The sequence below is a fragment of the Delphinus delphis genome, chromosome 13 (assembly GCF_949987515.2).
Source record: "Delphinus delphis chromosome 13, mDelDel1.2, whole genome shotgun sequence".
Lineage (NCBI taxonomy): Eukaryota > Metazoa > Chordata > Mammalia > Artiodactyla > Delphinidae > Delphinus > Delphinus delphis.
The window spans coordinates 72,374,317-72,662,674 of NC_082695.1; the positions used below are offsets into that span (position 1 = coordinate 72,374,317).

Here is a 288,358-nt window from a genome sequence, read left to right on the forward strand (position 1 = left end):
CCTACAGCCTTGGGGTTTACCCCCTTCCCCGACAGGGTGACTTCTCTCTCTAGCAGGCCAACCAGGGAAACTCGGGGTCTTTAAGCCGCCACCGGTCTAAATCCAACAAAGCACAAGGATCCAGATGGGGCCCTCTGACCTCCGATGGAGCAGATGTCAAGAGATGACGCAGGTGATCAGAGACGACAGGAGACCCGGTCTCATCCCTGGGCGGACGCCACCTTTCAAAGACATCAGTGCATCAGATACTCCAATCTCAGTCAATTCTCAGTGGAACCAGGCCCCACCTTCCAAAAAGCTGCTCTAAGAGGTAGAGACAGGTAAGAGTTTTGCTGCAGCAGCTCGGCTCTTCCTGGGAGCTAATCCCTAAATGCCCAGGGCCTGCAGCAAGTATAAAACCTAGCCGTTCCAGAGAAAATGTCCTTCCTGCATTCTGTCTCACATTTGCAAATCCCTCCCCAGCTTGAGAAGAACCCACTGTCCTAGTGAGCGCCCTCTTCCCTCTGAGGCTCTTCTCGTGCCTACTGGCCGCCCCCAGGCCCCCCATTCTCCCTCTAGCATCCCTTCGTGGACCCTCATTCCTTAGCTTCAGCTGACTCTCAAGTATTCAGCTTAAAATTCTCAAATATCTGCCTGGCCCTCTAAGGTCCTCAAACCCACAGCCCCCTGGTCAGAGTTTCAGGCCAGGAGCGTCCCTTTCTGTGCCCCTGAGGCAGGACCTCAGATTTCCACACATCTCTGCTCCTTTGAAAATGTCCCAGGGCTTCCCTGGTGGCGCAGTGGTTGAGAGTCCGCCTGCCGATGCAGGGGACACGGGTTCGTGCCCCGGTCCGGGAGGATCCCACATGCCGCGGAGCGGCTGGGCCCGTGAGCCATGGCCGCTGGGCCTGCGCATCCGGAGCCTGTGCTCCGCAACGGGAGAGGCCACAACAGTGAGAGGCCCGCATACCGCAAAAAAAAACGGCCCTTCCCTCCACTCGGTTTGGGCGTGAGAACAACATCTGGGGACAGATATCTCGGGGTCACCTTCGTCATGGGGCTCAGTGTCCCCCTCTGTGCAATCCAGAGTGGACCCTGACCTCTCTCCAAGGACACCCCTCACCCACTTCTGATCCCGTTTACAGGCTTTTTCCCACCTCGGCATCTTATTTGCAGCTGCAGGTCTTGAGCCGGGCTGAGCTCCGGTCCTTCCTGCTGCCGTGGAGCATTTCCCAGGCCGCTGCGGAGTGGAAACGCTCCTCACGTGCATTTTTGAAAGATCTTGGAAACCTCAGCATAAATCAGTAGCAGCCCATTTATGATTTTAGAATATTCTGGATAATTTATTTGGTGTCAAGGAGCCTGAACCCTCACTTTCCACCTGGGCCTCGCAGGGCTCCACTGCGTTTCCCTTGCATGTTTGTTTTGGTTTGCCCTGAAATGCTAGCCAGCCACAAGGAGACCTTTATCATTATTCCAAATAGATTTCTCCCCTTTGTAATGACAGACTCTGGGGAGGTTGGACACTGAGCCCGTGCTTCTTCCCCTTTTAAAAAAAACAGCGGCTAATATAGAAGTCTTCTTTCCATGCCGGGCAGGCAGCAGCTCTCAGATTTCAGCCTTGGTTTGCTGTCCTTCCTGAGAGCTTGAACACTGAATGTCAGCACAGAGACCCTCTCCTGATAACTTCCTGCCGCCTTCCTGCTGGCCAAGGCAGGCAGCACACAGAAAAGTGAGCCTGGTTAAGACGAATTAAAAAATAACATCTTCCACCCAGCAGGCTCAGATTGGGGACGCTGCATACTCTTGGGACTGTCCTTCCAGAAATGGCTGAGAAAGATGCAGCTGACATTTTTAGCAATTGGCGTAATGTCCCTCCCCCGAGGCTCTCTCACATCCTTCCTGGCCATGGATTGAGATTCAGATGTGCAGTGCTCCCTGCTTTTTTGCTCTCTCAGTATTTCCTCCACCCGGAATCATGTGATCCAGCCCTAAACTCCTGTCCTCGGAGGTCAATCAGAATGACACCTTTAGTGTTTGTGCCTGATTTTATGGCCTCATGATCTTGTGCCCTTTGGAGTTCAAAGGTCACATCAGGCAGCAGGCAGGGAGGTTTTTGATGTAACCTCTGAACCCCAGAAAACAAAAGGACAGAGGCCCACAGCAACAATCCATCTAAAAATGGTCATATGAAGGATGCAACTCAATCAGCCCAGAGCATGCGAATTACTTATGGAGCCTCTTGCTAACCCAAACTTAGACCAGAAGAAGGGACACAAATCCCGTGATCCCAGCACGTAAACCAAAGCTTGAGAAGAGCAAAGAAATGAGTTTACAACCTGCTCAAATGGAAGGATTTGTAAGATGTGATTTATAAATTGGTTTCCTCCCCTCCTCCCCCCATCCACATGTGCGCGCGCGCGCACACGCACACACACACACACACACACACACACACACACACACACACACACACGCCGGTCAATACGCCACCACCATTCGAAAATCAAGCATTTTCCTTTCCGAAGTTTTGCCCAGCGGCGAAGCCTGACGTGGACAGAAGTGTGAGGCCCATCAAAGGCCAAGGGCTTTCTCCTTGGCCACCAGAACCATCCTCAGAAACAGGCTGAGAGGCAGTGGATCAAACAGCCAATAAGAAAGACAAGGACGTGTCAGATAGGTGAAAGGTTAGCCCCACAAAGCAGGTCATGTTCTGCAGAACAGATGTCACCTCCCATACCACACAGATTGTCCCTCATCAGCCCTTAATACCTGGCACACATGCCCCTGGGCAAAGGTCAGACTAATTTCTGAATTGATGAGAAATACAATTCAAATAGTTCGGGAGCTGAACAGGCGGTGCTCTCATTGTTTATTACTATAGCAGTTTCATTTCTTTAAAAAATATACATCAAAGTATATCTAGCTTAGCCAGAGAAGATGCTGGTGCTGAGAAACTGATGAATAGATCTTGAGAACATTGCCCAATAACCTTGTATGAGCAGAAGTTCTGTTCAGAGACTAGACCACGGGGAGAAAAACATAGATGTGCCTTATCATTTTAAATAAAGATTTGGTTTGCAAATAAAATGTGTCTTCTATTGTGAAATGGAAACATTATATAGCATCATCCAGGCCCTCATCGCAGACCCTCCATTTGGAAGAATTTTCTCTCTGCTCTATCTCATACAGCCTCCTCCTTTCCTTTTAACTTCACATCAGATGGTCATTTCCCTGGGAGGGGTGACTAAATTTTTAATGATATCTGAACAGGAGCACAACTGCGTTGAATAACAATGTGTCCTGAACAGTGGGACCTAAAAGTCATTGTGGATGAAATAAGAACCCTAGAAAGAAAGAATGCTGGTCTGAGAGTTGGAAGACCAGCTCTGTGTGACCTTGGCCAGGTCACCTCACCTCTCTGAGCTTCGATTTCTTCATCTAAATTCAAATCGCACTTGTGCCTTCCTAGGGCCTGCTCAGCACAGGCTCTGCTCAGGTGCCAGGACAACCTCTAATCTGTCATGATTCCTCTGGTTCTGGACAATCGTACCTCGACATGGGAGAATGGACTGAGGAGCTGGCTCTCTAACACTGTTCTTTAACTCAGGAATCCCATAACCTGCTTCCTTCTCAGGAAGTGAAGTACAACCCACCAAAACCATTTTCCGAAGGATAACTGAGCAGCAAACATTAGTTTTAAATGGGCTGCAAAATTCCCCACGCTATTTTGGAAGCCCAGTCTAAGAGTATATAGGAACTCTACTAAAGCTGGTCAAAACTGAGAGCTGCCAGAGCCTCGGAGCACTCCTGGGTAGTTTCTGCCTGGTTGAGGGTTCAAGGCCACTGTGGCTGGAAAAGGCCGGGCATCACTTTGTCGGAGCACTGCCTCTTTATCTGTTTCATTGATACTCAGAGAGGGCAGGACCCACCAGAGGTCTCGTGGCTAACTGGGACCGGGCAAGATGGAAGCACCCAGGTTCCTCCATTCCCAGCCCGTAATAATGGCTACCATAGTGAGCGATCACTCTGGTCCACAGCATTCGCTTTTTACCTGTCATCTCGGTTTTTCTTTACAACAAGCTGCTAGTAGATATTACTCTTATCCTAGAGATGAGGAACCAGCATCCTGAGAGGTTTGGTTACTCAGGTCTCATGTCTGGTACATGGGGAGCCAGGGCTGGGTTCCAGGTCCTGTTGGAATCCAGGCTTGTGCTTGTAACCATCCACCTCAGCCCTGGGACCCCATTTCTATGCTCTGACCATAAAGCAGGAGATGGGAGCATCCCAGATCCTGAGGCATGTGTGGGAGTGGCTTCTGGGAAAGGCAAGACGGGGGCTCCAGGGGGTTGAAAGGGATCTCCCTAAAACACATGTCTGTGGCTTAACCCACAGGACCTAGGATGTGACCCATTTTGGAAAAAGAGTCCCTGCAGATGTAATGAAGGATCTTAAGGTGAGATCACCCTGGACTATCTTGGTGGGCTCTAAATCCAACGACACATCTCCTTGTCCGAGATGACAGCGAAGATGCAGACACTGAGGAGAAGCCATGGGAAGATGGAGGCAGAGATTGAAGTGATGCAGCCACAAGCCAGGGAACACCTGGCACCACCAGAAGCTGGAAAAGCCAAGGAAAGCTCCTCCCTAGAGCCTCTGTGGGGAGCACAGCCATGCCAGCACCTTGGACTTGCTTTCCAAACAGAGACAGAATAAATTTCTGGGCTTTTTAAGCCACTGAGTTTGAGGTACATTGTTACAGCAGCCCTCGCGAACTGAGATGAGATGGAATAAGGATTTCCTCTCGGAAAAGTTGTGTGCATTTTTAGGACTTGTGGATCCAGAGGGGGCTGACCCTATCTGTGTGCTGCAGCAGCAGGTCCTGTCAAACTGAAATTTCTATTCTTGCAGGAGAGATGAGAACAAAAAGGCCACCTGGAAAATTACCACCACCCCCCAGCCCAGACACCAACGTGCCGTCCTCATGCCCTTTACCATTATACAGCTTCTAATAATAGTTTTTTGGACTATTATTCCATCTACTTTTTGCCTAATGGAGCCCAGTTTCTTTCTCAGGAAGACTTGGCAACTGACCCCAGACATGTTCTAGCCTGAGTCCAAAACCCAGATTTACAAATTAGCCGAGGTGAGAGTGTGTTAGAGAAACATTCTTTACTTTGTTGATGCTTCCCTTTAGATTCCTTTGCCTCCCAAAATACATGTTAAATGTGATTAGATTTAGGAAATTCCCTGGCGGTCCAGTGGTCAGGACTCCACGATTCTATGGCAGGGGGCACAGATTCCACCCCTGGTCGGGGAACTAAGATCCCACAAGCCGCACAGCATGGCCACAAAAAAAAAAAGGAAAGAAAAGAAAAATGTAATTAGATTTACAAAACCCGCTTCCATAGAAATCTTAGGGACACGCTTCTTACTTAAAGTATGGTCCACGGTACAGATTGCTTGTTTATTCACGATGAACCCTCGGGTTGTGAGATGAAGGGAGCTGGACTTCCTTCTAAGATGGATCTTCTAAGATGACAGGCAAAGCAGCAGGGAGGGCTGATGGACTGGATCATCTGTCCCTGTACCTATTCTTCTCATCTATAGATCGGAAGGACCATCTACCCCAAATGAGGGCAGCTTAGAAAAAGAACAACACAGTTTACTTCTTACATGGTACTGTGGACACAGAGGTGCATTTGATTGTCATCCTTGACACTTCTTTCCAGCGTTTCCCAACCTTTTTCAGGTAGAACACAGGTCAGATCCTGCTTTGTATGTGCTGCTCCGAGGAGCCTGGAACAATACTGTTCTGATGGCCAGAGATGAACATCCTGGGAGGTCAGGCCAGTGTAGGCCACCCCTGTCCACCGCAAGGGCCGAGAGACCAGCAAGCAGCCAGACCACGAGGAAACTTCCTGAGCACAGGAGTCAGCAGGTTCTCCCTTACAGACATCTCTGAGTACCTATTTAATACTTAATAAACCCAACTTAAAATAATAGAGTCCCAGTCATCAGACGCAAATCTTAGAAAGACAGAAAGATTTGAAGATGCCTCCAAAAGCAGATAAAAGGAGAGTCGAGGTTCTTAAAAATGAGAGCTTATGCTAAGATTGTTTGATAAAATGAAATCAGCATAATAACAGATTCTCTGGGACTCTGCCCCTACCTGTGAATCATGCTGAGAATTAATCCTTGGACGCTGGAAAATCCTTGTGGATGTGTAGTTTGGGGAATGTATACAAGCCCAGAACAAAGAGTCCTTTCCTCCAGCTCTCCCAACCTTCAGGTGCACGCACGCACACACACACACACACACACACAAAATGAACCAAGAAAGAAGGAAAGAGATCAGTAATGAGAGAGCCCACTAATGGGTTGGTTTATGTATAGAACAACAGCCCATCGCTGTTACATAAAATAATCAATCAAGCACTTAATTTTAAACATAAAAGTAAGCTGTCAGGAGACTGTTAATAGATAACCAAATAAATTAACAGTTGTAGGTGGGATTTGAAACCAGGTCAGATTTCCTTCTTCCCCAAGCTCTGAGCCCACGAGCATAAAGGGTCTCCCCAGCTGGGCACTTGATGTCACACTGTTTCCAAGTGGGAAATCCCCCTTTATCCAACATCCCCTCTCAGCAGGCTGGTCACTTCAGGGAATTGTCCTTTGTGCGTCTTCCATAAATTTTATAACGCTGCTACTTTACAATATTGATGGGCAACTTGGCCTTGGCCCAGACCCACAGTGGGTTAGCATGGACGTGAAAACCTTCAGAAGCGCAGAAACAGGAAGGAACACATTCCCCGCGGACGTTTCTTAAAGGGAGAATTGTGTAAGTGCAGTGGTTACCTGAGTTGGAGGCCTGCCCGGCTTTGATGGACGGCTCTGCCCTCTGAGAGCCACACAGCGACAGGCTGGCAGGCAGGACACACATAGGCAACTCTCAGGTACCTGCAGACCCGTAAAGGGTAAGTGAAATCCACACATAATCCCCCAAGTTGTTTAAACCTGAAACTCAACTTTCTCCCGACATTCAAACTCTTTGCAAAGTTACTGATGAAGAAGGATCGACAGCTTTAGGGTCTGTCTCTTCTCTCTCTACCTGTGACCTTCTCAGGGCAAGTGACCCAAAGTAAATGCAACAAGGAACATAAAAGGCAGGACTAGAGAATTGATCCCTGATTCCTAGAGGCTCTGTGAGTGCTCTGAACTTTGAGGATAACATTCGTTCTGCCATCACATCTTCATGAAAAAACAACACAGTAAAATTCCACCTCCTAGAATAAAGTCACACTGGGAACAAGACAGCCATCGTTTGCTAACCAAGTGAGTAACACAAGTCAATAATAGCTACCATTTATTGGGCCTTTAACACACACACACACACACACCACCCAAACACTGCACCTTACTAAATACATCAGGCATGTGATCTCATTTAATCCTCTTTTTAAAATCTGCATAAATATCCTTTGATCCAGAAAACCCACTTCTAAGGGATATTTCCTGTGGAAATGACTGAGAATATGTCCAAAGATTCTGTCTATAAGGATGTTTATCAGATATAAGCAAACCTTCGCCTCTCAGGGCCCCTCTTAGTACAACAGGCCCGTGGGATTTTGTTGGACACAACTGGCATCTTACTAAAAAGATTAAAATTTCTAGTAACCATGGGGTAGCTTCCACTCTAGAGAGACAGCGATCTACAGAGCGAGCTACCTCTCTATATATAATGAATCTGGGAACAACGCAAGCATGCGATCCACATAGACCACGTCCATCATCCCAGAAAAGTCCCGTTTGAGGCAGCAGTGTTTTGGTAAATGGTCACCAACCAGCTCTCTGAAAAAACAATCTATACATACATGTGTGTATGTTTATTATAACTTTCACCAGTATAAAAGATATAGGATGCACAATTTACAAGTAATAATAAAATACATAATTCTCTTTACTGTAAATTCCATATAATCAATTAATTCTCAAAGAATGCTTGTGTTGACTTTTATCAAGCTCTCGCATCTGGAGCCGCCCTATATGGTTCTGACATGAATGCTGGTGTTTTCATTTACATTAATGAGTAATACAAATGTAAAACAACTTTGTATATCAAAACTTCACTTGGATAAATCGGCTATCAGTTTTCACATAATGGGAGGATATTTCCTCAAATTTTTGTGCTATTCACGATGTAACGGCTAGAGACATGACAACTTTTAATACGTATGAACATTTTTTCCACCACTTTAAGTCTAGGTAATCAACAAAACAATCGAGGAAGCCCTAAGTTGTAGTATTTGCTGATTTCCAAACGTAAATAGCCCTACTGTAGCCAATTTCAAGCTGCCAACACGGTCACTGAACAAAGCTGGAGACGTACAGTAGCTCATCATCATTATATAGTATTTTCATCATATAGGTATCATAAACATAAATAACCTCTAGAATAAAGATGATAAAATATAGCAAAATAATAGGGAAATGATTTTTGAGTATTTGTTACTTTTTAAAATATAATTAAACTGTAAGATATAACACTTTTAATAATTGTTATGTGTAACAACCTGAAATTTTAACAATTGGCCAGCAAGCCCCTGCTTGTATGCCTGTGCAGTTAATCCCATCTCATGTATATAATTTTTTTTTAAATAAGGAAAAGGTAAAAATACCTCATGAATTCTCAGGGTAAAATCTATTACTTCTTAATATGTCAGGAAAGTAAAGCTTCAACCCCTTGGGGAGAGTGGAAGGAAAAAAGCCGGCCTGTGCGACTTCATTTCAGGAGCAGGCTGCTGAGAGAGCACCTGGAACATCAGAGTGACAGCTGTCAAACAACCAGAAACAGGACCCGGCGACTCCTGCCCAAGGGCTTATAACACAGGTTCAAACCAGGCTTTTTTCCAAAGATGTTTTTAATTCCAACATCCCTCCTAATGGCTTACCGTAGACTAATTTAGCCAGGAGCTGTTAATGCTAAAAATGGAAGCTAATGATTTCTGCTAAAAACGATTAAGCGGACACTATCAGAATGTATTGTAAGAAACTGATTATCACGGGTGCATTTGTTTTCCACTTCCTCTTCCCTGTTGAAAGGCTTAATAAGATTCCCACAGCAAAAGCAGAAGCACTTCTTCCTATCCTGGGAGCCTAGATTGTGAATGTGTTCTCTGGACGTCACCCACTCCCCAGAGCCCTCCTAAGACTCATCTCACGCTGGGAGCCGTGGTTCCACTAAAGGGCGCCCACTGCTGTTGCTTGTCATGTTGGTGCTATTCAGCGAATACTGGCAGCATCAGCTTCTTTCTCTGGGCTGCCCACCGGTACCCACCACTCACCTCGGTGCCTTATGGCTTGGCACACTTTATACTTTCCAAAATAAGTGTATTAAGAAAAGAAGCATGCCTTTTAAGGCAAAGGTTAGATAATAGTCATACCACACAACTGTCCAGCTGGAAGAAATCTAGCAAAAAAAAAAAAAAGATCAAGTTTTCAGGTGCCACTGTTTGAATTAACCAGGAATGTTAGAAAGCAAGCACATAAAACTTCAATATAATTATGACATGATTAGATAGTTCAACTGGCAATGATTTAAGCAGAATTCAGGTTTCCTGAGCCATCCGATATTCAGGCTTAATTCATTTGATGTACATTCCCTGAAACCTTGTGATGCTAGCTTCTATAAAAAGAAAGCTGAATGTCACAGAAGGCCATCTGGACTGGGAGAAGTTACTGAAGGGGGTTTTTTTTACAATGGAATCTCAATTATTAGGCAATTAGAACAACACTCCTAGGAATGATATTTACAAAGTCTGGGGTACAACCTTGATGAAATGTTTTTAATTTTATAATTTTTAGAAATAAGGAAAGAAAAGATTAGCTTTTGTCTTTCTCTGAGGATTTCCATATTAAAACGGAGAAACTGAACGACCTTAATTCAGGACACTAGTTTTGGGGTCAACTCAGAATTTTCTTTTTCCAGCTTGCAATGAATTTCCCATTTCCACCCAATGTTGGGAAGCACGTTCCTGGGCCATCTTCAGGATCCGACAGAAGGGGTTTTATAGGCTGGGTTGAGAGCTTAGAGATGCAGTACCAAGGGTGCAGTCAAGGGCTCTAGGCTTACACACCAGCGCACGTGTACACACACAAATGTTAGTTCTTTCTTATGGCCGCCAGCTTTAAACTCTGCCCTCTGGCTAACACACGAGTTGCTCCTTACACCATCCCGCCAAGGTCACTCAAAGCCTACCTTGAACCTAGTCCCCCCAAAGTACGTGGAAACAGAAGAGGAAAATTCTAAACAACTGTCTATGCCTTGTACCCTCTTCTGGAAACACAATCTGCTAAAAGGAAAGCCAATTTGGAAAAAAAAAAGTGTAGATGCTACTCAAATTTCAGAGCAGTTATCAGTGTGGGAAAACTGTTAACTAACGTGGATGGCATGTTACTTTTCTTGTACCACAAAGTAAATTCCTCTTATTTAATAATTTTGATTAGTAATGAATTTGGATTACTTTTGATTTAACAGAGAGAATGAATCAGACTGGTTAAAACCTTAATGATGTCATATTTATTAATATAGTAAATACTGAATATAGAAGGTCTATGACTCCACTAATACTTTCACTGGCTTAAATAGAAAAAAAAGAAAGGCACTTTCAAAGAACAAAGTTGTAAGGCTTAAAGGAAAGAGAAAGTAATTCTTACAAATTCACTATGGATCCATCAGAGATTTTTAAAATCCATATAAATCCAGGTATAGAAGATCTGACTCTGATCCTACATTATTTCTACATTTTAGGACAACTTTTCACTCACAAATTCAAGATTACAATGGCATCTAAGATATCCACAGGAAAAGACTAACATGAACTACAACAATATGAATCATATTTGTTGCATTAGAGTGGTTATTTTCCTTTTCTCTATTTTTTAAATTTCCTATAGCATGGTTACATAATTTTTATAATAAAAATTGTAAATTAAGAATTTGAGGTTACCAAACGTCCTTGACTTTATAAAATAAATCTTCAAACAAATATGCGGAAACGGGACATTCCACCAAGATGAAGAAGATGCTCAATGGAAATGTCCACGAGGTCCTGAGAGGAGCTCTGGACATGAAGTCCTTCATTAGCATTTCCAGCCCCCCTCTCCTGTGGCACCAACGATTCCCACCAAGGTGGGGATGACAAATGTGGGATTGCTACATGTTTATCAGCCCTGTGTGCCTGGGGAATCTCAAAGCACTTTTGGAACCTACACTTGATTCGGTTTCATGGTGAGGAAAGTGAGGTTCACATACAAGGACCAAAATGACCGATTACTAGTGACGTCACTGGCAAGAGCAGCCCCTGTAGGAACCACATCACCGGCCCAGCATCCTGTAACCCAGGGGCTGACGGAAAGATCAGGTACCCTTTCTTTTTTCAAATTATATTTCATTTACTCAACTATGTTCACTTTAAAACACAAGTATGAGATTGTAAACAGACCTCACTCACTCTGACAGCCCCACAGAGGGCGCTCTCCGTACCCCTGCAGGGGTTTTGGGGCGCAATAAAACCAAAATCGGTATTGAAAATACGTGTGCATCTCATAAGATAAATTTTTAAAACTCATTTTTAAAATAGCCTAGTGGACATTCCAAACTAGTAACTTAACCCAGAGAGGGGAACTATAAATGCTTACTGTATTGGTCTATAAAAATACCCCTCAGTAAGGATTTCAGAGTCCATTCCTCAAGAAGGTACACAATTTGTAGCCAAAGGCTACGCCCACATCAATGTGACTCCCTCCCTAATGCTAAATACATCCTCCTCCACCTCGGAGGTGTCTGGAGGCTGGGCACCGGCCAAATCCCCGCGGCGCTCTGGCGGGGTCACAGCTGCTGGCTGCTGAAGAAGGACTTGGTCTCCCTGCAGACGGGATTCACGCAGAGCGGGCAGCTCAGGGTCAGCTGCGTGGAGCAGCGCTCGTTGGACTGGATGTGTGAGTGCACCAAGTCGGCCAGGGCCTGGAGACAGACAACAAGCAGGAGAGACCCATCAGCAGCAGAGCGGCCGCAGCTTCCCACACCTCCCCTCGCCCATCTCCCCATTCAAAACCTATGAACCCTTTGAACCCAATTCTATGATGTCTTCCTTTCTTAAGAATTCTCAGCTTAGAGAAAAGTTTCAAATACAGGTTTTAGAGAAGGAAATCCTCTCACCCCACCTGCTGAACCTTGTCTCTGAAAGGCAGATTTTTAATTAGACATAGTGATAGGTGGGTAGAAATAAGAAAACGGGGGCTCTCCAAAGGAGAAAAGAGCGAGAGCATAAGGGATTCGATTTTATTTTTGTAATTAATTGGAACTCAAAATGTTCTAATATGTGAGAAAACCAATATTCTGTAAGAGTTTCTCAGAGGACTGCTCTCCGACATGTTCTACTAAAATGGTTGTAACACCAGAGATACCTTCGAGAACAGTGGATTTCCATTAAGAGACTCTGCTCTTCTGATGTTTTCAACCCCACACTGAAATCAAATGAGAAAAGGGAGGAAAAACACATACACGTTTTATTTTCCTTTTATTTTTTTTTAAAGAAACTGCTACAAAAAATAAAATAAATAAATAAATAAACACACATACACAAACACAACTCGAAGTCTTAGTACCAAAGTGTTCCCAGACTACCCAGAAATGAAAAACAGTCCCGGAACCAGACATAGATGCTGATTTTCACCCCTTTATCATAAAATTGCTCTTCAATTTCTATTCCTTCCCTCATCCCATTACCTTCCCATGGGTGCTTTGTTTCCAAACCATTTTTGAGGTTTGTATCTGATAGAATACTCAAGTAATTTAAATCTGCTTACCCTTCTTTTTTTAGTCTACCTTTCTAACGCATACTTTTACAGACTCTACCTAAGCAGAATGTTGCTTTAATGACTTAAATTTTTACACGTTTTGATTCCAAGTGCCAAAAGAGGTAAATTAGTTTAATGTATATTGAAACTAGATTGGATCCAATATGCAGAGTTGGGTTTTTAAATATATTCTTACATAGAAAAATCTAAATTAAAAACCTAAGGATTGTTTACAACCATCCCTGCTCCCCTCTCCAAAAATATCCCGTTGATTCCAGCTAATTATCCCCCAAATAAGGTAGCTAGGATCTTCTCTTTCCCTTTCTGAAATGCTGATGGCCTTTTTGTTGCTTTATCTTTTAAGTTAGAAGACTGGGAAGGGGGAAATGGTGAGATTCAGCAAACACATAGTTCTCAATTTAAAAAGACATTGATCATATTCCAAAACTTCATGTAGCAGTAACAGCAGGATAACCAGTTGGTCAGTGTTCTCAAACACTGTTTTTTTCTTTCTGGCCACACTGCACGGCATGCAGGATCTTAGTTCCCCGAGCAGGGATCGAACCCGTGCCCCCTGCAGTGGAAGTGAGGAGTCTTAACCACTGGACCACCAGGGGAGTCCCAAGTGTTCTCAAACACTGTTCGTGGGAGACTTAAAGGATGTATTTCTGTAGGACAATCCAATGAAATATGTATCAACATTTACATTCCATTGCTAGGAATTATTTCTAAGAAAATAATTGGAAAAATGATGTTTATTACAGAGCAGTTTATGAAAGCAAAAAATTAGAAACATCTTAAATGTATACCTCCTAGAGAAATGGAAATAAAAACAAAAATAAACAAATGGGACCTAATGAAACTTCAAAGCTTTTGCACAGCAAAGGAAACCATAAACAAGACAAAAAGACAACCCTCAGAATGGGAGAAAATATTTGCAAATGAAGCAACTGACAAAGGATTAATCTCCAAAATTTACAAGCAGCTCATGCAGCTCAATAACAAAAAAACAAACAACCCAATCCAAAAATGGACAGAAGACCTAAATAGACATTTCTCCAAAGAAGATATACAGACTGCCAACAAATACATGAAAGGATGCTCAACATCACTAATCATTAGAGAAATGCAAATCAAAACTACAATGAGATATCATCTCACACCGGTCAGAATGGCCATCATCAAAAAATCTAGAAACAATAAATGCTGGAGAGGGTGTGGAGAAAAGGGAACCCTCTTGCACTGCTGGTGGGAATGTGAATTGGTACAGCCACTATGGAGAACAGTATGGAGGTTCCTTAAAAAACTACAAATAGAACTACCATACGACCCAGCAATCCCACTACTGGGCATATACCCTGAGAAAACCATAATTCAAAAAGAGTCATGTACCAAAATGTTCATTGCAGCTCTGTTTACAATAGCCAGGAGATGGAAACAACCTAAGTGTCCATCATCGGATGAATGGATAAAGAAGATGTGGCACATATATACAATGGAATATTACTCAGCCATAAAAAGAAACGAAATTGAGCTATTTGTAATGAGGTGGATGGACCTAGAGTCTGTCATACAGAGTGAAGTAAGTCAGAAAGAGAAAGACAAATACCGTATGCTAACACACATATATGGAATTTAAGAAAAAAAAATGTCATGAAGAACCTAGGGGTAAAGCAGGAATAAAGACGCAGACCTCCTAGAGAACGGACTTGAGGATATGGGGCGGGGGAAGGGTAAGCTTTTACAAAGTACTAGAGTGGCATGTACATACATACACTACCAAATGTAAAATAGGTAGCTAGTGGGAAGCAGCTGCATAGCACAGGGAGATCAGCTCGGTGCTTTGTGACCACCTAGAGGGGTGGGATGGGGAGGGCGGGAGGTAGGGAGACACAAGAGGGAAGAGATATGGGAACATATGTATATGTATAGCTGATTCACTTTGTTACAAAGCAGAAACTAACACACCATTGTAAAGCGATTATACTCCAATAAAGATGTAAAAAAAAAAAAAAGAAAAAGTATACTAATACATTTTTAATGTATACATAATACATTTTTAAGAGGAAAAAAAGTTACAAAAACAGTGTGAATAAAATACCGTTTTTACTAAATGTGTAGAAGAGTACCACTTCCATTAGACACACGCACATTAGAGGGAAAGGGGACTTATTTTTAACAAAATATTAACATATCTCTCAGGGGTAAGAGTCTGAGTGAGTTCTACTCTCTATGTCACACTTCTCTGAAATGAGTTCTTTATTATTTTTATTATCAAAAAGCAATAATTTCTATTTTGGGCAAAAATTTCAAACTACTTTTTAGAGAAAGTTAACAGTTTTAAATGTAGTGTATTCTCCCTGCAAAATAAGGAAATTAACTGTAGTAGATGGTTTTCTTTATTCTCTGTATAGGCTAATATGTTAGTCACTAATAATCCATTTGATTACGAAGGGATGACCTCAGTTTGGTTATATGAATGAGTGAATTCTCATGCAATACAAACAAAAATTTGTTTTCCAAATACACTGGTATGAACTACCATTGCACTTCAGTTTTCTAGCGAGGTCACCATTAGCCAAGGTCATTGCTGGGATATAGAAGGCATCATTTTTTTGTTTTGTTTTGGCTGTGCCACATGGCATGTGGGATCTTAGTTCCCCAACCAGAGATCGCCTGTATCTGTAGTGGAAGTGCAGGGTCTTAACCACTGGACTGCTGGGGAAGTCCCTAGAAGGCATCGGCAAATGAAGTCCATAGACAACCCTACAACCTCATGTTAGCCAACTACAACTTCCCCATAAATTCCTTATCAGAACTACTGACAAGTAACTTAGGCACCCTCTACCTTCATCAATGTGTGATTGATGACCAGTACATCCGTACAAAGACCTGTGGGGTCGGGTGCTGCTGAAGCTCTCCCCCAGTCCACTCTCCACCCTTCCTTGCACCTGCCCCCTGGTCCCAGAGAGGGTGAAGTATCCTTCGAGGCCGGGGCCCCATCCATCACACGTGGGGTGACCAGGGCCAAGAGGTCTGGTGGAAGATGAGAGGGAAGGGCTCCTTGGGTCCCAAGGGTTCCACAATTCCCATAGAAACGATGCTAAGAAGTGGACTCAGGTTTCTGGCCGGCCCTCAGAAGCCCCGAGATGGGTCAACAATAGTTTTTCTCCATGTGAATGACAATCACATCCATCTTACATTACAAGACAACTCGGAATGGTATTTGTTATTTCAATAATCAGACTGATCACAACATAGTAGCAAAGAGCTGATTAAGTGAGTGCATACAGAGGTCAAGGAAGTTACACACACTGTGCCAGTGTTCATTCCACGCCCTTCTCTTAAATGGCGATGACTCCTATGTGCCTCGAAACCCAACCAGAAGCAGTGTAACAGCCCAAGTAAAGGGCACTCTTAGGTGAAGAAGAGGAATTATAGAACAAGAAAGTTCTTTTCCTCCAAACTGGTGAGAAGTACAATTATTTTTTTCTTAAGGAAATGTAGTTTTTGTTACTTTCAAGGGGTATAGTAACTCAAACTAAACAAAATGATATCGCCTGCAGTGATCCCTGGGCTGCCTAGTTTTACAAAGGCACAAGAGTGCTTTCCCGCTGCAAACATGCAATTAAGTTGATGTGTTCGGATCAGTACTCAGATGAAGTATTATTCAGAACAATGAGGCCACAGTACCTGCAAACATATATACTGAACAATAGTTTTGAATGACACAGTTAGATCACTGCAGAGAGAGTCTCCTTTTAAAACAAATCACAACGGGATTGATAACCACACTTACCTCACTGGCTAGAACTTGAGAGTATTCGATGTCCAGTTCATACAGCGTTTCAATGTGATCGCTGGTAAAAGCTATCGGAACCAAAAGGATGTTCTTCCTCCCCCTCTCACAAAGCCCTCTAATGGCCTCGTTTGTCAGAGGACCCAGCCAGGGCATCGGGCCAACCTGTGAGAAAGGAGGATGAATGCACACAGGGACCCACGTCTCACCACAGCCCACTGCCCTGGACATACACACACCTCCCTGTAGGAGTGAGGGCCACGTTTTACGCCTTCTGTAATGGGTTCTGGTATTTCTATATTAAGCTTGAATCCTTCCCGAAATTGGCAAAATATAACAATTCCTATGATTACAATTAAAAATAATCTATTGTTTCAATGGAATCGAGGAATTCCAGTAGTCACTTGATTTTCCCTCCTTATTTGCTTGCAGAGTTCTTTCTGCTCATGGGAGCAGTCAGGTTACAGAACATTCTGCCTACGTGAAAGGGCCAAATCTAATCATTTTATCACTATGTCCTAAAATACACATCCTCAAGAGAGCTGACTGCCTGCAGAAGGGAAGCTCTCTAGCCAGGAAAGGAGGAAGCTGACTGAACCTGGAAGCCACCTACCTTGGACTGCCAAACCAGTCTGTAGGGATTGGAGTAACCCAGCTTATCCATGACTCTCTGGACAGTGGCACCCACCTCCTGAGGATAGGGGTCCCCTCTGTTGACCACCTGCAACAGAGACACGGGTGTTCAGTCACCAACACTGTGAAGGGTTCTGAGAGCCTTGGACTATGCAGTGAGTTGGCGTGAGCCCTGGAACTGAGGCCACCCCTTGTCTTCTGCGCTAACGCCCATGCCATCTGAGCTCAACGCCCAACTTCCTTGGATCGATTTCATCAGCCAAAGGAGAACACTGTACTCAATCATCTCTAAGGTCCTTAGGAACATGTCAAATTCTGTGTCCAGGTTATTCATGGGAGACTGACAACGTATGACGATGGAGGATGGGTTTCTTCAATCCCCATCTGAAATAGGGAAAATGAGACAGAAAAGCTGGGAAGGAAGAGGCAACAAGGGATGGGCCTTCACTCTTGGTAGTCACCTGAGGGGCTGATTTTATTTCATTTTATTTTATTTTTATTTTTGGCTGCGCTGCACACCTTGTGGGATCTCAGTTCCCCAACCAGGGATTGAACCCGGGCCACAACAGTGAAAGCCTGGAATCCTAACCACTAGGCCACCAGGGAACTCCCTGATTTTAGAAATGAAATTGAAAGAGTGCTGTACGGGGCTTCCCTGGTGGCGCAGTGGTTGAGAGTCCGCCTGCCGATGCAGGGGACACGGGTTCGTGCCCCGGTCTGGGAGGATCCCACATGCCGCGGAGCGGCTGGGCCCGTGAGCCATGGCCGCTGGGCCAGTGAGCCATGGCCGTTGAGCCTGCGCGTCCGGAGCCTGTGCTGCGCAACGGGAGAGGCCACAGCAGTGAGAGGCCCGCGTACCGCAAAAAAGAAAAACAAAAAAGAAAAGAAAGAGTGCTGTACGGACAGTGTACAGAACTACTGAGTCTATGGGGACCAGGTGGACACAGAGTAAACACTAGTAGAATAAGAGAAAGAAGCGGCACGCGGGCTCAGACTCCAGGCTCCTCAAGAGCATGGCCTGTGTCCTCTAATCCCTCTTCCCCACTCTCCCCACAACAGCGGACCGTGGCAATGCTTTGTGCACAGTGTCTGTAAATGCTACTCACAGCCAGAACAGCTTGCTAATACCTCTGAAAATGTTCAGTAGAAGTGTTACTTTTACTTCTTTAATATTTAGTTGTGTACTGACTCCCTAACCCCCTTACCCTGCTTTATTTCTTCCCATAGCCCTTATGACCTCCTAATATTCCAGATTATTTTCTTATGTATTATGTTTATCATCCGTCCCCCTGCCCCCATTCTCTGGAGGCAAAGATTTTTGTCTATTTTGTTCATTCCCATATCTTACGATAGAGGATAGATGACTGCCTGGAATATAGTAGGTGTTCAACAAACATTGTCGAAATAAAATGATGAACCTTTTCATGATATTACTAAAAGTTAGTTTGCCATTAGAAACATAAATGTAGAAGGAATGAGTCACCATTAGAACAGCACAGAAATAGCCACTGATGGAGGCTAAAATTAGTGGGCAAAAGTCTGAGGAACAACAAGATATTTGCACCGTCTCAAAGTAGCTTGCCTAAGATATTTGTAATTACAGAGAGAAAAATAGTGACTTTATAATGGACAAATCCAGAAGATACCACCTTAGACAAATGACCAGGGATCACGTCACGAGTAGTAAAACATACTGCCAGCATGTTCCCCTGATATGCTACACTGAGGACAGACCACCCCAGGGTTTTTTTTTCCTGATAATACACGACCTCAGTCTAATCATGAGAAAATACCAGACAAATCCAAATGGAGGAGCATGCTACAAAATAACTAATATTCTACTAAAATCACTCTTCAAAAATATCAAGGTCATGAAAGACAAGGAAAGTATGAGGAACTGTCACAGACTGGAGGATCCTGAGGAGACGTGACAAGTAAATGCCATGTAAGATCCTGGATTGGATCCTGGAACAGAAAAGAGACAACTGAGGAAGAAGTGGAGACATCTGAGTAAGGCCTTCAGGTAACAGCACTGTACCGCCGTTCGGTCCTTAGTTTTGATCACTGGACTCTGGTTATGTGAGGTGTCAACATTAGGAGAAGCTAAAGGAACACTGTACTATTTTTGCAACTTTTCTGTAAGTCTAAAATGACTTCAACACAATACGTTTTTAAAAAGTCATTACGGGGAAAAAGTCATTAGAAGCGAATGCAGGGGGAAAAGAAGAGCTTGTGAGAACAGTTTTCTTGCTCGACAATCCCTCTGCCTTCCCTACCCCATCCTTATCCTCCTGACTTCATGGTATTTCTCAGTCTCACCCAAGACCCTGGGCAGCAAAAAAAAAAAACCCAAATAAGCAAACCTGGAAGCAGCATCTTCAGTCCTTGAGGGGAAGAACGGGAAGTGAAGTGAGAGACGAGAGGAGAGAAGGCAGCACCTGGAATCGTGCACGTATAAAAACGTGCTTCCTCCTTTCCTGGCTAGAGAGCTTCCCTTCCGGCACTTCAGACACGGCCTCATCACACACAGGACGGTTATAAAAAGGAGAAGGACAGAGCAAGAGGATGGACATGTGAAGAGAATTTGCATGGGACCAGAAAAGAGAACAGGCAGGCTTCCAGAAGAGAGAAATTTCTCTCCAGAGCTGCCTACTGCTGAACCTGGCACCGCTTAAGTGACATGCAGGGGAGAGAAGCTGCAACGGGCTTGCCCCTGGTGACCACCAGGTGGCAGCACAGACCAATTAGAAGAGTGGCCCCAGACACGACACTTGTATTAACTCCATTATCCCTGGAGTTAAAACCTTAATAACACCTGAGAAAATGTAATTCTCTACCTCTCCAGCTTTGAAAGCAATGTTTTTAGGGTACAATGCTGGTTCTAAGCTGATGAAACTGGCTGCTTATCCCAAGCACTTCTGTATATCATACATACACCAGCTCCATCATTCTTGTCTCCACAAATGCAACAGTGATGGCACAGATGCGGTATCTTAATGAACACCCAGTGTAATATGAGAAACTCAGGAGCAACCAGATCATAACTTGACACACTCTATATTCACTGGCCAAAATGTGCTCCCTAGCCTTGGCAAATTAAAAACTAATCACTTCCGGGAATTCAAACAGCCCAAGTCTTGAGGACTAAAGAATGGGGTTGAGGGCGCAGTCTACAATCCAACACCCTGAAACGTCAGGCTGAGTTCCTTCAACAGGGCAGGCAAAAAGCAGTCTCCTTTTAACTGTCCCACTTATTAAAAATCCTTAGGTAGGAATATATCTTCAAGTTACCATTTTAAAGGGACTTATTAAGACAATGTCTATTCACAATAGTATAGTCTGAATGAATTGTTATTAGGCTTCAAGAAACGAGTCTAAAATTAGCACCAAGTTCAGTTTGAGATTTTAGAGTTCCTCCTTGCACTGGGCTTAGGCCAAACGGAAGCTGAGTCCATGTCACACATTTCGAAATCCTCTACCACTGGGTCATCCAACAGAATGTTCTTACTTACAGACATCGGCAGCGAGTGAGCAGAAAAAAGAATGACCACCTCGCGTCTCTTCTCAAGTGGAAAATGGTCCAGTTCTTTCAGAATGTGGTCGGCAAAGCACTATGGGAACACCAAGAAAGGGGGATAAGGAGGGAGTGGGATTAAAGACATGGAAGGAAAAGAAAATATTTTTTAAATGAGAGCGACACCAAAACTCTCAGAGAAGCCCTCAAACATCAGAACTGTCTTTGTAAAAAAAACTGCAAACTGTACAGTCTCTCTTGCTTTGGTTCATCATCAAAATGGCTCATAACGGTTTCAGGGGCCTGGGGAATTTGATGGGAAACTTCTAAAGCTCGCTAATGGCTCACTGAAAACGAACGCTCTGGACGCTTCCCCTTGGGAGGCACAGGGCACACTTCCAGATGGAAAGGAAACACAGATGGGAAGGAGAAGTTGTTTTAAGACCTCTCATTTGCTCGGCTAGCAGGAAAACAGCTTACAGGGTCTTACTAAATCTCCCTTAGCTTGGCTTTCAGGCCTATCACATTAAAATACATTAGACAGAAATAACAGAGGAATAAGAAAATGATTCTATTTTTACGACCTTTTCCTCACTGAGTCAATCTTCATGACAGCCTTCATAACAACAGATGAGAGGTTGTACAACTCTCGTTAAATCCACAGAGTGGGGAGCTGAGGCTGAATGGGGGGCCCCGTTCAGCCCACTCAGCCGCATGGCATCTGCGGAAGCTGGGCTAGAACGCAGCCCCCCTTCCTCGTCACATCTCTCCCACCAGACCAGTTAATTCCCTTCCTTAGTTGGCACGTCCCCCAGTCACAACAATAGGTGCTGAAATACCAGATCTGAAGAGGCTTTCTTTGATCTCACTCTTTAATCACTCTGTCATTTAACTTATAAAGCAAATGCTACAAAGGACATTAATGAGTCAACGGACAAAATTGGAATATGAATGTAGATTAGATAGATTTAAGTATCAGTGTTAAATTTGCTGAAGTTGATTATTGTATCATTGTTATGGAAAAGAATATGCCTGCTGTTTAGGTGTAAAGGGTGGTTTTATAAGTCTGTGTGTGTGTGTGTGTGTGTGTGTGTGTGTGTGTGTATAAAAAACTTATTCTCAAAAGGTTCAGGAAAAAAATTATGTATACATAGACACACATACGTATGCATACACACACAGAGCATGCAACTGATAAAGCAAGTGGGATAAATGTTATTAATATGTGAATCTAAACAAAGAGATGAGAGTTCCTTATATTCTATTCTTAGTCTTGTAACTTTTCCAATGCTTGAAATTATTTCCAAATAAAAATGTTTTTAAAGCATTATGAAAAAAAATTATAAAGGACAATTTACCAGAACCATGTAAATTTGTACTTGTTGGCATTTTGATATATCAGTGGTTAATACTATAGGATGAGCAAATTATTACCTAATAAATATTGGGATATTATTAATCTTTCCAGAACCCACAAAATTTGACAAATTAATGCTCTAAGGCACAAAGCGGTACCTAGAGAATTAGTTCCCTTTTCAAAATTTATAATTTACCTATAGAGTCAATGTGATAGGATTAGATACAGATAAAAGCAATATTTTCTGGTGGTCTCTGCAGTGTTTGGAGACTAAGGATGCTCAGAAAAGACTGTACAAAAGCCTAGATAAGGAGGCCCAATGCAAAGTTTAAGTAGGAGCCTGGAACCTACATTTACACCAAATATCCCAACAGCTAGATACAGTAGTAAAATGACTATTTTGAGTAATTACTACCTATAATACGTATTGATAGAAATGTAGACTAAACACACAATTTTTAGTTTCAGTTTTTACTTTTAGTTTTTGTTTAGTTGGGGTTTTTTTCTATTTCCACTAGATATCAGATCTCCTCACGTAATCGTCATGATACTAATAAAAATCGAACCATAAATTTTTGTTTCCTCAAAGTTTTAGTAGCATTTTTTCCTTTTATCATCTTGCATAACTGCAAGTAGAAACACAATTTGTTACAGCTTACAACAGACTCAGCCTTTATCTAAATAGAGGAGCTGTGGGCGAGCAGAAGTGTTCCTGAAATCATCTAAAATCCATCTGCGGTATTTTCTATGCGCAATCCCTCTGCAGAATGAAAGAAGCAGGCGGCTCTCAGAGCCTTCAATCACACCATATAGGAGGGCAGATAAATGCCTCTAAAATTCCCTTTCATTTTATGAAGGGAGACTTCCTCAGTGAAGAGACCTTTCCATCTTTCTGCTTCCCCCCTTTTCAAAGGACTGAATATTAATGCAAATCTAATTACTCCCTCAATTAGGGCAGGCAGATGCTGTGCAGATCCCTCGGTTCTCTGCGACCACATGTCAGTGCTAACCTGAAACCCCCCTTGTTTCCAGTCACAGGCCTCCAAGAGCAGAACAGGCAGGCCAGGCTGGGGCTCAGGCGGTCCGGACTGGACCCAGCAAAGAGCAAACTGGGAGGGAGGTTGTGGGGGAGGACACCACACTGAGACCAAAACTACACCCATCCCTGAGGGAAGGTGCCTCCTTTTCACTTCGCACTTTTTACTTAAAACTGGATTTCAACCTAACCGTTAACCCTTGACAGCACCTACGGGCCTAAGGAAAACACCGTCTGCTCAGGGGCGAGCCGGTCTGCTTTCAACGATGTCTACCACCATCTAGTGGTTATCGATTTTAAGTTACTCCAGGCTTCAAAAAAGTGTTAAGCTGGTATTTTGCCAGAGACGGTCCGAGAAATGAAAAATAAACGCATGAAATCCACATCACTTAGTATTTCGTCTACCTAAACTAACTCGAAGGTAGAAACTTCCACCAACAGAACAAAATAATATTTGTTTGATCAAGGACAATAGCCAGTAGTACTCCCGTATTCAAAGGGCGAAAAGGTACATAATAACACCAATTCAAAGCTTTAGAATTGTAGCTTTAACCGATTCTCCTAAAATCAAACATCTATTACTATAAATATAACAAATATAAACTATGTAGGAGAAATTTGAAATTTCTTTTACTATATGAAACTTTCTCAATTGAAATGTTAAATTTATTCTGTCTCAGAACATGTAGATATATTACCTTTAAAATTTTTAAATCTTTTGATATTTTAAAGGATTTAGAAAATAGAGGATCTGTTTGTCAGCTGTTCAGTCTATGAATGGAGATTAAATGAAACAACTTGCATAATCTTTTCTTTTTTCCTCACATAATCTTTAACGTTCTTTTGGTCACTGTGAAACACAAAATTCAAAACATAATTCTGCCATGGTCTGTAACTAATACTATTAATCTGAAGAAAGAAAAGAGTTTACCCTTTAATCTTTAAATTTATTTCCTCCTGTCATAATAAATCAAGACTCTAATACCTTTTGTTAATCCCCAGCACACAATTTAAGTAAGTGAACAGTAAGACTCGGGACACCCACAGACCAGGCAGGGACAAGAACCTGACTCACACCAGAAGCTGGGGTGACAGACGCAGCTGGCAGTGGCTGGCTTACCTGAATGAGGAGGGGGTGTGTGGGCCACCTGTCAATCGTGCTCCACTTCATCGTGGGCTTCTTGCCCACTTCGTTATAGTATCTGTAAATGGCATTTAAGCTGCTGCCTGAAATATACAGGGGCCACTTAGTACACGCATGTGGGCTATGGTGAAAATAAAAAACAGACTAGTAAAGGCAGTAATAAGTTCAAAGCAGGTAAGTCTTCTGCACTGAATCAGTCTAATTACAATCACTTCAATGCTCTAAAATGCATATAGATTTAACTACCCTGCAAATGAAGATCACTAAAAAGCAATCAATTTCAATGGCCTTTCAAAGAGCATTGAGACCACTTCTCTAGAGAAGCACAATGGCAGCGGATTTATGAAATACAAGCAGTCATTATCTGCAAAGACCAAGTCTTACAATTGAAAGCATGTTAAATTTTTTTCCCATTATGAAGGTAATCAACCCCATTTACAGAAAATGTAGGGGTGGGAAAGAAAGCAAAAAAGAAGCTGGCCATGACCCCAGAATGCTAATACAGTCATTGTTTTCTTCTAAGGTAGTTCTTTCCAATTATTTTTCTTTACAGCTGTTTTGTTTTACAAAGTTATACTTTTTAGGACATGTGCAGTTTTGTATCCTGAGTATTTAGGGCATTTTTACTTAGTATTATGAGATGACTATTTTCCACATTACAGTAAAAGCTTTATAACCATCCTTTTTAATGGCTTGTTTGATAAGAAGAGCAGCGTATTAAGGTTTCTAAGCGCATTCTCTGTTTTTACCTGCTTTATAAAATTATCATCACTCCCTAGAATAAGTTAAATGAATACCAACTCCTTACAGGTAATCTAACAAAACTTGTATTTCTAAACAAGAGACGGAAACCATGAAAATTCGAAGACTAAGGGAAAGCAGATGGTGACAACCCAGTGCGATTTTTTTCCTGGCCTAGAGGAGCTGGCACTGGAGCCAAGCCTTAATCCTAGGAAACTAACCCTAACATGGGGCCTCCTCTTCAATCTTCACGTGGGGCAAATGCTCCAAAACATTGCCACGCTTCCCAACACCACCGGTCTCTCCATGAGAACTATTAATCAGTTAGGTCTCCAAATTAAAATGCTAGCCAGGACGAAGCCATATTTAAATCACATGTACCCTCAGGCTAAGACTCAATTTTCAAAAAAATAAATGGAGTTCCATTTTTCTGAGAATACAATGGGTCAGATAAATCCAAATTGAGTCCATTCCAGGCTCAAAAACCATCCCTCCAGAAATCACAAAGTAGTCACCACCATCTTCACATTGCAAACCACATTTCACAGGTGAACAGCATCTTCAGATGTACAGAAGGACTTCGAGAAGCCACAGCGGGTCTTCTGAATCACTCAGAAACATGCAATGAACTATCAAAGGTAGTAATTAAGGGAAAAGCATAACTAAAAAAATTGCATGATTAAAAAAAGTGATTGATACATAGAATATACTGCTGCTGCCACAATATGTGTCTAAATAAAACAACAGATAAATGACACTCTAGTGGCCTCAAAGAATGAACATGCTTCCCAAAGGCTTTCACATCTCTGAAGTAGGGATGTACCTGCCCTTACACCAGAGGTAGTAGGGAAAAGCTACAGACACTACTGTTTTAAACACACTGCTAGAGCCAGCTGTGAAATGAAACCCTAGTCAATCCTTTGTCATATAAATAACCATCTTCTGAACTTGTTTAATTTTGAGAGTGGACATTTACATGTTGAGTTATATTTTCGAAAGCCTGGCCAAAGTATAGTTTAGAAATTTATAAAATCTGATTTATTCTCCAATAACGTTACCAGACATTTTAAAGTTATTGAGGTACATGTCCAAAAGAAATCACAGTTCAAACTCTTGAGGGTGTCTGAGGACTCAGACGTTTTCACAGGTGCTCTGAATAAATATTTAAGGCACACACCAGGCTTCCAAGATTTCTTCCAGTAGCCTTTTGTTTTCTCCTTATAGTTATAGAAATCATATGCACTAATGTCCAAAAGCAATTTGGGAGTAAAAATGTGCTGACCGCAAGCCTTGAGAAAGGATGTAAACAAATGTATTTGTGGGTGACAGCAGAAGATTTACCTATATCTCATGATACAGAGATTGGCAAAACAGATTATTCTCCAGCTCCAATTAAATATATAGGAAACAACACCTAGTAACATTTCCCAAAATCTAGAACACTGAGAGAAGTTTGCAAAGGAAACCCTAAACTGGGTTTTGGTTTAACGAGGAACCAACCCATAACCAAAGCATAACCAAAATACATACCAATATTTCCAATGTTATATGGACATCTCTGCTGGCAAAATGGAAACAGCTATCAACTTTGCTACATTAATAAGAATATTAGGGTAGCCATAAAAATAAGGGTTATTACACAAACATAGAAAGTGGCTTAAGGTTCATTACTGATCCATTATACAGCTGCATTAAAGCACTGAGCACTGGAAGCCACTGCCTTTCACCCACCATTTGTAATTCTCAGTCAACTGGCTAATAACTCAAGGGACAGATGAACCATGAGATTTCCAACGGACTGACCTGAACGGACTGACCTGAACTCTCATGTTTAAAGCAGACAGACTGGATTTGCCATTCAAATCGGAAATGATTGATCGTTTCCTTCCGCGCTCAGCTTCCCTGGTTATTTTTGCCAGGGCCAGATCTACCCTCCCACTGTCAGAGAGAAGCCTTACCTGTGGTAGAGCAGCTGTACTGTGGGTACTGTGTGAAAGCAATCGCCCTTTCCAGCCCATCTCTCTCCATCTCCTCAACTGCTTCTTCTGTTAACGGGTGGACGTACCGGAATCCAATATAGTATTTGTGAGGGGCTATTAGGAAGCATGTGTGGAAAGGAGAAAGTATTCATCTTGATATAGATTCCAAACAGAATGCAGTGTCCAGAACAAAGACAGTTACCCTAATTTCCTATGGTGCTGATAAAGTGAGCAGGTTTAGAATAGTCCTTGGATTGTAGCCAGTCTTCTGCTGGTATATGGATTTTTAACCACTGTTTTCTGTGTTCAACCATTTAGCATATGGTTTTTAAAACTCAAGCTTCTGGGCCTTATTCTCTGCTCTTGGCTGAGATAAGAGAGACTCAAGAGCAGAGAGCATTTATCCTTAAAGTATAACCTCCTCTCATGTACCAGATACCATGGGAGACATTGTGCTTTTTTTTTTTTTTCTCATCTAAACCCCATTTTTCAGATAAGGAAACAGACTCTCAAAGGTTAATGAACCTGCCCAAAGTCACAACTAGCCGATGGTTGAGATGAGATTGCAACGTGGGTCTCCCCACCCCAATGCCTGTGCTCCTTCCATGGCTCACCCCCAGCCTCTTCCAACACCCGGGTCCCCTCCTTCTGTTCCCTCAGACCCCAGGCCACCTAGTTTATATAAAAGCTCTGGGATGCTTGATAAAAGTGCACTAATAACAAATGATTCAAATGATTCTCCTCACTTATATGAAAAACAAATCAACGAACAAACCAACAACAATGCTTAAGTTGGAGGCGCTAAGTGGGATTTAAAAATCATCATTCTGGCACCTAAACGGCCCAAGTCAGGGCACATCTTTGCGGTCCTTCTCCTATCACTTTACCAATTCCCTCTCCTATCTCCTCCTGTATTTTTAAAGCATCTTCAACCAATTTCTTAGGCATTTATAAAATCATAAAACTGAAAGTTTCCTAAAGTTACCCAGTTTTATTTCCTTGTCTTTTCATAGAATTACACTCAACTTATACTCAGGGATGGAGTTGAAAATACACTACATAAACATTAAGTAATAGTAAGCCTGAGATGACGTTGCTGTCCAGGCATAAGCCAGGGCTTCAACTAAGAACATGACACTAAATTGCCACAAGAAACATTTAGGTTGAAGTGAAGAAAAAGATGATACATTGATTGCGTGTGTGTGTGTGTGCGTCTCTCTCTATGAGTGTGTATATACATATGTGTGTATATTTTATACATATGTATATATGTGTGTGCTACATATAGATATAGAAAACATTCCTCAGAAACTTGACCCAGGGGACTGAATCAATGGAGCATGTTGCCAAGAACAGAAGCAGAATATCGATAGGGGAACAGAAGCATGTCTGTGCAGGGGAAGGACAGTCTGATTCAATATTCTCCGGTTGGGAACTACAAAAAGAGGAAGGAAGGGATACAAATGAAATCATTCTCAGCTGCCTGTCCCTTCTAGGCTACCAATTTTTTGGTCTCTTGCATAAAATATGGTGACCTGCAGTTAAAACACCCCAGAGGGCACGGCCCTGTAAGCAAACTCCAAATGACAGATTGTTCAAAGATTACGTGGTTCGTGCTAACACTGCCAACTATCGCAGCATCATCAAGTCCACTTTTCAGGAGCTCTTGGTGCTCTGAGCTGAGGCTGAAGTGGAATTTGCTTTCCAATCTATCTTGAGACAATCCAATGATCAGATTGACACAGTAAGATCCCCTGAATGCCGGGGGTCAACCAGCTTCTCCTGTTTTCTTTCCAGCTGCCCGGTAGTTGAAAGTTGTAGCCTAAATGCCTGGGGTCTGGGAGTTCCTCAAATGTTACAGATTAAGAGAGGTGGAGAGGCCTCCCTCACAGATAAAAGCAGGGCGGTGACCATATCTGGAAGTGAGACAGAGTAAAATACTCTGGAAAGAACAGATAATGCTTTCTAAACGGTCCAATTCAAGACGGCCTGCAAAGACATATTTTAGAAAAAGTGACAATGCACTGTCTCCGACTGGGTCTATCCTGAGGAGCTAACAAGCATGCACGGAGGCTCCTGGCTGCCCCCACAGGAGCGCGGGGAGAGGAAGGAGTCTCCTGGATGTCATCTAGCACCACATCTGATGGGCAGCACATCTGGCCAGAGTAAGCGCCAGACACAGGACTCGCTGGCCCAGCCTCGTCCACCCTCAGAGCAGCTGCTCAGTGAACACACCTGGGTGAGAACTACAAAGAAGTCAAACAAGGAACAAATAGAAAAGCCATTTTTTAAACAGTAAAACTTCATTAATCTCCAGTCCATTCATTTAGCACGTGCAATAGTTCAAATGTCTGATTTGTACATGATTCTTTGAGAGAATGGTGTGAAGTTATTATAATGCTTTGTTACTTGTATCAGATCATGAACCCTGTGCCAATGGTGAATAATAAAAGCTCACATTTCCTGAATTTTTATCATGTACGCTGCACCATGCTAATGCCTTTCAGGATTATCTTATTTCATTTTCACAGTGGTCCTACGAGTTGGGTTCTGTTATCATCCCCATTTTCAAGATGAGGTTTAGTCGGGTAAGTTATCTGCCTGACGTCATACAACCAGGGATGGGGAAGCCAGCTCCATCTGAAATGAACCCATTGTGCATCCAATAAAGAACGAAATTATTTTACTGAGTAGCACTTACTTAGAGCTTCATTAAAAGCAGCCATGTATAACTAAACTATAATTTTTAAAATGTATTTTAGATTTAGACTTTTCATGAAGTGAAATGATTGCACTTCTCATCTATTTCCTTCTGTGTCCACTAAATGACTGCAATGCAGTATTACTACACGAAACCAATTCCAAGTCACATTCCCTCATGTAACGCACTGTAATTAGTCAATAGTAATTCTATGCAGAGCCTGTGCAAGTCTCAAACTATCTATACCGGCTACCAAGCAACAACTACTTGCCCCAAAAATGAGAGTCTGAAACATTTTTATCTGGTTGTAATCATCACTTTTTTTTTTTTTTGACTAAAGAGAACTTTTCCAAATACATGTAAACAAATAGACACAGTTCAAAAGTAAATTTTATAATTTTGTAGGAAAAAAAGTATAAGAATGGAGGAGGAATGAGAAAGAGATGAATAGAAAGGAAACCCGATGATGGCCATTCTGACTGGTGTGAGGGGATACCTCGGTGTAGTTTTTTTTTTTTAAATGGAGAAGGTGACATGTCCTTCACCTCCTTTTTTTTTTTTTTAAATTAATTAATTAATTTATTTTTGCTTTGTTGGGCCTTTGTTTCTGTGCGAGGGCTTTTTCTAGTTGTGGCAAGCGGGGGCCACTCTTCATCACAGTGCACGGGTCTCTCGCTATCGCGGCCTCTCTTGTTGCGGAGCACAGGCTCCAGACGCGCAGGCTCAGTAGTTGTGGCTCACGGGCCTAGTTGCTCCGTGGCATGTGGGATTCTCCCAGACCAGGGCTCGAACCCGTGTCCCCTGCATTACCAGGCAGATTCTCAACCACTGCGCCACCAGGGAAGCCCCCTCGGTGTAGTTTTGATTTGCATTTCTCTAATGATTAGTGATGTTGAGCATCCTTTCATGTGTTTGTTGGCAATCTGTATATCTTCTTTGGAGAAATATCTATTTAGGTCTTCTGTCGATTTTTGGATTGGGTTGTTTGCTTTTTCATATTGAGCTGTTTGTAAATTTTGGAGATTAATTCTTCATCAGTTTCTTCATTTGCAAATATTTGCTCCCATTCTGAGGGTTGTCTTTTCGTCTTGTTTATGTTTTCCTTTGCTGTGCAAAAGCTTTTAAGTTTCATTAGGTCCCATTTGTTTATCTTTGCTTTTATTTCTCTAGGAGGTGGGTCAGAAAGGATCTTGCTGTGATTTATGTCATAGAGTGTTCTGTATAGCTGATTCACTTTTTTATACAGTAGAAACTAACACACAATTGTAAAGCAATTATACTCCAATAAAGATGTTAAAAAAAAGAAAGAAAGAAAGAAAGAAAGGAAACCTGAAAGCAGGAAGGAGAAGCAGGGTAAGGGAGGGAGGGAACCCAGTGCTAGCCCCACCCAGTGGCAGCTGGGGCTTCACTGCGAAGCTTCAGGTCCACTCAGCAAAGCATGAACAGCAGGACAAGAAGCTTCTTTCTGGGTAACCTGGGCGAGCCCCGAGGGGGCCACAGGGCCACATCTGGTAATCTTCTTGCTCTTCGATGCAAAGTTCCCCCAAAGAACCTGCTAAACTCTGAGACTGTTTCCTGTTTCCTATATCCACACTCTGTGTGATCATCAGCTGCTATACTCGTTTTGTAGGGTATCCCTCCAGCAAGTCTTCAAAGGATTTTTCTCTCTGCCCCTGGAGCAGCCTGGCCTGCAGCAGCAAGGCCCCACTAGACTAGAAGCTTCTTGTAAGTAGAAACCATGTTTTTCAACCATGAGTAGCAGTCCTGACCAGCGCAGGGCACTCAGTAGGCCACTGATGAATGAACGCGTGGGTGGTCTTGGGCCGCATTAAACACCCCCAAAGCAGGCTTGCTTAAATGATGAGGTGGTCATCTACCACGCAGCAGAAAGGCAGAATTGAACTTGCCTGCCTCGGGGGTCCCAGCGTGGGCCACAGAGGCTGGTGATGTGCCCTAGGGTCATCAACACCAGGTATCTGATAGCGAGTGGGACACTGCTATACATCCAGGTCATTCCATGGGACTCTTTCCAGACCAACCAGGGTGGCAGAGGCCACTGCTGGCCTGTCTGGTCTGGACAAGCCAGCAGTCTCACCACAGAGAAAGAAGGAAGTGGGAAGGACGCATGTATACTCCTTTTTCAAGGCTGACAGCTCTACTAGGGTTGTTATGGTGATGGGTGCTAGACTAAGACGTCACCAGGAAAAATGGCATCTTTCCGCTGCCTTCGTCCACCGAAGACAGCATAGCAATTGCAGATCTGGTTCACGCTAAACATTTTATCGTGATAAGCAGGTCATGACTAGAGAGTTTGTTCTCCATCGGGTAGGTGTGAGGTGAGGTCAGCCAAGTTTCCCTCACCCCACATTTTAAAAGATACACTGTGTCACATGTGGCTGAGCTGTATAAGAAATGCCCTGAAGCCACAAGTGAAGGCAGGGAGAAAACCTAATATTCAAAAGCACAAGTGAACAATTTTCCAAGTGAGATGCTCTGCTGAGGACTGGAGCCCTTTGTCCCATGTGTGACACAAACAGTGGATTCTGAGAGCAACTCGAGCTGCTGCTCGATGAAACGCTTTTGGTCCTGCCTAGCGGGGCTGCTCTCCGTGAGGGTCCACACTGTGTCACACTGTCCTGATCCCGAGCCCTAAACTGTCTGCAATGAACACATTTCATGTGTCCTAAGATGCACAGTATTTGTTTTAACACCTTATATTGGTCTACAACAGACACCATCTTAAAATTAACTGACAGAGGTCTTGTGTCTTCATATTATATAAAAACAATGGTGCGTCCAGCAATCGATGGTGTCTTGAATGCAATTAAATACGGCACTTAGAGTTCCTTCGTGTAGTTAATGTTCCATTCTGCACATTATAATTTGCGTTAGAGGCTCTCAGAGAACAGTCACCAGATGTGTGCAATCCTCTTTTCAGTGCCATGCCCAACGAGGCACTTAAATGACTCACGATCATGGTGTTGCCAAGAGCTGAAAGCGGTTGCTGAAAGTTGCTTAGAGCCTCATGGCTGCAGTAGCAGCTAGCTAATTCTGCTCTAGATACTGATCTAATTAGTCATCCACACAGAAAGAAACAACAATAGCAGCAGCCTCAACCTATTTCCCAAGGATTTCTTTCCAGGACGATGATGTATGCATCTGTTTTTTCATGGTAGGTAGCCTCTTCCTTATAATCCAGCTCAACTTAACACACACCTCCAACTTCCTTTTGAGACTAATGTCCTGAAACTTTAGCTCTTTTATTTGTAACATAAGGAAGTAATAGAAAAGGCATACATCTGGGAACAAAGGAAAATGCCACAAGAACTGAGTTCAGTGGCCGGGCATCAGGTAGGACCCCCTGCAAATTGAGAGCTGCTGGTACCCAGAATTGCATTTGGCTTCCAACAGTGTTGTGAGTTTCATAACTATACTTTGAAAGAACAAACCTAGTGAGATGTGAGTTGAGAAACACCATACCTGTGTGCGGGGACAACTCGTCCAGCAGCTTCACCATGCCTTCCCCTTGCTTAGTAGTCCACATCTTGATGGGGGATCCGCCTCCAATCCTGCGGTACTGCTCCTGAATTTTGGGGGTTCGGCGTTTGGCAATGAATGGTCCCAGCTTACTAAATCATTGAACATTGAAATCATTTTATTCCAGCTAAGTAACCTCAGAAACATTTTCTACTCAATTAAAAAAAAAGAAAGGTAAGCAAAATTTTAAGGAGAGCCTATTAAGATCACGCCTTTAAAAACAGAAGCTCGAGGTCACTGACAACAGCCTGCTCTTTCAGCCCAGATCAGAGAGAGAGAACCAGACAGTCTCTGAGGAGTAGCCACCCTGCCCTACAAGCTGTTCTAGCAGCAGGCCCTGAAGATTCAGGAGCTCAGACACCTGTGCAGAGCACCTGGCTGTGTGCTATAGCTACTAACTTACCACCTCTGGATCCTGTACCTAATAGGAACTAGGACGCACAAGACATTAGGCAGCGTGCAGCCCTCTTATTTAAGAAAATGCATGTTAATCCTATGATATACTTGCCCACGTGAGCAAAGATGTATGCCCAAGAATGTTCATTGTAACACTGAAAACAATCTACGTGTCCGTCAGTGAGGCACTGGTTAGATAAATTAAGGTATGACCATACAGTGCAATTCCATACAGTCATGAAAACAGAATGAGCCAGATCTATATAATCTGTTATGGAATAATCTCCAAGAAAAATTAAGTTTCAAAAAAAAAATAGCAAAGTGCCAAATGATGTACATTCACGTTTGTGTAAAAAAGGGGTGTGTGTGTGTGTGTGTGTGTGTGTGTGTGTGTGGTGTGTGTGTGTGTGTGTGTGTGCATGTATATATACACCTGGATGTGCCTGGACTATTTCTGGACCTAACAGTGCTTACCTCCGGGGTGGGTAAGTGGGAGGCTGGAGTCCAAGGGGAAAGAAACACCTGCTTTTTACTATAAACACTTATTAACTATTTGCAATTTTTTATCGTATGCATATATAAATTTTTTTATTAAAAAACCCTATGCTTGGGCTTCTCTGGTGGCGCAGTGGTTGAGAGTCCACCTGCCGATGCAGGGGACGCGGATTCGTGCCCCGGTCCAGGAAGATCCCACATGCCGTGGAGCGGCTGGGCCCGTGAGCCATGGCCGCTGAGCCTGCGCGTCCGGAGCCTGTGCTCCGCAACGGGAGAGGCCACAGCAGTGGGAGGCCCGCGGACCGCAAAAAAAAAAAAACAAAACCCTATGCTGGGTGCTCTGTGATGACCTAGATGGGTGGGATAGGGGATAGGGGTGGGAGGGAGGGAGGTCCAAGAGGGAGGGGATATGTGTATGCATATAGCTGACTCACTTCACTGTGCAGCAGAAACTAACACAACATTGTAAAGCAATTATACTCCAATTTTTAAAAAAAGATATTGTGAAACTCAGTCATACACATCAAAATATACAGCAAATATCAATCATACCTCAAAAAAAAAATAAAGAAAGAAAAGAGGGAGGAAACAATGAAAGGAAGGGAAGAAGGATGGCAAGAACTCAATTCCACAGCACCAATGAATAATACTCGTGGCTTCCCTGAGTGTTAGTTAAGTACAAATACATCTTTATAGCTCCTTCAGCTGTGTCCAGACCGCTGCAATTTCCAGAGCTCTGGGAAGGAAACGGCCCAAGGGGAATCCTCGCTAACTTGCTTTCTCTATCCCCTACAATTCTTCTTACATCATAGCCTTCTCATAACTAATAGAAAATAAGAATGCTGCTCTAGCACTACCAGATGTGCACTAAAACCGTTTATTTATTTTTTAACTACAGAACTGAGATACATGGAAGGCAAAATGCACTGCACAGGTTATGGATAAGTATAGGCATTTACATGTATCTTACTTTTGAACAGGAAGTGTCATGAGGTCTCGATCCGAGAAGAGCCTCAGAAGGAAGTCGTGAACTTCTCCGACGGTTTCAGGGCCTCCCATGTTCAGCATTAGTATTCCAGTTTTCGGCTTCCTACGTAAATCAAAAGGCAACAATTGATTTGTAACACTTCTAGGGTAGAATTTTGTTTCTGCTAGCAAACTCTCATCTAATCTGTTCAATGCAAAGATGCAAAGCTACAGATCTCTTCACTGCCATCCCAGTGAACACATGAGGCCTCCAGCTCTGCACAGTCCAAGGTCCCAGCTCAGACTCTGACCTTCACCGTCTAGCTCCATCCCTGTCCCTGGACTTTCCCTGGGCTCCAAATATTCCTCTATTAAACTGTCAGCCCTGAACAAAGATCCCATTCTTTGGGGGCTGAGGGTCAAGGTGTAAACCTAAAATTGTCCTGAGGCTGAAACACTTGTTCATATGACTGCCTCGTGCCTACACAGGTTACCTGATCTCTCCAAGCTTAAGTTTCCTCATCTGTAAAATAGAGAGTCCACCAATTACCTCAAAAAGTTATTTTGAGAATTAAGTGCATAATGTACTTATTCAGCATAAGCTGCCACAAACAGTAGGTTCTATTCTACACAGAGGAGCCGTGGGTTTCCCTATAATTTTAAACCTCCCCAGGAAACTATCAGCCCTTATTTACTCCCTTCTCTTTAGTTAATTATTAAACTATTAATGGCTTAAATTATTTCTTGCTACTCTGCTTCCTTCTCCAGAGCCCGCCTTTACTCCTGCTCAGTGTCCCCTGCTGTGATAAACTACGTTTCTCACTTTACACTCACCTCGCCATCCTTCATCTAAAACCCACTACTTAGGTAATTCCTGTAAAACACTGTTCTGAATTGTTCAGATTAGTCCCAGGCTAAAGAATCAACCACTGGATGAGCAAAAGGAAACAAAAAGAAAGTCATGCAGCTTCTGGGAAATTTTTTTTAAAAAGGACTATGCAAAAATGTAAACTTATAAAATCCAGAGCTGCTCTGAGGCCTGCACTGCCGAAGTGAGCCAGGCCAGGATGAGTTCTCTATTCCTAAACCAGCCAGCGGGCAAGATGGAGCCAGAGCAGGACCAAGTGTCTCCCCTGAGCTTCGGGGAGCCACCAGAAGACCATGACTCTGGTCGGAGCCACAAGGTCAAAGCCTGAGATGGGAGCGTGGAGAACTGCGGGCCTGTCTTTCCTCCTGTGACAGGAGTGAAAGAGGCTGCCGGTGGGGAAAAGAAAGGACAAGGAGTGCTTCTCTACTCATCCTTTTTTTCCTTCTTGTGCACTGTAAACATTTAGATATAATTCACATACCATAACACCTGCCATTTTAAACTGTACAATTTGGTGTTTTTTAATATATGCTCAAGGTTAGGCAACCATTACAGCTATCTAATTCCTAAACATTTTCCTCAGCCCCCAAAACCCCACTTATCCGTTACAGCCATTCCCCATTCTCCCTCCCCTTCACCCCTGGCAACCACTAATCTACTTTCTGGGCCTATGGATTTGCCTATTAACAGAAATAGAATCATAATATGTGGCCTTCTGTGTCTGGTTTCTTTCACTCAGCATAAAATTTGCAAGGTTCATCCGTATTGTAGCATGAATCAGTACTTCCTTCCCTTTCGTGGCTGAATAATATTCCAGCATATGGGTATCCTCTCCACTCACTCTTGATAAAGCAGCCGAGGAACAAGCAGGCTGATGTCGATTTAAAACACCATTATTACAAATGCCGAGGGGGCTACTTTCTAAATCTCCTACGCCAAGACCACCTCTAGCTAATGCAGTGACTACCGCAATCCTGCTGAGATGGGTCTCGTTTGGAAGATTGCTCTTAAAGTGTTCTAAAGCTAATGATATCATGATGACATTTTAATTGTAATTTTTAAAAAAATAATGTTTGGCAATAATTTTAGGCAACAGAGTGTATCAAATTTATACAAGTAGAAACCATTTTCTTGATCAAACATAGTATAGGTGGATGAAGTAGAAATCTGAATTCTCAGCCTAAGTTTTCAAAATAAGAACCAATTTCTGGGGAAAGGGAAGTGCTGCATTACAATGAACTCAGGGATTTTCTAATTTAGACCCCATTATATAGATTAAGCAAATTCACTTTTTTCGCATCACTGTCTTAGGCCAGGGTTTCTTGACCTCAGCACTGCTGACATTGGGGGCTGGACAATCCTTTGTTGTGGGACTGTCTTGTGCTTTGTAGGAGGTCTAGTGGCAACCTTGCCTCTACTTACTAGATGGCAACAGCACACACCCTACCCCAGCTGTGACAACCAAAAATGTCTCCAGACATTGCCAAATATGTGTCAGGGACAAAAATGATCCCCCGTCCCACCCTCTGCTCAGAATCACTGTGTTAGAGGAAAGGGGTTTAATCTCTTTTTACTAAACCAAGCAACCACATTGAAGTTGTTGTTGTTCCATAACTTTTCTACCCCCTCGGGCCAGAAGTCCTATCAATGAATTAACAAACTGGTGTTTTGTTTTCTTGATACCTGAAAATCCCAGATTCATTATATTGTGAAATTGTAATATTCCCTTAATCTTTCTACTTAGGCCACTGGTGTTCTGGGATTCTGTCTCTCACCCTCAAAAGCTGTGACTCACAATAAATTAAGTGCATTTTGCCATGGATTGCTGCCAGTTAACAGATTACTGGTTAAGAAACCCCACGCTAAGAGACTTACCTAAGCCACAGAGGGCATCAATGTGCAAACAGGATTTAGAACTGTTTTTCATCTATAACACCTGAGCTCAGAACAAGAGTGGCTTTAAATGGGATGTTACTCTACCCTGCAAACCCATGTTTTGCAAACCATGTTGATCTTATACATGAAAATACCTAAATACGCTTGCACTTAATTCAAAACTGTGTTGTGCATGACGAATGGCGCATTAGGAAGCCCTAGTCCAACATCCCTCTATTCCCGAATGTGAACTGCAAAGCTTTAGTCAAGGGTTGCTGTCTCTTCTCCCCTCCAGACACAGAACATCTGACACCAAAGTCTGAATGGTCAAGTTCCCCTTGTCTGAATATAAAAGCGTGTACGGCAAACACATTGAAAGCTTCTCATTTGAAAAGGTTGCCACATTTTGCCATTTATATTCTTGCACTCTCAAAATATGAGGTTTTTCCTTTGAACTATTAATTGGACAAACCAAAACTTAAGCTCATCAATTAACAAAGGAACAGATTAATTCTATTCTACTATATAGAGTCATCATCAAGATAAAAAACAAATCCCAGCTCTTCATTAAATCTCCAAGATGTAATTGGCCAGAGGATCTATGCTGCCTCTGGAACAGGGTTTGGCAAACTCCAGTCCATGGGTCAAATTTACCCACACACCCCCTGCCTACTTTTGTAAATAAAGTTTTATTGGAACAGGGCTTCCCTGGTGGCTCAGTGGTTAAGAATCTGCCTGCCAATGCAGGGGACACGGGCTCGAGCCCTGGTCCGGGAAGATCCCACATGCCACGGGGCAACTAAGCCCGTGCTCCACAACTACTGAGCCTGCGCTCTAGAGCCCATGAGCCACAACTGCTGAAGCCCGTGCACCTAGAGCCCATGCTCTGCAGCAAGAGAAGCCACTGCAATGAGAAGCACACACATCGCAACGAAGAGTAGCCTCCGCTCGCTGCAACGAGAGAAAGCCCACACGCAGCAACAAAGACCCAACACAAACACAGCCAAAAATAAATAAATAAAATAAATTTTTTAAAAAAACATTTTATTGGAACAGAGTTCCAGTCATTTGTTTACGTATCACCTGTGGCTGCTCTCACATTATGATGGGGGAGGTGAATAGCAGCAAAGAAGACCAAATGGCCCCACGAAGCCTGAAAACATGTACCACTCAGCCCTTTGAGGACAAATTTGTAGTGTAGCATTGTCTAGAGTAGTCTGAGCACTAAGCAGCACGAGGCCTTCATCATATCTGGCATCAGAATGACTCACAAAGACACTCACCACTTCAGCACCTCTAATTTTTGTTTGTTTGTTTGTTTTTGTTTTTGCGGTATGCAGGCCTCTCACTGCTGTGGCCTCTCCCGTGGCAGAGCACAGGCTCCGGACTAGCAGGCTCAGCGGCCATGGCTCACGGGCCCAGCCGCTCCGCAGCATGTGGGATCTTCCCGGACCAGGGCACGAACCCATGTCCCCTGCACCGGCAGGCAGAATTCCAACCACTGCGCCACCAGGGAAGCCCCATCATCTCTAATATTTAAAACCCAGAAATAACCTATGTGCCCCATAACATGAGATTGGATAAATAAATTAAGATTTAATAAAATACTCTTAGGCTATAAAAATTATGTAGACTTTTTACAGTTATGTAGTAGACATTAAATAAAAAGAGGAAGTTATAAAAATAATATATGTAGTATTATCACATTATGATAAATATATACTGAGTAAATATTAATAGATACAGGTATAGAGACAAAATACTGGGTGGTGAGATTATCAGTGATTTTTTTTTTCCTGTCTGTATTTTCTAAAATGAACCGATTTCTTTTGTATAAATATGATATAAAGTTACTTACTAGAATTTGGGAGTCTTTTTAGATTTTTATTCAATTTTAATAATTTAATCTTAAGGCGATTTATTTATTTATTTATTTTTGCGGTACGCAGGCTTCTCACTGTTGTGGCCTCTCCCGTTGCAGAGCACAGGCTCTGGACGCGCAGGCTCAGCGGCCATGGCTCACGGGCCCAGCCACTCCACGGCATGCGGGATCTTCCCGGACCAGGGCATGAACCCGTGTCCCCTGCATCGGCAGGCGGACTCTCAACCACTGCGCCACCAGGGAAGCCCTTAAGGCAATTTATGTTGTTGACTTTTGCCACCAGGATAACATAGTAATTAAATAATTTTTCTCCCAGGGTTCCACGTCCAATCAGTTCTTCAGTTTACACCAAATACTTACCCCAAACCCTAAATACTTAAAGCACTTTGTACTATGGCTGAGGTGAGAAAAGAGGGGCCGTGGGGGGCAAGGAGGAGTGGCATCCTGCTGGGCATGCCCCCAGGATGGAGACAGTGTCTGTGCTTCCTGTCTCCCTTCCCACATGTTGTTTTTCAGGAGGCCGGAGAGTTGAAAGGAGATGATTTGGGACCCCACCCTACTGCTCTAACCCCAACAAACCTCAGTTCACTAAGTGCTCCATCATCATACCCAGGATCACACAATTATAAGTAACAAACACAAAATATGACTATTTTCAAAGCTGTAAAGCTCTCGTGGAACATCTGGTCTACCAGAAAGGTCAAGGCGTTAATAGTTCACAGCTACTTTCTCTCTGCCCAGTGTTAAAGTGCATTACTCCTATCTGTGCACTCATCTAAAAAGCGACCTTTGCAGTCTTCTGTTGCCTCTGTACCAGAGGAAGACTTGAAAACAGCTGTGGCCTCTTGATACTGAAGAGGACGCCCAGTAGCAACGCCATGCCTGCTGACGTCCACCCGCGAACAGCAGAGGTGAGGTAGGGAACGTACTTTGTTTCTTTAATAAACTGTAAATCACATTATGGCATTTACAATAATATTCACTGCCTTAACAGTTTACTACAGAAATTCTTGGTGGATTCGTTATTCCTTTTCCTGCACAGGAGATGTATTTCATAAGTATAATCATGTTAGGTTCATAAACATATTTCCGGCATACACATAATTTCTGTTATGGGACATATTCCAAAACTAAATCCCCACACGATTTGCAGATTGTTTGTACTCAACTCTGTGTCCTTTAACAAAAGCCCTGTGGGATTTTTATTTGTCAACCAGACCTCAATAAAGCTGGGGAAAAAAATTTTAACAGAAAATGTAAAAAATCTATCAAAATTCAAAAACACTTTTAAAGCCTTAATTGGGGGTGCAATCTATAAGTTTCACAGCTATTGAAAGCAAGCCAGGAAAATAACACACCACTCCTTACATGCTGGGTTTTCCCAACACCTCTGCTCCTAGGTAGCTGGTATCCACCGGTGTTTGCGTCAAGAAAGAGAAATCCTTATTAGTACCTAAAATTAGACTCGTACCTGTTCCCCGGCTGAACTTGAGGTCTGGGGCTTCTGGCACGTTGGGCTGTTTCTGTGGCAGCTGCTGCTGTGGCTGCACTCGACTGGCACCTCCGTGGCTGACAGGCCCTTGAGCCACCATATACCACTGTGACAAAAGTAAAGTGGCAGCATGAAATCTAGCTGGAAAGTAATTGCTTTTGAAGAGGTCCTCAGAGCATAATTCCTGGATCTAAAATTTAATAGAGATGCTACAGCAGAGGTGATTTCCCCAGCATTTCACTGCAGGCGGGTGAAGGCTCTTAAGACCTCTCTGAGGGGTGGGATGGCGTCCCCTAGGATGGCTTACAGGACTTGCATGGAGGCTTTTTGGAAGCCACACACACCTCCTCTCACTGCCTTGGCCGCCGCTTTTGATATGATCCCTCATGAGATCATGCATGCTATGACGGCAGCATACTGCTCATATGAAAGGTGAGGAGCCTGCAGAAAAGGTTAAGAAACACTGATTTAAGGAGTGGAAACTGGGCCCGTTTCCCACCACTTGCACAGATCTCATGTCTGCCTCCTAGCCTTCTCCAATACAGTACCAGAACTAAGAACCCCAGAATTGCCCTTGGACTCTGACAAGGGCCGGGGGACGGAGGTGCTCTGCTTTCAAGGGCCGATTCTGGTCCGCCTCCTTCTGCACCCTGCCCCATGGGGTATGCCATCTGCATGGCCAAGGATTCATGGACCCCCAGAGTCCATGCCCCCCATTCCTGACCAGGCTCCCAGGACCCAGGACCTCAGAATTCCATGCCCCCAAAGCTCCACTTCCAGGGTCTGGCGCAGGCCTCTTTCCTGCATCCATCCTCCTGACGGCAGATCGCACCATCAGTATAAGCAATTCTTGATCTGAAGGGTAGCCAACTGGTGGCTGTTCATAGGGTCAAGAATGGAGCTTGAACATACATACACACTGGAGTATGCACAAGACTCTTCACCATGCCGGGCAGGCCAGGAGTGGGAAGAGAAGCAGGGAAGTCTGCCCGCCCGAGGCAACTTTCTCAAGGCCGCGGCATTTCTGCAGGAACTGTGAAGAGTTCAAGAGTTCACCCTTCCAGGCCGTTAGCAAGGTCTACTTGTCAGCACAGCAGAACAGAACATAATTCACAGTCTGTTAGCTTGCTGTATACGGGTCTTGTCCTGGGCACCACAAAGTTAGTTGTGGGCCTGGAGAGCCTATCTGGATCGAGGAGTCCATGGGCCATACCCAGTTATAGCATGAAGGGTACTCATCCTTAAACAACACAGAGTGAAATTAAACTGAAACCACACAGTAGGTACTCAAGATGGCAAAATGCAGGACAGTAGTTACTACCATGCCCCGCAGTATACACACAACCTCCCTTCCCCAGTCTCAAACCAGCGGGTCTGAAACCAGCCTGAGATCAGTCTCCTTCTACCCACCTCCTACTTACAAGTCAAAGGTGTTCTGGTGAGGAGCCCGGACTGTGGACCAACGGACCCGACTCTGAATCCAGTTCTGCCACTTACTAGTAATGTCACTGGGGCTGGGTTATAATCTTTCTGAGCCTTAGTTTCCCCAGCTGTAAAATGGTGAAACCCTGTTATCTGCATCCGTGTAAAGATTACAGCAGATAAGGCCAGTGCAGCACTCTTCACAGGGCCTGCCTCATATGTTGGTACCAGTATTATTTTCCTTGGTAAGTGTCTAGAGCATAGGGACTACACCTTCTCTGATTTTTTTTTCTTTTTTTTTTTTAATCACCTAGCAGGTCTATAAAATATAGGAGAGTGATATTTCCAGGCCACTTAGATTTCCAACTGTCCAGATTGTGCACATTCCCAACAGAGCCAATTACGTGAGCTTGAGCTGAAAAATCCTTATTAACTCAAAGCAGAAGTGCAAAGATTGACATAAAGAACTTCAATTCCGCTCACATGAAGTCTCAAACCAACTCACATCTCCTTATTTCAGACAAGTTCAATTCTGAACTGCACGATGAGATTTAACCAGGTTCTCAATCAAGCTGCGATGTCTGCAATTCCTTATATAAATGAGGTTATATCAGATTCCATGGGGTATCAGAATAGAACTTTGGCATTACATAATTTGACTGCTGGTAATATAATAAGATTTCCTCCTGCAAACTTTAAAAGGGGGTGGGGTAGGGGTGGGGAATAAGGATGAGACTAGAGTCTCCAACCAGTACATTGGCATTGCTTAGTACAGTTTGGGAGCTGGTAGGTTTTCAAGCTGCCGAAAACTATTGCCATGCCCTCTACTTACAAAATTCTCTTCTCTGAGGTTAAATAAATTCTCAAAGAAGGTGATACTAATGATGGATCCTTTCTGCTCAGGACATAGGGTTAACACACCCACCTCTCAAGGACTTCTCTAAAACACTCCTCTCCCCTGATGATCTGAAGACTCCAGAAAAACAGAGTATCTCCTACCAAATGATTAGTACTAATCTAGCTAAAGGAGTTTAAAGTAATTATTCAAAGACCCAAATGAGACTCCTGAATGCACTCAGCTCACAGCTTAAGAGAAATTCGAAGGCACAGGCAGCATCGTGTGGTGTAGTGTGTGTTCTGGAGCTAGAGAGATCTGAGCAGAAATTCCAGATAGGACCAAACAAGCTGTGTGACAGTAATTGGGCAACTCACTGAGCTACTCCAAGCCTCACTTTTCTCATCTGTAAAACCGTGATAAGGCCAAACTTGCAGGGCTGTTGTAAAGATTAGGAAAATTTTAAAAAATCTATGTCCAGCCCCAAGAACAGTGTCTGGCACAATGCATGAAGTAAGAACACTCAATACTAAGGATCTGCCCACTTATGAACTAAGACCAGGTAACTCTAACCCTACTCTTGGCATGGACAACTGGTCTACCTTTGGAAGGCCTACAAACAATAAAAGCTATAAAACCAAGGGATATGCAGAAAAGATGATGTAAGAAAACAAAACGTCATTAATTCCTGGACACACCCAATAGGTGAATCATTCAAAAGTATACCTGTAACTTAAGAAGTTCATGGGTATCAAGTGATTCTCCAAAACTATTATTTAATATTTTGGATGCTTGGGGGTGGTACGTGGGAGGGTAGAAAACAAGATACACAAGTACCTAATGCAGCCCTTTTCTATCACACAGCAGATGAAGATTATTTCAAAAGGTCCTTATAAACGTGAGTATCATTTTAAAAATTAACGGAAATAAGGTTCTGTATTGTAACTATTAATAAACACTTGGCGAGGGGAGGCTTTAAGAAAAAAATTGTTATTTTTCTAGTATGGAGCCAGAATGTTTTCATGTATTAATTTAAACATTGATATTCTTTTTTATTATTCTAGATTGGATTTTTCCAATTACAAAAGACATATATGCCTAACGTAAAAAATCTGGAAAGCAAATGTCACAAAGAAACAATAATTCTTTATTCTATTAACTTTCTAAAATATACGTATATACTATATACATATATACTAGGGCGTTTCTTATTAATTCTGTACTATGCTAAAAACATAGAGTGTAAAACTTTGCTTTTCTACTTTGAGAATTCATTTTGAGAAATACTACTCAATTTTTTCTAACCCAGATGTTAATCCCTTCATATAAAACAAGATGAAGTATTATAACTACATCTAAAATCAGAGTCTGTAATTCAATTGAACTTCAAATCTACTTCTGCTGTGGTTTCTGAATCCTTCCACTTGGTTACTTATAACCTGGACAACAAAGCATTTAAAGTTTCTCATATTGTTCTATGACCTCAACTCTTGAGCCTGTCAGACTTTCTTTGCCACAGGAAGGGTCAGTGAAAGAAAAGACTAATTTGATACTTCTTTCAGCCCCGTTACTGGCATTGTGCTTCCTTTTCTTAAAAGATAATGTCTTTCGTCTCCCACTGCCCTTAGTGACCTGATTGTCATTGACACTGGGTTATTATTTTTCCAACAAAGGCACCTGTAATAAGATATGGAGGTTCAGAGTGGACTCTCCACTCCTTTTCAGTAGGTGACAGATTGATGAATTAGGGAACTTCTTAGAAAAAAAAGTCAGGTCTGTGTCCAGTCATCATTCAAATATACAAATCAAGCATCTTAGTAGGTGGCAGCCTTTTACATAATAATAACTGAACATTTTGAGGTTATCTATGTACCTACTGTGTGCCAGGGACTGTGCTACAGGCTTTACCTGTATCCTGCTAATCTTCACGGCAAGCCTATGAGGTAGCCTCACTCAGGGGGGTCACAGGAATGCTGCAGAGCTAGTGACCCAGCCAGGTGTGTCTGAACCAGAGTCCCGTCCGCTCATCCTGTGGACACAACCTACATTCACGTCTGTATCAGAAAAGTGTGAGGTTGTCCATGGGTCTTATTTCTTCTCCAAATATCTCTAGAAAATACTAGCCTGAGCTGCCCCGCGGTGGGTCCTGCTGCCAAGGACAAGTGAGCACCGGGTGACGCCAGGGGCCAGGGCAGCAGTGGACACAGTGTGACCTCCACCACCAGAGAGGGAACCCCAGGGTAGATGCCCATGGTGATAATGAGGATAATGATGCCAACGGTACTGTCTGTGGCAGGCCCTTAACACACTCTGCCTCCCGAAATCACAACAATCCTGCGACTATCATTATTCTTATTTTACAGATAAGAACTAAGGCTCTTAGAAATTCAGCCACTGCTCACGGCCACCCAGCTGACCGATGTGACTCCGGGACCCCTCCCCGCGGCCTCTCAGGGTCCTCGGGGGACCCACGTAACCCACTCTCGCCCCTCCCAGTGGAGCGCCCCTTTCCGGATCCTTTCTCCGCCCCTCGCCCCGCCGCGGGCAGCTTCCTGCGCAGCCCGCCGCCGCTCCTTGGAAGTTCCCAGGCCCGGGGACCCCAGCGCCAGCTGCCCGCTGTCCCCGCCTCGGCGGCGGCCGCGACAGCCCCACTTACGCCGATCGCGGAGCAGGACGCCCGCAGATCGCAGGGCCGCAGCCATGTTTGTGCTGACTAAAACCATTCCCGGGGCAGCCTCGGCCCGGGACCTGGGTTCCTCCCGCTGCAGCACACCCAGGCGCGGGCCCCACCAACAGCTAGCAGCAGACCTCAGCACCCACGACCCACGCCTCCTTATCAGGCGCGGCCACTCCCTGCGCCCGGGCTGTGCGCCCGCTCATTGGTGCCGGGCAGGGGCGGGGCTTCAGGGGCGGGGCCAGGTGGAGACACGCCCCTCCCCGGGAGCCCGCCCTGCAGCAGCGAGGTGCCCCGGGTAGAGAAAGGGTCCCAGGCTGTGCAATTGGCACCTTCCACCCAAACCACCAAAATTCCGTGCGGGTCGCCCTGAACGAACGCCCTGGTTGCATGCGCCCACCTGACCAAGGCAGGAACTGCAGCCATGACAACGCAAAGAACTTTCTTCACATTTCCACTACTATCACTTACATATGACAATGCTTTTGCCTCAATTCTCCAGTTTTGTGGCCTAGTTACAGCACAACTGTACCGACCCTGTTTTATTTTGCTTTGTTTTCAGAATGAGAAAAGGAATTATTTTATATCAGACACTCATGACATACTTGTTAAGTTCCTCTGTAGTATCTCTATGCAGCAGAGTTTCACAGCTGGGACCAGAAAGCAAACATTAGGCTGCTAACGTGATAGCATTAGGAAAAGTGAAGGCCAGTCCGGCAAACACATTTTTTGGTGGGCTGGTACGGTGAGGTCTGTCAGTATCATGTCTGTGCACCTTCGCAGGGTGACTGCCTGGCCCCAATCCCACGCACGGAACAGGTGCCCCCCGCATTTCTAGCCCTTGCTGCATTCCCACACCTCTGCCCGCCCACCTGGCCCTAATGCTCAGTGCGTCTCGAAGTACAAGACCAACCTTTGGAATAGAAAGGTGTCAGGCACCATTCTTTCATTCACTGAACAAGTATTGAGCACCTACTGTGTGCACTGGGGAAACAGCAGTGAACAGAGCAGACAAGGGGCTTACATAGGGATTAGGGGAGAGACAGAAAATAATCACAATATGTAGTATTTAGGGTGATGATGAGTGTTAGAAAGAATGAAGCTATGTAAGGGAGATGAGGGAGGGGAGGCTAGTGCGATTTGAAATAGATGAGTCAGAGAAGACCTCATTGACATTTGGGCAAAGACCTGAGGAAGTAAGGGGGCAAGCCACGTGGAACATTCCAGGAAAATGGAGTCTAGATTGAGTGCAAAACCAGTTTTCTGTAGCTAAAATGTATGCTCTTGATTGAATTCGTTTATTTATTATTAAAGTGGATCCTCTTTCTGGTTTTCAGCTTGGTGTAAAATGTCAACTTAAGTGGATTGCCTTTCATATTATCTACACGATCTTCAAATCAGGCAAGAGGTGTCCCCTGAGAAACAGACAGTAAAACTTGCTCCTCGTATCAACTGCTTTCCTATACATTTTGCTAGCTCTCCATTCTCAGAATGAAAATTACATTAGTTTAATTTGCCCTTTGAAGAGGTGATCTTTATAGATAATATACTCCTCTACCTAAAGCCTAAACGCATTGCTTTTAAATCAACTACACAAAACGTCTTTACAGTTTGAAATGCTGTGCTGGAAAAAGTGTCGACAAGGCCAGAGAAGTAGAAAAAGCCCAGGGTTTTTAATTACTGAGCTATGTGGGCTCTTCTTGGCTCAGGAGGCCCAGGATAAGTCACCCTTCCATCCCGGGTGCTGTACCGCTCCTGCTAAGTGGAGATAGCAGGGGTCTTCTGGTCCCTCCCAGGGAAATGCTGATGATTAGTGACAAGGCATAAAGGTACCAAATCTCATGTAATCAACATTGGGGCAAGTTAAATTTGTATCTGGCCAGAAAAAAAAAGGAACTAACAAACCATGTTTTATTAACTATATCAACATAATAACATTTTAAAACATGAATCAGCACCATTTCATTCATTTTCCTTTTACTGACTCTTAAAAACCTCATTCAAAAGTATACTCATGTATAAAACCTCCCGACACACATATTAAGACTCATAGGTTACAAATGGAAACAGAACTTCATTATTTTTCCCCAAAGAGCTCTTCAGGACATTTGTTATTTCTAATCTATGGCTTATTTCTTACAAAAAGCATCAAATACAACAGCTTTTCAGTGAGTAAATTTTTATGTTCTTTTGAAGTGAAAACAGATAAAATATGCTTTATATGGGTCCTTTTGAAAACTGATAGGCAACACAGCCCTTAAATCAGAAGATGTGAATTCTAAATACGGGTTTTACTAAGAAATCCAGAAAGCCCTTGAAAGGCTAAAGAAATTTATAAAACTATATGAGATTTATATATATATGTATATATACACATATGTATGTGTATATAAATGCATTTTTTCTGGCTTAAATATCTGTACCAAAATTATAACCACTTCCCTTAACAAACAGAAAGCACATTCTCTGGGCCAACTCAGATAAGCAGCACTCCCACCACCCGGGAGAGGGTTTGCCTGAGCTCTGGTGACTTAATTAGTGAAGAAAGCATTCTCTTCTCACAGACAGCACTCAGAATCCAGCCTGTGATCCTAAATAAAATGAATTCGTTGGTTTCAGCTCAGTGCTTCAGGAAAGGGGTGGGGGGAGGTCCCCTAATTCATTATTTGCCATGATTGGCACCTCTGAGCTACACAAACTAAATTTAGATTACTCAATTCTGTCTCCTTAATCAGAACAACAGGGCGAGGATGGGGGCTTTCAGTGCAAGAGACACAGTGGCTGGGTGAAGCAGACAAATGGTGAGCTCTGATGATTACTCAGAGAAACCTGACCGATTGTCCCCACAACTGTTTTAAGCAAAGAGGCCACCAAATGCAGGTCAATGCGATGTGTATTTTGACTGCCACTCTTAACCACGCAGAGCCTTAAGCCCACTAGTGATGATGGGTTTATTAGTTCATGTGCACATATTTTCTGAGAGTCTACTATGAGCAAAGCATTATATCGGATACTGGGAAGGATAAAAAAATAAACTGTACTCTCAAGTAGCTCATTCATTTATGAAACAAATATGTATGGAGGGCATGCCTAGGTCAGGCACGTGGTGGGCACTGAGCATTACAGCAATGAATTGGACTATCTCTACTTTCATGCAACTTACATTCTAGAAGGCAAGGCAGACAATAAACAAAAGATCCATACCATAAGGTTAGCTGTGACTAAGAACCATGAAGAAAAATAATAAATGAGGCAAAGGAATGGAGAGAGGCAGGAAATGTTAGTTTCGGAGGTGCAGTGGGACAGGGCCTCTCCGCAAAGATGCCAGTTGAACAGGGGCCTGTGGGGGGTGAGGGAGGTTCTCTGTGGAAGGGCTTTGCAAGCAGAGGGATCAGAAAGTGCTGGAACACATTTGAGGCTTGTATTAGTTCCCTGGGGCTGCTGGAACAAAATACCACAAACCAGGCTGCTTAAAACAACAGAAATGGGGGCTTTCCTGGTGGCGCAGTGGTTGAGAGTCCGCCTGCCGATGCAGGGGACATGGGTTCGTGCCCCGGTCCGGGAAGATCCCACATGCCACAGAGCGGCTGGGCCCGTGAGCCATGGCCGCTGAATCTGTGTGTCCAGAGCCTGTGCTCTGCAATGGGAGAGGCCACAACAGTGAGAGGCCCGCGTACTGAAAAAAAAAAGAAATGTATTGTCTTCCAGTTCTGAGGCTGGAAGTCCAAGTCAGAGTCAACAGGGCCACGCTCGCTCAGCAGTCTGTCGGGGAGAATCCTTTCCTGCCTCTTCCTAGCTTCTGGCAGTGGCCAGCAGCCCTTGGCTCTCCTCGCCTTGTAGCATCTCTCTGATCTCTGCCTCTGTGGTCATGTAGCCTTCTCCCTGTGTGTCTCTTTTCCCATAACTGTCTTCCCTTCTAGAAGGACACCAGTCATATTGGATTAAGAGCTCACCCTATTGACCTCATCAGAACTTGGTTACATCTGCAAAGACCCTACTGGTAAATAAGATAACGTTTCCAAGTACCAGAGGGGAGGATTTCAACATATCGGGGTTTTTTTTGAGGGAGAGGGACACAGTTCACCCCATAACAAGGCCTTGAGGGACAGTAAAGAGACGGCATGTCTTGAGCAGCGTGTGTGGGGTGGAGGGGAAGGAGTTTCGACCTATTAGGTGATGAAAGACTTCATCTTATCAAGTGATCTCCCTCTAACAGAACGATCCATGCTTACGGTTCAAAAGGTTCACTTTGCCTGCGGTGTAGAGAGAAAACTGGAGCTCTTGCGCCAGTATTAAGACACGTACCACATGACTAAATAATTTCATTTTCTCCTAAGGGTTCTAATCCTTTTTGAGATCATATTGGGCAAGAGTGTTTTTCTCCAGAGAGGTCTCTGCCCCCGGGGTGGTGGGAGGGTCCCTCCAGAGCATTTCTGGTCTGCCTCTGCCAGGACTGCAGGGTCCCACCAGGCTTAGATGGGGTTTATGGACATTTCTTGGCTTCGTAGTGCTGCCCCTTGCAGATACATTCAAACCAGGAAAGTTGACTTTTTCCAGCAAGCTTTCATTCCCTGTCCAGAGCCCTGGGCAGGTGGCAGTCTTCCATGTCCTTCTCTGGCTACAGGGCCAGTTTTCTAGATTTCACAGAAGGGCCAGCACCCCAAGTCCCTGTTTCATGCAGAGAGGGGTCTAGCCCTTGGTCCAGTTTCCTGTCTGGGTGTAGGGTGGGCACTGTAGGAGCTGCGTACATGATGTGCTCACTTTGTGAAAATTCGTAGTGTTGCACTCTTATGATGTGTGCCCTTTTTTGTACGAATAGTATACTTTAGTATAACTTTTTTTTTTTTTTTGCGGTACGCGGGCCTCTCACTGCTGTGGCCCCTCCCGTTGCGGAGCACAGGCTCCGGACGCACAGGCTCAGCGGCCATGGCTCACGGGCCCAGCTGCTCTACAGCATGTGGGATCTTCCCGGACCGGGGCACGAACCCATGTCCCCTGCATCGGCAGGCGGACTCTCAACCACTGTGCCACCAGGGAATCCCTAGTATAACTTTTAAAAATACCCCCGAGTGCCTTTATCTGGGTTCAATTCTCCCTCTAACTCCCATACCCAACCTAACAGCTCTGGTTTAGAGACCCTCTCTACTCCCTCCTCTCCAATTCTGATGCCTAGAGGTGTTCCTTTCACTCAGCTAAGAGGAGGGTCTGTGTGGAATTATTATATTTATCCGGTAGAGTTACCTGTTTATAGTGGGAGAGGAAGAGGTGAGCAGAAGTTTCCCTGATAAAAATGAGTGGTGATTTCAGGCTGAGAGGATGCAGGGATGCTTTTTCATCGGGGTGGTATAGAATTTACAAGAAAAGTAGGCTTGTTGTATATTGAATGTGAGGGGACACTCTGAAGGCAGAAGAGCACACGATTACCAAGAGCAAGACGTTCACTTGGCCACCGCACAGCATCTGGAAAGGATTCAGAGCTAAGCGTGGTGAGAGAAGGCTGAGGACCGAGACTGAATGTGCTGAGAAATTGGACCTTTGTTGGTAGGTGAACGGGAGTCATGCGTGGTCATGACAGTCATGCAGAAGAGTAGCCTGTGCTCGGAGGAAAAGGATTGAGCAAGCAGGGTCCAGGCTATAAGAGAGGAGAGACAGGGAGAACAAATAGAAGACAGTGGCCACCGTTCACAAAAGAGGTGTTGAGGGGCGTGGCCAAGGAAAGTGAAGACAGAAATAGGCAAGTAATGGCACACTGGAGATTAGAGGGAGGGCAGAATCGGGTAATTCAAGTTCTTCAGCAGTAGTGAGACCAAAAAAGAGAAATACATTAGTCAGCAGGACAGCTGGTTTGAGGCAAAGATGAATGCACTTTTTTATATTTGTTGTTTTCATGTTGTCTTTGTTTTTGCCTGAGTATGTTTTACATTGCAAGAAGGACAAACAGGTACAGCCATCCAACAGAAAGTTGTAGTGGTCACCTACATAGAAATAAGGATTGAAACCGACCATTCATTCAGCCATTCATTTTTTAAAAATAAATTTATTTATTTGTTTATTTATTTATTTATTTTTGGCTGCGTTGGGTCTTCGTTGCTGCGCACAGGGTTTCTCTAGTTGCAGCGAGTGGGGGCTACTCTTCGTTGTGGTATGCGGGCTTCTCATTGCGGTGGCTTCTCTTGTTGCAGAGCATGGGCTCTAGGCACATGGGCTTCAGTAGTTGTGGCTCGCGGGCTCAGTAGTTGTGGCTTGTGGGCTCTAGAGTGCAGGCTCAGTAGTTGTGGTGCACAGGCTCAGCTGCTCCACAGCATGTGGGATCTTCCAGGACCAGGGCTCAAACCCATGTCCCCTGCATTGGCAGGCCGATTCTTAACCACTGCACCACGAGGGAAGCCCTAATCATTAATTCGTTTTACAAAACAATTTACGGAGAATTCATCACTCTCCTTGCTAATTTGTCCTTCTTAATAGCTAACAATAATTGAATGTTTATTCTCTTTCACCTATGTCCACTCCCTTTTGATTTATCTTCAAATACAGAGGGAAGATCTCTGGGTAAAAATGGGGGCTTGAACACATGGATGTAATTTCACTCCGACCCCCAAACCCCACTAAAATGTCAAGAGAGGTTTTGTTGTTGCTGACAGTGATGGTGTGTTTTGTTTGTTTTCAAGCACAAACCTAAAATGATGGGGAAAAAAGAAAAAGGAACGACAGCAACAAATTTGGGGAGCTGGAAGGCAGATGGATAAATGGTTCATGATTTAGCAAACTCAAAAAACCCTGAATCTTAAAATGGCCATCCTAAGACAAGAACCATCCGGATTTACATGGCAGAATCCCTAGGAGGTTTCAGACTGGCAGCAGTGGGTAGCCCTGGAAGTGGGGATGAAAGGGAGAGATGCTACATTGAGATAGATTTGGGGAACTAGACTTACCGAAGTTGTGGACACATAGCCCTCTTCACCCCTTTCCCCCCACAGGAGGTGGGAAGAGTCTGGAATCCAACCGGCCCAAGAGGAAAGATCTAAGGGTGTTGACATCTGGAATCCAACCGGCCCAAGAGGAAAGATCTAAGGATGATGACATCAGGGACTCCCATACTCAACATACTCAACAGTTCAGGCAGCTCACCCTACAGGAGGGCTCACATCTCCTCCCACACACTTCAAAAGCATTTTATCTGCTATTTGGAATTCTCAGCAGAAAACCAAGTATCACCTCACATCTGAAAAAAGCCTCTAAGAAGAAAGACAGAGACCCAAGCAAACAGAAGAAAACATACAGGAAGAAGAAAGCTTGAGTAAAAGACCATAAAGATGGAACTTTCTGAGGTCAGAATAAAAAATTTTTAAAATTTTACTATGCTAACAGAGATGAAAAATCCAATAGAAGGACTGGGGAAAAGTTGAGGAAAGCTCTCAGAAAATAGCAAGCAAAAAAAAAAAAAAAGATAAAAGGAGGTCTACTATCTGAATAATAGCAGTTGTAGAAAGAAAGAAAAACAAACAAAAGAGGGGACACACAAAAAAAACAGTTTAAGAAAGTTTTCAAAACTGAAGGCCCTGACTTTCTGAATTTAAAGAGCCTACCAACTGCCCAGCAGAATGATGAACAGTCCCAAGGAATATCATATTTCAGAACATGGGGACAAGCTTCTAGAATAGACAGGTCATATGTAAAGGACCATGTATGAGAATGTTTGGGAATTCTCCATAGCAACATTGGAAGCTAGAATGGTAACACTGGAAGCCAGGGTTTCAAAATTCTGAGGGAAAAATGCTTTTTAACCCACAATTTTATATAGAGACTATGGTTTAAATGTGAAGATAGATTAAAAACATTTTTTAGATAGGCAAGTTCTCAGTGAATTGACATTCCATGCACCCTTTCTCAGGAAAATACTGGAGGATGTGCTCCACCAAAAAGAGGAAGTAAACCAAGGAACAGGGAAACATGGGATACAGAAAACAGGCTGTCCATAGAGGAGAAAGGTGAAGGGGATACCTGGAATGACAGCGAAAGAAGATCCCAGGACGACAACTATATTTCAAGATTGGAGTGTGGCTGGTTCACACTACAGCAGACAAGCTCTCAGAGAAGCTTCTATGGGAAGATATAACTGATGAGCACCTGATGTGTCTGAGCATCTTTGGAAAGTGAATTAATGATAAAGAAAAAAATAAGATGGCTGTTAATTATGGGCAAAATGAAAAGTTGGCCAGAAAAGGAAAAGCAATCATAGTATACAACATGGTCAACCAAAGTAATGATTTAACTAAGCTGGAAAGAGGGGGAGAAGAGAGGCATGCACATGAATGGTGGGACAGGGAGAGGAAGAAGCGCAATCTTCTGCAGAAGAGCAGTAGAGAGTGTCTAAAACCGAAAAATCGATAAAGTAATAGAAGCATGTTTTTCTTCATGACATGGAAGTAAATGCCTAAAGAGTAAGTTAAAATTTTGAGCACCACCATTTCTGTGAGCCAGGGTGCTACACTGCATTATATTTTGACGCCAGAAACCAGCATCTTTGAACTGCAGAGTACACCAATGTTTTTTCAAAGATAATATTCTTCATCTTATCAAGTTAGTAGTAATCTATGAGGTAGAAGGAAACTTTTCAGCATAAGAAACGGAATCATTGAATTGACCAGCAATTAGCAAATACTATGAATGACAGCATTTGTACATCATAATATCTTTTTTCCTTAGAAGGACTGAATGAGATAATAGGATTCTAAGTTTAAAGGAATTCAAGCTTTGGTGTTTCAAACTTCATTCTGTCACTTTTAACAGTGCATCTTCAGGCATGTTTTTTAACTTTTCTCAACCATTACCTCAGGGGTAATAGGGCTATTATCCATATATAGGGATTATAGGGCTATAATTATAATTTATATGTTGTATAAATTTATAATTTATATAATTATCACAAGAGGTTATTGTGGGGATTAAAGCACGTGACAGTACATGGCTGACACAAACCAGTACTCCATTATTGGCATCATTTTGAGAATTTCCAAGTATGACTTGAAAGCTAACGAGTGCACAGGTGTAGCGTTTTTGTGGCCACTGGCAATATTGGACAGTCTCAACCTTGCCCCAGTGTTCCCATTTTAACATAGAGATTGGGAACAATTTCAAAAGAGATTTAATGTGAGATGAATGAGGACCTACAGTCATGATGATGAGAGGCTTAAGGCTGGCTTTAGAAGAGGGAGGTAGCTACTCAGTGACAGTCACACTAAGTCTGCCACAGCCTCAGCTGGGCGGGCTTTTAAAAAGCACCCTGGGGGCTTCCCTGGTGGCGCAGTGGTTGAGAGTCCGCCTGCCAATGCAGGGGACACGGGTTCGTGCCCCGGTCCGGGAAGATCCCACATGCCGCGGAGCGGCTGGGCCCGTGAGCCATGGCCGCTGAGCCTGCGCGTCCGGAGCCTGTGCTCCGCAACGGGAGAGGCCACAACAGTGAGAGGGCCGTGAACCACAAAAAAAAAAAAAAGAAAAAAAAAAAAAAGGCATCCTGGGCCCAGCCCTGAAATCCAGATTCTGTTGGTCTGGGATGAGGCCCAGGTGACTCCAATGCGTAGGAAGGTTGCTTATGACAGAATCTCACTGCTCTATACACTAAACAAGAAATTTTTAGGAAATGCTAGAGGCAGCCATGTGTGGGGAGCTGGGTGGGTGGAAACGGCTGTAGGACATTGACAAAGTCAGTATTGAAGTCATTTGAATTGCTGCAGTATTAGCCTCCCATCTGTCTCCAAAGCAGGTCAGCTACACAAGTACCAAAGGCGAAGGGGGCTGCTGGCGTGAGGATCACGTATTAGGAAGAAGTTTCAGGCAGGAAAGGGCCGTGAGATGAGTCCCACGAGAGCAGGAACTCAGAACCAGGTGTCTGTGAGGTGGACACTTGGCAGGGATATGGGATGGGCTTGTGACGCTTAGATTACAGGGACAACCAGAGAAAAGGGAATGTGAGTCCACGTGCGTGAGGTGCGCTGCTCGGGTTCTTGGTTTGACGTCACCACAATCTTGACTCCGTTATCCCCACCTAATCCCACAGCTCTCCCTCAGTATTTAAAACTTTTAGCCCATTTATACAATTAAAATCTAATCTAACTGAGCCTAACCTCGTCACCTAAATTCTGATCAAATGAACTGCCTAGTTGCATCCAGTTAGAGCTCATTCCCATTCTTACATGTATTTTTCATTTAAAGATAGAGGCCAAATATACTACAAATGCCCCATTTCCATCTGTCATTTTACTTAACTGCAAAATAAGATATAATCTAATGTGTCCAAAATTAATACAAAAAGGATGATAAAAATGATGTAACTAGGACCCACATCTAATTTTTAAAAACCACTCCTTTTCATTACCATGTACTTTTACTAATACCTACCAAATTCAGGAATATCTAGTTTCACATATACAAATCATGAAAAATAAAGATTTAAAAAATGCAAAAGGCATGAACTAATTAATGTGAAACAGCGACAATCAGCTTAAAAAAAATTAAGTTAGCAAAGAGTTTTTACGTGTATCCATTTATTGATTGCTGGGAATACAGCTCATTGAGGATACATGACATGCATTTTTGGGGAAAATTAACCAAATCTGAAATGAAGCCATTCAATAAGCCTGCAAGTTAATAAGTTAGCATAGATTAGACTTAAAGACACAGTGTGGGGTGACTCCAACAGCCATGCAGGGCTGTCATGAAGATTCCAGCTGCAAATACTTTTGGAACTTATTTATTTACTTTTAAAAAATAAACTTATTTTTGGCTGCATTGGGTCTTCGTTGTTGCGCGTGGGCTTTCTCTGGTTGCAGGGTGCGGGCTTCTCATTGCAGTGGCTTCTCTTGCTGCAGAGCACGGGCTCTAGGCACGAGGGCTTCAGTAGTTGTGGCTCACGGGCTCCAGAGTGCAGGCTCAGTAGTTGTGGCACATGGGCTTAGTTGCTCTGCGGCATGTGGGATCTTCCTGGACCAGGGGTCGAACCCGTGTCCCCTGCATTGGCAGGCAGATAGATACTCAACCACTGTGCCACCAGGGAAGCCCTAATTACTTAGGAGCTGCCAGGGAAGAGTGAAGATCACCCTGCCTCTTTAGTTTGAACTAATGCTAGGAAGAATGCTGTTCACTGAGGTGCCAAAAAACAAAAACAAAAAACTTGCTCTTCCTTCAAACTGTTTAAGGCCACTCCACTTTTACAAATTCTTCCAAATAAATTCGTATGCTTTAGAATTATATAAGCAGCTATCAGATTTAGAAAAGATTAACAACTGAGGCAAAAGACTATTCATTTCATTCCTGTATCTACTGCTGATTTATACTCTGTTCTAATACTAGCAGATTTTTACAGCATATTGTCAATTTTTCCCCACGGTGTGTGTTTTCACTCACTGATACAATAAAATGATATAAATTAAAGAATTCCAGTTACAATTATAAGGACAGAAAGATTAAGTTACTGGAATGTCTCAGACTGTAAGTTAAAACTAATCATGTATGTGGTATATATGACACAAAGGTTATAACCTAAAATTGGATAAAATGCTGAAATATACTCATGACGGCAGTTACATGCCACATATTTTCCCCCAAACTTTGTAATGGGTTTTTTTTCTTAAAATGACACTATCAATGTCACTTGATATTCAAATGACTTGGATTGCTTTTCACGGTAGCAGGAATAAAAAACAAAAAGAGAAAACAGAAATGGATATACCCCAGTGGAATAAAAAAGGGAAGATTTTGGCTGTTTTTTTTTTTTTTGAAAGAGGCAGCCTGTTCCTTCCATGAACCGTGTTCTTTGCTTAAATCTCCAGGAGGAATCGGTTATGGCTTGCAGCGCTGGACAAATCGAGGGTATAAGCATACATCTCGGATGTGGTATCTATCCAGAATCCAGGTTAAGAATCGTTCCAAGCCCAGGCCATAGCCTCCATGTGGACATGTGCCATATTTTCTCTGTTTAAAAAGGGAGAGAGAGAGAGAGGGAGAGCGATAGAGAGGAATAAATGCTCAGTTTAAAATTCTGTCCAGAGTCTCACTGGCAGTCCAGTGGTTAGGACTCTGCGCATTCACTGCCATGGCCCCAGGTTCAGTCCCTGGTCGGGGAACTAAGATCCCGCAAGCTGCACAGCATGGCCAAAAAAGAAAATTAAAAAAATAAATTTTGTCTGAAATAGTTAAAATTTTCTACTGTAAAATGAGTCAGCTTATTGTGGTTAAGAATTCAACCCCTTACAGCTGATTCACTTTGCTGTACAGCAGAAACTAACACAACATTGTAAAGCGACTATACGCCAATAAAAATTAATTGAAAACAACAACAAACAAAACAACAAAAAGAATTCAACCCTTAATCTATACTCCTTCATGGACCACATGTGAAAAAATAATTTGGTATGAAAAATAAACCAAGGATTTGCCACCCTGGAAAGAAGAGGTTTCAAACTTTTAAATTAAGTTAATGTCTCTGTTTATCAGAAGAAAATGAAAGACTAGATACTGGTAGCATCTAATGACATTGTAAAAAATTCAGTAGCTACAAGCAAGGCCAGGAGTTAATAGGTTTTCAAGTTAAGTTAACATATTATTGGCCAAAGACAAAACTAGTAGTATTCCCATGCCACATTATAACCATGAAACTGAATATAGCCCATTCAAATTTCAAAGTATCACCCTGAATACTTCCCTTTTAAAAGTTTCAATTTATACAGAACTATTACAGTGAAGAAAATTTAAAGTGATTAACAAAATTTCTTTTTACCTGATCTGTGTACCAGTAATAGGGAGTGGGGTCAATTCCTTCTCTTTTATAACCTGCCAGTATCTCTTCATTATCCCAGATACGCATCGAGCCTCCCACAATCTCACCGACATTGGGCATCAACACGTCGACCTTTCAAAAATGAGTAAATAAAATGCGGTTACTACTAGGCTCTCAGTCACGGCTTTGCTCTAGAGTTTAAGTGAAAATCATAATTAAGCTCCTATAACTAAAGGAGCACAATGATCACGCATAATTCAGATATTATTCAAATTCTATAATTTAACAAGATAGGTTAAACCCAATCAGAGGACAAAAAACACTTCTTTAAGTACTGTAGATTTATAATGAAATATTTGCTGTGAGCTGTATCTTATTCCAGTGGCAGTGCCCACCCCTTTAAAAAGCAAAATCTCTAATACTATTTGAATCCCAAACTGACAGATTCAGTAAGGCGGGAATCCTCGGGACATCGCTGCATATAGAAGGACTTGATCTCCACAGGAAATCGACACAGCAAGATGGGCTCATTAATGGTGTCTGTCATCAGTCTCTCAGGAGCTTCTGGGATATCCTGAGGTTAAACAAGACTTCATTAACATTTACAACTCGAAAGGCAACGAGACAGAAGCAGCTCTTTGACCCGGTAGCAGCCCTTCATCTTATTCATGCAACGGAGTCCAGAATACACACCCACCCATAACCCATAACCACGTGGGTGTTAGGGACAATTTCTGCAAAATGAACTGTAAATAGATCTGTCTCCTCCTGCAGTATATCTGTGCCATATTGCTTGAGGAACGAAAACACACACACAAAACAAACAACCTCCCAGATACTGCTCAGTTTTTTTTTTTTCCCAGTGGCCAGTTTTATCTAGGTCTGAAGCAAACGTAGTCCACTCAGTCCCACAAGGCATAAGATCATCAGTGAATGCTCCACAACTTCAGTGATCTACACAGAGTACGTTATTAATAACACCAATCTTTAAACTCTCCTGTTCTCTCTGCTTCTTTCCTGTTACAATAAATCTGCATGCCTTCAGTGGCAGTAAGGCACAGTCATAAGACAAATGACCAGTGTCAAGTTTATAAGTGTAACCACACCTGGAGCAGTTAGCCAAGACAGGTTAGATGATGATGAATCAAGTTAATCTGCTTCCCTCTCAAACATCCTTCAGTAAACCACACATAAATTCAAGTTAAAACTGAAAACTCTTGTCCCAGTAAAAACAGATTGAGAGAATTGGACAAGACTCATTGATTTGTTTAATGTAAGAAACTGAGAAGGAGCTTAGCCATCACCTGGCACAGCTGTTTTCAAGCTCATCCCTGGAGCCCTGCGTCGTCTAAAGTCTAGAGAGGAAACGGGAGGTGAGTGGGAGAGCTCTGGTCTCTCTGCCTGTAACCGCTTTACATATTAGAGTCCTGCATACAATTGAACTGGGGGAAAGGGGTCGTACTGCACATTCCGAAAAGTTTGAAGACCTCTTCTCTACTCTAGCGCCCTCATGTGTATGGGATGATACTGACACAAAGAGGAAACGCTGACACACATGGAGGACTTCCTGCACCTCGGCCCTGCTAAGCATTTAGCTCATTAAGTTCTCATAACTTTGCAAGGTGGACGTTACCTCCAAGGCAGAGACAGGAAACCAGAGAGCGGGGTCGCTGGCCTTAAGTTAACCAGCAATAAGGACAGAGGTGGGAGCAAAGCCCACCTGGGGGGCTTCTTACTCCAAAGCTTGTGCTCTTTCCGCTCAATCACACTACTCTGCTGAGTGCTGGGCGATAACAGTTCTCAGGTTTTCAGCACAGAATCTGGTTATTATACATCATCAACTGAATTCATGATACAATAAAAGTAATTTACATAGACCCAGTACACTGTCTGTCCTCTGTAAATTCTTTCTAAAAACGAAAGAAAACTCTAGTTAGCAGCTATTACTCACATTTCATCTGTAAAACAGATTTGCAAATACTATGTAAAGAGTGGTTAAATGCATAGGCAAGAGGGCTTAGAATAATGTTAACAATCTATACCCCCAAAACATGCTGGGAGGGTGGTCCTGGGCAAGACAGACATGCTCAGTGTATCTGGGGCACCGGGCTGCCTTCCCCAACAAAGCCTCCTCTCTTGGTTTTGCATTTTAATCAGTGGTGATTTTCTTCTTTGAATTGCCTCCAGGTGAAGGAGTTATAATTCACTGTTTTGGGGGGAGGAATCCTTTTTGAAAGAGCCAGATGGTTTCTCTAGAAAACCAAAACAAATGTATACACATACCAACACTCTGCATGTGATTTCAAAGTTTATAACTTTCTTAAGCATCCTGCCAGTCTAAAGAATTATAGCTAGAGCTGGTAAGTCAAGACCACAGAGTGATCATGGAAGAGGAAAGAGATAAAGGATGGGGTGTGAAGGAAGGCTACAAACTTGCTAATATTTACTGAACACTACAGAAAAGGCACTGCTCTAAGGTCTACTCTACCTCTACTAAGCCATGGATCCTCAGACAACCCCAAGAAGGAGGGTCCGTGGTTATCATTTATTTGACGACAGCACATGCCGTCTGCATTACTCGTTAATTAACCGCAAGTAGCAATCCACTTAAGCAAAAGGCTACCTTTGAAACAACGACTAGAAAGGAATACATACCTCTCCAAATTCATAGAAAGTTCCATCTTCTTTCTTTATATTGTGTTCTTTTAGCCACACAATAGCATCTGAATAGTTCATCCGTTTGAAAGGCCGTTTGGGGGGCTTGAAGTTCTACAGCAGAAAGGAGAAATACAGTGTACATAAAGAAACCATTCACACTAACGTTTCCATTTTAAGCAACACTATTTATCATTATTATAAAATGTTATTTCAGACTTAAAAACAATGTGGTGAATTCCCTGGCGGTCTAGTGGTTAAGACTCCACACTTTCACTGCTGAGGGCCTGGGTTCCATCCCTGGTTGGGGAACTAAGACACGCAAGCCACGTGGCACGGCCAAAAAAAAAAAAAAAAATTAGTCTGGAAATGAGTGAAGGGAGTCCAAAAGTATAAACTTCCAGTTATAAAATAGGTAAGTTCCATTAACAAGATGTAATGTATAGCATGGTAACTAGAGTTAATAACTCTGTATTGTTTTAGATATATAAAATTATTATGCTGTACACCTAAAACTAATATAACGTTATATATCAATTATACCTATATATATATATTAATCATTTATTTCAAAGCTATTAAATCTATAAAAACCTAAAAAGAATCTATTGAAAAAAACCTAAAAATCTAAAAAAAAGACTTCACTGCCTTCCGAAGCAGGATCCTAATTTTGTGTTTCCACACAGTGGCAGACCTACCGGGTTGAGGTCACGCACCACGCTTGCTACGGGTGATTTCAAGACTCTATCGACCACGTCACAGACCAAGTCCTCCAACCGGTTCAGGAGCTCCTCAAAGGTCAGGAAAGGGCACTCTGCTTCCACGTGAGTGTATCTGAGGAACAAGACAGTAGCTCAGAGCCTCTCTTCTTTTCACTAAGTTTCTCTTAAGCAAGGGTTTTAATGCTGGGAAACTGTCCAGAAAGGGAAAACTCCCGCCCTGCTAATCAACTCCCAACTCTCCAGAGTAGTTTTAGCCCACCCGCCTTCCTTTCCACCTTAATAGTCATTTCTTGTTTATTCCTCAACACATATAAAGGATCAAGACAAAGTGAATGAACGGACCTTAGTGAGTTATGGCCTAAGACGCAAAACTTCTTAGACAGTTTCCATGAATTTATTCAACTGCCCTTCATATAGCCTCTTAATACCTCAGAGGTTTTTACACAGACATCATTTACCTACATCAAGATTGCTTCTCTAGACATATTTTCTTAAAAAAAAAATTTTTTTTTAAATAAAAACAAAATGACAATTATGTACTCAGCCAGGTGCCTTCGTGTTCTGGATTGTTCTGCCCTGTATGACTGTGCGATACAAAAAACATCTCCCAGAGCTGGAATGCACGTCTCCAGGTACAGCTGAGAGGACTGAGTCAGATACGCCTCTTCCCCAAAATAGTCCAGCTTGAAGAGTGTGGCACCGCCTTCCACTTGTGTTTGCACTAACGTTGGAGGACTGATCTATTCAGGCGGAAAGGAGTAAATAAAGGCCTTCTGTGAGCACCACTGTTTAAGTTCAAAACTGCCAAGAGGCACTGTTTGCAAAGGATGATGAACGCGTACTTACTTCGCAGTACCCCCTGTCGAAGAAGTGATCTCTAAAGCACCTGGTGACCACAGAACGCGCTTTTAGGATTTTGGACATGTTTTCTCCCCGGATCATCATGTGTCTGTTGTTGAGCTGGACGTCAACGTCAGACTCCTCGTTGATTAAGTTATCAGCGCCTCCAGCGGGGGCCAACCCGATCAATTCCCAGAAGTCGCAATTCAGCTCGTGGCCCCCTGGAGCCTGCATTTTTTAAAGAGGGGTCGGGAGGGAGAAGGAAACAGAAAATTCACAGTAGGAAAGATTCTAATTTATATAAAAGTTTTTAGTAAGCTCATATTTCTAAGAACCTTATCATTATTAGCCTACCCTTCTAAAAACGAAGACCCGATAATTGAATTTTATATTTATTTAATATTTCTTTCAGACTAAACACACGTACACAATTTTTAAAAAATAGAAAAGCACAAACCAGAAAATAAGATAAACTATAATCCCACGACTTGGAGTAACCACTAACTATTGTCAACATTTTGGTATACCTTTCTAGCCTTTGCCCAATAATTTAAAAGTAACATAATACACACATTGAAAAACTCCTTAAATACAAAGGTTTTACTAAAAGGTGTTTCTCTTTGGAATACATATATATATATATATATATATATATATATATATAGTAAAAATTCAAATTCTCCCTAATAATTCCATTGAAAGCATTACATTTTAGAAACCACACAGTATGAAATATATAGCTATCTTGGTACCAAACACTGGACAGCAAGTAATATCACAAAAACCATTCCATTTTGCAATCACATTACTTTCAAGGAAAATTCAGTAAACTTGAACGAGATATTCACTCTTAACATAGGTTCCTCACATAGACTCTGGGAGACAGTATTTCTAGTCTATCAGGAGGACACTATGGGCTCCCTCTGGTGGTTGATATGTCACGTTTGTTTGTTTTCTTTCCCAACAAACAAATATAACCACAACTGCTACTTGGTCAATAATTACCAACAAGTAACTCTAACTGGTATAGGTTACATGCCTGTTGGCTGGGGAACAAACAACTCTCTATCAAGCCTAGCTTTAAGTTTTTTAAAAAGAGGCTTTCAAGTTCTATTTTAAAAGTTTCAGATTTATTTTATTTATTAAATATTTATTCGGCTGCGCCGGGTCTTCGTTGCAGCATGCGGGATCTAGTTCCCTAACCAGGGATCGAACCTGGGCCTCCTGCATTGGGAGCGAGGAGTCCTGACCACTGGACCACCAGGGTAATCCCCAAAGTTTCAGCTTTAGATCACTGTTCTTTCCTGAAAAACTTTTGGTAGACTAAATTTTCATTTCCACTTAGCTGAAAAATTATTCACACACACACAGCAAATTGTTCTCACCCATGAAGTTTATTCAGGAATTCCTCAGGTTGAAAATCCCTGAGATTGTTACAAGAGCACACAAGCTGTACAGTATACATATCTCACCAGGAAAGGAAAAGGCATCCTAAATTTAGCAAGGGCGTCACATTTGTCTAGTTATATGCCAAATACCAAAAGTATCAATACAAATAAAGACACTGGAAAACAAACAAGTACACAACTCTTCTCTTAGTGAGGAACTCAACGCACTCACCTGCTTGCCCTTTGGGGTAAGATTTAGCATTCCATACACTGCGACACTACTCTCAGTGGACAAGACTACTCCATTGTAACACTGACACTGTAAGAAGATCAAGTTCAAATTCAGTTACTCACATTTACATTTAAAATAGTCTACCATATAGAAAGCAAAGGGAATTACTTACAAACAAGTTCTCTCGTCCAAAACTAGTAAAATAAGACAGCCATCAAACACTCATCTATATACAGATACACACATATATATGTAAATACATACATGCACATGCATAAATAACACTAGTCCATATCTCTCAAAAGTATCTGGAAAGTTTGTTTCTCTTTTTCTTTAAAATTTAGACTATTAAAATAATACAGGAAGTTCACTTAGACTATGATAATCAATACTGGCTAAAATCATTAGGAGAAAAGTGATGGAAAACTTTATAAAGGAGGGATCAGGCCATCAACATCTGAACGCACTAATCATAAAGACAATCAGAATTATGTGCTTCATGATGTGATGTCATTGGAAGAATACAGCTTTGTCCATGAAGTAGTTATATCAAGAAGCAGCAGCAGCAGAACCTGAATCTGACCAGAGCTAACCTCCAGCTTGTAAGAAATACAAAGGATAGAGGAACATGTTAAAATACACCTTATGATGCAATCAACCAAATCCAGAATGTGAGAAGTCCCACAGGACCAATGACCAGACTTTTTCCAATAAATGGCAAGGGGGAGTGGGGTGGAGAAAAGAGAATGAAAAGGGAGATCTGTTATAGATTAAGAGTGATTTCAGAGACATATAAACTAAATGCAACATGTAGATCTTGTCTGGATCCTCATTCAAACCAACCAACTGTAAAAAAGACATCATGAATCAATTGGGAGAATCTGGCTGGATATTTAGGAGTTGTGCTAATTTTGGGGGTGTGTAATAATGGTAGTGTGGTTATATTAAAAATATTTCTTCTTGGTGATGCATATGCAAGTATGTTTATATGAAATATGATGTCTGGGAGGTCAAAGGGGGGAGCAGTAAACCAGAACTGGCCAAATATTAATCATTACTCGTTACGGACTTAACGTGTATCTGCGGCAAATTCATATGTCGAAACCCTTCTCTGCTCTCTGCTATGTGAGGATGAGCACACAACGGGAAGTGGGTAGTCTGCAGCCCAGAAAAGGGCCCTCACCAGAACTTGACCATGCCGGCACCCTGATATGGACTTCCAGCCGCTAGAACCATGAGGAATAAACTTCTGTTGTTCACAAGCCACCCAGTTTATGGTACTTAGTTACAGCAGCTCAACTAAGATGTTACTGAAGCTGAGTGATGAGCATGTGAGGTTTCTTCCTACTGTTCCATTTTTGAGATGTTGGAAATTTCCCACAATAACAGTTAAAATAAGTATAGACCCTAAGATTCCCAAAACTAACAATAAAGTAACCTATTGAAAAAAACTGACTTTTCATCGTAAATATGAAAATATTTACCAAATCATCTGACAAGACACACTGGAGATAACCCGTACCATCACGCAACACCAGAAACATTAAATTCTTTCCTAAAAACGGGAAAGAAAAGTTTAGCTAGATTGTTCGAGAGGCACTTGGAAGCACTTTCTCATAATTTATTCTTCTGTAAAGGAACCTCCAAGGTTAAATGTTGAAAGTTCAAACCTCCCACACGGCCCCATTCCTCTGAAGGGTTCACCAGTAATATCACTACTCAGTATCTGGAAAGTATTTTGCCTTCTTCATGTTTCAAACCCTTCATACTTTTAAACCCTGTGTGAGCCTCCTGACCCACACGGTCACGGGAAAGCAAGACAGTAAGCATGTGAGTCGAGGGATTAAGTCTTATTCACCGTTGAGTCCCCTGCAATACCTAGCAAAGCGCATTCAGCGGGGGGTGATATATACTGCCGCACAGAAGCACTCTTGGTTTTTTATGCCCCCTTTCTTTTTGTGAAGGACTTGACAACCACTTACAATAAAAGACATGTAGTAAAATAATAAAAGCAGAAAGAGAAAGCAAAACATCACGACCAAGTACAAATATACTAATTATAAAAATCAACATCACTGCCATCAGTAAGTTTCAGATTTGGTTCTGCACTTCCGGTAATATACCCCCTGCTTTCCTTAAAGAATTCAATTCAATTAGACAAATATTTCCTGGATACCTCCTGATCACTGTGACTGCTTACAGTTAAGTACCATTTAAATAATTTTTAAACTTTCAATTGTCATATTAAATAAGAACCAAGTTAGGATACAAATTAGTACTTCCTTTAAAAAGCTAGCACTCTCAAACAAAAATACCCCCAAGTAAATGTTTTTTTTTTAATGTTCTTCATTATCTAAGAGCAGGGATATTGAAAATTAAAGAGAGAAAAGGACAGCTATGCCAGTTACCTTGCCTACGCAGCCTGTGGACCCAGCCAAATACCTTTACTCTTTGGCCTCTATATCCTTCTAATTCACGAATCTTCACCTGTCAAGTTAAAATAAAAAACATTTGACCCAGCATGTCATTCATCACATACCGACTTTGTCACGAATATTAGATAGATGGCAGAAAAGTGTTAAAAATTCACAAGTGGTGTAAAACTTCTGACAGTCACTCTACTACAGGTCAGAGCCAAAAAATTTCACCACACTGGAGGGGTTAAAAAAAAAAAAAATCCAAGTCTTCTTTCTCTTAGTGCAAAACTGTCAGCGAAACAATCAGAACTTCAGATACTGTTATATAAAATCAATGAATTCACGATAGCAACAAGCCTAGTCCACGCAGAGCCCTCTCTCTGCCCTCACCATCCCTCCCACCACCCTGGGTGGTGGAAGCTACTGAGGCTGGCTTTTCCCCTGAGGGATGGACGAGAGAGGGGAGGGGAGGAAGGGGTTGCAGGGTGTGGCCAAGAAGACAGCTTCCTCACTGAGGAAGCAAGAAAACAATGGCAATCCAGCAGCAGTAAGAACCCTTCGAATTCTAACCATGTCCATTCACAGTCCAGCATTCTGGTCTAGAAAGAATATAGACATAATCAAATTTCAAAAACTTTTTCTTTCTTTAAGAAATCATGAAAATCTTGGATTTCAACCTCTTCTTTTTACTGTGAGGAAACTGACACCCAGGGGAGGGTAAAATCACTGTCTGAGCCCACACAGCCCGCCCCGCCTGGATGCCAGGGCTGCCAGCTTTTAGTCGGGACAGAATTCGTTCAACACGCAATTACTAAATTCTATCAAAAAAGGAGCCCCGCAAGGACCAGCCTCGTAACTCTCAAACATTATTGCGCTCTCTCCCTTTTGAAAGAAAAGAAGGGACAAACAGTGCAAAGGAACAAAGCACGTGGCATGCCCCTCAGACACAGAAATAATAGGTTGACCCCGTGAGTCCATGATATTTGAAACGATACACATCACACTTACGCAACTTGGCTCGGGAAGACTTGGGTCGTTTTTAATGGTAATCTTCTTTGCTTCTTCCAGGTTCTTCTCTCTTCGTAAAGTGTCTTCTGCCTAGTTTTAATAACCAGGCAATTTGTTAACATGGCTTCTGGTGTCCCAACTTGAAAAATGTTCACAGAGCAAATCTACTGCTCACCTCTTTCTTTTCCCGGGATTCACTCTTCATCTGTTCTCTGTGCCACAGTTTTCTAATGTTCTTCATCTGTGATTTAGAAATAACATCCCACCTCTGGAGGGATAAACAGATATTTAATGTTTTCAAGACACTGTATTCTAATGAAGGTTTCTTCACAAAATCTAATTCTGTAAAGCTTTGGGTTCACCCTACCTCGTTTTCTTTTTGTGAATCTACGTAGATGGTAGGAAAGGGTTCTTTTCCAACTGTCATCAAAGCCTTGGGGAGGGAGGGACAAGGAAAACGGACATTTCTTTAACATTGTACAATGTTTAAAATCAAAATAACACCTGAATTATGAGGTAACTTTGATCACCTAGAAAATAATTGAGAGCCCAGAAGAAAGCGTAAGACCCCAGCAGCCAAAGGTCAATGTCGACAGAAGGAATGGCGGAACATTCAAAGAACATTCTGCTTAAGGTAGAACGTCCTTTCCCAAACAATTCTAGCAAGTCCGGTTACATATAGTTTCCCATGTGGACTAGAAACAACAGATTTTAAGTGGCCCTGGGGACCGACAGGAGGTACGCTGACAACAACAGAAGAGACAGCTGATGGCAAAGGCCAACTGCAGGGTACATCCAGACGATTAATCCTCGCGAAGAAACCAGGGAAGTCATTTCTGAAACTCTCTCAAGAGCATAGTGGTTAGGTACACAGAAGGCTAAGTTTCATTTAATTGGAAAAATTCCTGTGTGTAGAATGTATGTACCTCTTTTCACCAATACTGGGACATATCAGACATCAATATTATCATTTAATATTTTATAGTTTGTATTCGTTTTTAAAAAGATAGTTGAAAATATGTAAAAGATAAGTGTTTTATTAACTGCTTCAAATATTCCTTCAAATTTTCTCCTAAGTTATCATCAACCAAGAAATGCAATTAATGACTGTCTCTCGTGTAAGATCTGAAGCTTATGAAAACTGACCTTTTCTTAAGATCTAGTTTCCAAACCTGAAAAATACTTTTCATCTTGATTTAACACTAGTCTCAACTCAATTATTGCTACAGAGGAGGAGGGAACCTGGATCTTTTGGAAACATCCAGGAGAGTTCAGTTCCTCCTTTTAACAATTAGACTTTGTAAGGATGTTTGTAAATCACTAAGAATTCATTTACTACCTGACAGTCTGTACTGATCCCTCCTTTGTTAATCAGTGATATTGAAAGAGTCAAACTGTGATTCTCCAAATCAGAATGGCACACTTCTGCTAACAGCGACATTTTGCAAACATTCATCTAAACACTACTGTCAGTTCTGGGCAGCCACAGGAATCACCCCAGCAATCCAAAATGAGAAAGATTTCCCTCTAAGAGTTAAAAAATTAAGACCCATGGTTGACACACCAAAACATAACCAGAGTATGAGCTAAAAGAGGAGAGAATGGTCCCAGGACAGAAACACTTGATAATAACCTAAATGAATACTGTAACAAAGCTCACGAGAACAGGGATTGGCCAGACACAGATACACAGAAAGAAGTGTCAGGGCAGTGCGCTTCCTGGTGCTGTCCTGGGAGAGGGCTTTAATCAACTTCCTTATGTAGCGGCTGTAGCCATTCCAGTCTACAGGCAAGCCCACGGCTACTTGCAGAGGGATGTCTTCTTGGCCCACACCGTAACCCAATGCCATCAGGTACCTACTCAATCCTGAGTCGAAGCTCTTGAAGAACCCATCTGAACTGTATTTGGCTTTCCATGTAAGTCTGCTTAAAGAGAATACGCTAAACTCATAGGAGGATTCTACACCCTGAGAAACAATAATATATTGTTAAATTAGCATCCTGGCTTTAGGCTCCAGACTCATGAGTTCATGAGTGTCTGCTCTGTTCTTGGTACTGATATAAATCAGGTCTTTGAGTCTCAAGGCTCAAGATCACATTTGGATTCGAGTGGTAAACTCACCGAGAGAACTCTTACGAGTCAGTTTGGAAGAAATGTGAGCATAAACTCAGATGACTAAGGGAAGATGATTTTTAGTTCTACAAGAATTAAAAAACTGGCCAACTGACTCACTGGAGAGAAAAATTCCGAGATGCGATGCCGTATGGTAAGAAAAGAAGATACCTATTAAAAATGTTCAAGGGGAGGGCTTCCCTGGTGGCACAGTGGTTGAGAGTCCGCCTGCCGATGCAGGGGACACGGGTTCGTGCCCCGGTCCAGGAGGATCCCACATGCCGCGGAGCGGCTGGGCCCGTGAGCCATGGCCACTGAGCCTGCATGTCAGGAGCCTGTGCTCCGCAACGGGAGAGGCCACAACAGAGAGAGGCCCACGTACCGCAAAAAAAAAAAAAAAAAAAATGTTCAAGAGGAATTCCCTGATGCTCCAGTGGTTAGGACTCGGCGCTTTTGCTGACAAGGGCCCAGGTTTAATCCCTGGTCGGAGAACTAAAGATCCCACAAGCCTTGAGGCGCGGCCAAAAAAAAAAAAAAAAAAGTTTAGACGTAGATCATCTAATACCCTTAAAGCTACATATCTGTATATACCCCTTACTTGCCCTTCTCAGAAAGTTCTCTTCAAACCTAATGCTTTAAATAAAACTCCTGACAAGTCACAGAATAACTGACATGAGTCATTAATAAATGCAAAGTCGTTTTCCTAATGAGAAAGAGGCACTACCTTAAGGCCTGTTTTAAAAGGTTTCTCCTTGGTTCCATCACCAGTAGCATCACTTCCCTCTCGGTCTGAGACATACAGCTCTGCTGTTTCACAAAAAGAGAATAAGTTACTCACTTGGCCGATAATTATCAGTCACCTCATACTGCAGCTACTTTATCCATTCTTTATCTTTGTAAACAGAACAAGCATCTGATTGGTAAAAATTATCAAGGTCCAAAAGAAATTATATCATAATTATTTTCCCACTCCCCTATCCAAGGACATCCATCCCATAAAAAGGGATTAGTTAAATTTAGCTTTCAAAAGGAACTTTGATCGTTTTCATTTGTGGTACTGCTTCTATCTACTCGAATCCCCAACAACAAAGCAATGGCTTTTCAGTTGGCCAGACCAAACTGGAAGCTTGGATGTTGCACCTTAAAAACCAGAGTGACCCTGGAGAATTCACTTAACCTTTCTGGGCTTGTTTCTGAGCCTATAAAATGAGGAAAACAATACCCATCTTGAAGTACTGAGGATGAAATATATAAATCAGATATGCTGGTGCTAGAGCAGAGAAATCAAATAAATACCCGTTTTCTCTGGTCTTTAAAGGAAACCAAAGCTCTGAGGTTAAACAAACTGAAGGCCTCACAAGGAGTAAGCGAGCAGAGACATCAATCCAGGTCTCCTAAATCTCTTCCTTTTCCTACTGCACCAGATGGTCTCCCAGGAAATCTCAATGTAAGTGAGGATATGTAAAAAAGAATTCGCATTCTTAAGTCCTTTCCTGCCAGTCACTTGGAAGAGTCACATATTTGGGGTCTGCCCTGAGGTCTGGCCATGCCTCGCTCTGCCTACGTCTCAGCTGAATCACGGGATTTCTCGCAGTGGGGCCGGGCCGGGAGCAGCCGCCACCCGGGCCGGGAGCGGCCGCCACCCCAGCCGGGGCACCCAAGGCTCTAGGGAAGCCGGGCCTGCTCGGCGAGCGCGGACCCAGGGTGGGTCCTAGCCCCTCCTCCCTCCCACCATTCACGTAAACAGCGGCGGGGCGCCCAGTCTGCGCCAGGCACCAGGGTAAGAGCTGTATTCGGCCGGAACAAGGCTGCTGCCCCAAGCAGGAGCGCCGCGCCGCGCCACTTACACACCCCGGGGTCCCCGAGCCTCACTCACCTAGCACCATCCCCGCGGTCGCCCTGGTCACCTCCAAGGACATCACCTCCAACACGCCGCCGCCTTATCACCCGCAAAGTGCACCTGCGGCTTCCTCAACTCGGAGGTTGGTTGCATCAGATAATGTCGTGCAGAAGTCGTCGCAGTAAGTCACCCGAGCGTCGCGGCTCCATTGGTTACAGGAGGTTACGGAGCGTGGGCAAGCGGCGCCGCAGCCACCATCTTTGGTCCGGGCCTAAGCAACTTCCGGGTGTGGCTCCGCCCCGCTCCCCTCGCTCCCTCTCGGTGAGCTGGGGGCTCCCGGGGGCACCACCTGGGACTCCTTGGCTCCCTGACGTCCGGGTGGCGCTGCAGTCCCGATCCCTCCGGCCTGCGTCTCCCCAACTTTCCCGCTGAATCTTCCAGTTCCGCGCCACCCCCCACCTCCCGTTGTGGGCACAGTAGGGCCCTTCCGGAAACCGGATCCTGGATTGCGTTCCACATCCCCAGATAGTGGAATGCTTGTGGAATTAACGTCGTCATCAAATACATTGAGCTCCAGCCACAAGCTGGGGGTGGAGGTAAGGGTCAGGGACAGAGCTAAGGGTAGTCCTGTCTCCCATTCACTAATTGCTTTGAAATATGAAGATGTTTTAACTTTCTAACTTCAATGAACGAATGAATGTATTTCTGTATTTGTCACTCGGACTATAGGGTGTGTTTTTATTTTAAGTTACAAGGGTCACTATTACGGAGGCCGTGATAACGTTGTGAAAAGAACTAGGGCTTCAAACCTGGTTGGAATTCTGGTTCTGCCTTTTGCTGTGTGCCGTGGGATAAATGAGCTAACCCGTCTGAGCTTCAATTTCCCTATTTGTGAAGGTTGATTTAGTTCACTGCCCAGCAGTCATAGGTACTAAGTAAAGGGTAGGTAACGTCATCATTCTCAGCTTAGTGGAAGACCAGAGTTTGTCCCTGAATCAAAGGAAAACAAACTCTTGTTATGAAAGAAACTCTAAAAATAACTCTGTGCATAGGTTCCGAGTCTATCAAAAATATGAACCAGATACTTTTCTTGAAGAATATTTCCCCCAGTTTCACGGACTTTCCCCTTTTCCTCTTTGCTGAATGGTTTCTCTTTGCTCATGTGTTAGTTATCTATTGCTGCAAGGCAAATTCATTACCTCACATAGTTTCTGAGGGTCAGGCATTCGGGAGTAGCGGAGCCAGGGGTTCTGACACAGGGTCTCTCCGGAATCAAGCTGTGGGCAGGGGCTGCAGTCACCTGATGTCTTGACTAGGTGAAGATCTGCTGCCAGGCGCACACATGGCTCTTGGCAGAAGGCTGTGGTTTCACGTCAGGTGGGCTCTCCAGAGGGCTGCCAGTGAAGGGGCAGCTGAGTTCCCACAGAAGCAAGTGATGAGAGAGAGAGAGACACAGAGACACAGAGAGAGACACAGAGAGAGACACAGAGAGAGACACAGAGAGAGAGAGAGAGACTGTATTGGTTGCCTATGTTGTATAATAGATTACCCCCAAACTCCAAGGGACAGTCGTTTTCTCACCAGGAATCTGGGCAAGGCCTAGGTGGGACCTCAGGTTCTGCGTCTCTCAAAAATCGAGGTGTCAGCTGGGGCTAATTTAAGATTTTTTTTTTTAGCAGTTTGTTTTGAAAGTTGTATGTAAGATTACTCAAAAATACGGAATGCTTCACACATTTCTGTGCCATCTTTGCACGGGGGCCATGCTAATCTCTGTATCCTTCCACTTTTAGGATATGAGCTGCTGAAGTGAGCACAGGCTAAGATTTGTAAATCTCACCTGGGTGATGCTTTCCCACACTCCTGTGGGTGTCGGCAGGATTCAGTTCCTCACAGGCTGTTGGACTGAGGGCCTCAGTTCTTCGCTGGCTCTTGGCCAGAGGTCTCCCTCAGCTCCTTGCCACGTGGGCCTTTCCGGTGGGCCGCTTGCTTCATCAGAGCAAGCGAGCAGGAAGGAGAGCATGCAGGCAAGATGGAAGCCACGGTCCTTTGTATCCCATCACTTTTGCCATATTCTGTTCATTAGATTCGAGTCACTTGGTCCAGCCTACACTCAAAGAAAGGGTTTTATACCAGGGCACGAATACCAGGCGGCAGGGATCATGGGGCCATCTTAGGAAGCTCTCTGCCACAACAACTAAACCCCGAGCTGCAGTGCCTTTTCATAACCTAACCAATGAATGACATTTCATCATTTCCGCTATATGTTACTGGTCACACAGACCATCCCTAGTATAATATGGGAGAAGACTACATGGGGGGTGATTTCCAGGGGGTGGAGGTCACTGGGGGCCATACTAGAGGCTGACACCACAGCCCAACCAATGAATTTCTCCCCTTCATCCTACTTTGAGCCCCCAGAGGCTGGCTTATGTGGACACATCAGTGGGCTCTCTGGCTTCTGGTCAGATGCAGCCAATGGGGAGCACCGGCAAGGATGGAGTGAAGTAGGGGTACATATTCCCCTAGCTCCCTCATTGCAGGCTGGCTGCACCTTCAACTGAAGGCCACAGGACCTGTCAGGTGGCACTAACAGTCATCTGAACTGCCCTTCATGAATTTAGTTTCACCTGATCCATAAAATTGGATGTACACAGAAACATTCCACTGTAAAGAGGAAAGTGGGTCTACAGGACTGGGCCGGAAAATGACAGATTCCTGTAACACCTGCTTCGACCACTCCTCAACCCACACGTACAGACTCGGGATTTCCCCGTGTCCGGTCCGTGACACCTGCATAATATGCTGGCATGAGCCAGACGTGAGCAGCTATTGTATTACAGCCTTACTTGGGTGCAGCTCTGAAAAGACAGTGGCGAAGGGAGATCATCTCAGATGCTAGAACGTTGAGTGGATGACTGGTTTTCCACTTCTTACATGAGTGGAGATGGCCTGAGGGACTGATGGACACTGGCTAAAGGGTTGACCAGTTGATCAGAGACTTGGAAAGAACAAGATTAGAGATTAGGGATGGCAGTCTGGTGGGGAAGTATGTGGATGAATTTTTCTGCATGGGCCCAGAATGTGAAGATATCTTGCCCTGTGTAAATACCCAGGAGAAGGCATTCAGTACAGAGGAGGTCTTTGTAAACTGTGGATGTTGGCCTTTCCCACTCACACCCCCACCCCCAGCCCAAGACCCCCAGTGCTTGTTCAAAGAAACCATATACAAAGTCGCCGTAGTAACAGGATGGAGGCTATGCATGGGTTCAACGGCATGGGCTGCCCTTCATCAAGGCTGATCTGGCTGCCTGACTACCACTGCGGAGGACCCAGCCTGACAGCAGCAGAAGCCAGCTTTGAGGACCTGATAGGACACTAATCTTTGGGGGGACCAGGTGTCCAGCTGGTGGCTGGTGGGTTACATTCAACTCCTGGAGGAGGCAGCAATATGCCTGTCAACTGTAGAGTGGTTGTCCACATGCGGCTGTACCCTCCCTGCCTGCCGCCCTGGCATCTGCGGACTTAGAGAATGCTATGTCCATCTCCGCAGTACACAGCATCTTCTCTAACCAGGGAACACATTTTCAATGAAGGAAGTGTGACAGTGGGCGCATAACTGTGGAGTTCACTGTGTAATCATGTGCTTTGTGTCAAATTAGATTATTGCTTAAAATATTCACACATGCTTCCCTTTTCTATGTGAGAGAAATGTACTTTGCTGCTTCATTCATGTTGGGCTTGGCCATGTGGATTTTCTCTGACCATGGGAGGTGGGCAGATGTGATGCAAGCAAAGGTTTAAACTGTACTTGTACAGTTGAGTTTGTTTTCTTGCTCCTACCATCATGAGAAGAGTGAACCCCAAGTGGCCCACTGGTCCAAGGAAGGTGATAGAAATGTGACCTGGACCCAGTCTGCAGCTTGTAGCCAAGTCCATTGGAACCCAGCCCACACCAGCTTGACTCCTAGATGCATGAGTGAGAATAAATGATTGTGTTTTGCCTCTGAGTTTTGGAGCAGTTACACAGCTTTATTGTGGCAATAGTAGACTGATACATGCCCCATTACCCAGAAGCATCTGGCTTAAAAGAGAGCTGTATAGCCTACTGGGAGGCAGTTATGACACCCTGCGAGGTGTGATAGACAGTGTTGGGTGCAATCTCCCCCATAGTGGAATGCATATTATTATTTTTTTGTATGTTTGTTGGTTTCAAACAATTCTCCAGGTATTTTCGTTTCTGTGAAGGAGTTGAAATGTCTGTGACCCACACTGAGGCCAGGAGGCAGAAATCTTTACTGTTCTTTGCGCAAGGGAAGGACAACCTCTCCTAACACCAGTGAGGACCACAGGAAATGGAAGTGGGAGAAGGGAACACAGCTCCAGGGCTACTGCAGGCCAGCCCCTCTGCCCACTACCCTCAGCCTCTACCCCCAGTAATAAAAACAAAGTGGTCGGGTCGCACCTCCTCTTTCCCAGGGCGGTTCTCTCCTCATTTACCCACAGCCGGCATTGAACTTGCCTCTGCTCTGTGCCTGGTAGGTGGCCCATACATGTCACCACCGGATTGTAGGTAAGAGGCCATCCTGGCATCCTTCCAGAGCACTTAGCACAGAGCCTTGCTCTCAGTAAGTGATTGGTATCATTCTGTTGGGGGGACAATCTCGTTTAGTCCAGCCTCCCTCCGGAAGCAGAACTTCCCTTACAGCATCGCGGAAGGGGTCACTTCCAAGAACAAACTGAAGTTTGACGGTGCTCATGAGTGCATGAATAAATGAATGAATTCAGTGAATGGCATTGCTCTTTTCTCCTCATCTGACTGTGGCCTGCTGGGAGCACCCTCGTCTAGCGGTCCTCGATGTTTCGGCCCCACGCCCAGTCAGGGTTGTTCTAGTCTCTCGGCGGACGTCCCCTTCGCTCAAGCGAAGTCGCGGTCCTAACACTGTAATGGCCCCCGAGGGCCACCGTAGCTGGCCGCCGACTTGCGCTTAAAGCCCGTGCTGGCGGCGGCGCCATTTTGTCTCCGGGCACTTCCGCGTGTGCGCACCTGGTCCTGCTTTTCCGGCTGCGCGCGCATCTCTCAGTTGTGGGCAGGCCGGACCTCGAGCGATGCTTTCAGCGTTTCATCTCCGAGCAAACTCACAGGCGTCTTTAGAGCTTTCTCAGGCACTCAGTTATTTGCTCCTCAAAACAGTTTCGGAGAGAGAAGAGGCAGAAATCACTGTAAGCGCCTCTCAGGCACCTTTCCCCATCCCGGGGCCGGGAACGGGGGTGGGGGGGTGGGTGCTGGGAGGAGAGGCCTAGTGTTTGCTTCATTAGCAAATTGGTCAAGCAATCAAAAAAAGAAAATCTCAGTAATAGTTAAAACCGGTTTGAAATTGCAGACAAAAAGTGGGTTATCATTACGGTGAAACTATTAATTTACGGAACTGAAAACGTAACTTGTAGAGTGAAATGTAAACACTTAGGTTTGCTTGTTAATTTATTTCAGTGATTCTCAGGCTCCTTCACGTTCGTCAACTGCTAGCTTTATCTATAATTTCTCCCTTAAAAAGTGAGTGAAATTGTTTTAAAGTCCTGCTGTCCTTTAAGGAGGGTAAATAATGGGGCTCTGAAGCCAGATACCCTAGGACACAGGGCTCTTACGTTCTGCCTCGGCGACCCTGGTCGGGTTCCTTAACCTCTCTGAGCCACGGGATTTTCGACTGTAAAATGCTAATCATCCTCTGGAAAGGTTGCCTTTGTGAGGTTGGTATGAGGTTAAGTTATACAGAAATGCTTAGTGTGTGCTTGGTATCTAGGGAGTCTTCTGAATTAGGGCACAAATGATATCGATAGTTAATCATGGTTCTTTTGTTCCACGATCCTGCATAATCACACTTTCAAGCCTTCCAGCTGCTGAGGGCTTCTGGGCCCGCCCCATCCCCTGCCCCGCCCTCCTTCGCCCCCAGTGAATTCAAAGTATCTCAGACCCTGGAGATCCTTTCCACTGCCCCACTTCTCAGGAAATGACCCATCTCTTGCTTCAAGCCATTAAATAGGAGCCTTCTGAAGGTCTTTCCTCAAAACTCAAACTTTTCAGCCTCAACACTCATCCTTACCTTCTAGTACCATGTAAGTACAGTTGACCCTTGAACAACACGAGTTTGAACTGATAGGTGGATTTTTTTCAATTAATAGATACTGCAGTACTACACACCTGAGATTAGTTGAATCTGCAGATGGTTGATTATAAGGTTGTATTTGGATTTTCTGCCGAGTGGGTGCTCCTGACACACCTCCCCCTCCCCAACCAATGTGTTCAGGGCTCAGCTGTGATATCATTCCTCCTGTGTTCTGGATCCTCCTTAGTTCTGCATTCTAATTTCTACACTTCAACCAGGGCCAACACTTAGAAACATAAATCCCATCATTTCATTCTCCAGCTCCCCCTGCAGGTTCACCGGGCTGCGTGTGCTCTGGCTGCTTGTTGCTTTCTGAAAGCACAATTCACAGTAGCCAGGGGTAGTTTCTTTGAATTGTCCTGGGTACAGTGTGGGATTTGGGGTAGCCTTAAAGGAAGGTGAAGGCAGAGTTAAATGAAAGGAGCTGGGGAAGCTTTCAAAGCAGAGTGAATTGTGTTCGCTGAAAGCAATGAGGGAGACCTTCTCCAGGTGATTTTGAAGAGCAATCATGGTATCAGTTTAGCAGGAGTTGAGGCTTCTAGAGGCCCAGCTAATGATATCTTGGTTTATGGGGTGTTTTGTTGTTGTTTGCTGTTGGAGCAGATCAAAGTGAAGGTATTTTCACCCAAAGCCACAAAATCCTAAGAAATATCCTAGTCTTGGATAAACCCAGTAAACTGAAAAGAGCTCTTCTGGTCCACATTTACTCAAGGTGTTTACAATGGTGAAATTCTGATGCAAATTTTCCAAAAGCTTGAACCGTAACTCTACTTTTATAAATAGTCCTTAGTGTTATCTCTGTTAAACTCTTCAATAAGCATGCACTTTTATGTCAGTCACACAAAATTTAAATGAGGAAGCTGAAGGTAGGTGAGCATTCCAAAGTGACTGGTAACAGGAAGCCTCGTGTAGGATTTCCATAGACTGGCTTACTCATTATGCAGCAGGGCTCAGCATCCATTTTGTAACGAACCTGCAAGATGACTCCCATTTGGCAAATTGACCTCTAATCTAAAGGTTGATTCTTATCACTTGGGAGAATTGATTCCTGATGAGAAATGCTAGACAATGGAACCGTCCCTCCTTGGCCTCACAGTCCAGATCCAATATCTTTAATCCCTTGGTGGAAAAAAACGGAAACATTCCCTGGCTTGTGACAGCACCTCGGGAATGATTGCTGTTGTTGAACAGCATCAGGGGCCAAAGGAACATTGATCGTCTCTCCAACTGGAGATCATAGGCAGGTTATCTGGAGTGAGTAACATATCCTGAATTTGGCAGGAGCACCCTGGGTTTTTAACCACCATAGTTGGTTGGGAGGTTTGGATTTCTCTCCATGTTAGAATTTCCCTTCCTCTTATGTTTATTGTAAACAGCTGCATTATAATTTGATTCAAGTTTGTTTTTTGTTGTTGTTGTTGTTTTTGCGGTACGCGGGCCTCTCACTGTTGTGGCCTCTCCCGTTGCGGACGGAGCACAGGCTCCGGACGCGTAGGCTCAGCGGCCATGGCTCACGGGCCCAGCCGCTCCGCGGCATGTGGGATCCTCCCGGACCGGGGCACGAACCCGTGTCCCCTGCATCGGCAGGCGGACTCTCAACCACTGGGCCACCAGGGAAGCCCGATTCAAGTTTTGCGGCCAGGGAATTCCCTGGTGGTCCAGTGGTTAGGACTTTGCGCGTCCACTGCAGGGGACACAGGTTCCATCCCAGGTCAGGGAACTAAGATCCTGCAAGCCGCGCAGCCAAAAAAAGAAAAAAAAACGGGAGTTTTGAGGCCAAATTTCCTTTCTGTTTTTTTTTTTGCCGTGCTGCTCGGCTTGTGGGATCTTAGTTCCCCAACCAGGGATTGAAACCCGGGCCCTTGACAGTGAGAGTGTGCAGTCCTAACCACTGGACTGCCAGGGAATTCCCGAGGCCACATTTCTGATAATTTAAAAACTATGAGAGTTATTTCTTCCTATGCATCTTACTGCTGAGCTCATCTTAGCTGATACTGGGTGGCACAGAAGCAAATCTATACTGGTCTTTGAATCTGGAACATTCTCTCAGATTTTATTGGTGCTACCCCATATTTGACATGACCTTAAGATGTTAGTCAGATTCTTCTGAGGTCAAAGAAAACATATGTACATATACATGGCCTAACAGAACACTGCTCTCAGTCTATAACCATGAACAGGAAGCCACCATGTCTTTGGATTCCCAGTCACCCAAGGGAGCAGAGTAAACAGCTGAGGGTTGCTGGTCTAGTGAGGAATTTGTGGGCTAGGGAAATCCTTTGAGAGGATTTGTAACTTAAGCAGGAAAAATATCAACTCAAACTACCCTTTTTTGGCTTAAATGTCATTTCTATTGTTATTTAATTTTTGGAGTAGATAATATATATTCATATGGTTCAAAACTTTTAAAAAATGTTAAAAACATGAAAAAATAATTCACTTTTAAAAGTCTCCCCACTTTGCTTTTTTTTTTCTTTAAAACAGCTTCTTTTGAGGTACACATACAGTAAGCCCCCTACATACCAACGACTTCCGTTCTGAGAGCATGTTCATAAGTCCAGTTTGTTCGTAAGTCCAACAAAGTTAGCCGAGGTACACAACACAATCGGCTATATGTTAATACTAGTTTACTGTAATAGGTTTATAATACTTTTCACAGAAATAATACATAAAAAACAAACACAAAAAATAAAAACATTTTGAGTCTTACAGTACAGTACCTTGAAAAGTATAGTAGTACAGTACAACAGCTGGCATACAGGGGCTGACATCGAGTGAGCAGGCAAGAAGAGTTACTGACTGGAGGAGGGAGAGGAGGTGGGAGGTGGTAGAGCTGAAGTATCATCAGCAGTAGGAGAAAGCTGCAGTTTCACTCACGCCTGACTGATGGGCCGCACGTTCACATTTTTGAAAGGTCACAACTTGAAGGTTCGTATGTAGGGGACTTACTGTATTTAAAGTGTGCAATTTTATATTTTTTAACATGTCATATACCTATTAAACCATCACCACAATCAAGATAGTAAACAGATTCGTCACCCCCAAAAGTTTTCTCGTGCCTCTTTTAACCCTTCCTCATGCACTTCCCTAAGGACTAACGATGTTGAGCATCTGTTCTTGAGCTGTTTTGCCATATGTGTTAGCTCCCCCCGCCCCTGGTATTATTGAGGTGTAATTGACATACAGAACTGTGTAAGTTTAAGGTGTACAGCATGATGATTTGACTTACATATATAGTGAAATGATTACCACATTAAGTTTAGTTAACATTCATCATCTCATATCAATATAAAATAAAGGAAAAATTTTTTTCCTTGTGATGAGAACCCTTAGGATTTATGCTCTTAACAACTTATGTATATATATTTATCATACAACTTACATATATATTTATCATGCATATAGTCATCATGCATCCCTAGTACTTAGTTATCTTATAAGTGGAAGTTTGTGCCTTTTGACCACCTTCATCCAGTTTCTCCCACCCTTCTCCACCTCTGATAACCACAGATCTGATCACTTTTTCCATGATTTTGGCTATTTTTTTAGATTCCACGTATAAGTAAGATCATCTCATATTTGTCTTCCTCTCCCTGATTTATTTCACTTAGCATAATGCCCTCAAGGGCCATCTGTGTTGTCACAAATAGCAGGATTTCCTCGTTTCTTACACTAATAATATTCCATTGTGTGTATATAGCACAGCTTCTTTATCCATTCATCCATTGATGGATACTTAGGTTGTTTCCATGTCTTGGCTATTGTAAATAATGCTGTTGTGAACATGGAGATGCAGATATCACTTTCACATGTTTTTGTTTTCTTCAGGTATATTCCCAGAAGTGGGATGTCTGGATCATATGGTAGTTCTGTTTTTAATGGTTTGAGGAACTCCATATTGTTTAACATAGTGGCTGAAACAATTTATAATCCCACCAATGTGCACAAGGGTTCCCTTTTCTTTGTATCCTGGCAACATTTGTTATCTTTTGTCTTTTTTTTTTTTTTTTGTGGTACGTGGGCCTCTAACTGTTGTGGCCTCTCCTGTTGCGGAGCACAGGCTCCGGACACGCAGGCTCAGCGGCCATGGCTCACAGGCCCAGCCGCTCCGCAGCATGTGGGATCTTCCCGGACCAGGGCACGAACCCGTGTCCCCTGCATCGGCAGGCGGACTCTCAACCACTGCGCCACCAGGGAAGCCCATCTTTTGTCTTTTTGATGCTAGCCATCCTGACAGGAGTGAGGTGATATCTCATTGTGGTTTTGATTTGGATTTCTCTGGTGATTAGTGATATTGAGCGTCGTCATGTACCTGTTGGCCATTCGTGTATCTTCTTTGGACAAGTATGTATTCAAGTTCTTTGCCCGTTTTTAAATTGGATTCTTATTTTTTGTGCATATGAGTTCCCTGTGTATTTTGGATATTAGCCCCTTTTCAGATAAATGGTTTGCAAATGCTTCTTCCCATTCCAAAGGTTATCTTTTAATTTTGTTGACTTTTTTCTTTTGCTGTGCAGCTTTCTGATTTGATGTAGTTCCATTTGTTTATCTTTTATTTTGTTGCTTGTGCTTTAGGTGTCATATTTTAAAAAATCATTGCCAAGATCCATGTCGAGGAGCTTTTTTTCTGTGTTCTGCTAGGAGGTTTATGGTTTCAGGTCTTACATTTAGGTCTTTGATCCATTTGGAATTAATTTTTGTGAGTGGTGTAAGATAAGGGTGGAATTTCATTCTTCTCCATGTGGATACCCAATTTTTACCATTTATTGCAGAGACACTATTTTCTCCATTGAGTATTATTGGCTTCCTTGTCAAATATTATCTGACCATATATACTTGGGTTTATTTCTGGGGCTCTTGATTCTGTTCCATTAGTCTATTTATCTGTTTTTATGCCGGTACCATACTGTTGATTCCTGTAGTTTTGTAAGTATAGCTTGAAATCAGGAAAGTGATACCAGCCGCTTTGTCCTTTTTTCTCAGGATTGCTTTGGCTATTCAGAGTCTTTTGTGCTTCCATATAAATTTTAGCATTGGTTTTTCTACTTCTGTAAAAAATGCCATTGGAATCTTGATAGGAATTGCATCAAATCTCTAGATGGCTTTTGGTAGTGTTGACACTGCAGCAATATTCTTCACATCCATGAACACAGGATACCTTTCCATTTATTTGTGTTGTCTTTGATTTCTTTCTTTCATCAGTGTCTTGTAGTTTTCAGAGTAGAGATCTTTCACCTCCTTGGTTAAATTCACTGCTAAATATGCTATTGTTTTTGATGCTCCTGTAAATGGAATAATTTTCTTTCTTTTTCAGATAATTTATTATAATAGAGATGCTACTGATTTTTCAATGTTAATGTTGTATTCTACAACTTTACTGGATTCATTGATTAGATTTAACAGGTTATTTTTGATAGAGTCTTTAGGATTTTCTTCTTTTTTTGAATTTCTGAATTTTATTTTATATATTTTTTTATACAACAGGTTCTTATTAGTCATCAGTTTTATACACATCAGTGTATACATGTCAATCCCAATCGCCCAATTCAGCACACCACCACCCCCACTCCACCACGGTTTTCCCCCTTTGGTGTGCATATGTTTGTTCTCTACATCTGTGGCTCAATTTCTGCCCTGCAAACCAGTTCATCTGTACCATTTTTCTAGGTTCCACATACATGCGTTAACATACGATATTTGTTTTTCTCTTTCTGACTTCACTCTGTATGGCAGTCTCTAGATCCATCCACGTCTCAACAAATGACTCAATTTTGTTCCTTTTTATGGCTGAGTAATATTCCATTCTATGTATGTACCACAACTTCTTTATCCATTTGTCTGTCGATGGGCATTTAGGTTACTTCCATGACCTGGCTATTGTAAATAGTGCTGCAATCAACATTGGGGTGCATGTGTCTTTTGGAATTATGGTTTTCTCTGGGTATATGCCCAGTAGTGGGATTGCTGGATCACATGGTAATTCTATTTTTAGTTTTTTAAGGAACTTCCATACTGTTCTCCATAGTGGCTATATCCATTTACATTCCCACCAACAGTGCAAGAGGGTTCCCTTTTCTCCACACCCTCTCCAGCATTTGTTGTTTGCAGATTTTCTGATGTTGCCCATTCTAACTGGTGTGGGGTGATACCTCATTGTAGTTTTGAGTTGCATTTCTCTAATAATTAGTGATGTTGAACAGCTTTTCATGTGCTTCTTGGCCATCTGTATGTCTTCTTTGGAGAGATAACTATTTAGGTCTTCTGCCCATTTTTGATTGGGTTGTTTGTTTCTTTAATATTGAGCTGCATGAGCTGTTTATATATTTTGGAGATTAATCTTTTGTCTGTTGATTCATTTGCAAATATTTTCTCCTATTCTGAGGGTTGTCTTTTGATCTTGTTTATGGTTTCCTTTGCTGTGCAAAAGCTTTGAAGTTTCATTAGGTCCCATTTGTTTATTTTTATTTCCATTACTCCAGGAGGTGGATCAAAAAAGATCTTGCTGTGGTTTATGTCAGAGTGTTCTTCCTGTGTTTTCCTCTAAGAGTTTTATAGTGTCCACTCTTACATTTAGGTCTCAAATCCATTTTGAATTTATTTTTGTGTATGGTGTTAGGGAGTGTTCCAATTTCATTCTTTTACATGTAGCTGTCCAGTTTTCCTACTACCACTTATTGAAGAGGCTGTCTTTTCTCCATTGTATATCTTTGCCTCCTTTGTCATAGATTAGTTGACCGTAGGTGTGTGGGTTTATCTCTGGGCTTTCTATCTTGTTCCATTGATCTTTGTTTCTGTTTTTGTGCCAGTACCGTATTGCCTCGATTACTGTAGCTTTGTAGTATAGTCTGAAGTCAGGGAGTCTGATTCCTCCAGCTCCGTTTTTTCCCTCAAGACTGCTTTGGCTGTTCGGGGTTTTTTGTGTCTCCATACAAATTTTAAGATGATTTGTTCTAGTTCTGTAAAAAATGCTATTGGTAATTTGATAGGGATTGCTTTGAATCTGTAGATTGCTTTGGGTAGTATAGTCATTTTCACAGTATTAATTCTTCCAATCCAAGAACATGGTATATCTCTCCATCTGTTGGTATCATCTTTAATTTCTTTCACCAGTGTCTTATGGTTTTCGGCATACAGGTTTTTTATCTCCCTAGGTAGGTTTATTCCTAGGTATTTTATTCTTTTTGTTGCAATGGTAAATGGGAATGTTTCCATAATTTCTGTTTCAGATTTTTCATCATTAGTGTATAGGAATGCAAGAGATTTCTGTGCATTAATTTTGTATCTTGCAACTTTACCAAATTCATTGATTAGCTCTAGTAATTTTCTGGTGGCATTTTTAGGATTCTCTCTATATAGTATCATGTCATCTGCACACAGTGACAGTTTTACTTCTTCTTTCCCAATTTGTGTTCCTTGTATTTCTTTTTCTTCTCTGATTGCTGTGGCTAGGACTTCCAAAGCTATGTTGAATAATAGGGGTGCGAGTGGACATCCTTGTCTTGTTCCTGATCTTAGAGGAAATGCTTTCAGTTTTTCTTGATTGAGAATGATGTTTGCTGTGGGTTTGTCGTGTATTGCCTTTATTATGTTGAGGTAGGTTCCCTCTGTGCCTACTTTCTGGAGAGTTTTTTATCATAAATGGGTGTTGAATATTGTCAAAAGTTTTTCCTGCATCTATTGAGATGATCATGTGGTTTTTATTTTTCAGTTTGTTAATATGGTGTATCACATTGATTGATTTGTGTATACTGAAGAATCCTTGCATCCCTGGGATAAATCCCACTTGATTGTGGTGTATGATCCTTTTAATGTGTTGTTGGATTCTGTTTCCTAGTATTTTTTTTCGGTACACGGCCCTCTCCCGCCGCGGAGCACAGGCTCTGGACGCGCAGGCTCAGTGGCCATGGCTCACGGGCCCAGCCGCTCCGCGGCATGTGGGATCCTCCCGGACTGGGGCATGAACCCACGTCCCTTGCATCGTCAGGTGGACTCTCAACCACTGCGCCACCAGGGAAGCCCTGTTTGCTAGTATTTTGTTGAGGATTTTTGCATCTATATTCATCATTGATATTGGTCTGTAATTTTCTTTTTTTGTAGTATCTTTGTCTGGTTTTGGTATCAGGCTGATGCTGGCCTCATAGAATGAGTTTGGGAGTGTTCCTTCCTCTGCAATTTTGTGGAAGAGTTTGAGAGGGCTGGGCGTTAGCTCTTCTCTAAATGTTTGATAGAATTCACCTGTGAAGCCATCTGGTCCTGCACTTTTGTTTGTTGGGAGATTTTTAATCACAGTTTCAATTTCATTACTTGTGATTGGTCTGTTCATATTTTGTTTCTTCCTGGTTCAGTCTTGGAAGGTTATACCTTTCTAATAATTTGTCCATTTCTTCCACATTGTCCGTTTTATTGGCACAGAGTTGCTTGTAGTAGTCTCTGAGGATGCTTTGTATTTCTGCGGTGTCTGTTGTAACTTCTCCTTTTTCATGTCTATTTTTTTTTTTTTTTTGCGGTACACGGGCCTCTCACTGTTGTGGCCTCTCCCATTGCGGAGCGCAGGCTCAGCGGCCATGGCTCCCGGGCCCAGCCGCTCCACGGCACATGGGATCCTCCCAGACTGGGGCATGAATCCATGTCCCCTGCATCGGCAGGTGGACTCTCAACCACTGCGCCACCAGGGAAGCCCTTGATGTCTAATTTTATTGAGTCCTCTTCCTCTTTTTCCTGATGAGTCTGGCTAATGGTTTATTAATTCTGTTTATCTTCTCAAAGAATCAGGTTTTAGTTTTATTGATCTTTGCTATTGTTTTCTTTGTTTCTATTTCATTTATTTCTGCTCTGATCTTTATGATTTCTTTCCTTCTGCTAACTTTGGGTTTTGTTTGTTCTTCTTTCTCTAGTTCCTTTAGGTATAAGGTTAGATTGTTTACTTGATATTTTTCTTGTTTCTTGAGGTAGGCTTGTATAGCTATAAATTTTTTTCTAGGAACTGCTTTTGCTGCATCCCATATGTTTTCGGATGTTGTGTTTTCATTGTCATTTGTGTCTAGGTATTTTTTGATTTCCTCCTTGATCTCTTTAGTGATCTCTTGGTTATTTAGTAACATATTGTTTAGTTTCCATGTGTTTGTGTTTTTTACCTTTTTTTCCCTGTAATTCATTTCTAATCTCATAGCGTTGTGGTCAGAAAGGATGCTTGATATGATTTAAATTTTCTTAAATTTACTGAGGCTTGATTGTGACCCAAGATGTGATCTATCCTAGAGGATGTTCCGTGCACACTTGAGAAGAAAGTGTAATCTGCTGGTTTTGGATGGAATGTCCTATAAATATCAATTAAATATCTGGCCTATTGTGTCATGTAAAGCTTCTGTTTCCGTATTTATATTTTCATTTTGGATGATCTGTCCATTGGTGTAAGTGAGGTGTTAAAGTCCCCCACTATTATTGTGTTACTGTTGATTTCCTCTTCTATAGCTGTTAGCAGTTGCCTTATGTATTGAGGTGCTCCTATGTTGGGTGCATATATATTTATAATTGTTATATATTCTTCTTGGATTGATCCCTTGATCATTATGTAGTGTCTTTCCTTGTTTCTTGTAACATTCTTTATTTTGAAGTCTGTTTTATCGGATGTGAGTATTGCTACTCCAACTTTCTTTTGATTTCCATTTGCATCGAATATTTTTTTCCATCCCTTTACTTTCAGTCTGTATGTGTCTCTAGGTCTGATGTGGGTCTCTTGTAGACAGCATATATACAGGTCTTGTTTTTGTATCCATTCAGTGAGCCTGTGTCTTTTGGTTGGAGCATTTATTCACTTTTTTTTTTTTTTTGGGCTACGCAGGCCTCTCACTGTTGTGGCCTCTCCTGTTGTGGAGCACAGGCTCCGGACGCACAGGCTCAGCGGCCATGGCTCCCGGGCCCAGCCGCTCTGCGTCATGTGGGATCCTCCCAGACCGGGGCACGAACCTGCGTCCCCTGCATCGCCAGGTGGACTCTCAACCACTGCGCCACCAGGGAAGCCCAAAAGTAATTATTGATATGTATGTTCCTATGACTATTTTCTTAATTGTTTTGGGTTTGTTTTTATAGGTCCTTTTCTTCTCTTGTGTTTCCCACTTAGAGAAGTTCCTTTAGCATTTGTTGTGGAGCTGGTTGGGTGGTGCTGAATTCTCTTAGCTTTCGCTTGTCTGTAAAGGATTTGATTTCTCCATCGAATCTGAATGAGATCCTTGGCAGGTACAGTAATCTTGGTTGTAGTTTCTTCCCTTTCATCACTTTAAATATATTATGCCACTCCCTTCTGGCTTGTAGAGTTTCTGCTGAGAAATCAGTTGTTAACCTTATGGGAGTTCCTTTCTATGTTATTTGTCATTTTTCCGTTGCTGCTTTCAATAAGTTTTCTTTGTTGTTAATTTTTGCCAATTTGATTACTCTGTGTCTCAGCATGTTTCTTCTTGGGTTTATCCTGTATGGAACTCTATGTGTTTCCTGGACTTGGCTGGCTATTTCCTTTCCCATGTTAGGGAAGTTTTTGACTATAATGTCTTCAAATATTTTCTCTGGTCCTTTCTCTCTCTCTTCTCCTTCTGGAACCCCTATAATGCGAATGTTGTTGCGTTTAATGTTGTCCCAGAGGTCTCTTAGGCTGTTTTCATTTCTTTTCATTCTTTTTCTTTATAGTCTGTTCCACAGCAATGAATTCCACCATTCTGTCTTCCAGGTCACTTATCTGTTCTTTTGCCTCAGTTATTGATTCCTTCTCGTGTAGGAAGGAATTCCTACACTATTGATTCCTTCTAGTGTAGTTTTCATTTTAGTTATTGTATTGTTCATATCTGTTTGTTGTTTAATTCTTCTCGGTCTTTGTTAAACATTTCTTCATCTTGATCTTTGCCTCCATCCTTTTTCCGAGGTCCTGGATCATCTTCACTATCATTATTCTGAATCCTTTTTCTGGAAGGTTGCCCATCTCCACTTCATTTAGTTGTTTTTCTGGGGCTTTATCTTCTTCTTTCACCTGGTACATAGTCCACTGTCTTTTCATCTTGTCTATCTTTCTGTGAATATGGTTTTTGTTCCACAGGCTGCAGGATTTTAGTTTTTATTGCTTTTGCTGTCTGTTCTCTCGTGGATGAGGCTATCTAAGAGGCTTGATGGGAGGGACTGGTGGTGGGTAGAGCTGACTGTTGCTCTGGTGGGCAGAGCTCAGTAAAACTTTAATCCACTTGACTGTTGATGGGTGGTGCTGGGTTTCCTCCCTGTTGGTTGTTTGGCCTGAGGCAACCTAACACTGGAGCTTACCTGGGCACTTTGGTGGGGTAATGAGGGACCCTGGGAGGGCTTACGCCAGGGAGTACTTCCCAGCACTTCTGCTGCCAGTGTCCTTGTCCCTATGGTGAGCCACAGCCACCCCCCCCCACCTCTGCAGGAGACCCTCCAACACTAGCAGGTAGGTCTGGTTCAGTCTCCTATCGGGAGACTGCTCCTTCCTCTTGGTCTCAATGTGCACACTCCTTTTGTGTGCCCTCCAAGAATGGAGTCCCTGTTTCCCGCAGTCCTGTCGAAGTCATGCAGTCAAATCCCGCTAGCCTTCAAAGTCTGGTTCTCTAGGAATTCCTCTTCCCGTTGCTGGACCCCTAGGTTGGGAAGCCTGACGTGGGGCTCAGAACTTTCACTGCAGTGGGTGGACTTCTGTGGTATAAGTGTTCTCCAGTTTGTGAGTCACCCGCCCAGCAGTTATGGGGTTTGCTTTTATTGTGATTGCATTGCTCCTACCGTCTCATGTGGCTCCTCCTTTGTCTTTGGTTGTGGGGTATCTTTTTTGGTGAGTTCCAGTGTCTTCCTGTTGATGATTGTTCAGCAGTTATGATTCCGGTGCTCTAGCAAGAGGGAGTGAGCGCATGTCCTCCTACTCCGCCATCTTGAACCAGTCTCCAGGATTTTCTATATATAAAAGCATTTCATCTGCAAATAGAAAATTTTACTTCATCATTTCCAGTTCTGATGCCTCTCATTTCTTTTTATTGCTGATTGCTCTGGCTGAAACTTCCAGTAATATGTTGAATAGGAGTGCTGAGAGGGGCATCCTTGTTCCTTATCTTAGAGGAAAATCTTTTAACCTTTCACTATTGAGTATGGTATTAAATGTGGGCCTGATATAAATGGCCTTTATTATGTGGAGGGGTGTTCCTTCTGTACCTACTTTGTCGAGTTTTTATCATGAACAGATGTTGAATTTTGTCAAGTCCTTTCTCTGCATCTATGAAGATGATCACGTGTTTTTTCTTTCATTCTATTAATGTGTTGTATGGCATTGATTGATTTGCATATGTTGAACTGTCCTTGATCACAGGGATAAATCCTCCTTGATCAGGGTGAATGATCTTTTAATGTGCGGCTGAATTTGGTTTGGTATTATTGAAAAATTTTGCATCTGTGTATGTCAGGGATATTGGCCTGTAGTTTTCTCTTCTTGTAGTCCTTTTCTGGGTTTGGTATCAGGGTACTGCTGGCCTCATAAAATGTGTTTGTGGTATTTCGTCCTCCTCGAGCTTTTGGAAAAGTCTGAGAAGGATTGGCATTAATTCTAATTTAAATGTTTGGTAAAATTCACCACTGAAGCCATCTGTCTGGTCTTGAGCTTTTTTCATTGGGAGATTTTTGATTACTGATTCAGTCTTCTTGCTAGTAATTGGTATGTTCAGATTTGCTATTTCTTTTTGATCCAGGCTTGGTAGGTTGTATGCATCTAAGAATTTTTCCATTTCTTTTAGGTTGCCCAGTTTTTCTACATACAGTTGTTCATAGTAGGCTCTTATGATCCTTTGTATCTCTGGGGTATCAGTTGTAATATTTCCTTTTCATTTATAATTTTGTTTATTTGGGCCCTCTTTTTTCATTAGAATGGCTAAAGGTTTGTCAAGTTTATTGTTTCAAAGAACCAGCTATTTGTTCTTTTAATCTTTAAACATTTTTTTCTGCTGTTTTATTTATTTCTGATCTAATCATTATTTCTTCTGCTAAGTGTGATCTCAGTTTGTTCTTCTTTTTATAGATCCTTAAGTCATACAGTTGATTATTTAAAATCTTTATTGATGATTAATAAAGACATTTTATTACTATGAATTTTCCTCTTAGAACTGCTTATGCTGCATCCTGTGAGTTTTGGTGTGTTGTTTCCATTTTCATTTGTCTAAAGATACTTTTTAAATTTTCCCTTTAATTTCTTCTTTGATCCATTGGTTGTTGAGGAGAGTGTTAATTTCCATTGTATTTGTGAATTTTTCAGTTTTCCTCCTATTGTTAATTTCTCGTCTCATACCATTGTGGCCAGAGAAGTTGGTGCAGTTGTAACTTTTGGAATTTGCCAAGGATTGCTTTGTGGCCTAACATATGGTCTATCCTAGAAAATGTTCCATATGAGTTTGAAAAGAATGTGTGTTCTTTTGTTGGGTAGAATGTTTATGTCCATGGGGTTCATTTGATCGATAGTGTTGTTCAGATCTTTTTTTTTTAACATAAATTTATTTATTTTATTTCTTTATTTTTGGCTGTGTTGGGTCTTTGTTGCTGTGCACAGGCTTTCTCTAGTTGTGGTGAGCAGGGGCTACTCTTCGTTGTGGTGTATGGGCTTCTCATTGCAGTAGCTTCTTATTGTGGAGCATGGGCTCTAGGCGCGTGGGCTTCAGTATTTGTGGTGCGGGGGCTCAACAGCGTGGTCTCACTAGTTGTGGCACACGGGCTTAGTTATTCTGTGGCTTGTCTTCTCCCAGACCAGGGCTGAAACCCGTGTCCCCTGCAATGGCAGGCGGATTCTTAACCGCTGTACCATCAGGGAAGCCCTGGATCTGCTTTTTTAAAATTGATTCTCTGGATGATCTACCTGTTGTTGAGAGTATTAAAATCTCCAACTATATTGGATTGCCGTTTATTTGTCCTTTTTCTGTTAGTTTTTTTTTTTTTTTTTTTTTGCGGTACGCGGGCCTCTCACTGCTGCGGCCTCTCCCATTGCGGAGCACAGGCTCCGGACGTGCAGGCCCAGCGACCATGGCTCACGGGCCCAGCCGCTCCGCGGCATGTGGGATCTTCGCGGACCAGGGCACGAACCCGCGTCCCCTGCATCGGCAGGCGGACTCTCAACCACTGTGCCACCAGGGAAGCCCTTCTGTTAGTTTTTGCTTTATATATTTAGGTGCCCTGATGTTGGGTTATATAAATATTTACACTTGCTATATCTTCTTGATGGAGTGACACATTTATCATTATACAATGACCTTCTTTGTTTCTTTTTACCATTTTTAGTTTAAAATTTACTTTGTCTGATATAACTATCGCTATCCCTGCTTTTTTAAAAATAAATTTTGGGGGTTTTTTTGTTTTGTTTTTGTTACCATTCTCTTGAAATACGTTTTTCTATTCCATCACACTCAGTCTATGCATGTCTCTAAGGCTAAAGTATTTGTATTGTAGGAAGCATATAATTGGGTCTTGGGTTTTTTGGTTTATTTGTTTTTAAAGCCATTCATTCATTCTGTGTCTTTGGATTGGAGAATTTAATCAATTTATATGTAAGGCAATTATTTATAGGTAAAGACTTACTATTACCATTTTGTTGATTATTTTCTGGCTGTTTTGTATATCCATTTCTAATTCTGCCTTTTTTGTGTGTGTTTTGGTAAGTTTTAGTATCAATATGCTTTAATTTTTTTTTTTTACATCTATATTGGAGTATGATTGCTTTACAATGGTGTGCTAGTTTCTGCTTTATAACAAAGTGAGTCATTTATACATATACATATGTTCCTATATCTCTTCCCTCTTGCATCTCCCTCCCTCCCACCCTCCCTATCCCACCCCTCTAGGTGGTCACAAAGCACCGAGCTGATCTCCCTGTGCTATGCGGCTGCTTCCCACTAGCTATCTATTTTACGTTTGATAGTGTATATATGTCCATGCCACTCTATTGCTTTGTCACAGCTTACCCTTCCCCCTCCCCATATCCTCAAGTCCATTCTCTAGTAGGTCTGTGTCTTTATTCCTGTCTTACCCCTAGGTTCTTCATGACATTTTTTTCCTTAAATTCCATATATATGTGTTAGCATACGGTATTTGTCTTTCTCTTTCTGACTTACTTCACTCTGTATGACAGACTCTAGGTCCATCCACCTCATTACAAATAGCTCAATATCGTTTCTTTTTATGGCTTAGTAATAGTCCATTGTATATATGTGCCACATCTTCTTTATCCATTCATCCGATGATGGACACTTAGGTTGTTTCTATCTCCTGGCTATTGTAAATAGAGCTGCAATGAACATTTTGGTACATGACTCTTTTTGAATTATGGTTTTCTCAGGATATATGCCCAGTAGTGGGATTGCTGGTCGTATGGTAGTTCTAGTTGTAGTTTTTTAAGGAACCTCTATACTGTTCTCCATAGTGGCTGTACCAATTCACATTCCCACCAGCAGTGCAAGAGTGTTCCCTTTTCTCCACACCCTCTCCACATTTATTGTTTCTAGATTTTTTGATGATGGCCATTCTGACTGGTGTGAGATGATATCTCATTGTAGTTTAGATTTGCATTTCTCTAATGATTAGTGATGTTGAGCATTCTTTCATGTATTTGTTGGCAGTCTGTATATCTTCTTTGGAGAAATGTCTATTTAGGTCTTCTGCCCATTTTTGGATTGGGTTGTTTGTTTTTTTGTTATTGAGCTGCATGAGCTGCTTGTAAATTTTGGAGATTAATCCTTTGTCAGTTGCTTCATTTGCAAATATTTTCTCCCATTCTGAGGGTTGTCTTTTTGTCTTGTTTATGGTTTCCTTTGCTGTGCAAAAGCTTTGAAGTTTCATTAGGTCCCATTTGTTTATTTTTGTTTTTATTTCCATTTCTCTAGGAGGTGGGTCAAAAAGGATCTTGCTGTGATTTATGTCACAGAGTGTTCTGCCTATGTTTTCCTCTAAGCGTTTGATAGTTTCTGGCCTTACATTTAGGTCTTTAATCCATTTTGAGCTTATTTTTGTGTATGGTGTTAGGGAGTGATCTAATCTCATACTTCTACATGTACCTGTCCAGTTTTCCCAGCACCATTTATTGAAGAGGCTGTCCTTTCTCCACTGTACTTTGCTGCCTCCTTTATCAAAGATAAGGTGACCATATGTGCGTGGGATTATCTCTGGGCTTTCTATCCTGTTCCATTGATCTATCTTTCTGTTTTTGTGCCAGTACCATACTGTCTTGATTACTGTAGCTTTGTAGTATAGTCTGAGGTCAGGGAGCCTGATTCCTCCAGCTCCATTTTTCGTTCTCAAGATTGCTTTGGCTATTCGGGGTCTTTTATGTTTCCATACAAATTGTGAAATTTTTTGTTCTAGTTCTGTGAAAAATGCCAGTGGTAGTTTGATAGGGATTGCATTGAATCTGTAGATTGCTTTGGGTAGTAGAGTCATTTCACAATATTGATTCTTCCAATCCAAGAACATGGTATATCTCTCCATCTATTTGTGTCATCTTTAATTTCTCTCATCAGTGTCTTATAATTTTCTGCATACAGGTCTTTTGTCTCATTAGGTAGGTTTATTCCTAGATATTTTAATCTTTTTGTTGAAATGGTAAATGGGAGTGTTTTCTTGATTTCACTTTCAGATTTTTCATCATTAGTGTATAGGAATGCCAGAGATTTCTGTGCATTAATTTTGTATCCTGCAGCTTTACCAGATTCATTGATTAGCTCTAGTAGTTTTCTGGTAGCATCTTTAGGATTCTCTATGTAGAGTATCATGTCATCTGCAAACAGTGACAGCTTTACTTTTTCTTTTCTGATTTGGATTCCTTTTATTTCCTTTTCTTCTCTGATTGCTGTGGCTAAAATTTCCAAAACTATGTTGAATAAGAGTGGTGAGAGTGGGCAACCTTGTCTTGTTCCTGATCTTAGTGGAAATGCTTTCAGTTTTTCACCATTGAGGATGATGTTGGCTGTGGGTTTGTCATATATGGCCTTTATTATGTTGAGGAAAGTTCCCTCTATGCCTACTTTCTGCAGGGTTTTTATCATAAATGGGTGTTGAATTTTGTCAAAAGCTTTCTCTGCATCTATTGAGATGATCATATGGTTCTTCTCTTTCGGTTTGTTAATATGGTTTATCACATTGATTGATTTGCGTATACTGAAGAATCCTTGCGTTCCTGGAATAAACCCCACTTGATCATGATGTATGATCCTTTTAATGTGCTGTTGGATTCTGTTTGCTAGTATTTTGTTGAGCATTTTTGCATCTATGTTTATCAGTGATATTGGCCTGTAGTTTTCTTTCTTTGTGACATCCTTGTCTGGTTTTGGTATCAAGGTGATGGTGGCCTCGTAGAACGAATTTGGGAGTGTTCCTCCCTCTGCTATATTTTGGAAGAGTTTGAGAAGGATAGGTGTTAGCTCTTCTCTAAATGTTTGATAGAATTCACCTGTGAAGCCATCTGGTCCTGGGCTTTTGTTGGAAGATTTTTAATCACAGTTTCAATTTCAGTGCTTGTGATTGGTCTGTTCATATTTTCTATTTCTTCCTGATTCAGTCTTGGCAGGTTGTGCATTTCTAAGAATTTGTCTGTTTCTTCCAGGTTGTCCATTTTATTGGCATAGAGTTGCTTGTAGGAATCTCTCATGATCTTTTGTACTTCTGCAGTGTCAGTTGTTACTTCTCCTTTTTCATTTCTAATTCTATTGATTTGAGTCTTCTCCCTTTTTTTTTGATGAGTGTGGCTAATGGTTTATCAATTTTGTTTATCTTCTGAAAGAACCAGCTTTTAGTTTTATTCATCTTTGCTATCGTTTCCTTCATTTCTTTTTCATTTATTGCTGATCTGATTTTTATGATTTCTTTCCTTCTGCTAACTTCGGGGTTTTTTTGTTCTTCTTTCTCTAATTGCTTGAGGTGCAAGGTTAGGTTGTTTATTCGAGATGTTTCCTGTTTCTTAAGGTGGGCTTGTATTGCTATAAACTTCTCTCTTAGAACTGCTTTTGCTGCATCCCATAGGTTTTGGGTTGTCGTGTCTCCATTGTCATTTGTTTCTAGGTATTTTTTGATTTCCTCTTTGATTTCTAAAGTGATTACTTCATTATTAAGTAGTGTATTGTTTAGCTTACATGTGTTTGTATTTTTTACAGATCTGTTCCTGTAATTGATATCTAGTTTCATAGCATTGTGGTCGGAAAAGATACTTGATACAATTTCAATTTTCTTAAATTTACCAAGACTTGATATGTGACCTAAGATATGATCTATCCTGGAGAATGTTCCATGAGCACTTAGGAAGAAAGTGTATTTTGTTGTTTTTGGATGGAGTGTCCTATAAATATCAATTAAGTCCATCTTGCTTAATGTATCATTTAAAGTTTGTGTTTCCTTATTTATTTTCATTTTGGATGATCTGTCCATTGGTGAAAGTGGGGTGTTAAACTCCCCTACTATGAATGTGTTACTGTCGATTTCCCCTTTTATGGCTGTTAGTATTTGCCGTATGTATTGAGGTGCTCCTATGTTGGGTGCATAAATATTTACAATTGTTACATCTTCTTCTTGGATCGATCCCTTTATCATTATGTAGTGTCCTTCTTTTTCTCTTGTAATAGTCTTTATTTTAAAGTCTGTTTTGTCTGATACGAGAATTGCTACTCCAGCTTTCTTTTGGTTTCCATTTGCATGGAATATCTTTTTCCATCCCCTTACTGTCAGTCGGTATGTGTCTATAGATCTGAAGTGGGTCTCTTGTAGACAGCACATATATGGGTCTTGTTTTTGTATCCATTCAGCCAATCTGTGTCTTTTCGTGGGAGCATTTAGTCCATTTACATTTAAGGTAATTATCGATATGTATGTTCCTCTTCCCATTTTCTAAATTGTTTTGGGTTCGTTATTGTAGGTCTTTTCCTTCTCTTGTGTTTCTTGCCTAGAGAAGTTCCTTTAGCATTTGTTGTAAAGCTGGTTTGGTGGTGCTGAACTCTCTCAACTTTTGCTTGTCTGTAAAGGTTTTAATTTCTCCATCAAATCTGAATGAGATCCTTGCTGGGTAGAGTAATCTTGGTTGCAGGTTTTTCCCCTTCATCACTTTAAATATGTCCTGCCACTCCCTTTTGGCTTGCAGAGTTTCTGCTGAAAGATCAGCTGTTAACCTTATGGGGATTCCCTTGTATGTTATTTGTTGTTTTTCCCTTGCTGCTTTTAATATGCTTTCTTTGTATTTAATTTTTTTTTAGGGTTTTTTTTTTTTTTGTGGTATGCGGGCCTCTCACTGTTGTGGCCTCTCCCATTGTGGAGCAGAGGCTCAGGACGCGCAGGCTCAGCGGCCATGGCTCACGGGCCCAGCCGCTCCGCGGCATGTGGGATCTTCCCGGACCGGGGCACGAGCCCGTGTCCTGTGCATCAGCAGGTGGACTCCCAACCACTGCGCCACCAGGGAAGCCCTTGTATTTAATTTTTGACAGTTTGATTAATATGTGTCTTGCAGTATTTCTCCTTGGATTTATCCTGTATGGGACTCTCTGTGCTTCCTGGACTTGATTAACTATTTCCTTTCCCATACTAGGGAAGTTTTCAACTATAATCTCTTCAAATATTTTCTCAGTCCCTTTCTTTTTCTCTTCTTCTTCTGGAACCCCTATAATTTGAATGTTGGTGCGTTTAATGTTGTCCCAGAGGTCTCTGAGACTGTCCTCAGTTCTTTTCATTCTTCTTTCTTTATTCTACTCTGTAGTAGTTATTTCCACTATTTTATCTTCCAGGTCACTGATCCGTTTTTCTGTCTCAGTTATTCTGCTATTGATCCCATCTAGAGTATTTTTAATTTCATTTATTGTGTTGTTCATCGTTGTTTGTTTCATCTTTAGTTCTTCTAGGTCCGTGTTAAATGTTTCTTGGATTTTGTCTATTCTATTTCCAAGATTTTGGATCATCTTTACTATCATTATTCTGAATTCTTTTTCAGGTAGACTGCCTATTTCCTCTTCGTTTGTTAGGTCTGGTGGGTTTTTATCTTGCTCCGTCATCTTTGGTGTGTATTTCTGTCTTCTCATTTTGCTTATCTTACTGTGTTTGGGGTCTCCTTTTTGCAGGCTGCAGGTTCGTAGTTCCCGTTGATTTTGGTGTCTGTCCCCAGTGGCTAAGGTTGGTTCAGTGGGTTGTGTAGGCTTCCTGGTGGAGGGGACTAGTGCTTGTGTTCTGGTGGATGAGGCTGGATCTTGTCTCTCTGGTGGGCAGGTCCACGTCTGGTTGTATGTTTTGGGGTGTCTGTAGACTTATTATGATTTTAGGCAGCCTCTCTGCTAATGGGTGGGGTTGTGTTCCTGTTTTGCTAGTTGGTTTGGCATAGGGTGTCCAGCACTGTAGCTCGCTGGTCGTTGAGTGAGGTTGGGTGCTGGCGTTGAGGTGGAGATCTCTGGGAGATTTTCGCCATTTGATATTATGTGGAGCTGGGAGGTCTCTTGTGGACCAGTGTCCTGAAGTTGGCTCTCCCACCTCAGAGGCACAGCACTGACTCCTGGCTGCAGCACCAAGAGCCTTTCATCCACATGGCTCAGAATAAAAGGGAGTAGAGGGAGGGGGAGGGAGAAAGAAAGAACATAAGATAAAATAAAGTTATTAAAATAAAAAATAATTATTAAGAAAAAAAATTTTTTTAAAGAAAAAACGGACGGATAGAACCCTAGGACAAATGGTGGAAGCAAAGCTACACAGACAAAATTTCACACAGAAGCATACACATACACACTCACAAAAAGAGGAAAAGGGGAATAAATAATAAATCTTGCTCTCAAAGTCCACCTCCGCAATTTGGGATGATTTGTTGTCTCTTCGTTCCACAGATGCAGGGTACATCAAGTTGATTGTGGAGATGTAATCCACTGCTCCTGAGGCTGCTGGGAGAGATTTCCCTTTCTCTTCTTTGTTCTCGCAGCTCCCGGGGCTCAGCTTTGGATTTGGCCCTGCCTCTGCGTGGTCGCCGGAGGGCGTCTGTTCTTCGCTCAGACAGGACGGGGTTAAATTTAGGAGCTGCTGATTCGGGGGCTCTGGCTCACTCAGGCTGCAGGGGAGGGAGGGGCACGGAGTGCGGGGCGGGCCTGCGGCGGCAGAGGCCAGAGTGACGTTGCACCAGCCTGAGGCGCGCCGTGCGTTCTTCTGGGGGAGTTGTCCCTAGATTCCGGGCACCCGGCAGTGGCGGGCTGCACAGGCTCTCTGGAAGGGGGTGTGGATAGTGACCTGTGCTCGCACACAGGCTTCTTGGTGGCAGCAGCAGCAGCCTTGGCGTGTCATGCCTGTCTCCCGGGGTCCGCGCTTTTAGCCGCGGCTCGCGCCCGTCTCTGGAGCTCCTTTAAGTGGCGCTCTTAATCCCCTCTCCTCGCGCACCAGGAAACAAAGAGGGAAGAAAAAGTCTCTTGCCTCTTCGGCAGGTCCAGGCTTTTTTCCGGACTCCCTTCCGGCTAGCCGTGGTGCACTAACCCCCTGCAGGCTGTGTTCACGCCGCCAACCCCAGTCCTCTCCCTGCGCTCCGTCCGAAGCCCGAGCCTCGGCTCCCAGCCCCGCAAGCCCTGGTGGGTGAGCCGACAAGCCTCTCGGGCTGTTGAGTGCTGGCCGGCACCGACCCTCTGTGCAGGAATCTCTCCACTTTTCCCGCTGCACCCCTGTGGCTGCGCTCTCCTCCGCAGCTCCGAAGCTTCCCCCTTCCGCCACCCGCAGTCTCCGCCCGCAAAGGGGCTTCCTAGTGTGTGGAAACCTTTCCTCCTTCACGGCTCCCTCCCACTGGTGCAGGTCCTGTCCTTATCCTGTTGTCTCTGTTTATTCATTTTTCTTTTGCCCTACCCTGGTACATGGGGACTTTCTTGCCTTTTGGGAGGTCTGAGGTCTTCTGCCAGCGTTCAGTAGGTGTTCTGTAGGAGTTGTTCCTCGTGTAGATGTATTTCTGGTGTATCTGTGGGTCGGAAGGTGACCTCTGCGTCTTACTCTTCCGCCATCTTCCGCTCATCACCTGCTTTGACTTCTTTATCATGTTCTTTTGTTTAATACTACAGGATTTTTGCTTGTGAGTACTATGAAGCTTACATAAAATATCATTTTTTTTCTTTTTTGTTGCATTGGGTCTTCATTGCTGCGCATGGGCTTTCTCTAGTTGCAGTGTGTAGGTTTATCATTGGTGACTTATCTTGTTGCGGAGCACGTGCTCTGGTCACGCAGACTTGATAGCTGTGGCTCTTGGGCTTTAGAGCGCAGGCTCAGTAGTTGTGGCGCACGGGCCTAGTTGCTCCACAGCATGTGGAATCTTCCCACACCAGGCCTCGAACCCATGTCCCCTGCATTGGTAGGCAGATTCTTAATCACTGTGCCACCAGCGAAGTCCCATAAAATATCTTAAAGTTATAACACCCATTTTAAAGTTGATAACAACTTAGCTTCAGTAGCATTCCTAAACTTTACAATTTTTACTTCTCGCCCCCTCACAATTTAGGTTATTGATGTTACATTTTACATATTTTTTATATTGTGTGACCAACAGCATATTATTGTAGCTATGGTTATTTTTACTATTTGTTTAATGTATTTATTTATTTATGGCTGTGTTGGGTCTTCATTTCTGTGCATGGGCTTTCTCTAGTTGAGGCGAGCGGGGGCCACTCTTCATCACGGTGTGCCTGTCGCGGCCTCTGTTGTTGCGGAGCACAGGCTCCAGATGCGCAGGCTCAGTAATTGTGGCTCACGGGCCCAGTTGCTCCGCAGCATGTAGGATCTTCCCAGACCAGGGCTCGAACCCATGTCCCCTGCATTGGCAGGCAGATTCTCAACCACTGCACCACCAGGGAAGCCCACTATATTTGTTTTTTAACTTTTAAACTAGAGTTGTAAGTGAATTTTGCACCACCTTTACCATATTACAAACTCTTTTTGTATGTATGTGTGTGTGTATATATATATATATATATATATATATATATATATACCATTACCGGTGAGTTTTATGCTGCCTTATTATGTTTTTGTGATGTTAATTTGTGTCCTTTTACTTTAGCATTTCTTGTAAGACAGGTCTAGTGGTGAATGCCTTCACCTTTTGTTTGGAAAAGTCTTTCATCTCCTTTATTTCTTTTTTCTAAATCTTTGTTTTAAATGGAAGGATAGTTAATTTACAATGTTGTGTTAGTTTCTGGTGTACAGAAAAGTGATTCAGTTTTTTGTATATATATATGAATATATATTTTTATGTATGTAAAACTATATATATAGTCTTTTTCATGTACTTTTCCTTTATAGTCTATTCCAAGGTATTGAATATAGTTCCCTGTGCTATACAGTAGGACCTTGTTTTATCTACTTTATATGTAGTATTGTGTATCTGTTAATCTCAACCTCCTAATTTATCCCTCTCCCCCCTCCCTCCTCCCCTTTGGTAACCAAAAGTTTGTTTTCTATGTCTGTGCTTCTGTTTTGTAAATAAATTCATTTGTATCTATTTTAGATTCCGCACATAAGTCTTTCTTTGACTTACTTCACATAGTATGATAATCTCTAGGTCCATCCATGTTGCTGCAAATGGCATTATTTCATTCTTTTTTATGGCTTAGTAGTATTCCAGTGTGTGTGTGTGTGTGTGTGTGTGTGTGTGTGTGTGTGTGTGTGTGTGTGTACATGTATAAATGTGCATATGTTATACACATATACACATACATACCATGTCTTCTTTATCCATTCATCTGTTGATGGATGTTTAGGTTGCTTCCATGTCTTGGTTATTGTAAATAGTGCTGCCATGAACATTGGGGTACATGTGTCTTTTCAAATTAGTGTTCTCCAGGTATAGATCCAGGAGTGGGATCGCCAAATCATATGGTAACTCAATTTTTAGTTTTTAAGGAACCTCATACAGTTTTCCATAGTGACAGCACCAATTTACATTCCCACCAACAATGTAGGAGGGTTCCCTATTTTCCACACTCTCTCCAGCATTTATTATTTGTAGACTTTTTTAAAATTTTAATTAATGAATTTATTTATTTTTGCTGTGTTGGGTCTTCGTTTCTGTGCGAGGGCTTTCTCTAGTTGCGGCAAGTGGGGGCCACACTTCATTGCGGTGCGCGGGCCTCTCACTATCGCGGCCTCTCTTGTTGCAGAGCACAAGCTCCAGACGCGCAGGCTCAGTATTTGTGGCTCACGGGCCTAGTTGCTCCACGGCACGTGGGATCCTCCCAGACCAGGGCTCGAACCTGTGTCCCCTGCATTGCCAGGCAGATTCTCAACGACTGTGCCACCAGAGAAGCCCTATTTGTAGACTTTTTAATGATGGCCATTCACACTGGTGTGAGGTGATACCTCATTGTAGTTTTGATTTGTATTTCTCTAATAATTACCAGTGTTGAGCATCTTTTCATGTGCTTATTTGTCATCTGTAAATCTTCTTTGGAGAAATGTCTATTTAGGTCTTCTGCCCATTTTTTGATTGGGTTGTTTTTTTGTTTGTTTGTTTTGTTATTGAATTATTCTCCTTCATTTCTGAAGGACAGCTTTGCCAGGTATATAGAATTTTTGGTTAACAGGTTTTTTTCTTTCAATATTTTGAATATATCATTTCATTCTCTCCTGGCCTGAAAAATTTCTGTTGAGAGATCCACCTATAGTCTTACGGAGCTTCCCTTTTATATAACTTCTCTTTTTTCTCTTGCTGCTTTTAGAATTCTTTCTTTGTCTTTGACTTTTTTTTTTTTTCTTTCGCAATACGCGGGCCTCTCACTGTTGTGGCCTCTCCCTTTGCAGAACACAGGCTCCAGATGCGCAGGCCCAGCAGCCATGGCTCACAGGCCCAGCCGCTTCGCGGCATGTGGGATCTTCCCAGACCGGGGCACAAACCCATGTCCCCTGCATCGGCAGGTGGACTCTCAACCACTGCGCCAGCAGGGAAGCCCCGTCTTTGACTTTTGATGGTTTAATTATAGTGTGCCTTGGTGTAGCCCTATTTGCGTTCAACATATTTGGTTCCTTTGGGCCTCATGGATCTGGATATCCATTTCTTTCCCCAGGTTTGGGAAGTTTTCAGCCATTATTGCGTTAAATATACTTTCTTACCCTTTCTATTTCTCTTTTCCTTCTGGAATTCCCACGATGCAGTTATTGTTTTGATTGTGTCCCTTAAGTCCCACATACCTTCTTCACTTTTTAAAATTCTTTTTTCTTTTGGTCCTGTGACGGGATTTCAAATGTCCTGTTTTCTAGAACATTGATTCTTTCTTCTGCATGGTTAAGTCTACTTTTGAAGCTCTTTATTGAATTCTTCAGTTCAGTCATTGTATTTTTCAGCTCTAGGATTTCTTGGTATCTGTTTGTTGAGGGTTTCTGTTACTTTGTTGAACTTCTTGTTTTGCTCATGCAATGTTCTCCTAATTTCATTTAGTTGCCTGTGTGTTCTTGTAGTTTACTAAGCTACTTTAAGAGGACTGTTCTGAATTCTTTATCTTACAGCTGGTAAATCTCCATTTCTTCAGGATCAGTTATCAGAGCTTTATTAGTTTCCTGTGGTGATGTCATGTTTACCTGATTTTTCATGGCCCATGATTCTTTATGTTGTTATCTCCTCACTTGAGTTAGCAGGTTCCTCTTCCAGACTTTATTCACTTTGGTTGAGACATTTCTTCACCAGTCCGCTCAGTTTGGGCTTCTGGATGTGTCTGCTGGTAATAAACAGGTGGGGTTTACCATCAGGGTTTATTTTTCTGTGAGGACACTGCCTGAGCTTTGGGGTTGGGACATGGGGGAACGCCCCTGGCTGAGAACAGTTAGATAGGACTGCTGGCTTGGTTCCCTGCCCAAGCAAGGGTGTGAGATGGGTACTCTGGCCAGGCTTACTAGATGGTTGGAACTAGGTACTGTACTCAGCAGTAGATGGCACTATGAAATAGCTTTCTTGCCCTGATGGGGCAGCAGGACAGGCTCCAGGGGGTGCACAGCCTTTTGTTTGGGAACCTGAATCAGGCAAGACTGTGCACTGAATTCCTGGCAAGATGGGGCTACTGCTTTTGCTCTGTAGATGGGGAAAGCCAGAGGCTGTGCTCTCTGTTCAGGTACCACTGTAAGCAGGGCTATTGGGCGGGTTACACAGGTTCCTGAGTGCTGTGGTTAGATTCCCTGGTCGAGTGGACCGAAGGCTCTATTCAGCAGTGGGTGGGGCTATAACTTAGTTCCCCTGCCCAGGCTAGTTCCAAGCAGCCTCACAGTGGGACCAGGTCAGACTTTCTGGTAGGGACTGGGAGCTACAATCAGCATGCTGGCTGTGACACAGGTCCCCTGCCCCTGTGGGGAAAGCCAGGTTGCAGGGCTGCAAAGCTCTTTGTTTGAAGACTGAAGTCAGACAGATCTGTACCCCACTGAATTCCCTGGTCAAGGTGTGCTACTTTCTTGGCTCTGCAGATGAGCACAGCCGCCGCTTGGGGCTGTCACTTGTGTGCTACAAGTAGGAACTCATTCTGCCAAGATCTGAGCACTGGCTGTTGCAAGCCCCTCTCCCCTCTCTATCACAGTCAGATTTCCAGTGGTCAAGCACTGCAGATCTATCCACAGTCCCTGTGGGGCAAGACCAGAGTGTAAGCTCCCAAGAAACAACCCAGAATGCTGGAGGAGCTGGGTGCACCCTGGGCTCTTTTTCCACGGCAGGAACTTTAGGCTCAGGGAGACCCCTCAGAGTGGGGCCATGCTGCCTTGGGGAGGGGCAGTGTGATCAGCGTGTAACCACTCCTCTTACCCTTCTAAGGAGGTCTGTCTTGGTCTCTGTTGCAGGGGGGTGCTTTAGCCTCTCTCCAGCCTCCTAGGATCCTCTCAGTGGAGTCTTGTCAATGAATGGTTGTTAGTTGATCTCCTTATGAGGGGGAGTGAAGTCAGGAACAACCGATGTTGCCATCTTGGTAACATCACTCCTGAATATCTTCTTTGTTGAAGCATCTATTCAAATCTTTTGCTACTCTTGAGGTATGGATCCAAGCTCATCGTTTTGGTTTTTTTACGTGTGAATATCCAAATGTTCCCGCACCATTTTTTGACAAGGTTATCCTTTCTCTATTTCATTTCCTTTGTACCTTTGTCAAAAATTGGTTGTTCATATATACGTGGATTCATTTCTGGACTTTTTACTCTGTTCACTGACCTATTTTCTGTCTCTAGGCCAATATCATGCTTTTTTTTTTTTTCGGTACGCGGTCCTCTCACCGTTGTGGCCTCTCCCGCTGCGGAGCACAGGCTCCGGACGCACAGGCTCAGCGGCCATGGCTCACGGGCCCAGCTGCTCCGCGACATGTGGGATCTTCCCGGACCGGGGCACGAACCCGTGTCCCCTGCATCAGCAGGTGGACTCTCAACCACTGTGCCACCAGGGAAGCCCTATCATGCTGTTTTGATTACTATATAGCTGTATAATAATTCTCCAGATCAAGTAATGTTAGCTTCTCCGACTTTATTTTTCTTTCTCATTTTGGCTATTTTAGGTTCTTTGCATTTCCATTTAAATTTTAGAATCAGTTTGTCAATTTTTACCCAAAAAATCCTATGAAATTTTGATTGGGATTGTGTTGAATCTATAGATCAATTTAATCTCCTTACCCTCTTTTGTTTTATACATAAAAGGTAGCCACCACAAACACAGTTCTGTACCTGGCTTTTGTCATGTCATAATGAATCATGGAGATCTTATTCTCTGATAGTCTCCATTACAGTGTCATTGTGTTCTGTCACGGGGATGTACTTTACTTCATTTAACCAGTCCCTTGTGATGGATTTCTAGTTCATTGCCAGTGTTTTGCTATTATGAACAGTACTGCAGTACAATAGTACATGTCATTTCCCTTGTGGGCAAATATAGCTGCAGGATAAATTTGAGAAATGTGATTGCTAGGTCAAAAGATATACACATTTAAAATTTTAACAGACGTTGCTAAGTTGCTAAGAGTTTTCATCAATTTATATTCCTACCAGTAATATTATAAAATAGAGGGTTTGTTTGCCATAGTCTCAGTGTTGCATTGCCAACCTTTTTCTTTTTTGCCAAGTTGATAGGTGAACGTGGTCCACTGAATCATTTTGATTTGCCTTTATTACAGATAAGGTTAAACATCTTTGTGTGTAGCAGTCTTTTGTATTTTTTTTTCGTGATTTCTTTGTGTGCTTTGCCCATTTTTTTTCTGCTGGATTGTTGGAGTCTTTCAGATCCAAGGAAGCCTTTATTTATTAGGGAAATTAGCTCTTTGTCTCACAAGTTGCAAATGTATTTTTATCCACTTCACCATTTATTATTATTATTTTAAGTTATTTATTTATTTGTTTTTTGGCGGTGTTGGGTCTTTGTTGCTGCCTGCGGGCTTTCTCTAGTTGTGGTGAGCGAGGGCTACTCTTCATTGTGGTGTGCGGGCTTCTTGTTGCAGTGCCTGCTCTTGTTGCAGAGCACGGGCTCTAGGCATGCGGGCTCAGTAGTTGTGGCTCTCAGGCTCTAGAGCGCAGGCCCAGTAGTTGCGACATGCAGGCTTAGTTGCTCTGCGGCGTGTGAGATCTTCCTGGACCAGGGCTTGAACGCGTGTCCCCTGCATTGGCAGGTGGATTCTTAACCACTGTGCCACCAGGGAAGTCCCTACCATTTATCTTTTTTTGTTTTTTGTAATAAGGAAGGCTTTTACATTTATGTATTTGAACTTATTAGCCTTTCCTTTGAAGCTTTGTGTTTTTAGCCCCAGTGCCCTTTTTTTTCCTGGCTGTGCTGTGCGGCATGTGGGATTTTAGTTCCCTCAGCAGGGATTGAACCGGGCCCTTGGCAGTGAAAGCACTGAGTCCTAACCACTGAACCACCAGGTAATTCCCTAGTCTTAATTAGAAATGCTTTCTTTACTCCAAGTCTGTATTTGAATTTTCTGATGTTTTTCTTCTAGTACTTTTATGAGTATTTTTACTTTCAAATCTTTTATTTATTAGCAGTTTATTCTACTACAGTGTAAGGTATTCAGTTTGTTTTCCTGTTGTTCCAACACCATTAATTAAAAAGCCTGTCTTTCCCCCACTGATTTTTTTTTTTTTTCCGGCTGTATTGGGTCTGCGTAGCTGCGCACAGGCTTTCTCTAATTGTGGCGAGCAAGGGCAACTCTTCATTGCAGTGTGTGGACTTCTCATTGTGGTGGCCTCTCTTGTTGAGGAGCATGGGCTCTAGGTGCATGGGCTTCAGTAGTTGTGGCTCATGGGCTCTAGAACACAGGCTCAGTAGTTGTGGCACACGGGCTTAGTTGCTCTGCAGCATGCGGGATCTTCCCGGACCAGGGCTTGAACCCCTGTCCCCTGCATTAGCGGGCGGATTCTTAACCACTGTGCTACCAGTGAAGCACCACCCCCCACTGATCTTTGATACCACCTTTATGTGTAGTAAATCTCTACATATGTTTGGGGCTATTTCTGGATCTTCTGATCTGTTCCATGGAATGTGTAATCAAGCATCAGAATCACACTGTTTAAATCAGTTTTAAAATTATATTTAATGTCTGGTAGCGGTAGTCTCCCCTCATTGCTTTCTCTGTTAGTTTTCTGGCTCTTATTAATCTTTTCATATGAACTTTAGAATCAGTCTGTGTATTAAAGAAAACTGTTGGCATTTTTATAGGGATCATATGCCATTTATATATTAGTGAGACTCAACTCTTTATGGTATTATGTCTTATCCGGGAACATGACATGCCTTTTATTTGCTTAACTATTCTTTTGAATTCACTACTGTTTTAAAGCTTTGTTCGTAGAGGTCTTAGTTGTAAAGTTTATTCCTCAGTATTTTATCATTTTTGTTGCAATTGTAAACATAGTTGACCCTTGAACAACACAGATTTGAACTACACAGGGCCACTTTATATGTGGATTTTTTTCCAATAAGTACTACAGTGCTACACAATCCATGGTTAGTTGAATCCATGGATGTAGAACTGCAGATATGGATGCCCAACTGTAAAGTTATATGCAGATTTTCAACTGTGCAGGGAGTCAGCCCCCCTAACCCCGACCTTGTTCGAGGGTCAACTGTACCATCTTTTCCCCATTATATCTTCTGTTTGTTTTGGGTATAAATGAAAGTTATCTTTATATTTGTTTTGTTCCCACTATCTTGCTGAATTCTAACTATCATAGTTTTTTAGTTGACTCTACTGTGTTTTCCAAGAATACCACCATATTACCTTCAAAAGTAATACATTTTTCCTTTCTCACAATTTTTATGTATCTAATTTATTATTATTTTTTTGTCTAGTTGTATTCAAATTATTCTCCCCCTTTAAACTTCTTCCTTTTTTGGATTTGCTGTTATTTCTTCCGTTGTGTCATTTAGAATTGCTTTCAGCCATAAGTAGCAGAAAACCTAACACAGCTTAAGCAAGTAAGGATTTATTTTTCTCATATGGAAGTAGTCTGGAGGTACTACTAGCAGTTCAACTATGTCAGTAACCTAATTTTCTCTCTGCCATCTGTCAACCCAAGTTGACACATTAAAATTAACCATCACAATGGGTATGGGCTTTTCTTTTGTGGTAATGAAAATGTTTTGGAACTTGATAGATGTGGTGGTTACACAACATTGTTTTTTATTTATTTATTTTTTGCTGTACGCGGGCCTCTCACTGTTGTGGCCTCTCCCGTTGCGGAGCACAGGCTTCGGACGCGCAGGCTCAGTGGCCATGGCTCAATGGGCCCAGCCGCTCCACGGCATGTGGGTTCTTCCCAGACCGGGGCACGAACCCGTGTCACTTGCATCCGCAGGCGGACTCTCAACCACTGCGCCACCAGGGAAGCCCAACATTGTTTTTTAATTTAATTTTTTAAAATTTTTATTGGAGTGTAGTTGCTTTACATTGTTGTGTTAGTTTCTGCTGTACAGCAAAGTGAATCAGCTATACATATACATATATCCCCTTACACAATATTATGAGTGTACACTTTAAAATGGTTACTTTTATGTACATGAATTTCACATCAACTGAAAGAATACTAGAAAAACTGATTTTCTTTTTATACAAAACAATAACAAAGCTAAAACCACCTTAGCCTTCAAGGTTGTAGTGCTTACTTAGGATCAGTTTAAAGGTCTTCTCGCCATATAAATATGAAGAAGTAATGATGCCTCTGATAGATGCTGCTGATGGGCTAATTCACTGCCCATTCCCATTGTGATGGTTAATTTTATGTGTCAACTTGGGTAGGCTGTGGTGCCCAACTGTTTGGTCACACACAAATCTAGATGTTACTATGAAGGTGTTATTAACATTTAAATCAGTAGACTGAATAAAGCAGAATACTCTTTGTAATGTGGGTGGGTCTCATCTAATTAGTTGAAGGCCTTAAGATAAAAGTCTGAGGTTCCCCAAGGAAGAAGGAATTTGGCCTCCAGTCTGCAGCATAAAAACTCAGCTCAGTTTCCAGCCTTTGGACTCAAAACCACAACATCAACCCTTATTGGAATTTCAGCCTGCCAGCCTCTTACTTCGCACATTTTAAACTTGCCAACCCTCACAATGGTGTCAGCCAATTCCTTAAACACCAGTTAGTACTGTTTCTCTGGAGAACCCTGACTAATACACCCATTTAGCATTTGTTCCCTATACCCTCCTGTTCCCAGCCCCTGGCAGTCACCAATCAGCTGTCTCTATGGATTTACCTATTCTGGGTATTTCACATAAAAGGAATCATAAATATGTAACCTTGTGAATCTGGCTTCTTTTACTTAGCATGTTTTCAGGGTTCACGCACTATGTAGCATGTATTATCATTTCATCCCTTTCTAAATTTTTTAAAAATTTAATTGATATAATTGACATGTAATATTCAAACATAATGAGTTGATATTTGTATATATTGTGAAATGATCACCACAGTAAGTCTAGTTAACATCCTTCAGCATACAGTTACAATTTTATTTTCTTGGGTTGAGAACTTTTAAAACTTAGTCTCAGGACTTCCCTGGTGGTCCAGTGGTTAAGAGTCCATTATCCCAATGCAGGGGGCATGGGTTCGATCCCTGGTCAGGGAACTAAGATCCTGCATGCCTCACGGGCGAGATTGAGAGAGAGAGAAAAGAAAATTAAATTTAAAAAAAAAGACTCTCTTAGCAACTTTCAAATGTACAATACAGTGTTATTAGCTAGAGTCACCATGCTGTACATTACATTCTCATGACTTATTTATTTTATAACTGGAAGTCTGTGTTTTTTTACCCCTTTGACCTATTTTTCCCACCTCCCAATCTGCCACCAGTTTTTTTGTATCCATGAGCAAAGGAGTTTTTTGTTTTTGTTTGTTTGTTTTTTATTGTTTTGTTTTTTAGATTCCACATATAAAGTGAGACCATATAGTATTTGTCTTTCTTTGGCTTATTTCACTTAGTATGCCCTCAAGGTCCATCCATGTTGTTGCAAATGATGAAATTTTATTTATTTTTTTCATGGCTGAATAATATACAACAGTTGTATATATATTCCACATTCTCTTCATCCTTTCATCCATTGATGGATGCTTTGTTTGTTTCCATATCTTGGCTATTGTAAATAATGCTGCTGTGAACATGGGGGTGCAGATATCATTTTGACACAGTATTTTCATTTACTTTGGATGAATACACAGAAGTAGAATTGCTGGATTGTGTGGTAGTTCTATTTTTATTTTTGAGGAACCTCCATAGTTTTCCATCGTGGCTGCACCAATTTATATTCCCACCAGCAGTGCACAGGTGATCATTTTCTCTACATCCTCACCAACACTTGTTATTTGTTGTCTTTTTTGGTTTGTTTTTTCTGTTTTTGTTTTCGTTTTTGCGGTACGCAGGCCTCTCACTGCTGTGGTCTCTCCCACTGCGGAGCACAGGCTCCGGACGCGCAGGCTTAGCGGCCGTGGCTCACGGGCCCAGCCTCTCTGCGGCATATGGGATCTTCCCGGACCGGGGCACGAACCCGTGTCCCCTGCATCAGCAGGCGGACTCTCAACCACTGCGCCACCAGGGAAGCCCGGTTGTCTTTTTGATAATAGCCATTCTGACAGGTGTGAGGTGATATCTCATTGTGGCTTTGACTTACATTTTCCTGATAATTAGTGATGTGAGTACCTTTTCATGTGTCTGTTGGCCATCTATATGTCTTCTTTGGAAAAATGTTTATTTTTTAGTTGTACTGTTTGTTTTTTTGCTATTAAGTTGTATGCATTCTTTATATATTTTGTATATTAACCCCATATAAGAAAAATGATTTGCAAATACTTTCTCCCATTCAGTGATGTCCTTTGCTGTGCAGCTTTTTAATTTGACATAGTCCCACTTGTTTATTTCTGCTTTTATTGCCTTTGCTTTTCATGTCAAATGCAAAAAATTATCGCCAAGACTGATATCAAGGAACTTACCACTTATTTCAGGTCTTATGTTCAAACATTTGGTCCATTTTGAGTTAATTTTTGTGTATGGTGTAAGAGAATGGTCCAGTTTCATTCTTTTGCATGCAGCACCATTTATTGAAGAGACTGTCCTTTCTGCATTGTATATTCTTGGCTCATTTGTTGTAAATTAATTGACTATATATGCATGGGTTTATTTCTGGGCTCTCTATTCTGTTCCATTGATTGATGTGTCTCTTTAATGCCAATACTGTGCTGTTTTGATTACTATAACTTGTAATATTGTTTGAAATAAGGGAGTGTGATGAGTCCAGATTTGTTCTTCCTTCTCAAGATGGCTTTGGCTACTCAGAGTCTTTTGTGGGTCTTTACAAATTTTAGGATTATTTATTGTATTTCTGTGAAAAATGCTATTGGAATTTTGATAGGGATTGCATTGAATCTGTAGATTGCTTTTGGTAGTATTGACATTTTTAAAACATTAATTTTTGCAGTACATGAGCATGGAATATCTATGCATTTATTTGTGTCATCTTCAGTTTCTTTCATCAGTGTCTTACAGTTTTCATTGTACAGGCCTTTCACCTCCTTTTTTTTTTTTTTGCTCTTGTGTTATTAGTGTATAGAAACCCAGTAGGTTTTTATATATAATTGACCCTTGAACATCGTGGGGTTTGGGGCACTGACTCCCCCCCCCCCCACACACACAGTCAAAAATCTGCATATAACTTTATAGCTGGCACTCCACATCCACAGATTCAACCACCAAGATTGTGTGGTACTGTAGTGTGTATTTATTGAGAAAAAGTAATGTGTAAGTGGATCCATGCAGTTCAAACTTCTGTTGTTCAAATGTCAACTGTATTGATATTGTATGCTGCAACTGTACTGTTGTATTAGTTTTAACAGTTTTTTGGTGGAGTCTAAAGTTTTCTATAATATCATGTCATTGGCAAATATTGAGTTTCACTTCTTTCTTTCTGATTTGGATGCCTTTTCTTTTTCTTACCTGATTACTCTGGCTAGGACTTCTAAATCCATGTTTAATAAAAGTGGTAAGAGTAGCATCCTTAGCTTGTTCCTGATACTAGAAGAAAAAAAGCTTTCAGCTTTTCACCATTGAGTATGTTAGCTGTGGGCTTATCATATAAGGCCCTTATTATGTTGAGGTATGTATACCTCAACATAATATCTCTATACCCACTATACCCAGTTTTTATCATAAATGGATGTTGAATTTTGTCAGGTGCTTTTTCTGCATCTATTGAGATGATCATGTGATTTTCATCCTTCATTTTGTTACTGTACTGTATCACAGTGATTGATTTGTGGATGTTGAACCATCCTTGCATCCCTAGAATAAATCCCACTTGATCATGGTGCATGATCCTTTTAATGTATTGTTGAATTCTGTTTGCCTATATTTTATTGAGGTTTTTTTCATATATGTTCATCAGGGATATTGGCCTGTAATTTCCTTTTCTTGTGGCATCCTTTTCTGGTTTGGTATCAGGGTAATACAGGCCTCATAAAATGAGTTTGGAAGTGTTCCTTCCTCTTCTGGTTTTTGGAAGAGTTTGAGAAGGATTGGTATTAATTCTTTTAATGTTTTGTAGAATTCACCCATGAAGCCATCTGGCCCTAGACTTTTTTTCTTGGGAGGTTTTTAATTACTAATTCAATCTCCTTACTAGTATTTGGTCTGTTCAGATTTTCTGTTTCTTCATGATTCATCCTGTTAGGTTATATGTTTCTACGACATTTTCCATTTCTTCTGGGTTGTCCAATTTGTTGATATATAATTGTTCATAGTAACCTCTTAGGATCCTTTGTATTTCTATGGTATCAGTTGTAATTTCTCCTCTTTCATTTCAGATTTTATTTGAGCTCTCTCTCTCTGGTGAGTTTCACTAACAGTTTGTCAATTTTGTTATCTTTTTGAAAAACCAGTTTTTAGTTTCATTGATCTTTTCTAAAATCTTTTTTTTTTTTTTTTTTTTTTTGGTCTTTAGAGCAGTTATTTCCATTCTGCTCATTGTTATTTTCTTCCTTCTACTGACTTTGGGCTTTATTCTTCTTTTTCTAGTTCCTTGAGGTGGTGTAAAATCCTTGGGATTTTTCTTGTTTCTTGAAGTAGGCATTTATTGCTATGAACTTCCCTCTTCAAACTGCTTTTGGCACATCTTATGGGTGTGTTGTATTCCATTTTTGTTTGTTTCAAGGTATTTTAAAATTTCTCTTTTGATTACTTCTTTGATTCATTGGTTGTTCAGTAGTATGTTATTTAATATTCATATATTTGTGATTTTTCCAGTTTTATTCTTCTGATTGATTTCTAGTTTTATACCATTGTGGTCAGAAAAGATGCTTGGTATGACTTCAGTCTTAAATTTATTAAGACTTGTTTTGTGGCCTAACAAATGATCAACCCTGGAGAATGTTTCATGTACACTTGAGAAGAATGTGTATTCTGTTACTTTTGGATGGAATGTTCTGTATATATATCTGTTATGTCCATTTGCTTTAACATGTTTAAAACCAGTGTTTCCTTATTGATTTCCTGTCTGGATGATCTATCCATTCGTGAAACTGTGGTATTACAGTCACCTAATGTTATTGTATTGCTTTTTATTTCTCTCATCAGGTCTGTTGATATTTGCTGTATACACTTAGGTGCTCTTATGTTGTGTTCATAAATATTTACAAATGTTATATCCTCTTGTTAGATTGACCCCATTGTACCTATGTAATGATCTTCTTTATCTCTTATTACAGACTATTTTAAACTATATTATCTGATATAAGTATAGCCACCCCAGCTTGTTTTGGTTTTCATTTGCATGGAATATATTTTTCCTATCCTTTCACTTTCAGTCTGTGTGCCTTTACATCTGAAGTGAGTCTCTTGTAGGCAGCATAGATGGATCTTTTTTCTTTTTAATCCATTCAGCCACTCTATGTCTTTTGATTAGAGAATTTAGTTCTTTTACATTTAAAGTAATTATATATAGGTATGTACTTATTGCCATCTTGTTACTTGTTTCCTGGCTGTTTTATTGTTCTTCTGTTCTTTTCTTCTCTTGCTTCCTTTCTGATTTGATGCTTTCCTGTAGTGGTATGCTTAGATTCCTTTATCTCTGTCTTTTGTGTATCTACTATGGGTTTTTTTCTGTGACTTACGTATAACAACTTATATTTATAGCAGTTTATTTTAAGGTGCTAACAACTTAAAAGTTTGAATGCATCCTACAGCTCTATATTTTTATTTTCTGCTTCCTCTTGTTTTATGTTTTTGACGTCACAATTTACATCTTTTTATTTTGTGTATGCCTTAGCAAATTATTATAGTTACATTTTTTACTACTTTTGTCCTTTAACTTGTAAGGAACAGCACCAAGAAACGGAGGAGAGCTTAAACAAGCTTTATTTGGGAACGCTCCTGGGCGAGGTTCACTGGTCCGAGAGAAAGGGGCCAGAGAAGTCGCACCCGGTTTGGGCAGAATTTATAGGGGAAGAAGGGAAAGGGGTGTGGTGAATCCGGGAGGGAGCAGGTTATTCCTTATTTGGTGGTCTCTTCGGGTATCGTGGCAATATCTGGTGCTGGTTGCATCAGTCTTGGGACCGTTAGTCCCGCCCCTCAAAAGGCGGGAAGGCTGGGCCGGGTGGAAAGTCCCCAGGTCAGTTCCTGGAACTGGGTGGTCCGGAATGTCTCCAGGTCAGTTTCTGGAACTGGGTGGTCCGGAAAGTTTTGGTCTGATGCAACCTGTGAGTCTGAGTGCGTTCCCCTGCCTCGGGCTAGTTGGCCTTTACATAACTTTCATACTAGCTTTGTAAGTGATTAATGTACCACCTTTATAACATTAGATTATTCTGAATTTTACTATATATTTACTTTTACCAGTGAGACTTTCATGTTTTCCTGTTACTGATTAGCACAGTTTCCTATCAGCTTATAGAAGTCCTTTTAACATTTCTTGTAAGGCTGGTCTAGTGTTGATGAACTCCTTTAGTTTTAGCTTGTCTGGAAAACTCTTTATCTCTTCAGTTCTGAATGACAACTTTGCCAGATACAGTGTTCTTTTGTTCAAAGTTTTTTTTCTTTAATCACTTTGAATATATCATGCCACTCCCTATATTGCCTGCAGAACTTCTGCTCAAAAATCTCATGATAGTCTTAGGGGGGATTCTTTGTACATAAAAAGTTGTTTTCCTCTTCATGCTTTTAAGATTCTCTCCTTGTCTTTAACTTTTGACATTTTAATTATAATATGTCTTGGTGTGGGTCTCTTTGAGTTCTTATTTGAAACTATCTGTTCCTCTTGCACCTAGGTGTCTGTTTCCTTCCCCAGGTTAGGGAAGTTTTCAACTGTTGTTTCTTCAAATGAGTCTTCTCCTCTCTCCTATTTCTGTGACCCCTTTAATGCAAATGTTGGTCCATTTGATGTTGTCCCGTAAGTCCTTTAAGCTATCTTCACTTTTTTTCATTTTTCTTTTTGTTTCTCTGATTAGGTGAAGTCCACTGCCCACTTGTCCTTTCTTCTGCTTCGTCTAGTTTACTGTTGAACCCCAGTAGTGTACTTTTCAGTTTGATCATTGTTTCTTCAGCTCTGTGACTTTTTTTTTAATTGGAGTATAGTTGATTTTACTATGTTGTGTTAGTTCTTTCTGTACAGCAAAGTGAATCAGTTATACACATACACATATCCACTCTTTTTTAGATTTCCTTCCCATTTAGGTCACCACAGAGCATTGAGTAAAGTTCCCTGTGCTATACAGTAGGTTCTCATTAGTTATCTGTTTTCTATATAGTAGTGTCTGTATGTCAATCCCAGTCTCCCAGTTCATCCCACCCCCCAACCACCAGCTCTGTGACTTCTATTTGATACTTTCTTATACCTTCTATCTCTTTGTCAAAGATTTCACTGTGTTCATCCATTCCCCTCCTGAGCTTGGTAAGCATCTTTATGATCTTTGTTTTGAGCCCTTTATGAGGTAAATTACTTATCTGCATTACATTAATTCTTTCTCCGAGATTTTATCTTATTTCATTTGGAACATATTCCTCTATTTCTTCATTTTCCTTGACTCTCTGTCTTGGTGTCTATGCGGAGGTAAAACAGCCACCTCTCCTTAATCTTGAGGGGGTGGCCTCATGTAGGAGAACCTTGTCATCCAGCCCTGCCCTAGCTCTTGCTTGTCTCTCATACCTTTGTGATTGTCCAGGCTGCCCATTTTAATTTTAGAGGCTCTCAGTTGTTGAGCGTGTGCAAGACCTGTCAGTATCCATAGAGGAGGATCTCAGTTAGCAGGCTTATTGGAAGCTAGACTCTCAGGTAGCAGCATATACAAATATATACAGTACTGAAGGACTGCAAGCATAAGCCCTGCTGGCTGCAAAAGCTGGATACCCTAAACGTGTCCCCCTGGGTATCAGTCACAAAAATTGGGGCTCCAGACAACTGTACAAACTCCTTTCTGAGAGATACTGGTGGGCAGATGGAGAGCACAAAAATGGTGTCCTCTGGCTTTTGTCCAAGGAGAGCATCTCAGTAGGTCCCTACATCCAACCAGAAGCCTGCCCCTCAGGCCAAAGCTCCAGGACAAGCAAATATTCCTTTATCACAGAATGACTGGGGTTTGTTTCAGTCTGCTGTCTCACTGTGCCCTGGGGATGGTAGCAGGCCAAGAACTGTCTCCCCATTTATAACAACACCATGGGATCCAGGAACACAAGCCCTGCTGGCTCCCAGAGGCAGGTGATTAAGGGGCATCCCCTAGGTGGCAGCCACAAAAACTGAGGCACCAGATGTAAAACCTGGGACCAGACACATGTATGAGCTCCTCCCTGGGAGACAGTAGTGCTCTGATGGCTGTAGGGTGAAAGCGCAAAGAGAGTGCTCACGCTCTGAGGCTGCTGGAGAGCATTACAGTAGACACTTAGATGTGTGCTTCCTTGGAAATCTCAGGCCACAGTTATGAAGATAAGTTAGTGGGCCTCTCATAGTAAGACTCCTCGGACTGTTGCCTCTTGCTGTGCCCTGGAGATGGTAGCCGGTTAAGAACTCTTTTGCTGTTGGTTACAGTCCTGCTGGACCCATGAGCATAAGCCCCACTGGCCGCCAGAGCCAGGCAATCAGGGGTGTCCCCTGAGTTGTAGTCACAAAAACCAGGGTACCAGACATAAAAAAAGGGTACCAGATGCATGTAAAAGCTCCCCTCTGGAGATACTGGTGCTCTACATTGCAGCATAGGGAGGGCGTAAAGATGGTGCTGACTGGGGGGAAAAAAGAATGTAGATTAAAATACTAAAAAGATGGCGCCCTGCCGGCAGGAGTGAGACAAAGATGGCATCCACCAGCCTTTGTCCTTGGAGGGTACCCCAGCAGGCATGTGTGTTAAATCTGACCCCTGCCCCTCGGACCAACACTCTAAGGTAAGCAATAAAGCCTCTTACATAAAGTCTGGGTGCATTTCAGTTGGCTCCTTCTGTGCTGGGCCCTGGTGCAGGTGGGTCTGAGAGTATGAGCCTTTTTTTTTTATATATAACTGTATTTATTTATTTTTTGGCTGAGTTGGGTCTTTGTTGCCATGTGCGGGCTCTGTCTAGTTGCGGCGAGCGGAGGCTACTCTTTGTTGCGGTTTGTGGGCTTCTCATTGCGGTGGCTTCTCTTTGTTGTGGAGCACAGGCTCTAGGCGTGCGGGCTGCAGTAGTTGTGGCTCGCAGGCTCTAGAGCGCAGGCTCAGTAGTTGTGGCACACGGGCTTAGTTGCTCTGCGGCATGTGGGATCTTCCCGGACCAGGGCTCGAACCCGTGTCCCCTGCATTGGCAGGCAGATTCTTAGCCACTGTACCACCAGGGAAGTCCCGTGCACCAGAAGTTTTATTATAGCTATAACTTAGAAGCAGATTCTGACAAGACTTTTAGAAGCTGTCTTAAAATTTTCCTAAGCTTCATTCACATCACATGAAGGCAGCACTCACTTCCCAGCCCCTACTTTTGGTCAAGGCTTACCTTTGCTTTTATTCTGGCTCCAAAGAGTTGAGGTCACTTGGAAAAACTGTTCCCTAATATCCTAAGATGCACCCTCCCGGGATACAGTTGGTCTTGCCAACCATAAATCCATCCCCTCTACCTCTGTAGTCTGATCCTTTTCTCAGCCACTTTGACCCTAACACTTAGTACCCTGCCAGTAACTTACTTCTTACCACCTATGTTCCTTTAAAAACCAGGCAGGCCTAGATTCTTCCATCATCTGCCCCAGTCTAAAATAAAAAACCCAGCTTAAAAAATATTTTAAAAGATTGTACTTCCAAAGATTTTACTAAAGCATTTATTTTTTAAACAAAAATATACATTAATCTCAGATTTACAGAATATAGAAATAATTTATCCAAAGCAATTTGCATTTTAAAATTGTTAATATTGCACCCAACCATGTAAGTCTTTGACACATTTGCATTGTCGACCTTTCCCACAATTTGCAAAACGGGAGAGAAATCTGAAACTGACAGAATTACACAAAAAAACTTACAATTTTTAAATTTACAAGATAAAGAACAGTTGTAAACTTCCGGAAATTTACTTCCGTAGACTAAAGAGCTATATTCTTTTCATATCTAGACAATGAACTATATACATGCTGTGATTTCCTCATAAGGAATTCAAAGGAACAGATATTGTGAACATTCACAACCTAATGGTAAAGAACAGAATTATTGAAGACACTTCTCTGTCTTCACTGAAACATGGAAACTAGTGTGTGAAACACACAGAGTGAGAAAAGCCCCTGGATAAATAACTTTTACCTCTTTGAGGATAGTTTCCATAATTGCCTAAAGTTATGTTCAGTTTTAAAATGATACACTGTTAGTCTTAGAAATATGGCTACCAACAGCCTTTTCTCTCAAGACATAAGACAAGTAGAAAAGAGTGAGGTCTCTGTTCAAATCCCTTATAAAATACTTTACATATAGGCAGGCACAAAAGTTTGCTTTTCAAAAGAAAGCTTTGCAAAATATTCTGCAATTTATCACTGATACCCTCAGTTTTTAAAAGCTTTTTTTTAAAAAGCCCATAAATATTTAAGTATCTTTTTTTAATGACAGTAGAAAATAAATGCACTTGGTACTACAGGAAGTGTCTGAAATAATATATAATAGTAAGAGTAAACATATGTAATGTGCTCTTTTAACCTGGTAGTAAACTGAAACAGATCAAAACCTTGTACTTATGAAACGTGAATTAATTTTTGTTGATTGAGCTGAATTAGTAAACCAATATGAGAACATGAAACCAGGCAGCCCCGTTATCGACTCTGAAAAAGTCATCAGACCACTTAGCTTCTAGGGGATGAACATTCATGAATCTTTCGTTACTACCATTGTAAATAAAAGATCTTTGTTAGTAGGGTGGACTCCCGGAAAAAAGGAGCGTCTGAGAAATTTGTGCTGAAGATCCCAGACAGGAAAATCTAATTGTAATTTTACAGTACAATACCATTTGAACTGAAATAAGACGTTTTCTAATTCTCTTGTCCTAGATTGAGATGGGGTTAAAAACGTTCACTTTGAATCAAAACAAAACATCAACAGTTGAAGAATACGACTTTTCAAAAGGTCTCCTTGGCTTTGCTATTGCAGTAGTCCAACCCAAGTATTGTAGCTTGTTAAAAAGGTTATTGCCTTCAACATCCTCGTGACAAATTTTTTTTTTTTTCCCAAAAAGTCAAGTCTCTCATAAAAAAAGAAGACATTTTACTTTGTGTGATTGTTTTGCTACAGGTCACCTGAAGCAAACGCCTCAGCTCTCCACGGTTCGCCTGTATTCTGCCGTTCCATCGGCGATGACCGCATCCAGGGGATAGCGCTTCTTGCGGATGCTGCGCCCGGAGGAGATGAGGTCGGCATAGCCACGCTGGTGGGAGAAAGCGTAGGCCGAGCGCCGTGCGGACACGCCCCGGCGGAACACATTCTGCCGCCGCTTCCACTGCTCTTCGGCTTTTAACCGCTTTCGGTGCTTCTGAATCTACGAAAGCAGGAGAGATGGGGTAAGGTTAAAAAAGAACTGGCTGCACACCTGCCTCATTTGGGGGCGGGCATAACCATACTCGCTTTAAAGTGGAGGAAATGGAGGGAGGCAGGTTACATGACGTTTCTAAGCTCTCAGAGCTAGAAAATGGGGTGCCAGGATTCCCACTCCTAAACTAGTGCTCTTTCCATTTCATAAAGGTACAGGTTTAGAAAAGACTGTTAGCCTCCTTCTGGGTTGCTACTGCACACCCTTGTCAGTGGAGGAGGGAAAGCTGGAGGATAGTGAAGGCTACCTACCTAGCAGCTGTTCTCTCCTCCTTTCTGATGGAAATGGAGTTTACTCAGGTACCATCCTCCTGCTTACAGCCACATTCCTCCATGTGGACGCCACCCCCAGGGGTAGGACTGATCGACTTGACTTGCCCTCTACTAGTCCAGGAATGGGCATGTGATCTAATTCTGGCTAATGAGGCCTGAGAAAAGTGTGCTGGGCCCTTCCATAAAAAGTTCCCAGGCAAAACAAAAAAAAGTTGCCAGGCTCCTAAGGGAAAGCAACAGCATAATCAGTCTTTAATCTTCCCCTGGATATTGACATGTCAGGACGCAATGCCGGGAACTCCTGTAGCCATCTTTCAGCAGAGGGGGGAGATGGAAAAAACCCCAGTTCTTTTTTGATAACATTAAGTTGCCCATCAGCTGAGCCTGAAACCTAATTATGATGTGAGTGGAGGTGATACATCATCATTGAACCATTTTGAGCCATATCTCCCTGTTACTTATAGCTCAAAGGATCCTGCTACAAGACTTTTCATTTTCCTTTAAATGAAGAAAAACCCCAACCTGTATGCAGGGCAAAATATTAATAGTATAATTGCTAAATTGAGAGGATAGATATATGGGGGTTCATTATACTATTTTCCTTTTGATATTTGGTAATTTTTGTAATAAAAAAAAGAGTAGTCCTAAAAAATTTTCAGACCAAACTTCCCAAGAGCTTAGAATTTTGCAGGAAAGCTGCTTTGGAGAAATGCTTTGATTTCCGTGAGAGGCACTCAGAGTTAGGAGAAGACTTTCTTTTTCTATACCTTATCACTTTCTGATGGCCAAATGGTCATTGACAAGAATCGTGTGGCAACAACAGGCAGCAAGCACACAGCAACAGTCAGGATGATGGTCAACCAAATATATGGCTGTCTCAGAGCATTTGAAGCTGTGCCTGGAAGAAGCACAGAGAATGAATCACAATGGTTTTCATCCCAAGGGGGGCATAGCTGATATTCCACAGTCCACAAGTGGATTCTCTGTGATGAGCTTTTACAACCAGATTGCCCTCCCGAGAACATCCCACCACTTCTCAAGGAATGAACATTTTAAAACCAGACTAAGCAAAGCAGAATTCGGCACGTATATTCTTTGGAACAAGGCAAATGTATATAAGTGAACATATAAATAGCGAAAAAAGAAAGTACATTTGTTGACATTGCATTAATTAAAAATGGAAAAGTAGGCAATTTATACTTTTGGATTTTTTCAGGAACTTAAAAAAGCACTTCCAATTTATAGTTTTGGTTTGAAACGCCATGTGTTAACAATGGGCACTGCCATTTGTGGGATAAGCCTTATGCTGGGTGTTTTAGGTCATGCCACTTAATCATTTCTGAGAGAGGAGTATTGCCCTCTATCACATGAAGAAACTGAGTTTGTGGAGAGTAAAAAAATTTGCCCAAGGTAACAGAACTAGCTATGGCAACTCCTGAATTAAAACCCATGTCCATCTGACTAGAGCTAGGCTTTTACCACTGAATTAGGCTACTAGTTTTTATGTCAGAGGAAGTAACAATTCAATTCTGTAATACAACCAGGTGACCGTATACTACTCAATTTTAAAACTAGAACCAAATTTCTCACAATATTTTCTGTACTTACACTGTGAGTTTATAAAAATAATAGCATAAATGTGTATGGGTTTAAAACACATTCCCTATGGGAATATTCTAAGTAAGTGGGTACTAAAATTTTAAAACACAGAGTCAGTAAGCAAGAACACAGTCATAAAAAAAATGAGCTCAATCCCAATAAGAAAAGGGTTACCACAGCAATTGTCTTTTATAACCCAACAACTGATCATTAAAACAAAGAAAAACCTAATCTTTTACAGGGAAATGAGTTTATGGGGAATTTTTTTCCACTGTGAATCCAAACTACTCTATCCATAATAAGATGTTCATAAATTCTAATTCACGCTATTTATAATATTTTGATATTTATCATTTCATTCTAGCATTTGTCAATTTGTCATATATTTTATATAGCTGTAAACTGTTTTGTTTTCCATAAGTTTACGTATTGCTCTGTATATGTATTTCCAATGATGCAGTCCACTTTTAAGTTCTAGAATTCCATCATCTGGGATTCATAGTTTGTTTAGCTAATTTGATATTCTTAGGTCTTAGGGAGGGTTATTTCCAATTTTTAAAAGACAATTAGAAATGTTGTAGTGATACAGTCTTTGTACAGATTATCTTTCCAAAATTTGGTGTGTTTCATCTTAGGGTATTTTCCCCATGTGGAAATACTGGATCAAAATGTACACAAAAATTCATTACATATTTCTAGGTAGTGCTTTAGAAAGATTAAATTATAGTGCTACCAGCAATACATGTATTCCCAGTTTCCCAATAACCTACTAATACTAGGTTTTATGGAAGAAAAAAAGCACAATTATAGCTTAGTTATTTTAATTTGCTTTCCTCCCATCACGTTACCACCCTTCCAACCCACCACCCCCAATTCTAGTCAGGACATTAATTTTCACTAGCAGTAATTTACAGTTTATGTTTTTACTTACCCTGAAGTTATGTCAGAATCTAAATTAATGACATTTTTCTATTTATTTATTTTTGGAATTTAGAAAATACCAACCTGTAAATTGAAATGCAGATGGAAAGAGAACATGTATTCCGGCACTATGAAGGTCAAACATGATGCCAAAATAAATTGCAATGCTTCCAAAAATTGAAAAAGCATTCACAAAAGTCCAATAAGAAGTATCCAAGCCAATCTGTTGGGAAACCAGAGAAAAACAGAGCACTCATTTTGGGGAGTTAGCAAGAAATAAAGGATCTAAGGATTCTGAAAATAGAATTCAGCAATTTAAGCATGGTATGGCTCGAATACTGAACAATCAGAAGCTATCTTTGACTCAGGCAAGAAATAGGAAATATGTTTGGTATAAGGGATGAGAATAGCATCCATTCATATTTGCAAAGCAGCAGAGCCTCAGTTGGAGGAAGAATGGGAGCCAGGCGGATATGCACGCTGGTCTACATACAGAAATGCATACAGTACCAACAGGTACTGAAAACAGTTGACTAAAGCCACATACCTGGAAATTGACTGTTATTACAAGAGCAGAGGCAATTGTGACAGCAAAAGATTGGTAGTCTGAGGGCGCCTCTCCATCCTGTCCCACAGTTTGCAGATAAGCTCCAAGAGGTATGAAGAAGAGGACCAAAGATGTTAAAACCCCGTGCAACAAGCTTACGAAGAATCTCCTGTAGTTGAATAGTAAGTCTCTTTGTCCCACCATGTATAACCCGGGGAAGCGGAGGCTCAGTTTGTCGCTCACATCCTTAAGGGGAAAACACAATTACAGTTGAGTGCTGCCCATCAGGATCAAAGAACTCAAGAGATACGTCACAACCTCCATCTCGAAAGGAGTTGCAACTTGTTAAGTTCTAGGAAGGCAAAAACTAAACAAGATGATAAATCCTGAATAATTTCATTGTGCAGAGAGCAACCTCGTTACTGTAGTCCACCATCATTTGATATTTAATTCTGAGATTAGGTAAAGTATTACTATTTTGCTACTTAAGAAAGCAGATCAGTAATGTTTAAAGAAGTGTAGGAAGCCGATTTTTACTTCCTGAGAATGCATTTTTTCTAATACTTTGGGAAAGCATTTTCACATACACATCGATGAGTTAATTCCAAATTATTCTTTTTATTTTTGAAAGCAGTTTCTGTAAAAGTTGCTACTAGATAGAATGTGGACTAATTTGGAAATTAAACCTGTAAGTTTGGGAAGGTATTAAAATAATTTACTTTAAAGATGTGTAAGTTGTTATTGTAGAGACATACTGTTAGGTATCTAACAAGAAAATCTTAGTGTCCGAAATGAGGGTAATAAACTCTTTTGTCAATGAATTCAACCCAAGCACAGAAATCCTCTTTTCTTACTATAAAACAAGCATAGCAGTTGCTCTGATTGCCTGACAGCAGAAATATAATAGGGTTTACTCAGAAAGAAGTGAAAACCAAAAGAATGCATTGAAATATTTGCTTTGAAACAGTCACTCAGTCTGTCCAGAAGCGACCCTGTCAGCGCCAGGCTCCTACCTGGTCGAGCAGCCCCATGAGGAGGACGGGCAGGCTGGTGTAGATCACATTGTAGAGGGTGATGAACCAGTCTTCGTACGCGGTCTGTGAGGAGATGACAGAGTCTGTGTCACCGACGAAGAAATGTCGCCCACCTAGTTAATACGTGCGCATCTGCCCTCAAAGCAGGGGTGTCCCCAGGGAAAGTAAACACCCCTCCCCCCGCCAGCTATGCCAGTAGCAGGCACGAGTTTGTTTTGATGGAATGGACAGAATCAAAGGGCTTTCCACAGGCAATTATCTTCCCCGTAAAATAAGTGGAGAAATAGACTCTGAAAAGTTTTTGGAAAAGGAGTCTGGTCTATTTGAAGAATGCTGGAAAACAAATCAGTGTTCATCGTCTTTTAATATCCCTTTTATTAATGAATTAGATTACATACAACTGGTTCAAAAGCACGTAAGTACCGTTCAAATATACTTTTCTTTTGCCAGTCCAGCATTTCCATTTAAACATTTTATAAACCAGAATTTGAATATAAGAAAGATGCTTCTGAAAAGGATAAGCAAGGCTGTGCACACCCCAGTCCTCAGTGGGGGATAGAGGAAATGGGCTTACTCAGCACCAACAGTGATACACCATCCTGCACAGAAACAGGAAGAAGGCCCCAACCTTGCTCAAAACCCCAAGACATCCTGGCCTCCAGTTTCTACACCTGGCCTCCTCTCATGCCAGTTGTCTGTAGCATAGCATCAAAGAAGTTTGGACAACCACAGGCACTGACTTAGGTTTTTTGCTAATGGTGTGTTTCTGCCATATCAACAATTTAACATTGTAGATATGCCCCCACTCCCATTTCAGCAAAATGTTAAAATTTAAAAACCAACGGTGGAGACATGATGTTAGATCTATGATCATCCCCAATTTATATAATCCCTTCAGCCCCAATGTAATTTTATACTTAAATTTGAACAATTTTTTCAAAGTTGAACAATTTGTTATCACTATTCTTAATGGCAAGGTGACTTGGGAAAAAAAAAAATCTACGGTGAAGGCAAAGACACATAAACAAAAGTCAACAGACCAGGAACAAATCCTACCTTTTTAAAGGCAAAATAAAATAGGTTTAAAGCACCAGAAACATTTTAGAAGATTCATAAACTTAATCTGTACCTCAGCTGTTAAGAGAGAGCACCAAAACTGCAAATATGGAGGGGGAAGAAAATTTCAGACGTAGTTTTATTCATGTAAGAGAAGGGCTCTACTCATTTAATAATAATGATGATGGTATATTACCTGTGCAGAGTACCCGTTGAAGAAGGAGTACCAGAAATGAACCAAAGTAAATGAAAAGTTTTTATAAAAGAAGTATCGTAGGAACTTGCACATCCTTATGTAAGACCACCTGCCGTGCACCAACAGCAGTCTCTGCAAGTATCTGAACTGTGCAAAGGAATAGTCACTTGACATGACAGCTTGCATGCCTTCTTGTCCACTTATTCCAACACCAATGTGGGCAGCTGTGGGGGCGGGGAGAAGATAACTGAATCATAAGCTTATTTTAAGGCAAAACATTGAGATGATAAAAATGTTTCCGTAGCAATACAAAAAAAACCCTCAAATTTATGAAACAATAAATGTGAAAACTGTTGCTCACCATCCCCCACCCCCAGCTTCTGAACTCAGAAGTACGAGTTGCTAAACATAGCACGTGGTTGGGCTTCCATAAATACTTGTGAAAGGATCTCAAGTGGGTAATGAATTCCATTTGGATTATCTGCCCAGCTCATAAGCCATCCTTCTCACCCAAAGGGTGAGCCCCAGGCATCCATGTGTACCGTGTGTCCCTGCCTCCCTGGCCACAGCTGAGTCAGCCATGGGCAGATACATAATCTATGGTAGATACTACGAATTGGCTCTCCTTCATTCTAGAACTTTTGTTCTAATTGGAGAGGTGGGAAAGCAAATAAAAACCCTACATTGCTTCGACTACCTTGCAGTTAGGTTCTCTTTGTGAATTAAGTTCCACTTGTTTGGACCTGCTTGTGACTTGGAAGCAGAAGCAAATTGGAGCCCAGCATCCCTTCCCTTTTTGGCATTTCTGCAGCAGAATTCATATCCATTCTCCAGCTGCCCAGATGTTGATAAACAACTGCAAGGGCTTCTCAATTGGAAAGCTCTTCAGAGGAGCCTCAAAGCTAGAAGCTCCTCTGGTGAGTGACCCAGACGTGCAGACACAGCCTAGAACCTACTTCTTCAGTTCATCCAGAATTTTCATGAGCACCTGGTCCCCTCTATTAATCACTTCCTGCTTAAAGTACCCAAAGGAATCTGTTTCCCTCAGTCTCTTGGTATTTTGGAGTTAGGATTTGGGTGTGTTTGTGTTTGGAATTTTAACGTAAATTTTTGAGTTGTGGGATGGATATACTTCTGAGGGGCAGAGAAATAAAGTAGTCTAGAGAAAGGATGAGAGAGAAGGGCAGACACTGAGTTCCTGGTGCAGCTTCAGGTCCTGGTTCTAGCATATTCCTGAGGCCTGGCTTCTTGAGCAGCATGAGACATATTTGTAACTTTTAAAATAGGTTTCTTTTTGTTTTAAGCTGACTTGAATTGTTCTCCAATACTTGCAACCAAAAGTGTTTAAACTTAGATACTGTTAAACTTTCAAAGGCTTATGCATGGCCCACTGAGACCCCAAGACACACAGTTGTTTTGAGGAGGGGAGGTTTCCAGAATGGATAAAAATGAAAGTCCCAATTTTATCCATCCTCCCAATAGTCATTAAACCACATGTTCCACTTAGAGAATTATGAGTTTTATCTAGGTCTTAAGAGTCATGGAAGTGAGATCATTTTTAGAACATGTGTTGCAGAATACAACCTATTACTACTCAGACCCTGAGAAGTGCCTGCCAGCTCAGCAGAGTCTCCAACTAAAAGAAGCTCCACAACTCCTGCCCCACTTGCAGAATACAAGGTCTGGCATTAACACAGTGACTTGTCCAAAACCTAAGTTTTTAATAACACTTTGCAATTCTATAAAATAGAATTAACTGCATCTCAATCAATACTTACAACCTCTTTATACACATAAATAGTTCTTAATGACCAGTTGTGGTTGCCAAACTGTTCTTTCCTACCAAACCATGGCCGCCTTTTCTGAACAAATAACAGGGAAATGTTGAGATTCTGTCAGAGACAAGGAAGAGGCGCCACCGCCCCAGGCCCTGACATCCAGTCCAGCCACTGCCGAGCAGACCAAGGGACCGTATGTGAAGTGTACACTGCCACAGTTAAAGCGGCAACCGAACAGATGTACTTTATCAGGCCACACTGCTTTTTGTTTGTATTTTCCTAAAACCTAAACATAGGCACCTAGACTTCCCTGAAGTTGCCGATGTGGTTTCAGATGCCTGCCCGGTAGGCCACTTCATAATTCCCTGACAAGCTGGTTGCTTCCTTTTGCCTCTCTAATGCTGCCTGTTCATTCTCAGGATTTAGGCCAAGGAAAATAACACCCACCAGCCATCTTCAGGCCCAAGCGGGAGAGAGGGCAGTATCCGAGGGTCCTTGGATCCTTGCTAGGGGCAAACCATGGTGGACTGCAGTTCCCTCCACTTCTCCTAGACTACACCACTAACCATGAAACATGTTAGCAAATGGTCAGATTTTTTTGGACACTTAAATTTCACTGTACTTCTTTATAAACAACAGTTTCTTTTGGTTCATTGTTCTTGATGTAGGTAAAAGAGATGACAGTTTTCACAGAGTTCAAAAAGGCACTTAATACTTGGGTTAAGCTACTGACTTCCAAGGAGACCTGAGTTTCTTTGATTTTCATCCCAAGTGGATGTCTCCTACATTATATATAAAAGTGTGTATCACATAACAGAGCTTAATAAAATTCTGAAAACGAAAAAACAGTCTCTAGGAGGTTATCTATGCCAACTTTGTGTGATCCCTTTTGCTATCAGTTGGTGAACTGAGAGGAACAAGAGTTTTCAAGTCTCAGTCACGTAATCGGGAAATCTGAAACGGAGTCCCCCTTTCCCAGCATCTAGAAGTCTTCATTACAACTGAAGAAAAATAATGTTTGAGTCACTTGCCCTTTTGGCACAGTCATTTATGTTAAAAGGTACATAATGGAAAATAAACTAGAGCTGGCTACAGAGGAAAGAAATAGATCTAACTCGGAGCAAGAAATGCCATTCGCATGGCAGGATGAATATGTGCAAAACACGGTGGAAAGAAATTAAACTGGCCGTGGCCACAGACATACACATGAAGAAGCGAGAAAACGTACATTATATAGCTGACTCCTTTTGAGGAAGATAAAGTTGGAACATTCTTAGTATATATCAAGGAGGAGAAGGAAGAGACTCTAAGGAAAGAAAGAGAAGAGTTACGAAACAGGCTGAAGTAAAAGTCTAGTTATACATATGATGCATTTAAGCTACCCGGCACCACAGGACGTGTGTATACATGCCATGGATAGTTCATCTTAAGAGAAATACTACAAAGCTAGAGGTGACATCAGAGATAATTTTCTTGTTCTCAAATGAGAAACCTGAGGCCTGAGCATGAGCCCAGGGTGACACAGCATGCTGGCATCAGGATGAGGACAAGTATTCAGGTCTCATTAGTTTGGGCATTTTCATTACAAGATACTCCTGTATAAGTAATACAGGGAGAAAAAGGACCAGGATTCAGACATATTGATGAGGGTTTGGTTCCATATGCTTTTAATACCAGCAAAATTGTATTTCTGCAGTGACAGAACTCAATCTGTCAATTTGTGGGTACCTAGGGTCCTCCAACCAGCAGAATGACCTTGGGAGGTCAGGAGAATTTTGAGGCGATGTCAGAGCTGTGCTTCAATGTTACACTGAGCTCACACTAGGTCACCTAAGGGTGAAGTTCAACAGATTTACCAAAGGCAAGAAGAAAGCCCCAGAAAACAATGCTTAGGTGTGGGAGAACAATATTCCCCAAACAAATAACAAAGAGAGTTCAATAATTCATGCCAAGCTCAGCAGGAATTTTTGCAAAACATTAAATAGCAGGGTTCTTAATAAGCCCTGAAGAAATATGGGAGGAGAAGCAGCAGGAGAAAACACAAAACCAAATCCAAACATATGTAAAAGAAGGAAACAAATAAGGATAAGTTCACCCACACAGAGCTCATCTTCGACTTGGCACTCTTTGTATAGAATAATCATGCCTGCGCTCTCCTACTGAGTGGACTGTAAGCTTCCTGAGGGCAGGGTCACAGGTGTAGTTACCACAGTTAAGTGCCTTTATTAAAGGTCTGCTTCATGAAAGCCCAAGCAATGAAATCAGAAAAAAACTACCCCCAAAAATGTTCCTGCCATTTCCTCTCTACAGATTCAGGTGGCACTGGCCATGTGCGAGACTCACTTTTGATCATGTTGACATCATTGGCCCCGTCTCCAATGGCGAGCGTGATGGCTTTCTTGTACCTCTTCACCAGGTCCACCACCATGGCCTTCTGCTTGGGGGTGACCCGGCAGCAGATGACCGCACTGCACTCACAGGCCAGGTCGACAAAGTTCTGCTGCTGCTGCTCTTTTTTAGCTTCCAGCCTCCTCTTACTTTGTGTCCTCATTCGTCTTTCTTCTTCTGTCCTGGGGAACTTCAGTTTCAAAATCTTACTTCTCTTGGTCTTTTTCTCAAGAAGAATTTCATTCTGTGAAAATCAGAAAGGGAAAGGATTCTAACCATTTGGGGTTTAATAACAAGAGTACCATTCCGGGCTTCCCTGGTGGCGCAGTGGTTAAGAATCCGCCTGCCAATGCAGAGGACACGGGTTCGAGCCCTGGTCCGGGAAGATCCCACATGCCCATGGAGCAACTAAGCCTGTACACCACAACTACTGAGCCTGCGCTCTAGAGCCCGTGAGCCACAACTACTGAGCCTGCGGACCGTGACTACTGAAGACTGCGCACCTAGAGCCCAAGCTCTGCGACAAGAGAAGCCACGGCAATAAGAAGCCTACACACGGCAACGAAGAGTAGCCCCTGCTTGCCGCAGCTAGAGAAAGCCCACACACGGCAACGAAGAGTAGCCCCTGCTTGCCGCAGCTAGAGAAAGCCCACACGCAGCGACAAAGACCCAACGCAGCCCAAGATAAATAAATAAATTTATTTTTTAAAAAAGTACCATTCCCAAGACTTTAATCATCTGAAGGATAATTCTTGGGTTATATCATTGATGATATTGTTCCGATTATAAAATATTTACTATAAAAATATAGAAAAATTTAAAATATACAAAGAAGAAAATTTAAATTAATGATCAACTAGTTAGTTGATAAACTAGTAATAACCACTGCCACCAGTTTGTATCATATTATATGTATCATATAAACTCTCAGACTTGGGAAATTACACTTTATTTATAGGCTAAGAGATTTTTAGGTTGGTAATTAATATGACAAACCATCTAAAATTGGTCCAGAATGACCTGCTTCAGTTTGAGCCAAAGGGAGAGACACTAATACTTACCAACCAAGAACCAGTGATTATTAAGGCACGGTTTCCACCAGATGGAAAAAAAGGTTCGTGTACTTGGGGTACAAATTTTGCATAGACTCCACTTCTGTTCCTCTGGTTTCCCATCCTTGTATGAAGAAGAGCACTGGGGGAAAATTTAAGTGTTTAAAGTACAAGACCATGAACAGGCCCTTGACTGTGAGACAATTTTGACATATAATCTTTTAAAAATTGTGGTAAAAAACACAACATAAAATTTATCAGCTGTTTCTGAGTATACAGTTCAGTAGTATTAAGTATATTCATATCACCAATCTCCAGAACTTTTTCATCTTTTAAAATGAAACTCTATACCTATTAAATAACAACTCCCCACTTCTCCCCTCCCCCCAGCTCCTGGTAATCACCTCTCTGCTTCATATAATGGAATCGTATGTGTCTTTTTGTGATTGGCTTATTTCACTTAATACTATCTTATTTCACTGTTCTCAAGGTTTATTCATGCGGCATATGTCAGAATTTTATTCCTTTTTAAGGGTGAATAATATTCCATTGTATGGATATACCACATTTTTGTTTATCCATTCATCTGTCAGTGGACACTTAGGTTGCTTCCACTTCTTGGCTATTGTGAATAATGCCGCTATGGACATGGGTGGACAAATATCTATTCAAGTCCCTGCTTTTAATTCTTTTGGATATATATCCAGAAGTGGGATTGCTGGATCATATGGTAATTCTATTTTTAATTTTTTTGAGGTACCACCATACTGTTTTCCATAGTGGCTGCACCATTTTATATTCCCACCAACAGTGCACAGGGTTCAGATTTTTCCACATACTTGCCCAGGCTTGTTACTTTCTGTGTTTTTTAAATAGTAGCCATCCGTGTGAGGTGAAATTGTGGTTTTAATTTGTATTTCTCTAATGCTAAGTGATGTTGAGCATTATTTCATATGTTTATTGACCATTTGTATGTCCTCTTTGGAGAAATGTCTATTCAAGTCCTTTGGCCATTTTTTAATTAAGTGGCATATAATCTTACTAAGTCTTGATTCCTCCACCACGGAGGCACCATGTTCACGGTACTTCATTATTTGCCAAAGGCAGCTAAAGGAAGATACAGTTGAAAATGTGTTCACAAGCAACAGAAGGAGGGCAATCTTGATCTGAATTATAATACACAGGGGTGAACCGTAGTGTATTACTAACAGTGACCACTGTTGGGCAGAAAAAAACTTATTTCCACACAAAGTTATGTCTGCTTTTGAGATGTTCTCAGTGCTTTATATCAACAAATTATTGAGAAGACCACATACGACTCACTCATGGGATAGAAAAATGAGTCGTGGAATTTTGGAGTAAAAGGGACTGTAAATATCCAATTTCTTCACGTTACAAATAAGGAAATCAAGCCCGAGAGAGAGAGCGTGATTTGCCTGCAGCGAGTTGATGGGAAAACTGCAATGAGGACTCAGGACTCCGAAATCTCAGCCAGAGTTTTCCTCGTTACACACATAGAGCCTTTATTCTTCACCTTTAAGAACAGGTTTCTCAACCTTGGCACTACTGACGTCTTGGGCCACTTAATTCCGTGTTGCGTGTGGCTGTCTATTGTACTGTAGGGTGTTCAGCAGCATCCCTGGCCTCTACCCCCTGGAAGCCAGGAGCACCCCCCTCCTTCCCCACCGTGACAGTCAAAGATGTCTCCAGACATTGCCAAATGTTCCCCAGAAGGCAAAGTCCCCACCTCCCCTACCCCAGTTGAAAACCACTGCACTAGAAGATTAGGTATTTATTATTCACTTTCCACATTAATTCTCATTTTCAAGTTGAAAATAAGGAGTGATCAAGACAAGTCACTAAAGGCTGGAAGAGAAAAAATACGTATATAATTCATACTAAATAGTGGTGTCTCAAGCCCACGTCCTTTTTCAGCAGACAAGCACTGAGCGCTTCCAAGGAATACAGAAAAACGGCCCCGGAAAAGGCAAACAAGGCCCCAGGTTTTCCTACAACATACGGTCGAAACATGGTGAATTGGAGCTGCCTGTTGTTTCCTTGCTTCATTTAAACTTGAGGAAACTGTGCCAACTGACACATTCTAGCTCCCATTTCTCTGTATCTGCTGTGTCTACTGGGTCTAGTCTTGCTTTTATAAAAATGAGACGTGACATTCTCATACTGCAGGCCCTTTACCCACCTGATATCTTCCCCATAGCAGATAGTGGTATCTTCAGTAAGAAGTTCACAGGCAAATCCTATATTTTCAGCAGTTTCTGCAACAGAAAAAAGTTAAGTCAAATGTCATTCCTACTGATGAATTTAATAATGGACTTTAGTAATGATATTTTTTCAATTAATGAACCAGATTCAATCAGATATGTTGTTTTTCTGTAGCAATGTCTAGAAATCACATAAAAAAATCCCTTTCTCTGTAATAAAGTAAATGTAATAAGTCAAAGTCTGGTTGAGATGTTTTCAATAATAAAATGTGCTATATATCAAATACATAAACCAGTTATTTAATAAATCAATGTTGATTGAAATACTGAACACATTTAGTTCATGTGGTTTAATCATTCTGTTATGGGGGAGAAGGATAACCATTTCCATAAGCCCTCACATGGGGTTCCTACTGGAGGTTTTTTCCCCCTCTTCTACCACCATTATTTGTTTAGGTCAGGACTTAATCCCTTAGCTTATCAAAGTGTGTAACCCATCAACTATGTCAATCAGAGTAAGAGAAGTGATCTAGTTTCCCATGGGAGGCTTCTGAAGTAAAGAATCAATACAAACAACTTGTTGAGCTCTAAATTTAAAAATGAAAATCTTCCCTTGGGTATAAAATTTTCATTATAATTTTCAAGCAGTAAAAGGGGCAAGAAAACAAAAGTTGTTGTTCAGTATTTTGTACTGTTCTACTCTGTGCCCAACAGGTGGCAAAGTGCTGGGGAGGACAGAAGGGACCAGAGTATAGCAGCCCAGTATAGCAGCCCACGTCTGGTGGGAGAGGTAAGACTAAACACAATCAGGAAGACACGACAAAGAGCTCAATTTTAAGGAGTAAACTCTGCTACTGAGGGAGCTTCGGGAAGGATGCAGTCAGGATGGGCTGGAATAACAGAAGGATTTCTTAGGGAAAGAGTCTCCGTCCCAAAGAAACAGACAGTGTTTGTAGAGGATGGAGAGTTTGAGGTCACCTTGAGCAAGGGAAGCAGGAGCTATGAATATTTGTGAATTGACAGATACGCTTCCGTGCAAACTAAATTACCCTTTTTGTCTCCAGTAAGCACCCAGATCTTAATGTCAGCTTTTGCAAGTTTTGAAATGGTTTCTGGGACTCCATCTTGTAGCTTGTCTTCAATAGCTGTTGCTCCCAATAGCTGAAATGTACATTAAAAGAAAGGAATTAGCAAATAAGCCAAAAATGTTCTTAATTGCAGTTTGCCAAACTAAAAAAAAAGGACTAAATACACCCCAGTTGGTGCTCTATTGGGGCCAGTGGCCAGCATTAACTGGGAAGGCTGTCGTGTGTCATACTCATCAAAAACTAAACAGCCAAAAAATTTTTCTTAAAGTAATTCACCAAGACAAAATGTAAGTACAGATCAAAGACAATAAAAAGATACTTTCATTGTGTGTATACTACTTTACACGGACACGAGTCAATTTCTCTTGCTAAAAGTCAATACTAACTATTCACTGAACTCTCCTTTTAATATAAACACTAAAAGCAGTAAGTCTTAAACTTTAAAAAGTCTCTTTAACAAATGGTGTATTTTCTCATTTCAAGATTTTGCAAAATATAAATCATCTCGGTAATTCTCACAATGTAGTAAGTATATGCGGGCTTGTTACTGTATACAAGTCACAGTGAATTTAGTAAGTGACATAAAAATAACAGAATCATAATCTCATCGTGTTTTCTGTCATTTGGTTTCTCCTAATGGCAACTCCTATTTTGCTTGCTGAACAAAAGAAATTCAGGTGACCTAGATCCACTGCACCAATTTCAAATACTGAAGTTGGAATTCTCTTTCAAGCATGAGATCAAAACTGTAATAAAACTTAATAAAATTTCCAATTCTGTTTGGAATATCAAGGAGAAAGTTACAAAGGTTAAAACTCACAATTAAGTCTTTTTCAATCTCCTCATATACTTTATCCAGAGCTTCATCCCGGTTGGTTGAGGCTATACTTGCAGCCATAAACTTTTTATTCCATTCCTCAAATTCTTTTTCTTCAATTTCCTTATAGCAAAGGCACAGGGTTCTAAGAGTCTCACCTGCAAAGATCTGTTTAATTTAAAAGACAATCCATTCACCCAAAGAATAGTTAATTTTATGTAATTCAAGATCAAGTTTGAAATCTTACTTTGAAATAATACAATAAGAGAATATTAAAAGACTGTGAAAGATGAATTCTGTACACATACATTCCATAGAGGAGATTAAACAAATACTTTATTTTTCTAAGTATTCTCAATATCTTAGGAATATATTCGTCGTTCCGAAATTAGTTCAAGGGAAAAGCATATCTTTCTTCTAAATCAAGTCATGAGAATTAAAAAAACCCTTTTTCTCTTAACGAAGAAAATAACAGACCAAGGAAGCTGCCTTGGGGTATAATGATTTTGTAAACCAGACCTGACACCTTTATAATTTGTTTCTACAAACTGTTACAAGTCCAATCAACTATGAACTCTCAACCAAGCATTATTCCCTCAAACCAATTCTGAAATACATGAGTCACTGGTAAAGCTGAGATAAAACATTTTAATGAAAGAGTCTGGAAGATTTAATCATGGTGAACAGATTTAAGCCAATTTAAATAGCTTAAATATGAACCAGTAAAAATGTTCCATTACTTCACAATCACATCTTGTCTAGCCCAAAATGGCAGAACTGCTTCACCCAACTGAGGGTCTGTTGTCAAAGACTCTTTGCAAGGTTCTGCATGTATTTGATTAGACTGCCCTTGTTCATCTCCTCATGAGAAATTATCCAGTGTAACTGCTTCAGTAACATATATAACCTTAAAATGTGACCCCACTTACTAAACATCATATTCATCAGGCTTCTTTCTGAAGGACCTTTGGCCCCCAAACTCTGACCGTCGAGTGAAGGGAAGAAAAAAACCCTTTATTAAGCACCTACTAAGTACTACGGGCTGTGCAAGATGGTTTTCATCCAAGAGGCTTTGCACCAACCCTCCATGGTAGGAATTATCCCCTTCCTCTTCCACACAGGCAATTAATGATTCATCGGAGACATCAACCATTTCCCCCCAGAGGGCACAAAACAAGTAAAGAGGCAGAACTGGGACACCAGATCTGACAGATATGCTTCATACTTCATTGCCATCATTATATATAAGCAAAACAATATAAGGGTTGGTAGGCGATTCTAAAAGAGAAATTTCCAGAAGCATTCTGAATAATTGCAGTATCACTGGACCAAGTACATAGTCCCCTAAAATAGCAAGTTTGAAGTAATGAAGACCAAAGTGATTCTCTAACAAAGATATCAGAACTTGGTTATCCAGTGCACTGCTTTGTCATGCCCTATCATACATGAATGCTTTCTTTCCTTCACTGTACACTAGGACGTTGGAATTCTTGGAGACTACAGCACAGGATGGTTATGTAGCTTGCTCGAGTTCACCAGAAGAAAGACCAGTCTTTCTCCTGGATCAGTCCTGTAGATACTGCTGACCTGGATGCTGGGAAGAGGTAGCAAGGTCATTTCCTAGGAAGTCAGCGTCAGGGACAGAACATATTCCTACTTTGGTGCTCTTTCCACTCAACTACACCAAGACAATAGAAAGGTCAACGGTTAACACAGAGCTTTCGTTCCAGCTTAAGGGATAGTACCAGAAAATAAGTTTGGAATCTGTGGCATAAAGAGTGGAAGTGAGACTTACATCCAGGGCATCCTGTGTCTCTTGTTTCGTAGGATTCATTCGATGTAACCGTTCATAAATTACAGTGTCAGCACCTTTACAATAAAGCCTGATATTGCCTTCTAGGGTTCTTACTAGTAGCAAGGGAAGGAAAAGAAAATAATAAAGTTAATGTTTGATTTCTTAAAAGTACATTCATAAAGTTAATTTGAAGTGTTACAGCGCTAAACATTCATAATTAGTTTAAAATCAGCAACGTACTGAGAAAAATGTTGCTCTCAACAACGTTGGTAAGCCACTGTCTACATAGAATGTAATAGTGAAATAAATATGAAAAGATTCCTTCAGTCAGCTCAGTTTTCCATAGCCTTGCTTATTCTTCCAGCAAATATTCACTGACTCCCTACTATGTGCTAGCTTCTTCCATAGAGCCTTTTTTGTCCATGCCAGCCAGTGGGACTCTTTCTTACCTATAAACCCAAAACACTTAACTGCCTTTAATACTGGGACCAAAACACGCTCCTTGTGACCATTTTCTTGGCTTTTTTGATCTCTGCAGTAATTTAATTGTATTACGTGTTTCATCAGTAACTAGATTTTAAGTTCTCTAAGGTAGATGCCAGGCATGATATCAGCCCAGATCAGTGCTGGGTACGCAGAAAGCACTCAGTAAAATGAGCCTAATCCGAGTTCAGGAGGCAGTTAAACCTATATATCTTTTTGGTTAAAAAGTCAATCTCATGGTGGAAAAGCTTATAGATATCACTTAACCCAGTGATCCAAGCTGATGTGACCAGCAGTCACACACCTTCTGATGTGATATGCTGGGAAAGACACAGCACCGATCTACGTACCCTTCCTGCCAACAGTGCGTCATCTGAATCTAATTATGAGGGAACATTAGACAAACCCAAACTGAGGGACCCTCGACAAAATAACAGGCCTGGGCTTTTCAAAAATGTCAGCATATGAAAGATCAAAAACAGGTTGTGGAAATCTTCTAGAATAAAGGAGACTAGAGTAACAATCACCGAACGCAATGTGGAATATTAGGTGGGGTCCTGAATCAGAAAGAGAATTCCTGGTAAAATTCGAAAACGTTCTGTACAGATAATAATACTGTAATGTTAAATTTTCTGAGTCTGATCAGTGTTCTGTATATAAAAATAGGTGAAGGTTCCCGATCTTAGGGAATTCCTACTTAAGTATTTGGGGAAAGGGGCATGAGATCTGCAACTGACTCTCAAATGGCTGAGAAAACAAGAACTTGTAAATGATAATGACAAAGAATTTGTGACCAGTGCTAACAATGGTGGATATGGAAGAAAATACAGGAGTTCTTTCAAGTGTTCTTGCAATTTCTCTGTAAGTTTGAAATTATTTCAAAATATGAACTTAAAACATTTCAGTATTATGAAGTGATCACTGTCTCCACTTGGCTGCCTGGGCTGGAGGTATGATTTTGATTCCTAAGCACAGCCTCGCTTTTCTCAGAGCTCCTCTCCTGCTACACTCTCCCTTCCCTGGTGTCCCTCAAGCCTCCAGCAGAAGTGCTCAGAGTGACTCACGATATAAAAGCTCATGTGGGTCTACCACCCACAGTGCTGCCACCCAGATTCCACAGCTGGCAGCCCACATCTTTGAAGATACACCAACATCTGCAAGATTCAGATCTACTGCATTTGTCCCTTCGAGCGATGGACATGGTGTAGAATGAAGAAAGAAAACACTAGTTTGGACAAGCCTGCGGAAACCCTCCGGGAGCCAAGGGGTTCATTCACTGCCTATTTTATCCTGGTGTCGCTAAATAAAATGTGTGAAAGGCAGCATCTCAATGAGCCATTCACAGACATACCCTGAGGGGAGACCTACCAATTATAGACATTCGCTTCCGGTCACTGTTGAAGTCTAAAATGGCGAGAACACTGTAGGTCCTCTCAGTGCCCAACTCACTGATGGTGATCGTGTTCTGGGTCCTGGTGAGGAAGACAAAACCGAAGTTCCTGGCGGCGCTTACCAGAGCACCTTCGTCAGGAGAGGCCGCCTGGTAGTTGAGCTGACCTAGCAAGCGAGGCAGGAGAGAAAACGAGAAAAGCTGAGCTCACCACCAAGGGTTCACCAGTGCAGTTCACGTGCTGGGTGACGATGTATGGTTACCCCTCGGTACCCGCAGGGCACTGATTCCAGGAGCACCCCCAGGCAAATTCTATGGATGCTCTAGTCCCTTATAAAATGGCAGACTACCGCAGATACAGCTGGTGTTCCGCATCTGCAGGCACAGAGGACCAACTGTATTGCAAAGCCCAAATCAGCCTCAAGAAAACAAGTCACTGATTTTTAAGGAGTATGCCAACATTAATTTTAAAGTTTTTAAAAGGTAAACTTTTATTTCTAATCATAAACAGTGATATAAACTAGAAGTAAAAAAAAAAAAAAGAAAAATCTGGCCAAGAATAGGGGAAAAAAAATCTCATAATCCCACCATCTAGAGGAAAAACAACACTATTGACATTCTGTTATCATTTCTTCCAGTCCTTTTGGAAATGCCTATTTCTGTGATAGTTTCCATCATGCTAAATATACATTTACATCCTGATTATTTTAACATTGTATTTTGAGCATGTTATCATAGCTTTAAAAAAGTCTTTCTATGTGTTATTTTAAAGGAATGTAACCTGTGAATGTAACATGTGACCATTTTCCTATTACAGGCATTTAGTTCCTCCCCCCAATTTTTTTACTCTAAAAAATAACATTGTGAACTTCCCTGGTGGTGCAGTGGTTGGGAATCTGCCTGCCAATGCAGGGGACATGGGTTCGATCTCTGGTCCGGGAAGATCCCACATGCCACGGAGCAACTAAGCCCGCGTGCCACAACTACTGAGTCTGCGTGCCACAACTGCTGAAGCCCGCGCACCTAGAGCCCCTGCTCCGCAACAAGAGAAGCCACCGCAATGAGAAGCCCGTGCACTGCTGCGAGGAGTGACTGCCGCTCACCACAACTAGAGAAAGCCCACCTGCAGCAACCAAGACCCAACACAGCCATAAATAAATAAACAAACAAAATTGCCTTCTTTCAAACCACTAAAAAAAAGTTTAAAAAATAGTTTAAAAACACTATAATAAGCATTTTGTATGTGTGTAAAGGTTTTTCTGACTCTATTTTCTAAGGATAGCTTCCTAGTCGTGAAAATACTGGGGTAAAGAATATTGGTAATTTTTAAACCTGTTGGCATATATTTTACTCCCTTCTTTTCTAAAAGGGTTGTACCAGGTTATCTTCCCTCTAGAAGAGTGTGCTTTCTTCAACTTAGCTATATTCTCATAATTTAAAAAAGTCTCCAAATGTATCAATCTGTTCAATATCTTGATATTTGAAAGTTATATAATGGAAAACTGCCTTTATTTCACAACTAAATTGCAACAATAGGAGTAAATCTCACAATGCTGAGTGGAGAAGCCAGACACCAAGTACATACCACGTAATTCCATTTACACAAACCGCAAAACAGACAAAGCCTACCCACACTGTTCGAAGTCAGGACAGTAGTCACCCCTGGAGGGGCAATGACTGAAAGGGAACATAAAAGGGATGTCTAGGGGGTGGAAAATGTTCTGTTTGTAAAAATCTGTGTACTCACGACAAGGGAGTATTCAACCTGTGAAAACGAGCTCTATGCTTGTCTCTGTATACATGTTGTACCTCAGTAAAAAATTAAAAGAAAAAAAAAGCTCCGCCTATCCAAGAGTTTCTATTTTTCTACTCTTAGTTCTTCCATCTCAAAGTAGAATGAAAAGTATTTCTATAGTCAGATGAATCTCCACAGGAAAAGGCATTTCGTTTTCCACCATGGTATGATCAGGATGCACCCATAGACGGATGGGCAGTTCTTTACCCCATCCGTCTATGGGGAGGGGGCGGATGCCCCAGGGTGCACAGCTGTAGGTAGAGCTAAACGCCCCGTCCCTACCCTACTCCCTTCACATACATGCGCAGGTGGTTCACTCTAAGTCAATATTAATCACTCCCAAATAGTAATTAAAGATGACAGTTAGGTTGGTCTCTCTCATTCTGTTCACCCAGAAAGTCATACACCAGAAGTTATGAATGTACTTGCTAAATCCAGCCATTCTACAAACACACACACATGCCAGAGGGTAAAATATTTAACCACAGCTAAACAAGCAGCAGTGAGAACACAGTCCCCTCCCTTTGGCAAGTTTCGCTGGCAGGGATATATTGCATCATACTGAAGGCAAACTTATTTCCAACAGAAAGAAAAGGAACAAAATGATAAAAGGTGGTAAAGTTCCCATGAGTAACACAATCATATCTGGAGAGAACACTGATATTTTTATCATTAAAAGAAAATCCTTCCATTTTGTTCTAGTAATGGAATCACAGAATTGCAGACTAATAGAGACAGGAGGAACTTCAGAGACCTGGTCCAAACTCCAACTTTATGTTTGCAGGAGGAAACCTGGACTAAAAATTAACCTCCTGAAACCTCTTCTGAAGAAAACTCTTTATTTACCACACGCTCAGACACAACCAAAGAGACTTTCTTTTCTTTTACAGACTAATTTGTGGATCACGGAACTGATGCAAATAAAATAGATGCTGAAACAACAAACCCCACCTCTCATTATCCTGATTCCATAGCTTCCTCTGGCTGATAATCCTCTAGTCACCAGTCTTGAAACAAGTTACGTCTCAGATTGACTATCCCCCCACCCCCGCCATTTGTTACTTTCTCATCCTTCCCAAAGACTCCACGCTAATCCAGGTCCTCAGTTTCCTCACCCATCTCGTGTGTCCTGGCTCCAAACTCCTAAAACTCAGCTCTCTAATCATAATCTCATGGTTCATCCCAACTTAAAGGGCTTCAGGCAAAAAAATTGCCTCCAAGCCTTTCGAACTCTTCTCTCCCATGGCCTCTGCAGGAGGCAGGAGGCTACATGGCCCCAAGGTGTGTCTCCCCACCCTGTGTACACATACACTTTCTCCCAGTGACTCAAGCAAACTCTAACCAAGGTACTGCTGGGAAGGGATTTCATTGATATAATTCAGGTCCAGATCGGGGTTGACCTTAAGATAAGGAGATTATCTAGGTGTTCCCAACCTAACTGGGTCAGTCCTCAAAAGGGACGGGGCTCTTCCTGGAGAGAGAGATTTGAAGCATGAAAGGGGTTTGATGGAAGGGAGATTCTCCGTTGCTGGTTTGAAGACGGGGGAACCATGTGGCAAGGAAGGAGGGAGGCCCTGGGAGCAGAAAGCAGCCCCAGCTGACAGCCAGCAAGGAAATGGAGACCTCAGTCCTACACCCACAGAGAACTGAATCCTGCTCTCAGCTTGCAAGAGGATGCTGATCTCCAGTTGACAACGTGGCCTGACCTTGATTCTAGGGAGATTCTTAGCAGAGAACCCAGTCACGCCGTGTGCCCAGACTTCTGACCTAAAGAACTGTGAGCTGATGAATGGGTGATTTAAGCCACTGACTTGGGGTGATCCACTACAGAGCAACAGAAAACCAATGCAACTTCTCCACACTCAGCCTCCACGTGCCCTACATGTACTCAACACTTGGGCCACACAAACCTTCTGCTGAGCATACGTGACAAGATTCTCACCTCTCACTGTTGATGTCATGCATAATAAAAGATGAGCCAATCTCTACTCTTCTTGTAAAAGAGGGAAAATGAGAGTGCAAGAGCAGAGGCACACCAGCATGGTGGAGTGGAAGGACTCAGCTAAAATGAGTCCTAACATGCTGTCTGAGATCAGGTAGGTCTTGGGGCTTCTGGTCTGAATTTCCTCATCTATAACATTTGGAGGAGTTACTCCCAAGGTCCCTTCCAATGGACCCTTTCAAGGTGCTTTTATGTATCAAAGCCAAAATCATTTTTTCTTTTACCTCCAATAGCTTCTACACATTTCGTTTTTATGTCTATTTCTCCTCTGGAGATTTCATCCACTACATGTGAAGCCTCAGCATCAGGAAACAGAAAAGGACATTCGTTTGTACGCTGGGCTGATTAAAGTGGAGAATGCATATGACAAAAGGGTACCTTTTGCTGTCTCCAGAATGCACATGTGTATCTATATAATGTATCATTGTGTCCATAGGTGACAAGATACCTAGCTTTCATTAATACTCGACAAATTTGCTCTAACAAAGCTAGCACAAGCTGCATTTAAGAATGCTGCAGACTTGGAAACAACCTTAATGTCCATCGACAGATGAATAGAAGATGTGGTATAGATACACAATGGAATATTACTCAGCCATAAAAAAACAATGAAATAATGCCATTTGCAGCAACATGGATGGACCCAGAGATTGTCATACTGAGTGAAGTCAGAAAGAGAAAGACAAATATCGTATGATATCACTTATCTGTGGAAGCTAAAATAGGACACAAATGAACTTAAACAGAAACTGACCCACAAACAGAGAGAACAGACTTGTGGTTGCCGAGGGAGAGGGAGGGTGGGGGAGGAATGCAGTGGGAGTTTGGGATTAGCAGATGCAAACTACTGTATAGAATGGATAAACAACAAGGTCCTACTGTATAGCATAGGAAACTGTATTTAATATCCTATGATAAACCATAATGGAAAATAATACAAAAAAGAATGTACCTACATGTATAACTGAATCACTTTGCTGTACAGCAGAAAGTAACACAACACTGTGAATCAACTATACTTCAATTTTTTTAAAAAAGGTTAATTAAAAAAAAATAGAATTCTTCAGAGGAATCTACAAGTCAGCTTGCTTGTTCCCATGCAAATACACATGAATTATGTTCCTTCAAAAGAAAAAGGCACCTTCAGGAGGCCTAGGCTTTTGGCTGCTACTACTTCAAACCCCAAACATATCTGAATGTAAAAAATAAGTTCTCTCTGAAATTATTTTGTAGTAAAGACTGTCCAAGTTTAAAGTCCCCTTATCATCCAGATAAGGTGTGACTCTTCATAAATATTAAGTATTCAGATAGTGAGAAGATTTTGATTCTTCTGTTAGAATGCAAGAGTCAATCATTTTTCTTACTGATAAGATTTCAATTCCAAAGTGATAAACACATCTGGTGCTAGAACTGTGAAGGAGATGTATATTTCCGGAGGCCAGGAGCCTGTTTCATGGGTTGCTGCCTCGTATACCATCTAGTGGAAGGGGCCCACAGACAGTCGTCGTTTGGGTGGAGATTCGACAAACTTGTCACGCACACAACTCTTTTTTTATTTTTCCTTTGGACAGTAATATTTGTTATTATAGGAAATATGTATACACCTTGTTATATTTGTACTTTGAATTAATTTAGTGATGATTTGCAATATGCTATGTGGATTCAGGCTGCACTCATTTGAAACTTGACATGATAGATACCATCATAATTCATATGCTCCTGTGATTCTAAAGTTTAAATCTCACCAGGTTGAGATGGGAATTTTCAGAAGTCATTTACTTTGAGGGTGTTTGGGTTCTCTGAAATATGTGACAGGATCCCTGGGAGAAGGACTTTAAGACAGTTGCACTGCTATCCATTCACTTCTTTTCCCCAGAGGGGATTTAAAAAAAAAAAGGACTCAGGCGACCTGGTCTAACTGTGTTGTCAGCTGGCCCTCTGGGTAAACAGACCAATCATATTTTTTAGGAAGAAGAAAGCTTGTATCAGAAACGCCTTTTGCAGGATATCTCTGGCAAAGAATTACCTATGGGAAATAGAACCCAGGATCTAGAAGGCAAGGCTCCCTGGAGTATGTCATGTAAGCCATGCACTTCTCTGGGGTATAAAATATCATAATCGAAACCTAACTGAAACACCTCTAGTTCATACAACTCTTTATATGTGCATTCGAGTCCCAAGCACGAGTTCCCCGTAAACTAAAAAAACTGGTCCCCAGTGTCCGAGATGCGAGAGCCACACTCACCGTCGAGCCTGTCCACCATGACCGTGTGGCACACCGCCAGCAGGAAGAAGAACTGTCGCACTTCCGGCTCCTTCCCCGACTGGATTTGCTCGACGAGATAATGGTCATAAAATACAAGCTTCCCATCGGAATACGTATTCCAGCTAAAATCCACTGGCTGAAAGAAGCAGAGGAGGAAAAGTCAGTGTGATTTAAAAGAAACAACTTGGGCTTCACAAATGACAGGAACTTTTCTCTGAAGCCGTGTCTTCATGCAAGCATCACCTTAGGATTTTAACACGTTCTGAAGTGTCAAGAGGCTCACATCTGTCTTAACACAGCCTGTTGTGAGTTGAATTGTGTCCACTCAAAACGATATGTTGTCCTAACCCCTGGTACCTGGGAATAGGACCTTCTTTGGATATAAGGTCTTGGTCGAGGTAATCAAAATTAGGGTATACTGGATTGGGGGGGCCCTAATCCAATGACTGGTATCTTTATAAAAGGAGGGAAATCTGGACACAGACACACAGGCAGAAGGCCATGTGACGACACAGGCAGACTTCTGAGTGCTGAGTCCACAAGCCAAGGAATGTCAAGGATTGCAGGCAACCACCAGAACCTAGGAAAAGGCAAGCAAGGATTCTGCCCTAGAGCCTCCAGAGGGAGCGTGGCCCTGCTGACACCTTAATTTCAAACTTTTAGCCTCCAGAGCTGTGAGGGAATACATTATTGTTGCTCTAAGCCACCCATTTTATGGTGGTTTGTTACAGCCCAGGAAACTCATACACAACCCAAGAGATTTCCTAAGTGAAAGGACTCACCTCTATTTTGCTATGACTGTTCTGAGAAGCATCCCGATGGTCTCCTGTGAACAAACAGGACAAAACAAATTGAGTCAACGGGTCTCAAAGCCTGTTTCTGGACAGCCCTCGAGTTAAGAATGGTTTTTCAAGAGTTTTAAAAAACAAACAAAGCATAACAAAGAAGATATTTGATACCGACCATATGTGGCCGGCAAAGGCTAAAATATTTCCTATCTGGCTCTTTACAGAAAAAGTGTGCTGGTTTCTGGTCTAGAGGTTCAAATACTGGCAAATTGTGTCCGTCTACACTGCCATCTCCTCTGGGGCCAGAATCACGTCCTATGAAGTGCTTTACCGCCGCCCTCCCCCAGCTCAGAAGGAACCACCACCCACGCAGAGGAGAACCCCTTCCTCAAGCCCTCAGCATCCCACCTTCCTCACTGATGTTCTGGGAAAGTACCATACACAGCACAAAGTTTCCTCCAAGTGGAAAGCATGTGATGTTATGCTTACAGCTTTTAAAAGAATTATATCGTGTTTCTTTAAAAGTTAGAGCACCCTATTTGAATACAGCATTAGCCTTGAATCTATAGCACATTTCAGAATATCAAATGGAAATCAATTTTTAAAATATAATTGTAGTGAAATACACGTTAATATACAATTTACCATCTCAACTATTTTTTTTTTATTTGGTGGTACGCGGGCCTCTCACTGCTGTGGCCTCTCCTGTTGCGGAGCACAGGCTCCGGACGCGCAGGCTCAGCGGCCATGGCTCACGGGCCCAGCCGCTCCGCGGCATGTGGGATCCTCCCAGACCGGGGCACGAACCCGCGTCCCCTGCATAGGCAGGCGGACTCTCAACCACTGCACCACCAGGGAAGCCCCATCTCAACTATTTTTGAGTGAACAGTTCAGCCGCACTAAGTCCAATCACGCAGCTGTGCAGCCATCAACACCATCCATGTCCACGGCTCTTTCGTCTGGTAAAATTGAAACTCTGTGCTCATTACACACTAACTCCTCAGCCCCTGGCAACCACCATTCTACTCTCTGTCTCTATGAATTTGACTCCTCCACGTACCTCAAATAAGTGGAATCATACAATATGTGTCCTTCCGTGCCTGGCTTATTTCACTTAGCAGAATGACCTCAAGCTTCATCCATGTCGTAGCAAGTTTCAGAATCGCCTTCATTTTTAAGGCTGAAGAAAATCCCATTGTGTGTATATACCACATTTTCCTTACCCATTCATCCACTGATGGACACTCAGGTTCCTTCTAAACCTTCACCACTGTGAATAATGCTGCTACGAACATGGGTGTGCACATATTGCTCGAGTCCCTGCTTTCCGTTCATTTGGGGTGTGCACCCAGGAGCAGAATTGCTGGGTCACATGACAAGTTACATTTTTGCGGAATGTGTACCTATTTCTGACTCCTGACCTCCCCGAGCCACTCTGGGAAGGCAGCCTCTGGTCACACATGCCCAGGGACTGAGTCACAGCTTCCACTCACCGTAAATTTGCCCGTTGATGCAGCATTTTTTAAAGGTCATGATGTTCTGTGTGAGCGTCCCTGTCTTGTCAGAGAAGATGTAATGGATCTGCCCGAGCTGCTCATTCAGCGTGGTGGTTCTTGCCTTCGCGGGCGTGTCTTTCTCAGGATAGTACATCTGCAGGTCCCAGTTGATGAAGTAACTCTGTCCAAGACGAATCACTTCCACGCTAGGAAGACAAAAGATTACTTTTGATCGAGCTCTCAGATATGAGTGGCAGGCAGTGGATCTTGTCCTAACTTTGCGCCAGGAGCGAGCTGCTTATCTATTGATACAAAGAGACAAGCCCTGCGGTGACCCATGTGCCCAGTCTCTGGGTTCTCCTGACCAAACACATCTTTCTCCAGCTTCAGGGTCAAAGTGTCCTCTCAGTGTGATTTCCTACTCACTCCTGAGCACATCTGGCCACGGCACCCCACATTCAGAACACGCCACCCACACGGGTGACATGGTAACACTGCAGGGGGCACCCCACGATGTGACAGCTTCTACTCTTTTCTCTCATTCCCCATCGCACTCAGAGACAACTGGAAAGGCATGTTCACCTTTGCCCTCAACTGGAGGACAAAGGGAGTGAGGGTCCACTAGGTTATACACCCGTGTGTACTCTCAAGTGGGACAAAGGGCTTTTGGCAAATAACCCCTAAAGCATGGTTTTTTCCTAAATTGTTTTTTTAACCATTTTTTAATTGAAGTATATTGTGTTAGTTTCAGGTATACAGCAAAGTGATTCAGTGATATATATATATTTTTTGAGGAATGTGTACCTATATTTACATATTCTTTTTCAGATTCTTTTCCACTATAGGTTATTACAAGATACTGAATATAGTTCCCTGTGCTAAACAGTAGGTCCTTGTCATTTATCCATTTTGTATACAGTCCTAAATTCTTATAAGGTTACAGAATGTCCAAAATACGATATTCTAAAAGGATAATTTCCATTTAAAAACTATAACTGATTAAATCTATCTCAACTATGTAAGAAAGGTGCTTACACATCCGGCAACTGTTCAGTGGGCAAAGAATGTGTCTATAATAAGCTAAACAAATAGAAAAATAACTCCCTCCTTCTCTCCTCCCTTCTGTATTTCCTGAGTGCCTATTGTGTACCAGACACCATCCTAGGTACAGGGGACACATCAGTAAACAAAAGAGACAAAAACCCTGCTCTCAAGGAGGTTACCTTCTAATGGAGATGGACAAATAAATAAACTGGTAAACACACAGTATATCAGGTGATGAAAATTCTCTGCAGAAAATCAAAGCAGGGTGAGGGGAGCTGGAGACCGACAGGCAGAGGAAGTGATGTTTAAGAAAGAGAGGGTCAGGAAAAGCCAGGGGGATAAGGTGACTTTTGAGCAGAGATCTGAAGGAAATGAAAGAGCAACCATGTAGATATGGAGGGGAAAAGCATGTTACAGGTGGAGGTCAGAGCAGGCGCAAAGGCCCTGTGGCAGGCACTGGTACGACTGAGGAATTCAAGGAGGCTAGAGATGAGGGAGTCCAGGGAGTGGATAGAGATGCTGGAGGTTATGGTTGGGTGTGGAGGGCAGAGCAGCAGATCACATGGGCCTTGTGGGTACAGTGTGGCTTCAGTGAGTCTTTTCTGAATGAATAGACTGTAGGGTTAAAAACAAAGCAGAGATACTATCTGAAATGACCTGATCGATTTATAGTTTGAAAGGACCTTTACTTCCAAGAGAAACAAAGAAAATCATATTAGTCACATGATGTGGCTTTTTAAACCTAAAACTACATATACGGTTTATTTCATAACATACATTTATAGATAGAGACAAAATCATCTGTATAATAGTTCCCCTAACAAAGGTAAAACTCATCTCAGTTTTTTTTTTTTAAATAACTGCAAACACATGGCTCCCCAGGGCTTTACTTCATGTTAAAAGAACAATAGTAACTACCTGTAATAAAATTAAAAATAAAACAAATGCACATGTAATAAAATTAAAATAAAATAAATGCTTCTAATTACAGGTGTGCATGTGGCCCTATATGCCTCTGGGCTATTACTTCTCGGAACTAAGAGAAGCTCTGAATGCTGGGAATATCTCAAGGCACCATTTCTCTCCCAACGGTCTGAAGTTCAATTGACCAGGGATAGTGAACTTTGATATTAAAAAACGAAAAAGTAAAAAAGTCCGAAATATCACAAAACAAGGTGATGACCATTTGTCAGAGATACGATCCTGACTCTTATCGCGGTTGAGGTTGAGATGAGAAACACAGAACATTTTGAGAGGTTGACGGTGGGCAGGGAGAGTGGTATTCCCATTAGAAGGCAGCATCCAGGAAACCCAGTGAGTTTTCCAAGCAATAGGTATAGCAGGTGGTAATAAAGAAGACATAGAAAAGAGGTTAGGAAGGCTCCTGAAAAGGAAAACAACCAAGTTATTCCACGACGTTGTAAATCTTCACACAGCTCTTTCTGGTGCTTGGGCTTTGGAGCCCACCAAGAAGGAACCTTGCCAAGCAAGTGACTAAGGAGTAGGGTTTGATCTCTGAATCTGGTAGCCGTATCTGTCAAGAGGTCGAGATAAAAGATGCTGTGTCTGGCACAGAGCAGACACACCAACGTTAATTTCCTTTCCCCGTATCACCCTCAAATCTGAAATGAAAGCTATTTTCTTACTTGTTCCTTATGACCTTTGAAACAAGAATTGCTAGAGCTGAAGGTGTTAAGTTGGGAAGATGTACTGTGTTCTTCCATTAAAGCAAAAGGCCAAAGAGAAGACAGCCTTACCTGACGTAGAGAGAGATGGGCACCAGGGTATTCAGAACAATGATGTAGCCCCAGAAATTTAGGAATCCACGGTAGGAGGGTGTGGTGTCTTCTCCATCATAGAGGTACCAAGAATAATTGCCAACTTGAGCTTCCCAGTAAGCATGGCCGATGGCAAGACCCGCAGAAAGCAAGATAAGAACAACAAAGATCTAAAAGACATTCAACAGTTAAGTTTATTCGAAAGATGCATTATCGACCCCACGCATTTTATAGATGCTAGTTTATCTTATCGATACTTTCCTTATGTATGATAATTTAGTAGTGTGTAAAAACAACACACTTAAAATAGAAACGGTGTCATAAGAATGCTTTGAAAGTCTATTTATTTCCATGGTTGATTGATTTATCCTACAGACCACATATAAGGTGAGGTTTTGTTCCCAAAATTATCTTTCAGAAGACAAGGTGGTATCTTACATTCAAATCTTTAAATATTCTCATATTATTGGACATCCTCTCAATTACTTTTCCTTTGAACAATAGCACGCTGTTTGGGAAAGACACCTTACCTTAGCGTGAAACAATTTCAAAGAATGCTAAATTGGGATACGTATAGAAAATGTTGGAAGGAAATGATTTTTTTTAAAGAAGAAGGCAAGAAAATTTTACCCAGATTTGGGTAATTATTCCTGAAGGTTTAATGATCACTTAACATTTACGATCCTTTAAGAAGTCATATAGTAAATATTCTGTTGTGGAAATTGAGCATATACTTAAGGGATGAATAAAAAAGTCAACAGCCCTAGTGCTAGTTGGTTATTTGTGGGTAAGAATAAAATTTCCAGGGGCAAATTTAATTTTCTGGACACAGATTCCGAAAGTGCTCTATTTCAAAAGAACTTGGCACAGAGGAGAGATGATGAGCACCTCGTGAAGGCTCACACCATAACCAAGACAATGACATGGAAGATGCATCAGAAAAGTTCAAATGAAGTTTTCATGAAATGCGAGAGCAGGGAAAAACGAATTGTCCTTAAATTAATATATTACTTCTGTGTAATTTTGAATATGTATATGCAATTGAAGTACTATAAGTATTATAAGTCTCTAAAAGTTTACGTATTCAAATTAAACTAGATCAGATTGATCAAAATGGTGGACTAGAAGGACCTGGAATTCACCTCCCCTGTGAACACACCAAACTAAACTAAATACCTGAAAAAACTTCTCATTGGCAAACTGGAGGAAGTGCCTGATATTTAGGGCCACCCTACATGCAGAACAGTTAACATAGCAGTCCTGAGACTGCTATCCTTAGAAGGCCTGTTTGCAAGGTTGACTGTTGGCTGGCTTCTGAGAACTTAGATTTTGGAAGGGTTTCCTGATTCCTTATTTCTTATTCTCTGACAAGAATGGCTCACTGTGTCTAACTATTTGTGTAAAACAATATGTTTTATGCTGAATACCCACATTCCTTTAGGGAGTCTGAAATTTTGGTACATGCCAGGCAGATAAGTGCCTACACGACCAGACCCCAATAAAACCCAGGCACTGAGTCTCTAATGAGCTTCTCTGGTATAACCAACATTTCACATGGGCTGACACAAGTTGTCACTGGGGAGGATTAAGTGTGTCTGGTGTGTATGACCCCACTGGGTGTGTATGACCCCACTGGGAGAGGACTCTTGGAAGCTTGCGCCTGGTTTCCTCTGAACTTTTCCCCATGAGCCTTCTCCCTTTGCTGATCTTACTTTGTAATAAGCAAGAATTATCATAATAAATTCTAACTATAAGGACAACTATACACTGAATTCTATAAGTCCTCCTAGTGAATCATCAAAACTGGGGGTGGTCTTGGGACCCTTGAGAGAACTTATACCTAAATTTGCCTTATATTTGGACTCATACAGTACATGTTGGGGGGCAAAAAAAAAAGGTTGGCTTTTAAGAGAACTATCCCTATGGGAAACTAACAGCAGTAAAATCAACCCTACATTGACTTTAGGAGTCCAGTCCCACTAACTTATCTAAGGCTCCCTGGTTTCCCAACTGATCACTTCACTCATCAACTCAGGATACCCAACAACTGAAATTTACATTCCCAGGGAGATTCTCCAATTAGAAATGTAGCATTTCTGAGAAAAGGTGAGGGAACCTCCTCTCCCACCCACCCCCTCCCAACTCTGGTGCACCTTGTGAACTTTCCTACTTGGCCTACAGAGATAAGACTTCTCTGCGTCAACAAATCTAGACCAAAAGACAGCAATCTACCAAAACAGAAAATAAATACCGTATACACCATGTAGTTCATCAAGTAATCAATTTTAGTTCTTTTAAATCTGGTTTTCCCACTATTCTTCATTATTTTAGTGTCAGCACCTAAAAATGGAAAATTCAATATGATCAACAATGGGGAAAATCAATTCACTGGCATGTCAATAAAATGACTCTTTCTTTGGTTTCAACGGAGAAAGGACATAAAATCAATTTCCTCCTTTAAATTTTTAATGAGCCTACAGATCAATTTCCCAAGAGACTCAGAAAGTACCTGCAAAAATGACCAATCCATGGCAGAAATCAGTGTTCCTGATTACACAGCCGCGTAACAAAATTTTATCAGCATCCAAAGGAAAACTTGTATTTCTCCAAAACAGTGTTCCTGTAAACTTATCTAGTCGGTTATTCGGTTCCTCACATTCAATAAAACCTTTTAAAGGAGATATGATCTACATAAGTGCTCACATATGAAAGATTTTCTGGTTTTAATTAATACGGACTGAATCAAGCAATGAAAATTTGAAACAAAGGAAGACATGTTTGCACAAACCATCAAATGTTGCCAATGAATTTTCTTTCTGGAGATGCTGGTGTGTGATTTCAAGTGCCATTTTGAACTTTAAATTGGTTTCTCTAAAGGAAGAGGAAAAAAAAATTAAATGAACAAATGTCAGAGTTTGAACAGGAAGTTAAAGAAAATTGTACAAAGTAACATTAGGCATACCTGGAAGTGAAAGGTAAATAATTAGTTTTTTTCCATTTTCAAACTCTCTGTTCACTTTGGAACTTCAGGTTTGGATGAAGTTATCCCCTGAACTAGATAAAAATCCCTGACCTGGGAAATCTTGGCCCCCTTTGCTGTTTGTTACAGTCAGGCAATCTGGGTAGGACAGAGGTACCCAGAAGCTTCCTTTCCCACTTCTTACTCACTTAATTCTTACCACCAACCTGAACTATCAAACTGCTGTTTAAAAACTCAGCTTCTAATACTTAATCACACTAAGATAATTCTACAAAACACATTTGTGTTTGAAAGGGTCAAGACTCTATCAATTTAATATTTTCTAGAGTGATAACTGGATCCTATGTCTTTGAAAGTTTAATTCTATCTAAAAAAGGACATGGTCACCTTACCCCCAATACTTGGCATGTTCCCACCGCAGTGGAAGGCTAGGCACATGCAAGAGGACACACAGGGCCAGGCTGCGCACACATGCTCTGGAAAGCAAGCCTTTCTTACTATGATGAATGACTTTTTTCAAGTTCCACAAATACTGACTGGGGATTTCCATGCTCTAAGAAGTAGACCAGTGGTTCTCAACCTTCCATTCTGTTTGCTCTGACAGAGCACGCTAGCATTTTATATCTTTGTAAAACTTTAGAATCTCTCACTCACGGGAATAAGAGCTGTTGTACAGTTAAGGTTGAACAATCAACAGACTGATGTATAGAGCAAAGAAAGCCCTCGTTTTTACTCAGATGATCTCAGTTCTCCATCACGAAGCTTACACACATCTAGGGTGTGGGGAAAGGGGTTTATGCCAGATGGAAAGCACAGGCACTGGCCTTGAGAGCGAGCACAGGGGAGTAGCACTCCAACTCTGTGTGACCTCGGGCAGGCGGCCTCCCCTCCAGTGCCTCAGTTTCTTCATGGGTAACTTCGAGGTAATAATAATATTGCCTCATAGGGTTGTTGAAAAGATTAAATGAGCTACTACGCAAAACTAATGCAATCTAGTCGGCACTCCATAAATATACTGAAAACTGGTCAAAATGGTCAAAAATGGAAGTTTATCTTTTCAAGTGGTAGCATAATAACCAAAACCTACAAATGGGGAAAATAGTCCACTGGCAAAGACTTTAAAAATCTATTCTTTTTATCCAAAACAGATACTAATAGTCATTCATCTGTGTCTGAGCACTGATCAGCAGCTTACAAAGGGCTCAGGCATACATTGTGTCATCAAACCTTCTACTTTCCCTGAAAATGGGCTTTCAGATGTGGCGATGGAATAGGCAAAGAGAAGTTGGTATACTAGGGAGCCAGACCACTGTTGTCTTACTGTTGGTCCTTCTAGGTACTAACGAGGCAAAGACAAAGAGAGGCTGGTCTCCTACAGAGGTTGCTGGGCAGCCAGCAGGGGGTAGAGGTAAGGCCAGACCTCAGGGCTTCTCATCCAAGTGCACAGCTTTCAATGTAACAAAGGTTAGCCTTCCAAAGGTTAGCTTTCCAACAGGCCCAGCTAAGACCCACTCACCCATCCAGTTCAGCCGTTTCCACGTAGCAGAGGCTGTTAGGTTCAGAGCTGGACAGCAGCAGGATGTCAGCCTGTTTGAAACAAAACACACCAATAACACAGAGAGACCCCGACCCCCCAGGCAAAACTGAGCACCAGGTCAGATGTGAGGGCAAGGAATGAGACAGCAGAGTTTGTCCACTTACTGGGATGAAATCATTTTTTTTCAGACGAATGACATCTCCGACTTGAATCTCTTTCCACTTGGCAATTTTGAACCTAAATATTAAAAAAAAAAAAAATGATAGTTTAGTGGCTTTTTAAAGTTACTGGCAAGGGATTTGGAATTATTCTGTCTGGAAGCCAAAGATTCTGGGAAAACATATACATCACAGGGAAAAGGAGTGCCAGAAGTTCAGCCATCTGATGATTAAGGGGTCACAGGACCGTCATCTCCTCTGAAGGAAAGAACAATGGCGGTGCTGACTTTGATGTGTCCTTTCCATTCTATGTTGTATAACTGAGGTCAATGGGGGCTCCTTAAATGTGTGGGAAGGAGACACATGCCACCCCTCTGTTTCTGCTCATGTCCTGTACTCCCAGCCCTTCTCCTTCCTTTCCTCTCAGTTATCCATCACCTGCTGGTCCCAGGACAGGGATGCACTATGGCTCCCACATGGGCCACCTGGAATCATCCTGGAGCTCTAGTGCTGGCCTCCTCTCTACTGTTTAAAGTTATCTTTTTGATGAGTGTGTACCACTTTCCTAATGAATTTCCTAAGGATATTGATAAAATAAAAAGATTGCTTCCTTCAGTATTCGATTCTACTGGAAACACCCATTTAAATGTTTAACAAGTCAACATTTTTTAAAAGTTTTAAAAATATAGTATAGGCAGACCTTGGAGACACTGCAGGTTCAGTTCCAGACCACCACAACAAAGCAAATATTGCAATAAAGCGAGTCATATGAAATTTTTGGTTTCCAGTGCATATAAGTGTTATGTTTACACTATACTGTAGTCTATTAGGTGTGCAATAGCATTATATCTAAAAAAAATGTACATACATTCTTTAAAAATACTCTATTGCTAAAAAACTCTGTCATCTGAGCCTTTAGTGAGTTGCAATCTTTTTGCAAAAGCAACATCAAAGATCACTGATCACAGATCACCATAACAAAAAAAATAATAATGATTAAGTTTGAAATATTTCAAGAATTACCAAAATGTGACAGAGACACGAAATGAGCAAATGCTGTTGGAAATACGGCAGCTTGCTTGATGCAGGGTTGCCACAAACCTTCAATTTGTTAAAAAAATGCAGTATTTGTGAAGCGCAATAATGCAAAATGCAATAAAGTAAGGTCTGCCTGTTGTCTGTTTTAAAGGTTTTCATTATAGAAAAGATATCCCTAACAGATATTATGAACCTACCACAACTAATATCCTTAATTGTTTTGGAGACAGAAATCCAATTACTATGTTGGTCCTCCCGTTAATTTATGGATAAAAGAGACCTGGAGATTTAAGGTACATTTAAAATATACGCTTATACCTCAGTCTCCCCAGTTTTACAAGAATTTAATACACAATTTTTAATCTCAAGATTTTTCTTAACCTGGCTTATCTTTCACTAAGAGGAATGGTAGTTAGTTTATATTTTAATATTTCTGAAATGGTCAATTAGCAATTTGCGTGTGGGTCTCAATTATAAATGAATAAGTTAAGCACCTTCTTGCCACGGCTCTTCAGGGGTATTAGAAGCAATTCCGTTCGACTCTTCCACTGTGATGTCCAGTTTCCCCTTGGGAGACCCCTGTCACTTTGCCCCACGGATGCCCGAGTCCCCATACATGGGCTGTCGGGGCCACAGTCATGCCTATATGCAGTCCTAACCCCAGTTCAAGGCTACTCAGAGCTACTCTTTACCAGTGTAGTCGGCCGGGCTGTGGGCTACACGGGGGTCTGGCTATGAATCTCACCACCATCCACGACAGTGATTCTAAGTGACTTGAAAGGTAACCTTTGGAACAGAATCTATTTATTTGGAAGGGCAAAAAAGCATCTAAACATATTTATAGATTAAAATCGTCTATATTCAAAGTAGACACCACTGAAGTGTGGCTATAACTCGGGTTATTTTCCTCAGTGTTGACACACGAAACGTCTTTGAATTGGGGCTTAGTCGCTATTTTTAGCACTTGAATTTGTAGTTCTGCCTGGAAGCTCTTGCTCAGAAAACGACTCACCACTGGTCCCTGAGTTGGCACGTCAGTCACCACTGACTACATTACTTTAGCAAACACTGAGGAGCACGTTCTGTGCACTGGTTGCTCTGGAACCCAACTTGGGTATAGCTTTGTCTTAGGAAGTGAAGAGAGGCCTTTATAAGGAGAAGGTTCATGCACTGATAGACTTTCAAGTTCAAATAGTTATCTCTAAGGATGTTTCCAGATGTATTTGTACAACACATCCTTGGAAGAAAGTCACACATTGAGAAAAGCATGGTACCTGCCATCCTTAATGACTTCACACGTCCTATTGTTGATTTCGTTGTCCATTTTATGGCGAGCCTTGAGAGGAGGGATGGGAAAGGTTATTTTAATAATCTCAAAATGCCAAGTATTAATGCCACTTGAAAATACGCTTGCAGCAGTGAGGAGGAAGCTGCGGAAAAAATCCTTACCACATCGTCCACGAGGTCTTTGATGGCCGTGATGCCCAGCACCACCAGCAAGGGCACCAGGGTGGTATACCACGCCAGGGTCGTGATTTGAGGGATTGCCTGAAAGAGATAAAAAAGAAGGCGTACATGTGTGCCCAGGAAGGCACAGCTAACCTACAGGCAACTGCTAACTCTACGCTTGTTGATTCTAAGGCTAATCTCCATTATCGTCCAGGTCTGCATCCTGCCAAGCAGGCATGAAAAGGTGCTGAAGCACCCAGCTAACCTTTCTCGTGCCTCCCTCTCTCTCTCTCTCTCTCTCTGTCTCTCTCTCACTTCTGGTCTCCTGGGACACAGCCCAGAGGACAGTGGCTCCTGGTCTCATTATGGCTTTCACTGGACACCAAGGAAGCTTGTAACATGATATCTAAGAGAGAAATGCTCCAAACCTTTTGTGAAGGTCATAATTAACTACAGGCAGGCACTGTAGGGTCCCAGGGAGAAGCAGTCCCTTAACTTTTAGGGACTGCATACAGCAGGCTCTACGCTGCTGGTTGTTCAGCAGTGGTCTCTGAGGGTCCCATGATGGAGGCAAAAACGGCAGTAGATAGTGGCTGGCTCTGGATTGGGTGGGGCATCTATGGGACCATTAGAAGAAAGTGCTTCCTTCATGGTCCTTGCTATCGGTCTAGCCAAGAAAGAGGGTGGCCTTGCAGGAAGCCTCGCATCCATCAAGATGGCCATCAAGTTGGAATAAAAGATTGGGAAGCAAGTAAAGACCTCTTGCAACCATCCTATTGATCGTCAGGCCATATCATGTAGTGGTTAAAATGACAAGCTTTGGAGTCAAACTCCTGGATCCAAGTCCTACCCAGCCTCGCCACGTAGGGTGATAGGACCTGAAGCAAGTTCCTCTACCTCACCAGCCTTCAGTTCTTCTCTGCAAATTGAAGGTTATGATAGTACTTAACGAGCACAAGAATTAAGTGAAGTAACAGTGCGAGGAAAGGGCTGTCTAGGGCTATTACTAGTTCTCTAATCTGGATCACCGTACCTTCAGAAAAGATAATTAGGGGATGGTTAGAAGAGAGAAAGCTCATTTCCCACATTATTGTCAATAGGCGGAACTCCCCTTTTCCGTCTAGAAGGAAGTAAAGGGAAGGTAGCACTTTGCTATCCAGATACGTGAATTCCTTGCCACGATTAAGATAAAAAACAACAACAACAAAAAACCTCAGGAAAAAATTAGGCCTTTCCAGTAGTGTAAAACTAGTTCACAAAAATAATTTGAGAATTATGACCAAAATACTAATAAAAATCAATATTTTGGCATCTAAATAAAAAAATAAAGGCCAACCATGAAAAAATGGATTTAATTTTAAGGTACGATTATTTTACAAAGTGAAGATTTTAACTTTACTCACTTCAGGGAAACCAGTTTTACCACTGACATCAGTAGGAAATTGAATTTTTTAAAATACAGAATTAAAATAACATTTCCATTTGCTCCCATTCCCTGTTCATTTAACACTGTTGAGCTCGTTGTCTATAAGGCACTTTCCCTTACGTGCAGAACGCAGATGTCCGTATAGAAAACTTTCAAGATTATTCACATTTTATATGCAACTTAAACAATAACAACCTGAATGTTATTAAGTCACCATAATTCAAAACAGATTTAAGATATCAAAGGGCATTACCTGTAAGATAAGAAGGACCAGGAAATAGAAATTGGCTGCTCTCTTAAACTGCTCAAACAAATTCATTGGTAGAAAGGTAAACGCATTATACTTGTATGTTTTAATTGCATTAGTCTGTTGGAAAAAATGAGAAAGTCATTCTAAACAATGCCACACACTTATCACAGCGTCACAATGTATATACACCTGCAAAAATCACTAAGCCCTGTGGCCTACAGGGACCAAGGACATAAGTCGTCAGAAAGATACTGAGATTTCCTTTAAGCTTTTACTTCTAACTGGGTCTCAAAATGACCCCTTGGAGGCTTATGTCAGAGACAGTAACAAGATGCAGACATTTCACCTCAAAGGTCTCTGTGGCAAATCTGGCTGTGACCAAATGGATCCTGCTGTTGGGTCCCCTGACCCCTTAGAAGCCTCCTTGAAAATGGGGCAAAGATGGGAAGAAAATAGGAGACATCAACATGGGGGGAAAAGGAACGTTCTTTTACTTAAGAGGGATGGAGGCTGTGTGAGTAAGAGGGATGGAGGCTGTGTGAGAAAAAGAGATGGGTGTGGCTGAGCTGTGTGCCCCAAAAGATATGCTCAAGTCCTCACCCCGATACCTGCGATGGTCATCTTATTTGGAAATATAGTATTTGCAGATGTAATCAGGTTACAGTGAAGTCATGCTGGATTAAGGTGGCCCTAATCCAATGACTGCTGGCCTTAGTAGAGAAAAATTGGGCAAAGACACAGAAACACACAGGGAGGCCATGTGGAGACAGAGGCAGAGAGATTGGAGTGCTGCGTCTACAGGCCAAGGAACACCACGGAGTGTCAGCCAGAAGCCACAGGAGACGTTTGGAACAGATTCTCCCTCAGATGCTCCAGAAGGAACCAACCTTGCTGACACCTTGATGTTAGACTCCTGGCCCCTTGAATCGTAAGAGAATAAATTTCTGTTGACTTAAACCACCCGAGTGGTAGCACTTCATTAGAGCAGTCCTAGGGATCTAACAGACAAACATTTCAGCCCAGACGTAGTGGGGGTTCTTTATATTTCAATGACAATAAGCATTTTTGAGGTGAAAATATCTTCAAAGTCTCTAAATCCATCACAGGCAGAGGAGGGGGAAATAAGTTACTAAGATTCCTTTCAAATTCTTATTACTGTCAAAAACAAGGCTTCTGTGATATTACTGTAGATTCTTTTATAAAATATTTTTAAAAGAGCTTTGTACACACAGAGGGGAAATTTCAATCTACACAATTTTGTTTTGTTTTAAGCCACCCCCACACACCCTTAAGGTAGTTAATCTTAGTGGGATGAATAAAAATGACATTCTAGGAATCTACAGTATGACACAAATGAACCTGTCTATGAAACAGAAACAGACTCACAGACCTAGAGAACAGACTTGTGGTTGCCAAGGGGAATGGAGTGAGAGTTTGGGGTTAGCAGATTCAAACTATTATATATAGGATGGATAAACAACAAGGTCCTACTGTATAGCACAGGGAACTATAGTCAATATCCTGTGATAAACCACAATGGAAAAGAACTTTTAAAAGAATGTGTGTGTGTGTGTGTGTGTGTGTGTGTGTGTGTGTGTGTGTGTGTATATATATATATATATATAAAACTGAATCACTTCGTTTTTCAGCAGAAATTAACACAACATTGTAAATCAACTAGACTTCAATTTCAAAAATGACATTCTAGAGAACTAATGATGATTATCAGTAGCCCCAGGCCAGGGGTTACCTGGAAGGCAGGTACCACACGAAGCCAGTAAGCATGATGGCTACTGGGAAAAACTGGCTTTTACTAAAATGAATTTAGGAAGTTAAAATCAACTTACCGCATATTTGCTCTCCTTAATACAAAAGAACTTTGTGTTCATAAAATGAGGTTGTTCGTGGAAGCTTCGATCATTTGCTTTGACTTGCCATGTACAATCTTCAAAAAAGAAAGAGAAAAAAGTCCATCAAGTTGAAAATTCGTAGGTTGCTATGGGTTGAATTATGTCCTTCCTAGATTCACGCATTGAAGCCCTAACCCCCATCCTGTACCTCAGAATACGACCTTATTTGGAAATAGTCACTGCAGATACAATTAAGTTAAAGTGGGGTCATTAGAGTGGACCCTAATCCAATAGGACTTTAGGACAAAAGAAAATTGGGACAGAGATACCCATAGAGGGAAGACAGTGTGAAGCCACAGGGAGAAGACAGCCACTTACAAGCCAAGGAGAAAGAGGCCTGGAACAGATCTTTCCCTCACAGCCCTCAAAAGGAATCAACACCACAACACTTTGATCACAGACTTCTAGCCTCCAGAACTGTGAGACAAAAAATATCTGCTGTTCAAGCCGCCCAGTTTGTGGTACTTTGTTAGGGCAGCCTGAGCAAACCAATGACCATGTTGTAACTTGACCCACTGTCCATAGAACATTCAATTCTAAAAGAGAAATCCTCATTTAAACATGGCCCGAACAAAAATCCCAGAGCTCTACAAAGTGACAGCTAAATGATTACTTCAAACTCATTTACTTGGTCTGTAAAATGTATAACCCATTACATACTTAGCGAATGAATAAATCAAAGAAAAAGGGTATCGCCGACGAATTCAACACTTTTGAGTCGTGATCACAGATCGGGGCTGTGCATGGCTTTATCCTGATGGCCAGCATCTGCTGCTGTCTTTCTAAGTTCATTCCATGCACTTAATGTCACATCTACCACTCAAACGCCAGTTCTAAATACCAGGGAACTTTAGAAAGCCCTCGGCTTCTCTGTTGCTAAAGGGAACAACTCTCAGGCGATAGGTTCCCATAAAACCTCTGACAGGCTGGGAGGACCCTCCGAGGACATGCTTGCCGACCTTCTGAATGGACAGGAAAGGTAAAGTTCACAAACAGTGAGATATAGTTTATCTCTAGCCTGATTCCTTTCCATCTCAATGGTGGAGTCCAGCTCCTAATGGAAATTTCAGCCAAAGGGACCTTCAACCTAGAGATGAGTAGCCTGGCAGTCAGGCTACAGTTGTAGGGAAGAAATTTCCACCCACCTGTTCTGTCTTTGCCCATCCGCTCTTGACTTCTACTGTCGCATGATATATGGCTCTAAAGGGAACATTTGTTCAGTGCTTAGTAGGTGCCAGGCATCATGCCAAGTAGTTAGTTAATATGTCAGTTTTACAGCTGAGGAAACGGTGGCAGAGACAGGATTCAGGGGGAGAATCAGAATTCAAAGTCTGGCAGTCTGACCCCCAAGCCAACCTCTCCATCCACCTTGCTCTACTGACTGGACTTTCTTTTGTGATTTATGCTACAAACCACCATGAGAACTGCCTTGTTAGTGAGCAGACTTGGGCGGGGGGGGGGGGGGGGGGGCGCGGTCACTTATCAGTATAGGGTCAACCTTTCCACTGTTACCTAATATCAGGCTGTGCTTCTTCTCCTAACAGGAAGGCATGAGTTGCCACCGCTATGAAAGCTCAAGACAAGGATATTATAACTTAGGAAGAAAAGTTCAGGAAGCACCTTTTTGGCATCAGGTCCCCCACTGACTGTGTGTTTGAACATGCACGTGAGATGAACTTCCCTTGTGTGACACACACGAGAGTGGGTGAACCAGGTGGGTTTTTTTTTTCCCCACATTACCCTTTTTTTAATTAAAAAAATTTTTTTTTTGTATTTTGGCCACACTGTGTGGCACGTGGGATGGTTGCCGGACCAGGGGTCGAACCCAGGCCTCCGCAGTGAAAGCGCCAAATCCTAACCACTAGGCCACCAGGGCCTCCATGAACCAGGTCTTGATGAGCTCCTTCTTCTGCAAACTGACACAGAAGGGGGATCAACAACTCGTGAGATACTCTTTTTGGAGATGGGATTATATTAAAGAACGTTTACAAGTAAAGGATTATAAGATTATCAATCTTATGACTACAATTATAAAAACTTAAATATGCTTTAGAAAAAAACATATTTCTTTTTTTTTTTTTTTGCGGTACACGGGCCTCTCACTGTTGTGGCCTCTCCCGCTGCGGAGCACAGGCTCCGGACGCGCAGGCTCAGTGGCCATGGCTCACGGGCCCAGTCATTCCGCAGCATGTGGAATCCTCCCGGACCGGGGCACGAACCTGCGTCCCCTGCATCAGCAGGCAGACTCTCAACCACTGCGCCACCAGGGAAGCCCCATATTTCATTTTTTAATGATTCACTTTCCAGACTTTTACTTCCAAGAAAGTAAGTATAATACTGCAAAAGGAACAATTGCGGACTACTGAAGAAAGCAAATAATTAACCTTGCGACTTTTTAAAAACCACTATACCATTATTGAAAATTTCTCTTGCATCATTTGGACTGCCATTCATTGGGTAATCATAACTGTTATGTCATGACAAATGGAAATGTTCTAAGCATCTTTTTAGCTTACATGCGATATTATCAAAAGGGAAAATTTAAATGGAACTACACGACAGCTCCTGAGGGCTGTTAGAATGTGTGCAATCAGAACATTTCTTTTCGACTGAAAAAGGAGATCGAAATGAAAGTAGGTTAAAAAAAGATATTTTACAGGGTAATCTTGAATCCATTCTATTTTATGGTAACTTGCAAATTTTTTTTTTTTTTTTTTTTTTTGCATATGCAGGCCTCTCACTGTTTTGGCCTCTCCCGTTGCGGAGCACAGGCTCTAGACGCGCAGGCTCAGCGGCCATGGCTCAGGGGTCCAGTTGCTCCACAGCATGTGGGATCTTCCCAGACCGGGGCACGAACCCATGTCCCCTGCATCGGCAGGCGGACTCTCAACCACTGCGCCACCAGGGAAGCCCAACTTGCAAATTTTTAAAGGTTTAATTTGGCTCCCAGATGACTTGTAACACATCCCTGGTCACGAGTGTTCTAGAATACCTCTGAGAACTGCCGTTCAAAAATTCAGGAAGGTTGAGAAGAAAAACAGACAAGATTCCTCGAGAAGGGAGAAAAGACCAATGAGAAGGGATAAAAATCAATCTCATAAATACTCAAGAGGAAAGAATAAGCTGCCCTGTTAATGAGCTGGATTCTTCGTCCCCCTTGCGGCCCTTTAAATTTGCTTCATAATTAAGTCCTCCAGCCAGTGGTTCCTCTGTCTCAGCACAACCCCCTCATTCCCCAGCCCAGTTTGAATTGGATGCCTCAGATAGAGGGTAGTATCTGACCTCAAGTAGGGGCAGTGAAGGGTCTGCTAGAAATGACCTTGGTCTCTTAATTTTACAGTTTGAATAACACGTTGGGGAGCTTGGAGAAAGTAACTAGTGTCTTCGTCTACAATATACTGAGCTTAACCACAGAAGCATTTGTAGTTAATTTCAGAAACCTGATTGCAGTCAAGTAATCAATAACCCTATTTCTAACAAGGTTCCTCGTTTGGCCTAATTCAGACAAATCAGCAGGCAAAGAAATTGGTTCCTTTTCCTGATCATTTCCTGAGTTTGACGCTAATTGCTTGAGGAATATTTCAATCAGAGACCATAAAGTAAGTGAAACGTGTTCTGTGGTCAAATACACAGCAGCCTACACAGCAAAACACGGCAGCCTACATCCCTCCCTTGGATATGCAATAGACCCACTGGTGTGTTAAAGGCTCTGAGAAGTCCTGTAGTAAAGAAACATTTAATTTTATTTAATTTAATCTTTTCAAAATTAATGTGACCACAGGCACATTTTTAACAATCACAGAACACCTATTAATATGGAGTGAGAAATGCCGTGCTAAAGCACATGCCTTTAGGAAAGGCAGCAAAATGACACTTGGAGATCTGTGGTTTTGAGCAAACATTTACTAGGTACCCAATTAAAACAGAGAACCTTACCGGACACTTGGACCACAAGGCTAATTCATAGAAAAAGTAGGAACCTTGACCCATTTTCTAGAATGGAAATATTGACCAAGAAAAGAGAAGAAGTAATACACTAACCAGCAAAAAATTCACCTTCACCATATGACCCTTTGGTTAAAAGATAGAGAGAAATCAGCTAACAAAGGTTGTGCCTGATAAAATCATCAATGCATGTTGCATTTACCATCAGCCAGCTGTGGCTCAAAAATCATCTGGTAAACGTGTATTTAATGTATGCAAATATGGCTACATGATGTTGGGTGTTCCCCGGGTCACCAAGTCCTTTGATCATCACCATCCAGCAAAGAAAGTCAGCTTCGCCTGGCCTCTCATCCTCTCACAGCTGATTCTGAACTCTTGATTTATAGACAACTCTGCAACCAAAAAGTTGCATTGGTTGGTACAAGCGGCAGCAAACTAGCAGAGTTAAACAATCAAAAGTTTAGTGTCAGAAAAGAAAAAGACAAACAACCCAAGAGAGAAATGGGTAAGGGACAAATAGACCATTCATACACAGGGAAATTCAAGGGCTCTTAAATACATGAAAAGATACTCAAGTTCATCAAAAAAGAAGTACAATTCTTCAGTTACGTGCCCATTTTTATCCTATAATGGCAAAATAAACAGGCCCTCTTAGGTGGTCTCTGCAGAGAGCAATTTGGCCGTATCTATCAAACTTTAACACAGACACACGCGCTGAGTGAGTGTATATATACTCTTGGATAAAGAAACAACATATCTCAGGGCTATTCAATGCATCCCTGTTTATCAGAAAGATTAGAAACAACCTAAATACCACCAAGAGCAGCTGGCTAAACACCTACACAGTGACAGCCTACGTGGTCTGCAAAAAAGAATGGGGTATCTTGATGTGTACTGATATCTTCAAATTACACTAAGTGATAAAAGCAGGGAGGATCTACCATGCTTTAAGCGATGTGACATGCAGGATGAATGCACACTAGGAACGCATGCATGCACACACACCTGCACACATGTGATCACGTGTATGTGTATCTGTGGGTATATAAGGGCTCATGTTTGTAAGTGTTCTTTGCGCAAGGAGTGTGTGTTTATCTCCGGAAGGACATACGAGGAACTGGTAACAGCAGCTTCTTTCTGGGAAAGGGAACTGCATGGCTGAGACACAGAAGAGGCAGGGAGGGAGACTTCATTTTCATCCTGTACCCTTTTATCATCAGCTCTACGTGCATGTGTTACCTTTGGAAAAAAATAGGTTTGCAGTTCAATTCCTTCCCTTTATAGGTTTACATATAAATCAAATACGTAAGTTGCTTGACTTTCTTACGGTCATTATGTGTAATATTTTTAAAAAATATTATTCTAAAGGCAGTGGGATGGTGGGTGGGAATAAATCAAGAGAAGACAGGAAAAGATGGAAACCTATGCAGTCACAGGTAAAAACCACATCTACATTCAACAATGAGTAAATATTAAAAATATCTCAGAATAAAGCCACACACACACACACACAAATACATACTGTATTCCATTCCAAATCATTCCAAGTGTCTGATTCCATTTATACACAAAGTTTGAAAACATGTAAAACTAAACTGCAGTGTTAGGGATATATATGTAGGTGGGAAAACCATAAAGGAAATCAAGGGAGTTATTACTATAAAAATGAGGATGGAGGTTACCTCTGAGGAGGGAGCAGGAAGGGGTGGGCAGGACAGACTCGGGTGGGGCTTCAGGGGCCCCAGCAATTTCCTGTGCTGGACCTGGGTGGTACTTACACATGTGCTCACTTAATAATGATCTGTTAAACTATGTATTTGTTTTCTATGCACTTTTCAGTATTTCAAAATACAGGAAAAGTAGATCAAAAAAGAGGCAAGAATAAAAGTAGTGACAGGGCTTCCCTGGTGGCGCAGTGGTTGGGAGTTCGCCTGCTGATGCAGGGGACACAGGTTCGTGCCCTGGTCTGGGAAGATCCCCCATGCCGTGGAGCGGCTGGGCCCGTGAGCCACGGCCGCTGAGCCCGTGCGTCCGGAGCCTGTGCTCCGCAACGGGAGAGGCCACAACAGTGAGAGGCCCACGTACCGCAAAAAAAAAAAAAGTAGTGACAGAAGGGAACTAGCCCAGGATGCTGACAACGGCCAGAACTGAGAACAGGTGAATGAGAGGAACAATGACCCAACAGCGAGCCAGGCCAAGTTCTCCTGGGGGCTCTGGTTGGACATGACCTGGAGGGAGTCAAGTTGGAGGTGGAAGCAGATGGTATTGAGAAAAGTGTGTCCTGTCCACACCCAGCCCTGCTGCCAGGAGGGGCTCTACCTCTCTCAGGTCACGAATGCATATCGGTCACTGAGCTATATATGCGCTGGGTCCTTCCATTCTAAACTGGGTCCAGAACCATCAACAGGCCACAAGGGGTAGAACAGAAGGTGAGATTTAACAAAGCATGAGATCAACCCTGCCTGGGAAAGTAAAGTTCCTCCCCCTGGTGTCTTGGGATTCTGGTCTTCCTAGATCAGGCTCTACCGCTATGTACACTCACAGTCTCTAGAACATACAGATGGAGAGAACACAGGTCAGCTGTAACCATGACATGGCTTGTAGCAGTGGTTCACAGAGTGAGGGTTCCAGACCAGTGGCAGCAGCATCACCAGAGAACTTGTTAAAAATGCCAGTTCTCAGGCACTACCGCAGAACTGTCATATCAGAACTTCCAGGCATGGGCCCGACAAAGTGTTCTCACAAGGCTCCCCCGGTGATTCGTACACACACTCAAGTTTGAGAACCACTAATTTAAAATAAGGTAGAACTAGGGGTTAGCAGATACAAACTATTACATATAGAAGGGATAAACAACAGGGTCCTACTGTATAGCACAATATCCTGAGATAAACCATAATGGAAAAGAATACAAAAAAGTATATATATACATATACACACACACACACACACATACACACACGTATGTATGTGTAACTGAGTCACTGCTGTACAGCAGAAATTAACACAACACTGTAAATCAACTATACTTCAATTTAAAAAAAAACAAAAAGCAAAATAAGGTAGAACTAGAGCTCATTTCAATGGAAACCATCTCTCCATCAGACACAATCCCTACCTTGAGGAGCCCACTGTCTCTCCATGGTAGGCGGGAGAGGTACCTAAACACATACAGGAGTGAAGACAATGTCTAATGTGGAAGAAAATGTAAGGAAAGAGCTAAGCCCTTGGCAGGACAGGAATTCTAAGCAGCAGCAGTGAATCCGGCCAGGCTATGGTGGCGTCAAGAGGTACCTTTTTGGAAGAGGTACCCCTTGAGTGGACTCTTAAAAGCTACCCCCAAATCATGCCTGTACAGCGAGAGGAGAGGGGCGAAGGGCATTCCAGGCATAAATACAACCGCAGTGGCCAAAGCACAAAGGCAGAAAACAGCCGGGCCTGGGTTCATATGTGAAGAGCTGGGTGTCAGGGGACCACAGGAAGGACAGGAGATGAGCTGAGAGCCAGTGGATTGAGGAGGCCTGGTACGGCAAGCAGAGGGCAGGGGACATCCACCGGGGGCTTCAGGATGGGAGTGGCACGGCCAGACCGTGGTTTGCCCGGGTCACAGTAGGAGCAGTGCACAGGATACATTTGAAGGGAAGAAGTCTAAAGGCAGAAGACAACTTCAGTCATGGAAGGGAGAGTTGATGAGAGCCTGACCCAGGGCTAAGGGGACAGAAATGGGGAGAAGACAGATTCAAGAGCTATAGGACAGCTGACTGAATGGGGGCAAGAAAGAATGGGGAATAAAAATGAAATCAGGAGAAAGACAAACAGTATATGATATCACTTCAATGTGGAATCTAAAAAAATGATACAAATGAACTTATTTACTAGACAGAAGTAGACTCATAGACATAGAGACAAACCTGTGGTTATCAAAGGGGAAATGTGAGGGAGGGATAAATTGGGAATTTGGGGTTAGCAGATACACACTACTATATATAAAATAGATAACCAACAAGGACCAACTGTATAGCACAGGGAACCATATTCAATAACTTGTATTATAATAACTTATAATGGAAAAGAATCTGAAAAATAATATGTATACATATATATCGGAATCATTTTGCTTACGGCTGAAACATTGTAAATCAACTATATACTTCAATAAAAATATATATAAATTAAAAAAATAAAATAAAAATAAGAAAAAAGTGACCCCAGGATTCTACTTTGGGTGACTGGATGAAGAGAGGTGCCACAGATGAGCTAGAGAACTCAAGAGGTATCCATCTAGTTGGGGGGACAATGCATTTTCAGATCTGGTGAACTGAAGACCCCCATAGGACACAAGGGTGGAAACGTCCATCCAGGAGCTGTAGAAACCAAGCTGGAACTCCAGGCTGAGGTTCAGGTCAAAGACACAGATTTGAAGGTCCTCAACACTCAGACGTTAGTTGAAATCATGAGAGTGGATGGATTACACAGGAAGGGAGTATGGAGGCAGAACAGGAGGGGCAAGTGGCGAGCTGCCTGGTAAGAAAGGGCATAGATGCCCAATGATTTGGTGATCACAAAACCACACTGGTGACCTGACTGAAATACATTTCTTCTGGATGAGAGACTAAAGGGGAGTTGGGCTCATCAGGAGGTGTTTTTTAGGAGGGGGAGACTGAAGGGGCCAGGAGAGAGGGCGTTAGGAAACAGGAAGAGAGGGGATGGCTGATGGTAGGGGAGCATAGAGCAGGCGGGATGGCTTCAAGGTGAGGGGCAGAGAAGGATAAGCGAGGGTTTGAACAGCTTTGAGTTTCTTGACTTACGAAGCACCCTCCGGAGAGCGGTGACAGTTTGAAAAGCTTTTGAGAAAATGGGAAAGGCACGAAGTATGGGCAGGTAAGAGGCTAGAGTCGAGATTTTATCAAGTTTATCTGCTTGACTGTGTGGTGTTTGTAGCATTCAGCTCTGTTGCTCCCCATTCCCACCACCAAGTAAAAGAAAAAAAGAAACCAAAAACTGATAGACTGAAGGCAAAGCAAAAGGCCAAATGCTGCTGTTTGCTTGTGGAAAGAAAAGAAAAAACACACAACTTCACTCTTGTTCACACTTGCTACTCAAGGTGTGGACCAGGTGTATCACCTGACATCCAGTTAGAAATGCACAATTTCAGGCCATGCTCCAGACCTGGCACCAGAAGGGCATTTTCACAAGATCCCCAATGAATTCCTATGCACCTTGAAATGGGATGAGCTGCTCTTGATTCTACTGGAATCCGGGCTTTTATCCAGATGCTCAGGGCTCCACCCCCAGGGATTTTTGCATTAGACTGGGGTGAACCCAGCAAAGGTCTCAGATGACCCTAATCTGCAGGCAAGGCTGCTATCCACTGTTCAAGAGCAGCATTTCCCAGCCTTTCTCCTGCCTCCATCACATCCATCTGAGGGTGACAAACCCTCCTTACAGCACACCTTGTCACTGAAGCAATACACTGCAGGGTATGAGCAAGGTAGGACTTTAGATTTTAAAATAAATGCCCCTCTCCTCATTGAAATCTTTATTCTCATGGTGCTTTCCAAACTTGAATGTGCCTACTAATCACCTGGGGTCTTTGTTAATAGATTCTGATTGGCTGATCTGGGAAGAGCCCAAGGTTCTACATTTAATCAGAACCCTCTTGAGGCCAACTGGTAGACCTTGCTTGAAGAGCAGGTGCACTAGTGGATTAGATGGACTATTCTGTAATGTGAGGTTGAACCTGGCGGAATTCTCCCCTTGCCTCACTCCAGACCTACTGTATCAGCGCCTCCAGGGGCTGGGTCCAGGCACCTATGGAGTTTTAAAAGCTCCCCATGTGATTCTAATGCATCAGCAGGATTAAAACCCCCTAGAGTTAGGGACTTCCCTGGTGGCACAGTGGTTAAGAATCCGCCTGCCAATGCAGGGGACGCGGGTTCAATCCCTGGTCCGGGAAGATCCCACATGACGCGGAGCAACTAAGCCCGTGTGCCACAGTTACTGAGCCTGTGCTCTAGAGCCCGCGAGCCACAACTACTGAGCCCACGTGCCACAACTACTGAAGCCCGCGTGCCTAGAGCCCGTGCTCCGCAACAAGAGAAGCCACCGCAATGAGAAGCCCGCGCACCGCAACAAAGAGGAGCCCCCACTCGCCACAACTAGAGAAAGCCCATGCGTAGCAACGAAGACCCAACACAGCCAAAAATAATAAATAAATTTATATATATGTTTTAAAAAACCCTAGTTAGTGTCCTCCTAAGGTGACTTCTATCATTAAACACCTACTTTAGAGACTCAGGTTCCAAAGTGGCACCAGGAAAGCAATAGCTGAGTTGGGTGTCCATGAGCAAAAGAGCTTCTCACTTGAGGTTCAGTCATAAATGATATTGCTCAAAGCAAGTTCTATGAAGTGAGACAACGCAGTCTCAACACCCGCTCCGTCATTACAAATCACTCAGCCAGGAACACCCCACACAGCCTTTAGTTTACAAGCCACCAGTTCCTGCCACGTTCTTAAGGCTGCTGTAGTGGAAGGAAGTTTATGGCTGATTAGAGAAAGAAAATAAGCAGCCAAGGTAGAATCTCCACATGGGGTGTGGGTCAAAAATTCCAAATGCGTCAAATTAAGTGGAAAACAGAGCTCCTCAGCATGTTTCCTGGATTCCCTAGGATTTCCGTATTTTAATGGACTAGCTTAATCTGTTTTTTGATTCCAGATAAAAATTCATGGATGCCCTAAAGATCAACACCCTTAATTCTGTACTTTTATCTGAAGATATCACTTTCACCAGCGATCTAGCTGCCCTTGTTTTGTTGATGCCACATCTGGTCCGAATGTATGCTCTAAGAGAGAACTTCCTCTCTGTGTTCTGATGCTCTTGTGGTGATATCTTTAAGCCTTAACGATTAAACATTCCACCTTAAATACTGTCGACCAATGATCATTTCGCCCCTGAACAGGATTTTGATCAATGAAATTCTGAGTTGGAGAAGATTTTTTAAACAAATGCAGTTTTATATTTTCAAGCACAGAGAGCCACCCAACCCCGTCAAGAAGACAGGTCTTTGCGGGTGGGCTCTCAAGGAGAGAGAGAGGTGCGTGCCTAGCCTGCCAGCTGCTTGCAGGCATGTGCTTCAGAGGTGCCTAGACGTGGTCCTGCAAGTGGTTTAGCATCGCCTGCACAATCTTCCTCACAGTATTATTTGGCTTTCAACAAAAAACAAAAAGATAAATGACACTAAAGCCTCTGTCTGAATCATCTCCAATTCCAAAGCTGCAGAATCAGAATTATTCAGTTCTCCTGGACATTAGTCGCATGTCTTTGCTAACTTCACAAGCACAGACGGTATGCAAACTGGGCAAATGTGTACTCCAGGAGCCCAGGGTCGGGGGTGGGGGGTGCCTGTGTGCTTATGGAGGGGCTCCTCTCCTAAACTGAACTCACCTCTCCCTAAGAATACCCAGTCTGGGAACTAAAGTTCAGCGCTATTACCACATGCTTAGGAATTTAAAATTCTAACGGTTCCCAGGGACGACGCTGCACCATTCTTGGTCATTTCTTACTTCATCCTATATTTCTAAGCTGCCAGCTACCCAGCAACACAAGTGGAATTCCTACAAATATCCAAAACTGGTCAAGTTCAAAACAACCACCCTCTCCTTGACCTACAAGGGGCTCCCCCCACCACTACTTATCCCCACAAACAGCTCTGTTATTCACTGAGGCAGAAGGCACCTTCTAAAGGCAGCTGCAACAGTATCTCCAATCCTGCAACGTGACCTTGTTACCCCTCCATCAAGAAGAGGTGTCTAATTTCCTTTCTTGAATCAAGGCTGGCCTCAGTGACTCTTCTGTAACCAAGAGCAGGTAGCACAAGGGATGCTGCATGAATTCTGTGACCAGCTTCTACTCTGATGTCTTGGGACACTGGTTCTCCAGATGGTCCCTCTAGAATGCTCCCACGGTAGCCCAGCATTATGCTGGGAGAAGCCCAGCCACGTGGAGGTGCTCCCACTGAAAGACCCAGTTGAGCCTTTGAGTTACCAGCTCAGATGCCAGACATAGGAGTAAAGAAGCTTCCAGATGATTCCAGGCCCCAGTCACCTCAGCTGTTCATCTCCATAGCTGAGGGCCCAGATATCTTAGAGCAGAAACAAGTCGTCTCTGCTGTGTCCTATCTGAATTCCTGACTCACAGAATCTGTGAACATTGTGAAATGGTCATTTTATGCCAGTAAGTTGAGATTATGTTTTATGTAGCAACAGATAACTGGAATATCCACTGCGTGTAGGGCGGGGTGGTGGGCAGCTAAGCCAGAAATTATTCCTCAGGCATCCTTTGCCCTTGACCCTCCCATCTAATGGGATTTGTGAATGTCAAATCCCTAACATACGTCATGATCTGTCCCCTTCTCTGCATCCTGGCCATCTTGGTTTTGATCCTCACTTAGATTATTATCTACTCCCTTCTCCCCACTGCTGCCAATGTAGGATTTCTAAACAAATGTATGTACCCAGTGTATATTTATTGAGTGTCTATTACGTGCTCTGATGGAACAGATATGGCCTCAATTCTCATGAAGCCAACCGTCTACTGGGGAAGCTTCATCCCTACTTCACACAGTCATCCAAGGACATAATCATTAATGCCCGCAGGGTATGAAGGAAAGTGCAAGGGGCTCTGAGACCAGACAACTGGGGGCCAGAGAAGGCTTCTTTAAGGAAGTGATGCCTATATCAAGCCCTGAAGGATGAGAAGGAGATGGCCACAGAGAAGGGGGCTGCTCTGGTCGTGGGGAAGAGTGGATGGAAAGTCGTGGAGGAGGCAAAGACTTGCTTGAACCAGGGACTGAGCGTAGAACAGGGTGAATGGGACGTGTGAATAAGCCTGCAAGTTGCAGGCAGCCAGCCAGCCAGCTCGGCCGGGAGAGGAAGATGGGGCCCAATCACAAGGGCCTGAGCCGCCAAGGAAAGGAGATGGAATCAGATCCCAGTGCAGTGCCGTCTTTTGCCACCATGGAGATCGGACTGAGAGGAGGAAACATAGCTACGGAGCAGCTGTGATGGGAGGAGACCGCTGCTGCACTCTCAGCTGTGTTCCTTTCAGCCTGAACTGCTGGCATGGCTCCCTGAGGCCCTCAGGAAAGGGGCCAAACTCTTCAGCACGGCCACTGCCCCACTCCATCACTGAGCTCCAAGAATCACTCGAAGTTCCCTGAACTCTCAGCCCCTTGGAGCTTTCCTTCATGCTGCGTCAGACTGGTAGGCCCTGCCCCTGAGACCACGGGGACCAATTTGCCTCTCACACTTATTCAGGACTCAGCGCAGGTGTCCTCACCTCCAGGAAGCCTTCCTTGACCAGGGAAGGCCTCTGAAGCGCTCACCTGGTTCCCTACTCATATCTCTGTTGAAGCCTCCGATGCTGTCAGTCACCAACACCCACCAAACCTCTATGACAAATGCCCCCCACGCCTGCTGCCCTGACACCAGCTCAGAATAAGACAGATTGGACCTTGGGTCCTTGGAGCACTTACAGCTTTAGCTGGAAGATGGGTAATGTACAATCAGCATAAAATAGAAACCAGTCGTTTCTAAGTTACAATGTGATGGGTGCTGAAATGGACGGGAGTGAGCTTACTAGTCCTCTGCTCAGAACATCTTCGTTCCCCCAGGCTGCAGTCCAGCTCCTCCACGTGCCACAGGCACGCCACCCTCCCTCCTGCCACAGAGCCTCTGGATGTGGTCCCCTACTCGGGAGGCTCCTTCCTCTCCCCGCCCCTAGTTAACTCTTCTTCATCTGTCACTTGACAGCACGGGCATGCCTTTCCACAAGGAAGCTTTCCCTGACCCCCATGCAGGGCAGACTCTTGTCACAGCTCTTGGAGCTGAACCACAGGTCAATCCATTAAAAGACCAAGTCACTGCATGAGCGAGACATTTTTTGCAAACTTTAGCTTTGTTCCTGTCGCTCTGTGTGTGCGTGGGTGGACTTTTCCATAACTACAGCTCTCTGTCTTCTCTGTATGAAGACTCTTATGCCTTGCCCCTCCCCCCCCCCCCCCCCGCAGGTGTGCTGAACTATCGGAGACCCAGTCTACGGTTTTATCTGAGAACCCACTGGAGCCTAGGAAAGCCTGAGGGTGGGGTCAGCATAACTGCCCACAGATTTGCAAAAAAAAAGAGAAGGCTGGAGAAGCCTGTACTAACAGGAAAGGTTTATAAGACGGCAGAGGCAGGGATGACACTGAATCACCAGAACTCTCCTTAAATATGTGGGCAAACTCATTGCTGGGAAATTAACTGTTCTTCAGCCCATCCATCTCTCCTCTCCCTCCATCCACCCATTCACTCTGCGTAGATGTGGGGACGGAAGGATCCAACAAAATGAGTGACTCAGCAGCTTCAGCCTGGGGGGTGGTCCAGGGGAATCTGAATATCCCAAAAGGAAGTGGAAGGGTCAAGAAGATCTGACGATGCAAAGATGAGAGAGGAGATGACGGGTGGGGGTGACAACAGCTAATATTTATAGAGTACTTACTGCATGCCTGAAACTGTTCTCATTCCTTTACATTTGTTTTCTGACTTAATCCTCACAACCACCCAATGAAGTAGGTACTCATATCATGTCCATTTTACAGATGGGGACACTGAGGTAGAGAGAGAGGAAGTCCTTTCCTCAAGGTTACACAGCTAGAAAGTGGTGACGCCAAGGCTGAAATCCACACAGCCCGTGCCCAGCATCCTCCCTCTTCACCACCGTGCACACTGCCTCTCGGGGTCATGTACAGAGATGCGGTACATGAAGTGGAGTAAAGGGGATTCGCTTGCCAAAGGCAGGCCTGTAGACAGAGAACAAAGGATGACCTGGAATGGGAACATTTTAAGGGTGGAAGGAAGAGTAGCCAGAGGAAGGAGAAACAGGAGGAGTACTGAGACGAGAAGGTGTCATCACCTGCCAGGGAGGCCAGCGTTTACTGAAGGAGAGACTTTCAAAAAGGTCAAGCGCTTCAGAGCAAACAGAGGTAGGAAGAGAATGGTTGACAAAAAGCTCACTGGACTTGGCACTGGGGTTCTTGGTGATCTTTAAGACAATGTGTCCCACAGGGAGGTGGGGCAGCCCACAGAGGGGAAGGACCGGGGGAACGGGTGGATGTGATGGTAGAGAAATGGGTTTTCAGAAACTTGGACATGAGAACAGGAGACAGGACAGCAGCCAGAGGCAGAAAGCAGGATTCAGGTAAGAGTTTGCTGTAGGACAAGCGGTGAGTGTATTTGTAAGCCAGCCAGCGCGGAAAGAGGGGAGAGTTAACTGACAGAGCAACGCTGCCAACAAGGTAGGACACAGCTTTCTCATTCCATCCGCAGGCTCACAAGAGCGAGCCAGGGCGCACTAACGCAGAGCACTTACTGATTCCCAAGGACTTCGTCTCTAAGCTGGTTCCCGACTGGCACAGAATTACCCAGGGAGTTGACCTGGGGACACCAGGATGGTGGAGGGGTAAGCTACACAAACAAACCAGAAAAGCACCTAGAGTCAAGGATTCTAGAGTCAAGGAGTTTTAGGAACCTGTGGCTAAATAAAATTAAACTGGCTTCTTTAAAGTCTAAACTTTCTTGCATTATTTTCTGCTAATGGACAACCTTAAACTCCAATTAAAGGATAAATAATTCTGAGTTTCTGGTCTCAGGGACCACAGAACCTTTGTGTCTGGGGATGTCTGGCAGAACTACTGTTTCTCAGAACACATTCTGGGATATACCGTTCTTGTGTGTTCAGGAAATGAGAATGTTCATTCCATCAGATGGAAACATCCCCACTCGTTTTTGTCACCAGTTGCTCAAAGGAAACCAAGGGTAAAGGGACTTTAGTAAAATCTGTGGGCTTCTTTCTTCCTTCACGGCACATTCTAACAGCAGGCTTACACCCGCTCTCGATTCTCACAGCACACAAGAAACGTCCTTCCACTGAAAAGCACTTGCAATGGTCTCTCAAAACACTGGCTTACTAAAGCTCAGTGGGGCTAAAGCATCTTTAAAAAAAAAAAGAAAACCAATTTTTGCACTAAGATATGGTTAAAGGACTTCCCTGGTGGTGCAGTGGTTAAGAATCGGCTTGCCAATGTAGAAGATGCGGGTTCGAGCCCTGGTCTGGGGAGATACCACATGCCGTGGAGCAACTAAGCCTGCGCGCCGCAACTACTGAAGCCCGGGCGCCTAGAGCCCATGCTCCGCAACAAGAGAAGCCACCGCAATGAGAAGCCCGTGCACTGTAACGAAGACCCAATGCAGCGCCCCCCGCCAAAAAAAAAGATACGGCTAAAAAAATGAACATGGTTCACACATTTTTAGACATTGCTCTGCTGTAATAGGCCTGGGTCCCCAGTGTCACTCAACTGGATGGTACTTCGCAGAGTGACTCATGCTCCAGTGCTCTAAAGAAGTGAATTCTTTGAAGAAACCTGTCCTTCACGTAAAATGTCAAGACAGACAGATTATAGTTAAAAAGGAAAGTCAGAGTGACACTGACCTTCACTGGGAAAATGCCCAAGTTAGAATATGGGAGAAAAATTAAAAGAGGGGAAGACGGATGCAGAGAAAGAAGGGAGGAAGGGGTTGGGGGGGGGCGGAGAGGAAGCAGAGCGGCCGTAAGGGACACAGGGCAGACGAGGGAACAGAAGTAAAGAGGACTAGCACTTAATAAATGCCCCTTCTGTGTTTGGAAAGGGCACACAGAGGTGTTAGAACAATAATATGTTTTTGGAATTCCCGGGCAATCCAGGGGTTAGAACTCGGCACTTTCACTGCTGGGGCCTGGGTTCAATTCCTGGCCGGGGAACTAAGATTCTGCAAACCACGCAGCAAGGCCAAAAAGAAGTTAATAATAATGATAATAATTTTTTTTTTTTTCCGGTACGCGGGCCTCTCACTGTCGTGTCCTCTCCCGTTGTGGAGCACAGGCTCCGGACGCGCAGGCTCAGCGGCCATGGCTCACGGGCCCAGCCGCTCCGCGGCACGTGGGATCTTCCCAAACCAGGGCACGAACCCGTGTTCCCTGAATCGGCAGGCGGACTCTCAACCGCTGCGCCACCAGGGAAACCCGATAGTAATGTTTTTTAAAGTCACAGGCAAAGTCACTTGACAAGGGTTTTTGAAAACCACCAGATTCCCCTAGAAATATAAACCACCACTGGAAAAGACTCTGAAGAAGTCCGAGCTCCCTCAATGCCTGCGCTCTGGGGGTAGAAATCTACAAGAAACATGACCTGTGAACTGAACGATCAGAAAGTGCCCAGGGCAGCAGCATGTGAAGGCAGAGGTGGAAAAAAACAGAGGTGAGAGTTCCCGCCCACTACGTGCCCCTCTGACATTTCCGAAGGCACCCAACCCCATCCCTTGGCCTTGTCCCGGACCACACATCTGATAACATGGCCGCAAGCACCAACAGCAAAGCTCACCCCTAGAGAACTGCAGTGTCAGCTCATCAGATACCCACACGTGGTAGAGATATGAAACTCAGAAGCACGGTGGGAGAAGGAATGAGGAAGAAACACATTATTACTATTTCGGCGATCAGCTAGAACTCCCCGTGCTAACCCGTCAGACTACTTCAGCCTGAACGATATCCAGTCTGGACGTGTTATGACAGACGCCACATTCCTGTTCAGATTGGCAGTGATTCCATTGCACGGTAGCTCCACTATCGTGACTGTAGCGCCTTCTGCGTCAAGGCAGAAAGCACTTATACTCAATAGCTGAGAATTACAGCCAGAAATCCACAGTAAGATCTGATAATTCTAAATGTTTGATATGGAAAGCTGAGGATGGGAAAACAATAGACTTGAGACAGTGGCCTTCCCAGGTTTTGAAGCCTGCGGTGGCAGGGGGCCCTTGTGGTACACGCACGTCCCCACACAGAAGAGCAGAAGACAGGCACCATCTGACCAGAGAGCAGGAAGAATCATTACATAAGTAGGATTTCGCGCTTTGTCACTTTTTGTACAGGTGAAACCTGTTGGGGGAAAAAAAACCAGCTTAACAGGCAGCAGAATCCTGGAGGGAGAGACGGGCAGGGAGTGACATAAGGAAAGCAGGCTTCTGGCAGGCCTGGAAGGGCAGATCAGCAATGACAGAGGCTCTGGGGAAGCCAGATAAAACCAGAGGTTATTCTGATTGAGGCTGGGGAGAGGTGTATGTGGAGAGTCAGAAATAAAACAATTTCCTGGAGATTTCTGTGAATGGGAAACTGAAGTTATTTAGCTGGAATGCAAGGGACCGTGGAGGAAAACATTTTCAACCTGAAATCTGAAGCAGATCTGGGGTCTAAAGAGAAAAGGATCAGCTTCCTCATGGAGCAAAGGAAAAAAAGAACACCCGTGTTTGCCGGGGTGGGAGAACCAGCAGGGAATGAAACAGAAAAGCCACAAGGGAAAAAGCAAAGTCATGCAAGTCAGCTACATTCTGTTACCCTAAATGACAGACTGTCTATGGCCATTTTCAAGAAACATCAGTAACGCTGAGTAGTTTTGACAGAGCCTGTATGACTCACGAAGCCTGAAATATTTACTACCTGGCCCCTGACAGAAAATGTTTGCCAATCCGTGGTCTAGACCCTGCCTTGAAGCTGCCCTGATTCTAGGCAGGGAGCACAGTCTGCTGCATCACAGGCTACTCGTGGCGAGCGGAGACCCATAATTTTTTTTTTTTTTAACTGGAGAGTCAAAACCCTTTTATATTCACAAATGACTGAACCAAAGGTCTGGTGACTCCAAGGTTCTTGGGTGTGGTAACAAGCAAATTCTTCCACACTCAGCTTCCTTCTAAATGTATAGGCACGAAGCAAGACCTTCTATTTTCTCTGCAGAACTTGTCAGCTACGGTCCACCAGCCCTACCACACCGAGGACAATGTGTACTTTTCCAAGCGCTTCAAATTTCATCTGAAGCTAAGAGAAGGAAGATGCCTCCTGGACCATCTGTCCTTTGCACCTGTTGCCACTGCCCTTGTGAGGACGGACAAGTACCTCATTGCCAGGTCCCGGCGTGTTACCTTTTTTGAATGGCTCCCGGTTTTCCTCTGCTTCTCTGTTAACTCGATTCTGCTCTGGTTCCACCGCAGGCCCCTGGTCTTCAAGTTCATCTTCTGTTTCATCATCACTGTAAGGGACCACTTCGTCATTAGGCTGAGAATCCTCCTCAAATGTCGTTTCTGAGTCTCTTTCTGTATTCATTCTGCTGGCAAATTGGAACTACCTGGTTTAAAAGAAAGGGAAACCAGAGTGAAACATGGCTCATACCCAGTTTTTGGTTGAATTCTGCCTGCATTCGGTTACAACGCTTTTTTTTTTTTTTTTTTTTTGCGGTACGCGGGCCTCTCACTGTTGTGGCCTCTCCCGTTGCGGAGCACAGGCTCCGGACGCGCAGGCTCAGCGACCATGGCTCACGGGCCCAGCCGCTCCGCGGCATATGGGATCCTCCCGGACCGGGGCACGAACCTGTGTCCCTTGCATCTGCAGGCGGACTCTCAACCACTGCGCCACCAGGGAAGCCCCAGTTACAATGCTTTTAACAGAACCTGACTTACTAACATGGAAATATGCCTGAATAATGATCCCAAAGTTCAAATTATCATGCAAATAACAACAAAACCATTCATTATTGATTAAATGCTTGGGTGAGAATTTACAACTGTAATGTAGCTGCAAACTTTCTTTTTTTAAGGGTATACAGGCTTTAAGGTTGTGTTTCAAATCGTGGGTCTCTACCCAGCAAAATTAATTTAATTGGTTCACAACCAACATTAAAATAAAGTGAAACAGATTTTAAAATATCAGAGTACAGCACGCATAAAAAGAGTTAGTACTGTTTGGGGGACAGTTTTACAAAACAGACACATACATACATTTATTTGCATTGTGGGTCTTAATGGAAATGAATTTCTTTTGGAAATTGTGGATTGCTGGCAAAGTTTGAAAACCACTGTCCTAAGATATCTGGTTTCTGCTAACGCTAATATTCTGAGCTTTTCCTCTGTGATGCATTTAAATACAAGCTTAGGTCCTCAAACTTTACTAATGACTTCTTGAAAGCACATCCTAGCCTACTGCCTAACTGCCACCACCCACTCCCTATATTTAAAATTTGTTGTTTGTGTATACACCACTGTATAAAGTGACACTTTATAAGTGCCAAGTACAACCTCAGTTATACTTATATTAGGAAAATATTTACACTAATACCCCAGGCTTTGTGAGGACAGACATACAGCCTGGCATTATTTACATAAGCTTCATACCGACATGTACTCATTATCATTAATAAAGGCAGCTCACATTTATTTAGTGTTAACTGCGTGCGGGGCTCCGCATGAAATGCTTTATAAACATGGCTCCTTGAAATGCCCTATACCACCCTAGTGAAGGTGGTATTGTTATTTGTACTCTATAGAGGAGAAAACCAAACCTTTGCAACGCTGGATAACTTGTACAATAATTACTGAAATTTTGAAGCAAGAGCAATTGCTTTCCAAGGAGACATCTTTTATATTCTACGTTTATGTTACAGTTCGTTAGATATTTTCATCAAGTGTTACTTGCCTTGAGTGGAACCATTTCGCTGGCTGCATGCTTTATACCCAATCTAGCATCTTGAACATCTAAATTTTTATAACCATAGGTGTACATCTAGGAAATGTTCAAATACTTATGTGAGGAATTTGTCCAATATTATTTAAAACAAAACCCAGAAGCAACGTGGATATCCAGTGATTAGCAACTGTGTAAATAAATGGTGGCATCTTCACACAATGGGACAGCGCAGAACAATTTAGATCACGGTGGGACAAGTTTTTAATGACGCTGCAAAAACCCAAACACATTTAGTTGAAAGGCGAGTTAACAACCCACATGTAAAGAACAGTTCCAGTTCTTCGCAGACATTTATTCATTTCCCCAGATTTCAACAACTGCCGTGCGTGATTCTCAGTGACATGATGCATGGAAAGGGCTCGATTTGGTATTTAGCCTAGAAAGTACTCAAACGTCAGTCGCTGTTATTGTTAACAATTATTTCCATAATTAGAAAAACTGTGTTTTATAATAACAAATGGAACAGTGTGGGGACTCTATCCCTGTTGCCTTTTCCATCTCCAAAAATCACTTCTAAAATGCATCTGCCCCTCACTGGGAAGTAAAATATTAGACTATTACAAAATATGGTTATACTTAAGCACAGGCGTATTCACAGTTAAAACCTTTAGTTGCCAAGTAAAACATTTTTCCTCTCTCCCAATTTTCTGCGGGTTAGTAAATGACTATTTCTTGGGATTTTACATGTGTTTAATTGGCCCTACTTGTGGTTTTATGCTTTAGCTAATATTTTAATATAATCCTTAAAAAATTCCCAAACTCTCAAAGGCAGACTTTCACCAGAAATTTTTCAGAACAAACATAATAAAAGTGGTGACCATTTATTGAGCACCTACTATCTGTCAAGCAGGAAAACCCTATGAGGGAGATGTTATCTACCCATCTTTCAGATAAGGAGACTGAGGCTCAGCTAGTAAGTGGAAGAGTTAGTATCTAATCTCTCCATTACAGGGGCATAGAAAATATTGAAAAGTCTGAAAGCATCATAGAGAAAGTTTCTTTATTGTAGTACATATACACAACTAAATTTACCGTTTTAACCATTTTTAAGTATCCAGGTCAGTGGCATTAAGTGCATTCTGTAGAAACATTTTGTAAGTGATCATTTCGTTATCATTATTGCCAAGCGTCTTCGTGCTTATTTCCCATGTTAAAGTTGGACCCAGGGGGACTTCTCTGGTGGCAGTGGTTAAGAATGCACCTGCCAATGCAGGGGACATGGGTTCGAGCCCTGGTCCGGGAAGATCCCACAAACCATGGAGCAACTAAGCCCATGCGCCACAACTACTGAGCCTGCGCTCTAGAGCCCGTGAGCCACAACTACTGAGCCCACGCACCTAGAGCCCGTGCTCCGCAACAAGAGAAGCCACCGCAATGAGAAGCCCGCACACCACAACGAAGAGTAGCCCCTGCTCGCTGCAACTAGAGAAAGCCCACATGCAGCAACGATGACCCAATGCACCCAAAAATAAATAAATTAATTAAAAAAAAATTGGATCCAGGGAATTCCCTGGCGGTCCAGTGGTTAGGACTCCATGCTCTCACTGCGGAGGGCCTGGGTTCAATCTCTGGTCAGGGAACTAAAATCCCACAAGCCACGTGGTGCGGCCAAAACAAACAAACAAACAAGAAAAAGACTGAAGATGGAATCCAGTCCGAATCCAGTCCTTCGAGGTTGAAGGAGGAGACAAACAAAAAGGAAGAGATTTACAACCACAAGCGTGGGATTCAAAGAAAGCAAACCACTGCACAACCAAGCAACTCACCAGCCGAACACCTGCCACAGGCCAGATCTGGGCGGCTGACTTGGAAGGCTGGGTGGGGACCTCTAAGCTGAGCAGGAAGTTCTTTGCTGTATGTACGTGAGTGTAACGCAGACACTCATGGGATAGTTTAGCTCTGCCATCTTAGGCTACCAAAGAAAAGTTAGCTAGAGATCATTTCTTGGAAGCCCTAGGTGACATAAAGCAGCTTTCCAGGTCTAAACCATGATCTCTGTAAAGCAGGCACTACACACATGGATTTGGAAACTTTGTAATGTCTCTTCCCATCACTCCAGCACGTCACACACACCTGTGCATTTATTCAACCTCCACTGAGCACCTGCTCGGTGCAGACTGCTACCGGAGGCACTGGGAACCAAACCATCGTCCAAGTTATTGAGGGATACGGGTAAGTAAATTATGTGTGACAGCCCCAGGACACAGCAAGGCCTGTCATTTCTCCCCAGACACATTCCTCCAACCCATGTCTTCCTCACCGTCTCCACGGCCACCACCCTAGTGCAGGCACCACCATCTCTCTCCTGAAATGCTGCAGGTGGAGTCTAACAGGACTTCCCACCATCCACTTCCACCCGGCCACCAGAGTCATGCCACTCTCCTGCTTAGACCCTTCCTATGGGTTATGGACTGAACTGCCTCCCCCTAAAATTCAAAGATTGAAGCCCTAACCCTCAACGTGACTGTGTTTGAAGATAGGGCCTTTCAAGAGGTGACTGAGGTTAAATAATGTTATACGGGTGGGGCCCCAATCCGACGGGTCTCACGTCCTTATAAGAAGAGGATAAACCACCCAGGAGCTCTCTCTTTCTGCACGTGCACAGAGGAAAGGCCATATGGGGATGCTGCAAGATGGCGGCCAAGCAGAGAGGCCTCTCCAGAAACCACACAGGAGGCACTTTCGACTCTGTCCTTTGGAGACTTACAGTCTAGACAGGAGTCAGCAAATTGCAGCCTGAGGGCCAGATTTGGCCAATCGTCTGTCTTTGTAACTGAAGTTGTATTAGAACACATCCTTGCGCTTTCCTTTATGTCCTGTTTATGGCTAATTTTGCACAACAGAAGAGTTGAATAGCTGTGATAGACACCGGATGGCTTCAGAGGCTAAAATATTTACCGTCTGGCCCTTCACAGAAAAAAAGTCTGTTGACCCCTGAACTAAAAGAAAAGATAATAAGAGACAGCAACAAAAGAAGTGGTCAATATCAAATGCCCATGGTACATAAAATCATCATTGACCCGGATAAATCATGCATGCTTTGGGAATGTGAAATAAACCACCAGGTGTAGTGGTGGGGAAATGGCCCTAAATCGTACAGTTGCCCTATTGATTGGGAATGGTACTATTTCAACTGCTGCATAGCTGTTTAACTAGAAAAGACACGCAATTCCAAACGCCTGAGGTAACAACACACCCGTTTCCTGTGAGGAAGCTGTGGTCACGCACCTGCCAATATCCAGTTCAATGCAGTATTTCATCATTAATCCATGTGCTTATAATCTCGACATTGGATATAAATGTGAATAAATATTAGAGCAAGGAAGCAAAAGATTTATCAGGATTTTTAAAAAGTCATCCATGTGACTTAGCATTCAAGGATTCTTCTGGTCACATGATCTTAGGAAAATGCCCTCAGCTCCTGGTCAGGCTGAAAAGCAGCGTGATTAATTGGAAAGAACATAGGTCTGGATTCAAACCACGGCTCTACCGTTCACCACTTTATTACCATTTTGGAAGCTCATTTTTCTCATCTGTTAAAAAAAAGGGCGGAGGAGGAAGATGCCTTATTTCCCATCCTGCCTTCTGCAGTATTCAGCCCTCTTGGTCATAAACCACAGAAGACAGGAGGGGTAAACGGCAGGATTTCCAAATCTGAACCGCTAACGTCTATCACTTGCCATCTTTAGATAATTGGCTCTGAAATGCTTGTGAAGTGAATGAATTCATGAAATTCTCTGTTCCCTTTGTGGAGTAGGGGGTCTGAAGGAGAGAGAGGGAAACCCAGGCACAAAGAAATACCTTTCTGCCTTTGCAAGAAAACTCTGAAGTCAGAAGTAATGAAAGCACAAACTTTTGTTGCTATCACAAGGTTGCTAGATTCAAATGAAGGGAAAGGAGGAAAGAAAACAGTTGAGTTCTGCCACTGCTAGGGTCTGATCTGTACACATAACACAACTCAGAGGCTGGGGAAGGCCAAGAGTCCCCGATCAATGATATCCCTGGGGTATAAACTGATTCATGTCCGGGATGACTCCAGCCTAAGCAGGAAGTAAGATTCACAATATTCATTTGTGTTCATTCTTCATCATCTTTTTTATGGCTCTTTAAAGTCCTCAGCAAGAAAGGGTATTTCTGAAATGGAATTTTCCTCATTTCATTTGCCTATTTTTATTATTATTATAGATAATACAAAGTATTTAACATATCTCACGATATAATAAATTTGTGTATTATATTTCTATATGCTCTATGCTATCTATGCATGTTTTAGTTATATGTTTCATACTAAATATAATAAATTACAACTCTGAGGGACTTCCCTAGTGGTCCAGTGGGTAAGAACCTGCCTTCCAATACAGGGGATGCAGGTTCAATCCCTGGTTGGGGAACTAAGATCCCACATGCCGCAGGGCAACGAAGCCCGCGTGCCACAACTAGAGAGCCCCCATGCTGCAACTACTGAGCCCATGCACTCTGGAGCCCACACACCACAACTAGAGAAGCCCACGTGCCACAACTACAGAGAAGCCTGCGTGCCGTGACAAAGACCCAGCACAGCCAAAAAATAAAAATAGATAAATAAATAAATTACAACTCTGGCAGGCAGAATCTAAGATGCCTCCAATGATCCCACCACCTGGTGTTCATGCTCTTGTGTAATCCCCTCCCCGTGAGAATGGACTGGACATAATGCCTTGCTTTTTTTTTTCTTTTTTTAAACATCTTTATTGGAGTATAATTGCTTTACAATGGTGTGCTACTTTCTGCTTTATAACAAAGTGAATCAGCTATACATATATAATGCCTTACTTTTAACCAACAGAATGGGGTGTCTTGTGCGTGATTAGATTATAAGAGGCTGTGACTTCCTTGTTGCCAGCCAGCTCTCGTCCCCTCACCCCTTCCTGGCTTTGATGAAGCAGCTATCCTACGGAGAGGCTCATATGGAAAGAAATTGAGTGGGCATCTGGCCAACAGCCAGCAAGCAACTGGGGTCCTCAGTCCAACAACCCTTAAGGAAATGAATTTTGTACACGTACAGCATCGTGACTATAGCTAACAATACTGTACTGTATAGTTGAAAGTTGCTAAGAGAGTAGATCTTAGAAGCTCTTATCACACGAAAAAAAAACTGTAACCATGTGAGATGATGGATATTAACTAAACTTACTGTAGTAATCAGTTCACAATATATACATACATCAAATCATTCCGTTGTATACCTTAAACTAATGCAATGTTATAGGTCAATTATATCTCAAAAAACCAGAACAAATAAGCACATTTTTTGAATTTAAAAAAAAAGGAAAGGAATTTTGGCAACAACCACAGGAACCGGGAAGTGGATCCTTTCTCAGTCCAGCCTTCAGATGAGACCCCAGCCTGTGTTGACACCTTAACTGCAGGCTTGCGAGAGACCCTGAAGCAGAGGAATCAGTTAGGCAGTGGTCAGATTCCTGATCCACAGAAACTGTAAGACAACATACGTGTTGTTCTACGTTTTGGAGTAACTTGTTGTGCAGCAATAAATAACTAATACACATATCATTAACCACAAATAATAAGAATTCTATGGTAAGGCACCTAATATGGCTGGTATTATTTCCAAGTAATTCCAAAGAAGAGTCCCATCCAAGAGGCAGCAGAAATCTCTATTCTCCTAGTCAGTCCAGACACATGCCACACACTGTTTGGAATCTGCTCAACACTCTTTTTTTTTTAATTAATTTTTTTATTGGAGTATAGTTGATTTACAATGTTGTGTTAGTTGCTCAATACTCTTGAGAGTAAAATCTGATAAGCTGGACGACCGTTGTAATTAGACCAAAAAAACTCATGAACCAACAGTAATAAAACCTACCTAAAGCAGCCGCATAGCACAGGGAGATCAGCTCGGTGCTTTGTGACCACCTAGAGGGGTGGGATAGGGAGGGTGGGAGGGAGGGAGACGCAAGGGGGAAGAGATATGGGAAGGGAGTATAACTGATTCACTTTGTTATAAAGCAGAAACTAACACACCATTGTAAAGCAATTATACTCCAATAAAGATGTAAAAAAAAAAAAACCTACCTAAGATCTAGATTAAATTCAAACTTTATACTGTTCTAGAAACAATACAATTACTGTTCCTAGGACAAATGGGGTTAATAATTTTTATTTCCTCCCAAACTGAAGCCTAGAAAACCTAGAAGCCTGGGATAACTAACACAAAACTGAGGGACCATTAATATCACCGTTGTAGGGACAATTCAGCCGGGGCCTTTACTCATGATAGAAAAGCCTTCTCTGGGTCCACAGCTTTATCCTCTGTTCCTCTGAAAGTCCACCCAGAGCCCTTTGCCACAAAGGAAGACCGACCTCCAGTTCACATCACACACCTCTGACGGCTACCATTTAAAAAGGTGCAGGGGAAACCTCAAAACTTTGACCTCTCGAGAAGGGCGGTTTTTTTCATTCTCCCGATAAAACTTAAAGGATTTCTTCGTGATACTGTCATCCCAGCTCTGTCATGGGCTCCCCAGCATATCCTAGTAATGATGACTGCTTCCTGTTACCACGAGGTTGCTCCTTCCCGTTCACTCCTAAGTATTTTCACATACATCCTCTCTCACAATTGTCGTGGAATTCTTCTGAGACAGGTGGCCAGGTGCTATCATTGCCATTTCACCAATGAGAAAACTAAGGTGGTTAAGGAACCCTCCCAAGGTTATTTAGCTCCTAAGCGGTAACATAGACTGGATGCAGGCCCCCTGACCGCATCCCCGGCTCTGTGCTAGGTGTGGTGCGGTACACACACAGGGGCTTCAGAGTGGAATTCAAGCACCACCCAGGAAGCATCAGAGCCCACTCCCCGACTGCAAGTGGCAAGTGCTGTCCTTGTCTACAGACCAACTTAGAGCCTCCTAGGTCACAAGAAAAACGTAAGCAAAGGAAATGGAGAACGTGACAAACTAAAGCCAACTCTGGGGTCTACAGACAGGTCTTTCCTTCACGGATGAGTTGTAACATTTTAAAAGCTTCTCCCTTGGGCTTCCCTGGTGGCGCACTGGTTGAGAGTCCGCCTGCCGATGCAGGGGACATGGGTTCGTGCCCTGGTCCGGGAAGATCCCACATGCCGCAGAGCGGCTGGGCCTGTGAGCCATGGCCGCTGAGCCTGCGCGTCCGGAGCCTGTGCTCCGCAACGGGAGAGGCCACAAGAGTGAGAGGCCCGCGTACCACAAAAAAAAAAAAAAAAAAGCTTCTCCCTTTATGTCACATTAGAGTGTATGGAAATCAATAATCATTTCCTAGCTGTTATGAGCTGGGCAATGTGTGTGGGAATCACAGAGGGGAGCAAGAACTCTGCATGGATGGGAGAGACATTTTCAGGAATGAGGAACAGAGTGAAAACAGCGGCAGGAAAGTAAATATAAGGCACCTGCCCGGCTGAAAGATTTAGGGAGGATTGGGGCAGAGCTCATGAGAGGCTGGGTGGAGTCATCTTCCCCCGCCTACGAGGACCTGACAAGGCTTTATTCCAGGCAGTGGACAGAAGCACTGAACGTATCTGCAAGGAGAGACATCCGATCTGCCCGGTGCTGCAGCAGGATGAATCTGATAGCGGAGGGAGTGTGGGTGGCCAGGAAGGTGAGAGCCAGGCAGGGAGACCATCCAGGGGTCACAGTGGACACTGAGAATCTCCCAGGCACGCCTGTCACCGGTAAAGCCAAGCAGTTCGGCCCTATTACCTCTGTGGCCACATTCAGCAACAGCGCTCAGCGTGTGAACGTAGCCGCTGCCAGAAGGAACACAGGCCCGAAACAGGGTGGTGGCAGCTAGAAAAATGTGTTTCAAATTAAGATTGGGTGGGGCTGCCATTCTTTTGTCTGGAAAACTAAGAAAAATAAACAGAAGACTAGAATGGATTCCCGTAGGATAATAATGCCAGAATTCCCCACAGGTTGACTTTGGAGCACAGCTTCAATCCACAGAGTGTTTTGATCATAAATACTGCAAGTTACCAGGAGAAAAACATTGTTATTTTTACATTCAGGCGTCATCCTTACTTGTTAGGGACAATGGTCCCATTTTACTTCATTACTATTGCCTCTGTGATTAGGTTTTTCACTTCTATTCCTGCTTAAATAATATAAAATCATTGGGGCTTTATATTTGACAGTTGCCTGGAAACCAAACCTCCAAGGGAAATAAAAAGTTAGTCTGTCGAGTTGAATTCATTTTAATGTTTGAAGAGTCACCGGCCTATTGATGGATGGATGCAATTAACAGAAAGGTTACACTACAGGGTATAGGAATCAGCAGAATCTTGCAGAACTGAATATAAATCTTAAACTTTTCATTCTACAAAGAAACAATGTGTATTCCCCATTCAGATTCAATAGGAACTGCTTGTTTGAATAAAAGGATAGAAAAAGGTCTGATGTAACAAGTAAATGGGAGCAAACACACAGGAAAAGATTACTCTTGCTAGCAATCAAAGAGGGGCAAACTGATGAAAACGTAAGACACCATTTTATGCCTATTAAGTTAACAATATTCAATGACTACATCTAGTGCTTGGGCAGTTGTAAAGCTGAGTGAATTCCCTCCCTCTCTCTCTCTCTCTCTCTCTTTCTCACACACACACACACACACACACACACACACACTCACACACACACACACACACACAGGCCTCCTGTTGCTGACATTGAAATTGGTACATTCCAATGGAAAACAATATAGCAACACTTTATGTCCCAATAACACTAAAGATATTTATAACATGTGACGCAATAATCTCATTTATAGAAACATTTCCAACAGAAACAATTCAACAAGTAAAATAACTCTATTCACAGAAAAATTCTGGATTGTTGTCGTCAGCTATATAAAGCAGGAATAGAAACCATCTGAAAGTCCATCAGGATAATGGTTTTATAAATTATTATCTTAGAGGATCCATTAAAAATGACAGTCCTAGAAACATAGGAAATGCTTTAAATACAACATTAAATTGGGGGAAACACAGAAATCATAATTGTGTCCTATTACTGCGGCTTTGTAAATAACACATACATGTGTATTTTGGAAAAGGATTTTTGCTCTGGAAGAAGAAACCCACTGTGTGTTTTTCTTCTAAAGTAATCAACAATTGATAATACCTACCCACCCCTTATATCTGAAGACTGTTCAGCAGTCACTTATGTGCTGGGCTCATTTCATGAAATCCTCACAACATACCTAAAAAGCAGGTATTATCCTCATTTTGCAGGCTTTACAGAGGTTAGGTGACTCCTCCAGGGTCACAGAATGAGATTTCAACCAGGTGTGTTTGCCCCCAAATCTCTTAAGATTTGTCACAGAGCTGTTTAAAGGGAGAGAAAAGATGTGTCAGGGTATCAGGACCATGCCCACCCACGCTTTCTTACTATCAATCGTATCTCTTTGCAAATGATTACAAAACCAAAAGCAAGAGCGAAAGCAGGTTGCTTTCATCCCGAGGTGGTCTGAGCCCTGAAAAGGGATGGTTTGCATGTCAAGGCAGGAGAGATGAAACCTACCTTTTTATCTTTTGTATCAACACACCTTCCTGGTGCATTAGTCAATATAAGATCCCAATTTTCTCCTAAGGATCATGAAATGCCATGAAATCTAGTCTGGGCCCATTTTTTCCCTTACAGTCCTCTGTGCCAATGGAGACCCCAAACTATCGACCTTCACTAAACTTCCGGGCTTCACGCAATAAAAACAACAGACCTCAAGAGCCCTGGACAGAGGTCCAGTGACAAAATGATTTAAAATGTTAGTTGTTCCTCATCCCATCATAATAGACATCCGAAAGGTCTGTGGCCTCAACTGAAAATACAAACTCCCTTGTGGTACCTTTTTATATGTAAAGATGTTTTATATTTTCCAAATATTCATCTGTAAATACGTTTCAAGGTTTAAATAGACAGTATGTATGATTGATACATCAAGGATGATCAGGGCACCTACTTGGTATCTTTTCAAGACACTGTCATGGGGACTTGGTTAAGAATCTGCCTGCCAATGCAGAGGACACGGGTTCGATCCCTGGTCCAGGAAGATCCCACATGCTGCGGAGCAGCTAAGCCCGTGCACCGCAACTATTGAGGCTGCGCTCTAGACCCCACGAGCCACAAGTACTGAAGCCCGCGTGCCTAGAGCCCGTGCTCTGCAACAAGAGAAGCCACCGCAATGAGAAGCCCGCACATCGCAACGAAGCGTAGCCCCTGCTCGCCACAACTAGAGAAAGCCCAAGTGCAGCAACAAATACCCAAAGCAGCCAAAAAAAAAAAAAAAAAAGACACTGTCATGGTTTCATGAATGTCTATGCCTGGTCACAGAGTCTTACTTCTCGGTCCATTTGAACATTAACATCTTCACAAATTCTGGGTCCCAGAAATTGAAGGGATGAAGGGCACAGCTGATATTTCATTACTGTCTCCCCTGCTGTATTTAAAGTCAGCTTAGAGGACACAACTTAGATTACAAACTCTTCCCAGACAGCTGACTTCACACCCAAAGTTTTGCACCAAGATCATACTGCAAACACATGGTTAATATTTTATATGTCCCTTGGAAACACGTTTGGTTTGAACGATCTCCAGGGTTTCCTACAGATGGCCAGCGATTCTAACTATCTGTTCTGGCTTTCAGATTTTTGGACAGGTCAATTAACAGAAGTGTCTAAGTTTCTACAGATCTGATAGGTTTAAGGATTTATGAGAATACTTATAGAGCTTCCAAAGCTTCCAGTGTTTTCCTGGGATGATGGTGGTAAGTGTTTAAAGGTAGCTGACTTCACATTCTGTGTATCAGTCACTGAGCTGAGAGCTTGGCATGTACTATTTTATTTCATTTGCTGAGGGTCAAACTGTTATCCCCATTTTACAGATGAGGAAACTGACATTGAGAGGTTAAGTTCTCTGCCCAAGGGCATATAGGAGGTACATGGGATAAAATTCCTTATTGAAAGTCTATGCTTAGTGGCAACACTCAGTGCCTTAATTGTACCTAAGAGCATCACCATGGGGTAAATTGGAGAAGAGATAATTAATCCAATTTATAGCTGAGGAGACGTATAACTAAGACACACACAGTTAACTTTGTGTTGGAGCTAGTATGGGTGTGTGCCCGGCCAGGATGCCCTCGACGTCCTCGGATGTCTCCACTCAAGGTGACCTCTGAGGAAACTGAGCAAGGGGGAGGGGCATAAAATGGAGGTCACTACTGGTAAGCGTGGGTTCACCCTTACAAGAGAATTCCTCGCTGTCACCTAGAATCCGGGTCTCTGACTTTATATGAAATGCCTTTTGCCCTCTGTTTACCTGGGAGGAAGAAGGTCCTTGGAGCTGCCTGGCTCCTGCCCTCTACCCCATCCAGCCCCCTACGCTGACAGGTCATGTGGTGTCCCAAAGGTGCCCCTTGGCAGTGTCCTTAGAAGAGCCCCTGGGGCAGAGGGGCTCAGTAGTTCAGCCGCCGTCTCTTTTTTTAAAAAAATAAATTTATTTATTTTATTTTTGTATGCACTGAGTCTTTGTTGCTGCACGCGGGCTTTCTCTCGTTGCAGCAAGCAGGGCTACTCTTTGTTGCGGTGCACGGGCTTCTCACTGCAGTGGCTTCTCTTGTTGTGGAGCACAGGTTCTAGGGGTGCGAGCTTCAGTAGTTGTGGTGCACAGGCTCAGTAGTTGTGGTGCAAGGGCTTAGCTGCTCCGCGGCATGTGGGGGTCTTCCTGGACCAGGGCTCGAACCCATGTCCTCTGCACTGGCAGGTGGATTCTCAACCACTGCACCACCAGGGAAGCCAGCCATCTCTTTTAAATCTATGGTGTACTGTACAATTTTTATTTGAAGAACTATGGCTTTCAAAAAAAAGATAAAATGACCACTGCCTTGGCCCATTCTCCCAGGAACTAAGAATGAGAGATGTGTGTGATATCATGATTTACAGTAAGAAATACGTATTTGGTGTTTGTCCTGTTCCTGGGACAGATCTAAAAACTTGGATTCTCCTAAGTGGTGAGAGTTACAAAAGTGTCATCTGCTATTTAATGAGGTGACTTTAGGAAAGCACCTAGGGATTGGGAAATGGGCTACAGGTTGAATCAGTCACCAATAGCAATGATTTAACCCATCACATCGATGCAATGAAGTCCCATTAAAGCCCTAAAGGAGAGGTCTGAAGAGCTTCTGGGTTGGCGAACAGGCAGAGATTTGGGAAGAGGGTGAACCTTTCCCCATACCTTGTACAATGCACCTCTCCCATCTGCCTATTCCTGAGTTATAGTCTTTTATGATAAACCAGTGATCTAGAACAAGTAAAATATTTCAGTTCTGTGAGCTGCTTTAGCAAATTAATTGAACCCCAAAAGGGGGTCATTGGAACCTCCCATCTATAGCTGGTAGGTCAGAAGCACAGGTGACAACCTGGACATGCCACTGGTGTCTGAAGTTGGGGGGAGAGCAGTCTTGTAGGACTGAGCCCTTAACCTGTGGGGTGTGAGGTTATCTTCAGGTACGATGGATAGTGTCAGAATTATGTCGAATTGTAGGACAGCCAGTTGGTGTTAGAGAATTCCTTAGGGGTGTGGGAAAAGCACACACACATTAGAACTGGGTGCAGAATCGTTTAATGTGACTCATCCAAGTTCCCACAGCTAGTCAGGGTCAGGCTGCCACTGCAGGGACCTACAAGGAGTAGGGAGTTTGGTTAGCCCAGCTTGCAGGTAACGAGGAAGTGCATTCCCTGTAGAAGATTCGAAAACAGTAGCAAAACCAACTAAAAAGTCATAGTTTTTCTTACATTATTATTGCCATGAATGGATGTCAGTGATAAAACACTCCTCCTCTCAAAAATCTTTTTGTTGTAGTTCCTGCTCAATTTCAATAATATATAGGTAAACTTAAAAAAAAAATACTACTTAGCTACAATAAATGTGGGAGTCTATGGAAGCTAATTCTGAGAACTCCTGGTTACACAGCCCACCTGTCACACCGAAGTTCAGGTGCATGTGTTGTTGCAACAGGAGCTTTGAGGCTGGCTTCCAGCAGTAAGTGTCTTCCAGCCTCTGGTATTACATATGCCTGAGCTTCTGCAGCAGACGTGAAATGAGCAATTATAAAGACAAGAGACAGAAGAGTGACATGAAATTTAAAACAACCAATCACAAAACAGAACGCTTCCTTCAATTCCAACACCCTCTGTAGCCACTTGGAGTTTATATTTGCATTCAAAATTTAAAACAGTGAAACATACAGTGAGTTCTGACTTATCTCCAAAAATTCAAAATGAATTCTAGATTAATAAAAGAAAACATCACTGCCTGGGTTTCTTCTCCAGAAATGAAAATTATTCTTATTCATTTCATTTCCTGATTGCTAACTGAAAATAATTTTGTCCTATAGAGAAGGAGGTTTCAAAAAATCATCTGCATTGCATGTCAAATACTTGGGGTACACCACGGCTGGCTGGTCTCCAACTCCTGGGCTTTAGCTCTGTTCCCCATATCATGCTGCCGGCTACGAATGTCACCCCAAATTCATATGTTGAAGTCCTAACCCTCCAGTACCTCAGAATGTGACCTTATTTCGAAATAAGGTCGTTGCAGATGTAATTAGTTAAGGTGAGGTCATGAGGATGAGCCCCAATCCAGTATGAATGGTGTCATTATAAAATCTGGACATTTGGACACAGAGACAGACACACACACACAGAGACTGCCATGTGAAGATCGGAGTTATGCTGCCACAAGGAACTAGCAGAAGCTGGGAAAGAAACCAGAAACAGATCCTTCCCTAGTACCTTCAGAGGGAGCATGGCCTTGATCTTGGACTTCTATGGCCTCTAGAACTGGGAGACGACAGATTTCCATTGTTTAAGCCTCTCAGTTTATGGTACTTTGTTACAGTAGCCATAGTAAATACATACATTGCTTCAATGTGTGGTTTTAAATTTTTAAGTTCTTTAATTCCTAGGAACAGAAGATGTTACAGTTAGATACTGCTTATTGTGTGTCTACAAATTCAGAATTCACCTCCCACATGACTGTGAACCTAAAAGGGAAAGAGGTGGCTAGCTTTCATAACAAATGATACACTTAAGATGTAAATGACCATGTTCTGTTTTCTCTCTCCTAATTACCCAAAGACAAGACATGCTACTTTTTTGCCACTTAACTAGGTTACAAGTTATTTGAAGTGAACAACAGGAAGAAACAACTGGTATTTAATGCAAATAAGGGTAGGCTGCTCAAACAGGAACGACTGATGAAGGCCTCCTACAAACATCTATTCTGATGTGCATTTTAAGAGAAAACATAAAACCTATAGAGGTGTCCAACATTTATTAAAACAGCTGCAAAATGTTCTGAGGTTTTAAAAAATGCCAATTAAAAAAGCTTTTTATTCCATCTCTTAAAAAACATGGCCCCAGGGCTTCCCTGGTGGCGCAGTGGTTGAGAGTCCACCTGCCGATGCAGGGGACACAGGTTCGTGCCCCGGTCCGGGAAGATCCCACATGCCGCAGAGCGGCTGGGCCTGTAAGCCACGGCCGCTGAGCCTGCGCGTCCGGAGCCTGTGCTCCGCAACGGGAGAGGCCACGACAGTGAGAGGCCCGCGTACCTCAAAAAAAAAAAAAAAAAAAAAAAAAAAAAACATGGCCCCAGGAAAAAATGCCAATTCATTCTAAACTTTCTTCTCCCCTTGGTCAATATTTGCTTCCCTTTACAATCTCCGTGTACCTTTCTGGGAGCACCAGCACATGGTGGGGAGGCCTGCGTTGGATTTAGCAATACCTACCCCTCTCCCACACCTACTCCACCCTGAACACAAAGGCATGTAATACCGAGAGAACATTGTTTTTAAAGGCTGAAGTGAAATAAAACGTAAAACCACCAACCAAAATACATTTGAGTATTTTTTGCTCTTTCACATGCCAACCTTCTCCAAAGACCCAGACTTCAGCCCTCACCTCCTGCAAGGACTTGCTCTGTGGACACAGGAAAATTACTTCCTCAGCCCAATTGTTATCATCATACTATTCATAACTTTTATCATACCGTTACTAAGGCTAATAAACTTTTGTAATAGTTAACGTGTGACCTCACCTGGTTTAGGTGCAGGCATGCTGTGGAACTCTGAGTTGAGTTGGGAAGATGGGCTGGGGAGGAAGCAGGCCCTGGGGGAGGTGTTCAGAGGACTCTCCCCAACACCTTCCACCCCACCTCTACTCTCCAGAGCGAACCCTCGACTGTCCATCGTCAATCAATGCCAGGGATAAACTCCCAACACGTAGCAAGTCTCACTGTCCTGAACTTAATATTTCAACACAATAATCCTCCTGACTGCCCAGAGCTCTTTCCAAAAAAAAAAAGGAAAAAAAAGGTAGTGTAAGGATAAAGAGAAGAGCATCAATAAGTCGATCAATAAATGAGGGGCTTAAATAATCATTCAATCTTCATAGCCACGCCAGGAATGAATACACATTCCAAGTACACAATCCAAGAAAAAACGACTTAAAAGCCTTTAACTACTACATGGATTTGAACATTAGATATCTGGAACAAATTAAAATCTTTTTAAAGCCCATTTTGAAAGCGCTCTGAAAAGACCATGCTCTGGATTTACGATGGGCCATTCCTCAATATCTGAGTTGTGACACACATACTCTGTCATTCTATAGTCAGTGAAAAGCCAAGCTACACTCAAGACCCAAAGTTGGTGTTTTGGCCACAAAACGGGCCGCCTCCGAACACTCGTCAGCCAGACCTGCCTAGCAGGTCAGCCCCTGGGCTCAGGGCTGCCTACACTCAACCCAGACTCAGAGGCCACACCCTCTCCTTTGCTTTTTCACCTCAGAAATCTGGCGATGGTGACTTCGCGTCTTAGCTTTCCAAAGTCTAAATGCCATGCAGAGAAAACAACGTCGCCCAACCCTGATGCTGCTAATTCCGTGCGTGTTTGTGCGTATCACATGAGGATTTATCTTCACGAACGCTTGTCACACTTGTCACGGTTTAGACACGCTATCAGTAAGAGAGGAATCATTCAAAAGAGATTTAAATTTTGCCATTAAGACCAAATACAAAATACAACTAACATTCAACACATTCTGAAAACTGAATCAATGACCTAGGCTGTCCTAGGTCAGATGCGGAAATCTGGGAGATTATTCAGGTTGTCTTCAAAAGCTACAGACAGATGGTTTCTGTCTGTTCCATTAGGGAAATGATTAGTTTTACATCTGCGTTAGCATTAGAAAGGCTATGGCTCTCAGCTCTGGCCCCGCTCATCGTGGTTCCCCCTGCCGCCCCACTCGAGTCACCTTCAGCCCACACACAGGGACACACTCACAAAGGCAGCAAGTCACTTTCATCCCTTTTCCAGATCCTCAAATCCTGATGCACTGGCTTTTTCATTTGCGAACAACTTACTGTCTGCCTGACCCGTTCTTGGTATTCTGCCTTGTACTAGGGTTGCTTTTGTTTCTTAAAGAGAAGTAAATTCCAAAGCTCAGGACCAAGCCCTATTCCTCTTATTTCCCAACTGAGGCAGGATGAAGGGATGGTGAAGGGCTTCAGTCTGAAGACAAAGAGACAGGGCTGAAATCCCAGCTCTACCTTTTACCACTCATGGGACCTTGGGGAAGATAGCCTCACTAAGTCTCCTCATTTGTAAAATGAAGGTAATGCCTATCTTACAGATCCTTGTGAAGCCCAATCTTGGTCTCAGGTAAAACCCCTAGCAGGGTGCACAGCACCTGGGACCCAAGTATCCACGGAGTGAACCATTTCATCAGAAATTCAGCAAGACAGCACAGCTCTGAGAAAACGAATAATATATTTCTCAATAAAACTTAAATAGTTTCTTATAAACTATTATAAGCCTAGAATACTTGTGAGCAGAAGTTTTCAAGTGAAAAGCAGAGTAAGAAAATAAAGGTAATAGGAACCTTCGTATTTTACTTGAGAGTTTGCAAACAGTTTTCACATGCCATTAATGCACTTGAGCTATACAATGTCATTGAAAAGTAACTTATTTTTGTTTTATTCTCTGGGATATCTCCATGGCTCAGAACAGTGGCTGACACACAGCTGACCTTTGAATAAAGAACTACCAAATGAATGAACTTTATAGATAAAGAATCAAGCTCAGAGGTCACTGTTGTATCCACATTCTCAGAGCTCATAACAAGCAGGGGACCAGAACCAGATCTTATCATCTGAATACAAATCCTGCATCCTTTCCCCTCATCACCTTGTCTCTGGCCACTGGGGTAAGGTTCCAGAGAACTTTGATCATTTAAGGCACTATATACTTTCTAGAGGATAACTCCAAGACCTCCTAAAAGTGGACCCAAATTAAACAAAACTATCACTCTTGTACAGCTAGGAAACAGTTATAGTTAGTAATCTAACTACTTAAATGCATATTTTTGCTGTCCTCAAGTCTGCATAGCAAACAATCATGGTATGAAAAAAGTGAAACAAACAACTTTCAACTGAGTCTGCTTTGAAATAATACGGGGGAGGGAAGAAATAGAGGTATAGATGAAAGACTGTTGGCCATGGCCATGAACAAGGGGGCTTGATTATATGATTATTTCTATTTTTATATGTGTCTGAAATCTTCCTCAATTAGAAGCAAAGAAACAAACAACGAGCCTTAAAATTCATGTATTACCATTGGGTCAGCATCATATGCAGCATATATGTCCTAATTCATAACACAGGCTCCGAAGGGACCACATGCTTTGTGCGGTCATTAGCCCATCTTGTGAACTCATATTAAATAACTCACATGAAATAAGTCTTCTCATGGTCAAAAGGAGAGTATTGTTAAGTGAAACTGAATATTTCATATTTTCTAAAGTGAAAAGTGGATTTCACTGAATATTTCATAAAGTGAAATGTCACAGAAAACTGCAGCATTTTCTAGGTTTGGGGCTGCCCCATTTGTATGATACCTGAGGAGGCATATGTGCTCTGGATCACTAAGAACATTTAGTATTTATCTTGCTTTTGTGCATTACAACTTTCAAAAAGAAAAGTTTTATTGGAGTAGAGTTGATTTACAATGTTGTGTTAGTTTCTGCTGTACAGCAAAGTGTATCAGTTATACACATACATATATCCACTCTTTTTTAGATTCTTTTCCCACATAGGTCATTACAGAGTTTTGAGAAGAGTCCCCTGTGCTCTACAGTAGGTCCTTATTCGGTATCTATTTTATATAGAGTAGTGTGTATTTGTCAATCCCAGTCTCCCAATTTATCCCTCCCTCCCTCCCCACCCCCAACATTATAACTTTTTTTTAAGAATCACTTTTAACTCAAATACTGTCCCATCCTTAGTTTTCTTCTCCTCTACATGTGAGTAAAATATAATTATCTGCATTTCAAGGATGCACGAACCGAGGCTGAGAAAAGTTACAGGGAGTGCTCAAGGCCCACAGCTGGTTGCCACAGGGCTGAAACCGGAACCAAGTCCAAATTCTCCAGTTGCCAAGGCTATGTCCCCGTGTCATGACCCAGCAGCATGCTTAACATGCCCACAGCTCTTCCTAGTGCAGCACTGGTGAAGAGCATGGGCTCCAGAGCCACACTTCCCGCCAGCTGTGAGACCTCAGGAAAGCTCATTAAGTCACACTGCTGTTCCTCAGTTTTCTTATCTGTCAAATGGGTACGATAATAGTGCCTGCCTCTTAGGGTTGCTGTGAGGATGAAATGAGCGCATATATAGAAAGTTCCTGGAATACAGCCAGGCCCAAAGGGAGGGTGCAGTAAATACTAGCCGTCCTAATTCTTACCGTGAGAGGAGTAAACACTAGAAGAAACGTGTGACCAAAGAAACGCTTCAGGAACAGCTAAGAAATTACTACAGCCCATGCAGGGCTCAAATTTACCTTCATTTGTTGAATTATTCATAGGGAGGGGAATACCTAGCTCGTAACCTGCCGTGCTCGGGCCGCAGGAAAATGTCACCCTAGTAGTGAGGGAGACATTAAATATTTTACTCTCCCAGCTGCTCACAACAAAGCAGACTGGGGTGTATCCATTACCAGCTTTTTCAACGCTCCCGAGTAAATGAAAAACATGCCACAAAACCCAAACTCTGGAATTCAAAATATAATCTAGACCACACTTCTTTTGGTCCGTATCTTTGCATAATGAATAAAAGTAGGATTTCTCAGAATGAGAAAGTGTTGTTTTCAGACACAGAAACTGTCTTTACATCTGACACCTCTGCCACCATGCACAGTGTGTCTCTTGCCAGCAAGAGACACACTATACCAGCCAGCCCAAAATAGTCCCAGGTTGTTTATCAACAATGTGTAATCGTACACATTGGAGAACCCCAAGCTGAATGTATTCTTATATTCACATATTACACTCCCACTGGAATTGGCGTATTAAACTGTTTCTATGACGGCATCCTATTTCAATGGTAAAACTCATGCATTATATAACCATGTCAACTTTTGGGAAGGGAAAACTTAGAACACAGACCGATTCTTCTCATTTTTTTCCTACCAAAGTAAAAAAACCTTGATAAAACTTCCTGTGGTTTAGGCAATTTCACATCAACTGCTTCATCAAGTTAATCCTTGATTATTTGAGTGTTTAATGATTGATTTCTTCACTGTCTATGGATCCCCGGCCGGGCTCCCTCCCTGGTCAGCTGCATGGCCTCCTCTGTTTACACAGGCAAGCTCCCAGAGGGACTTTCTAACTTTTAACTGTTTGAAGAGTGGGCAGAAGGGATCAATACCATTACGCTAATAATTTCCAGGCCTTAAATGCAGAGCATCCCTCCATATTCTCTTACGTTCTCTATAGAGTCATAGAACAGTCATCCAGTTATTTCCTTAGGATAGATTCTAAGGATAGAATAGTTATTAAAAAAAAAAATCTTCTCTAAAGATGGAGTTCTGTTTCTACAGGTTGTATAAGGAACATGTTGGAGTACTACATGTAGAACATGAACACTACTACACGCATAGCAGTAACATGTTGGCATTTAAGGTTTCATATGCCTTTTTCTTTCCCTCAAATTCTAACAAACATTTTCAAGGACCAACTGGAATAAATTCTACTGATTTTATTTCTTTTAATACAATTTATCATACAATAGGTACTCAGTGTATAGGTTTTAATTGATCAAAGAAGTACATTTAAGAAAGTTAAGGAAGGGCCCTTTCTCTCACATTATCCTTAAGTTAACTTTTCTTTTTCAAGTACTCAGGTGTCAAAAAATAACAAGTATTGGTATGGGGGAGGGATGGATTGGGAGCTTGGCATTAGTAGATGCAAACTATTTTATATAAGGAATGGATAAACAACAAGATCCTACTGTATAGCACATGGAACTACATTCAATATCCTGTGAACAACCATAATGGAAAAGAATATGAAAAAAATATATATGTATATAGACACATATATATAACTGAATCACACTGCTGTACAGTAGAAATTAACACAACATTGCAGATCAACTATACTTCAATAAATTTAAAAATAAGTGTTGGTGAGGACAAGTTGGAACTCTTGTGCATTGCTGATGGAAATACAAAGTGAGGCAGCCACTGTGGAAAAAAGTATGGTTGGTGGTTCCTCAAAAAATTAAACATAGGGCTTCCCTGGTGGCGCAGTGGTTGAGAGTCCGCCTGCCGATGCAGGGGACACGGGTTCGTGCCCCGGTCCGGGAAGATCCCACATGCCGTGGAGCGGCTGGGCCCGTGAGCCATGGCCGCTGAGCCTGCGCGTCCAGAGCCTGTGCTCCGCAATGGGAGAGGCCACAACAGTGAGAGGCCCACGTACCGCAAAACAAAACAAAACAAAACAAAAATTAAACATAGAATTACCAGACAATCCAGCAATTCCATTTTTGGGTATATACCCAAGAGTTGAAGCAGGGATTCAAGCAGATATACATACACCCATGTCATAGCAGCATTATTCATAATAGCCAAAAGGTGGAAATAACCTAAGTGTCCATCAATGGATGAATGGATACATTCTGGCATATCATATAATGGAATATTATTCTACCTTAAAAGGAAAGACTGATACACGCTACAACATGGATGAACCTCAAGGACATTATGCTAAGTGCAATAACCCAGCCACAAAAGGACAAATACTTTATGGTTCCACTTATACGAAGTACCTAGAGTAGTCAAATTCATAGAGAAAGACAGTAGAATAGAAAGGAGAATGGTGGTTTCAGGGGCTGGGGGGAGGGGAAATGGGGAGTTAGTGTTCAAAGGGTACAGAGTTTCAGTTTGGGAAGATGGAGAAGTTCTGGAGATGGGTGGTGACGACGGTTGTACAACCATGTGAAGGTACTTACTGCCGCTGAGCTGTATGGTTATTAAAATGGCAAATTTTATGTATACTTTACCCTAATTTTTAAAAAGGTACTCAGTGGTTCTTTATCTCCTCTGGAGAAAGGAGAAGAGTTTTAAATTGGTTTCAGCTAAAAATTTTCCGACAGGACAAGCTGCCTAAAGCATAACCAAAGCATCATCTTTGGAGGTGTTTCTTGAGAATCTACTCCTCTGAGTCATGAGGTGCGCTAAAGGCTGGGGACACAGTGTCCAATGGGAAGTCACAGGTTCCTACCTTCATGGAGCTTATGGCTTAGCTCAGTGGTTCCCAAACTTTAGCTGGCATCAGACTCCCGTGGAGGGCTTGCTAGGCCCAACCTTCGGAATTTTTGATTCAGGAGGTCTAGGCTGGGACCTGAGAATTTGCATTTCTAGCCAACTCCCAGGTGATGCAGATACGGCTGGTCCAGGGACCACACTTTGTGAAGCTCTAGTGTAAGGGGAGAGACTTATAGGTAAATAAGCAATTTCAAACAAGTGTGGTAGGTGCTATGATGGGGATACACCTAGGATACACAGCAGCAGGGGCACAAAGCTTTCCCCAGAGGAGATGCTACAGGAATTGACATCTAGTCTGAGACCCATAGGACATGTAGGAGTGAGCCAGGTGAAGGGAAGGGAAAGGGCATTCCAGGCAGAGGGCACAGTGTTTGCAAAGGTCTAGAGGTGAGAATGCACACAGCCTGATGTTGGAATGCAAGTCTGTCCACACGATGAGAAGTCAGAGGACGATGGGGAAAGTGATGAGAGGGAAAGTGAGGAGCAAGAAATTGAGAAGTGACAGATAGTAAAAGCCATTAGGAGCCTAGAGTTTATCCTCAGGGCAATGTGGAGCCTTAGGAAGGGCTTTCAGCATTAAAGTTCTAAGGACTAAGGTTAGATCATCACATCCCAGGGAGGGCTTACTTCCAGCAGAGACACTGCCTGAGGGGTTGCAGACGGGGCGGTGGCACCTGTCCCTCTGATTCTTAGTTCATCCAACCCCACTGAAGCTCTAGCTCCTCAGACGGCCAACTGCTGCCTGAGTTACAGGCTATTTCAGGTGGGAATAGTCCAAGTCCGCTGTGACTACCTACTAGTAAGCCACCAGCCGTGTCAGGCTATTTTCATGTAATTAACTCAAATTGAATTGAAAGCCAGTTCCTCAGTCAGTTGCACTATAGCCACATTTCAAGTGCTCGATAGCCACGTGTGTCTAGTGACTAGATACAGGACACTTTCATCCTCATAGAAAGCTCTACTGGACACACCGGTCTGGAAGATTTAGGCAGGACTGGATCTCAAACTTGCCAGGCATCTTGATTTTATTATAGGAAACCAGCCCACAACTGTTTTGAGACTTCACTCATGAAGACACACACACATACAGTTCTAAATTGACTTTTTAAATTACAGAGCAAAAAATTAGACCACTGGTCGCCCTTCACAATAAGTATTCAAGCTACAAATACCCTAGATAGCATTTACATAAGGAGATCCAAGGAATACTTTTTCCAGGCCGATAAGAAGAACCCTAAAATCACACTTACTCTCCAAAGCCATTTTGAAATCCTCAAAATAACTGGCCAAGGGAATTGCGGGAGGATAATACACCCTAGATTAAAGTTCTAAAAGGCCGTTCTTACTGCTTAGGGGCCAAAAAAGTCAAGCGTTTACAGCTTCTTCTCTATTGTGTATTTTACCTACCTAATTCGATTCACAGGATTCTTAATATTACATTGCTAATCCTCACTCTAAGTTCTAAAAATAAAAGGCAAACGGTATTGTCTGCCAAGTTGGTAACAAACCCCAAGCCAAGGACAGAACTGGAAATTGATGCACGGAGGGAATGAGTTATGCTGTAAAATGAAACACACACCCGGAGAAAGGTTTAACCCTTGAACTGACCATAACAGCCATCAGTTTTAGCCACTTAAAAAGCGCAAGAAGCCAGAGGTGGGTGATAATTTCTGCAAATAATAATACAGAGATGGGACTTCCCTGGTGGTCCAGTGGGTAAGATTCCACGCTGCCAATGCAGGGGGCCTGGGTTTGATCCCTGGTTGGGGAACTAGATCCCACATGCACCACAACTAAGAGTCTGCACGCTGCAACTAAGAAATCCGCATGCTGCAACTAAGACCCGGCACAGCCAAAATAAATAAATAAATACATAAATTAAAAAAAAAAATACGGAGATGTTTTTATTTTCTCAGCTGGAAAACTGACCAAGATGTAACTGACCAGCCTGAGTAGAGAGGCAATGGCCAAGATCCCACTCTCCAAACCCCCCGGAAGAATCTGGTGGGCGAGTTCCCAGTGAAGAACTGGGTCCTTCCAGGTTGCCTGAGTGTTCTGGTCCTGATGCCAAGGGACGGGGGCTTTGAGGAGTATACCCAGGCAGCCCACATGCAGCCCCTTTGTTCCTCATTCTCCGGGAACAGGCATGTCACAAAGAAACAGGAGCTGGTGTCTGCATTACTCAAAACCACTCAATAGCCCAGGAGAGCCCAGCCAACCCCTAACCCCACCCCCAGCCCTCTTTTCCACCAGCCTACATGCAACTCCCTCCCCCTCAGTGCTCTGTCTCTGCCTGGATCTGCCCTGTGGGGAGATGGAGAAGATCTAATCAGCTCCTTCCTCCATACTCCGTGATTAGAATCCTTCCTCAGGTTAAAACCAGTTTCTCTAGAGCCCTTCCAGGAATGCCCATGAGACTTTCTCCAACAAGCCACCATGAATGGAAGGCCATTTATTTACCAATTCCTGGCTTAGTTAAAATCAGGAACAACCAGCAAGAAACGGTGTAAGGCTCCTTGAGGGTGCTGGGGTAAAGCAAAAGGCAGTTAGTATGTGGATTATCTCAAGTGGCAAGAAAAAGCCAGAGAGGATCCCGGAATAGACCGTCAGGATGGGAGTTGGAGAAGAAAACTAACTCATAAGGAGCCCTGTGCTTACAGCATTCCAGATGCATAGCAAATGGCATATATTCTCCAAGAATCGTTTATTTGTAATTCTGATTGAATAATGTATTAATGATAACACTAGCCAGCATTTATTGAACCTTTGTGCCAGGTACCGTTCCAACCACTCACACGCATCAATGCATATAAAGCTCACAAACACCCAATGAGGTTGGTCCTGTTATCCCCATTTTACAGATGAACACATTGAGGTCAAGACACTCACCCAGGATCTCACAACCAATACACAGGAGAACCTAGATGCAAATCTAGTCAGTGTGGTTCCAGCATCCTGCTCATAAAACCATCATGCTGAGAACTCCTTTTTCTTGTTCTCAGGCAGAATTGCCTTAGCCCAGCAGTCCTCCCCAAGTACCCTACCTACCCGTGCTACCTACATTCTAAGATTTTAGTTTATTGTCTGGAAATAAGGTGGGATCTTCCCAGAGTAGTCCTCAAAATGCACATTTGCCTCCAGAGGCCTGTGTTCTACATAAAATGATACAAGGAACTTGGTCACCTTGTGCATTCATGTTTCTGTTCAGTTTGGAAGGCCAGAGGCCCTCTCTCCACTCCCCGTCTTCCTTGGTCCATGACCTGCGTGCGACACAATACCGCTTCCACTATGTCCAGCCAGCCCACTGTGAGAACAAGGGGCCCTCGGAGTCAAACCACTGAGACAAGAGCTTCAGGGGTGGGAAGGGGCTAGAGGAGAAGGAGAGGCTGGGACAGGGACTTGAGATTAACCAGCCAGAGGGGCAAACCACGTGTGAAGGACAGGTGTGTGGAGCCTGTCTCCTGCAGCAGACCTCAAGTGCATGGCAATGTACCCACGTGACAACATCTGGACATGTTAAAGAGAGACAGGAAAGGGACAGGGGACAGTCAGACATGGGTTATTTAGCATCTCCTCTCTCCTAAGAAATGGACTTTCATTTTTATCAGAAGGAAATGTGGACTTAGTGCTGATACAACTGATGGGAGAATTAAGATAGTAAAACATTTTTCACAACTACCTCATCAAATCAAAACAGAGCTATTTCTGTTGGCAAAAAACTCCCTCCTTTAGAGGATATGTTAGTCACCCTTCACACGTTCAGATGGCTTCACTGAGCATGATACAGCCCACCCCCAGCAGTGGACCCTGTACATCTCATATTTTGAGATAATTCCCTTCTGCGCCTTACTCTGACCCTTCAATCTGCCTTCTTCATAATTCCTAAGTGATCTGAGATTACAGGTTCTCCTTACTTAAGCTTCCAAGAATCAGGCTGAGGAGTCCTTTTCAGGCATTTGCACTTTAAGAGTCCAATGTTGAATTTCCTTTTTAACAAGTGATGAGCTGTCAATGCCTCAAGAGTCTCTCAGGGGCTTCCCTGGTGGCGCAGTGGTTGAGAGTCCGCCTGCCGAGGCAGGAGACACGGGTTCGTGCCCCGGTCCGGGAAGATCCCACATGCCGCGGAGCGGCTGGGCCCGTGAGCCATGGCTGCTGAGCCTGCGCGTCCGGAGCCTGTGCTCCGCAATGGGAGAGGCCACAACAGTGAGAGGCCTGCGTACCGCACACACACAAAAAAAAGTCTCTCAGGCCACACACAGAGGGGTGTGCCCTGGGGTACTGGCCTCAAGACTAAATTTTACTGTAATCCCTGACAATGGAAACCAATGAGCTGATCAGAATACATCCAGTTTCCGAAGATTTGAGTGCTATCAAACAAGATAAATTAGTTTTCCAGTAACGTCAAGAGGCACACTCTGTATTTTGCTTGAACAACCAGAAAAACCACATTCAGAAGGGAGCACAGCCTGAGGCCCAGAAATGCGTGATTACCTGCGAGGAAAGAGGCCTTTAGCTTTGAGACAAATGAGCCAGATCCTAGACCTCCAAGTTCAGAAAGAACCTTCCTGCCAGCTCCAATGTCACACCTGTAATTTCGTGACCTACATCAGTGCTTTACAAAAAGAGTAAAGATTAATCATAAGGAACAACACTCATACAATGTAAAATTTCACCATTTCCTCTGTTAACCCCCAAATTAATGCAAGAAATTATTAGTTACATATAAAGTATATAAAGATACAGAGAGATATATGAAGATGTAAAGTACACGTAGCATATGAGGCATATCTAAGTATATGAAGTATAGAGAGACATAAAACACGGTCCTCGTCCTCACAGGCTTGCAGCCCATGCAGCAACAGGGACAAAAACACACCTCACCGTAATATAATTTCCTGTGACAGGTGCTAGGAGGGGAATCCATAGGAAGAGGAGTCAATTACACCTGAAGAGCTGGGACTTCAGGGAAGGACAGAGAGGAAGGAAGTTGATTGAATTGGGTCTTGAAGGGCAGGTGGGTCTGTGATCAGGCTGGGAGATGAGAAGAGAAGCAAGACATTTCAGGAGAGGAAACCATGGGTGCGAAGGTTCCAGAGCGTGGAAGGACACAGGGTTGGTTTAGTTACTGAAGTGAAGGCAGGTGTAGGAAGACGATGGTTGGAGGGGATGGCTGGAGAGGGGGACTCAGGTGAGACTGTGAAGGCCTTGCAGGTCAGAGGCATTTGGATATTTGCTGATTGGATGAAAGGTCACCTTGTTAATGAGGCCTCTGCAGTCATCTATGTAAAGCCATAGCCCTCACCTCTTTCATCCTTACTCTTTACCCTCCTGGTGCCAATTTATTTTTTGCTTTGCATGTATCAGATAAATGACATTCCACTTCTTAATGTCCTTAATGACCAAGGTCTCTCTACACGAGAATGTAAGCTCCATGAGGCCAGGAGACTGTGTCTCATTTTTCTCCCTGTGGTATCCAGAACTTCTAGCCAGCAGCTTGCACATAGTAGGTATTCAAATATTTGGTGAAAGACAGAGAAAGAGACAGAATGAAAGAACAGAGAGAAAGAGCGAGAGAGAGAAAGAGAGAAGGAAGGAAGGAAGGAAGGGGAGGGAGGGGGAGAGAGAGAGAGAGAGAGAAAGAGAAAGAGAGAGAGAGAGAGAAAGAAAGAAAGAAAGAAAAAGAAAGGGAAAGAAAAGGAAGGAAGGAAAGGAAGACAGAAAGGAAGGAAGAGGCAGAGATGGAGGGAGGGAGGGATTCTCCATATCATCAGGGTCACAGATGAAGGGCCTAAAACAAACATTAACTGGTTCTTCTACCTATAGAAAGAGATTCTATCAGGGAGCAGTGAAATAATTAAGCATTCATTTAAAATGAGTAACTACACTACCAAATGTGAAATAGATAGCTAGTGGGAAGCAGCCACATGGCACAGGGAGATCAGCTCGGGGCTTTGTGACCACCTGGAGGGGTGGGATAGGGAGGGTGGGAGGGAGATGCAAGAGGGAGGGAACATGGGGATAAATGTATACATATAGCTGATTCACTTTGTTACACAGCAGAAACTAACACACTATTGTAACGTAATTATACTCCAATAAAGATGTTAAAAAAAATTTTTTTTAATGAGTATCTAGTAAAAATGCCAGGACAAAAACTACACAATACATTGGATCCCAATGAAAGGGATCGCGAGGCACCAAACGACAATCATCATCATTTGTAAGCCACCTTCTTCTATGGTTCTTTGAACAATTATTGCAAAGGATTGGCCAATCTTGTGAGTCGGCATAACAAACCAGCCTACTTCATGATTTAATTCCATTTAAAGCCAATACTACACATTAAGGAAACAAAACGAACCATCTGTGTTCAGCTGAACTCTGCCCAATTGTTCTTTCGCCTCCATTGCAACTTGCTCGGCAGGCCATCTAGAATTTTAAAGGTAATGACTGTAATGATAGTACCACCTCAATTCATAAGGCCCCCTTCTTCTAAGGCATTTATTAGTCTTCAAATACCATGTTAATTAGGCTTCTGCCATTCTTGAAAGTTATGATTGAATCACCTTCACCTTGCAGAAGGTTAATGGAGACATGAACAGGTTAAGATGTGTGGCAAAGGTCTCAGGGCCAGCTGGGAAGGAGCAAACTCTTGTCCTGGGACACCATCCACGCGATGGTGTCTACCACCGGGGTCTCCACCACGGAGGTGATAAAAAGAAACAGGCATAAAGCAAGCCCGTCACTTTTTCTTTCATATCTGTTCTCAGGACTCATTCCACACCTAACCCAGGGTCATCTTAGTTCCCTAAGGCGACCAGAAGCAAGTCACACACACACACACACACACAATCTAATTTTTCACAACAAAAAGGGTTCTTAGGGAGAAGTTGGCTGGAAGATGAGAGGAGAAGTCTGGAACAACCGATCTTTTTTTTCTGATCTTTATTTTCATTGTCTATTTTATCTTTTATTTATATTTATTTTTATTGATATTTATTTTCTGATATGGACAGTTATTTTCACCACCCTTTTCCCCAAAGATCAACATGATGCTTCATTGTGGGCGCCTCTCAAGCGCAGCTCCCCTGGATGTGTTAACTACCCTCCTGCCCACAGGCAAGAAGACAGACCAGTTGGCCCCTCTGGGTCCTATCATTCTGCCCTATCATTATGCAATATGTTATCTTCCTTTCAAAGGTTCTTCAACTGCTTCCTCAAGTTAATGTCTTATCTATTAAGAGCAGGATCCGTTGGCAGAAACTATTGAAGGTTTCAATCTATTGCGTATCAACCATGCTCCCGATTCCAAGCGGAAGTTGAGTCAAATCCCACTGCCATTTGTTAGGGGAAGGAAAGAAATATGCATGTTCGCATCTGTAAATGCAAAGACTGTCTCTAGAAGGTTAACCATAAACTCACAATGGCTGTTGCCTTGGGGGAGGGGGACTAGGGTAAAAGGGGGCAGGAAGATTTATTTTACACTTTACATCTCTCATACCTTTTGAAGGGTAATTAAACGGAAAAACAATACGTGCAACAAAAACTGAAGCTTGGAAACTATTTCCGCTGGAGCCCTTCATCAGAAAAATAACGATGATGACTTGGCATCTTGGCTTACCTACAGTGCTTGGCAACCAAAGAGCTTACTAGATAGATGGTGAGCTCCCTGAAGGCAGGGGACACTTTAATTGTACCTTAAATCTTTTTCCTTGTATTAGCTACTGATTGCTACATAACAACCCCACATCCCCAAATTTAGCAGTTAAAACACAAGTATTAGCTCAGTTTCAGTGGCCCAGGAACTCGGGCACGGCTCAGGGCCTCTCAAAGGCTACAGTCAAGGTGTCACCCAGGGTGCAGTCCTCTAAAAGTTCACCTGGGAAGGCTCCCAGCTCACTCACAGGGCTGTTGGCGGGATTTGGTTCCTCATGGGCTATTGGCTACCTTAAGTTCTTTGCCATGTGCGTCTCTCCATAGGGCAGCTCACAATATGGCAGCCGGTTTTGCTCAGAGCAAGTCCAATGATGCAACAGACAAGGGCTTAATCTCCAAAATAGACAAACAGCTCATACAACTCAACAACAAGAAAACAAACAAGCCAATGGAAAAATGGGCAGAAGACCTTAAGTGCAAGTCCAAGGAGTCTTTTTGCACCCTAGCCTTGGACGTGACATGCCACCCCTTTTGCCACATTCTATGCGTTAGAAGCGCATCACCAGGTCAAGCCCAAACATGAGGAGAGTGAATACCCAGAAACAGAAGCCACAAACTACACTTAATGAGAACCCTGAGACATTGTAGCAGGGTCCCAACTTTGGTCAAAAGTCATTTGAGACAGCTCTTACGGAACAAGCGTGTCTCTCAGTAAAATGAAACCAGAGAGACACAACTTCACTCAGACCAGCTTCAGAAGATAAGAGGCATTAAAGCACTCACGGATGGAGCTGGGGGGCTCCCAGAAGAGGCAAAAATAAAATTCACAATTAACTTTCAACATCAAAGTTGGTATCAGCTATGGTCTGATGTTCATTTTTTTTTATGTTCACAACACCGTACGTGGTGTCGATATCCTATTCTTTTTGGAATGATTAATTATCAATTCTTAACTTGTGCAATGAAAGAGAAATAAAATACTCAGGTGTAATGTCAAACATTAGCTTTCTGTGAAGCCCATTGTAAAGCACTGTGGCATTTAAATGCTAGAGTTCAAAAGCTGAAGAAATCAACTGACCTTGAAGTTCACATATCTGATCCTCGTCTTCGAGTATGATGACTCTCAAATTCACGAGCTTATCAGTATATGTAAAATAGGTTAAAAAAAAAAGCAAACAAGATTTTTTCTTTTCCTCACTTAAGTAAATCCTTGAAAGGGTTAACAAATATTCAACTTGTCGATTTCTTTAACAAGTCCTTTTAAAATGAAAATGCATAAGTTCGCCTTGGCTCTAAACATAGCTGAAGGTTTTAACAGGATTCACTCTGTAAATGCCTGGCTCCCAAGTTACTATGTGCAGCTGTAAGGAACATCCTGTTGTGTGTTTACATATATGAACAGCTTCGGGAATATAACAATTAAAAGAGTCAGATCTTATATCCTGCTCAACTATGGTAGGCTGGCTTCCAATTCAGGGCGGGGTTGGGGGGAAGACCAAGAAAACCCGGAAGATGTGTGGGTGGGCGGAAGAGTCACAATTACACTGGCAACAGGGCTTTACAAGAGTTTGCCAGCGATACCCCAGGCCAGAGAAATTACTTCGTTTAAACTCTCAGATACACTTGCCTACTCCTCACATTTTACAGCCCTGAAAGTCTGTTCATTGGCTTTAGCCAAAGGGGTTGCCTGAGGGCAATAATACTGCACACAAGATGTGAGAAACTTATTTTTCCTGTGAACGGTTTTATCCTAAGAGAAAGATGTGGCTTCACATTTCCTTTTCCAGCTCACCTGCCCCTCCCCCTCCCCCTGATTAGGAGATGATTTCTAAGTGGTCAAGAGTCCAGTTTCAGCAGCCACGTCCCTGATTCCATCATGATTTGGACAGAAGACAACTTCCTTGTCTCAGCAATGCAATCATGATTTATGTGGCCTGGCCAAGGCTGGCTGTGCAAACAGTCAGCCAGGTGGTTAAAATTCATTAAACAGACTTACAGACCATTCACATAACCACTGCTGGTCAGATGTGAGCGACCTCCTGAACAGCAAAAGGCAGGCCTTCAGTTCAGATTGATCTGTTTCCAAATCACTTGGGGAACGTCAGAAAAAGAAAAGGGCGAGGACCCACGAGTGTCTACTTTCTCAAACTCCTGGGAAAGTAGACTGTATTGATGTACAGAGTTAGGACCAGGTTCCTGGTCTAGGCTAAAATGTGAATAATGAATTTCCGTTCTTGCCAACAGATGAGTTATTTTGATCATATTCTTTACTCTTTTATTCTCAAGGCTTTCATACCCATCTGAAGAGCTCGGTTGAGTTTTTATAACACTATCAAGTAGTTAAGATCTTAAAACAGAACCACCTATTTTAGAGCCATAAGGGTTATTAGAGAGAATGTCCAAACTCTTCATTTTTACAAGAGGAATTTGGAGCTCAGAAAGGTTAGGGGAGGTGACAGTGCTGGACCTGTATTGAGTCTCCCCCCTGCCCCAGTGTCTCCATCTGTACAGTGGTGATTAATGGATTACCTAAATCTTCAAACAGTTATTGAATGCCTAGTAGGCTATGGACACTGGGATGAATAAGATATGATGACAGTCTCCTCAAGAGGAGAGAAACCATCACAGAGATCATTATGGTTCAATATGGTAAGGGGAGGAGAGGGTTGCAAGCCTCAGATGCAGTGGGAGCTTGAAGAAGTCATACCTGACCCAGCCTGGTACCTGACCGAGCCTGGGAAGTACCCGGGAGGGGCTCCAGGCCAGAAGAACACTGAAGCTGAACCTTAAGCAATAAAGAATTGTGTTCCTTCAAGAAAGTGCAAAGGGGAAAAAAGTGCCCTGCCCTCCCTTTAGAATTCCTGTGAAACTAATGTCCAGCATGTGAAGGTACTTGGTAATCAGCAAATCACTACACAGACCTTAGCTACGAGGTTAAGTGACTGAATCAAGGTCACTCACAAGCTGATGCTTTTCAGAATCCAGTCCGATGTCTTGGAGTTATTCCACTCAGTTATTTCAATCACTTCCCCCAATGTTTATATCTAGACATTTCCATAAACTTGAGTGAGTTTTTGATACACTAAAAGATACCCCATAGACAGCAGACTCTTACAGCATCCAAGCAGTTCTCTGCCTCGACTTCGGGTTAGAATGACGCCAGGTGCACCCCGGTTGGGTGATCAGTATCTCCGGCATCAATAGAGTTGATGCTCCACAAGTGATTCTAATCTGTAGCCAAGTTTGACCACCTCATGTATTAGCACAGCCAAGAATGGGCTGCAGGCTCCCAACCACAGACAATTCCTCAGTCACCTCTGGTTTATGCATCTCAAGGAAGGCTCCAGAGAACATGAAATCCACTTGTTTCAGTCTGGACTGTAACGTGGTTCTTTAAGGAAAACAGATTTAGCCTCTGAATGATGACTGGCCTAGATTAATACTAGTTTGTCTTTTCTGAAGGTACACAGGTTGACAGGGCAGGGGGGTGATGCCCAGAAGCATGACAGGTGGCGGAGAACAGACTGTCTGGGCTAAAAATGCCCTACAGAGAAGGAATAAAATAGATAATGGTCAGATGACAGTGGGAAGAGTGCACCTGGAGGAAGGAAGGCATGGAGACAATAATATCTAAGTGAATTCCTGTCTTAGAGAAGTACTCCTGTATTTATTGTGGTTCTTTGAAAAGGATGACAGTCATAAAACAGGATGGATGCATGTGTCTCAAAACAACAACTTTTTTATGTTTCTATTTCTTTTAATCATACAGGCAGAGGCCCATGGAAAATAAGAACTTTAAAGGTATCAGATACAGCTGGTAGATGCTGAAAATGAAGCCATAAAATACTTCTTGACACGATTCTCAGGAAAATCTAAAAGAAAATTAAGTATTGGAGAAAACACAGAAGTCATCTTTTCTACCATTTATCAAAGGTCCCTGGTTGTTGTTCTTTCATCAACGTACCTGGTCCTCCCCATCCTTGGTGTCCTTGCTACTCAACGTGAGGTCTGCAACCAGCCGCATCTCCATGACCAAGAGCTCATGAGGATTACAGAATGTCACCAACCCAGAATCCACTTTTTTGTTTTTTTGCGGTACGTGGACCTCTCACTGCCGTGGCCTCTCCCGCTGCGGAGCACAGGCTCCGGACGCGCAGGCTCAACGGCCATGGCTCACGGGCCCAGCCGCTCCGCGGTATGTGGGATCTTCCCGGACTGGGGCACGAACCCACGTCCCCTGCATCGGCAGGTGGACTCTCAACCACTGCGCCACCAAGGAAGCCCTTTTTTTAAAAAATTTATTTATTTATTTATTTATTTTTGGTTGTGTTGGGTCTTTGTTGCTGCGCGCGGGCTTTCTCTAGTTGCAGCGAGCGGGCGCTACTCTTCGTTGCAGTGCGCAGGCTTCTCATTGTCGCGGCTTCTCTTGTTGTGGAGCACGGGCTCTAGGCATGCAGGCTTCAGTAGTTTGTGGCACACGGGTTCAGTAGTTGTGGCTTGCGGGCTCTAGAGCTCAGGCTCAGTAGTTGTGGTGCACGGGCTTAGCTGCTCCGCGGCATGTGGGATCTTCCCAGGCCAGGGCTCGAACCTGTGTCCCTTGCATTGGCAGGCGGATTCTTAACCACTGCGCCACCAGGGAAGCCCCAGAATCCACTTTTTAACAAGAACCCCCAGGAGATTCACATGTGCGTTCATGTTTGAGAAGCCATTGGTCTACACTATACCGCTGGTCTACACTGTAGAAGTAGGCACTTTCTGGAAGGTCCATCCCAGCCATGGGCGGGCACAATCAGGCACCGGATTTTCTTTAAGATCCACTTAATTTCCAGTATTACCCCCACCCCAATCGGAACTTTTTATTATTTCCCAAGTCATTCTTCTGAGGAACCCAAATCATTCCTCAAGGTGGCCCTCCAATGTAACCCCTTGTTGGGAACCTTCCTGAACACCCCTAAACTGAGCTAGTAACTCCCTCCTCTGTGCCCCCATAGCCTCAAGTTTCACGCACCCCTCCCTCACCCCTCCAGGCTGGTCTCCATTCACTCCCCACCCACTAACATTCCACTGATAGTCATCAAACCACAAGCTTCGGCCATTCTGTCAGCCACTGAGCTACAGTGAGCAGGACAGAAGCTTCCAGGCTCATAGGGCAGCACACCAGTCATCCCACAGATAAATAAAGGGTTACGCGCGTGAGTACAAGAGAAAAAGAGCAGAGGGCATACATTGGGAGAGACCGATTTCATTAGGGTGGTCAGAGAACGCTCTGAGGAAACGACACTTGAGCCGAAAAGCGAAAGATGAGGATTCATTCAGGGGAAGAGTTTTTCAGGTGAGAAAGCCACAAATGTGTAGGTGCTGAGACAGGAAAGGGCTCCTCACAGAAACTGAAGTAGGACGAGAACAGACCGAGCGGGGAGGAAGCAGGGCCGGGCCCGCGAGCCACGGAAACGAGGTAAGTGCTCTTGTAACTGCAACGCTGAGCTACAAAAGGGTTTTGCAGGCGGGTGTGGACGTGCTTCGGGATGAATGGCTGCTCTGGGCTGGAAGGTGGAAAATGGAGAGAGGCATCAGTCAGGAGACTCGTGGGATGGTCCAGGAGAGGGAGCGGGTGGCAGGTGGAGAGAACCAGGTGGATTCAAGATCTTCTGGAGGTAGAAGCAACAGATCTTGGAGATGGAATGGAAATGAAGGTCAAGGTGGTGTCGTGTGGGAGAGAAAGGGGTCACAGCTCAAGTCCAGCTAGAGAGGAGTCGTCTTCTAAACTGGTTGGGGTTCAGTGCTGGATGTGTTGTGTCTGGGGTGGGTGCTCTCAAGAGATACTCAAGTGGAGGGAACAGGCTGGCAGGGAGAAAAAGCTGGCTGTAATGGAAAGTCAGCAGAAATCGGCACATTAATAGTATTTAAAGCCATAGAAATAGAGGCGATCGGGCTTCCCTGGTGGCGCAGTGGTTAAGAATCCGCCTGCCTTTGGGAGTGATGAAAATGCTCTCAAATTGATTGTTGTGATGGTCTTACAACTTTCGAATATATTAAAAAGTATTGTATACACTCAAAAAAAAAGAATCCGCCTGCCAATGCAGGGGACATGGGTTCGAGCCCTGGTCTGGGAAGATCCCTCACGCCGCAGAGTAACTAAGCCCGTGCGCCACAACTACTGAGCCACGTGCCACAACTACTGAATCCCGCGCGACTAGAGCCCGTGCTCTGCAACAAGAGAAGCCACTGCAGTGAGAAGCTCGCGCACCACAACAAAGACCCAATGCAGCCAAAAATAAATAAAAATAAATTTATTAAAAAAAGAAATTAAAAACAAAAGAAATAGAGGTGATTACCTCGTAGAGGGGGAAGCAAGCCTGGGACTGAGTCCTGCAGAACCCCAGCATTTTATGATCATGCCTGTCCATCATTTACAGCAGGATTTCTCAGCCTTGGCACTACTGACACTCTGGGTGGGAGACTTCTTCACGGTGGAGGCTGTCCTGTGCATCATCTGTTTAGCAACATTCCCAGCCTCAACCCCTAGATGCTAGTAGCATCCCCTACGTTGTGATAACCAAAAATGCCCCCTGGGGGCCCAAATCACCTCTGGTTGAGTAGGTCAGGGATATTTTTGCAAAGTTTTTAATAAACCTGGTGCCTGTTTCTGTCTCAACATGTTCACAGCCAACCCAGGATAAGTGTCCCACAAATCACATCAACTTTCTCCGGTTCTGGCTTTGTGGACAAGCACATAAAATTGATTGAATAAAAGCAGCCTGAGTATTAAGCTTCACTTTGCTCCATCTCATGGAAAACAATTGTTATACTAACCCCAAAAGACTTTCCAGGTCCTGAAAACTCATTATCTTTTGACAATAACGTAAACCCAAACCAGAACAGTGAGTGGATGTAGGCATTCGCTGTTTTCCCTTGGATGCAACTATTTTCTAGTTCAGAGTTATAGAATGATCTAGAAGTTTCCAAGTATCATTAGTAAAAAGATCTCTCACCCAGACCAAGATGTCACAAGAGTCCATTTTTCCCAAATAGGAGCCAACTAACAATCAGCCCCGGTATTATGTGGCATTTGCAAAAGAATGGCAGTAAGTTACAAAAGGCGGGACCGAAATCTTAAAATATCTATTTTCGTGTGTGACTACTTTGCTAAGTAATAAGGTCCAAGAACTTGGTTAGCCTCGTCTGGCATCTTTCTAAAAGAACGAAAGCCATAAAATTCATGTGATCAGGCTATAGTGGGTTCTTTTTTCCCAGGGTCACTGCAAAAACAACCAACGTAATATACTTAAGATGTAATTGTATTTAGAACAGCTCCTACAATTTAAGCACTGTGCTGGGGGCCGGGCTACAACATGAGTGAACCTTAAAAAGGGGCTCTGCTCACCGAGGTGACCACCTCATGCAAGAGACAAACAGACCAGCAATCACCATGGCGTTCGGGGGATGACACACCCCTGGGCCACATCCTTCCTGCTTCTCGCCTGCTTGAGGTGTCGTCACCAAGGAATCCTAACACACTCCTCCCTGCCATGGCTGGACACTGCCTTGGAATCCTACTCATCCAATACCTCTAGGCCAGTGAGTCTCAACCTGGAGCGTCATCAGAACCATCTGGAAGTTCTGTTGAGCCACAGAATGCTGGGTCCCACTTCCTGAGTTTCTGATTCAGTAAGTCTGGGTGGGACCCTCAGCTGTGTTCATGCTGCTGCTGCTTCTGGGACCATACTTTGAAAACCAGTATCTAGGCAACTACTACGCAACAAGCCAAGTTGGCACGTGAAATAAAAGCTAGCCACCGTCTCTGAGACGGCGTGATCCAAGCTGGGAGAGGAACGTACAGAGAGGGACTGGAGCAAAAGAGGGGCCCCTCACTTTGACCTGGGAGCGTGAAGCAGCAGGAAGTCTTCCAGGAGGAAGTAGCACCTGGTCAGCAGGTGGAGGGGGGGAGGGGAAAGAGGGTCGCAGGTGAAGAACACAGCATATGCAGAGACCCTGAGACAGAGGGACTGTGCTCTGTCCCAGTAGAATTCTGGGTAAAAAGGGAAATGACATTTGTTATCAGGTAAAGTTAGCAGCAGCGACTGCACTATTAACTGCAGGAATGAAAACGTTCCTTTTCTACGGAAAGCATTTTAATGATCAAATATTTCACTGTCATCCTTTTTCCTTTTGCGCTGAGTGCTTTCCTCCTTAAACAATAGCCCCTGCTTTAAAAGAGTCTACCACAATACCAGGGTTATTAAATACTAATAACTCTGCTATGTGAATATCACTAAGGACGTGTGCAAACATGGCAGGCTCAGAGTTAGTCTAAAGATGGTGCCTGCAACAGACCAGAAAACAAGCAAAGACATAAAGTAAAAACCTCAGAATCACATTTAAGTGGAGACCAACTGAGGCAGAGGTAGAGGAGGGAAGGATCTAGGTGTATTTTGTCATACACCCTATACACATATTAAAAAGCATGATTTGGGGTGGTTTTTTTTTTTTTTTTGGCTGCGTTTGGTCTTCGTTGCTGCGGGCAGGCTTTCTCTACTTGCGGCGAGCGGGGGCTCCTCTTTGTTGCGGTGCGCAGGCCTCTCATCACGGTGGCTTCTCTTTTTGCGGAGCACGGGCTCCAGGCGCCCGGGCTTCAGTAGTTGCGGCGCACGGGCTTAGTTGCTCCGCGGCATGTAGAGTCTTCCCAGACCAGGGCTCGAACCCAGGTCCCCTGCACTGGCAGGCGGATTCTTAACCACTGCACCACCAGGGGAGCCCCATGACTTGGTTTTTAGATGAGGCCACACAAGCCATGTTAAATACCCTACTGTCCATGAGAAGTTCCATGACTTTAGCGAGTTCCCATTAAATATACAACTGGCCCCTTCCCGCGTCTGCTACAAACATTTTGAGCTGTGTGTGTTGGTCCTGCCAACTAGGCAATACTGTATCAGGCTTCCACTGCCATCCTTGTCCGAAAGCAGGGCTAGAGCATTTGCACAGCTGCTTTCTTTCCTCAAATTTCACTGCTTTATTGGCACTAAAAAATAGTCGAATGTATGATTTCACAAAAAAAGGCCAAAATTAAAAGGCTGACCCCGAGGATGGCAAGCACTGGTTTCATAAGGTTTCCAACGTCCCTGTGGAAATCGTCATACCCAACTCCGCGCTTCTGGTTCCCAAGGTTACGTGTTTCCAGCCAAGATTTCTGAATCTATCAGAGCTCGACCTCTGGCCCCTCCTGGGTGTCCCAGCAACTGGAAGTTAACGCGACCAAAGCTGAATTCTTAATCGTCCAGCCTGCTCCTCTGTCTCTGACATCATTATCTCCCATCCCTTATGTTAGAAACCTGAGAATCACCTGCTCCTTCCCTTCCGTGAGGTCCTCGAATCTGATCCATCACCAGGACCGAGACTCCACTTCTAAAATGCAGCTCCCGCCCTCTGCGTCTCACCTCCGCTCTGTCATCCTGGCCCAAGCCCCCATGACCTCTCTCTTTCAGCCACTGCAGCAGCCTCCTAACTGGTCTCCTCCCTGCTTCTGGTCTTGGCCCCCTCCCCCGCCCCGACCCATTCTCCACATCACAGCCTGAGTTTTCAGCTGAAATCAGAAATCAAATCATGGCACTCCACTGCGTACAAATACATCAATGCCTTCCTATCAGCTTCGTCTCTGCCTACCTCACCCCATGCTTCTTAGCCCCACTGTCACTTCTCCCCAGCTCTCCTGGCCTTCTCACAGTTCCCAGAACACAGCACTAAGCTCTCAGCACAGGGTCTTTGCACATGCTGCTCCTGTGGGCTGGACCAGGAAACGCCTCAACTGGTCTCAACTTAATGTTCTCCTCCAAGACATCTTCCTGGGCTAAATCTTTTATTGTGGCAAAATATATACAACATAAAATTTACCATCTTAGCCATTTCTAAGAGTACGGTTCGGTGATATCAAGTACATTCACACGGTTGTGCAGCCGCCGCCACCATCCACCTCGGGAACGGTTTCATCCTTCCAAACTGAAACTCTGTACTCATTAAGCAATAATTCCCATTCCCCCGCCCTCCGCCCCTGTTCTACTTTTTGCCTCTATGAATTTGACTATTCTGTGTACCTCATATGAGTGGAATCGTACAAGTAGTTGTCCTTTTGTGTCTGCCTTATGTCATGCAGCATAACGTCTTCAAGGTTCATTCATGTTGTGGTGTGTGTCAGAATCTCCTTCTGTTTTAAGACTGAATAGTATTCCGTTGTATGGATAGACCACTTTGTGTTTATCCATCCATCCTTCCACGACCATTTGGGCTCCTCTGGGGCCATTTTAGAGTCAGCCCTCGTTATTCTCAGTTATGTCTTATTTCCCTTTAAGTGCTTATTACAGATTCGAATTCTAATATCAGTCTGTTTCATATCTCTTTTGTTCAATATTTTGTTCAATATCGACTCCTGCCACCTCTCCCGCAACAAGCCAGTAAGTGTCACAAGGGGGCAGCCCCTGTCTGTTTTGTTCATCCTAGAATTAACCACCAGGACCTAGCACGGGAGCTGGAGTGTAGTGGGCATTTAATAAGCAAATGTTGACGTTTTAAATGAAAGAAAATCATTAGGTCACTAGAAAGCCACTAGTCTTCAGATTCACTCACAAATTCCACGTACTTTGTATTCAGCTATGAACGATAACAAATTAATGCACATGCGCGTGCGCGCACACACACACACACACCCCTTCACAGAGACATATTTAGCTCTCTGGGCACAAACAATTCCCTTTCTAACATTAGTCAATCTATTTGTAACTAACATACATTTCCATTTCCTGTATTCTTTTCGAGAATGCCTCATGTGCAAAAGTAACTTGTGTACTCAGCAATTAAGAACTTAGATACTGATAAATGCTACAACGTGGACAATTACACTAAGCAAAGCACCAAGGAAACATTATGCTAAGTGAAATAAGTCAATCACAAAAGAACATATGTTGTATGCTTCCTTTTATATAAAATGTCCAGGTAGGCAAATACAGAGTCAGAAAGGAGAGTAGAGGTTGCCAGGAGCTAAGGGGAGAAGGAATATGAGTGACAGCTAAAGGGTACGGGTCTTCTTTTTCGGGGTGATGAAAAGCTTCTAAAATAGACTGTGGTGATGGCCGTACAACTCCGTCAATATACTAAAAACCATGGAATTGTACACGGTAAAAGGATGAACTGTACGGTACATGAATTATATCTCGATAAAACTGTTTGAAAAAAGATAACCTGTGTGTGTGGAGATGGGGGTGGCCTGCCTGAGTTTGCAGGCTGGAAAAAGCTTGCCTTCCCAATTAGACAATGCATGGCAAGGTTGGGAGGAGTGGGGCAGGGATCACAGCCTTGCCTGCAATTTGGCCGCTGGCCTGCAGGGGCGGCCTGTTTTTCTCTTACAGAGGAGGCCTCCTGGCCCCGCGTACCCCGTTGGTTACAGACCATCTTCCTTCCAGTACAAGCAAAGGCCTCTGCTTCCTGGAAATCATCATTTTCTACCACCTCCTCTCTCCCTCCAGCAAGGTAGAACATGCTCTAATGATAAACAAAGTTCTCTGTTGAAGTTCTCTGAACCAACACCTTATATAAATGTGTACCTCTGAAGAGCCTCTTTATAACCTAGTATGAGTGATCTGAGCACACTGAATTTACAGCGTTTTGAAATTCAGATTTCCATTTGCAGCCCAAGCTCTGCCAGGAAAGTTATCTTTGCCTCCTCTTTCTCTTACACCCCATATCCAATCTGTCCGGAAATCCTGTTGGCACTACCTTTAAAAAAACATCCACAACCTTCTCTCTCTCAGACGTCTCACGCTGGTCCCAGGCTCCAACATAGCTCACCTGGTTTAGCCTCCTAACTAGTCTCCCAACCCAAGAGCCCTCCCTGGCCTGGTCTCCACACAGCAACCAGAAGGACTATTTAAAATACAAGTTAAATGAAAGATCACAACCCTCCAATGGGCGACAGCCTGCACCGACTCCCCCCACCCCTCAAACCATCTTGCACAGTCATAGCCAAAATCCTTCTGCTGCTAGGAAGCCCTGCACGATGGGGCTCCCCACCTCTCTGCTCTGTCTTCCCCATGCCCCGCCCTCCCCCACTCACAGGTTGGAGGAATAGCCAACTACTGCCTGCATCACACCAGCCAGGCACCGAGTCATCTGTCCCCTCTGCCTGGGACACTCTCCCCACCCCCAGATCTCTGTGATTCACCCTCTCCCTGCTGAGCCTTCACCCAGATACCACCTTCTCCACTCTCCAACTGCATCTTGCCCCCTTGCACACCCTCCCAATTCCTTTACCCTGTTCAGCTTTCTCTCTTTATCCTCTGCAGCACCAATCTTCAAAAATACCATGTAATTTACCTAGTTATTATCCACAGTCTCCCTTCCCTCTCTAGAACGTGAGCTCGTTGAGGGCAGGCTCTTTAGCTCCTTGATTGACTAACAGATGCCAAGTGCCAGGCGCACAGGATGTGCTTCGTAAGTATCTGTTGGCCAGCTAGCTGTTTGTTTTGGACTTTAAAGGCTAAGGAGGAGGGTCCACTCTGTGAATTGACTAAGGAGACAGGAAATTCCCTGGGAGAAGCCATGAGTTTACTTCTCTAGCCACTCAAGACGCTAGAACTCAGGAAATGAGACCAGCAGTTACTAAGAGTACAGGGTCTGAGCAAACCTTCTTCAGCTTTAAAAAAGAGTGTTGGTCCGAGTGATCTCAAGGATCCAGGACACACTGGATGCTACTATGTCACCACTCAAGAGTCTGAGGTTCTCAAACTGACCTTTGAGAATTTTCACCATGTTTCTCTAGGTAAGGGGGAAAGGCTAAGAGTGATTTAAAAAAACATTCTAAACAATCTCAAATTGAGCTAGACAAAGTATCAAACCGCCAAGAGATTAATACCCTTTTTGTGGCTGGGACTGGCACAGGATAGGAAGATGGAATGATACCCAAGAATGGTGATATTTGGGGTTAGTTTGAAGTCTGTGTGTGCGTGTGTGTGTGTGTGTGTTTACTTAAAAAAAAAGCCTTGCTTTTTAAATATCCTTATCTTGGCTAATTTTCAGGGCACCGTATGAGCAAAAACTCACATAAAGAGTCTACTGTTCTCGGGTTCCCCTGGTGGCACAGTGGTTGAGAGTCCGCCTGCCAATGCAGGGGACACGGGTTCGTGCCCCGATCTGGGAGGATCCCACGTGCCGCGGAGCGGCTGGGCCCGTGAGCCATGGCCACTGAGCCTGCGCGTCCGGAGCCTGTGCTCCGCAAGGGAGAGGCCACAACAGTGAGAGGCCCGCATACAAACAAACAAACAAACAAAAGAGTCTACTGTTCTCTAGAAAATACAGATTAAGATGTCTTTAGCCTAATAGACTGACATCTAATCATGATCGAAAGGGTTCTGGTTGTATCCTGCTCCACAAAGAAGCACACTAGTACACAGATGCAACACCTGATGATTCTGTCATCCTACAGTCTATTAGTGATCTCTTGCCTTTCTTCAAAGCCTATCTTGAAAACCATGGATTGCACCCTAAGGTAGAAAACAATCTGATTTTTAAGTATTGCATTTTTCAGACATTAAATATCAATTTTTCTCTCATTCTAACCCTGCCTCCTCCAAAAACAATTTTTTTTATCTTTCATTCAAGTCAGTTCTGGGGGAAAGTTAAGGACTTTTGCCTCCACTAGAGAATATCCTCCCTGGAAGGCAGCTGTGGTCAGCATAGGTCTCCACACGGTACAGCCAGGTCTCCTGAGCTTTTACGCCCACCCCAGCACACAGCACAGTATCACCCACACTGCAGGCCAGCACGTGATGATACGCCAAAGGACCACCAGCTTCGTCAGAGCAGCTGCAGGTGAAAATGAGAAATGAGGCCGCCCTTCACGTGTCTTCCAGGTAACCAGCCTCCCTGCAGTTCCTCCTGTTCTTATCTCCAAGATGTTTTGGAGGAAAGTGTGATATTAAATACTGCATGACCCTGCCCATCTTAACCATGTTCTATGAACAATGAATCTCACAAAACTGAATCAGATCTCAACAGCTCCCGTGAAGAAACAGATATTCATAGGCCCATGCCTGCAACAGCGTTATTCACAATAGCCAAAGATGGACACAACCCAAACACCCCTCAGCCAATGAATGGATCAACAAAATGTGGGATATAGACCCACGGTGGAATATTATTCAGCCTTGAAAAGGAAGTGGAAGGAAATTCTGACTCATGCTGTGACAAGGATGAACCTTGAGGACATTATGCCGAGTGAAATCAGCATCACAAAAAGACACATATTGTATGATTCCACGTACATGAGGTACCTCAGAACAGCCAAATCCATGGCAACAAACAGACGCTATCAGCGGCCACAGGGAGGGAGAAATGGGGAGTTACAGTTGAATGGATACAGAGTTTCCGAATGGGACGACGAAAAAGTTCTGGACATGGATAGTGGCAGAGCTGCAAGATACTGTGAATACGCTTAACGCCACTGAATTCACCTTAAATATGGCTAAAATGGCAAATTTTATAAATATTTTACCATGATTAAAACAAAAGGCCCATGAAATAAACTTCTGCACTAGAACGAGATCATGAGGAACCTCCTCACCTCCTCCCAGTGTTGTTCTGGTACCAAAAACAGAGTATAGATTTTCATTTAATTCTCACCATCTCAGCAGCTGAAGAAGCCTACACTCTTAGTTGCATTGTTTTAACAAAACTTCTGAGCTTATAGAGCATCTGCCCGTGCCTGGCTTAGAGGTCCACACATGTGTTTCCAATATGGTGGTAGGGCCACTCTTTCCCAGTGTGAAATATATCAACTCCGACCTGCCTCCCCACACGAGGGACTATTTCAACCACCAAAGTCAAATGGCTGTTTTCTTATAGAGAGTGTTAAATGTTTCTCCTGGATGCACAGATCTCTGATCTCAGAGAACAGTCTCAATAGTTCACTGTGTCCCAAGAAGACACAGTAAAGATTTGTCCACAAATCATATCACACTTTATAAAATAAGTAACGCACCCAGCTCACGGGAACTTCCCCAGACAGCAAGAACGGGCGATCAGAGACTGTAAGCGGATAATGCTTGGTGCCCGAGTTGTTCCGATGAGGCTGTTCCAGCTCAACTCAATTTGAGTAAAGGTTAGAAAACTGGTTTCAAATGCTGCCTTGCTCTAAATCAAGCAAACCTCAACTCTGGCGAACAAAAGCCACACAGCAAAGACACAAAGCCATAAATGACAGCCCTGTAAATAAAGACCAGAGCTGCTAGCCAAAGGTCAGGCTACACACGTACTCAGTGAGGAGTGCCAGGCTTCTCGGTCACGCTAGGGGGAGGTGTCGTCACCACAGAAGGATGGCCCCAGAACCGGGGTGACCTGACACCCCCCAACCCCAGGAGTCCTTTCCCCAAGACTGAGAGCCAGCTTCCTACCACTGATCTGTCATAGCCTCCAGGCCCAGCTCTCCTTTATTAAATGCAAATTCACTGGACTTGAAGACTGATAATGAACACAGAGCTTCAGAACTGGGAGCGGCCAGGGCCACCCTCCATGGTCTAAGACAACCACCTCTCCAGGCGGAGAGGGACAAAGTCCAGATCAGGAAGAAAGACAACACCAGATCTACTTTCTTACCAAAGAGGAAAAGAGAAAAAAACACGACTCAGGCCCTCTGTGAATCCCGCAGGCTTCCGTGAAGCAAGTGGGTAATCCCCAGCACAGTGCCTGGAGAAGATGTTCAAGCCATTGTTTTAAATGAATGAATGGATGGATGGATGGGTGGATGGATGGGACTGTAGCAAAGGTCTCTGTCATTAGCGATGCTTACCAGGTGCCACAACTCAGAAACCATGCAGAAAGTACCAATCCTTTAAAAAGACTCAAGGTTCAGAAACTCCCAAGTTTTGAACAGGGAAGAGTAATTTTTTTTTTTTTTTTTTTGCGGTACGCAGGCCTCTCACTGTTGTGGCCTCTCCCGTTGCGGAGCACAGTCTGCGCACGCGCAGGCTCAGCGGCCATGGCTCACGGGCCCAGCCGCTCCAAGGCATGTGGGATCTTCCCAGACCGGGGCACGAACCCGCGTCCCCTGCATCGGCAGGCAGACTCTCAACCACTGCGCCACTAGGGAAGCCCTAATTTTTTTTTTTTTAATACAAGAGTACAGAGGTGAGGAAGATGAAAGACAGACGGGAAGTGGGGAGAAAGGAGACCCAGCAGTGCTCAGTACGTCCCAAGGGCCTCCCTCCACTCTGCAGGAGGATAGAATGCCCCGGTGGGAGCAGCCACCCCTCGTGGCTGTGACTGAGTGAGCACATCCCTAGGTCACTGAGCGCCCTGGTCCTTCGTGCCACTCCCCAGACACTTGGGCTCCAGAACCCAAGCCCTGGATCTGAAAGTTCAGAACCTCGCCCCTGCTCCAGGGGACTCTTTCTTACCAATGCCTGGTGCAAACAGACACCTATGTTTGCTAAATGAATACTAACATACAGAGTGATTCCCGTTTCCCGCATAGTCTAGGAGAAAGGCAATGGCTGCATGAGCCATAAATATTTGCTGAGAGATATCAACAACACAACAGTAATAATACTGACTACTTTTAATTGAGCTCTGTGCTAAGCCCTTTTAGATAAATTCTCTCGTTTGGAACTCAGCACACAACGCTCTGAGATTAGTACTATTACTATTCCATCTTACAGATGAGGAAACTAAAGCTAGATCAGTTAAGTACTAATAACTTGCCCTGGGTTATACAGCTAGGGAGCAGCGAGGCCTAGATTCCAAGCCAGGTCACAGGACTCCAAAGCACCTGCTACTAACCCCTCACTGCTGCCTCTGGGTTCAGTCTCCATGGGACCAGTTATCAAACATAGTTCCCATTGTGCATGGTTTTGGTGACAATTTATTTTAACATGCAACACACTTAGAAGAATTAGGAAAAGTATTAATATGTTCCTAAATAATCAGATGATAAAAAATCCTTTGTTTTCTAATAAAAATGAGAAACAAGACTGTTTTATACACACACACACACACACACACACACACACTGATGTGCGTGTGTGTACCTTCTAGACTCTTCTTCCATAACGCCAGCCCTTCGGTGACACAGGACCTCAAAAGATCTTGGACTGGATATTATTTATAGCTGGGCACAGGGATGGGGATCTGGGGGTCAACTGCTTAACAGAATAAACCTGTCTTCTTTTCGTGTTATTAAAACTCTTCTGGTAGCAAATGAATTTTTACTTATCTTAATAAGTAACAAAACAACACCTACAGGCACGAATACAATTAATCTAATTGAACAATGCCAACAAACAGACCTGAAAACTCACAAGATACCTAAAGACACCAAAAAAAACACATCCCAGGAGACTACTCTAGAAGCAGATATAGAAGCAAATTCTAAAATTAAGTGCCTAAGAAATTGTAAAGGCACCTCTCTTTACAGACATGGGACATGAACAGACCCCATAAAACTTGTTCTGGTATCTAAAAAGCAAGTTCCTCTGCATTCATAAGAGCGCACGCTTCTTTTACAATGATTGAAACTAAAGAGCAAAGATAACGAGTAGATTAAAATCTCTCTCAGGTGAGTTATAAGGAGCACCTGGATTCCATGAATGTTTGGGAAACACTAAAATTGAATTCAAACTTTAGTAAGGCAATAAAATATTTAAAATACACCAACTATCTGGGCATCCTACTAATTTTTTTAAAATATCCATTTAATAAGGAAAATAAGAAGGCAACATTCAAACTCCTATTATGTATAAGGAAGGTTCGCCTGTTCTCTCATTCAATCTTCAACAACCCAAGGAGGCTGAAAAATATTTTTTCCAGCAAATGAGTAAATTCAGAAAATTTAGGAATTCATCTAAGGTTATACAATTTTTAAAGTAAATAGATAAGAATAAATTGCAAACATTAAATACAATTTAAAGTAAAAGAACTGAAACCTGTGGGGATCTAAATCCATACGTTTTCCACGACTCCTTGCTTTAGAAAACAGAGAACGAAGGAAGGAAAAAGAAAAAAGGAGGAGGGAAAGGGCAACAGATAGGGCAAGAAACATTCCACAGCTGCATGTGGTCAGTGCTGTTACTGCCAAGACCACAGAAAAATACAGGTGAAACAGAGCCAGTCCTCAACTCGCTTTACACCTGCAGACAACTTACACATGCACGTTTTCACATTATTTGAAAGGCTCAATTACAAAAACATGCAAACAGAAAACCCCCTCCTATTTCTATCACTAACAAGTAATAAGTGCATACCGATATGCATTTTCCTTAAAATAAAAAACAGAAAACCTGAAAGTGGCCAAGGCCGCTTTCACGCAGATGGCATTTCCGTTCACTAGTATTAAGCTGTCTGAGTCTTGTTTGGCCCCCAATAACAGACCAAAGAAATCCTAAAAATTATGAATGTACGGTCACCATAAAATGGCAAAGGAACAGAGGTTACGATTTCTCATAGAACATGGAAGCCTCCACTACCTAATGAATACCATTAAGAGGATTCCGAGGAATAATTGCAGGCAGGCAGATTTCTCCCCCAGAAAGGAACAAGCGACAGCTAATAACCGTTTATCACCTTTTGCACAGTATATGCATTTATAATAGGTTTTAATAAGGGCTTCAACAACAGGCCTGGAATTAATGAATGGCATTTTTAGGTCCAATACAAAAGTACTCCCCAGACATGAAAATTAGAACTTCTACTTCACATTTTGTGCTGTTTTCTCTTTTAATCTGCCCTTGTGTTTACCATCACTGGAGATTTTATCACACATCATTTTTGGCTTTTGTTTTTAAAAGCAGTTAACCTTCCTCTGGAGCCTACCGCGTGCTGGGTGGTCTTTCAGTACTCCGCCTGTGTTGTCTCATTTCATTCTCGAGGAATGAAGGCAGAGATGTGAAGGCAATGCAACCAGGAAGATGGGAGAGAAACTTTTCTTAAGCCAACAGGGCGGGCCGTTTCCGGGAGGGGAAACTGGCGGCGTCCGGAGCTACCCAAGGACTTCGAGCGCGCCAGGGGCTTCGCGGGCAGGACGAAGGGTTCGGGCGGGGCTGAGGGGGTCACTAAGCAGAAATGGAGCTCGGGTTCCCTTTCCCCGCGCGTATCGAACCTCCTCCGCCGTTCTGCATCCCCTCAGCACCCTCGTCCTCCCCTACAGCTGTTACTGATCAGTGTTCCAAGCCTCCCCTCCCCACCCCCGTCGGGGACCAGGCGCTTACACTCCCCGGAGAAGCTGGGCGGACAATTACAAGCTCTTCCCTCACCTGGGGAGGAGTGGGGAAGTGGGGGAGGGTTAAAACACTCGCCATTCCCTGCAACACCCCTCCCCCAACAAGCTGCCACTCCGCACGCCCAGAGCGAGGTGACAGCGCCAGGCATCAAACTGGGGAGGGAAGGAGATGGCCTGTTGGCAGTGCCATGGGAGCTGGCGGATACGACCCTACAATCACCGGGGAAAAAAGTACCCCTCTTCCCGCATCACCTCCCAACGTGCACTAAGGCCCTCGGAAGATGTCTGGAGGGTTCCTGGTCCCGCAGTAGGCTTGGTGGGGGCGACCTCACCCTCCATCCCTCCCTGAAGGTGCTGCCGGTGCATTCGGCCCAAAGGTCTTTTTTCGGACGCGTTTGCATCGGCTCCCAAAGGGGCCACCAGCAGAACCCTGTCAAGAGGGACTTCCAGAGGGGCGACAGATATTGCAGGGAAACCAGCGGCGCTCCTCAAGTACCCACAGGCCCTGCCAGGCTTGCCCCTCGGAACTTAAGCCCGGACCTGAGCGTAGCAAACGAAAGAAGAACCCAAACACCTCCCGCAAGTTCCCTCTCCTCCCGCAGGTGAAAAGCCCATGGCCTTCTCCACAGTGCTGCCTGCCCCACCAGCTGCGTCTCCCCATCCCCAAGGCAGCGAAGGCTCCCGGCACCGCCACCCAAATCCCACCCTTGCGGGCTCAGGAGCCCGAGGGCGCGGACAGCTGCTGCGACTGCATCCCTGTTCTCCGGAGTCCGCCGCCCCCGGGCGGCCAGGGGACCTGCGGGGCCCGCGGGGTGCGGCAGATCAGGGGTCCCGACGCCGCGCCCCTCCTTACCTGGCGCTCGCTGGGCCCCGACTGGGGCATCCGCCGGGTGCGCGCCTATCCGCGCGCTCGCTTGCGCACCTGCCCGCAGCCGCCGCCCGCCAGCCCGGCCCCAGCGCTGGCCGCAGCGCTAGCGCTTCATGGCGCACGGGGCTGGCCCGGGGCCCCGGGAAGCGTGTCCAGTTGGCGGAGGCTCCTCCGGCTCTCGCAGCTCTCCAGTGGCTCCCCGCCTGCCCCCGCCCCGCGTACGCGCCCCCTTCCTCTGCGGCCGCCCTTTTCCCTCCGCTCCGCGAGACCAGCCAAACTGGTTTCTCCGCTCCCGGGTGTTGCCTCTAGTCTCCTACTGGCAGCCGCAGCTGGGGCTGGGGGCGGGCCCGGCCGTCGGCCCTCCTTCTGTTCCTCCCCTGGGCGGAGAAGAGCTGGACGGCTAGCCCCGGCACGGGCAGACGCAACCCAGGTCGAGCCCCGTGCCCTCGTGCTCCCCGGCGTTAGGGGGTCACCCAGGCCGTGCCCTGAGCGCGTCTCCCGCCTCGCCTGGCCAGCTCTCGGCTCCCCGGACGCTCCCGCCTCCCTGGGGACGCGATTGCCACCCCGCCCCGCCAGCCCCGCGTCACTTCGCCGCCACCCCCGGCCAGTCTGACCGCCGCTTGAGGTCGGTGACCGCGCCAGCCCGGAAAGCTGGCGAGGCCACGGCTCGCCCGGGACCTGAGCTCCCTCGGTAAGGGGAGCTGTACCCTCTCGATGCCAAGTCACGTTCGGGGACCGGTCACCGAATGCGCGTCGCGGTTCGCCGCGCGGAGGGCGGGGGAAGAGACAGCGCCAAAAGACTTCGAGAAACTTATCCTGTAATTGCAGCAAGCAGGCTTTCGGCTGAAACCAAACGCCCTCACCTTTACGGGTTTGGAGTCAAAAGGAGCCAGGGCGCGGCGTGCGAATGGTGCGGTGTAATTGGAACTTTTGGACTCACGTGCCTGGTTGCTAGCTGGTGTCTGGGCGCTTTGAAGCACCGTCCCTTACACCAGAAACTCTGTTCCGCAGAATTTTACTGCTCACTTGCTATGGAAAAGTCTCTGCGATAAGAATGGAGGAAAGTCAAAGATGAATCAAAGAGTTTGCTGAAAATGTACTAGGGGAGATAGGACTCACAGACAAATAGCAAGTTATCTGCAGATCAGAGAGGCCAGGAGTTCAGACTCCAAACTGGGGGCTTAAGGAAGACTTCATTTCAGAGGCCATGCTTGAGGTGAAACTCAAAGATCCACACTTTCCGGGATCTGGGTTGCATGAGGAGGATATTCAAAGAGTGGTCCACCAATTTGATCTTCAGTATATGAAAGATTCAACCGATATTGTTAAACACAGGTGGTGCTGGTCAGTCGTTTAATCTCTCTGAGCCTCAGTTCCCTCATCCATAAAATGAGTCTGGACCAGATGATCTCAAATAGTTCCTTCCAGCGCTTATTTTCTGAGCCCAACAACAGAGCAAATGTCTAGAAGCCAGAAAACACAGGGCCTGTTTAGTGACAATGGGGTAGACCAGATGGCTGGCAGTGCATCGGTAAACAAGACTAGTGAGGGAATTGGGGGCTGGAAACAGGTCCCAATTGAAGGCAGGCTACAGCGTTGGGGGGCTTGCTTTTGGCAGCACCTGCAAACGATTCAAAGTTCATGACCACAGCAGGGACATGATCAGGTTGTGTTTTGGGGAAAGTAAAGGGGAGAGTTTGGAAAAGGATAAGGCTAAGATTGGGATACCACTTGGTACAGTAGCATAAGGTGGGCCTGAAGGAGTTGCCGGTGGAAATGAAAAGGAAGAGGAGCTTCCAGGGACACCACGGAGAAGAAATGGCCAGGGCGCAGAGTGGCCAGAACCTGCACCCGACTGGCAGGTGGAAGCGTGGAAGATGAGCCAAGTTCTCCAGACTGGGTGACGGTGTTAGGAGGAACAAGAGAGGTGGAGGGGAGAGAGGCTGCTGAGAAGGGCAAATGCCAGTAAACCTAGGAATCAAGAGATGACTCCAGACTAAAGGAGGGATCCCTTCCTCCTGCAGACATCCCAGCAAGAGCTCAATCTGTCCAAGAAAACATTGCATAGAAGAGAAACTATATTCAAACACATCCAATCCACGCCCATGCCCGGCTCTGATAAATACCATCCCCATGGCTGCATTTAACATCCCTGTGTAGACACTGAAGATTACAAGCTAGGTTGCTTCTCTTACAGACTATGAGGGAGATGGGGAGGGGTGGGGGAGGGGTAGATGGGGAGGGGGAGGTGTGGACAGTGAGACATGATGGGTGTTGTTTGAGAGATTTATTCATTTAACGAATGTTTATTGAGTCCCTGCTATGTGCTAGGCACCGTTCTAGTGACTTGGATACATCAATGAACCAATCAGGCAAATTGTATATTAAAAGGCGACAAATGCTTTGAAAAAATAGAACAGGACTGGCTGGGAGGGCGCCACCGAGGAAGCCTTCTAGGGCACCGTAAAAGTTCTATATCTCGAACTGGGTGGTGGTTATACTAGTGTGTACATACATATAAGTTAAACAACCTGTGCACTTAAGATTTGCACACTAAAAAATTAAATAATAAAAAAGAGCAAAACCAGACACCATAAAACTTGAAGAAAACATAGAACACTCTTTGACATAAATTGTGGCAATATTTTTTTGATCTGTCTCCTAAGACAAAGGAAACAAAAGGAAAAATAAATAAATGGGACCTAATTAAATGTAAAAGCTTTTGCACAGCAAAAGGAAACCATGGACAAAACGAAAAGGCAACCCACTGAATGGGAGAAAACGTTTGCAAATGATAGGACCAAAAAGGGGTTAATATCCAAAATATATAAAGAGCTCATACAACTCAACATCAGAAAAACAAACAACGTGATTAAAAAATGGGCAGAAGACCTGAATAAACATTTTTCCAAAGAAGACATACAGATGGCCGACAGACACAAGAAAAGATACTCAACATCACTAATCATCAGGGAAATGCAAATTAAAACCGCAATGAGATATCACCTCCCACCTGTCAGATGGGCTATCATCAAAAGACCACAGATAACAAATGCTGGCAAGGATGTGAAGAAAAGGGAACACTTGTACACTGTTGGTGGAAATATAAATGGGTGCAGCTCCTGTGGAAAACAGTATGGAGGTTCCTCAAAAAACTAAAAATAGAACTACCATATGATCCAGCAACTCTAGTCCTGGGTATTTACCTGAAAAAAAAAAAAACTAATTTAAAAAGATACATGCACCCCAATGTTCATAGCAGCATTATTTATAATAGCCAAGGTATGGAAGCAACCTGAGTGTCTATCAACAGATGACTAAAGGAGAAATGGTATATATATACACACACACACACACACACACACACACACACACACACACACACACACAATGGAATACTACTCAGCCATAAAAAAGAGTGAAATCCTACCATTTGCAACAACATGGATGGACCTAGAAGGTATTATACTAAATTAAATAAGTCAGACAAAGACAAATATTGTATGTTATCACTTATATGTGGAATCCAAAAAATAAAACAAAGGAATTAATACAACAAACAGAAACTGACTCACAGATACAGAAAACAAACTAGTGGAGAAGGAAGGGGGGAGAGGCAAGATAAGAGAAGGTGATTAATAGGTACAAACTAGTACATATAAAATAAGCTATAAGGATATATTGTACAGCACAAGGGATATAGCAAACATTTTATAATAACTTTAAATGAAGTTTACTCTATAAAAATTTTGAATCACTATGTATACCTGAAACTAATATAATATTGTAAATCAACTATACCTCAATTTAAAAAAAAAAAAGAAAGGGCATCACCTAGGGGAAAAAAGAGCAGGGTTAAGAGACTAGAAGTGGGAAAATGAGGTGCAATTTTAAATAATATGGTCAGGGTAGGATTTGAAGAAAGGTTTCTTATATTTGAAGAAACCTTGCAGGAAGGTAAAGGAGTTTCATCCTAGGTGAGAGAAATTCTTTGAAAACTTATCTTACCTGGAACCCACAAGAAACGGGCATGGTCAAACCTTGTCCTGTTGCGTTTCCCACATGTAAGTCTTTTGCATCTTCCTGGTTTGGGGGAATGAGACGCTCAGTGCATGTCAGCTGATGTTGCTGTTAAAGGAAGTCATTCACCTGGAAGCCCTGACCCTTGACATCTCTGAAAGAACTGTGCCATATTTCAGGCTGCCTCATCAGGGCAATGACTGAAAGTGTCTCATGCATGCAACAGGGATTGATTTTGAAATGTGTCTTTCTTGAGTCATTTGAGTGATGGCTTCGTTGTCCAGGCGGCAGCCCTGCTCCCACGAGCCTCAGGCATACTTGCTCAGCGTTCCAAGATGGGATTGAATAAGCGGTCCGGTTTTGTATAGAAGCCACTGCCAATCAATAACCAACACCTTTACCTTGCAAGCCACTGGGGGAAATTATTAAACAGTCATTTCTACAAGAGGGTGACAATGCTTTTCAGCTTTTGTAGCTCATAGTTTCCTCTGTTTCTTTCTTTCATTTTTTTTTTCCCCTTGGCAACATTCCTGTGCATTTCCATGATGTAGGTAGGAAGGCCGGGGAGGTTGCCAAGAGAACTAGCTCAATTTTACTAAAAATTCTTTTCCTAGAATTTTTTTTTCTAAGAGCTAAGGGATAAAAGATACGTTTAAAGGGAGGAGATACTGCCTGTATTCAGTTCTTTGCTAAGCTCTGTGGTCATTTAAGCTAAAGCATTTAATGCCAATGGAAAGGTATTCATGCCACGCTAGGTGCTGTTGTAACCCGCGCTTGGCAGTCGAGATGAACTCAGCTGGAAGGCACATTCTTCACAGCCAGGACCAGCTCCAGAATTTTAAACATGATAAGAAGGTACGTCTTATGTGATCCTGTCTTTGTAATAAGTGACACTAGAAGCTTCAAATAGTCTGTTTTAAATGGTGTTTAAAACAACAGATACAGATGATATATTGTTGTTCCTGCACAAATTTTCCAAATTCCTTCTGACTTATATGCGTTCCACCTCCTTTACTACTAAGTGACATTTTTTTCTGACCAACATTTTAAATTAGATTTGCAAAAGGAATGTTAAGCATCAGGTAACAAAATGTTTCTCAGTTAATTTGTTATCACCTGTGCTTCACATGCAAGAGATGTTATTCCCGGCCCTATTATTAAAATTCACTTGTCTTTCTTCCATAGTCATGAGTTTGTAAATGTATAGGGTTAGGATTAGGCTACAATTTTTTCTTTTCTACAAGGCAGAGATTTTAATAACCTGTTATCTACATGGAATGTAATGATAATATGATTTATTAATATTTAGTATAATATATTAATAATATGACACATTAAATTTAATTCATATAATTAATTTAGACATTTAATCAATGCTTTTTTGTGGCTTAAGCATTTAAAAAAATTTTAAATTAATTTTTATTGGAGTGTAGTTAATTAACAATGTTGTGTAATCAACAATTTTTGAAAATACCTTGGGGTCATTGTTAGAATATGTAGCCATGTTTTTATGTGATTGTGAGAAGTTTGTATGTATTACCTTATGCTCTCTTTTCATCATTTACCATTGTGACATGAAAACACGTTTACCTTTCCAACTTCATCCCCCATCCTTGGAGACCTAAGCTTCCCCCATCCCAAGCTGCTTGCAATTCACTGAATTCTGAATAGCACTTGTTCCCTCTGCTTGAAATGTCCTCATCTGCCAGATCTCCAGTTCCAAAGTGACTTCCTCTGGGAAAGCCTTGCCCCAATCTCCCCCAGAGAGTAGTACCCAAAGCATTTTGCACCTAAGGTCTAGAGAAGCCTTTATTCCATTGTATTTTAATCGTTGAGCTGTCTCATTCCCCACTGTACTGTGAGCCCTTTGAGACCCCAAAACTGGGTCTTATTCTACTTGGTCTCTCTTGGTCTAGAACATTGTTCTAGTACCCCAAGTGCCTGTTTGTTCTTGTAGAATGAATGAATGGTCTGCAGAGTCATATTCTCAATATTTGTATAGTATTTTCTCCTGCTGATGATTTATCTTATCATTTGCTGTCATTGAATATTTATGCATTTATCAGATTAGCTTCCAGAAATATCTGATCAATCACAACCCACCAACTATTTTAATGGCTTCTAAATGTCTTATTTCTCTCTGGTTCCTATTTTTTAGTGAGTGTGACTTGTCTTTCTTTACTTCAGTCTAGAAATGGTGTGCCTCCCATACAAGAAAAGTTTTTGTTCTGTTAGAAATAGGACATGAGCAAGTCTTTGATGCTGTTATTGGAACAATAGAAAGAATGGTATTCAAGATTTCCATAAAGTTATAGCAACCTATGCTTTGTATGAGTACTTCCTTTTTTATTTTCCTAAACTGCCAGCCAGCATGAGTGGTTATTATTCCTCCAAATTAAAGAAAAGCAAATTAAATGCAAAAACAAACAAAAAACAGTGTGGTATTGCACTGCATCGGCAGTGTTCACAAGGACATGGGCTTTCACACACGGTTGGTGGGTGTGCAAATTATACAACTTCTTTGGAAGGAACTTCAGAAACACATATCAAAATTTTAAACATACATGCCTTGTGCCCTAAGAATTCATGTCTAGGAATTTATCCTAGAGATGTATTTGAGCATTTACACAAAGGTAAATGTACGTAGATATTTATTGCAGCATGTTTTTCATTGCAAAGATGGGAGGTGACCTCAGTGTCCATTAACAGAGGTTGCATCCACACAATGAGATAATTATCAACCAGTTTTTAAAATTAGGGAGATCTGGTTGGGCTGTTGTTAGGAACATCTCCAAGATACATTGTTACATGAAAATGCAAAGTACAAAAAAGGGTATGTGTGTGTAAATAAAAAATATGTGTGCTCCTTAATTTCAAACTATGTTATCAAAGCTATAGTAATTAAAACAGTGTAGCATTGGCATTAAAAACAGACACATAGACCAACAGAACAGAATAGACAGCCCAGAAATAAACCCACCCGTATACCACAAAGGAGCCAAGAATGGGGAAAGGACAGTCTCTTCCATAAATGGTATTGGGAAAATTGGACAGCCACATGCGAGAGAATGAAACCGGATCACTATCTTACACCATAAACAAAAATTAACTCAAAGTGGATTAAAGACTTGAACGTAAGACCTGAAACCATAAAACTCCTAGAAGAAAACATAGGCAGTAAGCTCCTTAACATAGGCCTTGGTGATGATTTTTTGATTCTGACAACAGAGGCAAAAGCAACAAAAGCAAAAATAAACAAGTGGGACTACATCAAACTAAAAAGCTTCTGCACAGGAAAGGAAACCATCAACAAAATGAAAAGCCAACTTACTGAATGGGAAAAAATAATTGCAAGTTGTATATCTGATAAGGGGCTAATATCCAAAATACATAAAGAACTCATACAACTCAATAGCAAAGCAAACAAACAGTCTGATTTTTTAAATGGCAGAAGATCTGAATAGACATTTTTCTACAGAAGACATACAGATGGCCAACAGGTACATAAAAAGATGTTCAACATCATTAATCATTGGGGAAATGCAAGTCAAAACCACAATGAGGAATTCCCTGGTGGTCCAGTGGTTAAGAACCCACACTTCCACTGCAGGGGCCACAGGTTCGACCCCTGATCAGGGAACTAAGATCCCACATCCCTAGCCGTGTGGCCAAAAGGAAAAAAAATATCGAAAAACAAACCACAATGAGATATCACTTCACATGTGTCAGAATGGCTATTATCAAAAAGACAAGAAATAACAAACTTTGGTGGGGGTGTGGAGAATAGGGAACCCTTGTGCACTGTTGGTAGGAATATACATTGGTGCAACCACTATGGAAAACACTATGGAGGTTCCTCAAAAAGTTAAAAATAGAACTATCATATGATCCAGCAATTCTACGTCTGAGTATTTATCCAAAGAAAACAGAAACACTAATTTGAAAAGATACAGGCACCCCCATGTTCATTGCAGCATTGTTTTCAATAGCCAAGATATGGAAACAACTCGTGCCCATTGATGGATAAGTTGATAAAGAATTGTGAATATAACCTTCAAATTGAATATAACCTTTAAAATTGTGAATCACTATATTGTACACCTATAACTTATATTAATATTATACAGCAACTATACTTCAATTTAAAAAAATCATATTTCCTAATCAGCTGCTAACTTCTCTTTCTTTCTTTCTTTCTTTCTTTTCTCCCTTTCTCTCTCTCTCTTTCTTTTTTTACATTTAGATCCCTTATCCATTTGGATTTTATGTCTTGTGTATGGTGTAGAGTATTAATCTAATTTTATTTCTTCAAAATGGCTAACAAAATGTCCCAGATTCATTTATTTAAAAGCCCACATTTGCTCCAGTGATTTGAGATGACGTTTTTATCATGTACTCATCAGACAATTGCATCTGTGTCTATTCCACTGGACTGTTTGCCTCTGTGTGTCCCAGTGCCACACTGTGTTAACTAGAAGGGCTTTCTAATTTTATTTAACACCTATTGGAGCTGATCCCTTCTCATAGCTTTTCTTTTTATTTTCCAACCTTATTAAGATGTAATTGACATATAACATTGTGTAAGTTTTGGGTATACAATGTGATGATTTGATACACATATATATTGTGAAATGTTTATCACAATAAAGTTAGTTAACACATCCTTCCCCTCTTTTTCTTATAAATTAGAATTGGGTATCAAAGATTGAAATGTATTACATACCTTTATTCAACGATACTACAGATGGGAGTAATACAAAACACATCTTCTTTTTCTTACTGTACAAAGAGTTGCCAGGATGTCTTTGCTGTACATTTAACACGTATTTGTACCGTGATACCTCCAATTCATCCTGTAACATAGCAAGACACTATGGAGCCCTCCCGGGACAGACCCCTCTCCCATATCCTCTGCTTTAGCTTCTCTCTGAAGTACCTAGATAACACTATCTGATGTACATTTCCTGAGTTGTTCTACAGATGCTAAAACCTCCACCAAATGGAAGATGTTAAATACTTAATGACCATGAACACATAGCCCTCAGGGCTACTGGAGCCTAAGGGTTATAATGTTAAACCCTGTGACTCTGCCCTGTTACCTCACCATCAACCAATCAGAGAACTGTGCACGAGCTGATCACACACCCTGCAACTCCTTTCACCTGGCCTTTAACAGTGCTTTCCTAAAACCCATCAGGGAGCTGGCGTTTTTTTGCAGTGCTAGCTGCCCTGGACTCCTTGCTTGGCATCTGCAATAAATGCTGCACTTTCCTTCACCACAACCTGGTGTCAGGAGAGTGGCTTTACTGCACCCAGGCTAGCAGACCCAAGTTTTGGTTCAGTAACGATCCTGTAGCTCTAGAATACCTGATCTATTGGGAGTTACCAGGACCTGCTTATTGGAAGGCACTTTGGCGGGGCTCTGTCTCCTGATTAGAACAAGACAAATGCTGGTAGCGCGGGGTGTAGTTTGTTTTTGGGGATTGTTTGGTTGGTTTTTGGTTTTGTTTTTTTGGGGGGGGTTTGTGTGTGTGTTTGTGGGTTTTTTTGGGGGGCGGTGGTTTGGGCGCAGTGTTTCCTTTCATGTTTCTCTCTGGAACAGGGTTTGAATAGTACTGTGGAATTTGAATCTGAGATGAGAGAAAAATCACCTCTCTTATGGTTCGCAGTCTGACCCTCACCTGCTAGCAGAGAGTTCCACAAATTCCTCAGGTACGTCAGGCAGTCCCCAGAGGCTAGCTCAGGAGAACTCACAGACAGATCTGGTTAAGTACTGGGAGCCATCTCCTCCTTTCCTGCGGCCAAGAACCACCGTCTTCTATCAGGCACTGTCGACCTCAGTCCCCTGGAGCTTCAAAGCAAAGAAACCTGTCCCTGGGTCTGTGGGAGAAAGGAGAGAAATGTCATTACAGAGGCAATGCCTCTCCCCACTTTTTCTTGTTACCCTCTCAGTAGGGTCCAGAGCACTGACGGGTGGACCCCAATACCTTACAGCATTTTTAGAACCCAAGAACAGCCCACGGACCCTGGAGCTAACCCAGAAAAATCCACACTCCACTCAGGACAACTCTCTCCTCTAGATTATCAAGGATTTGAAGGGGCATAAAGCTCATTGCTCTAATCTCCCTCTTTCCTTAGTATGGGGATGGTTCCAAGACGTGCCTCACATTTTCATGCATTGAGAATTCTAGCAGATGTGCCTTCACCCATCCACTAATGGAAATAAATGCCATTATTTAAAACACACACCAAAAAAAAATTTGGCTTTTTAAGGTACATTTCGTTTGGAAGTAATTTTTAAACCTACAGGTATTAAAATCTAAACAATCTAGACATCTTATTGTGGGGCACCTGATCAAGGGTTACTCAAATTCCATCTTGTGAGTCAAAGGTTACTGTGCTTCCCTGAGTCCCAGCCTGTACGTCCTGTACAAGCATATGTCCTATGACTCACTTAAAATAATTTAATTTCTCAAAAATGTTGACAATGAAATGCTGGCAGGTGACGATGTTTGCTACTGTGTCTGGTCCTAAGCGATGCTGAATGACAGCCAGTGCAGAGCAGTGATTTTCAAACTTTTTTACCAACTTTTTTTTTTTAATTTAAATTTTAACTGTAACACCTTCAAGCAGGCGTATGGTGTAAAACAGAGGTTGGAGGAACTGACCTGCTTGAATCCATGGGGGGACCCCAGTGGCAGGCTCACCAAGAAGCTAATGGTACTGAAACTTCAGGCACCCTCCAAGGCCTTTTGCCTGATTTTGTATTTATAATTTTGTAGTTGTGTGGGTTTTTTTTGCGGTACGCGGGCCTCTCACTGTTGCGGCCTCTCCCGTTGCGGAGCACAGGCTCCGGACGCACAGGCTCAGTGGCCGTGGCTCACGGGCCCAGATGCTCCGCGGCATGTGGGATCTTCCCGGACCGGGGCACGAACCCACGTCCCCTGCATCAGCAGGCGGACTCCCAACCACTGCGCCACCAGGGAAGCCCCTGTAGTTGTGTTTTTTTTTAAGGAGCTCACCCTTCCATCAGTTGTATAAACTTCAGGCCCCATGGAACCTGGTTCCACCCCAGTAAAGCTCCCCAGAGCCTCACCCCTTCCCCTCTCTTCTTCAGCCCTTCTCCAGGGGACCTTAATCCCCTGTGGAATAAAATAAACGACTGGTAAGGTGGTACCATTCCTGGACTAGGAATCAGCAGATAGGGTCTGAGGTCTGTGCCTGCTACTAGCCATCTGCGTGCTTCCTTCATGCCATGTGATCCTTTTCAGGCTTGGTTTCATCGTCTGTAAAATGGGTATGTGACTAGATGATCACCAAGGTCCCTTTAAAAACTCAAAGTCTTGGGAATTCCCTGGAGGTCCAGTGGTTAGGACTCCACACTTCCACTGCAGGGGGCATGGTTTCGACACCTGGTTGGGGAACTAAGATCCTGCATGCCAAGTGGTGCAGCAAAATAAAATAAAATAAAATAAAATAAAATGTGAAGGGCAGCAAATGACAGAGGTCAGGATCAATAAGAATTAACTCAAAAAAACCCCAAAACACCTCAAAGTCTTTGATCTGAAGTCCACTGGGGCTACTTCCTATATTATCTCCCAGGAGCTCCCACTCCCAGGCTTATTCTTCCTCTCTTGGTGCTGGAAAACTTCAGGCCCCCCTCTGATGGCCCACCGGCTTCAAGAGAGGACTTTGGTGATTGTGATGGGACAGCTCTGTCTTCTCCCCACAATTCAATGCATCCTCTCCCGCTAGGTGTCAGCTGAAAGAGAGAAATGACAGGTTGTAGCCACGTGTGTTAACCCTTTCAAGGGTATCTTCATTTTAAATAGAAGTTAATGTTTTATCTCAATGGCATAACTCTTCAGTGGTGAAATTTTAGGCAGTGGCTCCAATCAAGTTTGAGAAGAGATCCTTCCTGAATTCTTGGAGCAGGTGTTCTCTCAGAGACCCAGAAATCCCCAGGGGCCACCGCCCAGTGTTCCGGAAGCAAGAGACCAACCGAGGTTGAAGGACACAAGAGTCCTGTCACCCTGGGCACAAGAGGAACTTTATCTCACTTGGACTGTCATTCACACTCACAGCTGTTTAGGTTAAAGACTAGTGTGGTGGAGACTTTAGGTGCCCAGCCCAACGTCTACTCTCTACTTCCTCCCTACAGAGGAGGTACTGACAATACTTGGGGCAGCAATGTGCCCAGTGAAAGGACCACACGTCCCAGTCTCCCTCCAGCTATAGGCGGCCATTGGACTAAGTTCTGGACCGTGAGGTATAGGCAGAATATTGGATGTGTCGACTGAAAAAAATGTACAACCTAAAAGTTGAGAATTCTGTTTTATTTGGTGGACAAAACTGAGGACTTAAGCCCAGGAGGCAGCCTCTAAGATAGCTCTGAGGGACTGCTCCAAAGAGGTAAGGGGGGCCAGGCTATATAGGAGTTTTTGCAACAAAGGTAGTAGGAACCTCAAAAGATTACTATTAATTAAAGAAAACCAGATATCTCAAGTTAATGAATTTAGCACTTTTCTACGTACGGTAAGATGCAAGTGTCTGGGCTCACTGAAATCATTCCTTTGATATGCACCTTACCTATCTAGGACCAGTATCCTGCTTTTCTCCATCCTAATCCCCTCAGGGTGCACTGTCCCGGGCAGCCGTAGTGGCTTGACGGCTACAACATCCCTTGTTTACTAATATGGCAGCAGCATTTTCCATTCACAGATGGAACTTCCAACAAGGCTCTAAAAGTAAACATGTCCTCTTTCTTAGTCTCCTCATCGGCAAGGTGGCCGTGATGACTGCTGAGCTGGTCACCTTCTTGGATCTCAGGGGATGCTGAAGATGGAAGCCATGTGTTGAGAAGGATGGACCAGAAAGATAAGAAAAGCCTGGCTCCCTGATGGCATCACGGTGCCACACCGCAAACCCAGACTGCCTCCCAGACTTTGTGTATTTAAGTCACTGTTACTCAGTTCTCTGCGGCTCACAGCTAAATACAGTTTCTCACTGTAGTAAGGGGAGACTAAATGGTACGACTAACATTTCCACCTTTTTAAGAAAGGAGTCAGCAAGCAAAAATAGAATGTGATCTTGGAGAAAGAGAAACAACCTTAAAACACTCAACCAACCCCCCATTTTACGCAGAGGAAAAGGGAGGCCCCGAGCAGAGGGTATGGCAGACCCAAGCGAAATAGACAGTTTCAATGGCCCCAGCACAGCCCGCTTGGCCTTTCCAAAGTAGAGGTAAGTGCAAGGTGTTTCAATTAAATGCAAGTACTGGGCTTCCCTGGTGGCGCAGTGGTTGAGAGTCCGCCTGCCGATGCAGGGGACACGGGTTCGTGCCCCGGTCTGGGAGGATCCCACATGCTGCGGAGCGGCTGGGCCCGTGGGCCATGGCCGCTGGGCCTGCGCGTCCGGAGCCTGTGCTCCGCGGCGGGAGAGGCCACAGCGGTGAGAGGCCCGCGTACCGCAAAAAAAAAAAAAAAAAAAATGCAAGTACTTTTTAGCTATTAATAATGCCGAATGAGGGAATTCCCTGGTGGTCTAGTGGTTAGGACTCTGCACTTTCACTGCCTAGAGCCTGGGTTCAATCCCTGGTCAGGGAACTAAGATCCCCGCAAGCCGCACGGTCAAAAAAAAAAGCCAAATGACACTGTGTTGCAGATGTTGGGGGTTTTGAACATTTGTAGCTTTAAAGAAACCAAAATAGGGTAGTATGTGTCCATTTTCCTAGAAAATGTTTTTTTGGGACCCACCCAAGGAGACATTCGTTTAAACCCTAAGTCCCAGAAATTCAGATGTATAGAGAGGGAAAAGAAAAAAAAAGGAAATACCTTGGTATCAGCATTGGTGGATTATTGTTTCTCCCCCAGAGGGTAGAAGATAAGAAGGCGGTAGGTCAAGCGTCATGGCTGTTACAACCTGAAGTTGTTTGCGAAGGGACATTCCCAAAGCATGAGCAATTGGAAAGCCATCCTTGCTTTAGGGAAGCATGAAGTCATTTGCATGTGCTGATTCCTATTCTGTTTGCTCTATGAAAGGTCTGGCTCCCCAGCACCGCCCTCAGACCAATCTCTGTTTTGGCCACTGCAACTGCAAACTCTTTTCTTGTCTAAGACTTCATGAGCCATCTTTGGACAGCTGGGATCTCTACCTTGTGAACAGATTCAGGGCTGTGTTTGTCTCATTTATTCACTAAAGACTCACTGAGCGCATCCTATGCACAAGCCCGTAGAGCTGGGGAACACAACTAGTGACCCAGCGTCCATGCTTGTCCTGAAGGAGGTGACAGTTCAGTGGGATCATAGGTAAGGAAACAAGCAATGCTGACTCAGGAGGGTCAGTGCCGTCAAGGCAGAAGGCAGGTAGGAAGGCGGTGGCGGGGGCGGGCCCTGACTCATACTTAGACGTCACAGAAAGCTTCTCGGTGAAGGTGACATCTAAATAGAGACCTGGAGGATGAGTAGGAGTTTCTGTCCTCTCGGAGCCACTCGCTGTCCAGTGACAGCTGCCGTCATGTGACAGTTCTTCACTCCAGATCCACAGAGTGAAGAAGGTGGCAACAAGGTGGTTAAAAAAAATTAAATGCCCTCTCTCTTCCGTCCCTTGAAGTCGGCAGACAGTACCATTTCATTTGCTCTCGAAGGAGTCAGAAGCCAGAGTCAAGAGTGGGGCTAAGGATGCTTTCGTCCCCTGAGGATGCTGGGTCAGGAAGTGCCAACCTGGGCACCTTGGAGGTCATGCCCACTGGAATCTTCTGGCCATGGGTGGCAGTGTTTATGACTGTGGGCTTCTCGCCCCTGTAAGTATAAATATAAACATACATAAACATAAATATGTTTTGGTAACAGATTTATTGAGATACAATTTGAAAATTATATATATGTAATTTTATATAATTCACTCATTTAAAGTGTACAACTTGATGCTTTTTAGTACATTCATAGAGATGTTCAACCACCTCCACATTCGATTTTACATTTTCATCGCATCAAAAGTAAGCCCCATACCTTTTAGCTGTCACCCCTAATTCCCCCATTTTCCCCAGTCCCCAGCAGCCACTAATTTACTTTGTCCCTATAGCTTCTGCCTATTCTTAACACTTCATATAAATGGAATCATACAATATGTGGTCTTAGCGACTGGCTTCTTCACTTAGCGTAATGTTTTCAAGGTACGTCTGTGTTGGAGCGTGTACTTTGTTCTTTTTTCTGGCCAAATTATACACACATATCATTTTGCGTGTGCTTCAGGTTGGCATCTGGGCCGACCACCAGTCCTATACATTAAAAAGGCCACTGATTCATTGTTCTATAAACATGTAGAAAATGTGATGCCTAGGGTTTTATGTTCCCCCAAACTTTCCAGTTCATCTCCATGTTTCCATCTCCATCACCACCATCCCATTCTACCATCATCTGTCTCCTGGACCAGGGAGCTTTGTAAAAATGAAATATTAGCCTTCAGAAGTGACCCTCCCACACACACACCAAGGCTTCCCTTGGCCTCAGAATAAAGACAAAACTCCTGGGCGTGGCCAACAGCACTCCCCCTAGTCTGGTGTCTCCCCCACCACTGTCTCAGGGTATCCCTTTGCCTCCAGATGTCCTACTGTTCTCTAAGTCCTCTCACTTGCCATGGTCCACCCTTCTCCCCCATCTGGAAGTTTCTGCCTGGAACAGTCTTCCATCTCTATCTGACTAACGCCTGTTCATGCTTCAGATCCCGGGCCAGTCATCCCTTCCAAGAGAAATCCTTCCTGAGATTCGTATCCACACCCCTTATGACCCTCATAGCGTTCTGCACCTTTCCTTTGTCACAGAGCTTGACCCAAGATCAACTGGACATTTGCAACTGATTGAGATCTGTCTCCCCTCTAGACTGTAAGTCCTTTGAGGGTTGTTGTCTAGTTTTGGTCACCCCTGGATCCTTCTACCTAACTGTGCCTGGATTATAAATACAGAGAGGACGCGGGTACCAATATTCATAGAGTGCCCCCTATAATCAGACACTTTTACAAACACCGTCTCACGTAACCCTCATAATAATCCGATGTGGCGGGTATTGTTAGCTTCCTTTTACCAATGAGATCAGTGAAGCTGAGACAGTATAAATAAATAACTTGTCCAAAGCTGGTAAGTGGCAGAGGAGGATTATAGGGTAGGCCTCTTGAACCTAAGGCCACCAAGATCACGCCACTAATACCGAGCTGTTTCTGGAATGGAGAACACAAATCCTTTCCATTCAAGAGTTATTAGATAAGCCCCTTTTCACAAATGAGAATTAAACACAGAAAAAGAGCGATAGGTCAAAAGTTTATACTCCAAGGAAGGCATAAACCAAGGGCTGCAGAGATCACAGCGAGATTATATCAGGATTGGGCCTTCGGGGAAAGCTTCCTCATACTTGAGACTCATGAAAAGAACCTCCCCCCTCCCCCCCGTTTGTCAGTTTGGTTCTTATTGGTTTGCTGGAAGTAAGGTCTCACATTTCTAAACAGAGACAGAGTATTTCCTTTGGAATTTTTTTACATTGTTTTATTCTTGGGTGTCAACCTTTCATTTCAGTCCAGCAAAGAAGTCACTGTTCATTTCCTTTCGGTTTTTTCCTTTTTTCTTTTCTTTTCTTTCTTTAATCCTTCTTTAGAAAGGCAGTACATCTACCGGGAAAAAATGGTCGCCAGAGCTGGCCCTAGACGTCAGCTGCTTTTGTGTAGTTGTCACTGAGGCGTTTCCACCTAAAGCTTCTCCGTCATTTTGAGGCAGCCTCAGCGCCTGGGAGCCAAGGCTCATGGGTGACCTCATCCTCCTGGACCTGGTCCAGCAGCTGTTCCTGATCCAGAAGATTTGTCATCACCGTGTGGGTGGCTGACTTCTTGCTACCATAGTTAGGTCATTAATAATTCCTTCTCACACCAGGAATTTCCCAATTAACGTTAAATGGGAAAAGAATGGTCAGTCAGGGCCCCTGGCCCTATGAAACCAGGTCATTTTCATATTACAAAGGACAGCCTATTCAGGGCAGTGACTTTTGCCCTACCTAACAGATTCCTTATGCACGGAAGCTCTCTGGCCATGTTCTTCTGCAGTCAAAACGGATGATCCTATCCATTTCCTACAGAGATAAATTTACTGAAACATGATGTCTCTATGAGCACTATAGAATAGTATTCAGCCCTAAAAAGGAAGGAAATTCTGATACACTCCTCAACATGGATGAACCTTGAGGACATTATATCAAGTGAAATAAGCCAGCCACAAGAAGACAAATATATGATTCCACTCATAGAGGTTCCCAGAGTCAAATTCATAGAGACAGAATGTAGCAGGGTGGTTGCCAGAGGCCGAGGGGAGGAGGAGGGATGAGAAGTTAGTGTCTCATGGGTATAGAGTTTCAGGTGGGGAAGATGAAAAAGTTCTGGAGATGGATGGTAGTGATAGTTGCAAAACAATCTACTTGATGCCGCTGAACCGAACATTAAAAATGGTTAAGACGATAAATTTTAAATTCGATATATTTTATCACAATATGAAAATAATGTGTCTGAAGATTTTTTTCTGAAGTCTTGCCTATTGTCCTTGTAATTGTTCATTAGTTGCACCTTCCTGTAGCATTGCCACTTATTATCTTGAGGCTTGTTACTCAAAGTGTGGTCCCTGGGCCAGCAGCAGCGGCATCCCCTGGGAGCTTGCTAGAACTAGAGAATCTCAGGCTCGCCCCAGACCTACTGAATGGGAATTTGCATTTAACAAGACCCCCAGGTGATGATATGCATGTTAAAGTTTGAGAAGCATTGCTCCAGACTAGTGTCACGCAAGCTTGAACGCACGTTAGGATCACCTGGGGAATTTTGAAAATACTGATTTAATTGTCGGCTGTGGCCAGGCACCAAGATTTGCAACTACTCACCAGGTAGTTCTAAATTTGCAGCCAAGGCTGGCTCTACCAATATGAAAATAGACTGTAGTACCTCCCCCACCAGCATACGTAACCACATTTTCAAAGTTCATTTCATAGATTCTGGGGTTAGAACAATGGCCATCTTTGGGGGACCATGATTCTATCCACCACAGTGTAACTATGAATACAAACCAGCCTCCACATTATCATTTCCATACACAACAGTCAACACACAGAAACGAAATTTCCCCTCACTTCTGACCTAGAGTTGAAACAGTTAGAAACTGTTGAGTTTAGGGAACCAGAGACCTCCAACAATTTGAGGATTTTTCTTCCAAATGCCTCTTTATCTCGTGTCGATATTGATATGTAACATGTTCCCGAGGCAGGAAAAGATGGAAGGAGGTTTGCAAATCTAACTCAAGGTGATCTTTACCAGATTTGCCTATATTTTGTCAAATTTCTATAGTACATCAAGATGTTTCAATAATCTTTTAGAACGTTAAAAATGTAAAAATATACCAAACTTGATTTTTCATCTGTTTAGAACAAGAATTATTCACACTTCCAGTGTCATATTAGAAGAGAACTATTTACAAAGAGTATCCTGTGAAGGCCTCTTTTAATTTGTCAGTTAGTAACAACTCACAGAGATTATTTAAGAACAAAATTTAAATGCCTAAGCATGAAAAAAATAATAAATATGGACTTCCCTGGTGGCGCAGTGGTTGAGAGTCCGCCTGCTGATGCAGGGGACACGGGTTCCTGCCCTGGTCTGGGAAGATCCCACATGCCGCGGAGCGGCTGGGACCGTGAGCCATGGCCACTGAGACTGTGCGTCCGGAGCCTGTGCTCCGCAACGGGAGAGGCCACAACAGTGAGAGGCCTGCGTATCCACCCCCCCACCAAAAAAAAAGATCATGTAATATGTTATAAAAAAATAAATGCATGCTTACATTTTCTATAAATTTTTTAATATTTTGGGTTACAGTTGACACACTAACCTTAAAATATCACACGGTATCACGAAGTCCTACTAGCATTTAGTTCACACCATAAGTGACTCAGCCACACATGAACTCCTCTAAAACCCCCATTCTGTGGAAACATCCTCAAAACTTCTGTACTTATAGCAAACTGGTAACAAACAATTCACAGACTAACTCCAGTGTGTTACCCTACTTTGAGTAGCACCGTTTTAAAGAGAGCAGTCAGGGATTGCCTCTTGAAAGAGGTGACATTTGAGCACAGACTTGAAAGGGGTGGGGGAGAGCCAGCTTTGTACATATTTGGGGGAAGAACAATCCAGACTGAGGGAACAGCGAGTGCAAAGTCCCTGAGGCAGAAACATGCTCTGTGTCCTTTAGGAATTGCCAGGAGAGCCGTGCGGTTGTCACGCAGTAAAGAACGGATGAGACGATGGGAGATGGAGTTGGAGGATGCGAGTGGGGGCCAGATGACAACGGGCTTTGTGACCAAGGTAAGAACTTTTGACTTTGCTTAGAGTGTGGAATTTGAGCTGGCGAGTGGCATGTTTTGACAAAACAATATAATTAATTTACTCCCAATGTAAATTTCTCAGGGCCTCCCAGGATCCTCCTGCACATGGTAAATCTTGCAAATGGTCAGGAAGTTCTGGGTTGATAGAAGAAGGGGAACACCACAAGCCCCCTCTTGGAAAAATCCCCTAATTTCTCTCCTTTACTTACGATTTCTCCTCTCCCGGCCAGAGGGTCACTTCCTGTCACCACTGAGTCTGTCAGCATCTTCTTGGTGCACTCAGGTCTTCTGGCTCTCCTCCATAGCGCAGCCTTGAATTAGTCACCAACGTATCACATAGTGAACAGATGTAACCTTTTCTAAATTACTCAGCCCTTCATTTTGAATCCAAATCACTGTTCAGTGCTTTTTTTTTTAAATTAATTAATTTATTTTTGGCTGTGTTGGGTCTTTGTTTCTGTGCGAGGGCTTTCTCTAGTTGTGGCAAGCGGGGGCCGCTCTTCATCGCGGTGCGTGGGCCTCTCACTGTCGCGGCCTCTCTTGTTGTGGAGCACAGGCTCCAGACGCGCAGGCTCAGCGGCCATGGCTGACGGGCCCAGCCGCGCAGGCTCAGCGGCCATGGCTGACGGGCCCAGCCGCTCTGCGGGATGTGGGATCCTCCCAGACCAGGGCTCGAACCTGTGTTCCCTGCATTGGCAGGCAGGTTCTCAACCACTGCGCCACCAGGGAAGCCCCCTGTTCAGTGCTTTGAATCAACCCTCCCACCCCCTTGCCACTTAGTGTGGACATGGGACTAAATTCTGGCCAATGGGGCTTGAGCAGAAGTGCTGTGTTTAATTTTCAGGTCATGCCCTTGACTGATCGAGTTAGCAGGGCAAGGAGCAGCCCGGCTGGATCACGAGAAGTTTAAAAAACCACAAGCTGAAGACTGCAAAGTAACTAGGCAAGCGTTGAGGTCCTAAAAGAATCTCTGGTATGGCTGGTATTGTCATACTAGCTTGGACTTTCATGTGTCAGAGAAGTAAACCTGCAACCTAAGAGTATACTAAGGCAGTATTATTCTGGGCCCTCTTTGTTATAGCAGATGACCTGGTATCCTAACTGATTTCACCATCTAAAGAAAAATAATAAGGCAAGGGGAGGGAACCACGAATGAAGGAACAAAAGTCAAATTTTACTCACTTCATATTTTGGTTCGAAAGCTTTTTTTTTTTTTTTTCCCATGATGCAGCTTGTGGGATCTTAGTTCCCCAACCAGGGATTGAATCCTGGCCCTCGGCAGTGAGAGCATGGAGTCCTAACCACTGGACCACCAGGGAATTCCCTTGAAAGCAATGTTGAGTGTGTGGAAGAATGCAATAAATAACCGTAATTCATCCAGAAAAATAAAAAATTTCCACACGTGACAAATGCTTTTGCCCTCATTTCCTCTCTTGTGAATTGATAGAATAAAATTCAAATCCACATATTGATATCCAGCTCCTGTCAGTGACCTCAACTGTCAGGGTAGACAGCGGCAATCTTATCCTTTGGTCTCTATCTAAGGATAGACTCGTGGCCAGTATATTCCACAGGCTCAAGGGCCACAGTTACTTCTCATCTTAGAATGAATGATCCAAGTCTGTGATGTTTGGCCTCTTATGAAGCAGATAAGGCTTGTGGTTACAGTAGACTTTTCCATAAGGGATCCCTCAACATTCACGTCAGGACTGAGTTGAAGGTGAATGTCATGCCCAAGACCTAATCAGGTTGGAGTTTGTGTTCCACATGGCAGGCTAGGGAACAACGGAGGCTGGGTAATCAGACCTGGTTTTTGACAAGGTGGTTTGATGACCTGTCTTTTATCTCAGGGAACCATCTAGCCTCCCTTTCTCTGCTGTCTGCTGTCAGGGGTGGAGAAGATGACATCAGTTTCCTACACTCTCTACTCCACCTCTCATAAGTGAAGGATTCTTGAAAGTGTCCGCCCTTTCTTAGCTGATGGGTAGAAAGAGCTGCAAGTTCAAGTCTGGCTTTTAAACACTTGAGGGACCTACAGGTTTGACTGTTTTCATGTACGGTATCCGATCTCTACCCTTCTTTTATCTCCTAAAGATTTTCTTCTCAAGTGGAGTCAGCTTACTCAGAGTTGTAAGCTATTACCAAAATAATAACACTAATAATAATGATAATAGTAATATCAAGATAAGGTGTAGTTGTTTTTAATTCCCTGGACATTTTGGCCATGAATTAATTAAGACAATTTTAAAGGTAAAGGGCACCATAACGCATCTGCATGCACTCACCACCCAGCGGAAGGAATAAAATATTACTTCTGTATTACCACTATAGGAGCCCCCTCTGTATTCCTTTCTTTCTCTTTGAATTTAAGGCTTATACTTAATTTGGAATTTATCATTCCCAGGCATTTCTTTATATTATATTTTAACACATATGTATGTATTTCTAAACGATATATTATTTAATTTTGCATATTTTGAAACATTTTATAAATAGAATAATACTACCTCCATTCTACTGCAACTGCCCTTCCTATTCAACATTGAGTAACCCATTGGCTTGGTATGTATAACTCTGGTTCATTAATTTTCACTGCTATATAATATATGAGTATTATATATTATACACTACATATATACTACAATTTGTTTAGCCATTCTCCTGTGAATATGCATATAAAATGTCTTTCAAAAATAAAATAAGTCCCTGTACACCATGTAAATTGTGGCACATAGAACTGTGTTTTCTAGAGCTGCACAGTCTCAGACAGTAGCTGTGAGCCGTGTGTAGCTACTGAACACTTGAAACCTGCCAGGTCCAAACTGAGGCATGCAATAGCTGGAATATACGCACCAGATACTGAAGACTTAGTGTAGGAGAAGGAAAGGAAAATATCTCCTTACTAATCTCTTGGATATATTGGGTTAAATAAAATATATTATTATAATCAATTTCTCCTGTTTCTTTTTGCTGTTTACCTGTGGCTACTAGAAGATTCAAAATTCCATATGTGTCTCGCATGTGGCTCACATTGTATTTCTACTGGTCAGCTCTCCTCTAGACTGTAAGTTTTTGGTGGCCTGGGACCCAGTCTGTCCTATTAATCTTTGTAAACCCAGTGCTCAGAACAGCAATGGTACAAAGAGCTGCATGGGATATACCTACTGAAATGGATGAATCCATGACCACAGGAATAATTGAAGATGATTATTTTATAATTCCACTTAGTTCAACCCTTCACCCTCAAGAAGGCTGCACGAAGTCGTCTCAGAATGAAATTTTTTTATGAATCACACTTGAACCTGATTTTGTCTGTTGACTCCTAGGCTGACCACAGGTGGACATAAGACCCTCCCCGCACCCAGGTGAGTGGAGGTTGACCCTTGTCCCTGGGGAAGGCCCACCAGCCATAGCAGCCTAGTGCAGCTGTGTCTGTGCTCAAGCCTGTCACTGTTGTTATATGGTGTCACTGACCCCAATAGTGTGTGCATGTGTGTGTGTGTTTTGAGGTGGGTGGGGAATGGGGAGATCTTCTTCCAACCAGTAAACCAACACAGGACCATCCTCTGGACTCTGGCATCATCATTTTTGTTCTTGAGAACTTTTCAGTCTAAAATAATCAACCTCCTTTTGCCTAACCTCAAGTCACACTCTTTTTTTTTTTTTTTTTTTGCGGTACGCTGGCCTCTCACTGTTGTGGCCTCTCCCGTTGCGGAGCACAGGCTCCGGACGCGCAGGCTCAGCAGCCATGGCTCACGGGCCCAGCCGCTCCGCGGCACGTGGGATCCTCCCGGACCGGGGCACGAACCTGCATCCCCTGCATCGGCAGGCGGACTCTCAACCCCTGCGCCACCAGGGAAGCCCCCTCACACTCTTTATTTGAAGCAGCTATTGGCAAGAAGATCAGTTCTTTCTGCTGCCCTCTCGTAATTCCAGTGTATTACATATAGATGGGGTTCCTGAGCCACAGGTGGTGTGACTGAAGGTATAAGCACTTGAAAACATGGAGGGTAATGTAGACCCTAAGATAACCATGAAAACAGCTTATGCCTAAACATAGCTGTATACTTTAGAGAAACCCAGTAGACAAAAAAAACACAAGTTACCAAACAAATAAATCAAGGGATTTTGTTTTATTATATACAGCTCAGTTTATGCATAATTTAAAAAGTGCATACTCCTTGGGCATTTTAAACATGATTGCACTGCTTTAAATGCTGCTTCAGATTTCTTCAGGGACATTTGGCTGCACGGGATAAGGGGGACCTCTCTCTCTGTTTGACAGGGTGAATGATGTGGGTAGCTTCTTTTACCAGGGTAAGTGATAAAGAAACATGTTGACTTGTGTTCTTTCATCTAAGTCCAAGGAGCATCTTTTGTGTTCTTTTATCTAAGTCCAAGGAGCATCTTTTGTGTTCTTTTATCTAAGTCCAAGGAGCATCTTTGTGGGTGTGGGATAGGAAAGGAAGCAGATGTACCTTCCCCTCCTCCCTGAATCCACAAGGAAGAAGAGGGGAGCCACATTTTTGGAGACTTGCCCAAAACCCAGGAAAAAATGTCTCCCTGAGAAAAATCACAGGTGCAAAGGCAGGGACATTTCTCAAGGTGACCAACAGTGTTTTACTCCATTTCTTTTACTTCAATGAACTCAATCATGAAAGTACTTAAGGCATAAAATGTTTCATTCAGGGAGTTCCCTGGTGATCCAGTGGTTAGGACTCGGTGCTTTCACTGCTACGGTCCCAGATTCAACACCTGGTCGGGGGACTAAGATCCCACAAGCCACCAGCATGGCCAGAAAAAAAAAAACAAAACCCAGCCACTCACTGTGTTCCACTCCAGCTGCATCTGGTTCCTCATCCATGTAATGAGAGGGTCACACTAGCTGAGGGACAGGGGGTTGGTTAACTCATGTCACCACTCCTCCTCCTGAACTTGGGCAAACATCACTCTGCTCTGAGCCCAGACCTAACCTCTGAATCCTGCTCAACACTGATCTAGGAAGCCACCAATAGTCACTGAGTTGACACAAAGATTCCATTTTTCGTGTAATAAGCTTAGGATCTTCTTTGTCGTAGACACGAAGAGAAACTTATGGCTACCCCGCAACAACCACCTCCATCTCTGACATCTCCTGATTTTATGAAACTAAAACAACCGCTGGAATCAGGGAGCAGGCACAGGGTTAGGAGTTAGCGGCCGATGGTGAGGGTCACGGGCGAGTCACTTCACCTCTCTCAAACCCCATCCTCTCCCTTCAGGTTCAAATGTTACATCCCTGTGCAGGTCCCCTGACCGTCGTGCTTGACACTACAACAGTTGCCTCCCCTTCCCATGCTCCCTACCCCAGTTCCTATTTTATTTGTAATCCTTAGCTCTTATCGCCATCTGCCATTCTATATTTTAAAAATCTGTCCACCATCTGTGCCTACTAACTCAAATGTAAACCCCATGAAGGCAAGAATTTTTGTCTGGTTGTTCCCTGTTGCATCCGCAGGGCCCAGAACAATGCCTGGCAAGTACTAAGAGCACACGTTGAATTCATCCACAATCTAGGTGCTAATAATTCCCACTTTATAGAGTTATAGTAACAATTCTAGAGAGATTCTTTCCACCTCCCACCATACACACACACACACACACACACACACACACACACACACACACATAAATATAAATATTCCATTTCCAGGCATGGTCAAAAGTATTTTATATACACTAACGCAGAGCATATGAAAGGCCTTTGTAATGTTAATAATGATTGAAGGTATAAGTACCTGTGATGGCGGAGGTAATACTGTGCATGAGAGGAGAAGGTTCTAGAAGATATTGAGAAAGGTAGTATAATGTGATAGTCAACAGTGGGGGCTTTGGGGTCAAAGACACCTGGATTTGAATGTGACCTCCTCCATTGACTCGCTGGGTGACACTGGTGAAATCACATGGCGTCCCCCACCACTTCGGTTTCCTCGTCTGTAAAATAGGATGGGGATGGTACCCACAGAGGTAGTAGAGTGCAGTGGTTTCCAACATGGGCCCTGCAAGCTGGCCATGTTGGCATGTTTGATTAAATCATTGGCCAGTGGTGATTAATTTCTAAGCCCAGCTTTGCCATTTCCCAGCTGAATGAACTTGGGTAAGATATTCATTTCTGGGCTTCAGATTTCTCATCTGTGAAATGAGGATGATAATGATATACTTATCTCAGGGTGGTGGTGCAGGATATATATATATACAACTTACAGATGTATAACAAATGTATACGTGTGAAACTCAGAGAGTACTGGCACATAGTCAATACGATATAAGTACTACAGTGGTAGCTATTTTTATTATCTCATAGAATTCTGAAGATTCAATGAGTTCATACAGAGAGAATGCTTAGTAGGATGCCCAAAATGTAGAAATAATTCAATAAATGATAACTAAAAAGTGGAGGCTTCCCATTCTTTGGATCTGATTAAGTAAAAGATGATAGAGAGATTTATGTAAAAAACTTCTAGGGCTTCCCTGGTGGCACAGTGGCTGAGAGTCCGCCTGCCGATGCAGGGGACGCGGGCTCGTGCCCCGGTCCGGGAAGATCCCACATGCCGTGGAGCGGTTGGGCCCGTGAGCCATGGCCGCTGAGCCTGCGCGTCCGGAGCCTGTGCTCCACAACGGGAGAGGCCACAGCAGTGAGAGGTCCGCGTACCACAAAAAAAAACTTTTAAAAATAAAATAAGGAATAACATGCGTAAAGGCAGAGGAAACGGAGTAAGGATCCCTCACAGAGTCTGGATACTGACGCTCAAGTATCCCGTCCTCGCTTCCCCACCCCACAGGTATAACATTTCTTTGAGGTCTAAAATGTTAGTGTTTCAGTGCTTGTGGATATGGCATTATACTCTATAATATTGCTGCGCTTATTTTAAATTACTTATACTTTAAATACTTACTATCCTAGAAAGAGATGCTTCATGTTTATCCTATGGCTATACAGCCTGGGGTATTAATATCAATTACCTAGCAAAGAGGCTTATATTTTTTTGGGGGGGGATTGGAATTTCATTTTTTTGGGTTGATAATAGGGGAGATGTTTGCCTCATTCTCTATCATTCTTTTATTTTGCAAGGTCTACCACTACAAATGCCCTTGCAAGAGGAGCAAATTCAAAACTAAAAACTCTATCAGTGAACACTGGGCAGATTCTCTCATGTTTAGAACTTCGAAATAATGACTATTCATCTCAAGCTACTTTTAACTCCTTAAGCAAACAGACATCCTCCGCCTCACGAGCCAGCAGTACTCTGCACACCTGCCCCTTTGTTCCACAGATGGCAGTGGCTCAGTACCATGGATAAAGGGTGTGTGGCTAGAGACGTGGCTGGCTGGAAAGTGGTGGGCTTTGCATATGGTGCTAAAGGGTTTGAACCTAAATGTACAATGCAAAACTAAAAACTTTTAGGAAAAATAAAACATAAGAGGAGATCTATGAAACCCAAGACTGAGTGAAGAGGTTTTAGACTTGACATCCAAAAGCACAATCCCTCGAAAAGCTGATTAATTGGACCTCATCAAAATTAGGAACTTTTGCTTTGTGAAAGAGGATGAAAAGACAAGGGATAGATAGGGAGAAAATATTTGCAAAGCACATATCTAATAAAGGACTTGTATCTAGAATGTATTTTTTAAACTTTCAAAACTCAACAGAAAAAAAAAAACCTCCCAAATAATCCAATCAGAAAATAAACAGGCAATAAACAAGTGGGACCAAGCTTTCTCATAGCAAAGGAAACCATTGGCAAAACAAGAGGAAAACCTACTGAATGGGAGAAAATATTTGCAAATGGTACGACCGATAAGAGATTAATATCCAAAGTATATAAGCAGCTCATACAACTCAGTATTAAAATAACAAACCCAACTAAAAAAGGGCAGAAGACCTGAATTAGACATTTTTCCAAAGAAGATATACAGATGGCTAACAGGCACATGGAAAGATGATCAACATTGCTAGTCATCAGAGAAATGCAAATCAAAACCGCAATGGGATATCACTTCATACCTGTCAGAATGGCTGTCATCAAAAAGTCTAGAAATAACAAATCATGGCGAGGATGTGGAGAGAAGGGAACACTTGTACATTGTTGGTGGGAATGTAAACTGGTGCAGCCACTGTGGAAAATAGTATGGAGGTTCCTCAAAAAACTAAAAATAGAATTACTGTATGATCCAGAAATTCTACTCCTAGGTATACAGCCGAAGAAAACAAAAACACTAATTCAAAAAGATACATGCACCCCAATGTTTATAGCAGCATTTTTTAAAGCATTATTGACAATGGCCAAGATAAGGATCAACCTAAGTGTATATCAACAGATGAATGGATAAAGAAGATGTGGTACATATATCCAACGGAATATTACTTAGCCACAAAAAGAATGAAATTTTGCCATTTGTAACAACATAGATGGACCTTGAGTGTATTATGCTTAGTGAAATAAGTCAGATAAATACTGTATGTTATCACTTACACGTGGAATCTAAAAAACAAACAAATGAATATAACAAAACAGAAACAGACTCACAGATATAAAGAAGAAACTAGTGGTTACTAGTGGTGGGGGAGTGGAGAGGAGAGGGGCAAGATAGGGGTAGGAGACTACGAGGTACATTCTGGGACTTCCCTGGCTGTCCACTGGTTAAGAGTTTGTGCTTCTACTGCAGGGGGCATGGGCTTGTTCTCTGGTCGGGGAGCTAAGATTCCCACATGCTCTGTGGCCAAAAATAAATAAATTAAAAAAAAATCAAACCAAGCAACTGGCTAGTTTGAGGATTAAAAAAAAAGAGAAGTACAAACTACTATGTATAAAATAAGGTACAGGGATATACTGTATAGAGCAGGGGATATAGTCAATATTTTATAATAACTTTAAACAGAGTACAAGCTATAAGAATATTGAATCACTATGTTGCATACCTGAAACTAATATAATATTGTAAATGAACTACACTTCAATTTTTAAAAAAAAGAAAAGAAAGAAAATTAACAGACATTTCATTGCAAAGCATATACAAATGACAAAGCACACAAAGAAATGTTCAACATCATTAGCCATTATGGAAATGCAAATTAAAACCACAGTGAGGGCTTCCCTGGTGGCACAGTGGTTGCGAGTCCGCCTGCTGATGCAGAGGACACGGGTTCGTGCCCCGGTTCGGGAAGATCCCACATGCCCCGGAGCAGCTAGGCCCGTGAGCCATGGCCGTTGAGCCTGCGCATCCGGAGCCTGTGCTCCGCAACGGGAGAGGCCACAACAGTGAGAGGCCCACATACCGCAAAAAAAAAAAAAAACCACAGTGAGAGGACTTCCCTGGTGGCACAGTGGTTAAAGAATCCACCTGCCAATGCAGGGCACATGGGTTTGAGCCCTGGTCTGGGAAGATCCCACATGCCACAGAGCAACTAAACCCGTGCACCACAACTACTGAGCCTGCACTCTAGCGCCCACAGGCCACAACTACTGATCCCGCATGCCACAACTACTGAAGCCTGTGCTCCGCAACAAAAGAAGCCACCGTAGTGAGAAGCCCGCGCACCGCAATGAAGAGTAGCCCCTGTTCGCTGCAACTAGAGAAAGCCTGTGCACAGAAATGAAGACCCAACGCAGCCAAAAATAATTAAATAAAATCAATAAATTTAAAAAAATGCTTTATAAAAAGAAATGAGATATCACAACACACCTATCAGAATGGCTAAAATAAAAAGTAGTGATAACACAAAATGCTGGAAGGATATGGAATCATTGGATCTCTCACACATTGCTGGTGGTAATATAAAATCGTGCAGCCTCTCTATAAAATCGTTTTTCAGTTTCTTAAAAAAACAAGTACTTACCATATGACTCAGCAGTTGCACTCTTTGGCATTTATTCCAAGAAATAAAAACTTATGTTCATGCAAAACCAGTACACCAATGTTAATAGCAGCTTTATTCACCATAACCTCAAACTGGAAACAACCCAGATGTCTTTCAATAGGTGACTCGTTAAACAACCTGCAATACATCCATGTCATGCAGCACTACACAGCAATAACAAAGAATGAACTCCTGACACACACCACAACTTGGATGGATCTCAAGGGAAAAAAGCCAATCTCAAAGGTAACATACTGTACGATTTCATTTATATAACATTCTTAACGTAACAAAATTATAGGTAGGGAGAACAGATTAGTGATTTTGGGGGGTGGGGACGGGAGCTGGAGGGGATATGAAAAGGCAACATGAGGCAGCCTCGTGGTGATGGAACAGTTCTGTATCTTAATTGTGTTGGTGGTTACGTGAAGGTACACATGTAATAAAACTGCATGAGACCCATCCCCCCCCACACACAGACACATACACACCATACACATGAGTGCTTGTAAAATTAGTGAAATCTGAATAAGCTCTCTGGATCCAATCACCATCAATTTCCTGGCTTTGATACTGTACTATCGATTTTGCCACTGGGAGAGGCTGGGCAAAGGGTACACCAGACTTTCCCTGTACTTTGTTTTTCTCCTGTAACTGCCTGTGAATCTATCATTATTTCAAAATAAAAAGTTAAAACTGCCGTTGGGCAGAGAACAATTTTTAAGATTCAAAATTACCTCAGGATATACACATTTATGGAACGAACATTTTACATACATACTAATTTGCTTTGGTGATTGTATCTACTCGTAAATCTATCCCGCCGTTCCACTTCCTGTGACTCATTATGCCAAATATAGCCTTAAACAGCATCTTTGGTATGATAATTGTGGACTGTTGTATGCTTTTCTAGATGTTTGCTAGATGGGTCTAGGTATGATATGTGGGCAACTGGATCAACTGGTTTGAACACTGTGGTTACTTTTGTAAACACCTCATGGGAAATCTTGAAGCACAAACAGATTCTGTGATTCCACATGGCGGCAGTAAGCTTCCTCCGCCCTGGGGTGGGGGGGGCGGGTCAGAGGGTTCTGAGTATTTTTCATGACTATCACTTCCTGAACTCAACCTTTATTGTTCTCTCCAGATTTGCTAATACATCTGATACCCTTGGGGTGTGTCTTTAAAATAATGTGACTTTTTAAACAGCACACAATACCATGCTGATCTCCTATTAGATGCCAGTTGTTTTGCATGTATTATTTACAAATCATACTAATCCAGAGAAAATATATGTTTTCTTCTTTCCTGAACATTGTTATTCTAGCAACGCCGTTATTGCTCACAGCACTGTGGAAACTCTCCTTCGGGGGCTTTATCTTTATTTATTTTCTGACTCTGTGGCATTTTTGACTGATCTCAGTTGTAGAGATTTTTCACCTTTTAAAAGTTTAGAATTTGTCTATCTACCTATCTATCCATTCATATCTGTCGCTCATCAAAAGTAATTCTGCGCAAATTAAAACAACAAGGCAGTATTTTTCACTTGCCAAGTTAGAGAAATTCATCCCTAGTACCATCAAGGATGCTGAGGAACAGGAAACCTCTGCCTTGCTGGGGACGGTGTAATTTGCTACAACTGCTTGGAAATCAACTTGGCAATATATAGGTCCAAAGCTTTCAAAAATGTTCATGCCTTTTTTACAGGCACAAAAACAGAAGTATAGATCAATGGAACAGTATAGAAAGCCCAGAGATCAACCCATGCGCCTACAGTCACCTAATCTATGACAAAGGAGGCAAGAATATACAGCGGAGAAAAGACAGTCTCTTCAATAAGTGGTGCTGGGAAAACTGGACAGCTACATGTAAAAGAATGAAATTAGAACACTCCCCTAACACCATACACAAAAATAATCTCAAAATGGATTAAAGACCTAAATGTAAGGCCGGACACCATAAAACTCTTAGAGGAAAACACAGGCAGAACACTCTTTGACATAAATCGCAGCAAGATCCTTTTTGACCCACCTCCTAGAGAAATGAAAACAAAAATAAACACATGGGACCTAATGAAACTTAAAAGCTTTTGCACAGCAAAGGAAACCATAAACAAGATGAAAAGAAACCCTCAGAATGGGAGAAAATATGTGCAAATGAAGCAACGGACAAAGGCTTAATGTCCAACATATGCAAGCAGTGCATGCAACTCAATATCAAAAAAATATATATAAACCAATCAAACAATGAGTGGAAGATCTAAATAGACATTTCTCCAAAGAAGACATACAGATGGCCAAAAAGCAGATGAAAAGATGCTCAATATCACTAATTAGTAGAGAAATGCAAATCAAAACTACAATGAGGCATCACCAAAAACCGGTCAGAATGGCCATCATCAAAAATCTACAAACAATAAATGCTGGAGAGGGTGTGGAGAAAGGGAACCCTCCTACACTGTTGGTGGGAATGTAAATTGGTACAGCTACTATGGATGTCCCTTAAAAAACTGAAAGTAGAACTACCATGTGACCCAGCAATCCCACTACTGGGCATATATCCAGAGAAAACCATAATTCAAAAAGATACGTGTACCCCAACGTTCACTGCAGCACTATTTACAATAGCCAGGACATGGAAGCAACCTAAATGTCCATCAACAGAAGAATGGATAAAGAAGATGTGGCACATATATACAATGGAATATTACTCAGCCATAAAAAGGAACGAAATTGTGTCATTTGTAGAGACATGGATGGACCTAGAGTCTGTCATACAGAATGAAGTCAGTCAGAAAGAGAAAAACAAATATAGTATATTAACACATATATGTGGAATCTAGAAAAGTGGGATAGATGATCTTATTTGCAAAGCAGAAATAGAGACACAGATGTAGAGAACAAACGTATGGATACCAAGGGGGAAGGAGGAGTTGGGACAAATTGGGAGACTGGGATTGACATATATACACTACTATGTATAAAATAGATAACTAATGAAAACCTACTGTATAGCACAGGGAACTCTACTCAGTGCTCTGTGGTGACCTAAATGGGAAGGAAATCCAAAAAGAGGGGGTATATGTACATATATGGCTGATTCACGTTGTTGTACCGTAGAAACTGACACAGCAGTATAAAGCAACTATACTCCAATTAAAAAAAAAAAGAAAAGATACATGCACCTTAATATTCATTGCAGCACAATTTACAATAGCCAGGACATGGAAGCAACCTAAATGCCCATCAACAGAGAAATGGATAAAGAAGATGTGGTACATATATATAATGGAATATTAGCCATAAAAAGAACAAAATAATGCCATTTGCAGCAACATGGATGGACCTAGAGATTGTCATACCGAGTGAAGTAAGACAAACACAGAAAGACAAATATCATACGGTATTGCTTATATGTGGAATCTAAAGAAAGGGGGGTACAAATGAACTTATTTACAAAACAGAAATAGAGTCACGGATGTAGAAAACAAACTTATGGTTACCAGGGCATAAGGAGGGAGGGATAAATTGGGAGACTAGGATTGACATATACACACTACTGTATATAAAATAGATAACAAATAAGAACGTGCTGTATAGCACAGGGAACTCTACTCACTACTCTATTATGGCCTATATGGGAAAAGAATCTAAAAAACAAAAAAAGAGTGGATGTACGTATACGTATAACTGATTCGCTTCACTGCACACCTGAAACTAACACAAGATTGTAAATCAACTATACTCCAATAAAAATTTTTAATAAAATGTTCACGCCTTTTAATGAGGCATTTCACTTCTGGGCATGTATGATATATTTAAAAGTTTATCCAAAGTGATGTCCACTGCAGCAAATGTCAGATGGAGGGAAATAACCCAGTCCATTGCCTACAGAATATATTCCAACCCCCAATTTACTGTAGATGCTACTTTTCTCCTCAGCTGGGGAGTCATGGGGGGGTCAGCAGAGGAAGCAATTAAGCCATGCTGCCAACAGTAGGTAGAGGTGGTTAGGAAAACCGCACCACAGCTACCCCTCTGCAAGTGTGATAGAGTTCCAGTTAATTTCATTTGCATCTCAAAGTACAAGGTATTTTAGCTAAATTCTGTTTTGCATGTGTAAAGAGCCCAGCACACATCCTGCACGAAGAGTTGAATATATTCTGATTTCCAGCATGTTAATCATAAATGCAGAACTTCCAGGACGACTATTTTGACGTAAACAATTATTTAAATGTGCGTATTCTCATATGCTCATTTGCAAATCAATCTCATTCAAAGGCTGTTCTTCAAAGCCATTGTTGTTTGCCTTTCCTTCTCATCCACCACCCTTTGCCCCCAGTGATTTCACCGTTCTCCTCCCTCCTGTCCCCCAATTTAGCTCTCTATTTCAAGGGCTTGAAAGTATTTGTAAATACTTTCAGGACAGGGTGCAAATGAATCCTCCTATGCACTTTAAAGGGATCCTGCAATACCCTTCAACACCTATGTCACTCACCCCCTACGTGTTTATTGCCCCCTAAGCAATGCCCATCCTAGTTCCTTTCTTATTTTGTTAGATATATGGAATCTTTGCTCCCCATCCACAGTCTTTTCTTAGAAATGCCTCCCCTCCTACAGGCTGACAGAGCTACCACTACCTGCCATGTTACTACAAACTGGACCTGTTCCCGGTGAATTTAATGTTCTTGCCTCATCATGAAGGAATTCAGAAACGAAGTGATAGGTAAGAAGTGGATTTATTTAGAGAGAAACACACTCCACAGACAGAGTGTGGGCCATCTCAGAAGGTCAGAGGCCTCGAAATATGGCATGGTTAGTGTTTATGGGCTGCGCAATTTCATAGGCTAATGAGTGGGATGTGGGGGCGGGGAGGGGGGGAAGGGAGGAGATGTCCAGGAATTGGGCCACCGCCCACTTTTTGACCTTTTATGGTTGGCCTCAGAACTTGCATGGTGCTGGTGAGTCTGTCATTTGGCATCCTAACATTTTACAATGAGTGTATAATGAGGCTCAAGGTCGACTGGAAGTTGAATCTTCCCCCATCTTGTACCTAGTTGGTTCTGATCAGTTTTTGTCATGTCCTATGGCTATGTCATTCTTTTAAAGGTCGTGCCCTGCCCCCTTCCCTCCTGTTTCAGACCCAAGTGAATGTTACCTAAATTGGGACATTTAATCTCTTCCAGGAATTTGGAGCTGGGACAAGAAGATTCTCTCTTCAGAATTTGGACATAGAGACTGAGCAAATCATCTGTGAAGGACCAAACAAGAAAGCCATCAAGTTTTGGGGTTAAACTACCATTTTGGGACAGCAGCAAAGAAGAGATGCCAGGGAGGTAGTGGTGAGGGGGAGACAGTGAGAGAAGCAGAGACAGAGAGAAACTGCCTGGAGTTATTATACCCAAATCCTGAAGCTCAGTGTTCCTGGGGTCCCATATCTTTATAATAAGTCTCCCTTTACATGAACTGAAATGAGTGGGTTTTATTTAATTACACCAAATAATCCTTGAATCAGATTCTCAGAGTGGATTTTCAAAACAAAAATTATAAAAATCAGTGAATATGAACCATATTAGGAGTTAATCCCATTCATTTTTCTTTTCTGCTCTTTTAAAAATAAAGTGAAATATGCCATCAATACAGGAAAGTGCATAAGAGTTATATGTATGGTTTAAAACAACCTCTGGTTGAAACCATACATTTATGTTTAATATACTCTTCTGGGCCACCAGATAGTAAATATTTTTGACTTTGCAGTGAAATCGTGCCCCACAGAGTTAACAGAAGCTGTTGTTAACTAATAGAAATTCTTGAACTTGTCTTACAGAACAACAGATAAGGGAACAGCTTGTTAAAGCCCCTCTGCTTGTAAACTACCTTCACTGATTAACTGGAGTTAGTTGTTTTCTTGTTTCTTTTTTCCTCTCTTTAATTGTGTATCTTCCCAGCTCCACACAGCCCAGTTGTTTTACAGGAACTTTGAGTCAGGTCCTGCCCAGTGTGATCCACTGACCCTAAAACTAGGCCTGTATAGATGTCCCAGGGATGGCCTGTTGACAGCAGAGGACTGGAAAACTCCACCTTCAGATCATGCTAAGTGCCTGTTTTTTTTTTTTTTTGGCCGCATTGCATGGCCTTCGGGATCTTAGTTCCCCAACCAGGGATGGAACCCATGCCCCCTGCAGCGGAAGTGCAGAGTCTTAACCACTGGACTGCCAGGGAAGTCCCTCTTTTTTTTTTTTAAATTGAAGTATAGTTGATTTACAATATTGTGTTAGTTTCAGGTATATAGCATAGTAATTCAGTATTTTTGCAGATTATATTCCATTATGGGTTATTACAAGATAATAGCTATAATTCCCTGTGCTATATAGTATATCCTTGTCACTTATCTATTTTATGTATAGCAGTATTTATCTGTTAATCCCATACTCCTGACCTGTCCCTCCCCGCTTCCCTCTCCCCTTTGGAACTATAAGTTTGTTTTCTACACCTGTGAGTCTGTTTCTGTTTTGTATATACGTTCATTTGTATTATTTTTTAGATCCCACATATAAATGACATATAGTATATAGTACTTGTCTTTCTTTGTCTGACTTATTTAACTAAGCATAATATTCTCTAGTTCCATCCATGTTGCTGCGAATGACAGTATTTCATACTTCTTATGGCTGAGTAATATTCCATTGTGTTTGTGTGTGTGTATATAAACATATACATATGTATATGACATCTTCTTAATCCAGTTGTCTGTTGATGGGCACTTGGGTTGCTTCAATGTCTTGGCTATTGTAAATACGGCTGCCATGAACATTGAGGTGCATGTATCTTTTCAAATTAGTGTTTTCATTTTCTTTGGATATACACCCAGGAGTGGAATTCCTGAATCATGTGGTAGTTCTTAGTTTTTAAGGAACCTCTATACTGTTTTCCATAGTGGCTGTACCAATTTACATTCCCATCAACAGTGTATTAGGGTTCCTTCTTCTCCACATCCTCTCCAACATTTGTTATTTGTGGATTTTTTGATGATAGCCATTCTGACAGGTGTGAGGAGATAGATACCTCATAGTGGTTTGGATTTGCATTTCTCTAATAATTAGAGACGTTGAGCATCTTTTCATGTGCCTGTTAGTATTTCTTCTTTGGAAAAAAAAGTCTACTCAAGTCTTCTGCTCATTTCTTGCTTGGATTTTATTTTTTCATATTGAGTTATATGAGCTGTTCATATATTTTGGATATTAACCCCTTGCTGGTTGCATCATTTGCAAATATTTTCTCCCAGGTTGTCATTTCATTTTGTTGATGGGTTCCTTTGCTGTGCAAAAGCTTCTAAGTTTAATTAGGTCCCATTTGTTTATTTTTGCTTTTATTTCTTTTGCCATAGGAGACTAATCCAAAAAAACATTGCTACAATTTATGTCAAAGCGTGTTTCACATATGTTCTCTTCTAGGAGTTTTATGGTTTCATGTCTTACATTTAGGTCTTTAAACTATTTTGAGTTTATTTTCGAATATAGTGTGAGGGAATGCTCTAATTTCATTGCTTTACATGTAGCTGCACAGTTTTCCCAGCATCACTTATTGAAGAGACTGTCTTTTCTCTGTTGTATATTCTTGCCTCCTTTATCATAGATTAATTGACCTTATGTGCATGGGTTTATTTCTAGGCTCTCTATTCTGTTCCACTAAGGTATGTGTCTGTTTTTTGTGCCAATACGATGCTATTTTGATTACTGTAACTTTGTATTATAGTCTGAAGTCTGGGAGGATTATACCTCCAGCTTTGTTCTTTTTTCTCAAGATTGCTTTGGCAATTCGGGATCTTCTGTGGTACCGTATAAATTTTAGAATTATTTGTTCTAGCTCTGTGAAAAATTTCCTGAGTATTTTGATAAGGATTGCATTGAATCTGTAGACTGCTTTGGGTAGTATGGCCATTTTAATAATATTAATTCTTCCAATCCAAGAGCATGGAATATCTTTCTATTTCTTTGAAGAATTGGAGATGTCCAATTTCCTTTATCATTGTTTTATAGTTTTCAATGTATAGGTCTTTCACCTCCTTGGTTAAGTCCATCTGTAGCTATTTTATTTTTTTGATGTGATTTTAAACAGGATTTTTTTTTTACTTTCTTTTTCTGATATTTCATTATTAGTATATAGAAATAACAGGTTTATGTATATTAATCTTGCATCCTGCAACTCTGTTGAATTCATTTATTTGTTCTAATATTCTTTTGGTGGATTCTTTAGGGTTCTCTATATAGAGTACCATGTCATCTGCAAATAGTGACTCTTTTACCTCTTCCCTTCCAATTTATATACCTTTTATTTCTTTTTCTTATCTGATTGCTGTGGCTAAGACTCCAAGTACTATGTTAAATAGAAGTATCAAGAGTGGGCATCATTGTGTTACTCCTGAATTTAGCAGGAAGTGCCTCCATTTTGAATATGCAAGAGCATGTAACCCAGATGCACCTGAGCAAAACACTGATTGCCTCATCTTTCTCCCTACCTCCAATCACCTTTCCCCATGCCTAAGGCCACCTTACTTATCCCATAAATATCCCAAACCCCTTTGGGGAAGCAGATTTGAGAGTTGTTCTCCTGTCTCCTCACCTGGCTGCCTTGTGAATAAACCCTTTCTTGGCTGTAAACCTCAGTATCTCAACATTTGGCTTGCTGCGTGTCAGGCAAATGTACCTGTTGTTATTGGAGGCAATACTTGTGAAAGATCAAGACAGGGAGCAGGACTGGGCAGAGAAAGACACAGGTCTCAATGTAGATCTGACACCTGTGAAAGGAGAATGGAGGCAAGAATGTGAGAATATCTTGACAGCCCAATGGGGAGCTGTGGCTCAAAGAGTTCCCCCAGAGGAGCCCCAGGCAGGGCAAATGAGGTGAGTCCTTCCGCCACTGCCATGATCATTCAGGGGCTGGAGGCTGCTCTGGAAGTGCATGGGCCAGAAGGAGATCCTGAAGGCACCTGCAGTTAGAAGCTGTGAGCTAACTTGCAAGGGGGATCTGAGAGGCACACCTCCATGACTGCCACAAGGATATCTATTACGGCCAATTCAATTCAACACTGTATCGGAGGTCCTAGTTGGGGCATAAAGAATAGGAAAATATGAAAAAAAAAAGAAAAAATACTGACATTATTTGAAGATTATATGAATACATACATATAAAATGCCAAATGAATAAACATTTAGAATAAATGAAGTAAGTTTGTTGCATACAATGTCTACTTAAAAATTTAATCCTGAAATAAATCTTTCAGGATTAAAGGGCCTGATATAACATTCCAATAACATAGAAATCAAGTATGTAGAAATACAATTAACAAATGATGTGCAAATTAACAAATGATGTTCGCTTTATGCAGAGAACTGTAATACATTATTGAGAGAAATGCGCACACATCTAAATATATAGAGAGATAAACCATGTTAATAGATTCATAAAATAAATATTGTAAAAATGTCTCTTTTCTCCAATGATCTATGGATTCAGTGCAATTCTGGTCAAAACTCCAACAAGTTTTTTTTCTTACTTTTATTTTTTGGAACTTCACCAACTAATTCTAAATTTTATATAGAAATGCAAGGGACCAAGAATAGCCAAGGTATTATTGAAGAATAAGGTGAGAAGACATACTTTACTATCAAGACTTATTATGAAACTACAGAAATTAGGTAATAGAATGATGGTGCAACAACAAATAATCAGATTAATGGAAGAGATTGGGGACTCCAGAAATAAACCCATGCATAGACAGACATTGACTTATAACAAGGATGGTACTTCAGAGCAGTAGGGAATGGTCCTTTCAGTAAACAGTGCTGGATAACTGGACACTCATATAAAGGAAACATAACTTGCCCTTGCTTCAAACCATATGCTAAAGTTAATAACAGACTGATCATAGATTAAAAGTACAAAGTAAAACCATAACAGGGAGTAACATAGATTAACAGGGAAAGATTACTTAAGCAGCACACATAACTCATTACACATAAAGGAAAAGATTAATAAATTTCCTTAAGAGAGTGAAATGCAAACCGCAAAATGGAAGAAAATATTTGTAATACACATAACAAGAAGGGCTTCTATTTGGAATATACACAGGATGTCTACAATTCAATAAGAAAAAGAGAGTAAAAGGGAAAAATGGGCAAGAGATTGGAACATGTACTTTACAAAAGGTGGTATCCAAAGAGCTAAGAAACATGAGAATGTGTAAATCTCATTAGTCATAAGAGAACTGCCCATGAAAAGTACAATGTGAAACGATGCTAAGTGTACCAGGAAGACTAAAATTAAAATGATTAAAAAGAACACAGTATCAGTTCCAGAGTGCGCCCCTCATTTTTGCACATCTGAACTTAATAATGAAGAAGCATTAGATGCACATGAAATGGGAGACACCATATAAAACAACTGTGTTCTTTGAAAATGCCAATATTGTGAAAGACAAAAGCAGAGGAACTACTCTATTCTAAAGGAAACTAAATTCATTGAGTGACCCTGGATTGGACTCCATACCAGAAAAATTAAAATTGCTGTAGAGGACATTTCTGATACAAATTGGTGAAATTTGAATAAGATCCACAAACATGAAAATGGTATTGTTTCAATGATAAAGTTTTGATTTTTGTGATTGTACTATGATTACATAAATGAATGCCCTCGTTCTTAGGAAATAAATCTTTTGGGATTAAAGGGCCTGACGTCTGCAACTTCTTTTTAAATGTTCAGAAAAATATTATATATGTATAACATATAATATATATATTATAAATTATATATAATAGATATATAAAACAAATGAGGCAAATGTTTTCCGTAGACTAGATTGATCAAAGGTACGAGACAAGTTTCTTAAAATGTAATCTATAAATTAATATTGATTTGTATAAAACCATGCTGTGAAATCCTGTTCAGTTAAACTAGTTTCCTTAGATATATTGAGAGAAAGAAGGCAGATCTCCATTGCTTCCTTAGCAATTTCCCATAGATATCTCTTGTGGCTGCTTACTGACTGCCTTTTCAGATATTCTAGATGTCCAGAGAGCTCTCCCAGTAAGTCGTCCAACTCTGGGTGGTAGAAAGCACATCACTGAAGTTCAATAAACTTTGGCTAATGGTAGTGACACTTACAAGTAATAATAGAAGTTTGGGTTGATGAGTTCATTATAAAGATTATGTCTGGTAGCAGTGTCTTGCTTTGCAAACCTAGTTAATAGTTCTGAGGTATAATTTAAGGCTTAGAGGTATAATTTAAGGCTTATAATTTAAGGTTAGAAGATGTCATAGTCCTTTTGAAGGTAATCACCAGTACCTTCCTTTTGCTCAGGAGCTTGTACATTTCAAAGCACTGATACATCCATGTTTCCATTTTCCCGGCACAGTCACAGATGCATATTCTCCATCTCAGCTGAAGCAGAAAGAACTGTAGTTCAGAGTTATAGTTTAAATTAATGGCACATCTGTTGATGCCTAGCCCAGCACTGGTTACTAGGCTGGGCTATCCCTACTATTGTTAGGAAACCAAAACCGTATAAACATTCACTACAATGTTTTTTTCTTATACCAAAAAGGAAAAAATTCTGAAAGAAGATCATTCCCACTAGATCTTATGTTCTTTAAGTGATCCACAGCTTAAAATATACATGAGGTCATATGTACTTGTATTTGCCTGAAGAAATTCTGGAAGAATATACCTGAAACTGATCAAAGTAATTAGTGACCTGTAAGGGCTTGGGGATGAAAACTGCACAGATGTGGGACACAAAAAAAGTTGGTTTATTTTCCCAAATGGTTTTAATTTTATTTCTTAATATTTTCTGAAAAAGTTTTTGCTGTAAAGCATTCCATTTTAAGTTCATGAACCATGTGTATTTACCATTGAGAAAAAGAAAAAAAATCCACAGCTATCTGGTCGGCTCACCAAAGAGGCAAGCTTGACTTTCAACTGTATAACTGTAGTTTTCTGCCCCTGAATGCTTCTTTTGTTACATCCAGTCCATTAGGCAGGTGTTGCTGGTAACAGGTGGCAAAGAATAATTTGAAGTTTATGAGGCTATCTGCATATAAAGTACACCTGCCCTCGCCACTGTTCGGCAATTTTCTATCCAAAGGTAAACGTAGTACATTGCAAATGAAGTTTGTGGCATTGTTCAAGAGAGGCGGAATCAAATGAAATCTTCTCAGTGCCAAATGGAATTTTTTCAACTCTGATTTTTCAGAATCACATGAAAGGAAGCTCCAGAGTCTATTTCCTTTTGAAAAAAATATTTGTTATATTGTTTTTCTGATAGCTAAAAAACGAAACATGTTGTTGTAGAAACTTTGGAATTCACAAAACATTAAATATTTTAAAAATCTTTTTTAATTCACTAATACCTAAGTCAGAGTTTCAAAGAGCTGAAGTTAGCCTTTTATATCAGGACCACATATACAAGGCAGGGAATGAATTTCAACTCATTGGATAGGGTATGATAGGATAGTTTCTTTTTTCACACAGGATGTGATATACCAGTCTGAGTGTTGGTGGGAACCACAGCCTCCTTTTAAAACTGGAAATCATCTGGTCCAATTTATAAGCATGTCATAACTGAAAATTCATTTGGAATTTTATTTGCCAAACAATTTCCCCATTGAACAATATAAAAATGGCAGCAAGATTCTGAGGCAGAACACAGGAGTCCACATAATTCACAGCAACTCAAAGGGCAACAGTGCTTTATTACACTGAAAGGAAAATGGATAGACCTTTTCTTTGCCTCAAAAAAAAAAGTTTATACAGAAAGTATTTTGTCACACTGATATGATAAATAAACAGCAGGATAAACTTTTATCAATTATTTACCTAATGTGATTTTATTTCTTATTTGCTCCATTACTGTTGGTTTCATAGGCTTTCCCCCTCACCTTTTTTCATAATTTCTATCTTGCCTTCACCATTTTTAATGCTTTCCGCCATCTTTACTACTTTCATTATTGTCAACCCTGATGTTGAATTCAAATCAAATCAGCTTATATTCCATTCATGCAAATCATATATCTGATAAGGGGCTAATATCCAAAATATATAAAGAACTCATACAACTCAAAAGCAGACAAACAATCTGATTAAAAAATGGGCAGAGAATGTGCCCTGATTTCAAACCATACTAGAAAGCTACAGTCATTAAAACAGTATGATACTGGCACAAAAACAGATACATAGATCAATGGAACAGAATAGGGAGCCCAGAAATGAACCTGTACTTATATGGGCAATTAATCTATGACAAAGGAAGCAATAATATACAATGAGGAAAAGACAGCCTCTTCAATAAATGTTGGGAAACTGGACAGCTACATGCAAAAAAAAAAAAAAAAAAATCAAGCTGGACTACCTTCTCAACCCTATATTCAAAAATAAACTCAAAATGGATTAAAGACTTAGATATAAGACCTGAAACCATAAAACTTCTAAAAGGAAGTTGTTTTTTTTGTTTTTGTCTTTGTTTTGCACCTCATAATGAAGTACTTTATTCTGCATCACAGTATCTGGAAAATGAAGCTGCATTTGGGGCACATTACAGATGAGGAATGATCCATATGTGGTGAGTACAAAGCTCAGTTACAACAGAATTATTTCCTAGCATTACCAGATATTCCTTTACCAATGCTTAATTGAAAGTAAAACATGATTTGCCACACTAGAAGCCTAGAAGTGAAATATGGCAGAATTTAAACAGGCAGATATAAATGTAGCACCTATATGTATTAAAAAAAAAAAAAAGTTGGAAAAATCAAATACTGAGGAAGAGCTCTGGCTTTAAGCACATTTTATCCAAACCAGAAAGCCAGTCCATTACTTTTTTTTTTTTCTTTAAGGCATTTCATTGTATGGAAAAAAATGATGAATGCTAGATGAATTCAGTGACCAAAAGGGCACTTTTTGGCTAAAACTACAAAATAAACTGATTTTCTGAAGACATTTAGGAAAACATTTCAAGTCATTTTCAAAATGTTTAAATGATACAGTGATCTAGAAGGAAATGTGTCTCCTCAAGCAAGGAAGACAAAAGCAAAAATAAACAAATGGACTATATCAAATTGAAAAGCTTTTTCACAGCAAAAGAAACTATCAACAAACTGAAAAGGCAACCTGCTGAATGGGAGAAGATATTTGCAAAAGATATATCTGACAAGGAGTTAATACCCCAAATAGACAAAGAACTCACACAACTCAACATCAAGAAAACAAACAACCTGATTAGGAAACGTGCAAAGGACCTAAATAGACATTTTTCCAAAGAAGACATACAGATGGCCAACACGCACATGAAAAGATGATCAATATCACTAATCATCAGGGAAATGCAAGTCAAAACCATAATGAGATACCACCTCACACCTGTCAGAATGGCTATTATTGAAAAGATAATAAGTTTTGGCCAGGATACGGAGAAAACGGAACACTTGTGCACTGTTGGTGGGAATGTAAATTGATGCAGCCACTAAGGAAAACAGTGTGGAGATTACTAAAAAATTAAAAATACAACTACTGTATGATCCAGCAATTCCACTTCCAGGTATTTAATCAAAGAAAACAAAAATACTAGTTCAAAAAGATACATTCACCCCTATGTTCATTGCAGCAGTATTTACATTAGCTAAGATATGTGAGCAAGCTAAGTGCCCATCAATAGATGGATGGATAAAAAAGATGTGAAATATATATATATATATAGTGGAATACTACTCAGCCATGAAAAGAATGAAATCTTGCCATTTGCAACATCACGAATGGACCTAGAGGGCATCATGCCAAGTGAAATAACTCAGTCATAAAAAGACAAATACTGTTTGATTTCACTTATATGTGGAATCTAAAAACAAAACAAATGAACAAACAGAACAAAACAGAAACAGTCATAGATACAGAGAACAAACAGGTGGTTGCTAGAGGGGTTGGGGGAGGAGAGAAATAAGTGAGGGAGATAAGAGGTACAAACTTCCAGTTGCAAAATAAGTGAGTCACAGGTATGAAGGGTACAGTGTGGGGAATATAGTCAACAACTATGTAATATCTTTGTATGGTGACAGATGACAACTAGACTTACCATGGTGACCGTTTTGACATGTCTAGAAATATCAAATCACTGTATTGTGTACCAGGAACTAATATAGTATTGTAGGTCAATTATACTTCAAAACCAAACAAACTCATAGAAGAAGATCAGATCAGTGGTAACTAGATGCAGGGGTGGAGGAAGGGGGAATTGGTTAAGAACAGTCAAAAAAGGTACAAACTTCCAGTTATAAGTATGAGGGATGTAATATACAACATGATAAGTATAATGAACACTGCTGTATGTTATTCATGAAAGTTGTAAGAGAGGAAATTCTAAGAGTCCTCATCATAAGGAAAAGATATCTTTTTCTATTTCTTCAATGTTGTGTCTATGAGGTGATGGATGTTCACTAAACTTATTGTGGTAATCATTTCATGATGTATGTAAGCCGAATCATTATGCTGTACACCTTAAATTTATACAGTGCAGTATGTCAATTATATCTCAATAAAACTGGGAGAAAAAAAAGAGTGGGCAGAGGATCTAAATAAACATTTTTCCAAAGAAGATATAAAGATGGCCAACAGACACATGAAAAGGTGCTCAACATCACTAATCATCAGGGAAATGCAAATCAAAATCATAATGAGATATCACCTGTTACAAAGGATTTCATCAAAAAACCAAGAAATAACAAATGTTGGCTAGGATGTGGAGAAGAGAATCCTTGTGCACTGTTGGTGGGAATGTAAATTGGTGTAGTCACTATAGAAAACAGTATGGAGGTTCCTCAAAAAATTAAAACTAGAACTACCATATGATCCAGCAATTCCACGGCTGGGTATTTTCTCAAAGAAAACAAAAACACTAATATGAAAAGATATATGCACCCTCACGTTATGCAGCACTACTTACAACAGCCAAGATATGGAAGCAACCTAAATGTCCATCAACAGATGGATGGATAAAGAAAATGTGTATATATTTACAATGGAATATTATTCAGCCATATAAAAGAATGAACTCTTGCCATTTGTGGCAACATGGATGGACCTCGAGGGCATTATGCTAAGTGAAATAAAACAGAGAAAGAGAAATGCTGTATGATCTCACTTATATGTGGAATCTTAAAAAAAAAAAAGACAACAGCAACAAAAAGCGAGTTCATAGATGCAGAGAACAGATTGGTGGTTGCCAGAGACTGGGAACGATGGGGGATGGGCAAAACGCGTGAAGGGGGTCAAAAGGTACACATTTCCAGTTATAAGGTAAATAAGTCCTGGGGATGTAAGGTACAACATGGTGACTATAGCTAGCAATATTGTGCTGCATATTTGAAAGTTGTTAAGAGAGTAGATCTTAAAAGTTCTCATCACAAGAAAAAAAATTATAACTCTGTATGGTGACAAGTATTAACCAGACTTACTGGGGTCATCATTTCACAAAATACACAAATGTCAAATCATTATGTTTTACACCTGAAACTAATAATGTTTGTCAATTACACCTTAAAAAAAAATCTTGTGTGTAGAAAACACAGAAGTTAAGTTTGCCTTTTTCTGAGGGTCTCTGTACCTTCTGGGGCTGTAGAGTGGTCTGAGATCCCCCCTCTCGACGATGAACGTAACAGAAACGTGACTACCAGCAACAAAAACAACAGCAGCAGGGATGACCATAAGAGAAACAACTAGGACCACTCACAGCTCACTTACCCTGTTCCAGGCACCGGGTTTAAAAGAAAACTTTTTTCCACCTGCCTAAGTCGTGAGAATCACTCACCCAAAGCAAAAGTGAGAACCACCAACTGTCTCGGTAATGAGTTACTTTGCTAGGGCTGCCATAGAAGCTACCACCAACCAGGGGCTTAAACAACAGAAATTTCTCTCTCACCATTCTGGAGGCTACATGTCTGACATCAAGGTGTCCACAGGTTTGGTTTCTCCTGAGGCCTTTCTCTTGGGTTTGTAGGTGGCCACCTTCTCCCTGTGTCCTCTTATGGCCTTTCCTCCATGTGTGCCCACTCTTGTTTCTCTTCCTCTTCTTATAAGGACACCAGTTCTACTGGATTAGAACTTCACCCAGGTGACCTCATTTAACCTTAACTACCTCCTTAAGGGCCCTACTTCCAAATACAGTCACATTTGGGGGTTAGGGCTTCCACATATGAATTTGGGTGGGGACACAATTCAGCCCACAACAGGCAGTATAGTCCTGCACTTTATCTCTACCTTTAAGGTCCCCTTTATAGCTGATTAAACATCTGACCTGTGCTGGGTCTCCTGGGAGTTTGGAATTGGGCAGAGATGCTGTCTATCTTTGCTGATTGCTTCCCTGGGAGGGATGTAAACCTGGATTGGGGCAGGCATGACTGGAAGTTTACACCTCAACAGCAACAGCAGCAGCCTTGGCATAACTTAACACGTGGCAAGCATTGTCCTAAGTTTTCTGTTGTTGTTGTCATTGTTGTTGTTTTTTGTTGTTTTTTTGGCCATGCTGGGCAGCATGCGGGATTAGTTTCCCAACCAGGGATGGAACCTGTGCCCCCTACAGTGGAAACGTGGAGTCTTAACCACTGGACTTCCAGGGAAGTCCCTCTTATTGTTTTATATGTGTAATTTTCTTTAATTTTCACAAGAACCCTAAGAAGTATTATTATTATCATCTCCAATTTATAGTTATAGAAGGGAAAGACAGAGAAGTTGAATAATTTACCCAAAGTCATCCAGTTTGAATGTTAGCTTTACATGAAGAAGCAGAGAAAAATATGACAGAGAGAGATTGGTTGATTGACTGATTGATTGAGAAGATTCACAAAATGGAGAGAGAGAGAGAAAAAGATTCACAAACCAGGAAAAGCAAGAACTCAGGCAATCAGAGAAAGAAAACAATAGTTATATAGACATTGGTATTTGGGTGTTCAAGACCATGATAACTGGGTAATAATGGGACAAGGGTCCTCAGTTGTATTCATAAGCTAGTGAAACCTGGATGTACCTGATGACATGTGTAAAGCCCTCATCAAAATGCCCAACACAAAATAAACAATAAATGGATGAGTCTGACACTGATACTATTGTTTTCTACTCTCCTTGAAAGCAAATATTTTGGTTAAAACTTGGGAATCAGAAAAGTTAGGCATATATCATTCATTTGACAAATGCTGAGTAGGATCTATGTGCTGGACCCTGGGCTAGATACTGGGAATAAGCCAACAGGACTCATTCTCTGTGCTCCTGGGTCTCAGCATCTGACCTCGGGGGAGATGGAGAGGATGGGCAGTCACACCTTAGTGTGAGGAGTGCCCTGGTGGTATAAGGTGTGCACTTATAAGGTCAGCACTTCTAAACCTTGAGAATCATGGAAAAGCTCCGTGGGAGAAGTAACTTCTATGATGAGCTTTGAAAGACAAGCAGAAGTTCAGTTATTTGTTCATTTCACTTTCATGTGTTTATCTAGGACCTTTTAAGCCCAAAGCGTTATGCTAAAGCTAGGAACACAACGACGACTGAGATAGACATAACTCTGCCCTCACAGGACTTTCAGTGTATTGGAGGAGACAAACATTAAGTAAGTAAGTCATGTTGTGAAGTTGGGGTTTTATCCTGCCAAACTGGAGATCCCCTGCACGGAGTGGTCAGTGCATTTTAGAAAGTTCACTGGGGCTGCTTGGGTACTGCATGGGAGGAGACAAGCAGAGAGCAACTGAGTCCAGTTGGAAGACTTGCTGCAAGCCAGGTGAGAAGTGACGGTAGTTGGGACTGGTATGGTGGATGTGCTATAGAGAAGGGGAGGGACAGGAGAGATATTCAGTCCCTAGTAGGGAATGATCTCCCCCATCCCACTCTTGTCTAAGAAGGGATTCCTCCTCCCCCATAGCATTCAAGTGAAAAAGAGGCTCCCAACTCCGCCCCACTCCTGGGAAGCAAGACTTTGTGTTTCCCTCCTGAACCAGGGACAGACAGACTCCTGTCTGCCCCATTCCGGCAATGAGAGAAGAGTCCTTTTTTCCTTCCCCTGCAAGAGCATCAAGCCGGGAGAGGGGCAAATCCCCCACCCCTGAAACAAATGGGTGTGTGTGGAGAGGAGGGGTAGGGGAGCCCCGCGGCTGGCAGTTGAGAGACCTGGGTTTCATTCCCACGCTAGCGCCCAATCTCCTAGAGCAGGTCCCAGCCACGTCCCTGTGCCCCATTCTCTTCCCTGGTGAAGCCAAAGGGTAGGTTCAAATCCTGTAACCTATGGGCCAGATTTCAGAATAGCATTCACAGAAATGAAAGGCTTTTGAGAAGCTGTTATTTACTTTGGGGTTTGATAAAAGAACATAAAAGGCCCTGATTGGTGCTATTTAAATATTTGTTCCAGGACTGATATTTGCATTTAGGGTGAAATGAATTGATGCACATTATGTATGATTAACTCCAAGCTCAGGGAAGGGGAATAATATACTGAGTTAGAAGGCAGATGAATCAGCCTGATCACGAGCAAAATAAAGCCCTTGCTATCAGCTCTTCTTTCTACTCCATCTTGCTTGTACATTTTCAAGTGGCTTTAAAAGCCTGTTCTCAATGCTTCTAAAGGTTTTACAACCTCTAGGGGGGAAAATGCCTGCAATTGCACGATACAATAAACAGTAAACACTAATTGCCCCCCAGTGAAAAGCTAATGGTCTTCTAGAATCATCTACAACAGACTCCATTTAGCAGCAAATATTCTCCTGCTAACGGTCAATTCTCTTTCAGCAATAAGAATCAAGGCAAATGAGCTAAACTTTTTTAAATAACAAAGGGTACAATAAATGGACTGCAAATTGCTGCTTTCTCCTTCAGCATCACTCTCAGAGGTAAAATTTCAAATTACTAATGGCCAGAATATTGGACAAGTGAGGATTTTCCTACTGAGGGACCGGAGAAGGTGACAAAAGATAATGGCTTTCACAGAGAGGGCTGGAAGCTGGGAAAATTAAATCCTTGGATCTGAGGCAAGATGGGAGCTGTGAAAATAGTTAGAAGCAGAAAATTGTCTAGCTCTCTCTACATTAGCCTGGAAAGGAGCTTTCTGATTACTTGTTGCTTGATTTAATAGTATATTGAGAGCAGAATCAGATCCACCACTGCCACCAAAAATCCTGGATAAATTTAACAAAATCTACCAATCTTCCAGGGAAGATACATAAAAATCACCTCTTTTGCACTTGGATCTCACGGGTAATTCTGAAGTGGCGCCTGATGCATGATGGTAAATAGCTAAAACTAATTTAATGAAGACTTCAGTCTTCCCTCCTGTTATGAATTGAATTGTGTCCTCCACCCCCAAATTCATATGTTGAATTCCTAACCCCCAATGTGACTATATTTGGAAATAGGACTTTTAAGGACGTAATTAAGATTAAAGGAGGTTGTATGGATGGGGCTCTAATCCAATAATATTGTTGTCCTTGTAAGAAAAAGAAGAGACACCGGGGAGGGGCACACACAGAGGAAAGGTCATGTGGAGACATAGCAAGAAGGTGGCCATCTGCAAGCCAAGGAGAGAGGCCTCAGGAGACACCTACCCCGCCAGCACCTTGATCTTGGACTTCCAACCTCCAGAACTGTGAGGAAATTAATTTCTGTTGCTTAAGCTCCCCAGGCTGTAGTATTTTGTTATAGCAGCCCTAGCAGACTAATACATCTCCCCTCTGATTTCTCCAATGTGTCAACTCCCCCTACTCTTGATTTCTTACCTTACCCAGTTTAGACTCTACAGACCATCATTTCAACCACTTTCTTTTCAATATCTTCAACTCCCTTTCCTCTTGTCCTTTCATTTTACAGGCTCTGAAAAAAAACCCCAACAAATCTGAAAATCAGAAAGTTGCCCTCTTCTCACCAACCAAATATAGTGATTTTATAGCAGATTTCCTCTGTTTAAAAACCCTTGGGTTGGGCTTCCCTGGTGGCGCAGTGGTTGAGAGTCCGCCTACCGATGCAGGGGACACGGGTTCGTGCCCCGGTCCAGAAAGATCCCACATGCCGCGGAGTGGCTGGGCCCGTGAGCCATGGCCGCTGAGCCTGCGCGTCCAGAGCCTGTGCTCCGCAACGGGAGAGGCCACAACAGTGAGAGGCCCGTGTACCGCAAAAAAAAAAAACACAAAAAAACCCCCAAACCTCTTGGAGGGTACTTCCCAGAACTTGTGCTGCCAGTGTCCTTGTCCCCACGGTGAGCCACAGCTACCCCCCGCCTCTGCAGGAGACCCTCCAAAACTAGCAGAGTGGAGAGAGCTACAGCCCAAGTCATCAAGCCAGTCAATGTGGGAGCTCTATCAGAATGGGTTGGGAAGATACCTCCACATGTCTTACAAGACATGGCAGTGATTGCACCCATGCTTGCGAAACTTGGATATGACCCGTATGCCAATCCACCTAACTATGGAAAACCTGATCCCAAAATCCTTGAAAACACTAGAAGGCAGGACCCTGGAAGCTAAGGACCACACAAGATTGGGCAATCTTGGACTTCCCTGGTGGTGCAGTGGTTAAGAATCCGCCTGCCAATGCAGGGCACAAGGTTCAAGCCCTGGTCCGGGAAGCTCCCACATGCGGCGGAGCAACTAAGCCCATGCGCCACAACTACTGAAGCCTGCGCGCCCTAGAGCCCATGCTCCACAACAAGAGAAGCCACTGCAACTAGAGAATGCCGGCGCGCAGCAATGAAGACCCAACGCGGCCAAAAATAAGTAAATTAATTAATTAATTAAAAAAAAAAAAACCATTGGAGGCTCTTTGATTCCTCAGAATAATGTCCCAATTCAACATGGCCATGAGGCTCTTTGAAACCTGGCCTCTACTGACTGCTCCAGTCTGCCCCTCACTCTGTCTTCTACACTCCACTATACTGAACTCTGTCACTTATCTCCCATACTCAGGTCTCTGCACATTCTTTTTTTGGGGGGGTGGGGGCACGCAATGCAGCTCTTGGAATCTTAGTTCCCTGACCAGGGATTGAACCCGTGCCCTAGGCAGTGAAAGCATGGAGTCCTAACCATTGGACCTCCAGGGAATTACCTGCACATCCTTTTATACCTACCTGGAAGTCTTTTCTCCTGGCTAATGCTTACTCTTTTTGACATAATCATCATTTTCTACTTAGTTTCTCTCCTGGAGGTTCTATACTCTCCCCTGCACCCAAAAATCTATCCCCACTTCCAGTCTCTGCTTCATAGAACTTGTCACTTTTAGGCAATGGTCTACCTCTTCCATATACTCTGAGAACCAAAGAGGGCAGGTGCCTTGTCTGCCCATTATATTCCCATTTCTAACACGGATTCTGGACCATGGGAGGGTTTAATGAATATTAGTTGAGTGAATGAATGAATGAACGTGTATAAGAGGGTTAAGGGGATAGAGTTCCCTCAATGTTTTAACCAATATCTGACATTCAAAAAATTGCATATTTTCTACATAGTTACGTTCTACTTCCTTTAAGAGGCCCAGTAGAGCTGATGCATAGGAAGCAATTCTGAGAAAAATGCTGACGAGCAAGTGGGGGCTTGATGTCAGCCCAAGACTCCTTAATTAGAAAAAGGAAATTGTAGCCATTGTTATTCCCACCACTATGCTGCACAAAAGAATGTAGATGTTGATGGGTTTTATGTGCAAGGCTAATCAGGATGTGATAAGCCTCTGGGCTGTGTTTGAAATATTTCAGATTATTTCCTTAGGATAGGTTCCCAGAAATGGAATTATCGGGTCAAAGTATACAGACGTTTCTAAGGCATTTTGCCAGATTGCTTCATTGAAGGAGTAGAAGTGAAACCGTGCACCTCAGATTGGGGCTTGAACCCACGCGGCCGGGACTCGAACCCGGCCAAAACCCATGGTCTTCCAACTGAGATCACACGCCTGGTTGCAGGACTTAATGAAGCTCAGCTTCTCTATGTCTCATCACAGAAAGAATTTAGTGAGAGGCAAAGTGATAGGTAAGAAGTGGATTCATTTAGAGAGAAACACACTCCACAGAGTATGGGCCACCTCAGAAGGTGAGAAAGGCACCAGCGTATGGGGTTGTCAGTTTTTATAGGGGTGGGTAATTTCATAGGCTAATGAGTGGGAGGAGTATTCCAGCTATTTCAGGAAGGGGCGGGGATTTCCAGGAATAGGGCCACCACCCACTTTTTGATCCTTATGGTGTTGGAACTGTCATGGCGCCTGTGGGTGTGTCATTTAGCTTGCTGATGTGTTACAATGAGCGTCTACTGAGGTATAGTGGAAGTTGACTTGTCTGCCATCTTGGACCCATTTGGTTCTAATCAGTTTATGTTGTGTCCTCTGGCTATGTCATTCTTTCAAAAGTTGTGCCCTGCCCCCTCCCTCCTGTTTCAGAAGGACTAAATTTCAATATTTATAAGGTGGCTGTTAGTGACTTATTTGATTTTTTTTTTTTTTTTTTGGCCACACGGCATGTGGGAGTTCCTGACTAGGGAACTGTTCTTCCACCCCTACAGTGGAAGGACAGATTCTTAACCACTGGATTGCCAGGGAAGTCCCCTGTTAATGATTTATTTGAAAAGGTGTAGATGGACTCCAAACAACCATTGGCCAAGGCTAAACTAGAATGAAAGAGAAATATTTTTTCAATGGGGGAATCGTTTTCAGATGCTCTCAAGCTCCCTGTCATTGGAAATATTTAGGCCCTTTCCCCATCTTTGACAGCTCCTGACTGCATGAAAAGTGGCTCTGACCCGAGGAAGAAGGTGATCCACATCAGTGTTTCCCAAACCAGCTTGTCTACCAAAACCATTTTTTTTTTTGGATAAATTTATTTATTTTATTTATTTTATTTTTGGCTGCGTTGGGTCTTCAGGCTTTCTCCAGTTGCGGTGACTGGGGGCTACTCTTTGTTACGATGCGTGGACTTCTCATTGCAGTAGCTTCTCTTTGTTTCGGAGCATGGACTCTAGGTATGCGGGCTTCAGTAGTTGTGGCACGTGGGCTCAGTAGTTGTGGCTCGCAGGCTCAGTAGTTGTGGTGCATGGGATTAGTTGCTCTGTGGCATGTGGGATCTTCCTGGACCAGGGCTCGAACCCATGTCCCCTGCATTAGCAGTCAGATTCTTAACCACTGCGCCACCAGGGAAGCCCTACCAGAACCATTTAAAGGGCTTTTAAAAGTTAGACTCTAGATTCTGGGACTCTACCCCAGACCTACCTGCTGAGATCCTGCATGTGGCTTTGGGAACCACGGAGCTACATGCTCCTCCAGCCATGATTCCAACATGGCTTCCAACTATAATTCCATGACATGATGGGTTTATCAGATACAGCTGAGGGTGTGAAAGAATGAAGTTCACAACTTTTCCTCTCATCTAACAAATGTTACATGCCCGGAAGGGAACCCAGGAAAACTATACAAAGATATGCTGCCTCTGCTTTAGATCCTGCCTTTGTGTAAACATCTCACCTTGCCTAAACCCTTGTTTTCTTGTCTAAATAAACTGGGATCTTGCAGCCGTGTGCATGCATGTGTATGTATGTGTGTGCCTGTGGTCTCTCTTCCCCACCCCCACCCCCGTCTACAAGATACCCACCATGGTGCAGAGGCCTAGCATGCATGATCCCAGACCGTTCAACATTGCCTTTCATTCACTATACAATCCCCATCTCCCTTCCCTGCTTTCAGTCCCCAGTTATGGAAGTTAGACTAACACAGTTCTCTTGGGGAGCTTCAAAGGCAGCATAAGAGAAGGGAGCCCCTGGCGAGGAGTGGGCAAGTTCTGGTCTTCAGGTTCCTCAAGCGTACAAGAGGACGTCTGGCCCAAATGCTCTCTAAGAAACCTTCTGGAGCTAAACTCCACGGGTCAGGTTTTTTCTGTTTTTTGTTTTAATGATGGTGTCTGGTAATATCGTGCAGCTATCAAAAACAAAACGCTTGCGTATTCTGCCACACCTCAGAAAAGTACTTGCAGAAGTATAGTAAATTTAAAACACCACAAAGTTGCACACACACTGATGACAGTCAAACTGTGTATTACCATTCAAGAGGATAAAGGTACCTGGAGCTATGGAAAGTTTTGGTGTTGACCAATAAAAGTGAGGGTGAAAATAATTTAAATTACTCAACTTGTTCTACAAGTGATTTTAATGATAAATATTTAAACAAATTAAAATGATAGTAGTTCAGATGGCCCACACTGAGCCAGGAGTCCTTTCGCAGATGTGCAGTGTTTGAGGGGAGAGAAGGAGCAGTGTACATTTCTGTTAATCATTAACTATGATTGGAGCCCAATGTAGTCAATGTGGATGGAGAAAAAAGCTTCCTGAAACATGGAGGTCTTTTACAATTTTCTCAAATTTTTCAAAACTGAATTTTGCTTTTTCTGGGGCTCCTTTTCCAAGATTTCTTTTAATATTAATATTCCTATTCCTATTCTTTAAAGACTGTCAAGAAAATTTGTATTGATGGTAGGATGAAGGTAGATGCTCTTAAAACACAGATTTGAGATTTTTGTTAGTAGAGAGTCAAGGACTTATCCCAGTTCATTTAGGAAGGGTTTAGATCTTTTCTGTTCTATTCAGGACTTCCTAATTTTGAAAAAACTGGGGATGTTTTGAAATGGATGAGTAATCAAGGAGGAACACACCTTGTTCATGAGATTACTTTGTATATTTTTATATTCTCAGTAATAAGGAAGGAAAATGGTTCGGTAAATATTTGTTGAATGAATGAATGAATGAATATAGGGAATGCGCATATAAAATAAGCACGAATGAATCTATGGAAATAAATGGAAAGCTTCTACGGAAATGTATTTAGCCAGTGTCTGGCAGACCCTTATGAGCTTTGTGGTCATTGGCAAAAATACTCATTTTCCCCTAATCCCACTTTTCACTTGTAAAATATTAGAGTTGTTGACATTTTGCTAGGAATTCCTTTTAATTCTGTGATTAATGCAAATCTCACAGTAAAGCAGAACTCTCTCTTATTAGCCTGGCATATGCTAAAAATTTGACTGTCTTGATTCATGGGAGAATGAGTTGCTACCGAACTGTGCCTAGCTTTCTGTGTTGAGTCAGAACTTGGGGGTCAGGAGGAGAAGCCTCTAATTTTTCCACAGCTTTCCAGGGGGTTTAGAGGCATGGCCGTGTTTGGGAACTCCTGACCCAGCTTCTTATTGCACAGGTGGAGACCTGGGAAGAGTTGTCCACAGATGGTCAAGGCTGAGAGTGGATTCTTGTTGACCTTTGGTCTTCTACCCTCACTAGATCATTCATCCAATTTATCATTTTAATGCACGTTTTAACCCTGTCTCTTGTACTTTCTTGTGATTCGGGCCCCAGGGTTGTGGTTGAGAGTCTGTACCAAGGGTAGGCCCGGGGTGGCATTCTACGGAGCTGGGCTCTGGGCTATGCAAATCCGGCTGCTGGCTGCAGGCCAGTAGGTAAATTCTGAGGAAACAAGCTCGCAACTACTCACTGGCAGAGGAAGTTGGGCAAGGCCCCTCCCTCTGCCTATTCAAACAGGTGACCTTAGAACTCAGGAGCCGTGGATCCGCCACAGGGCAGGGAGAGCTGCTGGAGACACAGAGGCAGCCCAGGGTGGTGGCTTCAGTGCCTGGGCTTTGGAGCCAGATGGCTGAGGCCATGTTCCAGCCCCCACTTACTCACTGCGCACTTTAGGAAGATTATTTTTTGTAAATGTCTCTGATGATCATAAGAGAAACTTTAGTCATCTTCCTTGGGCAAGTTTCCTTCCCTGTAAACTGGGGATAATAATATTACCCACCTCTTAGGGTTATGATGAGGATTAAGTGGGCTAATATTTATAATGAGCCTGGAACAGTGCCTGGCATTTAGTAAGTACTAGGTAAATGCTGGGTCAGTGCTTTATTAAACGATTTTCAAAGCACTTTTCACCTGTCTATTTTTTTTTTTTTTTGGCTGCGCCACGTGGCATGCGGGATCTTAGTTCCCTGACCAGGGATCGAACCCATGCCCTCTGCAGTGGAAGCGCGGCATCTTAACCACTGGACCACCAGGCAATTCCCTCCACCTGTCTTGATAATGGGTCCCTGGAGCCTTTTCGACAGGTGGAGGATTAGACCCTGCCAAAACACATGCCGCAGGGAATTCCCTGGAGGTCCAGTGGTTAGGACTCCGCGCTTTCACTGCCAAAGGCCCAAGTTCAATCCCTGGTTGGGAAACTAAGATCCTGCAAGCCACATGGGGTGGCCAACCCCCCTCACCCAAAACCAAAAAACAAACAAACAGAAAAAAATGGTGCTTTGAAATGTGACTTTTTTTTTTTTTTTGCAGTACGAGGGCCTCTCCCGTTGTGGAGCACAGGCTCCGGACGCGCAGGCTCAGCGTCCATGGTTCACAGGCCTAGCTGCTCCGCGGCATGTGGGATCCTCCCGGACTGGGGCACGAACCCGTGTCCCCTGCATCGGCAGGCGGACTCTCAACCACTGCTCCACCAGGGAAGCCCTAAATGTGACTTTCTTTATTGGGTCACTAGACCATCCACTGCTCTCCCAGCCACTGAGACCCCCTGACCAAGCAGCTGGTCTTCCTCTGGTGAGA

At 42.7% G+C, this 288,358-nt stretch overlaps 3 protein-coding genes, 1 long non-coding RNA gene and 1 other non-coding gene across 8 annotated transcripts; 1 reads left to right on the plus strand and 4 right to left on the minus strand.

The window, feature by feature from the left end:
* Nucleotides 1–7,136: 7,136 nt before the first annotated feature.
* FECH (ferrochelatase) lies at nt 7,137–46,322 on the minus strand. The gene is made up of 11 exons (XM_060029123.1): nt 46,169–46,322; nt 41,235–41,361; nt 35,143–35,262; nt 33,225–33,373; nt 27,023–27,157; nt 24,300–24,406; nt 20,785–20,883; nt 17,253–17,360; nt 16,640–16,804; nt 12,448–12,507; nt 7,137–12,004 (listed from the first exon to the last, which is right to left on the minus strand). Exons 1-11 carry the CDS (start codon nt 46,233–46,235, stop codon nt 11,870–11,872), a joined length of 1,272 nt encoding a protein of 423 aa, XP_059885106.1. The 5' UTR covers nt 46,236–46,322; the 3' UTR covers nt 7,137–11,869.
* Nucleotides 46,323–56,694: 10,372 nt separating this feature from the next.
* Nucleotides 56,695–72,373, minus strand: NARS1 (asparaginyl-tRNA synthetase 1). 2 transcript variants are annotated; one of them, XM_060029128.1, is made up of 15 exons: nt 72,213–72,373; nt 71,061–71,140; nt 68,591–68,656; nt 68,399–68,491; nt 68,224–68,313; nt 67,207–67,285; nt 66,283–66,353; nt 64,799–64,885; nt 63,185–63,406; nt 62,879–63,078; nt 62,315–62,450; nt 61,617–61,730; nt 59,404–59,535; nt 58,962–59,093; nt 56,695–58,156 (listed from the first exon to the last, which is right to left on the minus strand). In XM_060029128.1, exons 1-15 carry the CDS (start codon nt 72,253–72,255, stop codon nt 58,025–58,027), a joined length of 1,677 nt encoding a protein of 558 aa, XP_059885111.1. In that variant the 5' UTR covers nt 72,256–72,373; the 3' UTR covers nt 56,695–58,024. The 2 variants fall into 2 exon arrangements, with proteins under 2 accessions (XP_059885111.1, XP_059885110.1); XM_060029127.1 differs by having other exon boundaries at nt 71,061–71,143.
* A 1,513-nt stretch (nt 72,374–73,886) lies between these two features.
* On the minus strand, nt 73,887–73,990 carry LOC132436712 (U6 spliceosomal RNA). The gene has a single exon (XR_009521863.1). It is a non-coding gene; the product is annotated as a U6 spliceosomal RNA (small nuclear RNA).
* Nucleotides 73,991–77,225: 3,235 nt separating this feature from the next.
* LOC132436307 (uncharacterized) lies at nt 77,226–124,885 on the plus strand. Its single transcript, XR_009521760.1, has 3 exons — nt 77,226–77,396; nt 120,527–120,792; nt 123,687–124,885. It is a non-coding gene; the product is annotated as an uncharacterized lncRNA (long non-coding RNA).
* On the minus strand, nt 120,546–231,623 carry ATP8B1 (ATPase phospholipid transporting 8B1). 3 transcript variants are annotated; one of them, XM_060029124.1, is made up of 28 exons: nt 231,401–231,623; nt 180,368–180,570; nt 161,314–161,411; nt 159,470–159,583; nt 157,791–157,889; nt 157,616–157,677; nt 155,310–155,382; nt 155,125–155,195; nt 153,417–153,499; nt 153,138–153,296; nt 152,880–152,968; nt 150,608–150,798; nt 147,804–148,012; nt 146,305–146,348; nt 145,502–145,658; nt 139,438–139,626; nt 137,587–137,699; nt 135,795–135,959; nt 134,936–135,047; nt 133,865–133,940; nt 131,674–131,806; nt 130,568–130,856; nt 126,447–126,670; nt 125,174–125,257; nt 124,161–124,406; nt 123,698–123,836; nt 121,861–121,991; nt 120,546–120,770 (listed from the first exon to the last, which is right to left on the minus strand). In XM_060029124.1, exons 2-28 carry the CDS (start codon nt 180,546–180,548, stop codon nt 120,546–120,548), a joined length of 3,756 nt encoding a protein of 1,251 aa, XP_059885107.1. In that variant the 5' UTR covers nt 180,549–180,570; nt 231,401–231,623. The 3 variants fall into 3 exon arrangements, with proteins under 3 accessions (XP_059885107.1, XP_059885108.1, XP_059885109.1); XM_060029125.1 differs by lacking the exon at nt 231,401–231,623 and adding an exon at nt 212,374–213,661; XM_060029126.1 differs by lacking the exons at nt 180,368–180,570; nt 231,401–231,623 and adding an exon at nt 161,695–161,824.
* Nucleotides 231,624–288,358: the final 56,735 nt, after the last annotated feature.

Coding starts and splice junctions, on each gene's coding strand:
- FECH (XM_060029123.1), bottom strand. CDS start 46,235: ATGGTTTTAGTCAGCACAAACATGGCTGCGGCCCTGCGATCTGCGGGC. Junction 20,884..24,299: donor CACACCCCCTCCTCATTCAG/GTAAGCCAGCCA, acceptor GTGTTCCCATAG/TGCTTTGCCGACCACATTCT. Junction 16,805..17,252: donor GACTGGTTTGGCAGTCCAAG/GTAGGTGGCTTC, acceptor CCTTTCTCACAG/GTTGGCCCGATGCCCTGGCT.
- NARS1 (XM_060029127.1), bottom strand. CDS start 72,255: ATGTCCTTGGAGGTGACCAGGGCGACCGCGGGGATGGTGCTAG. Junction 61,731..62,314: donor TGGTGCGTGACCTCAACCCG/GTAGGTCTGCCA, acceptor TTTCTGCTGTAG/AACTTCAAGCCCCCCAAACG. Junction 59,536..61,616: donor CTTTCTATGAATTTGGAGAG/GTATGTATTCCT, acceptor GTTTAACCTCAG/GATATCCCAGAAGCTCCTGA.
- ATP8B1 (XM_060029124.1), bottom strand. CDS start 180,548: ATGAATACAGAAAGAGACTCAGAAACGACATTTGAGGAGGATTCTCAG. Junction 123,837..124,160: donor TAATAACAGTCAATTTCCAG/GTATGTGGCTTT, acceptor GTTTCCCAACAG/ATTGGCTTGGATACTTCTTA. Junction 120,771..121,860: donor GGCCATCAGAAAGTGATAAG/GTATAGAAAAAG, acceptor CTGCTTTCGTAG/ATTCAGAAGCACCGAAAGCG.